This window comes from Pelodiscus sinensis, chromosome 12 (assembly GCF_049634645.1).
Source record: "Pelodiscus sinensis isolate JC-2024 chromosome 12, ASM4963464v1, whole genome shotgun sequence".
NCBI lineage: Eukaryota > Metazoa > Chordata > Testudines > Trionychidae > Pelodiscus > Pelodiscus sinensis.
In genome coordinates this window covers 38,692,981-38,981,338 of record NC_134722.1, presented here as the reverse complement: position 1 = coordinate 38,981,338, position 288,358 = coordinate 38,692,981, and the positions used below count along the sequence as shown (strand labels likewise).

Genomic DNA, 288,358 nt, shown 5'->3' with positions numbered 1-288,358 from the left:
ACCATCCAAACCTCCTGCAGCTCCCTGCCCCAGGTAACAACTCCCTTCCAAACCCTGTACCCCTCCTACAACCCTTCCCCAGGCCAGAATCCTCTCCTGCACCCTCCCCCCGACCCTACACCCCAATTCCCTGACCCTACACCCCAATGCCATTTCACAACCCTTTCCTTCACCCAAACACCCTCTCAGACTCCACACCATCTCCTGGATCCCAGCCCCTTTCCCCGTGCACCCTTCCACACCCAACCTCCAACCTAGACCCCGCAAATCCTCCACAGAAAACTGCGGCACTTGACGACTTACTAAAACCTTGGAGTGGCCCCCCCACCAAAAGTTATTGCCCACCCCTGCTGTAGTAGGACCAAGTAGAGATAGGCCATCCCTGACAAGTGGTTGTCTAACCTGTTCTTAAAATCTCCAGAAATGGGAATTCTACACCCTCAGTTGAAAGCCGATTGCAGAGCTTAACTATTCTTACAGTGAGATATTTTTTCCTAAGCGCTAACTATACACCTCCCTTGCTGCAGATTAAGCCTATTACTTTTTGTGCTACCTCTTTGGAGATGAAGAAGTGATCACAGGGCTCTCTTTACCGACCTTAACATGCAGACTTATCAGGTCCTTGGACAGCCTTCTTTTCTCAAGCCTAAACGTGCCCAGGTTTTTAACCTTTCCTCATAGGTCAAGTTTCCTAAAACTTTTATCAGAGCTCTGGAATTTTGTGGGACCAATAATATTTGTTCACTAAAAATGGCTTCCTTTGTGCAGTTCATTAAATCAGCTCTCAACATCACATGCAGCACTATCCAGGCTCTGCTCAGCAATACAGATTAGTGATTTCTTAAGGTCGCAAACCAAAAGCTTTGCAGAAAGAACCAATGTTTTTCTTTGTTCCCTGACTTTTCAAGGTAACAACCCTGATGTGCCATTAACTGTCTTCCTAATATTAAGTGCAAAGTTGTTGAAAATGTCTTCACCTTCTCCATTTCTCTTAGCTATTCTCGAGTTTAATAAAGGAATAATTAAATTAGTGATACCTTTAATAGATAGATTCTTTCCTTCTTTGTTCTTGCTTGTCAAGATGAAGACAACAGCAAGTAAGTTTGCTATTTTAAGTAACTCATGGCATTTGTTGAACTCAGTAGAGGTCTACATAAATAAATACAGTTTAACTGTCCACAGGTAGGAAAATGTATGCATTATAGGTATTGTATTAGAGAATGCTGACAAGTGTGATGCTTTCTTAAACTTTACCATTAAACCACAAGGAACCCCCACAATTGTAATGTCCCAGAAAGAACTCTGCTTGAAAGCTATTATTGTCCTTCCATACCATAGGACCTACATAGTCTTTAAGGTCAGATGTACTGACATGGGGCTTAGAGGTGATATCGAGGTATCTTTGCTCAAACAATCCTGGCCTTTGCTCATTCTGAAAGAAAGGTGTATATATTAGCTATTGCCCATAAATTAATGCCCAAAGCTTGCCTCTAAAATATCTCAGTAAATTACTCAAGCTGTCTGATCCACTACAGAAAGCAACTTCTTTTTAAACCACACTGGAAGTTAATTTCATCTCTTCCTATTGGTCCTCATAATGCTAGTATTAAGAGTAGTATGACTTTTCAAAAGCACTAATAAGCCAACTGTACTTAAAAATCTATTATGAAATGTTATTATTCATGGCAACAAATCTCACCTTTAGAAATTTACAAATATAAGTAGAATTTTTATGCTATTAAACGCCCTGCTGATTAAAGAACTATTAAAATACTGGAGGAGATCAAAAAATGGAAGAGATGGTCTTTGTTAAATCAAACACTGAGTTTGCTAATTCTATAAAATGTACCTTCTTGGCAAATCTCAGTGTCCAGAGAGAACAGTCTAACTATTGCTGTTGCTCCAATTAAATTTTCATCCCAAGGATTTTTAAAAAGACTGTCTGGAGTACAGGCAGTCCCCGGGTTACATGGATCCGACTTACATCGGATCCCTACTTAAAAACGGGGTGAGGCAACCCCGCACAAGCTGCTTCCCCCCAGCAGACCAGGGAGATGCGAAGCTAGCGTCCCATCCCCCCCAGCAGACCAGGGAGACGCGGAGCGGCTTTTCTCAGCAGACACCTCAGCTTGAGAATAAAGGACTGATGGAAGTGAGGTGTTGGAGAATAAAACTGAGCTCTGGAGATATGTTTGGCTAGAGTTTCCCCTACAATATGTACCAGTTCCGACTTACATACAAATTCAACTTAAGAACAAACCTACAGTCCCTATCTTGTATGTAACCCGGGGACTGCCTGTATATTAAAGAATCTTTCCCACCCACCTACTATTGTAACCAAGTTCTTTGAGGAACAGTAAAAGATATGTAAACCACCCTCCCCAGTGACTACCATTTGATTAAGAAAGAATCTTGCACCCCACATGAACCACCCACATCTAAACTGGGGTGCTAACAGTTCCAACTTACTTTCTGTCAATAGATGAACAACTTGTAATTTTACTTAGAAAATAAATATATGGAGCAGCTTGTAAGCAGGCTCATAGAAAATGTAGAAGGAACACCTGAATAAACAAGAGCAGGAGGAATATAAACAGGGCCCTACCATATTCACAGTCTATTGTAGTCAATTTCTTGGTCATAAGATTTGAAAATGAGGTAATTTCATGTTATCAGATGTTTACACCTGAAATTTCAGTGTTGTAACCTTGGGGTAACCTCACCCAAAAGTTGGGTTTTTTTGGGGGGGAGCTCAAAAATGTTGTAGTAGGGTTGTGAGATTGCCCCCCATTACATCTCTGCCTTCAGAACTTCCTGCAGCCATGCATCATATTATAATCTGTCAATTATCAAGTTACAATCTGCTGAAGCTATGTCCTGTTTTTGTACATGCATCATTTTAGTATGTGAAGTTAGAAATATGAAGTGTGAATCTGGTTTTAATTCTAAATGTGCTAATGAGACCTATTACGGATACTTTGGATCTTAATGACGCGGTATCAAACCAATGATTTTGTGAATAGTCTTGTTTGTCCTGTAAGCCCAAACTGTGGCTGGTTCTAAAAAGACATGTGGCCAGGTCATCTGATGCTGAAACTCATTCTGGATCTTGTACTTTTCAATTTGAGGTGAGAAAAATTTGAACTGAGCAAGAAGAATTCCCATCTTGGGCTAAAGGGATATAAGGGGAAAGGGGGGAAACCAAGTAATAGGAGCAGTCACCCGACACCAGGAACTCCCCTCACTGACCTCCTAAAATGTTTGTGGGAAACATTCAAGACTGAACAGTGGGAAGGATTGGGCCTAAGTTAGGAGGCTGCTTAGTTTGTAAAAGAGATGTTTAGAGCAATTGTTTAGGGTAAGAATTTGCATGAAACAAGTTTCTTACTGGATTAGGACTAGCTGGCATTTTTTGTTTGTTTGAATGTCGTAACTTACTTTGATCTGTTTTCTCTTGCGACCACTTAAATCCTACTTTTTATATGTAATAAGAACATGTTTGTTTATTATCAAGCCCAGTGTAAATTATTGTTACATGGAGGGGAGAGAGCAAACATTGCATCGCTCTCTTTCACTGATAAAGGAAGAGCTTCCTCTGTGTAAAACATTTACACGGGGTAAAATGGAGTTCTTTAGGGTTTTGGTCTCTTTGGAGGGTTGATTTCCTGGGTGCTGAGTCCTTTAGTTGAGCCCTGCCGGAGCTGAACTGATTCAGCGTCTGTGTTGCTCTGCAGGAGGGCAGTACCCCCAACTCTGTGCCTGGGTGGGGAAGACCAGACCTTCTGGACCAGCAGGACAGGATGGCGGGGAGCCTCAAAGTGCTAGAAGGCAAGTGTCAGTGACATGATCAGCACACCAGGGGACAACCCTAAATGTACTTCTGTGATTTAACTCATCATAGGAGGGACAGGACTTGCTCTTCTCTTGCATGGCTGTTCTTATGAACAGATCAGGCTCATATGCTGCTCATAAGCAGCCTGGGGAAAATCAGACCCATCTCTACTTCCAGGAACCTCCCGCAACCAAGGTAAGGGGGTACTCAGAGGTGGGTCTGATGTCCCTTGAGTGCAGTAATATAGGAGAAAAGACAGTCCTGTCCTTCCCCAGCCTGGAGGGTACTGGCAACTGGACCTGGGGACATCGTAGGTTGTAGCCTCCTGATTTCTCCCTGCCCTGTCCTCCAATAGCTAGATTTTTGGAGGAGGTCTGATTTCATAGTCTGTGACATGTTTTTCATGGCTGTGAATCTGATAGAGTCCTATGTATAAACTCTGCCATAGACATACACAGGAAGCATAGGCAGCCATTTCTGCAGGAGAGGCTCTCTTCTGTTTACCTCTCAATTCTTATGCCAGGATAATTTCCTTTTTGGGAACCTGCAGAGCCATCCTGAGGGATATGCAGCTGTGTAGGATACTATTAAATTTGGGGGCCTCACAGGTACCCTATCCTGTGTAAGCCTGGGGATACGCATCCCACAGCCCCACCCACTTGCTACCTCCCTTCCCTGGTGGGTGAAATAGCAGTTCTAACAGCCCCCCTCCCCCACAGGCTCAAGGATGGCTTCAACTACACCATCTCCTAGCTGCTCCCCTCACAAGCTCAGCACTGGGGCTCCATCGACCCCCATCCGCATCCTCCCAACTGCCCCCATGGGCTGTGCCCAGCCCCAGCTTATGAGGCAGTGTCTTAATGATTCAAGCACAGGACTCCAGAGAGGCAAGGGGGAGCTGTGCAGGCTACAGTTGCCTTCGTACCCTGCTTCAGGGTTGCCAACTGTCCCAAACTGGACACCATTGAAGCAAATTGTATCCAGTCCATCCAGGCTGGGAGAATGGGCAACCCCTTGTCCTCCACAGCTTCTGCCTCCCCTACAACTCCTCCATGGAGTGGGAGTTGCTAGTGCTGGGCTGCATAGGGCAACCAGCACTAGTAGGGATGGCCCTGGGAACCTACCATGGATAGTTGACCCAAGACCCAGTCCAAATGTAATAGTGTGCAATTTCTTCAGTTCTCATTCCTCCCCATGGATAAAAGTTTCCCCTTTCCTCTTTTCAGGAGCTGAAAGCTGTCTATTCATTTGTTATGATTTCCCGGGAGACCAGCTGTGATAGAGATTACACCATCATGACGGCAGCTCTCTCAACGTGTTTTCCTAGTAACCACATCACTCAGATTTTGTTTGAATTTTCTCTAATGACCCATATCAAGGATACTCGTAGAAAACATAATTATATAAAAGTCTCTGCAGAGTTTAAATTTAAAATCTCATAATTGATTTCTATGAGTTAATACAAAGTCTGACTACAACCAAAAACATAAATAGCATTTTTTTCTTAGTGGAGACTTCACCCTTCTGTCCATTTTATTCTTTGATGTTGATCAAGGCATTTTTATCTTCTAATGTAATCAAAGACAATTCAGGCCAAATTCTTCCCATTGGCCGATAGGAGTCAGCTCTTTGTCTTTAGAATTCTAGCCCATGTGTTTTATTAAATTAGAAGCAATGTACATTCCCGTTAAAGGAATGAGCAATAAACTCAGAATGAATGCCACTAAAATGAAAAAGAAAAGTATCTAAGAAAACTATCAGAAATTTCAAATGTTCTCTCCTTTACTTAGTTGCTGACTGCCACAAGCCAAATAAGATGCTGATTTAATCTGGGGCACTGTGGTCACTGGCTTTTGATTTTCATGGTCTCTGAACCCTTTTAAAACTTGTTTTCCATCTGGTACAGTTTAACAAATTGCACAGATGGTGATAACTATAGAAGCTGTAATCACTGGAAGAGGTAGGGCATGAAAAAACTCTTGTGCATACCAAGATGATAAAGCTTTATATAACTTTCTTGTGATCAGTAGCTAATCAAAAGGTTGTTTTTCAAAATGTGAATGCAAACCTTCTCCCATTGAAATCAGAAGCAAAACTCCATCAAAATAACCAGACTTTAAAAGCCAATCCAGTCTCAATCAAAAGCTCAGAAAAGAGCCACAAAGCAAGGTTTTTTATGAGATAGGCTGGAATAATTTCCTTGTTAGAACATCAGCTTTCTTAGCCTCAGTATAAAATTACAAGGGGCAAATGCCAAAATGATGGGAATCACTCACCAGAATAAGTAGGATTTGGCCCAAGAAGAAACTCATTTAATAGGACTGCATGTCACTATAAGACCACCTGAAGGAAAGAATGCCTTTAGATCAGCAGTTCTCAAACTCCATCTCAGGGCCCCAAAGGGGGTTGTGACCCAGGTTGACGTAGACTTGCTGGGGCCTGGGGCCAAAGCCAAAACCTGAGCTACAGCACCTATGATCAAAGCTGAAGCCTGAGGACATCAGCTCTGCATGGTAGGGCTCAGATAAGTGGCCTCCTGCTAGAGATGTAAGATCTTGGGATTTGCCATCCCCCTTGCCTAGGATGGTGGGGCTTGGGTGGGCTCAGGCTTTGGTCCTCCCTCCTGGGGTTATATAATAATTTTTTGTCAGAACTGTGTCATAGTGTAATACAAATTGAGAACACCTGCTTTATATAACTGGTTATGAAGAAATCGGGGTACTCAAAGTCAGCAGATAATGGATGAATACTTGAAGCTCCGTCATTCATTTCTGCACCCATCACCTACCACAGGAAACAAAATGATGAACTCTAAGTATTCCCTGCTCAAGGAAACTTTTCAGACCTTTGTAGTGTTCCAGAGTTCAGTCCCACTAAGGCCATGGGAGGCCACTAGACCAATTTCAGGTGTACACGTTGAGCATATCTACACCACAGCTTTACATCAACCTATGTTAGGTTGACATAAAGCCATCACAATAATTATTGCAGTGGCTGGTATCTGCATTATCCTCTTTCTGTAGGTGATCCATGTCTTCACCAGGAGCACTTCCACCAACTTCAGATGTGTAGTGTGGGTGTTCACGCAGCTCCCCACCAAAAACCCAGGTGCTCCTCCAACTCTTGGCTCTCTATTATATCACAGTCAACAGTTGATGAAAGCAACTTTAATGCAAGTAAATAAGCGCAGTAACTACATCCATATAAACCCTATGCCTCTTGTAGAGGTGTAATATGGCACTTACATCAGTGCAGCAAAGTTGTAGTGTCTACCCCAGAGGTGGGTAACAATTTTCTTACAGGTACGGTTGTATCATACCTTCCCCCACCAGCCATTGAGTTGGGAAGGAGGGTTGTGATTAGGCATATAAGAGTTTAAGAGTATGTCTACACTACAAAGTTAGTTCGAACTAACAGACGTTAGTTCGAACTAACTTTCCTAGGCGCTACACTAGCACTCCGTTAGTTCAAACTTAATTCGAACTAATGGAGCGCTTAGTTCGAACTAGGTAAACCTCATTTTACGAGGATTAAGCCTAGTTCGAACTAGCTAGTTCGAATTAAGGGCTGTGTAGACCCTTAATTCGAACTAGTGGGAGGCTAAGGCTTCCCAGGTTTCCCTAGTGGCCACTCTGGCCAACACCAGGGAAACTCTATTGCCCCCCTCCCGGCCCCGGAGCCCTTAAAGGGCCACGGGCTGGCTACACAGTTTGTGCCAGTTGCAAGGCTGCAAGCACCTGTGCCAGCAGACCCTGCACCTGCCACACCATGAGCCAGCCACCCGAGGACACCCAGCCCTCCACTGCTCCCCAGGACCAGCCTGGCGGCTCCCAGGAGCCTGCCCGGGAGCGCAAAAGGCGGGCGCCCGCTTGGTCAAGTGCGGAGGTTTGGGGGGAAGCCTCCAATGTCCACGATCTCCGCACTATCCACAGGAACGCGGCCGCCTACGGCCGCATGGCTACCAGCCTGGCCGCCAGGGGCCACCAGCGCAGCCGGGAGCAGGTCCGGTGCAAAATTAAGGACTTGCGGCAGTCCTACTCCCGGGCCTGCCTGCCAGGGGCCGACCCGGAGGCCTGCCCCCACTTCCACGCCCTGGACCGCCTCCTGGGGGCTCATGCCGTCCCTACCCCCCGGGACGTGATTGACCCCGGGGCAGAGGGCCCGCTCCTGGAGACGGAGGAGGAGGAGGAGAGCTCTGAGAGCCAGGAGCCTGCCGCCAGCCTGCCCAGGACCCGGGACCCCCGAGGCACCCCCCAGAGCCGCTCGCCTGTGTCGTCTGAGGCCGGGGAGGCGTCTACCTGTGAGTACCATCGTGTTCCCCTTATGTGTACGGGGGGCTGGGGCGAGAGGGAGCCCTGGGACCGTGCACCTGGGCCTTGCCCACCAAGGAGCAGCAGCTGGGGATCCTGCAGGGGCCCTGGCCTTGCAGAGGGGAGCTGGGTTTCACACACCTGGGCCCCTGGGGTAATTGACCGCTGGTCTTGTTGCACCACAGCTGCAGCACCTGGGCCTGCAGGGCGCACCACACCGCCTGCAGCAGCTGCCCGTGCCCGGGCAAGCAGAAGAGCCAGGAACGAGGAGGAGGACCAAAGGTGGCACCTCCGGTTCACAGACCACCAGCTCCGCACCCAGGACCACTGGGTCCAGGAGGACCTGAGGCTGCACCGGAGGATTCTGGAGGCCCTGGAGGAGCAGGGCCGTGCCCTGGGAGGCCACCTCCAGAGCCTGCTCGACCGCTTCCCATTTTCTCCTCCCCCTGCTCCTCCTGCTCCCGCTCCTGCTTCCACTCCTGCTTCCTCCACACCCCCTGTCCCTCCTGCCCCACCCTCCACAACCATTTCCCACCGACGCCCCCAGACCCGCAGTGTGGCGAGACGGGAGAGGCAGCCGGACTCCCACCCCTGAGCTTTCCTTTCCCTTCCTCCCTTCCCTCCCCTTCCAGCTCCCTCGTCCCAGGTTTCCCCCTCTCCTCTCCCACCCTCCCTTCTCCCTCCCCCCACCCGACTTATGTTAAATAAACAGACGTTTTTGTTTCAAAAACAGGTGTCTTTATTTTACAGTAGGTAGGGAGGGGAAAAGCAAAGGGGGGTAGGGTGGAAGAAGGCCCCAGTGGGGCATGCAGGGAGAGGTCAGTCCTCCTCCTCCACCAGGAAGCTCTCCCACAGGGCTTCCCGGATCCGGACGGCCCCCCGCTGGGCTTCCCGGATGGCGGGGGTGCGGGGCTGACCGTAGTGTCCAGCCATGCAGTCAGCCTCAGCCGTCCAGGCTGGCAGGAAAGCCTCCCCCTTTCGCTCACACAAATTGTGGAGCACACAACATGCTGCCACCACGGGAGGGATGTTGTGCTCGGCCAGGTCCAGACAGGTGAGGAGGCATCGAAAGCGGGCTTTCAGTCGCCCGAAGGCCCCCTCCACCACGATGCGGGCCCTGGTCAGCCTGGCATTGAAGGCCTGGCGGGAGGGATTGAGGTGCCCCGTGTAGGGCTTCATGAGCCAGGGCTGCAGTGGGTAGGCGGCATCCCCCACCAGGCAAACGGGCATGTCCACGTCCCCGACCCTGATGTGGCGGTCGGGGAAGAAGGTCCCGTCCTGCAGCCGCTGGCACACGGAGGAGTTGCGGTACACCCGGGCGTCGTGTGCTTTGCTGGACCAGCCCACATTAATGTCCGTGAACTGGCCCCGGTGGTCACACACGGCCTGCAGGATCACGGAGAAGTACCCCTTGCGGTTCACGTAACGGGACGTCTGGTGTTCTGGGGCACGGATGGGGATGTGTGTCCTGTCGATGGCCCCACTGCAGTTGGGGAAGCCGAGGGCGCCGAAGCCCCGGATGACGGCATCCGGGTTGGCGAGGCGGACCACCCTGCGGAGCAGCACCCGGTTGATGGCCTTGACCACCTGCGGGGAGAGAGACAGCAAAGCGCCAATCAGTGGGGCGCCCGGGTGGCTGGGAGCGTTCGTGCCCTGGCAGTGCCCCACGTCCCACTCCTGGTAGCAACCCCCCTGGCAGCGTGTAGTACGGCCGGGACAGCCCGACCCCTCCAGTGCGGGGCACTTTCGCCTCCTCCCGCCCCCCCTTTGTCCCTGGGGTGGCCCATCCCCTCCTCGCAGCCCTCCTCCCCCGTGGCTCGGTGGCCAACGAGTGCCATACCTGCATGAGCACCGCTCCGACGGTGGATCTCCCCACGCCGAACTGGTTCCCGATGGATCGGTAGCTGTCCGGCGTGGAGAGCTTCCATAGGGCGATGGCCACCCGCTTCTGGAGGGGGATGGCGGGCCTCATGCGAGTGTCCCTTCTGCGCAGGGCAGGGGCGAGCCACTCGCAGAGCTCCAGGAAGGTGTCCCTCCTCATCCTGAAGTTCTGGGTCCACTGTCAGTCCTCCCAGGGCTCCAGGACGATGCGGTCCCACCAGTCGGTGCTGGTGTCCAGACGCCAGACGCGACGGGGCACGCCGGTGCCGGGGCGCCGCCGCGGCTCCTCCACGGCCCCCAGGGTGGCCAGGCGGAGAGGCAGGGGGCTGACGTTCACCAGGTGGTGCCAGGCAGCCTCAAGCCATTGCTGGCAGGCTTGCAGCAGCAAGTCCAGAAAGTGCACCAGAAGGTGCAGGGCGAGCTCTGGCTCCATGTTGCCACCTGCGGCGGCCCCCCCGAAGGGAAGCACCGACACAGACGGGCACAGAGACCAACGCTTTGCTGTCCCTTGGCGAGGTTGGCAAGCAAGCAGGAAAAGCTGAGAACCGGCTATCCAGGGGGGGTCCCTTTAAGCTCGAGCCTCAGAGATAGCCTCAGACAGCAGCCACACAAAGCAACTACTGACCTGATGCCCTGCCAGAACCGGTTTCAGCTGCCCTTAAATGCCCCCCCTGCGTCCAATCAGTGTGGACGCGCTAGTTCGAATTAGCAAAACGCTAATTCGAACTAGTTTTTAGTTCTAGATGCATTAGTTCGAATTAGCTTAGTTCGAATTAACTAATTCGAACTAAGTTAGTTCGAATTAGCGCTGTAGTGTAGACGTACCCTAACTGGTTAACCATCAAGCTAATGCTTATCAGTTCCTGTTAACAGTTAAAATGTGCATGGGACTACTGGCAGCTCCACAGGGCCTAGAGCCCCCAGCTGCCCCACAGGGCAAGAACCTGTCAGACCCATGGCACTGGAAGCCTGGAGCTGGTATCCACACAAACTCCAGCAGCCTCAGAGGCTGGGAGCCTGGAGCCAGGAGTCCCACAGAGCCAGCAGTCCTGGTAGCCCTATGGGGCAGGGAACTTGGAATCAGTAGCCCCACAGATCTCTGCAGCTTGCAGCCTCGAGGTGCTCGGAAGACTGGAGCCAGTAGCTGGCCACCCCAGCAACTCCATGGGGCCAGGATCCTGTAGTCAGCAGCCCCACAGAGCCCCAGCAGATGGCAGCCTGTGGAGCCAGGAGCCCTGGCAGCCCCATGGGGTCACAGGCCCCACTGGACTGGCAGCCCCAGCAGTCCCACAGGGCCGGCAGCCTCGCCATGGAACCAGCAGCTCCAGCAGCCCCATAGAGCAGGAAACCTGGAGCCATGAGCCCCACAGAATTCCGCAGAGCCCAACAGATGGGAGCCCCAGCATCCCCATGGGGCTGGGAGCTGGCAGACCCAGCATAAGCCAGCAGCACCACAAGTCCAGGAGCCGACAGCCATCAGCCCTGCAGGACCAGGAGCCGGCAGCCTCGAAGAGCCCCAGCAGTATGCAGCTCCGTGGGGCCAGGACTTGGCAGCCCCGAGCCAGGAGTCAACAGCCCCATGGTGCTGGGAGCCTGGAACTGGCAGCCACACAGAATCCCAGAAGCCTCATGGGGCTAAAAGCCAGTAGCCCTGGCAACTGGCAGTTGCAGCAGTCAGAAGGCCCACAGAGCTTCACAGAGGCAGGAACCCGGATGTGGCAGCTCCAAGAGCTGGCAGCCCGTGGGGCTGGGAGCCAGCAGCTTGGAGCACTGTGGAGCTCCGGCAGTCCCGGAGCTTTGGAACATAGTGGCAATCAACTGTTTGAACAATTTATCAACTATTGGTTACCATGGTCACCTTCCAGGGGCCTGGGAGCCCAGCGTGATGCTGAGGGGATAACGCGTGCTCCAGCTGGGCTGCGGAGGGGCAGGAGCCAGTGCATGGCTCAGCTGGACTGCGGGGGAGGGGGAGGAGACTGAGAAGCCTGGGAGGGCCAGTGCAGAGGGTGGGGCCGGAAGCAAAGTAGTCAGAAATGACCTCCCTTGGCCTAGCAAAATTCCTCATCTGGGATCAGTCAGGCCCCAAGTGTACTAGACCTATATCAGTAATCTTGTTTTGCTGATTCATGTTCACCCTGATAAGTATCCAGGGGAGCAGGGGGAGGTGGGTGGGACAGCAAGGTTTCATATATATTCATAGTATAAAGAAAAGGGAGTTACTCACCTCGTGCAGTAACGAGTGTTCTTCGAGATGTGTGTCCCCGTGGGTGCTCCACTCTAGGTGAAGGGTCGCCCTGAGCTGCAGATCGGAGCTTTTCAAAGCAGTTTTCCCCCTGTTGAGCCACGCATGCCCAGAAGGCATCTCGAGCCCTTCCCGCCCTCTGCAGCGCGCGGCTCAACCCCCTCCCTTTCAGTTCCTCGTCTCCGCCCGAGTAATTTAGACTCCGTGCAGAGGGGAGGAAGGGAGGGTCGTGGAGCACCCACGGGGACACACATCTCGAAGAACACTCGTTACTGCACGAGGTGAGTAACTCCCTTTTCTTCTTCGAGTAGTGTCCCCGTGGGTGCTCCACTCTAGGTGACTACAAAGCAGTATTCAATATATGGCTGGAGGGAGCCGGAGTCAATGTTTAGCGGTGGTAGAGAGCACCGCTGTAGCTACTGCTGAGTCCTGTGTAAGTTGCGGTAGGATTGCATAATGTCTGGCAAAAGTGTGATCTGAAGACCACGTTGCTGCTCGGTAGATATCCCTTAAGGGGACATTGTTCAAAAAGGCTGTAGAAGCGGCCGTGGCTCGAGTGGAATGCGCTCTTGGCGGGCACTGTAGTGGTTTATTGCCCAAGGTATTACACTTGACTATGCATGTGGAGATCCATTTTGAGATTCGTTGTGATGACAGGGTGTTCCCTTAGAACGCTCGGCGATTGATATAAAAAGTCTTTCGGATTTACGAAATGGTTTTGTTCTTTCCAGGAAGAAGGCGAGAGCCCTCCGAATGTCCAGGGTATGCAGAGTGGCGTCCTTCTGTGATGCATGCGGTTTCGGAAAAAAGGTAGGTAGTACGATCGGTTCATTTACATGGAATTCTGTACAGACCTTTGGCAGGAATGTTGGATGAGGTCTAAGTATGACCCTATCCTTCGTAAAAACTGTGTAGGGGGATACTGCCATTAATGCCCCAATTTCACTCACCCGTCTGACAGACATGATAGCCAATAAGAAACAGACTTTCATAAAGAGAAATGGGAGTGGTACTGTAGCCAGAGGCTCGAAAGGAGGTCCAGTAAGTTGGTGGAGAACAAGATTTAGGTCCCATAAGGGGGGTGGTGCCTTATGGGGTGGGTATACGTTGTGGAGCCCTTTAAGGAATCTTTTAGTGATAGGATGGGCAAATATGGAGAAACCATCAATGAAAGTATGGAACACTGTTATTGCAGAAAGATGTACTCTTAAAGAAGAAATTGAGAGTCCTGATATTTTAAGGTCTAGAATGTAGTCCAAAATCATATGTAATGGTGCGTCACGGGGTTCTACCCTGGTTCGCTGGCACCAGAGGGAAAATCGAGTCCATTTCTGTAGGTAAGTTTTTCGAGTGGACTGTCTCCTACTGTGGAGGAGGATATCTTTCACTTGTTGGGAACAGTGATTTTCTATCTCCGAGAACCAGAGAGTAGCCAAGCCTGGAGGTGTAGGGTATGGAGCTGTGGATGCAGTATCGTTCCATTGCTCTGAGATATTAGGTCTGCACGGTGAGGTAGCGGGTAAGGAGGATGAACTGCTAGCCTGTGCAGGTACGGGTACCAAGTTTGGCGGGCCCACGATGGGGCTATCAGGGGGTATGTCTACTCGTTTCACGAGGAGTAACGGTAGTTCGGAATAGGAACCTAGTCCGAACTACCTAGTTCGAGCCCCGTGTAGCCGCGCTGCACGGGGTTCGAAGCAGCGGGCATTTAAAAATGGCGGCTCCCTGCTTATGCTAATGAAGCCCGGGAAATTCAAATCCCGGGCTTCATTAGCAAGTGTGGTATGCATACATTACCCTCCTAGTTCGAACTAGGAGGGTAGTGTAGACATACCCAGGATGACTAGGGCTCCGTCTCTGCAGATCTTGCGTAAGGTTTTCGGGATTAACGGTATGGGGGGGAAGGCATAGTGAAGGGGGGCTGTCCATTTGATTAGAAAGGCATCCCCTAGGGAATGTTTGCCAAGTCCTGCGCGTGAGCAGAATTGGGGGCATTTGGCGTTGTGGGTAGATGCAAAAAGGTCTATGGATGGCCATCCCCAATGGTTGAAGATTGAGTTTGCGACCTCCGTGTGTAACTCCCACTCGTGATCCGAGGTGAAGTTGCGGCTGAGTGAATCTGCTCTGGTGTTGTTCACCCCGGGCAGTTAGGATGCTACCAGGGTGATCTGTTTGCGGATGCATGAGTTCCACAGGCGGATAGCCTCTGCACAGAGGGAGCGGGAGCGGGCTCCGCCTTACCTGTTTATATAGAACATTGTGCAGATGTTGTCCGTTAGAATGCGGACCATCTGATTGGCAATGTCGGGGGCGAAGTGTGCGCAGGCATTCCTTACTGCTCGCAGTTCGAGGAGGTTGATGTGTAGTCGTGCCTCGGATGGGGACCACCTTCCCTGAACCCCTTGGTCGTTCATATATGCTCCCCAGCCAAGGAGGGAAGCATCTGTAGTAATCTGTACAGTGGGTTCGCTCTGTTGGAATGGAACACCTGTGAGGAGGTTGTTCAGTATCGTCCCCCACCTTAAGGAAGCAAGGACGTTTGGTGGAATAGTCACCGTCTTGTTGAGGGAGTGTCGTGACGGTATGTATACACTTGCTATCCAGCGTTGGAAGCATCGGAAATGCAGACGAGCATGGTGGACGACGTAGGTGGTGGAAGCCATGTGGCCCATTAGTTGGAGGCAAGTAAGAGCTGTAGTGGTAGGAGTTGTAAGCATTACACTTATAATTTCTTGTATAGTTATGAAACGTTGCCGAGGTAGGTATGCTCGGGCTGTAATTGAGTCCAGGCGCGCCCCAATGAACTCTATATTTTGAACTGGGTGCAGTGTTGATTTGCTTTCGTTGAGTAGAAGGCCTAGACGATTGAGGAGTGATGTGGTCGTACTTATCATGGAAGCGGTTTCGTCCTGTGTTGAGCCCTTCAAAAGGCAGTCGTCTAGGTAGGGGAATATGATGACATTCTGGCGTCTGAGGTCCGCAGCGACGACTGCTAGTACCTTTGAAAATACCCTCGGAGCTGACGAGAGGCCGAAGGGGAGGACATTGTATTGGAAATGATCCTGGCTGAGAGTAAAGCGTAGATAGCATCTGTGGGCGGGATGGATAGTTACATGGAAATACGCATCTTGTAGGTCGAGGGCTGCGAACCAGTCCCCTTGATCTAGCGCAGGAATGATTGTTGTAAGTGTGACCATTTTGAAGCGTTGTTTCTTGAGAAACCTGTTCAGTTTGCGGAGGTCTAATATTGGCCTCCAGCCCCCCATTTTTTTCTCGATCAAGAAGTAGTTTGAGTAAAACCCTTTCCCTTGGAACTCTACTGGTACTTTTTCTATGGCTCCGATAGAAAGGAGGCGATCGATCTCTTGTTTTAGTAGAGTGTCGTGAGAGGGGTCCCTGAAAAGGGACGGGGTAGGGGGAAGGGTAGGTGGGGTAGTGGTAAATGGGATAGTGTATCCTACTCGAATTATTTCTAGAACCCAGCGGTCCGATGTTATGGATTCCCATTGTGGAAGGAACGGCCGCAAACGGTGGGTAAATAGACAGCCATGTTGTGTTATTGCTAGATCGTGAGGGAGGTATTGCAGACCCTCGACCACGACTTCAAATTTGCTGTTTGGAAGACTGGGTAGTTGGTGGGTGACCTTGATTAGGTCGTCTTCTCTGAGGTCATTGCCTTGGCCTAGTGTCCTCATAGGGTCTCTGTGGCCAGTTGTATTGCCCATATCTGTAACGATTGTACGTGTTATATGGGGTGTATCGTCTGCGTTTGAAGGGCAGTGTATACATGCCTAGTGTGCGAAGTGTGGTTTTTGAGTTCTTACTGTTATGTAGCATTTCGTCTGTAGAAGCTGCAAATAATTTTTGTTTATCAAATGGCAAGTCTTATACTTTTGGCTGAAGTTCGCGGGGAACTCCAGATGATTGTAGCCAGGAAGTTCTGCGCATGACTATCGCAGTGGCTGTAGTTCTAGCTGCTGTGTCAGCAACATCCATTGCCGTTTGGAGGGCAGTGCGAGCGATGGTGTGGCCTTCGTGGACTATTGCTTTCAAGATGGCTCTTTTGGACTCAGGGAGATGTGGTATCAGTTCTCCCAGCTTCGAATAATTATCAAAGTCGTGATTCGCTAAGAGGGCAGAATAATTTGATATTCTTAGTTGTAGCGTAGAAGAGGAATATATTTTCTTTCCAAAGAAGTCGAGCTTTCTATGTTCTTTGTCGGTACTGCCATTCTTGTATTGCGGTATCTTCGCTCTTTGCTGTGCAGATTCAACCACTAAGGAGTTTGCTTGTGGATGCGTCCTGTCGATGGCCCCACTGCAGTTGGGGAAGTCCAGGTCATTGTCTTTCGGTGGAACAAAATATTTCCTATCAATCTTTTTGTTAGTCGGTTGGATGGATGCTGGTGTCTTCCACAGATCTTCAGATGTTTCCATGATTGCCTCATCAATCGGCAGGGCAATTTTACTATGCAGCGTAGGATGCAGGTTCTTTAATAAGTGGTGTTGTTTCTTTTGCACTTCTTGTAGGGAGACATGCTGACTTGTTGCTACTCGCTTAAATAGCTCCTGGAACTGTTTGAGGTCATCAATCGCTACGGTATCTGATGGTATCACTGCATCGTCCTGTTGGGCACTCAGGTCATCTTGGTGAGTGATGTTTATAGATTGAATATCGGATTCATTATCCGAAAAGCGTTCCTCCTCCTCCTCCTGCTCTGTGTGTGATGCAGGGGGTACGGGCTGTGGATGAGGCAGACCTCTCCGAGATGGTGTGGAGTGGACTGAGGACCGGCGTCTGTACGGGTCCCATTGGTCCCAGGGCCCCCATTGGGGTGGATAAGGTGGGGACGGGTAAGACCAGTAGGGGTGCCACGGGTTTTGTTGCGGTCCAGCCCTCTGATAATAGGAACGAGACCCCCTTGGCGACGTCTGTCACGAAGAATATGTCGTATGGCGGTCATCCTCTAGAAAGGGAGCGCCGTGAAAGGACACTGGGGACATAGATCTGGCAGGGGAATGCCTTACAAAAATGTCCCTGGTGAGCAGTCAATGGGAGGGGGGCAGGGCTGTTGCTGCCTGCTGTGAGTGTCAGACGGTGTCTTAGAGAGCTCTGTAGCAGACTCCTGAAGAAGCCTCTCATTGTCTGTTGCCGGTGCCGGTGCAGAGCTCTGATTTGTGATCGCAGCCGGTGCCGGCTGTGTATTAGGCTTGCTTTGTTGCGGTGCGAGTTGCTTTAGTGGTGCCGTCCCTTTAAGCGGCACCGGGGTTTTTCGCGGTGCTGGGGCTTGTAGTGGCGCCGCGGTTTGAAGCGGCGCCGGCTTTTCTTTTCGCCCGGGTTTGTCAGCGCGTTCTCGGGATGGCTCCGAGGCGGCGCGCACCGGTGTTGAGGACAACCGTGAGGATTTCCCTTCTGCCTTATTAGCAGGGGTCCTCTGATTTCTTTGTCCCTCTCCCTGAGTCTTGGGGGAGGAAGAAGGCGGGAGAGAACGAGAAGGTGAAGTTCTCTGTGTAGCAGGTTTCAGTGGCAGGGGGTTTTCATGTTGCGGTCCCCCTTGCTCTAAAGGCTGAAGAGCCTTATCAAATAAAATCATCCTCAGGCGGAGCTCTCTGACTTTCCTAGCTCTCGCCGTGAGGGAAGCACAGTGCTTGCAGCTGTGGGGTGAGTGGGCTTCCCCCAAACAGCGGATGCATTTTGTGTGGCCGTCAGAAGCCGGCATAGGCTCACGGCACTGTTCGCATTTTTTAAAGCCTGAGGAGGCAGACATATTTAGCTCCCAGCTTCTTTAAAGAGTTGTATTTCGTTCCTTGTCTTTTGTATGGTTATGTGATTTTTTTCTTTTTCTGGCTGAGAGAGCTCCGGTTCAGCCGGGGCTCCGGTCTGAGGAGAGTTCAAGTCCCCTAGGGGGGATTTTTGTTGTCAGTTTCGTTCTTCTGGTAAACTATATTGTTTTTACTTTTTCAAAGAGAAAAACTAGGGAAACTAACTTGGTTTAGTAACAGGGGAAAAACTATGTAACCTAACTAATGGAAAAAAATACAGTCTGAGAGACTGTGAGGGAGCTCCTGCTCGCTCCGTCCGCTGACGAGGGCGGTTAAAGAGGAACTGAAAGGGAGGGGGTTGAGCCACGCGCTGCAGAGGGCAGGAAGGGCTCGAGACGCCTTCTGGGCATGCGTGGCTCAACAGGGGGAAAACTGCTTTGAAAAGCTCCGATCTGCGGCTCAGGGCGACCCTTCACCTAGAGTGGAGCACCCACGGGGACACTACTCGAAGAAGAACACATTGATATGGGTTGGAAGTGATCACAAAATACAAGCTGACGAGCTTGATTTCTACCCTGATAGCAACTGCTTCTGACAAAGCTGACCAGAGAACTGAGAATGAAAGCTCTTGAGGGGAAGCTGTAGGAAGACTTTTTAATTTGTTTGTTTCATATTTCCCTTATCTAGCCTTCTCCAGGTGGAATTCTTGCCATGGCGCCCGCCGGGACATTTATGTGCACCTGCCTAGTGCCGACCCGGGAGTGCGGCACATGCGCAGCCCCTGCCCTGGGCGCTCGGCACATGTGCGGCCCCACCCTGGGCACGCGGTGCATGCACGGCCCCTGCCCCTGGGCAGCCCAGCAGCCCCACGCAGCGCCCGCCACCCAAAATGGTTGGGGACCACTTATCTAGTCGACTATTCACATTTCCCCCCCCTCCTCCGCTGCCTCTGTATCAGAGGCAGCAAGGTGGGGGGAAGCAGGAGCTGGTGCTGGAGGGAGCCAGCTTAAAAGCCGGTTCCCCCAGCATTGTCTCCAAAGTGCTGCCTGCCCTCCTCCCCCATGCTGCTGCCTCTATCAGAGCCCTCTATCAAAGGCAGCAGTGTGGAGAGGGGGGTCAGAGGAAGCTGCTGCGAAACAGCCTCTGCCTGCAGTCAGCCCAGGTAGCTTGATTTCTTTTCATTTTCCATTTAAGTTACACTAAGCGCTGAACTCAATTTCATATTACATTATAGCACACCGCATTCGTATATATTTACCCTGATCTGAAAACACTATACATTTGTGCTTATGCAGTACATGATAAATCAAAGGTAAGTATATGCAATGAAGACAGTGCACAGGTTGAGAATCCATTCAATACTTAACTCCCAGCCCTTGGGTCAGTGGGGCGGCAGTGGAGGGGGGAGGTGAGAGAGGGGAGGAAGAATAAGATATAGATGGCCAAATTCAATCACCCAGGGAAGAGACGATTTCTTTACTTGTGAAACATGTAACCGCTCTTATCCATGTGAGTTAAAGTGCTATTCTGAAAGCCTTCTGCCAGACAGGAAGGTCACTACAGATAACCTTCTATAAACTGGAACTTTCTGGTCTGGCAACATCTGTGATCTGGAAGGACCAAGATCAGAGAGTCCCAGCGTGCTGCAGCGGGTGAGGGGGCTGGGAGCCCAGTGCTATGTGTGTGTGTGGAGAGGGGGGCGAGGAGGCAACACATGGCCCAACGGCTGTGGGGTGCAGGTGGGCCAACGAGCTGGCATGTGGTTCAGCTGGTCTGCTGGGGAAGAGAGGAAGCCCAGAGGGGAGGTGGGGCAGAGAGGCCTGGCAGGAAGGGGCACAGAAATGACATCCCTTGGTCCGGAAAAATCTCTCATGTGGGACCAGTCAGGTCCCTAGGGTGCTAGGCCAGGAAGGTCCAACCTGTATTTTTGTATTGCAAACATGTTTTAGTAAAGGGCAATGGAAACACTGCACAGAGATTATGGGGACTTAATTTGATTAAAACTTCAACAGTACTCACTGTATTAGAGCATTTAATTAATTTATTGGAAGGTTAGCTTCAACAGTGCCATTTGATAGAAATTTAACCTGAAAATCAGAATGTCTGAAATGAGCAAGAAATCCAGTGTGTTGAACAATGAGTTAACTCTTATTTAATGAAGAGTAGTGGAAATAATCCTGCAAGTAATCCTGATAAAGCCATTGAAATCTAGGGACACTCTGTACCAGTTTTTGACAAAACAGCAGCACCTCTAACCTGAGTTTCAACCCTCCTTGGCTTTCGTTTATCACTAGCAGCTTTAGCCAGCATTACCTGATAATGCCAAAACAGAAAAGGGATGAAATGGAGAATTTTGGAGTAGTTCTCTATTTTGGCACTATCCCCTAGCTTAGTCTATATCTAGACTACGGAGTTTTATCAGAAAAAGGTACGTAAATTGCACTCCGCCTACACTGGGCCAAATTTCAGAAAAACCTCCTCTTTTGGAAGAGTCCGACTTCCTCATGGAAGGAGGAAGACAGGGCTTCCGAAAGAGCACATCTGCTCTTCCGCAAAAAATGTCGGAAGATCAGACGCGTTCCCTGGATGTGGCACAGTTTTTCTGGAATACCTCAGGTATCCCAGAAAACCCCCGTAGTCTAGACATAATCTGAGTGTCATCCACCAACTTGCTCAGGGTGAAATCCATCCCCTCATCCAGGTCATTAATAAAGGCGTTGAACAAAACCATCCCTAGAATTAACCGTTGGGTCACTCCTCTTGATACCGACCATCAACCAGATATTGAGCAATTGATCACTACCCATTGGGCCTGACACACTAGCTTTTTATCCACCTTACAGTCCATTTATCTAATCCATACTTCCTTAACTTGCTGGCAAGAATACCATGGGATACCATATCAAAAATTTTGCTAAAGTCAAGATATATCATGTCCACCACCTTCCCCATTTCCACACAGTCAGTTGCCTTGTCATAGAAGGCAATCTGGTTGGTCAGGCATGACTTGCCCTTGGTGAATCTATGTTGACTATTCTTGATCACTTTCCTGATTACTTTTTCTTCTCAAATGGATTCCTTGACGATCCCCTCCATGATTTCTCCCTGGATTGTCCTTCTGTTTTTTTAAAGATGGGCACTATATTTGCCTTCTGCCGATTGTCTGGACCTCCCTCAATCACACAAGTTTTCAGAGATAATGGTCAAAAGCTCTACAATCACATCAGCCAACTCCCTGGCTGCGTCTAGACTGGTATGATTTTGCAGAAATACTTTTAACGGAAAAGTTTTTCCATTAAAAGTATTTCCGCAAAAGAGCGTCTATATTGGCAAATGCCTTTGCGCAAAAGATTTTTCAGGTAATGAATGCTGGTCTCCTGAATCTTGTGAAGCTTCTTTAAACCACCTCAATAGTGGGAATTTTTCATCAGTTAGGCAATGTAGAGATAAGAACAACACTAACCATTGTTTAATTTTTGCTTTTTTGTTGCTAGATTATTCAGGAACTGATGAGGATTCTCTTGCAATAATTTGTTGTTCAAAATTATTCTCAGAACCCATTTTGAAATTAATTCTTGGTTAGTGTAGTACTTTGTTTGCAAACCATTGCAATTATTGAATTCTGACAGTTTTTCTTGAGATAGGACAGAATTTTCCCATCTCCAGTATCTAAATTTAAGCAGGTAAATCCATATTTAGGCATATAAATAAATGGCCTGAGTTTTCAAAGATTTAGAGTATCACATCTCAGTTATGAGCTGCAGCTGCTCAGGGTCTTTGAAACTATATCAAGTCATTTATTTAGATTTATTTAATTTTAGACACTCCAGTTTCAAAATATAATTTATATCAGTTATTATGTAGAATGTAATAGTTTTTTAGGGCATGTCTACACTACAGCGCTATTTCAAATTAACTTATTTCAAATTCGTTAATTCGAAATAAGCTAAATCAAAATAACACATCTAGACACTGATTGGACGCTGGATCACATTTAAGGGCAGCTGAAATGTGGTCAGTAGTTGCTTTGTGTGGCTGCTGTCTGAGGTAATCTGAGGCTCGTGCTTAAAGGGACCCCCCTGGACAGCCGTTTCTCAGCTTTCCCACTTGCTTGTCTACCTCGTTGAGGGACAGCAAAGCATTTTCCTCTGAGCCTGCTTCAGTCGCTCTCGTTTGGGATACTGCAGCACTCAGCACCATGGAGCCAGAGCTGCCCCTGGGCACTCTGGTGCTCATGTTGAACATCTTGCTACAAGCCTGGCAGCAATTGCTGGAGGCTGCCTGGCACCTTCTGCTGCAGCCCAGCCCCCTGTCCCTCCTCCTGTCCCCCCTGGGGGCCCTTGAGGAGCCTATCTTGCTGTTATTCCCACTGCTTTCTAATTTAAAGTATTCTCTGTAGGAGTGAGGCTAACAAACCAAAAGGCCAGAAGATTTGACTGACTGATTCTGGGAGGAGTCAAAGGTAACTTCTGGCAAGCAGATGGTTTGGGGTATATTATGTTTAAGACAAACATGTTATAGAAAAGTCTAGCTGGAGATAATCTTCTATCATGTCCAATAGTTCAAATGTATAGAGAACAAACCAAGTGCTAAGTAATATTTTCTGCCTTAAATTGCTCAAGAGGGAAAACATGACTTACTGTTTAAACAGCAGAGAAAATATCTGAGGTACCATATCATGTGATCTTATTTTCCTAAATAAAGATATACAACATTAAGCAAAACAATATCTCTTTTGCCCAACCTATAACTAAATCAATGTTAATAAAATTGTCTTTTTCCAAACAAAGCATCTAATTTAGGTGAATAATGAAGAATATTAGCATGATTTTTATTATTACATTATTTATGTATAGATCATTTCATTTCCTTCTAGTGCTAATGTGGAAATTGGAAGCTACTGCTTGTTGATGAGCCCTGCACAATCAATACTCTTCCTAGGAGCACAGTGTCAGATTCAGGGGCATTGCCAGGACTTATAGGCCAAAAATTAGATTGGCCAGTTTTGTATTGCAAGCATTTATACATATATTGCAGTCTCCTTGTTTAGCTTTCCTGCTCTGTTTTTGTGAAGAAACAAGGTATTCTGATTCACAAGAACTCTGCTTGTTAGGCTGCAGCAGGACTTTATTAACATTAAGTGAATCAGAGAGGAGTAAGAAAACACATAGTTTTGTTTTATTATGCCTGTAAATTTGAATAGACTGTGCTCACAACAATAACACTGACAGGCTGAGCCTATAAATCTTAAGTATTAATTGTACTTATTTAGACTTTTCTTTAACTTTGAAAAGAAAGGTGGAGTCATTTTGTCTAGGGGAATGAGAATTACTGGATTACTTAAGAAAATTGTACTCTCATAAACAAATCATAGCCCGTACATTATGCAAACATTTGTCTAAGAATAACAGGCAGCAGGAACAGCAAGATTCAAGCATATAAATTATATCACATTTTGACTAATATTGTTCTTGTGAATGTTACCAAATGTCAATATATGCACAATCTAATTTGATATCTGAGAAGTGCTGGCTATAGATTTAAACCACTATTTTCAAACCTGAGTGTGATGCTGGGAGAGATGGCAGACTAACTAAGTCATAGCTGGAGATTAGTTCAGTTCATTTTTATGTTGCCTGGGAGATGTCCAGGGCCTGGGGTACTGGCTCCAGGCTGAGGGTGATGATGCTACCAGTGTCCTCCTCTTCCTGCAGCTGTTGTTTCTCCTCCTCATCATCGTCTTCCTCAAGGAGCTCCGTCCGGGCGAGCACTGGTGTCTCCATGCCCAAGTCCACCAATACGGGTGGGGAAAGAGCTTCACCACCCCCCAGGATATGGTGCAGCTCTTTGTAGTAGGGGCAGGAGTGAGGCCCTGCCCCGGAGTGAAAGCTGCAATCCGTGGCCCTTGCATAGACTTGGCGTAGCTCCTTGACCTTGCTACGTCCTTGGTCCAAGGTGCGGGGGTGGTGTCCCCTCTCGGCGAGAGCCTCAGCCATCCGGCCATAGATGTCAGCATTTCACCTCTGGGAGCTGAGATCCTGCATTGTTTCCTCTTCCCCACACAGCTCCAGGAGGGACAGGATCTCCGCTCCAGTCCAGGAAGGCACCCGCATTTGGTGCCCTGGGCGGGTCCTTGGAGTCCTGGTACTGCTCCCTATGAGGCCAGGAGGGTTTCAGGGGTCTAGTGGCTGTGCCATGGGTCAGCAGGCCTTTAACACTCAGAGCCGCATGGTCAGGGTGCTGCTGCAATGCTGGCTTCCTGCCACAAGGCTACTCCAGGGTGCCTGCAGCTTTAAGAACTGACAGGAGACAGGAACTATAGAGTTGTGATTAGTGTGGACAGACTGTCCACCAGGGCACCCGTTCTTTTTCCTGGAGGCCTCTTCATTCGAAAAAAACTCCCCCTTCCACGTTCTTCCTTGGTAAACCTCATTCTACAATGTTGGAAAAACCCCTACGTTCTTTCCATTTTCTTTTGAAAGAATACAATTGCAGTGTGAACGGAAGTGAAGTTTTTTCAGAAAAACGGCTGTTTTTCTGAAAAAAATCCTGCAGTCTAGACGCACCCTCAGTGTCACAAAGTCTGTGTCTCACACACAGAGAGTGTCTCTCTTTCACACACACACTATCTTTGTCTCTCTCTTGCCCGATCCACCCCTTCCGCCCGAGATCCCACCTCTTCCGGGGCTCCACAGCCACATACCAAAACTCATGAAGTGGCTCCCCTGGGAAAATTATTGCCCACCCCTGATTTAGAGCATATGGAAGGCCTGAAAATTGCTGCATGAATTTATATCAGTTGTAATGCTCATGTTGCATGCTATAAGAAAATATCTCAAAGGTACAGCCATGTTAGTCTGTAACTTTAAAAATTGTGTTGTCTCGGGACTCCTGAGAGACTAACAAAAATATATATAGTATCATGAGATTTCGTGAGCAAAGCCTACTTTTTCAGATGAGCTGGAACTGGCTCATCTGAAGAAGTGGGTTTTGTCCATAAAAGCTCATGATACTATATATATATTTGTTAGTCTCAAGAAGTCCTGTGGCCCCTTCATAAACAAGAAAATATGTAAGCTTTCCTTTATAATTTTGAGAATGTTTGCTCTCATCTTGTGAATCCAAACCTAGGAATTGTCCTCCCCAAGCATAAGAACTATCAAAATCAGGTGGACCATCAAGAACATCATAATACAAATGATTTGTTAATGACCTATCACACCTTGGAAATGCTGTGTGCAAGGAAACTCATCCTGTGGACTTGGAAGCTAAATGAAGTCATAGAAATGTTTTTATCTCTTTACCGTCTGAACACTCACAGGCTATGAGAACTGGCGGGTTCTTGTGCAGGAATATCTTGCGCAAGAAAACGTCCACACTGGCCAGAACCGCATCGTAAGAACGCTGAGCTCTTGCGCAAGAAAGCATCCACACTGGCGGGAAGCCCTTGCTCAAGAACGTGTCTCCAGAAGCAAATCGGCCATGTCAAGAGGTCACCAGAAGCATCTGTGGCCATGTGCTGGACCCCTACTGGGAAACGTACTTAAAGGGACTCCTGGACGGCCGTTTCCCTGTGGCTGCATGCTCACGCACCCTTTTGAGAGAGCGAGAGCCACAACAGCACCTGTCACCTCTGTTCCTGGCAAGTGCCCCTGGGCACCCTCGCTGCCACCGTCACAGCCATGGAGCCGGAGGAGGACCTCAGCCAGCAACATCTGCTCCTCATGGCCATTATAGAGGCTGTGGAGCTCCTTCACCGGTAGCCACATTGCTCCAGCAGGAACTGGAGACTGGGCAGCAGGTGCAGGACCTCGCCACGGCTGCAGCTGGGCTTGGGCACCCACACCCCACCGCTGACAGGTGCCTCTGGAGCTACGACACCAGTGGGGACTGGTGGGAGCGCCTGGTGCTGGGACAATGGGGAGACCAGCAATGGGTGCAGAACTTTCGGATGCGTAGGGGGACATTCCATGAGCTCTGCACCTGACTCACCCCTGAGCTCCAGAAGCAGGACACCCACCTGCGCCCCGCCATCCTTGTGGAGAAAAGGGTTGCAATTGCCCTCTGGAAACTGGCCACCCCGGACACCCCGGCCACCACTGGCCACCCCGCTACCGCTCCATGGAGAACCAGTTTAGGGTGGGCAGGTCCACCGTCGGCATGGTCATCCGGCAGGTAAGGCCCTCCATGGAACACGGGCTCATCCTGGGGGAGGGCAGGGGCCAGACCGGGCGGGGGGAGGCTGTAGGGGCAGGGGGAAGCCCCGCACACAGGGGTCACGCTGTCCCTCCTGCACACAGCCCCGCTGGTGGGGCGGGGGGGGGAGATCCCAGGGGGCAGAGGGCCCTGGCCTGCATGGGAGAAGGGGCCATCAAAGGGAGGGTGAGCACACCCCAGGGGCCCACTGTGTCTCATTCCATGCATCCCCTGTGCTCCCATGTGCCCCTCTGCCATCAATGATGTGCTGCTCCAGAGGGTGATCTGCCTCCGTGATGTGGACACCACCATTACCAGCTTTGCCAGCCTTGGGTTCCCGAACTGTGGGGGAACCGTAGATGGGACCCACATCCCCATCCGGGCACCAAAGCACCAAGCGGCCCGGTTCATAAACCAGAAGGGCTACTGCTCAGTGGTGCTCCAGGCACTAGTGGACTCCAGGGCCGGTTCCTGGACATTTATGTGGGGTGGTCCGGGCGGGCCCACAACGCTCGCATCTTCAGGTACTCAGGCCTGTGCCACAGGCTGGAGGCGGACACTTACTTCCCTCAGCGGGAATTCACCATTGGGGATGTCAGGATGTCAGTCTGCATCTTGGGGGATGTGGCCTACCCCTGATGGCCTGGCTGATGTGGCCATACACTGGCCACCTGGACCACAGCCAGGCCATCTTCAACAGCCACCTGGACCGGGCCCGCAATCCCGTTGGCCTTTGGCCATCTGAAGGCACGGTTTAGGTGCCTCCTGACCTGCCTGGGCATGGGGGTGTAGCACATCCCGGAGGTCATCTCGGCACGTGCTCCATAATATTATTGAGGGGAGGGTGGAAGCCTTCCTCACAGGGTGGATGGTAGGTGTGGGCCAGGCCTACCAGCAGCCCCACGTGGCCACCACCCGGCAGACCAACCGCCCTGGGGTTCGGGTCCAGGAAACTCTCCAGGTGATGCTGGATCTGGCCCCACAATAGGCCGCTCCTACACCTCTGACCGCAGGAATGCCCCTATGCCCCCACTTCCAGCTCCCATCACTACCCCTTCCTGCCACCCTTCCCTCACCTCCCAATAAATAAAATGTATTTGCTGTAGATAAGGCACTTTTATTTACATGGGGAAGGGCATGCACTGTGGGGTGGGGAGGGGAGGGGACCCTGAACTGGGAGGGCCTCATGATGGATAATGGAGGCTTCTTCCACCCCCATGGGTGCGGGGGCACCTCTGCCCCTCGTGCCGGGTTGGGGCAGGCTGCACCAGGAGGTGCCGAGGGTGGGGGACCTCAGGAGGGAGCATGGGCAAGGCAGGGGGAGAAGCAGGCGGAGAACTGGGGGTAGTAGAGGGGGGCCTGGCAGCATTGGGCTGCTGCACAGGGGCCATCTGGTCGGCAATGGTGCCCAGGAGAGTGCAGACATGGTTGCAGCGCTCCAGGTACTGGCCCTACACCTGCTCCCGCCACTGCACATCTGCGCGGATCTTCTCTGTCAGAGCGCGCTCCATGTGCTCAATCACGCAGACGTGGCGGCAGAGCAGGTGGTGGGGGTCCCGGGGTCGCTGTGATGGGCCCTGCATCCTTTGCACCAGCAGGATGGGGCTGAAAGGTCGCTCACTGGCAGGGATCCCACTGCAGGAGAAGCAGAGGAGAGCAACATGGTCAGTGAGCCCTGCCCCAAATGATGTTCCAGAGCCCCGTGCCCTCCTCCCAGCACGTCACGATGCCCGGGGACAGATGTGGCTGGTTAGGGGGAATTCCCCTGGGGCAGCAGGAGGGGGGGTCCCAAGGTGGCCCAGGAGCCCCCAGGGGGGCCGCATGTGCTTGGGGAGGCCTGTTGTGCCTTCCCCAGGGGAAGCTACAGTGTCCCAGAGGTGGCCATGGATGTGTGTTGTGTGCAGCACCCTTTAGGCTGTGTGGGGTTAGGCCTGCAACCTTGGGGCTGGCCTACTCCTGGCCAAACCTCACTCCCCTGCTCCCCGGTCTGGTCGAGCGGAATCCCTGGGGTCCCAGGCATATGCTGGGGCTAGCTGCCGCTTCTCTGTGCCACTTGGTCTGGCTGCACGTCAGGTTGCCGGATGGTTTCAACAAAAATACGGACACATTTGACATTACATGAGTCTACATTACATCTTAGTTAAAAAATCCCAGACGTATATTTTCTCATTTTTATCCTCTCAATTTGTTTCCCAGACAGAAAGCTCAAAGACTGGACAGTCTGGTTCTAAACTGGACATCTGGCAACCCTTGCTGCATGAGGTTGCACGTGCTGCATGCCTCTACGCAGCATGTGGCCAGGCTGTGCCATGTGCCACTACCTCTCCCCCATCCTGTGGCCCTCCCCGCCCTTCTCCAGCACACTTGCGAATGGTAGCCACTGCATTCACCAGACAATCCCTCACCAGCTTCGGAGGATGCCCGGGACACATCCTCACTGCTGCTGGGCCGGGATGGTGAGGTCTGGCTGCTGTCCTCTGCCACCTTCTCCTCCTCGTCTGAGGACTGGTCTCCCTCCTCCTCCTCCTCCTCCGGTGGCCTGGGTTGGACCACTGGGGTGGCCACCGCCGTGGCCACTTGGGACAGCAGGAGAGTAGCCCCTTTGTCCCCCAAGATCTGGTACAGGCAGTGATACTGGGGAGAGGCAGTGTCTCCACCGCCCCCACGCTCACTGGCCCGCACGTAGGTGAGGTGAAGGTCCTTCACCTTGGCCCGGACCTGTTTCAGGGTCTGGGCCGGGTGTCCCTTTGTGGCCAGCGCCTGGGCCATCTGGGCGAAAATGTGCGCATTTCTCCTCCGGGACTTGGGGTCCTCCTTTCCCCAGAGGTCTAGGAGGGCAGTCATCTCAGCAGTGCTCCAGCATGGAGCCCGCCGCTTGGTGCCCCTTTGGGCCTGCTGGGTGCTCTGAGGTGGCTCCTCCATTGGGTCTGAGGGACCTGGCTGAGGCTGGGCAGCTGCCATTCCTCCCCCTGGCTGCTACCCATGCTACACATGGCAAATGACTGTGCTCCGTGCCTGTGCCTTTAAGGGGGGGCCAATTAGGGAGAACCAACGAGCGGTGATTGTCTGTATGGAGTGTCGGAGAGGCCACCTGTGTTTTTCACTGGAGGCCAATTCTTGTGCAAGTATGCGCTTGCCGAACATCCACACTGCCCTCTTGTGCAAGAGTGCCTGTGCAAGAGAGCTTAAGCCTGATAGAAAACTGCATAGCTCTTGCACAAGGAGCTGTCACGCAGTACTGTACATTTACTTGTGCAAGAGTGGATGGGCAGTGTAGACGATCTGCAGATTCTTGCGCAAGAACGGCCATTCTTGCGCAAGAAGCCGCAAGTGTAGACATAGCCACAAAGTGCTAGCCACTAAACTCAAGCCAGAGATCCTTAAGAGATGTCTCTTAGGTCAACTCTGAGACACACTTTGGGCATGTTTATGGTACAAAATTGCGTTGACCTATCTTACAGCCACTGCAGTAATTACTTTATGTCCATACTATTCTCCTTCCATCAGTGGTGTGTGTCCTCACCAGCAGCACTTCCACTGACTTCAGAAGAGCAGTATGGAAGGCTCCAGGCATTGAGCTCCCCACTGGGAGCCGTTAGGCTCCCAATGAGGAGCACAGAACCTAGATAGCACCCAGGCCACAGTGAGTCTGGGTGCACCTGAACTGAGAGTGGGAAACTGAGAGCCCAGGGAGTAACTAACCTCGCAGCTGGAGCCCCCCACACATACCAGTCTGACAGGCATGGGGGGAGGGGGTCACAGCAAGGAACCTACCAGCCTTATTTGTCAATTTCACCAGTCTACCATGAAATTGAAAAAAATGACAGTCAACAGACACTGCATTGATCCTAATTATACCAACATAAACCTCTTGTGATGGTGGAGTTATTAACTCTGTGTAGTGTGGCACAAAGCTGTACTGCGGAACAGTGTTCCTTGTAAGCTGGGCACTTGGGTGGCCATCCAGGAGAGATTCAAATGCTGCCCAGCTAATTAACAGAGTGCCCACTTATGCACATACCTTGGTGCACATAACCAGTCAGATGGAAAAAGTTACAAGGAACATTGCTGTAGACACTGACACATAATGAGCTACCTTACATCAACCTAGTGTAGGCTAGGCCTTTAACTGAATAGTTAAAAATCATTAGATAGTTTGTTACAAGATTAGCACCTTTGGTGTATTATTGATCTGATGTGAATGACTTAGCTCTTGTGACTGGAAGTAACCTGTCTAGAGTATGGGTTTCAGTGCAAGTGACCATTGCTTTCAAAGTTCGGTTTTCCTAAGTGTCAAGGTTGACCTGCAGAGTCTACGGAAACTGCATATGTCTCTCTGGTAAGACTGTTCTAGTCATCCAGCTGTGTGAAATTAATTTTAGAATACACCATCGTATGGGGTGTACTTCCTGATTTTGACAGTCCACCCTGAAGGAAGCACTCATGCTTCTGAGCCACTTGAAACAGGGTCCCACAAGGTGAATGAAGTAGGGATCCTATTTTTAAAAATAAGTGACAGTGGTTTTATATGCCCATCTTAAAGGGGCCTGTTTTTTAAAGAAATGGTAAGCCTCCGGACTCTGTGAAACAGGCCCATTTAGAGCATGAAACTGAGCAAACAATTCAGTAGTCAAAAACCACTAGTCAATTTGAAAATCTGGGCCCCAATCCCATGGTTAGGAATCTAAATAGTAGTGGTTTTCCAAGATACTAAAAGCCTATTGAAACCACTCAAGCCCAGAGCATTGAAGCTACTTAGGCACATAGACATGATTAAAGATCTAGGGCTGGGGAGGAGGGCAGAGGTTGGTGCTAACCAACCCTAACCCCAGTCCTTCCACTCAAACCTCCTCCCCTTCCCTATTGGGAAGATAGAAAGAAAGCCAAAAGAGCATTATCCCACTGTATCCATGCAGCTGTGTATGTCTTACAGTTATGGAAGGCAGTATTAGTTATGATTAAAACTAGCACACACCAAATCTTAGTATTTTCTATCTATTTGTGTCCAACAGCTGCACATTTCCCAGGACTCAGCAACCCTTCATGTTATGCTCATGTATCCTATAATAAAAGGACCTGTGCCATGTGTGATCATCTTTAAAACTAACCTTTCATGTACTGTGAGTTTTCAAAGTTTTACAGCTAATTCATCATGTTATAAGACATTATCCTGGACTATGTTTTGTAATAGATGTGCTGTTTTAGATCATCTTATGCCAAATAAGATGCTTGCCATAATAATAATTAAATACATAAAATGAAAAAAATACTTTGAGTCAAATCTTGGCTTGTTAACCACTCTGTTGAATCATCAGTTTCATAAGGATTTTTAAACGGATTTGCTGATCTACATTTTTCCCCTAAGTGAGTTCTTCACTCTGAATTTTTTGTGTATAACCTGCGGTCCGGGTCATTATCTACAAGTGTATTTTTAAAACATAATACAGACGACAACTGTCTGAGAGGGAGGAGCTGATGGGGGGCGGGGGCAGCTGGAGGGTACTGCTAAGCACTCATTTTTTCCAGGGGTCCTCAGGCATCATGAACTTATGCTAGTTCTGCTACTGAGCTTTCTGTGATCTAGAGCGCCTCTCTATACCCTTCCTCCCACTCTCTTTCTCTCATCTATTTAGATTCAAAACTCTTAGGTACAGTAATAATCTCTTATCGGATGTTAGTTCAGTGTCTACTTGAACGAGGCCCTGCTCTTGATTGGTGCTTCAAGGCAATAATGTACAGTAAAACTCCAATAGTCCGGCATCCAATTGTACGGCACTCCTGATAGTCTGGCATCAAAATGGCAAGAGCCTAGTAAGTGAGCTTCGGCAAAAAACAAGTCACAAGGCAGCAGCTGAACTGAGTGAAAAAGGTAAAAAAGGGTTAAAAAAAATAAAACATTACCGTATACAGTATGTACAATAAAATGGGTTAAAAACACTTTATATACAGTATATACTGTATACAGTATATATATAACCATCTTATAGTTCCTCCTGATAGTCCGGCATATCTGATAATCTGGCACCATTTAGGTCCCAGAGGTTCCGGATTATCGGAAGTCTACTGTAATATAAATAACTCGAAGAGTTACCTGGCATTGCCCAAGTCCAGCCCAGGGGCAGGTAGTGGGGGGCTGGGCAGGCCTCCCACCGGCATTCCCTGGGTTCAGCTGTGGCTGTGCTGGGTGGCCCAGCAGTGCTGGGGGTGGGGGACAGCCAGAAATACCTATGGCAGGGGCCTGGGCTGTGCTGCCCAGCTCCAGTGGTACTCCTGGTGGGGCATGGCACTGGGGTCAAGGGCCCACTTACCTGGGCTGGTAATAAGCAAGATGGTGAGCACCATCCCCAGCAGGCTGCTCCCTCGGTAGTGTGGCTGCCCCCAGTGGTCATTCTGCATATAGCTATTCCCTGCACACACTGCCCGGAGTGGTGACAGAGTATAAAGCCTCCTCTAAGCCCCCTCCCTTTCCATGTTATGGAAAACAATCAAACCCTGACCTTGCTTTAAGTTTGGATTAGAGGAAGCTGCTTATCAAATGTGGTGGTCCTAGCTTTTATTGTTTAGTAGGAGTTCTTGAACAAATGGACTCACAGATGGACGCACAATCTCTCTCTTTCTCTGGGTACGTCTACACTAGCTCCCTAGTTCAATCTAGGGAGGCTAATGAGGGCGACCAAAATTGTAAATGAAGCGTGGGATTTAAATATCCCACGCTTCATTAGCATGTTCCTGGGCGGTCGCCATTTTAAAAATTGACTGGCCTGAAGTAACTACCTGCGTCTACACGCAGCAGTGAAACAGGATTCTGAATTAAAGCCCTAAATTGAATTATCTGGTAAACCTCACTGCAGGAGGAATAACAGCTAATTCAAGTTAGGGCTTTAATTCGGAATCCTGTTTCACTGCTGCGTGTAAACACGGGCAGTTACTTCGGGCTAGTCAATTTCTAAAATGGTGACCGGCTGGGAACATGCTAATGAAGCACAGGATATTTAAATCCCGCACTTCATTTGCAATTTTGGTCACCCTCATTAGCCTCCCTAGATCGAACTAGGGGGCTAGTGTAGACATACCCTCTCTCTCTCTCTCCATACATGTGTAAGTTTGACCCTAAAACTCCAATTCAGCAAACAACGAAGCATGTGAATAGCCTGAATCATATGAGCAGTTTTACTAGAATCAGTGGTATTACTCATGTGAATTAAATTTATTCTCTAGTTGTAGAATTGGTCCCTAATATATTAAAAGCAGTTAGCTGCTATGGCAATATATAATGTAAAGTAAAAATAAATATAATTTAATCCTGAAATTATTCTAAAAACACCAAAATGTTCACAAAAATTCGAAACCTTCTTTCTAGACTGGATTTTATTTTGAGAATAAGTAGTTAACAGAGAATAGAAAAAGAAAATATTCTGTTTCTAAAAACCAGATGGTTAAAGCTCTGTCTTAAAGGGTTAAAACAAATATGTTTAGGGATTATAAAACCTGCTTTATTTTAAAATAGCGCTGGAGAAAAATCCTCAGACATTCTCGATCATTGTTTCATGGCTATATTTTAAAAACTAAGTTAACTTTTGTTACCTTATTTTTTCAAAAGAAAAATTGTTTTCTATTATGTTTCATTGTCCTATTTTATAGCAAAATTCCATTTTGTTTAGCAGAATTTGCATGCCAGGGTAGAAAATAGCCACATTTAATTGTTTATTAGAGATTTTTACAGATTTTTATTAAAAAAAAATCAGAAAGTATTCATAGGATAATATTTTCTTCCTAGAACTGCCCTGCTGAATCCAACAGGACTACTCCATAAGGTCCGAAACATCCAGCCCTTTCTGTTCAATAGACAAACTGAGAAGTAGCAATTTAAAAAATTGAGTTTGGTCATTAAGCAACACATCTTATCTAAGGCAGAAAATGAAAGCTTGTTTTCGTCTTAAATATCTTTGCATGCCTCACTGATCAATAAAAATGTGGACAGTTTGGCAAAATATTCAGCTAGGCTGGAGGCAAACAACTCTCTACGTTTGCTCTTTCAGTTATATCCACTTTTCACTGGCATTCAGGAAAGAGTCAACTGTAGTGGAGTCCTAAAGCTAAGCTGAGCACTGATAAAAAGAGAACAATCAACTCAAGACTCCTCTTCTCCTCTAACATTACCTGAAGAAAAGATTCATTGTATGGTGCAGAACAAGATTGCATCTCCAAAAGAGTACAGGGAAAAGAAAAGCTGCATGTGCATTTTTAAAATTGAGAGTAATTAACTATTGGAACAATTCACGAAGGATTGCGATGGATTCTCCATCACTGACAATTTTTAAATCTGGATTTTAAAAAAAAAGATGTTTTATAAAATTCCATGTTCTCTCTTATACTAGAGGTTAGACTATCAAGGATCACGTCACGATGTATGCATACCCCACCCTGAGGGGGGAAGGAGACAGGGGTGTGTGGATACTGTTACTGAGCAGGGCAGCTATATAGCAATCCTTCCGCACAGAGCAGCATGGCCTAATGACTAGAGTCTGTTCAGTGGCCCTGTCTTACAGGGCAATATGGCCTAATGTCCAGTCTATGGAGTAGCCCCTGGGTTTCAGGGCAAAACAGCCTAATGGCACATAACAAGGGGGATGTCACCAGAACAAGGGCGTGGGACTGCAATCCTGGCAGAGGGGCCCAGACCCATCTGACTCCTCTGGGTCAGTGGTAGACTGGTCCTCCACTATGTTGGCAGGAAATCCCATAACAACATGGTGAACTCACTCAGGTGGGAAATACCACTTGCATCATCTCTGGGTCATTTTCTACCATCTCTGGGGATAGTGTGATCCATGAAGTTTCAAGAAAATCTGGCTCCATGGCACAAGTCACTCCCCGAGGCTCTGGAGACTCAATCCAGTTTCCTGGGTCTCCAGCTCCTGCTGTCAGGGTCTCTGCCTGATCTTTCCTCTCCAGCATCCAGTCCAGACTGATCTGAGTTGCTCCCTTTTATACTAGACCAGCACTTGGAAGCATGCCCAGTATGCCTGGGGGCAGGCCTTCCTCCACCCACAGTATATTAACCCCTTCTGGCCCACTGCACGGTATGCACACCCCTTCACAGGTGGGCAATAAGCAGCTTGTGGGCCTGACATGGTTCACAGGACCCCAGGTAAAGCCACTGGAAGCTTCCATTGGCCATGATTCAATGTTCCTGGCCAGCAGGAGCTACAGGAAGCAGTGGTGGTCCAGCTTGTGGGGCACTAATTGCCAACCCTGGGCTAGATGATCACAAGGGTCCGGTTTGGTTTTGGAATGATTTCCTTTTAATAAAGCTATCAGGGTAGGGGAGTCTGGGAAGATACATGGAAAGAAGGAATTGTTGCTTGAAAGAGCCTGAAAAAATAAGCAGGTGAAGCCTTAGAGGTGAGGGATTAGAGAAGTTTTCTGTTTGAGAAAAATCTTTTGACTACTTTAAGTTACCATGATTAATACAGCGGAGACATTTCTCAAAAAGACCTGAAGTATTTATCTGTAAACCTTCATAATCAGTTCTGTAGTGCACAGGGTATATTGACTCTCAGCTATGACTAGTGATAGTCTAGGCGACCTCTCAACAACATCAGATTTCTTTCCACTTTACCTATCTAATCTCTGACTAGAAACTTTATCCCACAAACACCCTAAATGCACTTTAGGAAACAGTTCTTGTAAACATACATTCTCCCTTTGAAATACCTCATTTTAGTAGCTCTTTTATAAAAACTAAAATGGAACAAGAGAGAATTAAAAGCAGTTAGAATAAATTGAATTTGATACTAAAAATAATTAGGGTTATAATTTTGCTCCCAATCACTTCCAGGATTGGGCCCAAAAGCTCATACATCAAATACTTGTTCTTGACAGCACACTATATTTAAAGACTAAAAAGCCTACTTTTCTCCAAAAACAAGATAAAATATGAAAGATGTATTTTGTTACTGGAAAACATCACCAAATATCCTGATTGACCACAGGCAGTAACGTTAGCTAGGCTATTTCTTCTTTACCTACTGACTTTAATAAAAGATTAAAAATATGATTGCAAGGGTTTGCCCATGTAGCAGGTGCAACTATAACTCATGGTGCTCTATAGCCTTCTGAATGTTAATGAAGAGTCTAAGGATATGTCTACACTACAAGCTTCTAGTTTTAAAGAAGGATATTGATAGAATAGGCATCATGGCAACTTGGTGGAATGAGGCCAAGCTATGGGACACAGTCATACCAGGGTACAAAATATATCGGAAGGACAGAACAGATTGTGCTGGTGGGGGAGTGACACTATACGTGAAAGAAAATATAGAATCAAATTAAGTAAAAATCTTAAACAAGCTAAAATGTTCCATAGAATATCTATGGATAGTAATTCCATGCTCCAAAAATGCGAATATAGCAGTAGGGATATATTATCGACCACCCGATCAGGACAGTGATAGTGACTATGAAATGCTAAGGGAGATTAGAGAGGCTATCAAATTAAAAAACTCAATAATAGAGGGGGATTTCAACTATCCCCATATTAATTAGGTACACATCAACTCAGGACAGGATGCAGAGATAAAATTTCTTGATACGTTAAATGACTGCTTCTTGGAGCAGCTGGTTCTGGTACCCACAAGGGGAGAGGCTATTCTTGATTTACTCCTAAGTGGAGCACAGGATCTGGTTCAAGAGGTAAATATAACTGCACCGCTTGGAGATAGTGACCACAATGTAATAAAATGTAACATCCCTGTGGTGGGAAAAACACCTCAGCAGCCCAACACTGTGGCATTTAATTTCAGAAAGGGGAATGACACAAAAATTCGAAAGTTAGTTAAACAGAAATTAAAAGGTACAGTGACAAAAGTCTGTGCAGTGGCAGTCAAAAAGGCAAATGGAATGTTAGGAGTCATTAAAAAAGGAATAGAGAATAAGACAGAAAATATCTTATTGCCTCTATATAAAATATCTTATTCAAGTAGGAATAAGAAATCCTCCGGAAAAGGGTTTATTTTCCGGAGAATCGCATCTAGACTGGCACTTTTCTCCGGCTTATCCCCAAGCCGGAAAAAAGCGGCAGCCATGTAAATGCAAATGCCGCGGGGGATATTTAAATACCCCGCAGATTTGCAATTGCGACTTGTCTCATTAGCATCCCTTTTCTGGAAAGGGATGCCAATGTAGATGTAGCCGATAGGTATGGAAAGAGTGAATAAGCAAGAGTTATTTACTTATTTCCACAATATAAGAACTAAGGGTCACCAAATGAAATTAATAGGAAGCAGGTTTAAAACAAACAAAAGGAAGTTTTTCTTCACTTAGCAAACAGTCAACCTGTGGAACTCCTTGCCAGAGGAGGTAGTGAAAGCTAGAACTTTAATAGGGTTCAAAAAAGAGCTAGATAGATTCATGGAGGTTAGGTCCATCAATAGCTATTAGCCAGGATGGGTAGGAATGGTGTCTCTAGCCTCTTGTTTCTCTGGAGGTCGGTGACAGGGGAGGGATCATGTGAGGATTACCTGTTGTGATCGCTCCCTCTGGGGCATCTGGTATTGGCCACTGTCAGCAGACAGGATACTGGGCTAGATGCAGAGGTGGAGAGTAACTAAGCAGAAATACTTCGTTACACTACTCAAGTACATTTTTTCAGTATTTGTACTTTACTCAAGTAAGTTATTTTTGTGATACTTTGACTTTTACTGAAGTATTATTTTTTGAGAAAATATCATACTTTTTACTCCACTACAATTTCCAGAAGCACTTAGTTACTCACTACTTTCATCATTCTGATTTGCCTAAGCACACCTTCTTGTGCAAGCACCCAATCACCCAAAAAACCCCCACCACAATCAACAAGCACAATGAAGCCTTTTAATAGCCTTATTAACACCTTTCCATTTGTAACCCCTCCTGTTGGCTAGCCCAGTGTGAGGTTATTCAGCATAGGGGAAGCTTGTGACTTCTTACACCACTGTGGGGGGAGGGCTAGGCCTGAGGCTGCTTGGTGTGCTCTGCGTTGTGTATGTGTGAGTGCACCTCAGACCAGACCCACTCCGACAAATCACCAGGAACAGGCTTCATTCTGTAAAAAACATAGAAGAGGAAAATAGTTCAGCAGCCCCTTCTCTCAGCATGCTGCCTGTGTGCTGCTTCTAGCACAGTCCTTGCTGAGACCCTGCTGGGGGCAGAAGGCACATCTTGGTAGGAACCAGGAAGTTCTCCCAACATGCCGCAGTTTGTAGTCCACAACTTGTAGTTCCCAGGGCTGCTGCTGAAACACACTGGACCTTGGGCTACACATTCAAAACCAGTATCTATGCAGGCACTGCTAGCCTGAAACCTGAGCAACCAGGGCCGCTGCCCAGAGTTATATGCTGGAGGGGTATTTGAATAGTCTCATGTGACCTTACCTGGGGCCAGCCAGTTAAATAGGAAGGGAACCCAGCAGCCACCTCAACCAGGGTTAGGGAGGACAGAGGCACTTACTTGTGTCAGGTAACTCCTCTGTTCTGGTGGGAGCAGCAGCAGAGTGGGTGCCCAGGGCAGGAGTTCCCCATTCTCCTTGGGACAGAGGGCCCCCATAGAAGCCCTATAGTGAGGGAGTGGGGCAAGCTGTGCTGAAAAAAGAAGATTAAGGGGGGGCGTGATAGCGGTTTTCAAATATCTAAAAGGGTGTCACAAGGAGGAAGGAGAAAATTTGTTCCTCTTGGTTTCTGAGGACAGGACAAGGAGTAACGGGCTTAAAGTGCAGCAGGGGAGGTTTAGATTGGACATTAGGAAAAAATTCCTAACTGTCAGGGTGGTCAAATATTGGAATAAATTGCCAAGGGAGGTGGTGGAATCTCCCTCTCTGGAGATATTTAAGAACAGGTTAGATAGACATCTGTCAGGGATGGTGTAGATGGAGCTTGATCCTGCCTCGAGGGCGGGGGGCTGGACTCGATGACCTCTCGAGGTCCCTTCCAGTCCTATTATTCTATGATTCTATGAAAGAGGCTCAGGGTGGGCAGATGAGTTTGGTGAGGACGGAAGAATTGTGTCTGTGGGTGCAGCTTCCCTCTGTGTGCTGGCTGGCTGGTATTTGGAGCAAACTTGCTATCTGGGTGTATGCTAATGTGGAGCAGGTGTGGGTCACCCTCTGCCCCCCCCCCCTACTTTTTTTCCCCTTTCCCCCTAAGAGCCCCATAGGAGAGCTGGGCTACTGCCTCAGGAGGGGGAATAACACTTTGAGTTATTTGGGGGAGACCTTTAAATTGTGCCCCCCATTGAGCAGTTGACCTTGTCCTCCTGCTTCCCTGGCTGGCTCAGAAGTTTTGCTCACTTTTTTGGAGGTGTGGGAGGGGGCAGCTGCTGCTGCTGCTTCCCCAGTGTGAGGCAGGTGGGTGCACAGGAGATGAGTGTTACTGAAATCTGCTCTCCCATGTGTGCCCCCTAGAGAAATGAGTCACAGTGGGTGATGTCTGGCTAGATGGCTGAAACACATTTACGCTCCATTCAATTCTTAATGATCTATCCACACCCTCAGGTTTTGTTTATGTTTTCACTACAAGTTGTATTTATCAGTAGGCTGAAATTTCTCAGGTCCGGGCCTTGTTGAAGCTCTTTCTGAGCAGTGTTGTTCTTTCATTATTAACAATAACGAAATTTTCTTTGCTCCTATCTTAACCTGCAAACCTTCTTCACGCTCTGGAAGTCACTGGGGTTCCTAGTGTGAGAATCTGAAGATAGGGTGTGATTGTTGTGACTTGCAGTTTCAATGAGGCACTTAAACTCAGAAGAACTCAGTGGGAATATAGGCTTTTTCCCATTACCCCCATCTCCTGTGCAATGTTTCACCCTTGCTGCTCTGGCTTATAAAAAGGCTTGCTGGAATGCACTCTTTGTTTTATGACTTTGTGTAATGTTTTAAGCTTTTCATCTTTTTCTAATTTTCAGTTATTAGGAAATTATGGAGAGAGGTCTGATAATGATGAAGTGAGATACAAACAGTTCAAGCTATAAGCTATTAAAACCCAGAGAGACAAGGTAAGTGAAGAAATACCTTTTTTTATTATTATTATTATTTTGAAACAGTTTTGGTTGGTGAGAGATTAGCCCTTTTGAGCTTTACAGACCTGGAGAAGAGCTCTGAGGAGTTCCAAAGGTTATCTCTGTCACCAACCATATTTGGTCCAATTAAAGATATTACTTCACTCATCTTGTGACTCTTATCCAGGCACCAATATGACTACAACAAAACAGCAAAAATCACCATATCATGTCCAGATGTACAAAATAATTATCCTAACATCAGACATGATTTGTTGATTTAACTATTCATTCACTCGTCCATTTGTGACAAGCCCAGTTCAGAAGTTTCTATCATTGAATTTTAACAAGTGCTCAGGAAGCATTTTTCTTGCTTTCCCTATTTGTAAATAATTTAATTACTGATGGAAATATTTCAGGATTTCTATGTACTGTGAAACCAGCTAATTTCTAAATTATTTGCAAAGAAACAAACAAAACAAAAAACTCAAATCCCTAGAGATTCCAGGTGCCTCAGTATCCTCTGGAATTGTTAAAGTTGCCTTTCCCAGCCCCACCACAATCTGAATTGGAACCCCTGGTGAGTCGGGAGTGACCAGAGGCTTGCAGAAGGACCACATGCACAAGCTGCAGCCCTGACCTGACAGCAGGGAGTTCCCCATGAGCTGCAGACCAAACACCAGGCATAACGGGCAAGTGCTGTGCAGCATGGGAGCTGTTAGTACTTCTTCAGGGCAGCTTAAACTGTGGAGGACCCACTGAAGGGCGAGTGACCCACTCAGGATTTTTTACCCACTATTTCATATCCCAATCTGAGGTGATTCAAAAACAGCAGCTGCTTTCTCTGTGTCATATCTGAGGGAAAATATTTAATTCAGGGGTCAGGGCTACCAACCCACAGAAAAATCAGTCGGGGGCCACACACAGGTGAGAAGAGAAAAAAACCCCAGAACCCTCACTGATGTGGCCCCCAGCTGAGAAGAAGAAAGGCATTCCCCTTGCACACTAGAGCCTTGGGGGGCCCAGGCTTGTAGATTTTGTGTGCTCCAGCACCATGGGGGGGATGGCAGGAGGTTGGAGCAATGGCACAGGCTCCCAGAACTGGGGGGGTGAGAGGAGGGAAAACCCTGAGCTTCCGGGGCCAGATCCAGTCAAGGTGGGAACCACATCCAGGCCTTAGGTTCCCCACCCCTGATTTAAGCTACAATAATCCATTCCCCATGTAGCTCTTAAAGGAAGGGCTTGGTGAAGGACTATGACAAATCCCTTAGTACAGGGCTATTGTCTATCCCCCTTGCAAAAGGGAGCAAGGGACTGAGCAGCTTCCAGGAGAAATGCAGGGGGCCCCATGCCCAGGGTAGGGAGGACCAGGGCACCAAAATGCAACTTTGCCTTGGGTGCTATTTTCCCTAAGGTCAGCCCTGTATGCAGGAGTGCAGAACCCTGAGCCTCACGGTCCAGATCCGCATGTGGGGGAGAAGAAGCACAGTGCCATGTGCTGCTGCTCATGCTTCCCCTGGCTGTGGGAATGTGGTGCTGGAAACTGCTCATGAGAGAGTTTCCCCACTGCTCCTATTGGCCAGATTTCAGGGCTACACCAGTGATGGGGTTTTGTCTAGAGCCGCAGTTCTCAAACTGCAGTCCATGGACTACTAGTTGTCTTCAGCCACCTTGCAAGTGGGCCCCTACTCAAGCCCAGCTCCTCCTCCTTCCCCCATGCAGAGGGGAACCTGTGCTGTTGATCTAACCTCACAGCCCCTTCCCCCCCGTAAAGTTGAAGTTCCTGAGGGAGGAGTGAAAGGGGAAGAAAGCCCCAAGCCTCACGTTCAGATCTGGCTTGTGGAGAGAGCAAGCGGCTCCACACACTGTCGCTCCCCCATGGACATGCTGCCTGTGGGCTTTCTCTGCTGTTCTCATTGGCCAGAATCACAGCCAATGGGAGCAGCAGGAGACTGTGTGCCTGGGTGCCAGAGGAAGAGGGGTACAAAGCCAGGTAAAGGCCCCCATTACTCTCAGACGCCGAATTTCCATCCTCTTCACTCACTCCTCCTTAAAAGCCAGCTCCCTGTAAACACAGGCTCCCACCTGCTCCCTGTGCTGCCTTTGATACAGAGGCAGCAGGGTGGGTACCTTGTGTATAACCCTGAAAGTTAACCAATGAGCCCAGCCTCATCGCTTAACCATTTAAACTAATACACTAGCAATCCTCTATCCTTTAATCTCCAAGATAGTTGTTTCCCAGTAAATGAGGCCTAAGTGACCTCTCTACAATATCAGATTTCTATCCACTACCTAGCTAATGTCAGACCAGAACCTTTCATTCTTCACACACACACACTCATGAATTTAACAGATGCCTGACCATGTTATATTTTTTATCTGCTGGATTTGGAAGTCAGTTCCACTGTGAAGGTACAAATAATTCAAATTGCAGTTCAAAGGGATCTATTTATAAGGTCATAATTCTATCACCTTCATGCAACTACACTGACACCCATGGAACATAGCATACATAGCAGTACTGAGACTGGGCCCCAACACAGTAATCTCAATACTTATTTCTAGAAACCAAGTGTGCAGTGTTTTCATCCAGCTATGTCTGTACATTTCCCTCAAATGCTTTCCTGATGGAAAAAGCGGCTAGAACTATTGTATAGTGTCCCATTTCACTTTCAGAAACCAGGGTCCATTTTTGTTAAACTAAACTGATCATCTGCTTGAATTACCACTAGCCTCAAGGATTGCAAGGAAAGGCTGGATTATTTTTTAAAATCCAATCTCATCTCCCAGATCTATTGTTTGACTTCTTCCCATGCAAAATTCTACTACAGGCAGTCCCCGGGTTACGTACAAGATAGGGACTATAGGTTTGTTCTTAAGTTGCATTTGTATGTAAGTCGGAACTGGCTCCAGATTCAGCCGCTGCTGCTGAAACTGACCAGGGGCTGACTACAGGAAGCTGGAGGCAGAATTGCTCTGCCCCCAGCTTCCTGGGATCAGCCACTGATCAGTTTCAACAGCGGCTGAATCTCGAGCCTGGGACAGAACAGCTGGGCTGCCAGGTAGGTCCCTGTAGGACCAACCTGGCAGCACCCCAGCTGCTCTACCCCAGGGTCCACAACAAAAGCCTGGTCTGCTGGGGGAGGGGGGTGCACTAGCTGCTTCCCCCCCCCCCCCCCCCCGCCGGCAGACCAGGGACACAGGGAGCAAAGCCGCAGTGGCGGCGGGACCCCTCCGCCTCCCCGGCTTTGCTCCCGGTGTCCCTGGTCTGCTGGAGCTGGTCCCCAGCAGACCAGGGACACCCGGAGCAGCTTTTCTCGCCCCCGAGACCGAAGTGGCGGGACCGCTGCGCTCTGGGTGGTCCTGCTGCCTGTGAGCTCCGGGGCAAGAAAGCCCCGTTCGTAAGTGCGGATCCGACATAAGTCGGATCCGCGTAAATCGGGGACTGCCTGTACTCATTTTGCTCCTCATTGCTTCTAGACTTTTAGTCATCCCTGATAAAAATACATTTCTTGCTATTTTAAGACTAATTGCTTCCTACATTGTGTGCCTGGTGTTTCTTTGTAGTTAGCACTCTTCCCTGAACTATACTACAGACATGATTACATGTGTATAGTGAACACAGTGGTGTAGCAAAATGACATGGTGAAAAAGCCTTTAATCACAAGTGACAAAACCATGAGTAAATTATACAAGTAACCTCATCTGATTGCTGATAAAACCTTTATACCACACTATACCATTGTGTATTTTGTAAGATGCAGAAATTAAAACCACTTTTAAGAATTTTTTTACTCTCAAATGCTGAATTACTTGAAGGCAGAGCCAAGCTGTTTTCTAAAACAGACTTAAAATTTTCTATACTAAAACATGGGGTCATAGTGATTTATCTCCTTCCAATGGCATAATACTCTTATTTCTAGCCTGAAGGACTGTACAAATATTAAAATAATTTTTAAAACAAAGTTCCTGTTGATAGCCAAGGTTTGAATCTGTTCTTCACCCACAATACATATATATATATATATAAATTTGCCACGCCATATAAAATAACATGTGGAGGGAATAGCGACAAGATAAACACCCAGAAAACCTAGACCCCAGGTCACCAACTCGTTGATCGCGAGGCCTTGACCAGTTGATCGTGAGGCGTTCAGGCACCTCCACCTTCCATTTTCCTCCCCACCCCCAAGAAGCCCCACTACCTACCTCTAGTGTAGTGCCGGCTTCCTGCGGGGTGCACGGAAGTCCTGTCTGAACCCGGTGTAACTTCCAGGGGTTCCGGAAGTGCACGGGCTGCTCCCTTCCCACAGCTCTGTTGCGTGCTGGGGGAGCGGGCGGTGGCCCTGGAGGAGGAGTGCGGCGGCTTCCCTGCATTGCTGGTGCCGGAGCAGTGAGTCGAGCACAGGGATTTCCCTGCGCTGCAGGAGCGGGGGTCGGCCCCGGGGTTTGCCACGGGGGTTTGGCCGCACTGCGGGGGAGGGGGAGGAGGAGGTTGGCCAGGCCGGGCTGTGCTGCGGGAGGGGGGTTTGGCCCTGGGGCAGGCACCCGTGGGGCTCTGGCTGTGCTGCGGGAGGCATGCGCCGACTTCCCTGGAGAGGGTGGGGGGGGAGAATCCTGGGAGGAGGCAATGGCAAGGGACTCTCTGTCCCCTCTTCCCAGCTCCCTGGTCCCTCTCCCCCCTCCCCGCCTCAGAAACCTGTCCCCACTGGCATCCTGTTCCCTGCCTTCCCCGCACCCTGTCCCCTCTCCCGTCCCCAGCTGGTCCCCACTAGCACCCTGTCCATACAGGGTCCCTGCCCTTCTCAGAAATAAAGACAATGCAGAAACTTTTTGTGTTTGACATAGTATTTTATTTGAAAATGAAGCCTGGCCAACAAACCCCCAATTGGGGCCAAACCCCCATCTGGCCACAGCATCATGACACTCCTGCACTCCCCTTTCCCCCGGGCCCTAGATCTCAGCCTATCATATACTGAAACCCTCTGCACCTCACATACCCCAAATTCCTGAACTCTCACATCCAGAAGTCTGTGGCTTGCTTAGTATCCTAACCCTACATCTGACCCCACCACTGCCTGGCCTGGAACTCCCTCCCCAAGCCAGTGTTCTCTTATCCACTTCCTCCTGCATCCAGATTTCCTCCCAGAGCTTGCACCTCTCACCCCTTTTCCCCACCCAAATCCCTCATTCCCACCCTGGAGCCTACACATCCTGTCTTAACCCAACGAGGGTATGTTTAGACTGCAGGAGTTTTTCAGGATTCCAGAGATACCCCCAGAAAAACTCTTCTGCATCCAGGGATGTGTTTGTTCTTTCACTTCTTTTAGTGGAAGAGCAAACATGATTTTTCGGTCATCCCTATATTCCTCTTCCCATGAGGAATAAGGGGGCTTCCAAAGGAAGGGTTTTTTCTGACATTTGGTCAAGTCTAGACAGGCCAAATGTTGGAAATTCTTTTTTCTACAGAAGAATTGGTGGTGGGGATAGCAAGTGATGGAGAGAACAGAGAGGGCAGGGCTTCAAGGAAGTGGCAGGGCAGTAGATCTTGGCTTGTTCTGTCATCTAAAAAGTGATCTTGGGTGTAAAAAGGTTGGAGACCACTGACCTAGATTATCCAAACTGTGAAATCTTTTCAGTGTTTCCTCCGACATCTGATGAGAGGCTTTACTTTATTTGTATGAGTACACACTACATCTCAGGTCTCTGTGATTGACTTTTACTTACAGTTTCTCGAGAATTAAATATTCAAATATTGTTAATATTGCACATCTGAACACTAAAAATAAAGTTCAAGTAAGGCTCTCATTCCACATGTAACATCCTTTTTGGCTATATTATTTGACACAATATTTATTTTAGGGATGTCAGATATAGTATAATTGAATAGTCGTGTAACTGCATGAAATCTTATTGGTTACATAGCTATTTGATAGTCCCCGGAGGCAGGGCCGGTAGCCAGTGCACTCCCATCCCCATTCCCAAGTAATCCCCTGCCACCCTGTGCTGCTAGTTCTGTATCTGCAGTGGGGGAGGGTTCTGGTGCTCATGGAGAGCCTGCTTAAATCCAGCTCCTCATGGGCACTGGCTCCTGCTTGTTGATACAGAGGCAGCAAGGGGGAGAATGCATATAGTCACAAGATTTACCGATAAGCCAAGGCTTATCAATTAATCATGTAGTGGACTATATGCTGACATCCTTAATTTACTTTCCTTTTAAGATATTGTATATCCTGCAACCCCCTTTTCTAACAAAAGGGATCTTCCTATATTTTAATTTGTTGTCAACCAGTGTTTCTCAGTCTCTTGGTTGGCAAGCTAACTGAAGTGCAACATTGCTCTGGCTGTAATTGATGGAGGCTCAGAGAACAGAGGTACTGAGGATGAGTCACTGCAGCTGTAGTTCTCTCATTTAACAAAAGCAAATGCTAAGGAGCAGACCTGGGGAGTGATTACATAGAATGATTAAAGACTTTCTGGCCTCGTTCTTTTAGTGTTTTTATGCCCATAAACAAAGCATTTGGGTGCATAACAAAAGGAAAACAAGCAGCACATTAAATTACCATTAACAGACAACACTAATACCTTTCCTCTCTTCTCTATGAGGGGAGGAGCAGGTGGGCTGCTAGCATAGAGATGGGAGTTATTTCTTCTCCCTACTCTGAGGCTGTGTCTACATTGGCGTGATCTTGAGCCAAAGCAGCCACTTTTGCGCAAAAACATTCTACCTGTCTACACTGGTGGGGAGTTCTTGCACAAGAACACTGACGTTCTAATGTGTGAAATCAGTGCTTCTTGCGCAAGAACTATGATGCTCCCGCTCAGGAATAAGCCCTCTTGCGCAACTGTTCTTGTGCAAGAGGCCAGTGTAGACAGGCAACATGAATTTCTTGCGCCAGAAAGCCCGATGCTTTGACCATCAGAGCTTTCTTGAGCAAGAGAGCATCTACACTGGCATGGATGCTCTTGTGCAAAAGCACATACCAGCGTAAATGCTCTCTTCTGGAGGAGTTTTTGCACAAGAACTCTTCCGCAAAAGAATTCTTGTGCAAGAAGCTCATTTCCTACGTTTCCTAAACAAGAACTATGGCAAAAGGACAGTAACTGACTTGCAGGATAAGCAGAACTGTTGTCAGCAACAGCTAGGATGTATGAATTCAGTTACTGGGCCTCATTTAAATGCTTGAATATTGCCTTGAAGACATTAAAACACTTCAGATTTGATCTGATAAGGCCATTCCACTTTCAGAAGGAGCTGAATCATGATGAGCTCTAACAACCCATATACAAGCCCATGTTGCATGTTCAGCCTGAGCTGACCTCATTCCATGTTCAGAGCTGTTCCTATTTTTTTTTTTAAAGAAACTTGGAATCTAAGTGATGCTTGTTCTTCCATAACTGTGCTCAAAATGTATTTGCAGTTCAGTGCTATTTTGGAGCACTCTGGGGTTTTCGAGGTTTAGGCATGCTTCTGGATGAACCAAAGTCTCTCCTATGGGTAACATATAATGGCTGTTTTCACCAATCTCTTTAATTGGAGGACAATAGGAACATTATTGCTGAATGAATGAACCTTAAGTTGCCTATGTTTTGGATACAGTCCTTGAACATCCTGGTTTGTTGTTCTTTCTAAAGTGGAGTAGTCCTACAACTGCAGCAGGGATCTTCAGCTGAAAAAGGGACCTAAAGGACCCTCAGTGCCCAAACCAAAGGATTAAGGGCCGGACCCCAAACCCACTGAAGTCAATGAAAAGACTCTAATTGATATAAATGACATTTAGCTCATGACCTAAATTCCAGAAAGGTTTATGGGAATATGTTATTTTCCTGTACTCCTGTAACCCCTGCTCCATTATGTTCTTAAATTCTCCTATTGGAGATGTATACAATGTTTTCCAATACTTTGTCTGATCAATTGGTAAAGGACTCATTTAGTCCAGATAATTTTGCTTTCTTGAAAGCACAAGAATGTAGAAGCTTTTCAACATTATGCAGTTTTGATAATATGAATTAAGCAAGGCTAGAACAGCATTTTTTTTATTCCAATTGAAATAAATACTGGAATTTCAAGTAGATTCTGTAAGGTAGATTCTGTCCCACTTTTAATGCTGTTTACTGTATGATCTTCTCTTGAACCAAAGTGAAGATGAGCTCAAGAGACAATCACATATAAAGAAAAATAAGCAATTTCTTCTATCTGCTTCTGACCCAGCTCAATCCAGCAACAATGGCAGCAAATCTCATTTTCCTCTTTTGCTCCTGCTCAGAACAATGGAGTGAAATTGACAAGATTTGTGTCAGGACCAGCTTGCTGATTTTTAAGAGTATGCCACAGCTGAGATAGAGGCACTCATGCTAAGTAAGTTGAGAATTGATCAGAACAGTTTGCAAGTAGGTGTGCATGTACCACCTGCAATAGTGTAGTATGCATTTATGATTTAGCCTCTAAAACAGGAGTGTGCAATAAACCACTTAAAGGCTGAACCCAGTTTGCCAGCTGTGGTTCACCATTCCCAGCCAATAGGAGCTGCAGGAAACAGCACAGACATTTTCGCGATCGGGGCTTTTTTGCGAAAAAGCACGTCTAAATTGGCACGGACGCTTTTCCACAAAAAGTGCTTTTGCAGAAAAGTGTCCGTGCCACTCTAGACACTCTTTTCCGTAAATGCTTTTAACAGAAAACTTTTCCGTTAAAAGCATTTGCGGAAAATCATGCCAGTCTAGACATAGCCACCCTGTTTGTCAGAGTAGTCTATGCAGAGGATATGGAGGCCCAAACAAAGTTTCTGCACCTGAGAAAATAGAGTGAAAACAAGTTGCCTTATTCAGTGCACCAATCCTATAATCTCCTGCATCTTAATTTTTTTCAGTATTAATACTGGAAAAACTTCTTTTGGTCCTGGAAAAAAAAATAAGGACAATGTGAGTGTAAGGCAATTTAGAGACACCTTACCAGGGATGTGCACATCAACCTAAAATATAATTTGCAGGTGCTTCTTCTGAACAATTAAGTTAAATTTTAAACAAACTAATTTTAACATCTAAAAAGCTTGTTATATTCATGTTGAAACTTACTAAAGTTAAGGTTCAAAGAGATGAAATACATAAGTTCACTACATTTCAATAGATTTTGGCCAATATTGGAGGATTGTGACACTTACAAAAAACATCTTAAAAGCAATCCTTGCCTCCTCCCTCCCTCCTGTAGCTTGATTTAATTCTGAATTCTTTCTGCATGAGCGCTGTTCAACTGTATCTACCAAGCACCCCTTTCCGTTTTTTCAGTCTGTTGGGTACAATGTGTATGTCTGCAAGTCAGGACTGCTGGGTTCTCTTCCTAACGTCAAGTCTACCTCGCTTTCAGCAGCTGCGAACCCCCCCCTCCCCCGGTAGAATGGCCAAGAAGTAGTGTGGTGATATCTGTCTGCAAGCCAGTACAATTCGGCCTGGGCCATGTTTCCCTAAAAACTGTGAAGTTTGCAGACGCTCTCAGAAACATGCATGATTTTCCGCAAATGCTTTTAACGGAAAAGTTTTCCATTAAAAGCATTTGCGGAAAAGAGTGTCTAGATTGGCACAGACACTTTTCCGCAAAAGCACTTTTTGCAGAAAAGCGTCCGTGCCAATCTAGATGCGGTTTTGCGCAAAAAAGCGCCGATTGCCATTTTCACGATCGGGGCTGTTTTGCGCAAAACAAACCTGAGCTGTCTACACTGGCCCTTTTGCGCAAAAGCTTTTGCACAAGAGGACTTTTGCCCGAACAGGAGCAGCACAGTATTTCCGCAAGAAGCACTGATTTCTTACATGAGATCGTCAGTGTTCTTGCGGAAATTCAAGCGGCCACTGTAGACAGCTGGCAAGTTTTTCCAGAAAAGCAGGTGCTTTTGCGGAAAAAGTGCCAGTCTAGACACAGCTGTGGATGGATAAGGCGGGATGACCAGCCCCACGCCAAAGCCCGACTGATTTGCCTTCCGAGCTTTGGGGGGGGGGCTCGCACCTTTTCAGCTCTCCCTGCGAGAACTACAACTTCCGGCTTTCCCCCGTCCCCACATCAGAAAGCGAAGACTGGACCCCGCGGGGGGCTGGGAGGGGCTCCTCTAGGGCCCACCTGCTGCCTGCCCTGAGCGCTGGGCCGCCGAGGAGGCAGCAGGCAGGGGAGGCGCGGCCCGCTCTGGACCTGCAGGCGGCTCCACTCCGCGGCCCCAGGCACGAGCCGGACTAGCCTGTGCCTGGGGGCGTGGCCTGCTCCCACGCACGAGCCGCCAGTTTGGCACCCTCTGCGCCTGCAGTTGTACAGGCGCGGTGGTCGGGCTTCCTCCGCCTCAGGGCATGCTAGGAAATGTAGGCCTGGCCTCAGGTCTGCCAGCGACCCCCCCCGCTTGTTCCGCCTGCCTCATGCCGAACCTATCCCTGGGCCAGTGAGCGGAGCTGAACGCCGCTTTCCCGGCTCCAAGGACTCCAAATCCCAGCGGGCAGAGGGATCCGCCGCGGGGGCCGCTGGGTGATGTAGTTCCTTCCTCAAGGCGAGCTCCCCGTGGGCGGAATGAGGCGGGAGGGAGCGTGGCCGTGCCCGAATCCATCCGCCAGCCGCAGCTCCGGCGGCGCCGTTCCTCGCTAAGCTCGGCTCCTGAGGCAGCGCCGCTCGCCGAGGCCCAGGGGGCGGGGCAGGGGCCGGCGGCAGAGCGAGCGGATTGGCTGCGCGCTCCGAGGCGGGCTCCGCCCCTGGGTCTGTGTGGAGCTGTTCAGCGCCCGGGTGCTGAGTCTCTCGCTCGCTGGGGGAGGCTCCGGCTGCTGCTGCCCTTTCCCCTCGGCGCCGGCTCGGGCTGCGATGGGATTAGTCTCAACCGCCGCCGGGCACGGTGAATGACTCCGGCAGCCCTGGAGGGTTGGATGCCGCAGCCTCAGCGCCCCCCTCGCTGTTCGGGGGGCAAGCCAGGTAAACCCTGCACCTCGCGTCCGGGGGTGCGCGGCTCCGGCCCGCGGGGCGTTGCAATGATGCCGTGGGACCGAGACAGAAGCCTGGGGTCTCTGAGGGGAGCACTTTGCAGTGCGCCGCTGGGAGCCAGGCTGCACGCGCCATGTGGGATAAAGCAGTTGCATTATTTTAACCTCCCGGAGGGGCGGACGGAAAGGCTGAATCCAAACCTGTGCCCCTCGTTGCCCCTGCGAATCCTCATGGGTGCAGCGAACGGGGCGTTACAGGTTCTGCAGCGTGTAGGGGAAATGTAGCATGTGTGATCTAGCAATCGCTACAAGCTAATGCTGCCGTTAAGGCTGCAAAATGGTTTCCTTGTGTACCCCCGTTATCAGCATTGATTGTATGATTTTTGCCTACTGCAGTCCTTTCCAATTCATTCTTTTCGTGGTTACTAGCTACATCAAATGATTGAAGTAAGTGGGCAGGGGTATGTAGCGCCTATGAATATACATCAGAAAGAGGAGGAAGAAATCCCTCGTATTTAAGGTCAAATGTTACCTACTTGATGAATTTATTCTGCTGCCATTGTGCTTCTATGCCTGATACTTCAGGCTTCCTAAGAAGGAATTGGGTGGCAGAAAGGAGTCAAATTTGAATATTGAACATACATAATAAAGCATGATGTGGTTTTATCTGTTTCTTTGTACAGTGGCTTTTACCTTCAAAAGGCCAGTGGCTTATAAACTATTAAAAAATCATATGCTTTACCCCAGACAAGCCATAGTAGGTGTAGTAGATTGAGGATCTGCTTATTTGTTAGCATTGAGGATTAGAGGTTGGCCCAGTGAAGTGCTTATTTCTGGTGTGACTAATGAGAATGAAGTTTAATGCAGGATTGTTCTTCCAGCAAGAGAAAAAGCATGCAAGTATCCTTTTGTGTTGACTCCAGCAGGGGAAAGATACAAAACTGACAGGAATGCATTGCTTAGTTTGAGAACACACAATGCAGTTCAATTAATATGCTGACATACAACCTATACTCATTTTCTACTTCCAGGTTATAGCAAGAAGGGATTTTGCATGTAAAGTAGATTTATTTTGTATTACTTTTTTGATCCAGAAACAATCATATAAACAGTTATTGGGAATAGTAGTGCAGTTCTGCTTACTTTCAAGGCAAACAGATGTGCCTGGTTGTAGTTATCTTATTAAAGGCAGCATATCTCAGGGTAAAGATTTTTGCTGTTTCTTCTCATTATTGACTGAGTGTCAGCCATTTTTGATGCACTTGTGAGTTTAATATCCACATAGGTGTTGCTGTAATAATTTGCATTTCTAAAAGAAAGGATTTTTGTTTGGTTTATTAGTGCACATTGTCTAATGCAGGCTTGAGCACATAAGGCTCAAGTGCATAGGGTTTGTGTAATTGGGTTCAGTAGTAACTTAGCAGAGCAAAGCTAATTGAAGTGGGCTTCTTTTTTATCATGCAGAAAGATTAGTCAATCAAACTTCATAGTAATCCCAATTGAGCCATTACACACTGACACCATTTTAAAATATTTTTCTTTCTTTCTAAACCCACTGTGCAAATGAACTATAAAAGAGTTTTTGGTGTGTGTGTGTGTGTGTGTGTATATATATGTTGGTATGTTATATGCACACACAATTAATGGAACATTTTGGGCTCTATACTATAATATATTGCTTGCACCCCTAAAACTTATGACTTCTGTGACAGTCTTTAGGATACAGAGCTCAAGCTCCTTTTGTGTGATATGCTTTTAAAATCAGGTAGAGTTTTTTAAAAAATTGCTAGTAAATGTAAGATTCAAAGGGGTACATTTAGCTGTACACCTTATTTTAGGTGAAATCATTAGATTCTTGGCACCTCTTCCAATAAACTTTTTACATAAGTAATTGGAGAAACTTTGAGGACTGTGATTACTCATTTACAATTGTCATCATGCTGCTGAATTTTCTCATATGGGTTCATTTAAAGGGAGCAGAATAAGAGAGCTGACATTTGACTCTTAACTGGCCTGGCTTATTTAATAATGTTGGTAGCAGTGTTTTCTCCCTGACTAAACTGATTCATATCTGAATATTGAAATGCCATTATTTACGTTTCATTTAAAAGAAAGTGATCAAATTACAAATAGACCCCCTGTGGATCAAAAGTGGCTATTTTTATAGGCGGTGCTAGGGCCTTTTAAAATCCTTCCTTTAATTCACTCCTGAATAGCCTCTGAGGGGCTGTTAAATAGCTGAGGATCTGCTAAGCAACACACGTGCTGGGCACATGCTTTCCCCCCAAAATGTACTATGCTAAGAATTTAAGGGTAGCATAAAGTCAGATCCACTTGCTCTTTACCATCTTGATTTTCCTTATCTGGATATTTAAAACAACTTTGTTTTGGCTCCAGCACCACAAAGCATCCTTAAAGCTATCTTAATAGGGCCAAGGATATTTTAAAAATAAGCTTCCTTACCTATGTTGCTCCTGGTTTATCAAAACAAAAAATATTTTGCACAACTATTTATTCATTATTTATGCAGTTTACATATATTTCTTTCAGTCTGGATAATTCCATCTTGAATGCAGCTTCTGTTTCAGTTAATAGTCCTTACCAGTTCCTATGCAATAACTAACGTGATGCAGGAAAGCCAAGTTGCAGACACTGGAAGGAAATGTTTATTTAAAAAAGCTCTTTATATTGCTCTAGAGAAGTAATGGAAATATTTCTATTGGACTTACATTATGTAAAAGCTGATTTTCTTCCTGACACATGTATTGTGCCAGAATCACAGGGAAATATCTTTAAAATAATGGCTTCCATTTAACTTATCACAGTTAATCAGAATATGTAACTAGGAAATAGCTGTTTTGATTAATATTATACATCCTTATAAATAGGAAACCAGTGATTCGGTATTTCTCAATTGCTAGTATTACTAGCTGATTTTACTGTTCCTTACCTTCCTGGAGGCTGGCTGTGTATAGTGAATGTAATGCATTCAGTTCTGAAAGAGAAGAGGCTAATTTCCATATATTGTACCATCTGTCCACCTCAATGTAGTGGTATATGTTGCATTAACTATAATTAGACATTTTTTGTTACCTGCTGTAAATGTTCCTATTGATTACCTAATTTATCTCTTTCATCTAATTTCTCCCTTTTGAGAAATTAAATGCTCAATTCACAAGTCACTTACTACTGAGTGCAGGGCTTATTCTTATGAGAGAGGCCTTATTGATTTTAATAGGAGAAATCTCATTGGGACTATTCAGGGTAGTAAGCAGTATTTTCAGAAAAACTTGCGGGAATGGGTCCTAAATCAAGAACACTTTAATTTTGGATTCTAAAATATTGATTATAAACCTGGATCCTTTTACAGGTAGAGTTGGGGTGGCTAGAGGCATTGGTTTATGTGCTTTCAGTAACAAATCTTGGGTATAAAGTGATTTGACTTGAGATGTCAGAGTGTTGTTCTCATGCTTGTGAGCTACTTTAGACAGCTTGAATGCCAGTTTCAGAGCATATTGTCAAAATCCAAAACTCGTTGGATGTTATGTAATTAGATTTCACCAACCAAGTATAAACTCTTCAAGCACTATAAGAGCCTGAAGATGGAGTCATAGAAAGTCCCGTGCTGGGCACTCCATTCACTCTTGCCAACCAGGCAAGCCTGCCTTTGTGTCCCTAGCACCAAAAATCAAAACAAATATTCAGGTTACTCCCAGTTTCCAAAGACCAAAGATAATAGTTTGCTCCTAGGCATTTTCTGTGCCACTGTAAAATGCAGAATTAATGGTCTGTACAGAATTTCACTTTTTCCCCTGAAAAATTAGTACTGCCAAGCTTCTGACAACCACTAGGCTTGGCATAGCTTGGCTCCCCGGCTCGCAAAGAGAGGACATAGCCTGTGGGGAGTGAGGGGAGAGTTGGAGCACTTATACCAGCTGCAGTTCCAGTATAAGCTGAATGAAGGAGGTGCAGGAAACGTCATACAAGCCCTGTCTGACCAACAACAGGCTGTTTCTACCTCTGAATCCCTGGACTCAGGAGGTGTGGGTGTCTGGCCCTACAACTGGACTTTGTGGAGAGAGTTTGAGCCGGGAGACCCCATGCAGCCCCCTCCAACTCCTTACATGCATCCTTCCAGTACATACACATCCATGTACCCCCACCCAAATATCCCTTTGAGCACCCTCAGGTGTCCCTGCGAAGCTCCCAGTGCTCCTCCTCCCTGGCAATATCTTCTGCTTAGAAACCTTTATATGGTAACCCTATGGGAGGGAGAGCCAAAAAACAAGAAGACCGGAGGGGCAGAGTTTTCCCCAGGATGTGCCCAAATTGAGTGTGTGATACATCTGGACTGAGGTGCCCAACAAAAACGTAACACAGAAGTAAGAATGGGATTGTTGTAGAGGTTTCTTTAAGATTCTGTTCCTGAGGGAATTTTTTTTTTATTGTTACATCCATACTTGCTGACAGGTGTTTTGAAAATAATTGAAACTGTGTGATTATATTGTATTTTGACACACAAAATATCCTAGACTTTTAAAGTAGTGTATGCAAAACTTGTATTTTTGGTTCAGAATTCCCCAAGAGTAAATGCTTATAGTTTAGTACAGGATAGGCTAACTAAAAATCTGTTAACTAAGAAAAAGAATTAACATCTTACTAAAAATAGTAGTTGTTAGATATGCAAACCCTGTATGTCCTTAAGGGCTAACTCAAAATAAGTATCTTGGGGGTCCCTTGCTTATGCTCTCTCAAATTATGTTGCCCCCTCGATATTCTAAGCAGTATAGTGATGATTTTTCTTGACAGGGGTTTTTGTTTACTTCCCTCAGACTTTAAACTGATGGGATATGGGTTTGTGCATGTCTCCACTTCGCAGGTGTGGGGGAGCAAGTAAGAAAAGTCTGTACACTGATGTTCCATAATGGTTTGTCTAGTGTTGTTGGGCATGAAATTACACCTCTTGTAGTAAACTAATACTTCACATTTGGTAGTTATGGTAGGGTTTACAGTTTTAGATTAAACAGTTTTGTAGTTACAAAACAAACACTTAAGATATGTAACATAGGATACAGATAGTGTTCCCTCTAAGATTTTTGTCTTGTGTACCCACATTGACATCGTGTGTGGCACCCACCAGTTACTAAAACACACATACAAGTATGTATATTTAGGGTGTGTGTGTGTGTGTGTGTGTGTGTGTGTGTGTATTCATACAAGAAAAAATAATAAACCAAGGGATAATTAACAAAGTGCATGACCCTGCGGCACAGGAATTAGGCTAAGAGTGGGCGGTAAGGGGGAGGCTCAGGCCAGGGGGTGTAGGATTCAGGGGGAGCTCAGGATGGGGTGATGAGAAGGTTGGCTAGGTGGTAGCTCCTCGCTGGGGGAAGGCTGGAGCTAGGCTGCCCATTCCTCTGGCAGTTCTTTGCAGCACGTGGGACCAGGATTGAGCTGCTCGGCCCCCCAGGAAGCTGCTTGCTGGGGGGAGAAAGTGGAGTTAAGTGCTGCCAGATCGCTGGTCAGTCGGCAATTATTTATGGGAGGAAGGGCTCCCTTGAACCATAGGCAAAGAGAGAGCTAGGGCTGTGCTGCACAAGCCAACTGCCCCAGCTCCTGGGATAAGGGGGCTAGGGCTGCTGGCTGATCATTGCCCACCTGGACAGTGCTGCTCCAGCCCTGGCCAGAGCCCCCAGAGCAGCCGCTCCCAACCACGTGGCTACAGCCCCAGGCTGAGCCCCCAGAGCAGACATCCCCAGCCATATGGCTCCAGCCCTGGCCGGGGCTCCTTGAATAGCCACCCCCAGCTACGTGGCCTTGCCAGCCAGGCCATGGCATCCTGCCCACCATAGCTGGAACCAAAGCCGGTGAGGCTGCCCCAGCAGGGACAGCCTCACTGTGCCCTGGCTCCGGCCAGATTAAACAGGGGCAAGGCGGCCTGCCCACCATCATATGGCCCTGCCAGACTGCCGCCGCCACCACCACCACTCACCTTCCAGTCCAGCAGGAATGTGAGTGGTGGTGAGTGTTGCTGCACGGCTCTTCAGGCAAGCCACGAGGGCCTAAAATTTGTTGTGCGTGGCCATGCAGGCGTGCAGATTAGCAGGAACACTGGATACAGGTATTATAACTGACATTAATTCATGCAGGAACTTACAAATATTTCATAAAGTCTAAGCGCTAAACACGTTCTTATAACTCAATGCTTGTGTTAAATTGTTAAAATACTGAGTCAGATTTGTTTATCAATATGAATTTGTCAGAGTTCAGTGAGGCCTAGGAGCTTTGGCATGAGCTGGCACCTGCTCTGCCAATGTCATGATTGCAAAAATCTAGCCGTTCTTCAGTTGCTTATTTTATTCAAAAGCAATGTTACTTCAGCCATGTCACCACGATGAAAAAAAAATGCCCAGCACATCATTCGCTCTCACTTTTTATCAACATGTGAAGGCGTGCACCCCTTAACCTTACTTGGTGCCATCTGTGGGGACAGCCCAGTGATTTGTGTTAAGGATGTTAAGTGGCAAGTAAATGACTAATCGTGTACTTGATACAATTTGTATAGAGTACACGATGAGTCAATAAGGAGCTGCTGCGGCTCTGCAGTTTAAATGTCGCACATTTAAACTGCAGAGCCACAGCAGGGGTAGGTCCGGGATCTGGCGCGGGGTAGGCCTGGGACATGCTGCACCTGTTTCTTAAATGTAGTAAAAGCCACCAGGACCCCTCTTAAACCAGCTCCCCCTCTTGCTGCCTCTATATTAGAGGCAGTGCAGGGTGAGGAGGAATGCGAGTAGTCAACTTGACTACACAATAAACCTAGGTTTATCAAGTAGTCAACTAATCAGCTATTCTTTTACATCCCTAATTCATATACTGTATTTGATTATTGAGCTAGATCAGGGCTGAATGAAGGTTAGGAGGGGTCTAAACTAGTGGGAGGGAAAGGCCTAAGTATGAATTACATATTGCAAAAAAGTCATCAAACATTTATCTATATATATGTTTATGTAAAATTAGCACATTTATTCTGTTCTCACTACAATCATTTTTCCCCACGTTAGCTGTGGCAAAGTCATGAATGGTGTCATCTGTAGTTCAGACACTTGACAATTGCATTCTCAGTGCTCAAGAGGGACAAAGCACTGAGATGCTCTTGAGTTGTGGTAGATTGGAGAATGTTTTTGACCCTTGTTAGAAGAGAAAAGGAACATTCTCCACTGCAGTTAGTGATTATTAGTGACAAATACAACTGTAATGCAGTTTCAACCTTTGGGAAACATTCTGTCACATTGGATTCAGTAATAACTTGGTATTTCCAAATAGATAAGCCTTGTCATCTTTTCTATCTATATCTGAGAATATGATTCCAAGAAATTGAAGGAATTCTTTAGTAAAAATCTAACTGGGAGCTCATCTGGGTACCTCTGACACAGATGTTTGATAAGACCCTAGGCCCTGTGTGGGGATTCTGGCTACCTCCAGGTGGCTTTTAGTTAATGTGGGAGCTAAAGAGGCAGGGGGATCGACTACACTACAGTGTCATGTCTGTAGCCAGCAGTAAATGCATTTCCTCTGCATTCATTAGCTCTTCCACATTTAGAATCATAGAAATAGAAGGCACTTCTAGAGGTCATCTAGTCCAGTCCCCTGCACTTTCAGCTTTTGAACAAGTAAGACAAAATAGAGCTATCACCTGTTTTGTTCTCTGCCCTGCTTAACAAAAAGATTTAATTGAAAATCATCATTTCATAAAGAACCCTTAGGTTTGGATTAGATTTGTTTACTAGGCTGGTGTAGAATGAAGGATCAAGCAGATGGCAGACAGATCTTGCTTCTCCCTCCTTCACCGGGGAGAAAAGTGAATGAGATTCTGTTTATCCAGGTGTGAAAAAGCAGAAGGGTCCTAAATCTGTTCTTATGCAAAAATCTGTTCTCTCAGACCCTTGTCTGAAGTCAATAAGGCCACAAAAGTGTAACTGTCCTCAGGAATTGTCTTTTGTTCTCATTCCCTTCTCAAATCACAGTCCTTCCATCCTTACCCAACATTTTCATTTGGGAAAGAAGTTAGTTTGATTTGGGACCGAAAAAAGATTAACTTCGGGATTATTCAGCTTTTAGTTTTTGTAATGAAATGAGAGGTGAAAGTAAGGCTGTGCTGTTACAGTGAGAGCTGGCTGGAGTGCTCTGCTGCAGGAGGAGGTGGGCACACTCCCAGTTGGGATCCTGGAGCTCTCATGCAGGCTGCTGTACTAAGCAGCAGGTAGATGAAAGGAGCTGACTGGTGGTGTGCCTCACACTGGTCCAGGACTGCCTGAGCTGCCCCTCCCCCAGTACCATTTAGGAAGGGCAGAAGGGGCTGAAACCTCTCCCCCCGCCCCGACTCCTATCAGTGCTGCCTGTTGCGTTCTGTTCCCCTTCTATCACTCAGGGAGTGAGAGGAAGCATCTTCTAAGCCACACGGGGCTACTTTGTCTTGTCTTTCTCACTAGCTCCAGCAGGGCTATGAGAGAGCTCACTTCCCCTCCCTCACCCAGCCCGGCCCTGTTTCCTGCCTGACCAGGAGGGTCCTAAACCATTAAGAAGACCTAATGGTTAATCTGACATAAGCCAGATCTAGGAACTTCACTACATGATACATGGTGCAACACCATCAACCAGATCACTCTGGCTGACACAGCAGTTCTTAGTAGACTATGCATATTTCTGATGATCCAAACTCTCAGGCATAATCAAGAATAAAACAGAGTGAGTGTGTGTGAATGTGAGGGATCATGAAGCAGCCACACTAGAAAAATGACAAAATACTTCTATGAACTATGAGTCAGTCGTCATAGTTTCTGGGAAAAGGTCAAGTTATAGCTAGCTCAGACAATCAGTGGTAAAGGGAATGGTCCATAATGAGCACACAGTAGAATGGGGTATCTTAAAAGATGATTCGTGTGACAATATGTGATAACTTGATATTTTAGAAGTTACTTGGAGAGATTAATGCAGCTGTTCAGAGACAAAGTGGCAAGAATTAGACAATCTGTAAATGGAAATGGAAAAGTCTGACATTTGCTTCTCTATATTTAAGCCCACCCCAGTTGTTCTGACATTTGGGGTAAAAGTTGTCATTCTTTTTATCAGTCAAGAAATAATCTGATTTTTGGTGAATTTGGGAGTGGTTTCGTGCAAGAACTTCTCCTTTAATTCCCCTTTTGGAGGCCTGCCTGGATAGGACCCATCTGTTCATTCTCTATCTAGTCATCAGTAATGAAGACACTCTCTTAGTCCTAGTGAAGTGAACATTAAGATTTCCATTGATCTAAATCAAACAGGATCTAATCAGGGTTTGAAATCTAGAAGCCTCTGCTCATTGGTTGAACCTTAATAAGGGGGAGTGGCTATCAGGCAGTCAGCAACCAGGGAGCTTACAAATGGGGGCTGTTAACGGAGTTTTGGGAGGGAGGTGGAAAGGAGGCGAAATACACTCACTGTTCCTTAATATCATCTCACTACACTCCTTCCCTTCAAGGAGGCATTTAATAACAACTGAGAAATCTCTCAGAAGGAAGGTAGGTATGGATGGTGATAGCTCTGCTGTTACCTGCATATGCTGTGCCATGTTTGTCTTTCTCCCAGAAGAAAGAAGGGATTTCATCTGCACCAAGTGCAAGCTGGTCACCGTTTTGGAAGAAAAAATTAGAGGACTGGAGGCCCAAGTATTGACCCTACGTTTTATCAGAGACGATGAAGACTTTCTCGATAGAAGGCAGCGTTTAATCCTGCAGGCACAGCAGGCTGAAGAGCCAGTCAGGGCAGTACAGGACAAGGAAGAAAACTGGCAGCATGTAAGTTCTAGAAGGAGAAGAAGGCCAGCTCAAGTATACCCCATTCATGTAGAAGTAAGTAACAGCTTTCAGGCTCTCTCCACCAGCACTGTGGTGGAGAATGCTTTGGCAGGGACCTCTCAGAGAAGAAATCAGAAGGGAGCGCCATCTACCGGAAGGCATGGGATGCGTAATCCTAGGGATGTGGTTCCACAGCCACCATCCCCAAAAGAAGATGGGTGGTGGTGGTCAGGGACTCCCCCCTAAGAGGCACTGAGCCATCCATCTGCCGTCCAGACTTGCAATCTCGAGAAATTTGCTGCTTACCGGGAGCTCGCATTCGGGATGTGACCGAGAGTCTTCTAAAAGTGATTAAACCTTCAGATCGCTACCCCTTCCTGCTTCTCCATTAGTTAGCTCCATTAGGAATTAACGATATGGCCAAGAATGACCTTGAGTGGGTCACAGCAGATTATGTAGCACTGGAAAGAAGGATCAAGGAATTTGAATCGCAAGTGGTGTTCTTGTCCATCCTTTTGGTTGAAGGAAAAGGTCCGGATAGGGATCATTGAATTGAAGTAAATGCGTGGTTGCACAGGTGGTGTCGGAGAGAGGGCTTGGGTTTTGACAATGGGACTCTGTTCCAGGCACATGGATTGTTAGGAAGAGCTGGGATACAGCTAACCAAGAGAGTAAAGAGCATCTTTGCAGGCAGGCTTGCAAACCTAGTGAGGAGGGCTTTAAACTAGGTTGGTTGGGGGACAGTGACCAAAGCCCTAAGGTAAGTGAGGAAGTAGGACACTGGGAAGAATCACAAGCAGGAACAAGCAATAAAGGAGGACCCCTGATTCGGATGGAGAAGGCAGAGGGATCAACTGGTTATCTAAGGTGTTTGTTTCTCAGGCTTCTCACATTGATATACAAACAGGAAGAATTATAAGCCCTGCCCCAATCCAAGATATATGATTTGATTGGAATAAAGGAGATGTGGTGGGATGACTCGCATGACTGGAGCACTGTCATGGAAGGGTATAAACTCTTCAGAAAGAACAGGTGGGGGAGAAAAGGAGGAGTTGCATAGTATGTAAGAGAGCAGTATGATTGCTTGGAGCTCCGGTATTTAGAAGGAGAAAAGACTATTGAGAGTCTGAGTTAAAATTAGAGGTGGAAGCAACAGGGGTGATGTTGTGGTTGGTGTCTGCTATTGGCCGCCGGATCAGGTGGATGAAGTAGACGAAGCTTTTTTTGGACAACTGAGAGAAGCTTCCAGATCACAGGCCCCGGTTCTCATGTGGGACTTTAATCACCTTGACATCTGTTGGGAGACCAATACAGCAGTACACAGACAATCCAGAAAGATTTTGGAGAATGTTGAGGATAACTTCTTGGTACAAATGCTGAAGAAACCTACCAGGGGCCATGCGCAGTTTGACCTGCTGCTCACAAACAGGGAGGAACCAGTAGGGGAAGTAGTGGTGGGTGACAACCTGGGCACCAGTGATCATGAAATGGTAGATTTCAGGATCCTGACCAAAGGAAGAAAGGAGAGTAATAAAATACACAGCCTGGACTTCAGAAGAGCAGACTTTGACTCCCTTCAGAGAACTGATAGGCAGGATTCCCTGGGATGCTTCATGAAGGGGAAAGGAGTGCAGGAGAGCTGGCAGTATTTTAAAGAAACCTTATTAAAGGCACAGGAAGAAACCATCCTGCTGTGCAGCAAGAAAAGCAAATATGGTAGGCCACCAGATTGGCTTACCGGGGACATCCATGGTGAGCTTAAACACAAAAAGGAAGCTTACAAGTGGAAACTTGGACAGATGACTAGGGAGGGAGTATAAATATATTTCTTGAGAATGCAGCGGAGTTATCAGGAACGCAAAAGCACAATTGGAATTGCAGCTGGCAATGGTGTGGGACCCTTACTGGATGAGGAAGGTAACCTAGTGACAGATGATGTGGGAAAAGCTGAAGTACTCAATGCTTTCTCTGTCCATCTCTTCACGGACAAAGTCAGCTCCCAGACAAATGCACTAGGCAACACAGTATGGGAAGGAGGTGGACAGTCCTAGTGGGGGGAAAAAAACAAGTTAGGAACTATTTAGAAAAGCTAAACAAGTCCATGGGCCCTGATTTAATGCACCTGAGGGTACTGAGGGAGTAGGCAAATGTCATTGCGGAGCCTTTGGCCTTTATCTTTGAAAACTTGTGGAGATTGGGAGAGATCCCAGATGATCGGAAAAAGGCAAATCTGATTAGCTTCTATTATGAGGTAACTGGCTCTGTGGATGTGCGAAAGTCAGTGAATGTGATATACCTTGACTTCAGCAAAACTTTTGATATGGTCTCCAACAAAATTCTTACCAGCAAGTTAAGGGAGTATGGATTGGATAAATGATATAAGATGGATAGAAAGCTGGCTAGACTGTTGGGCTCAATGGGCATCAATAGCTTGATGTCAGGTTGGCTGTCGGTTTCCAGTAGAATGCTCCAAGAATGCTCCAAGGATCGGTTCTTGGACCGGTTTTGTTCAACATTTTTATTAATTACCTGGATGAGGGGATGGAATGCACTCTCAGCAAGCTTGCAGATAATACTAAGCTAGGGGGAGAGGTAGATACGCTTGATGGCAGAAATAGGGTCCGGAATGACCTGGACAGATTAGAGGATTGGGCCAAAAGAAATCTGCTGAGTTTCAACATGGACAAGTGTAGAGTCCTGCACTTGGAATGGAAGAATCCCAAGCATTGGTACAGGCTGGCGACTGAATGGCTAAGTAGCAGTTCTGCAGAAAAGGACCTGGGGGTTACAGTGGATGAGAAGCTGGATAGGAGTCAACAGCATGCCCTTGTAGCCAAGAAGGCTAATGGCATATTAGGGTGTATTAGGAGGAGCATTGCCAGCAGATCCAAATAAGTGATTATTCCCCTTTATTTGGCACTGGTGTGGCCACACCTGGAGTATTGCATCCAGTTCTGGGCCCTCCACTATAGAAAGGTTGTGGATGCATTGGAAGGGTCCAGCAGAGAGGTACCAAAATGATGAGGGGGATGGAACACATGACTTGTGAAGAGAGACTGAGGAAGTTGGGTTTGTTTCGTCTGCAGAAGAAAAGAGTGAGGGGGAGAGTCGATAGCAGCCTTCAACTTCCTGAAGGGAGGTTCCAAAGAGGATGGAGAGAGGCTGTTCTCAGTAGTGACGGATGGTGGAACAAGGAGTAATGGTCTCAAGTTACAGTGGGAGAGGTCCAGGTTGGATATTAAGAAAAAACTATTTCACTAGGAGGGTGGTGAAGCACTGGAATGGGTTACCTAGGGAAGTGGTGGAATCTCCTTCCCTTGAGGTTTTTAAGTCTCGGCTTGACAAAGCCCTGGTTGGGTTGAGTTAGTTGGGATTGGTCCTGCCTTGGGTAGGGGGCTGGACTTGATGACCTCCTGAGGTCTCTTCCAGCTCTATGATTCTAGGATCAGGCAATTACAGGATAGCTGTGCAATTGACTGTGTCCCCTGTAAAATCCATGGCAAAGTCTTGAAAGCCTGAATCTGAGGCCAAAATTCTAAGGCTTCGTATGTAACACTTCAGTGTGGTGTATGAGAAGGGTTGCTGTGGCAAAGTGTCCAGTGTCCCTACCTGTGTGATTATTTGTCCTTCTGGCTGGTTATCTAGTTTTGGTGTTAACTGGGTTTTTTTGTTATGATCACTCAACTACATGTAGTCACCTGAGTAAGGGCTGCAGGATCAAGGCCATTAGTGATGGAAGCTACTATGCACTGGATAATAGGGATGGAAAAGGTTAACTGGGTAACCGGCTAACCAGTAAACCAGAGCTCCCCTCCTCACCCCACAGTGACCCAGATGGCAGGGCCGTGGTGGGCTCAGTTAACTGTTCTAGGCAGTTTTTACATCCTTAGTAGATAGTCCCAAATAGTGGGACAGAATTTTAATTTAAGGACATTGTGAAGCACTTCACTATGAGAAGAATGAGATTCTATTGCAAGTACTGTGAGCCACTCAGGTCTCTTAATCATAATAACTGGTAGAGAGATGGAATAACCAGAGAGCAAACAGTAATAGAGGGATTCAAGAATCTTAACTTTTTAATACGGAAAAAGAAAACTAGAACTGGAATCTTTACAAAAGATGTTGAAGAGTGGGTTCATCGAGGTATTCAAAAGAACTTGAGATTGGAGAGGAAAGTTTCCACAAGGCTATTTTAGCTTTTGTCATATTAGAAGAACAAGAGGTATAGGCACTGAATGAACAGAGACTATCTCTTTCAAAGCCATTCATACTGCCAAGGATACCAGGAGGAATGCTCTGAATAGCTTTTAAAATGACTTAAAGTATTGAGGAAGAGCACTCTAATTCAAAGGAGTTCTAAACTAGATAGACTTCAAAGTTTCCTATCACCTGTAACTATATTACAGTTGAAAGATACGTAAAAGCAATATTCTTAGCATAGGCCCCACTACACTTATTGAAGCATATGGATTACAGGCAGTCCCCTGGTTACGTACAAGATAGGGACTGTAGGTTTGTTCTTAAGTTGAATCTGTATGTAAGTCGGAACTGGCAGCCAGATTCAGCTGCTGCTGAAACTGATCAGTTTCGACAGCGGCTGCATCTGGACACCAGTTCTGACTTACATACAGATTCAACTTAAGAACCCCAGGCATCCCCAAGTCAGCTGCTGCTGAAACTGATCAGCAGCTGATTCCAGGAAGCCTGGGGCAGAGCAACTCTGCCTTGGGCTTCCTGTAGTCAGCCGCTGGTCAGTTTCATCAGCGGCTGACTTGGGGACGCCTGGGGCAGAGCAGCTCGGGTGCTGCTGGGTTGGTCCAGTAGCATGGCCGCTCCTCAGCGCTACTGGAGCAACCCAGCAGCACCCCAGCTGCTCTGCCCCAGGCGTCCTGATTGAGCCGCTGCTGAAACTGATCAGCAGCGGCTGAATCAGGACTCCTGGGGCAGAGCAGCTGGGGTGCTGCCGGGTTGGTTCAGTAGCGCCAAGGAGCGGTGCTGCGGGTCCAACCGGCAGTGCCCCACCTGCTCTACCACAGGCCCCGGGCTTTGCTCCACTTCTCCCTGGTCTGCTGGGGGGGGGGGCACTAGCTGCGTTCCCCCCCCCCCCCCCCAGCAGACTAGGGAGACGCTGAGCAAAGCGGCGGAGGACCCGGGGCTGGACCCGCGGCGCTTCCAGATCAGCTGGAAGCGCCGCAGGTCCGGCCCCGGGTCCTCCGACGCTTTGCTCCCCGTCTCCCTGGTCTGCTGGCTCCCCCAGCAGACCAGGGAGACAGGGAGCAGCTTTTCTCGCCCCGGAGGAGGCGGGTGGTGGGACCAGGCGTCCCGCTGCTCCAGTCCTCCGGGGCGAGAAAAACCCTGTTCGTAACTGCGGAGTAACTCGGGGACTGCCTGTATTTAATATTTAAAAGTTAGATACATGCTTAAGTCTTCACAGGACTGGGCCACAGTGAAGACAATATATAGTTATTCTCAGTGTAAGCACAGAACTTTTATTGGCATCAAATGTCAGGCTGTGTTGGCTTCCACAGATCTTTTAGGTGAAAAGGGCCGTGAACTAGAGATGTGAAAAAGTTGTGCTGATATCCTACACCCTGTCAGTTTACAAGCCTTCTAGCAAGATTAGATTTAGTGAGTTTTCAGGTAGTTTTTTCATGCTTTATGGATTTGGGTAACTTTCTAGAATTGCAATCTGGAAAAAAAAGGCAGTTTTAGTTGATTTTTTGCTTTAATGTAATTTATTCTATTTTTTGTTGGCTCCCATAATGCAAATAGTTGGAAAATGAAACCAAAAGACATTCTTACATATTTTGAGTAGAAGCCACAGTTTTGCACAGTGCTAATACACAGTACATACATCAAAGCTTAACCTCATAATATGATGGCACACTGCAAAATCTCAAGTTTAGATGAGAAAATCTATTAAATCTAGACCAACACTTCCTAATATTTGCGTGCAGTATCTGTATCAAAACCAGTATAAACTTTATTTTGTTCATCTATTAAATCAAATGTAAAGTACCGTAAGCACATAAGAATGGCCATACTGCATCAGACCGAAGTTCCATCTTGCCCAATATCCTGTCTTCTGGCATGCCAGGTACCACAGTGAAAATTAACAGGACAGGTAATCCTCAAATGATCCATTCCCTGTGGCTCATTCTCAGTTTCTGGGAAATAGGATAGGGATAGCATCTCTGTCCATTCTGGCTAATAGTCTTTAATGGCCCTGTCTTCCAAGAATTGATCTAGTTTGTTTGGTTTTTTTAATTCTGTTATAGTCGTGGCCTTCACAACATCACCTGGCAGCGTTCCACTGTGCATTGTGAAAAGAACTACTTCCTTTTGTTTTTCTTAAACCTGCTACATATTAAGTTTTTCTTCACTCAGCGCACAGTCAACCTGGGAACTCCTTTCCAGAGGATGTGGTGAAGGCTAGAACTTTAACAGGGATTAAAAAAGAGCTAGATTCATTGAGGTTAGGTCCATCAATGGTTATTAGCCGGGATGGGTAGGAATGGTGTCCCTAGCTTCTGTTTGTCTGGAGATGGGTGACAGGGGAGGGATCACATGAGGATTACCTGTTGTGATCCCTCCCTCTGGGGCATCTGGTATTGGCCACTGTCCGCAGACAGGATACTGGGCTAGATGGACCTTTGGTCTGACCTAGTATGGCTGTTCTTGTATTCTAAGCACTTCCTTAACTATTTTCTCCAAACCAGTTATGATTTTATAGACATCAGTTGTGTCCCCCTCTTAATCATCTCTTTTCCAAGCTGAAAACGCCCAGTCTTATTAATCTCTCCTCATAGAGGAACAGAAGCTGTTCCATACCTTTAATCATGTTTGTTGCCCTTTTTTCTCAATTCCAATATATTTCTTTTTTTGAGAGGGAGTGACAACAGCTGCACACTGTAGTCAAGATGTGGATGTACCATTGATTTATATAGAGGCATTAAGATATTTTCTGTCATCTTATGTATTTGGGATGTAAATGGTTAATCAGCCCAGACAGAGCAGGGTGGCCTGGCCTGGCCTTCTGCATATAGGGCACTCCAGCCTGGCTGGAGCAGCCTCCACCTGTGGCCCCATTTAATTGGTTAACTGGTTAAACTTAACATTTAAGCAGTTAACTGATTAATTGGGATTTTACATCCCTCTTACGTAACCATTTCTTAATTGTTCCAAACATTCTGTAGGCTTTTTTGACTGTCACTACACATTGACTGGATGTTTTCAGAGAACTATCTACAATGACTCCAAGACCTCTTTGAGTGGTAACAGCTAATTTAAATCCCATCCTTTTATAGATACAGCTGGGATTATGTTCCAGTGAGCATTACTGTGCATTTATCAACAATAAATTTGATCTGCCTTTTTGTTGCCCAGTCATTCAGTTTTGAGAGGCCTTTTCCAGGCAGACCGTGAAGAGCTTCAAACTTAACTATCTTGAGTAGTTTTGTATCTTCTGCACATTTTTCTGCTTCACTGTTTATCCCCTTTTCTAGATAACTTATGAATATGCTGAATAGAACTGGTTCCAGAACTGGGGAACATGATGAGTTACCTTTCTTCATTCTGAAAACTGACCATTTATACTGCCCATCTTTTAATCAGTTACCAATCCTATTAAAGGACCTGTCCTCTTATGCCTAGGCAATTCACTTTGTTTAGGAGTCTTTGGTGAGGAGTCCTATTCCCAATGGGAGGTACTTAGAAGGTCAAGCTGTGGCTCTCCCTTCATCACCCACCACTGAAGTACAGCTACTGCAGAGGAACAATCCAACAACGGTTCAGCAAAGCAAAACCTGTGAATTTAAACCACATTTAATTAGTAGAAAGGTTAATTACTTGAGAGAACAGTGTGAGTACTACTACACTCCAAAAATGCTCTGGAGTCTCTGAGGACCACAGATGTTTAGGAGTTTGGTTTTGCATCCTACTAGAGAGGCAGGGCCATCACAACAATAGAACCATAGAGCTGGAAGAGACTTCAGAAGGTCATCAAGTCAAGTCTCCTGCTCTAGGCAGGACCAATCCCAACTAAATCAACCCAGCCAGGCCTTTGTCAAGCCGAGACTTAAACACCTCTAGGGATGGAGACTCTACTACTTCCCTAGGTAACCCATTCCACTGCTTTACCACTCTCCTAGTGAAATAGTTTTTCCTAATATCCAACCTGGACCTCTCCCACCACAACTTGAGACCATTGCTCCTTGTTCTGCCATTTGTCACTACTGAGAACAGCCTTTCTCCATTCTCTTTAGAACCTCCCTTCAGGAAGTTGAAGGCTGCTATCAAATCCCTCCTCAGTCTTTGCTTCTGCAGACTAAACAGACCCAACTCCCTCAGCCTCTCCTCGTAGATCATATGCTCTAGCCCCCTAATCATTTTGGTTGCCCTCCGCTGGACCATCTCCAATGCGTCCACATCCTTTTTGTAGTGGGGGGCCCAGAACTAGACACAATTCTCCAGATGTGGACTCACCAGAGCCGAATAAAGGGGAATAAGCACATCTCTGGATATGCTGGCAATGCTCTTCTTAATGCACCCTAATATGCCATTAGCCTTCTTGAGGGCACACTGTTGACTCATATCCAGCTTCTCATCCACTGTAACCCCCAGGTCCTTTTCTGCAGAACTATTACTTAGCTGGTTGGTCCCCAGCCTGTAACAATGCTTGGGGTTCTTCTGTCCCAAGTGCAGGACACTGCACTTGTCCTTGTTGAACCTCATCAGATTTCTTGTAGCCCAATCCTCCAATTTGTCTAAGTCATTCTGGACCCTATCTCTGCCCTCAAGCGTATCTACCTCTCCCCCTAGCTTAGCGTCTTCTGCAAACTTGCTGAGGGTGCAGTCCAGCCCCTCATCCAGGTCATTGATTAAGATATTGAAAAAACCGGTCCTAGAACCGAACCTTGGGGCACTCTGCTAAAAACCAACCGCCATCCTGACACCAAGCTGTTGATCACTACCCGCTGGGCCAGCCTTCTAGCCAGCTTTCTATTCATCTTACCGTCCATTTATCCAATCCACATTCCCTTGCTGGCAAGAATATTGTGGGAGACAGTATCAAAAGCCTTGCTAAAGTCAAGGTATATCACATCCACTGACTTTCCCATGTCCACAGAGCCAGTTACCTTATCATAGAAGCTAATCAGATTGGTCAGGCACGACTTGCCCTTTGTGAATCCATGCTGACTTTTTTCCTGATGACTTTCCTCTCTTCCAAGTGCCTCAAAATGGATTCCTTAAGGATCCCTTCCATGATTTTTCCAGGAACCGAGGTAAGACTGACCGGCCTATAGTTCCCTGGATCATCCTTCTTCCCTTTTTAAAAGATGGGCACTACATTTGCCTTTTTCCAATCATCTGGGATCTCTCCAGATCTCCATGACTTTTCAAAGATAATGGCCAAAGGCTCCTCAATGACATTTGCCAGCTCCCTCAGTACTCTCGGATGCATTAACAATGCTCCTTAGCATCATACTGAAATGCTAGTATAGGACTACCAAGACATCATATCACTTACAATTTTGTCTAAAGAGATACCAAATGTAATGGGGAGCAGAGACTAAATCAGAGATGGTAACAATCTTTGATGCCAGTGCAAATTCAACAAAAATATTTCAATATTTTTGGATTTCACATTACAGAAACTTTAGAGAATTTCAAATTAAGACTAACAAGTACCATTAAATGTGTGTTTTGATACTTTCCTTTTTTCCAGATTGCATGACGTCAGTCTCTCCTGAGTTGTGGAGGACAGAAGCTTCACAAACCACCAGCCAACCTATTCACATCTTGCACTGAGTGAGCTTTTCCCAGGTACTCTTAACTTAGATCTCTATTGATCATAATAAGAATGGCTAATGCCGTGTCTTCGCTGGCAGTAGGAGTAGTCCCCAGTTGGACAATCTGCCTTCGTGCAGAAGAAGAGTACATCTGCAAAATAATGTACTTAATATTCCATGGACTCTGCAAGGTGAATTATTATGCTCAGTGTTTTGTTTTGTAAACTGCATTCCCTTTTTGGAAATGGGTGCGATCTTTTTTTAAGGTTCCAGGACTAGCACAGTGAGAAAACAAAATGCAAGAATGTCCATGAACTTTACATTAAGACTTGCGTTAATACTAAATAAAGGCTAGTTTCTATGATAACACTTGTATTAATAGTTTAAAATACAAATAGCGATGATAGTTTTGGACTGGGTGAAGGAATCATATCAAGGAAAAATGTACACAAGCTAGTTTACTTTTGATTTCCCATTGGGTGAAAATTTAAGGGCTGTATTCATTGTGTCTTGACACTGGTTAAGTTGGACTAATTTCCTATGCTGATGTAACATCAGAAATATTTTTCTTGGCAGTGCTACATGGTGTAGGTTTTTTTTTGTGGTGATTTGAACTGAAGCATTTGTTACATGATGACAGTAGCTGTTTGACATGTTTTGCATAATTTTATCCTTAGCTATAGCAAACATACATGGTGATATTTTTGCTAAAATGTATTTTATAAGTAGATATTTAACGTATATTTGATTTCAAGTATATTTTGACAGCTGTATGTTATCAAAAAGAACAAACCAACTTTTAAACACTGTTCTGGACTATAGATTGAACCTCCCTGGTCTGGAACCCTTTGGAGTTTACCAGATCAGAGACCTGACCACCGGTCCTCCTGGCTGCGGGATTGGCTCTCCTCCTGGCCTGGGCTAAGTCCATGGACTGGCTCTGTCCCAGCCTCCTGGAACATGGATGTTGCGGGATCAGAGAGGTTTAACCTCTACTATACTCTTTTTCCTATAACCCTTCTATAGCATTCTTATGCATTTTTCTCTTGAACATCTGTTTCTCCTTGAGTAAGATTTTTCCTTGTCACATATATCTTTCCCAATTGTCACCATTTTAAAGATGTTATAATGTCCCCTGGATGAGGGGATGAATTGCACCCTCAGCAAGTTTGCAGGTGACACAAAGCTAGGGGGGAGAGAGAGATACATTGGAGGGTAGGGATAGGGTCCAGAATGACCTAGGCAAATTGGAGGATTGGGCCAAAAGAAATCTCATGAGGTTCAACAAGAAGAAGTGCAGAGTCCTGCACTTGGGATGGAAAAATCCCAAGCACTGCTACAGGCTGGAGACAGAGTAGCTAAGCAGCAGTTCAGCAGAAAAGGACCTGGGGATCACAGTGGATGAGAAGCTGAATATAAGTCAACAGTGTGCCCTTGTAGCCAAGAAGGGTAGCATATTAGGGTGCATTAGGAGGAGCATTGCCAGCAGATCTAGTAAAGTTATTATTCCCCTTTATTTGGCACTGGTGTGGCCACACCTGGAGTGTTGCATCCAGTTCTGGGCCCCCCACTATAGAAAGGTTGTGGATGAATTGGAAGGGTCCAGCAGAGAGGAACCAAAATAATGAGGTGGCTCGAGCACATGATCTATGAGGAGAGACTGAGGGTTTTGGACTTATTTACTATGCAGAAGAGAAGAGTGAGGGGGGATTTGATAGCAGCCTTTGACTTCCTGAAGGGAGGTTCCAAAGAGGATGGAGAGAGGCTGTTCACAGTAGTGACGGATAGCAGAACAAGGAGCAATGGTCTCAAGTTTCTGTGGGGGAGGTCTAGGTTGGATATTAGGAAAAACTATTTCACTAGGAGGGAGAAGCACTGGAATGGGTTACCTAGGGAGGTGGTGGAATCTCCATCCCTAGAGGTTTTTAAGTTTCGGCTTGATATAGCTTTGGCTGGGACGATTTAGGTGGGATTGGTCTTGCCTTGGGTAGGGGGCTGGACTTGATGACCTACTGAGGTCTCTTCCATCCCTAGGATTCTATGATTCTGTGATTCTAAGTCTGCTGGCCGGCGTGGACAAGAGGCCAGAGGAGAGGAGTCAAAGAAAAGGCTGCCGGCCAGGAGTAAAAACAAACCAGAGGAGAGGCCTGACTGAGCCCTTTGGAGCATCCGCCAGCCCAAAGACCGGCCCTGCCTATGTTTCACCTCACGTAAACTACATGCTTTCAAAATCAGACATCAAATACGAAAGTGTCACAGCACTATTACAGAAAAATTGTTCTTTCTCATTTTGTCTTAGAGTGGCTAGTTATCCAGTTTTGGACTGGAGCATCTGATCAAACAGGGATCCTTGTGGTTCCAGTCAGCACTGCTGACTGGGCTCTTGATTGTGAAATTGGTGGTACTGCCAAGCTATGCAATAGGGCTGATAGGCTTCCTTCTAGCTCCAGTATGTCTTCCAGATCATGAAGCAGCTGGCCTGTTCAGCTCCTAGGGACAGCCAAGGGTAGGGGGTCTGTGTGCTGTCCTACCCTCACCTGCAGGCACAACTCCCATTGGGTGGGTCAGGAGAGGAGAGGGGAGGAACTAGTGCAGCTCATGAGAGCTCAGCAGGCAGTTGTTGAGGGATATGTCATACGCTTCTCCCACTGCTGCCTGGCCCTCTTCTCCTTGTGCTCATGTGGCTGGGCTCAAGCTGCAGTCTGTTGCCCTGTAGTTGGCATTTTGGAGCTGGAGATATGTGTACTCCCATCTCTGAGTGTTGGGAATGAGACTGCGCCACCATCAGTTCATCCCTCCCTGCCCCAATGCCCCTACACCCACGTCACTTCATCCCTCCCCCACATCCTGCTCTGCACTCCACCTCTACCCATCCCAGACCTGTGCCTCTTAGAGCAGTGTTTCTCAACCTTTTTTTATGAAGTGCCCCTTTAAAACAAATGTATAAGTACCACCAGTACCTACAGTTTTCAGACACATTTTTTTCTACCATTGAAACACATTTGTTTAAACAACTTAATCATAGCTAGGCAGGCAATGACGTTTTTGGGTGTAAAAAGTACAAAAATAATAAAGTGCTGTAAAACTTAAAACAAAAATTCAGTTTTCTCCAAATTTCAGTTGTGTTGAGGTACCCCCCAGACTTCTCCCGAGAACCCCAAGCGTACTCATACCACTCATTGAGAAACACTGCTTTAGAGTGCTCTCCCACCCTCCTCTTCACCTCCCAGAGCCCTTGCCCCACAGCCCTCCATCCCATTCACCTCCATATAGTGTTGCACTCCCATTATGCTGTTATACACCTCTCGACTCCCCATACCTTTTGCACTTGCACCCTTCTGCTTTCCTTGTCACTTTCCTCTCCCCCACATACTCTCCACACCCTCTCCTCTCCCCTTCACTGTCCCTTCACACCCTCATCCTAGTTTCATCTTTGGCCTCTTTCCTTCCCCTTTTCCATTTCAGTCCACTCACCTCCATTCCTGACTGGGTGATTTAGGCTGCCCCTGAAAATGTGTATGGAATTGTCGCTATGTAGCCAAGTATGAGTGTGCATTAATTGTATGTGTGTAAGAGACTGTATGTCTTTGTGTCGGGAGGTATGTGTACTTCTGCTTGTGCATATACCTGTGGCTGTGTCTACACTATAAGGTTCTTGCGCAAAAACCCGTGGAGCATCTAATCTCAATCACGTTTTTGCACAAGAAAATCTGTAGTCAATCAGAACAGAGGGCTTTTTGTGGTGTAGGTATGCCTCCTTCTACGAGGCATAACTCCTTTTTGTGCTACAGCTCTTGCGCAAAAAGGCACGTGTGGCCATTCTGTGAATGGCCATCAGAGATTTCGTGTGCAAGAGTGTCCATGCAGTGTGGACACTCTTGCACAAAAGCGCATTGCAAAAGTGATGCTCTTTGAGGTGTGGATGCGCTTTTGCGCGAGAAGTTTTTGCGCAAGAACTCTTCCGCAAAAGACTTCTTGTGCAAAAACCCTGCAGTGTAGATGTAGCCAGGGTGAATAAAATTTGCAGCATAACTCTGACTTTTGCTCCTTTTGACTCATAGACTTTAAGGTAATAGACTTTTGCTGGCTTTGCTATAAAATATATGTGTATTCAATTCATAACAAGTTTTTAAAAGATATGGGAATTAGAAAAGAATTGTAATGTTTCTTTACAAGTTAATATTGTTGACTAATAATATGAGAAGCGCCAGTAGAGCATACATTTCTCCCCACCTTTCTCTATCTACATTATGAACTCTTTGTTGCAGACCCTATATTTTTGTGTATATGTCTAGCACCTGCCACCCCAGAGTCCTGGTCTTATTTGGGGTCTCTAATTAATATAACAATTGTTTAATGCCTAATATGGAAGTATATGTTGGTGCATGTTAATTATGTATATGTGTATTCATGTATGTATCTAGGTATAGATGTTGGAGTCAGTTTCTACAGATTTATTTAGGTATCTGGACAAGTGTGCATTTCGTTTTTGTGCTTAATGGATTTGTATTTGGCCTTCAGGAATGTGGCTTTCATAGACCCATTGCAGCAGTGATAATGTGTAGTCCTAATTCCAAACAAAAAATTACGATAATTTTAGTAAAAAGTATGCATCTGTTTACGAAAAATGGGAAGAGAAAAAGGAGGGTATGTCTACACAACAGGGCTTAACTCGAAATAAGCTATGCAAATTGAGCTAAGTCAATTGTATAGCTTATTTTGAAATTGCTTATTTCGAATTAGGAAGCATCTACACAGCACTTACTTCGAAATAGAGCACTTTTCCTCTGACTTCCCTTATTCCTTATATCAGGGGTCTCCAAACTTTTCAGCCCGAGGGCCGCATTAACTATCAAACAGCAGTTCGGGGGCCGACTACACACTTGAGGTCCAAATAAAAAACAATCAAAACATGGATGTTGTTTTTAATTATTTATTTAATATTATTTTATTCAGTTATTATTTAATAACACATTCATACACTACACATGAACACCTGTATTAGTGTGAATGGTGAAATTGTTTCCTGGATGCCAAAATAGCAGACATTTCTGGCTTTAGATTTGTTGTCCCTAACATCAACAGTGACCTGAGATTATCATCGGACAAGTTTGTTCTCAAATTGTTCTTCACGTATTTCATTCTTGAAAATGTTTGTTCACACAGGTATGTTGTTCCAAAGATTGAAAGGTACCTTGATGCAAAAGTTTTGATATTAGGAAAGTCTTCCTTGGGCAAAAACTGGTAAAAACCCACCAGTCCTATTTTGAACTTGTCCCTAAGGAGGTCATTTGCTTGCAACTCAATGACTTCCAGCTGCAGTTCATCTGGGCAACTGGCCACATCTGCTTCAAATGGGTTTTGAAACAATCTCACTTCTTCTGCCTTTGAATCCAAAAAGGTCTCCACGGGCCGGATGAGAGGGCCTCGCGGGCCGCATCCGGCCCCCGGGCCGTAGTTTGGAGACCCCTGCCTTATATAATGAGGGTTACACGAGTCATTCAGAAGTCCTCCAGTTTGACAGTCTTTTCTCATTATTTTGAAATAACTGCCTGCTGTGTAGATGTGGACTAAGTTATTTTGGAATAGCACTAGTTATTTCAAAATAGTGTTGCAGTGTAGACGTACTCAGAAAAAATTATGAACAACTTTGATTATTATTTTTTTAATTACCTTTTTTGACTGTTTTGCTGCCATCTCTAGTATCCTGTAACAAATAAAACTTAGCATAATATATCTGTCAAAACAACACATATGCCTGTTTGGGACTTGCAGTGAAAATGAGCATATGTGAGAGGATGGGGAGAACAGCAATTCAGTGGTCCCCAACACTGCGCCCGCCGGGCCATTTATGTGCACCCGCCGAACAATCTGGGCTGGCCCTGGCCCCAGGCACGTGGCACATGTGCAGCGCCGGCCCCGGGCGTGAGACGTGTGGGAGGCCTCGGCCCCGTGGTTGCGGCACATGCTGGTGCCTGCCCTGGGCACATGGCGCATGTGCTGGCCCCGCCCTCGGATGTGCGCCCCACGAGCAGCCCTGCCCCCCCGGGTGCCCGGCAGCCCCAAAAGGTTGGGGACCACTGCAATAGAGGGAAGGAGAATGAAGTGAACAGGGGTGAGGCCTTGGGAAGGACAGGCAAGCAGTGAGTGAGACCTTAGGGAAGGGAGAGAGCAGTGGACTGGGCAAGAGTGTTTAGATTTCTGTAATTAGAAAGCTGACAACCCTATTTTGTCGGTATGAAATTTTAGTTTGTGCTTACTTTGCTAATGCTTTTTATGTAGCCTATTGTAAAACTAGTCAAATATCTAGATAAGTTGATGTAACACCTGGAAGATCTTTTTTTTCCCCCAGGGTAAACATACCGCTGCTCTAGATTACAAAGAATTTCCTGTTGTATCATTTGCCTGTACCCTCACATGTATATTTTCCTTTAGTTCTAGCTACAGATATAAAAATGTGTTTAATCAAGTAAATGTGTAACCACTGAAAATTTCAGCAATTTACGTGGTTACACATGGGGGGTGGGGCAGATGTGCATGGGGAGCAGGTCTTTATGTCTGTTCCCCATGCAAACCAGCTCCCATCTGTCCGTACACCCACACACTTGGCGCTGCTGCCTCTGATGCAGGGGCAGGATGACAGACAGCTCTCTGGGAGCCAGCTTTTAAGCCTGTTCCCTGTGCATACCAGGAGCCTGCATGTAGCCATGAAGGTTAACTGATAAGCCCGGGCACTTTCACGTCCTTAGTTCTATCCAAGGACCTAGCAACTACAGATAAATAGAGTTAAATATGCCATCAAATTGAAATAATTTTTTGAAGGCCAGTGTCAAAGATTTTAGCTTTATTTATGAGTGTAAAATGTTATTTTCTGGGTGATCATATAATATTATTTTCATTTATCTTTTATGCAAGCTAATTGTCAGCAACAATGAGCTTAAAATATTGAGATGACAAATGTTAGCTTAGTTGAAATTCTAACATTTACTTCAGATTCTTTTGGGTTTTGTTGATTCTGACAACCAGAAGTAAAATTAGTTCATAAGGTCTTGCAAGCTAGTGGTGCGTGGTATAAATGAGTCCCTGCATATGTCAGTGGGTAGCTGCACAGCAAAACATTCAATCATGCATTCATGGCAATTTGGGCAATGACTTTTTTTTTAAAAAATCAGATCTTAAAAATCTTGGAATTCTGGAAGAAATAGAAACAATTGGAGGCTGTTCTGAGTGCTTATGCTGTCACAAGCCTTCAGTTCTTGGTTGTATTTTTATGTACAGTTGGACAAAGCTTTTATATTATTTACATACATTATCAGAAGAAACTTTGAAATAAGATTTTGCGGTGGCTTCTGGCCAAAAGATAAGCACTGAGCACATTCCTTGTCTCTGCCCGAATTAATTTAGTGAGTAATTATCTCTGTCTGTCTTCAAGTGGTGAATTCTAGATACCAAATTCTAAATCTCTTTGGAAGAGCCTGTATCTCTGTTCTTTCACATGATGTAAGACTGCAGCTTTATTGTATCCTACATTTCCTACAGTACTTCACATATGGCAGAAATCTTGTTATATTGAAATTTTATATGAATGTTCATTAAGCAGCATTTTATTTTGACAAGAGATGCCTACCAGGTAAGATATTCCAATTTCACCCTAAATGGAGCTAGAACTTTTCCTCATTCCTTGTAGTTGCAGAGGTACTAGCAACTTAGAGAGGGACAGGGGAAAGAAGGAAGAGAGAAAAGTCAGAAACTCACCACCTGCTGTGAGCAATTGTAGCAAGATCAGGGGCAAGAATTCTTACACCTTTTAATAACTTTGCCTCCTGCTTTGCTCAGCCGTCATGGGAAGGAAGAAATTATCTTTGTGGAATGCAATGTTTAACCCCTGTCTGGTAGGCATAACTACTGTATTCCAAGGGGATTTGCTGGGAAGCCTGGTGGGGGCAGGGCTGGCAGCAGGGGGGACAAAAATGATCTCCTCTGATCCAGCAAAATTCCTCATTTGGGATCAGTCGGTCCCGAAGGTGCTGGACCAGGGAGGTCAAACCTATAGTAGACTACTGGATTAGCATGAAGTATGCATTACAGTTTTATTACTGTATATAGGTTAATGTATAATACATGCTTTTTCCAAGTAACAGCTTTTTCAATTGCTATTTAAGATTTTCATTGGAGCTGATTGGGACTGTGACACTGCATCTTTATATTTTATGTAAATGTAATATGAATATGCATAATTATTAGCGGGAGGGATAGCTCAGTGGTTTGAGCATTGGCCTGCTAAACCCAGGGTTGTGAGCTCAATCTTTGCAGAGGCCATTTAGGGATTTGGGGCAAATATTTGTCAGGGATGGTACTTGGTCCTGCTGTGAAGGCAGGGGACTGGACTCGATGACCTTTCAAGGTCCCTTCCAGTTCTAGGAGATAGGCAATCTCCATTAATTTATTTAATTTAAAAATGTGCTGTATGCAAATTAGAGCATGTAACCTATCCTTCGATTCTTGGAGACCTTGTAATCCCAAAATGTATACATTCTGCTTGTGTGCATGTATCATCATTGTATATTAGGATAGAATTATGATGTATGAACTCATATATACCTAGATGTGCTAATGAAGACCATTTTCAGTATTCAAGAAACTTAAACGCCTGGTGCTCAAGACAGTATTTTATCCTGGATTATGGTTGGCCCTACAAAGATGTGATCATGCTACCTAGTGCTTGAATTCATCTTGAATTTTGTACATTTCCTCAGGGGTCGGGGTGGGGGAATTGATCAAAGACTGGGGAAAGTCTATATAACGAATTGAAAGCAAACAATGATGGTCTGCACCTGGCTTGACAGACTGCTCCCATCCCAAAAAGATGCATGGAAACAAAAAAACTGATGGAGGAGATGAGCTGCTGGACCTAAGTCAGAAAAAAAGAAAGCTCTGTCCTGAAAAAGACTTCACTTGAAATAAGAACTAGGGTGAGACTTATAATAATGTCTCTTGAAGTATTAGGCTTAGTTGATGTATTTTTATTTTATTTTACATTAGTAACTTACTTTGATCTGTCTGTTATCGCAAGTACTTCAGCCCTACTTTCTATAATTAATAAAATCACTTTTTTGTTTATTATCAAACCCATGTAAATGCCCCCTGCTCCTGGTAACAACAGTTGTGCATATCTCTTTTTCATTGATAAAGAGGGGTAACATGAGCTCACTGGGTATAAACTTATTAGTGAGACAGATTTATTTAAGATTTTGGTCCCACTGGGGCTGTGCAACTAGGTGCTGTTTCAAGTTCCTGTGATTAAGCCTTCCCAGAGCTAAGCTGTTCTCAATGTCTGTATTACTCTGCTCTGGGCAGTAACTCCTATTCTGTGCTTTTGCTAGGGAAAACCAGAACTTCTAGCTCAACTGGTAAGGGGATGGTGCTCACCAGAGGGCAGGTAGGCAGGTTCAGTTGTGTGATCAACATCCGCAGGGACAGTTTGTGGGGCACCCTTGTTTTGTTAATAATGCAAGTTCCATTATCCTTTAATACACCACACCATTCCTTTTAGAGAATAAAAAATGTAATCATCGGGGGTTAGTATTTCAACTGGAGCAGGGGACTAAAGAGTCTGCTTCATTTTTCTAGTAGTGAAAGAAATAGTTTTAGAAACTCCCCCCAAGAATGTGGATATAACTCAGTCTTAGCGATTTGAGGAAAATGTGCAACACTTAGTTTTAGCTTGAATAATGTGATAATGGCACATTATTTTGTGCATTAGATTAAGCTATATTCTTTGGAGGGTGGGTAGTTTATCTTTGTGGTTGGAAAGCTCATTTGACTTCTGTGGGTTTTGCATTAGCCTTTAGCAAGCATATGAAAGCTGTTGACATTGAGAGAAAGAATACACTTATTACACTACTACAAATTCCTTTAGGGCAGTTTCTGATGTTCCTTGTCTTCTTATAGAGGAGTGGTAGTAATCACTATAGTTAAGATCACATAAGATAATCCATTCTAAGACTCCATTTTCAGTTACTTGTAAGGTTCAGAAATCTTTTTATTTTAGTCTGTGCTTTCAAGGCTGGGTGTCCACTGGACGGGCTGTTTTGGGGAACAAGCAAAAAGGTGCAAAACTTCATAAGAAACTATTTAAAAAAAGTCAGTCTTCTCACCAAATGACTAGATAGAAGTTTTGAAATTTGGCTAGGAAAAAACCCTTCACTGAGAAGATGTTCCAGATAGCTGGTTTTTCTTTTGAAAGAGCTATGGATTCTTAATTATTGCACTCGTGCATTAAATCTGGTATAATAATGAAGTTTCTAGCAATGTTAACAGATATGGATATGTCTACACTACAGCGTTATGTCGAAATATCTTATTTCAAAACAGTTAATTCGAAATAAGTGATTTTGAAATAATGCGTCTACATACAAAAGCGTTTTGCCATTTCAAAAGAGCGCGTCCACACTGATTGGATGCTGAATCGCATTTAAGGGAAGCTGAAACCAGTTCTGGCAGGGCTTTAGGACAGGAGTTACTTTGTGTGTCTGCCGCCTGAAGCTATCCGAGGCTTGTGCTTAAAGGGACCCGCCCCAGACAGCCAGTTCTCAGCTTTCCCTGCTTGCTTGCCTACCTCGCTGAGGGACAGCAAAGCATTTTTGTCTCTGGCTGCTTTGGTTGCCTTGACTCGGGTCACCACAGCACTCAGCACCATGGAGCCAGAGCCGCCCCATGGCACTTTGATGCTCATTTTGGACATGTTGCTGCAAGCCTGGCTGCACTTTCTGCAGGCTGCCTTGCAGCATCTGCTGCAGCCCGACCCCCGCACCATCCTCCGGACCCTCCTAGGGGATGTGGAGGAGCAGCTGCAGCAACTGGACACCAGCAGCAACTGGTGGGACTACATCGTCCTGGAGTGCTGGGGAGACCAACAATGGACCCAGAACTTCAGGATGAAGGAGGACACCGTCCTCGAGCTTTGTGAGTGGCTCACCCCTGCTCTGCGGTGATGGGACATGCACGTGAAGCCTGCCATTCCTCTCCACAAGTGTGTGGCCATCACCCTATGGAAGCTCTGCACGCCAGATAGCTACCGATCCATGGTGTGGGGAGATCCAGTTCTCCCTGGGGACACAGTGGGTGAAGCCCAGCCCCCTCTGCACGGTAAAGACGGCAGGTCTCTGCACCATCAGAGCCAATGTGCTTGCATACAGGCCGTGTTTGGCATGTCCTGCTATCCCTGAGAGTGTGAGCTGGCCCAGGGCTGCACCTATGCCCCTGTTCTGTATCTAGTGTGGGGGGAGGGAAGATGTGCCCTGCCTCTGCGTAGAGGGGGCTCGTGGAGGGATGGCATTGTGCGGTGGTCCTCCTTGGGGTCAGGAGCATGTCATGTGCTGTCATACATACACATGTGTATGTATGAACAGGCCAGGGCCCCTGTGTGGCAGCCAGCCGGGGTCACATGCACAGGTTGGAATGGCACATGCCCAGGTTGCTATGTGCTCTATGGTCAGCAAGGCCCATGCATGTGGTCCCTGGTCTCCCTCTTTTCCCCCCCCCCCCCCACCCTGCATAAGGGGACTGCGATGGCACTCACATGTCGAGGCCTCCCCAGCCTCGGATGACACTGGCGACAGGCTTGCTGGTACGGCTTGGAGGTCCTGGGTGCGGGTCACTTGCTCTCCAGGCTACTGCGGCTCCTTGCCATCCTCCTCCTCCTCCACTTCCTCCTCCGTGTCATGGACAGGGCCCTCTGCCCTAGGGTCGATGACCGCCTGGGGGGCATGGACCATCTGAACCCCCAGGATGCAGTCCAGGGCATCATAATAGGGGCAGGGGTCTGAGTCAGCCCTTCGTTGGGAGCTGCCCCCTGAGGCACTGGCATAGGACTGCCACAGATCTCTTATTTTCATGTGCACCTGCTCCTGGGTGCGCATGTGGCCTTTCGTGGCCAGGCTGTCAGCCATCCTCTTGTAGACAGCCACGTTCCTGCGTCTAGTACGGAGATCCTGGACATTGGAGGCCTCCCCCCAAACCTCAATGAAGTACATGATCTCTGCACTAGACCAGGAAGGCGCCCACCTTTTGTGGCCCCTGGCAGGCTCCTGGGAGCTGCCAGTCTGCTCCTGGGGAGCGGTGGAGGGCTGGGTGCCACTGGGTTGCTGGCTCATGCTGGGCTAGGTGCACGGACTGCTGGCTCTGTGCTGGCAGGCTTGCAGCTGGCACAGGCACTGAGGCCAGAGTCTACCCCTTTAAGGGCTCCAGGGGAACCAGAAGAGTTTTCCTGGTTGTGCCCAGAGTGGCCACCAGGGTACCCTGGGAAGGGCTGGAGGCCCCCTATTTCAAAAAGTGTCTACACAGCACTTATTTCGATTTAGCTATTCGAATGTGGTATTATTCCTCATGAAATGAGGTTTACCAAATTTGAAATAAGCACTCTGCTATTTTGATTTAATTTCGAAATAGTGGTTTGGCTGTGTAGACACTAGTAAATATATTTTGAAATAACGGCTGTTATTCCAAATGAAATTAATAGGCAGCAGGTTTTAAACAAACAAAAGGAAGGTTTTTTTTCACCCAGTGCATAGTCAATCTGTGGAACTCCTTACCATAGGATGTTGTGAAGACTAGGACTTTAACAGGGTTCAAAAAAGAGCTAGATAGCTTCTTAGAGGTTAGTTCCATCAATGGCTATTAGCCAGGATGGGTAGGAATGGTTTTCCTAGCTTCTGTTTGTCTGGAAATGGATGTCAGGAGAGGGATCACATGATGATTACCTCCCTCTGTGGCATTTGGTATTGGCCACTGTTAGCAGAGAGGATACTGGGCTAGATGGATCTTTGATCTGACCCAGTATGGCCGTTCTTATGAAAACACATCAGAAATTATTTTGGTGTGTACTCTCTCTCCTATACCTATTTCTATCTTCCAACCAACCTAAACCAATTACAAAGGCAGCCAAAAGTTGTCATGCTCCTTAATTTTCTTCCCAATTTACTGTATGGCTACCATATGTAACATCCATTGTCTCTCCAGCAGAGCATCATGCAAATCCTGACTCTAATTATCCAAAACAGAGGATTTCTGGGATGTGTTGCTTATATTCATAGAATCATAGGGTTGGGAGAGCCCTCAGGAGGTCATAGAGTCCAACCTCCTGCTAAACGCAGAAGCAGTCCCAACTAAGGGTACGTCTAGACTACCGGGTTTTGTCAACAGAAGTTTTGTCGACAGTATCTGTCGACAAAACTTCTGTCGACAAAGAGCGTCCAGACACATTGAGTTCTGTCGACAAAGCAGCTTGCTTTGTCGACAGAACCCTGTAGTCTAGACGCAACCCTACAGGCAATAACACCTTCTGTCGACAGAACTCTGTCGACAGAAGGTGTTATGCCTCGTAAAATGAGGTATATCAGCGTTGACAAAACTGCTGAGTTCTGTCAACGTTATGTCGACAGAACTCAGCGGTAGTGTAGACGCTGGTATAGTTTTGTCAACAAAACTCAGTAGTCTAGACACACTCTTAATCATCCCAGGTAGGGCTTTGTTAAGGTGGGATTTAAAAGCCTCTGGGGATGAAGATTTCACCACCTCCCTAGGTCACCCATGCTAATGCTTCACCATCCTCCTGGTGAAATAGTTTTTCCTAATGTCCAACCTAGACCTCTCCCACTGCAACTTGAGACTATTGTTCCTTGTTCTGTCATCTGCTGCCATTAAGAAAAGACTCTCTCCATCCTCGTTGGAATCCCCTTTCAAGTAGTTGAAGGCTGCTATCAAATCCCCCCTCACTATTCTCTTCTGTAGACTGACTAAGCCTAAATCCTTCAGCCCTTCCTCATAAATCAGGGCTGGACAAGATACAGCCCAGGGCCTGGATCTGGCCCACTTAACTCTTGGATCCGGCCTGTGGACTGCTTCTGGCCACTTTATATACTGCTGCCTGTGCCACCAAATTTCCAGGGGATGTCTCAGGCTGCAGGATCCTAATTAAATGACTCGCAGCTCATGATTGTGGTGCTGTCTGGCAGAGCCCTTTAAGTAGCCGCAGCAACTTCAGGCAGCTGCCAGGCAACGTGGCAGTGGCAGGGCCATCATCCGGAAGCCCTTTGCTGTGGTTTTAATTCAAAGCCTTCAGCCCTAGACAACTCTGGTTGGAGGCTACTCTCCAACCCTGCCCCTCCCACCCCAAGCCCCACCTCTTCTGTGGGAAAGTAGGGGAGGCTGTCCATGACCATGTAGCTAAATTTAAGTGGCCCCCCTGCAAAAATTATTGCCCACCCCATCATAAATCATGTGCTCCAGACACCTAATCTTTTTTGTTGCCCTTCGCTGGACTCTCTGCAATGAATCCACATCCTTTCTGTAATTCCTGCACATCCTTAGAATACAATCATTGTGAGGAGTCTTTCTGTAGCCTAGCTGATAGAATGTAATGCATTCAGGCAGACACCTATATAAAATGAAATTCTAAATCATTAGAATAATGTAGAGCAATGATTAAATCAATACTGAATTTTCATACTGTAAAGATCATTAACCTAATACACAAATGCTAAAAGATAATGATACAGTTTTACTTTTGAAAGTGTACTGGGTCAACTTCTGACTTGTTTGTAGGGTAAAAGTCTCTCTTGTCATTGCTGCTCTCAGTACAAAAGTAATTTTTAAACGTTTAGTGCCTTTAATTTCTGTACTAAGGACATTCATTAAGATTCCTCTTTAGTTTGTGGTGTGATGGCTTGCCTTCATAGTCCAGTGTTTCTAAAAATGCCCTTCCTATCATGGTTTGTTAGGTTTTTTTGATGTTTGTTGTTGTTAGAGCTCTCCATCAACAACTAACATTTTGGTTTTGGAAACATACACACAGCAGCTGTGCTGTATTCATCCTGGGCCTTAAAGATAATAGGTAGTTCTCTATTTGAAACAAATCTACAGAAGATAGTATAGTAAGAACAAGCAGAGGAGGTTGGCTGGTATGGATTGATCTTCTGTTGTGCAGCTTTGGTGGGTTGATCCCCTCACTCCTTTTGAAGCATTTGTAGCTCTGTGTAGTTAGGTAAGAGGAACAATTACAGCAGTCACATTTTTGCGAGGCAGGGTAAATTCGTATTTATAAAGGTCTTTGAGAGAGCTGTAGATCTCAAAGCCCTTTAAATCTAAATATCCTTACGTAGTGTGTTAGACCTGTTTTATGCTTTGTGAAATGGAGGCCTTGTCTATAGAACTGCACTGCTATAACTGTGTTTCTGAGGTCATGTCTTCACTAAACAGAAGATCGATGCTGCCACAATCAATCTTCCAAAGTTCACTTTAGCAAGTTTAATTAAGACACTCTAAATAAAACTCCGAGGGTGCTTCCACCGGTGGCTGGTACTCCTGCTTGTGCAAGGAATAAGGGAAGCTGATGGGTGCATTAGCAAATGTTCCCGTTGGCCTCCCACTGTGTAGACAGCAAGGGGAACTTGAAACAAGGTACGTCGACTCCAGCTACGTAATTAATGTAGTTGGAATTGCATATCTTGGTTTTACATTCCCTGTTAGTGTAGACCTGGCCATAGAGGCGTAGTGGATTTTAATCAATATAGTTATGAGTCTTAGAGTGCATTCAGTTTGTTTTGGTTTAAAAATTACACCTATCACTATAGCTGATTTTATTTCCTGAAGCAGAATAACCTATATCAGTATAAGTATTTTCAGATCAATTGGGTTGCTATTAAACTACAATAGTTAAAGCGGTGAAACTTTCGATCACAGACAAGCCCTTAAGTACAAAGACTAGATAACTTGCCTCAGTGCTTTAAACATAATGAACGTTCCTTCTCCCATTCCCATAGAGTGTGAAGTAACATATCTCGTCTTGCTGATGGATGAAACAAGTACCCATTTTCTTTCTAAAAACCAACTGGAATGTAAATGTTTCTGAATCATTAATTTGCATGATCAAACTGTTTTGTACTGGTTGTTTATTGTGGTTCTGAGACTTACTTTTATATTCAGCTTCTGACCATTCAAGACATATGTACTCCGTAAAGAGTAATGACAGACATTTTGAAAATCATTCCACCAGAATCTTGCAGATGTACCACTGTGATGTGGTTGCATCAGAGATGAGAAGCTAAAAGGGCTTAGGGCTGGTCTAGGCTTTGATGAGAGATTCAGGGGCGTTCTGTAGGAGTCGTTTGTTTGGTTGAATTGGTGAATGAATGTCAGCAGGGTGTTAAGAAGAAGTTCCAGGCTTAAACTGCCACCTTCCAGATGAAAACAGCAAGGGCCTCATAGCTTGGGCTTAATGCCCACAGTTCCCATTATGACTTTTTTTTGGCAAGCAACACAGGAAAAAAGTACTTGCAAACATTTAATTGGGGAATTATACTCTGCCTTCTTAAACTGGACCTTAGATTAAAAGATGAACAGTAGATATAATTCAGCATGAGTTGTAGTGTTGCTGTGCAGTGTTAAATAATTGTGCTCTACCTTGGAGTTGGCTACAGTCTAATAGTGGGTAATGTGCTTTTAATCTAGTTTATGAACTGATTTTGGTTCCTTAAGAAACTTATTCCATCCTGAAACGAAACCATTCCAACTACATACATCTCACTGTCTACCTCCCTTCCTCTCCCTGCTTGATTTGTTATTAAGGACAGGTGTATTAAAACAAGCTTTGTTTCTTAATACGTAGTATCTTTGCTGGTTATTTCTCCCTTCAGTTTTAACTGTGAGGATGTGGAAATCCATACAAAAAGAAGATAACTGCAAGATTGAATTGAAATGTCTGATAGCCTGTTAAAATCCAGTTTAAATATAGCATAAAACAGAATTGGTGAAAATTGCTATTACCGGTTGTACATCGTGAAATGGATTAGTGGTCTTAGTCCCATTTCTAGAACACAGGTATCCATATCACATAGCACACCAATAGGTTTGATACTACAGGTTGAACTTCTCTAGTCCAGCACTCTCTAGTCCAGCACCATTCATGGTCTGGCATGATTTTAGCTAGCTAGATGTCCACTTATCATGGCCAAGTTTCCCATGGTTCCATAACATTGTTTACGGCACTGACTCTTAGTATCAATGATACTGGCACAGATACTGGCTCTTAGTATCTGTGCTATTGTTATTTATTAGAGCTAAATAACAATAGCACAGATACTAAGAGCCCCGTAAGCTGTAGAAATATTGGTAATGCTGCTAGACCTCCCTTGGTTCAGCAAATTATCTGGTTTGGCAGATCCTGGACTAGAGAGATTCAGCCTGTAATTGGCACTCTCTACAGGGGCCTTAGAGTCTAGAGATAATCAGGGTGCAGTAAAGCATGTGTACAAATTCACCTCAGTAACTAGTAGCTTGCACATATAACCAATGTGGTGTGACTACACTGATCCTAGCATCTCCGGCATGGCTATACTGCCCACAGCCTTGTTAAATGTGGTGAGAATAAGGCTCATTGGCATATGTTCCTGATCATGCTGGTGTATGACAGCAGCTCACATGTTCACAGACAGGAAATACACAGCACTACACAGAAGGGACTCCCGGCCAGGAGTGTGCAAGCTGCTTGCACACCCTAGTGAATAGGGCTAAGGGCAATACAGCAATGTCAGAGAAGCTGTCCAATCTGAGTGCTGGCTCCTCCAAGCAGCAGCCAAAATGCTACTGCTTTTACCCCTATGGTTAAGGTTGCCAGATGGTTTAACCAAAATTACCGAATAGCTCCCCCACTCCCACCCCATTAAAAAAAAAATACCGGAGAAAAAATTCTGTTGAGAGGAAAAAAAGAAGACCAAAGTTGTTGAGATTTTTTTTTTTAATCTTAAAAAAACAGCGTGGCCCCTTTAAGAAACGCTTTTAAGGCTTTTTAGCCCTAACAGGCTGCTGGCGGCCATCCACCATCTTGTCTTCCTGTTCCAGGCTGGAAAGCTCCCCTGTGGAACCAGGTAAGCACCCGTTATTTTCGCCTCCTGTCCGGGAAAAAATCAGAAAATACCTGACATTTTACTGGACAGGAGGCAAAGATACTGGACTATGAAGGTCAATACCGGACACCTGGCAACCCTACTTGTGGTTCCTGCCCTGGTAACAGCCTATGGCCCTGCTGATCTCACATGTTGTTGCTAGAGCCCTGCAACTCCACTGATATCTGCTTTATATCTGCATTTGCAGATATTAATTTTGTATCCATGCAGGGCTCTAACCATGGTGAAACAGGTTTTGAATGTTTTTTGCATGTGGGAGGGAAAAGTAGATAAGCACAGCTTTGGCCTTGGACAAACCATTGTGTTTGTATTGCTATCCAAGTCTCAGACCCCACATTCTGAATAACAGTAGGACTAATTATTTTAATTATGCTAGCTGCTCCAAAGGCAATGTGGCTATTTTAGGGTAGTGAATAGATATTTTGTTCACTATAGTTAATGGATAGTTTGAATGCAACATCTTATATTCTCAAGCCCACTGGAGAATATAAGAATTTGTGGTGTCATTTCTAGGCCCAGGATACCTAAGTCACCCAAAGCTGTAGACATGGCCTGTGGTTCAGAACGTGAGTCCTCTGGCTCAACAGAACTTTCTACTGTAAGAGCAAACTTCATTTGTGCAGAAGACAATAGCTTACATGGCGAAGGAAAACTATTTGGTCCCCATGTATATGATGGATCCCGAAAGTAAACCAGAAGGGTCTCCTGCTTTTCAGAGGGGCAGGACCAGATTTAAAAACCAAACAAACAAACAAAACACCCCCCCACACCCCCCCACACACTACCACATGTATCAACTTAATTTGGAGAACAACAAATGAAAAAAAAACCCCACACAGAGCAGAGAACCACTGATAACATCCATTGCTTTTTGAGAGAATCCAAGGAAATGTTAGATGCCGCTTGGAGGAATTCTGCCTGGAGACATAAGCATACACAAAATTGAGTCCCACAGTCAAGATTGCAAGAAAATATCCTATACCACACCCTTCTTTTCTAGAAGGAGGTGGACTATCCAGTCCTATGACTTTGTGGAGTCTCAGATGAGGATATGTGGGGAAGACAGAAATCTGAGATTGTGGAATGAACGCCTAGAAGACCTAAAAATCAGCAGACCTCACCACCTTCCGTTCAAAGAGCCAGGCAAAATTCTTGTGCGTGCCTATGCTAATAACACACAGCACAAAAATGTAATTAGTTCAGGGGAAAAAGTCTTGATTACATCTAGGGGAAAAGAGATTAACACGGTGCACGTGGTTTTTTCCCCCTCACATAATTTAATGTATGTCCCTAGCCTCTGTTTGTCAGGAAATGGATGACTGGAGAGGGATCATGTGATGATTACCTGTTGTGTTCACTCCCTCTGAGTCACCTGGCACTGGCCACTGTTGGCAGACAGGATACTGGGCTTGATGGACTTTGTTCTAAGCGTTCTCATGTACTTATGTTCTTACCTAAAGTGTTTACATACCAGTAGAGGATGCCATTCTAGTCAGGTTCTTATGATTTAAAAAATTAAACTAAATTATTGAAAAGAGAGATTCGTCAGTGTCTTTGAAATCAGAAACAAAATGTAGGATTCAGATGCACAGACTGAACTGTGGGTGGAAGTAAAGTAAAATACTAAAGAATTTTAAATTAAAACTGGAGGTGATGAATAGACAGTAATTGCAAATGAGCTTAGCTGAAAGGGAAATGAAGAGCAGAAACTGGAATCTATGAATAACAAGGATGGAGTGGAAGACTAAAATGGAAACTGTCCTGCATGTCTTGATTGTCTTGAACAGGGAACTAGCACGTGATGCCATGCTCAATATGACTTGCACAAAAGCAGAGGGGGAGAACCATTAAGAATGACTGAGCCAACAAGACAGACGGCTGATGAGGGATGTGACCTGTAGGAGGTGGAACCATAAATGGAAGTGGAAAAATGAAAAGTCTTGTGTATGAAGAAAATTGAGGGCTGTGGAAACTTGAGAGCTGAAAGAAGTTTAACATGTCAAGCAGATCTCTGCAGAACTACTAAAGGTATATGATGTCTCCCCAGTGGCAGTGGAACCTCATTGCAGAAAGGAAGAGGCACTGCAATGGATGAAAGTTAGGGACTTCCTGAAACAAACACAGTAACAAACGCAGTTCTCAAACTGTGTGTCTGGACCCCAAAGTAGACTAGGAACTCATTTTAAAGGGATCACCTGGCTTAGATTTAGTGGGGCCCCAGGCTGAATCTGAAGCCTGAGAGCTTCTACCCAGGGCAGTTAGGATCAGGTTACAGGCCCCTGCTTGAAGCTGAAGCCCTTGGGTTTGGATTTGACTCCCCCTCCCACCTGGAGCAGTGGGGCTTTCCCTCCGTCCCTCCTCCCCCCAAGATGGCAGGGCTCAGGTGGGCTCAGGCTTTGGACCCCCCTCCTGGAGTCATATAGTAATTTTTGTGGTCAGAAGGGGGTTGTCGTTGCAATGAAGATTGAGAACCTTTGAACTAGATAATAGGCTCTAAAGTCAGGTGGCTTTAATGGTAAATATTGATATGAGGATGAGAACTGCCTATTGAGACATAAAATGACCATCAAGGATTATGTAAAACAAGTGCTAGTACTTTGTGAGCTAATGACAATTGTTTAGTGTGTAGGGCTGGAATCCAGGAATTGACGAGTCTAGAGAAACACGGCTCTTGTACTACATTGATTTGAAGGCTCTTTCTACAGAGGAAAGACTTACATGAGGGTTAATACCTAAATGCAAAACTTTTCAAACTTTTTCTCATTTTAAAACTGCAGTCCTGCTCTCAGTCAAATGCAGGCACAAATTACACAGTAGAACAGTTGTAGCCTCAAATCAGCTAGAAGTTTGGGGGAAGTTTTCATCAGATCTTCAATATTACTTCATTTTCCACAAAGCTGTTCACTACTCTGGCATTTCAAGAGTAGAAGATGGGGGCATGCAAGAGACTTTTAAATATCCTGCTCCTGAAAGCTTGTGTTAAAAACTCCCAAGGTCATAGATTCCCTGGCCTTGGATGGAATCCTTGCTAGCAGCCAAATGCAAAAACTCCTTTGAAAATCCAGGAAGGCATGCTTCGGAATTCCTTCCTGTGCGGTAACCCTCTCTCTAGAGAGATTTGGAAATCTGTAATTTGTCTTAGCAGTTTGGCTTTGCACACAGAGCCTCCTGCCTTCCAGGACACTATAATCAGATCACGGTCTGAAAAGGGTAATTTTTATTAACAACAACAAAAAAATCAAAACATACTTGGTTAAACGTTACTTTGTTGCTAGGTGTTATAGAGCAGCTGAAAAAAAAAATTAAAAACACGGAATCCCTGGGATTCAATTCAGAACGTTACAGCACAGAAGTCTAACAAATCAAAAAATAAAGGAAATAACCTGATCAAGGGAAGAAGGACAATCCAGGGAACTACAGAGAAGTCAGCCTTACCTCATTCCTGGGAAAGATCATGGAGGGGATCCTCAAGGAATCCATTTTGAGGCACCTGGAAAAGGGGAAAGTGATCAGGAATAGTCAACATGGATTCATGAAGGGCAAGTCATGCCTGACCAATCTGATTAGCTTCTATGATGAGGTAACTGGCTCTGTGGATATGGGAAAGTCAGTAGATGTGATATACCTTGACTTTTTTTTATATGGTCTGCCACATTATTCTTGCCAGCAAGTTAAGGGAGTATGGATTGGATAAATGAGATAAGATGGATAGAAAGCTGGCTAGACTGTTAGGTCTCTTCCAGTTCTATGATTCTACATCTGACTCAACATTACTTATACTACTCACATCTGTTATTTCTAGGCTGAGTTCTTCCTTAGGCATGGATGTCACGAAATTCTCCATGCCTGGTTTCCTGACGTAAATTGTCCTTCTGCTCTGATTATACAACAGGAACAGGAAGGTCACTGCTTCCAATTAAAAAGCCCATACTTTGTTTCCATTGGCTCTCCTTATAGGGGCACCATTTCAGATTTTCGTGGTGGTGTAGAAGAGAATGAGAGCATGGGGGGGCGGACTGAGGACGAGGCTTCAGAAGTGTTACTGAGCATGCTCAGTACAAGCCAAGGAACAAATGTTGGGGGGGCGGGAGAGAAACAACCCTATCCACTTCCCTACACACATACATTCTGTCTACTAAAGGCACTGGAAACTACTTTTTTTGACAGGCAACTACTTAATTAGCTGACAGGAGCACTGTATCTAATCCCTATATAAAAGAAAGAAAATTAAATATTACATCCACTCAGCTCTAACACCAACATTTTCTGACATCGTGTGGCAAGTTACTTAAGGGACACAGGTTAGCCTTAACATTTTAATGTATATTCTTACTCTGTTACTAACTTTGTGGCAAGAGACAGACCCCATCAGGACTTCTGAGCTCTATCTCCTCTCTGGAAGGAGGGATGGGGTCTTTTGGTTTACAATAGGGGTGCAGATACATTTCAGCTCTATATAAGACCATCAGAATGCCCATAGTGGGTCAGACCAAAGATCCTTCTAGCTGAGTGTCCTGTTTTCCAACAGTGGCCAATGCCAGGTACTTCAGGAGGGATAAACAGAAGAGCCAATCATCGTGATCCATCCCCTGTTGCAAACAGAAACTAAAGACACCATCCCTGCCCATTCTGGCTAGTAGTCATTGATGGACCTATTCTTCTTGAACTTATTTTGTTCTTATTGGAACCCTGTTATGGTATGGGCTTTTCCACCATCTCCTGGCAAAGAGTTCCACAAGTTGATTGTGAAAAAAATAATTGATTTTGTTTGTTTTAAAACTGCTACCTATAAGGGTACATCTAGACTGTAGGCTTCTTTCAGAAGAAGCTTTTCTGGAAGAGATCTTCTGAAAAAATTTCTTCAGAAAGAGAGCGTCCACACTGTCAAAGCACATCGAAAAAGCAATCTACTTTTTCAAAACATAACATCCACACTGAATGGATGCTATATCTTGCATTTAAGCGGTGATTATTATGGACAGAGTGGCCACCAGAGCACCTGTGCTTTTTCCTTTTGTTTTGAAAAAAACCTCTCTCTTCCACGTCCACACATGCCTTTTTCTGAAAGAGCTCTTTCGGAAAAGGTGTTCTTCCTTATAGAATGAGATTTACCGCTGTTGGGAAAAACCCCTGCATTCTTTCGATTTTTCTTTTGAAAGAATGCAATAGCAGTGAGGACATAAGTGAAGGTTTTTTTTTTTTTTGGAAAAACGACTGTTTTTCCGAAAAACCCTGCAGTCGAGACGCACCCTAAGTGTAATTGGGTCAGCTTCTTATGTTAGTGAAAGAGTAAATAACATTTCCTTATTTTATTTTTGCACACCATTCATCATTTTCTAGACATCTAACATATCTTGCCACCCTCTAGTTATTTCTTTTCTCATATGGAAGCTGTTGCTTACCCTTAATAATTTCTATTACCCTTTCTGTACCTTTTCCAGATGTAATGTAATATATATGTGTGTGTGTATATATATATATATATATATATATATATATATATATATATATATATATATATATATGTGTGTTTAGATGGGGTGAAAAGATCTGTATACAGTATTCAAGATGTGGACATACAGTGATTTTTCCTTATGGTTTCCAATATTCTGTTTTAGTTTTTAGACTGCCACTGCACATTGAACTGATATTTTAGGGAACTACCTACAATGATTCCAAGATCTCTTTCTTGAGTAGTAACAGCTATTTTGTATCTACAGTTAGGATTATATTTTTCCATGTTCGTTATTTTGCACTGATTAACATTGAATTCTATCTGCTTTTGTGTTGCCTGATGACCCAGTTTTGTGAAATCCCTTTGTAACTTTTTGCAGTCAATTTTGGATTAGTCCCTGTTCACCCTTTTCTCAAGAACATTTATAAACGTAACACAGTAATCCAAATGCAAATCCCATCAGCAAAACACTCATTCCTACCCTTTCCCCCCTCCCAATCTTTTAAGTGGAGTACCCAGAAGTGTTTTCCTGATGATCTAATGATCCTTCAATTACTTGTGTTGTTCTTACTCACCTGCACCTCTCTGTTTTTTGTAACAAATTCCCTGCCCTGAAGGCAAAGCTGCAAGCAGCTCATACTCTGTTGCTTTTAAGACCTGCCTCTGGATTCAGGGTATGGGCTTTAAGCAGACCTCAAGTGTGAAATCCAGGGGTTCAAACTCAGGAGGGGGGAGATACTACTTCCGTAGCCCCCCATAAATGGTGCCCCTGTCTCTTGGCCTCCTGCCAACTTGACACTCTCTAGCACCCACGATATATGGTTTAACCCTTACAGGCAAGACAATTGGGGTTAAGTCTCATGAGTTAAATACCATGAAAAGTCTTTAGTTAATAGATTGGCTGGTATGTTCAGAAAAGGGCATTACTCCCCCTATTAAACACATACAGAGAAAAGCTACTTTGAAAAATATGACCTTCGATATTCCAGTTCTAGAACTAGATAGTTAAATAATTTTGCAAATAATGTCTAGCTTGGATTTTGGTAGAACTTGGCCTAAGATGTACAGATGGATCCCACCTAAAGATAATTTTTATGAAAATGGAAATAAGCTTTTAATTTAGAATATGCATTTGAAAGATTGTATTTAACATTGAATATCCATCTATTTTTTCCCTCTGTGTCAAACTTATTGTTAACACCACATGTTAGCAATTGACAGGTAGTTCAATGTGTTCTTCAGATTTTCTCAAATTCAAACTTGGTTAACTTTATAAATATAAATATAAATATACATACTACGTTTGTATAGAAGTCATTTGTACCATAGTAGAAAGAGTTAAAAATGTACAATGGAAGGTGTGCCTTATTTCTTGAAGTGTTGTCACATAATTTCAGACTCACAGAAGTTATTTTACTCACCTCCGTATACTTATTGCTGTGCAAAGTAAGGAGAGTGAGGAAGAGAAAAACCTGTCAAACTTGCTAGATGAAATTCAAGAATGATTATCATTCTTGTGTTCAAATAACTACATTTTCCAAGTTGCAGAAGGATTTCTGATACACAGACCAGCCAACCTAATTAGATAATAGTATAGTATGTCTCCAAAGGATTATAGATCACAAGTTAATATAAAAAGCCTACATAATTATCGAGCTACCCATTCCAGTCCTTTGGGTACACAAAATGGGTTTAAATAAACCTTTAATGTAATTACATGACCGATAAACCAACATTTAAATGAAATAACACCAATGCATCTTAAGGTTGGAATGATTCTGAAAGATGCTTTGGTTTGACAAAAAAACCCAACAACAATGCAGTCTAAAGCACCAGGAAGCTGTCGGTGAAAATTTACCCCCACTTAATTCACTGCGAAGTGCCAGATAATGAAGATTTTAAAGAGAAAGATTTTATTCAGACTGATATAAATGGAAGTCTCAGTCATCTTTGGGAGTGAAAGCAATACCATACATACCCACTGCAGCACACCTCAATGCCAGATATGCTTTACTGTAGAATTTGGCTGGAGTAACTAGCCTGGGAGTTAGGTTACCCACATTTTATTCCTGAATTTGTCACTGTCTGGCTGCAGATCATCCTGCTACAGTATCAGGAAGGCACAGGTAACAACATTCATACAATACAATACTTTGTGTGTGAACCAAAATTCCTTTCTGAACTCCGCTCTCCTGCCCCTTGGAACCACAGGAGTGTTTGATGGGGGAGCAGCCAATAACATTTTCATTGTTGGGGTAAGGAAAATGGCCAGCAGCTCAGGAAGCCACTGTTCCCTCCTGTGTCTTCCCAATGACTTGGCTCCTCTATCCTCCAACTGTATGGATTATCACTGGGGGCAGATAGGGCTGAGGAGTCTCTGGATTCATTCTCCTATAGTCCTCAAGGCATCAGGGATGGGTAAAGAGCCTATGTATCTATGAGAATAAAGATGTGGTGGGGATAAGGAGAAGATGTGGACATTTATGGAAAGCATTCATATTTAACTAAGGACACGCAATTAAGGGGCCGAGAACTGATATGTATCTTGGAAGGTGGTGGCAAAGTTATTTGATTGGATGGGTAAATGTAGGCCACATTTCCACTGGATGATTTGTGTAAGGTGAAACATGTTTTTGTGGTGGTGGTGGTGGGGTGTGGGTGGTTTTTGTTTTTTTGTTTTTTTTGCAGGATAGCTGATGCTAATGGAGTTTGTGAAGTTGCCCCATTTACTTGTCTTGTATACTAAACTTTTTTCCTTTCAAAATTAACATTCATGTTGAGAATAAAAACAAGATACTTAAATTGCACTAGACTTTATTTTATATTAGGTTTTTGTCTGTGGCAGAACTTGTCTCCAGTATTGTAGTTTGGCTTTATTGCATAGAGAGTCTGTTACTGAACAGTATATCATGATGAGATTCCTACAGATAATTACAATACAACCCACTTATTATGTTTATTTAAACTAAAAGTCTGAGGCTAGAATCAGTGCAGTCAGACATCACACTAATTTGCATTGTACGTTATGAATAAAGAATTCTGCTTGCAAAACATATAATTAGTCAAAGGAAACAACAGACAGTAACAAAACTTCACAGAGCAAGTGCTTTCACACTTTGAATTTATTGAATAAATTAGCTGAAGCAAACATTGACTACTCACTGGATTAAGGAGTTGATCCTATGAGATGAGCACCCTGATCTCTGGTGATCATGCTTGAGTGGAAACCTTCCACATAAGTCAGGCCTGGGCAAAATACCTTTCTGGCTCATGAAGCCACCAGATCTGACCCACACACACAGCAGGGAACCTCTGGCAGACTTCCTGCCACCCCCGCCCCCTGCACGCTGCTGAGAAAAGTGGCCGTTGCAGTCTTGCAGGGCTCTATTTGAATAGCTGTGAGCCCTTTGGAAGAGAAAGAGGCTTCATGTACTGCCCTTGTCCCCAGCACAATCCTGTCTGTTGTCAACACTTCCCCTCAGGCTTGTACCTATTCAAAAATCACATGACCCCTGTAGCCAATGCATGGGCAGGGCAGGCGAGTCTGCTTGAGAAGGCTGCTGGCTGGCAGTCAAACAGGTAAGTCTCCCAGCCAGAGCCTGCCTCTGGCACCTCAACCCTTTGCCCCGCTACCCCACAAACCCTCTGCCCCCCTTGCTTGCATATCTCCTCCCAGATCCTGCACCCCAATCTCCTGCCCCAGGTCACAACTCAAACTTCTACACCTCGTCCTTCACCTCAGTCCCCTACCCCAAGTCACAAACCCCTCCTGACCTAGGTCACAGCTCAAACTCCTCCACCCCCTCCTATACTCTAATCCCTTTCCCCAGGTCACAACCCCCTCTTGCCCAAGGTCACAACCCAAACCCCAGGATCCTAGTCCCCTAACCCAGGTCTCACAACTGCCTCTTTAACCCAAACTCCCTCCCAGACTCCCACCCTCTCCTGCACCCCAATTTCTTAGTGCAAGCTTCCTTCCATATCCAACCTGCATCCCAGAGCCTGCATCTTCTCCCATTACTATGGAAGAATGCAGCCCTTGACCATTTTCCACATTCTTGAAGTGGACTCCCATCAGAAATTATTGCCCACCCTGACAGAAGTCTTTATCCTGTTTCTAACCATGAGGATTTTAGAAATCTGGGGCCTTGCACACATGGCAGGATAAAGACATTTACATTACACCCATTTATTAAAAACAACAAATGGTCTGGTAGCACTTTATAGACTAACAACATGTAGATCAGGCATATCAAACTCGTAGCATACTGAGGGCCGCACAAATGAAAACTGATAGCTTTCAGGGCCACCCAGGGTTCGCTGATGGTTTGACCAAAAAAGAAAGAATTTGTTGTCGAGCAAAAAAAAAAAAAAAAAAAAAAAAAAAACAACCGGATACCTGGCAACCCTAGGGCCACTAAAGAAAATGTATTTTGTCGGAAAGTATTTTATAGATTATTTTATAGATTATGTTTTATGTATAGTTTAATAATTTGATGTGTAAAATAGTTATTTGCTCATATTAAATAATTTTTAAATTAATTTTACATAATTTAATTTAAATATAAATTTAAGGTACTTTTAAATTTTGTATTCTACATAACTTGTTTTGTTGAAATAAAAACAAGTATAGACAATGGTTAATCAAATAGAACATGCTTCTGTGAATTTCAGATACTTTGTAAGTTTGAGATTTTTGCATAAAGATATAATTCTAGCAATTGCAAAAAATTGACATATTTATTGATATAAAATTAATATACATTTTGTGATTTTATTTGGGAATAAATAACCACCTCCCCCAAATAGTAACAAAATAATCCCTTCTTTTCCCCCAGACCCAGGCACTCCCATGCCCCCATTCTAACCCAATCCCTTTCCACTCTCCCAGAGCCAGGCCCCCCAACCTAATGCCTTCTTCCCTAACCTTCTTCCCTAGAGCCACCACCCTCTCCCCAACCTAATGTCTCCCTCCCCCCCAGAGCCAGGCCTCCCAACCTAATACCTAGGTCCCGGAGTCGACATTGACGCATGAGGCGCTGGGGTGGCGTGAGTACAGTGGCCAGCTATGAGAGCCTGCTGAAGCGCCCAGTGCAGAGCACCCAGCTAGCCAGGAGCACGTCCTCAGAGTGGCCCGGCTGGCTGTAAGCACCTGATGGAGAGCCCAGCCATCTGAGAACATGTGTGCAGAGCAGCACGGCCGGCTGCGAGCAGTTGCTGTGGCGCAGAGTGACCCAGATGGCTGTGAGCAGGCACTCGGAAACATGCTCCAAGCAGCCAGTGAGCTGTACTTCATTCTTTTATAAAAATGTTTTGGCGGGCTGCAAAAAATTTTGATCGGGCTGCATGCGGCTCTCCAAATGCCAGTTTGACATGCTCGATGTAGATGGTATCATGAGCTTTCGTGGGCACAGTCCTCTTCTTCAGATGACTAGCGTTTTGAGTTTAGGATGTACAGACCCTAAATAAATAGGAGAGAGGGGGAAGGAAAAAAAAGGAGGGGGTGGGAGCAGAGAGTATAGAAAATTAAGGAAGGTAGAGGGAATTGATTCTTATCTGCTTTGTTTTAACTACGCAAAGTCAATAGACATAGGAAGGATACTATTCCATTTATTAAAATACAGGACTATGTAGCACTTTAAAGACTAACAAGATGGTTTATTAGATGATGAGCTTTCATGGGCCAGGCCCACTTCCTCAAATCAAACAGTGGAAGAAAATAGTCACAACCATATATACCAAAGGATACAATTTTAAAAAATGAACACATATGAAAAGGACAAATCAAATTTCAGAACAGAAGGGGAATGGGGAGGGGAGGTGAATGTCTGTGGGCTAATGATATTAGAGGTGATAATTAGGGAAGCTATCTTTGTAATGGGTAAGATAACTAGATCCTTTGTTTAAACTCAGATGTAAAGTGTCGAATTTTAGCATGAATGACAGTTCAGAGGATTCCCTTTCAAGTGCAGATTTAAAAGGTCTTTGTAGCAGGATGCAGGTAGTTAAGTCGTTGAGACAGTGTCCTTTCTGGTTGAAATGGCAAGAACCTGTTTTTTCTTTGTGTTCCTGTCTGATATCTGTTTTGTGGGCATTGATCCTTTGGCGAAGTGTCTGAGACATTTGTGTAATAGAAATGTAGCCGTGTTAGTCTGGTGTAGCTGAAGCAAAATACAGGACTATGTAGCACTTTAAAGACTAACACTGTCTCAACGACTTAACTACCTGCAAACTCTGCACTTTAGCTATTCCTTGTTGTTTGGAAGATTTTACTAAATTATTAAATATCATCCTGCATATAAATCTTAAAAAATAATCTATTTTTAAGCCATAACAATTCACGTAAGTCTTCTACCAGGTGCTATGAAAACAAAGCTGATTTCAGAAATGTTGAGGTTTTGTTGTTTTGGGGAAGTGGGGAATGAGACGGTTTTATAGCTATAATAGCTAATGAGTGTTAGTGTTGAATGTTAATTCATTATGTGAACTGTGAATTGTATCAGAAGGAGTTTGCATGTTTAATTATCTCAGCGCCCCCATCCTATTTGGAAGAAAGCTTATATCGGCAAAATACTCATTCTTTTGCCACTGTAGCTTACTGTAGTTCATTACATGAATTAAGCCTTATTAGGAAGAAGCCTTTTTTCCTGATATAATTATGTCTACGCTAGAGACTTTTGCTGTTACAAAAATGCCAGGTAGAATCACACCCCTGATTGACATTATTATAGTATAAAAAAGCATACAATCTTAAATTCAGGCAAAACATTTGACCCCCTAAAATGATTGTATAAAAGGCAAGGCTGAATTTTCACAAACTTGTCAGCGCTGTAGAAATCCAGGGCTGGTTGGAATTCAGGTACTTAGAGCTAGGTGGAAGGGGGAGCAATGTCCCCTCTAATATTTTTTCCATCCATGTGTGGATTGTTTCTATCCAAGCACAGAATATATTTTTATGTGCATTGAGGCATGTACACACATGTACCATCAATAGAAACATAAAACCTAGCAGTGGGTGCTCTGCTAATCAGCTGGGTGGCATTTGAATTTCTCCTGAACATCCGCAGAAGCACACCGCATACAGGGAACACTAATGGGAAGTCCTGGAGAGTGTTGCCTCTCCTTTTTCCCACCCCCTGAGTTGAATGAATTTTCTTATGAGCATGAACGTGGAGGTGGTGTGCGACACATCACCTTCATATTGGTGCACAAAACAAAATTCATGTGACAGGAGTGGGACCAAAGGGTTCTGAGTGTGGGAGCAGGCTCAGAGTTGGGTCAGAGGGTTGGGGTGAAGTAGTGTGGGGGTTCTGGCTGGGCATGCAGGCTATATGGTGGTGCTGGAGTTGGAGGACTCGGGGGGACAAAGGGTTCAGGTGCAAGGACTCTGGCTAGAGGTGCAAGCTCTGGCATGGGGATGAGGGATTTGGAGTGCAGAAGTGGGGCTTCAGGTTTGGAGAGGGGCTCTGGGATGGGGGTTGGGGATGCAAGAGGCTGTACAAGCTCTGGGCTGGTATGGAGCTTTGTGGAGGTGCCAGGAATGAGGCCTTTGGGGTGCAGGAGATTGCTTAGGGTTGGGGGGTGCTCAAAGCAGGGCTTGTGCTTGCCTGGGATGCTCCCTGCTGGAGCCAGCAAGGAGGGATCCCTTCTGTCAGTCATAGCAATTCCATGCTGGACCAGTGGGGAAGAGCTCCTTTCCTCTGACACCAGCAACTTCAGGGCTTGGAAAGAGAGATCTTTCTCCACTGGAACCCTGAGCCCCCTGCATGGGGCTTAGTGGGAAGCTGAGCATCCATGTGGCCACACAGCTTAGGTCCTGGATTTAAAAATGACACAATATGGCTTTTCATATTTACTGTAGGACAAATCTAGCACTTTTATTTCATGTCGATTTTTACTTTACAGCAGAATGGGTGAGGTAGTGGGGTTCTCTTGTCAAACGAGCAGCTAACTTTTGGAGGTGGCTTTGTTGGGGCTACATTAACTTCAGTGTTAAGGGTACTGAGCAGCCAGCAGAACTGAGCCCTCAGTGTCTTACCTGAGTTGGTATAGTAAATGAATGACAAAACCATAAATTGAACGAAAAAGTTATTTGAGTGGTTGCTCATGTCCATTCGAATCAGGTGCGCGCACCGCGTGTACCATGTCTCCGGAGCGTTTTCCCTAGCGGTACCCATAGCACCGGCAGGGTGCCCCCTGGAGTGGCGCTGCAATAGCGGAGCATAAGTACCCCTGCCGGCGCTCCCCCTCCTCAGTTCCTTATTACCGCCCGTGACGGTTGTTGGAGCGTGTCTCTCTCTGTCGTTAATGGTTCCTGTTTCTCTTAGTGTAGTGTTTGTAAATAGTTATAGTTTTAATTAGTTAGATAGTTAGCGAGTTCTTTGTTTTCCTTCCCCCCCCTTTGGGGGTGAGGAATGCCAGGACCGCAAGGCTTTAAGGCTTGCACAGTATGCGCCAGTTCATGCCTAAAGGAGACCCTCACGAAAGCTTCTTAAAGTGTTTGGTAATAGAAATGGCAAGAAACTGTTTTTTCTTTGTGATCCTGTCTGACAGTTTCTTGCCATTTCAACCAGAAAGGACACTGTCTCAACGACTTAACCACCTGCATTCTGCTACAAAGACCTTTTACATCTGCACTTGAAAGGGAATCCTCTGAACTGTCATTCATGCTAAAATTCGACACTCTCCCGGGGGGATTGAACAAAGACACCAACTACCTTACCCATTACAAAGATAGCTTCCCCAATTATCACCTCTAATACCATTAGCTCACAGACATCTACCTTTCCCCACCTCTAATATCATTAACTCACAGACATTTACCTTCCTTCCCCCCTCCCCCCGCATCCCCCTCCTGTTATGAAAAGGACAAATCACATTTCAGATGTGTTCATTTTTTTTTAATTGTATCTTTTGGTATATATGGTTGTGACTATTTTCTTCCACTATTTGATCTGAGGAAGTGGGTCTGGCTCACGAAAGCTCATCATCTAATAAACCATCTTGTTAGTCCTTAAAGTGCTACATAGTCCTGCATTTTGCTAAAGTGTTTGGGTGAGGGCCACTTAGCCTGTAAGATCTGCTGGTCGTTCAAGCTGCGCACGAAGAGGGAGTGAAACTCACGCTTGAAGCTTCTCCTCATGGAGGCAGCTCTACAACCGGCGCCGACTGGCCACTCCATGGTGTGCAGTGTGCCGATGTCGACATACGACGCCGCATCCCATGCGCAGACTTCGGTACCGAGGGCTCGGCACCGTTCTCACTCCCCGGCACTGAAGAAACTAATGGCTTCGCGGGTTAGGTCTCCAAGCCAGAAGTCCAGGTTGGGCCTACACCGTCACTTCGAGTCGCCGGTGCAGACGTCTCCAAGTGCTGCTGTGCGGCGGAAGCGAGCAGGCCGACCATCAACACCGGAGACTTTTGAGGCGGCGCAGGACTTGATTAACGTCACTACCTCCCCTCCGTAGTCTGTTGAGGTGGAGAGGTCGAGGTCTTCTACACTGGGAGCCATGTTGGCACCGGTTTATCCTCCGCACCAGTTGGGTCGGTTGACACCGTCCCCTGTGAGACCAGTACCACTTGCCTCTACGTCGTTGCCAGTCTCGGCACAGGCTGCCAGGCCTCACCCAGCGCTCGACTGGACTCAACCTCCCTCAGTGCTGGGACCTCTCCCAGAACTGGTCTTAGCTGCGCCGGTGCCGTATTACTCAGGCCCTGTGGCACCATCAATGGCACCATCAGCAGTTTCGGCACTGCTGCAAGTTTCGGCACTGATTCTAGTACCAGCATCAGCCCCGTGGGCCATGTCGGTACTACCATTGCTGGCGACGCCGATCCCTTCTAGGGCGGCCACCACGGCTCTGGCGCCTTAAGTTCTATCCACCACGGCGCCCACGGTGGCACTGATAGGGGCGCCACCTCTGGGGCTGTTGGACTCTGCAGTTCCATGCCCACAACCGTTACCAACCTCGGCATCACAGTCCACGTGAACCGTGTTGGCGCCACAGTCAGGCCTGAAGCCTGTCTTTCCGGTACCGGCACCAGTACGACCTTACCGCATGCACGTGGGCAAGCCAGAATCCATGTCCAGATTCACACTTCTCTCCCCCCCCCCCCCCGATGGTGACAGGGTATTCGTCATCGGCGCCACCCTGGCCCGAGTCTGATTACTCTTCAGATTCGGATGTGGGTTCTTTCAGATCGGGGTCCTTGAGGGCTTCGTCACAGCATAGATCCCATTCCCAGCACCGGTGTGATCGTTTATGTGCAACAGACTTGGCTGCCTCAGCCACACTGGCCTTTCTGGACGCCTTGGGCATACCATCAGTGGCAAGGGCCTGTGCCCCTGTCCACAGTGTCCAGTGTCTCTGATCACCGAGCGTCCCCCATCAGCATCGCTGTCGTGACCCCCTCCCTTGCCCCAGAGGACTGCTACCATAGATGCTGCTAGAGACCCGTAGGCTTAAGTGCCAGAGCCACTTCCTCACACAGTGGTGCCTGTCCAGCCAGCCCCTCAACTGGGCCCTACACTGGATCCGGTGCCAATTCAGGAGTCGTCATCTCCTGATGAGGTCTTAGTGGATCTCGCACCAGCGATGCCGACCACGGATGCTCAGTCGCATCAGGATTTGCTCTGGCGTCTGACCTCCAACCTGGATGTCCCAGTGGAGCCAGTGGTAGAGGACACGGATCCAATGATAGACATCCTGTCTGACAATGCGCCTGCCCGTTTGGCTTTGCCACTCAACAAAACTGTGGCTAAGATCACTAATGCCCTGTGGCAGACCCCGGCTTCCTTAACCCCTACCTTAAAGGGAGTTGAGAGGTGCTATTATGTCCCGCAGTCAGGACATGAGCACCTATATTCCCAGCCTGCCCCAGGGTCCTTGGTCATCCAAGCCGCGGCCCAGAAGGAGAGGCTTCTGCAGCCAGGGCCATCCCCAAAGGCTAGGGAGCCCCAAAGGCCTCAATTTAATGGGACGTAAGGTGTATGCCACCGGTGGGGTGCAACTCTGCATTGCTAACCAGCAGGCAATGCTGAGTCGATATGCCTATAACACATGGCAGGCGATGGATAAGTTCAAAGATAAACTCCCCGCCGAGGAGCATCAAGAGTTTGGGGCTATGACCACAGAGGGCAGCACTATTGCCCGCACAGCTCTTCAGGCTTCCCTGGACGCCATTGACTCTGAAGCCCGCACCATGGTGTCGGGTGTAGTTATGTACCATGGTGCCTGGCTGCAGTTGTCTGGAATACCTCCTGATGTCCAGACTGCTATTCAGGACCTGCCCTTTGATGGCAAAGTGTTGTTCTCCGAGCATATTGACTCGAGGCTCCATACACTCAAGGACACGAGGTCCTTCTCCGGTCCTTGGGGATCCACACACAGGCATCCTCTATGCATTCCCACAGTTTCCCCTAATTCCCAGTGTTCTGACTAGGGTCAAGACCGTCAGGTCCACTGTCATCCTGATAGCCCCTCAGTGGCCCAGGCAGTTCTGGTTCTCTATCCTGGTGGATATGCTCAGCGAGGAGCCTATAACGCTCCCACCTGTTTGGGATCTCCTGACCCAGCCTTGGGACGGGGGGCTTATGGTTCACCCGAATCTCAGCTCTCTCTACCTGATGGCCTGGTTTATCCGTGGCTGACGCAACCAGAAGGAATGGTCCCAGGAGGTGCAGATGGTGCTCCTAAGTAGCAGGAAGCCATCCACCAGGCAGTCCTATGCAGCCAAGTGGTGGCAGTTCTTGTCTTGGGCGTCCAGAAGGGGGGTGCACCCATTCTGTGCACCTGTTCTGTCCATTCTGGACTACCTCTTCGAACTCAGGTCCGGTGTGCTCTCCACCTCTTCTATCAGAGTCCATGTGGCCTCACTCTCTGCCTTCCATGTTGGATTGGCAGGAGTCTCTCTGTTCTCTGACCCTGTGGTCAAAAGGTTCCTTAAGGGTTTGGATAAGTTGTACCCCTCAGTTAGAACCCCTCTCCCTGCTTCGGATCTTAACCTCGTGTTGTCTAGACTTGTGTTGCCTCCCCCTTTGAGCCACTGGCCACGTGCTCTTTGAAGCACCTCTCTCTATGAAGGTTGCGTTCATTGTAGCCGTTACGTTAGCTCGTAGGGTCTCTGAGCTGAGGGCGCTGACTGTAAGCCCACCCTACCTAGTGTTCTCGGAGAATAATGTGAGGCTCCGCCCTCACCCGGCTTCTCTCCCCAAGGTGGTGTCACCGTTCCATCTGTCCCAAGAAATTTACCTCCCGGTTTTCTTTCCAAAACCCCATGCCTCCCCTAAGGAGCAAGTGCTCCGGCGGGTGCTAGCCTTTTATGTCGATAGAACAAAACCCTTTCGTAAGTTCACGCCACTGTTCGTCGCCTTCGTGGACAGAATGAAAGGGCTCCCTATCTCGACCCAGAGGTTGTCTAATTGGGTCGCAAGGTTTATCGGGAGTGTTATGTCTTGGCCAGAAGGTCCCGCCCCGGGTTACAGCACATTCCACCAGGGCGCAGGCGTCCTCTTTAGCCTTTGGGGCACAAGTTCCAATTACCAAAATCTGCAGGGCGGCCACGTTATCATCACTGCATACCTTTACGGTGCACTATGCGCTGACACAGCAGGCCAGGGAGGACACAGGGTTGAGTTCTGCAGTCCTCAGCTCTGCGTTGTAAATGTGTTTTTCTCTGTACCACATTGCACTTTTTTTTTTTTTTTCAACAGTTCTCTGTGTTCTGTTACTTGAGTAAATATGTTTGGGTTGTTCAACTTTTGTGGACTTCTCTTTCTGGGTGCTCCGACCCCTCCTCCATGAAGTGGGGTTAGCTTGGAAGTCATCTGATTCGAATGGACATGAGCAACCACTTGAAGAAGAAAAGAACGGTTATTTACCTGTAACTGTTGTTCTTCGAGATGTGTTGCTCATGTCCATTTGATTCCCCCCCACCTTCCCTTTGTCAGAGCATCTGGCAAGAAGGGACTGAAGAGGGGGAGCGCTGGCAGGGTACTTATGCTCCGCTATTGCGGTGCCACTCCCAGGGGCACCCTTCCGGCGCTATGGGTACCGCTAGGGAAAACACTCCAGAGACGCGGTGCACGCAGTGCACGCACCTGATTTGAATGGACATGAGCAACACATCTCGAAGAACAACAGTTACAGGTAAGTAACCGTTCTTTTCTGACTTCGTTTCATGCTTCAGCCATTAAGCAGCATTTTCTCCCTCTCAGAGGAATTTGTGGTGTGATATGCTATAGTAATAAATCTCCTCCTCTCTGACATTGACAGATTCCATCTGTCATAATTTGACTATTCAAATGCTGCCACAGAAATTGTTTACCTGATTCATGGTTTAGACTGCATAACTCCCCTTCTTTGCATTCTCCCAGTAGCTCCATATCCACCTCACAAGTGTCCTTGTTCTTACTTTGAAGGCTCTCCGAGGCTTATCTCACCTCTGTTTATCATCTCCTGTTCTCATTGTTGACTCTCACCTCTGTTTGCAGTGGTGCCAGTCTTGATTGCTCATTTATCAAACTTTCTAACAAGCACTTTCTCCTCTGGTACCCCTTTATATATGAGAAGAGTTCCTTGTAAATATCCAGAAGGCCAGTGTTCTCAATCTCCTCCTTAAGGGTGTGTCTAGACTATAGAGGTTTAAAAAAAAAAAGTAGGCTTTTTTAAAAAAAAACTTCACTTGCGTCTAGAATATGGCCACATTCTTTCAAAAGTAAATTGAAACAATGCAACAGTTTTTTTGATCACGGTAAACCTAATTTTATGAGGAATAACGCCTTTTTCTAAAGTACTCTTTCAAGAACAGGTGCTATTGAATGCAAACTGCTTTTTTCGAAAGAGAGCGTCTAGACTCTTTCAAAAAAGCGTCTTGCTTTTTCGAAAAATCTGCTTGAAGTCTAGACACTCTCTATGGAAAGAAGCATGTATTCTAGACGTAGCCTAAAAGACGCCTCTTGCTGTTTATATTATTTTAGTAAACTTCTGCAGTGCTTAGGAAGCTTGTGTGTAGTGACTACTGATTATAACAATGAAATGCTTTTGAACAGAGTTATCTTGGTGCTTTCCCAGTCTGTATTTTCCTATTGTCTTTCATTTACACTCAGCTTGTAAGAGCTTCACAATGTAGATCAATGGTTTCCAACCTTTTAAAGCACATGATCACTTTTTCAGTTTAAGCGCAATCCAAGATCTATCTCAAACCCAAGTGCTCTTGCTCTGCCTTCTTCCCTACCCCTTCTCTAAGGCCCTGCTCACTCTCGCCCTCCCTCATTTTCCCATCCTCACTTTCACCAGAGAATTGGGGTGCACTGGGTTCAGGCTCTGGTCTTGGGTTGAAGGTTTGGCATGTGGGAGGGGCTCCAGGCTGAGCCTGAGGCAGAGGGTTGGTGTGCAGGATGAGGTTCAGGGTGCAGGCAGTGGGAGAGAGTTTGAGTGCAGGAAGGGCTCAGAGCTGGGTAGGGGTTCAGGATGTGGTCTCTGGCTGGGCACCACTTACTGCCCAGGAGCCACCTGAGGTACTGCAGTAGAGCTAAGACAGGCTTACTCCTGCCCTGGCCCTGAACCACTCCTGAAAGCAAGTGGCATGTTCAGCAGCAGCTCTGCGGGATAGGGATAGGTGGTTTTACATGCTACCCCCCCCCCCCCCCACTTGGTTCCCTGTTCTCTTGCCCCCCAAGGGACATGGTTCCCTGTTCCCAGCAAATGGGAGCTGCATGGGATGGTGCCTGTAGGCAAGGTCAGCATGTGGAAACCCCTTTTCCCCCCTCTCAGGGATCACAGGCAAGGTTCCCTCTAAGCTGTTTAATCAGCCCCACCCAGCCAGGGACTCAGGGCTGCTGCACACGGAGCTGGCTGGAGCAGAGGCATTTCTCCCTCAGCAACAGCAGCAGCTCCCTGCTGAGGACAGAGCAGCGAGCCTCTCCCAGCCAGTAGGGACACATCCAGAGTAAGGTGTGTGTCTGCACGGGCATGCACCAATTATTTCAGTCCTGCCCAGCCCACTTAGCAGAGGCATGCTGCTGTGGCCTCAGCTGCTGCCCACCCCAAGAGCAGCTGAGCAGCCACCACATGGAATGCATGGCAGCTGCTGGAGCTGGAGCCTGGGCCGCAGTACTCAAAATAGCACTCTGGCCCGCTCAAGTCTCAGCACACCTGCATCCCTCAACCTCCTTTTTATTCCCTGGTTCGAAGGCTGAGCCACATGGCGGGCAGCTCCCTGTGTGCTGGGACTGGAGCTGGGGCCGTGATGCTATTTTTAGTACCATGGTCCTGGCCCCAGCAGCCGCCACACAGCTGTGGCCCCATCTGCTCCTGGGACAGGGCTGTATGGCAGGCAGCTGCCTTGTGTGCTGGGACTGCAGCTGGACCGCAGTGCAGCTACTTGTGGGCTGGGGCCAGAGTACTAAAAATAGTGCTGTGGCCCCAGCTGCAGCCCTGGTACATGGGGCAGCCTCCTGCTTTGCAGCCCAGCCGTAGAACCAGAGAGTTAGAGGGGGCTGAGGGGTGCAGGTGTCGGGAAGGGAAGGTGTATGGGAGAGAACTAAGGGGAAGGTAGGGTGAAGAGAGGAATGGGCTTGTGCAGATGGGAAAGGAGTGGGCAGGGCAGGAGAAGAAAGGGGAAGGCACCAAGGGACAGGGTGGAGGAGAGACCAATGCCAGGGGGCCAAGAGGAGTCAATGAGGGGAAAGGCCAGGGGGAGGGGAGGGAAGGTGTAAGTAGGGGTGGGAAAGCGAAGGGGAGGGGAGGGGCAATGGGGGTAAAAGGGAGAAGGAGGGGAGGAGTGGGTTCTGGGATAACGGGTTGAAAAGAGGGTTGGCATGAGGAAGGTGGGGGTTGGAGCAAGTCATGAATAGGGGCACAGAGGCGCATGAGGGGGTGGGTACCAGTGAGGAAGAGGGCAAGGGGGTCAGGTGTTGGGAGGGAAGGGGGGGCACCAGGAGGGTGCAGGGGCTAAGGGAAGGTGCAGGTGCCAGGGAGATTGTGGGGTGAAGCAGAAGGGCAGACGTAGGGAGGAGAAGGAAGAGGAGGGATGGGCACCAGAGGGCAAGACAGGGCAGGTGGTTAGAGGGAGGTGTTAGGAGAGAGGATGGGGAGGGAGGCCACAAGAGGGGTGAGCATATGGGGGAAGGGAAGGGCAAGAGGAGGAATCGGAGGGGAGCAGATAGGGGAGGGTGGGAGACATGGCAGCAGAGGGGAAAAGGGAGAGATTTATAAGTTGGGTGCCATAGTGGCACACATCCAAACAAGCACACGTGACTTCAACGTTGGGGCACAAGACGGAACTCACTCTGCTTATAGATGGAAAATCTTAGAGGAAACACTGGACACATCCCCTCCTTACTGACTGGGATAGACTCGCTGCTCTGTCCTCAGCAGGGAGCTGCTGCTGTTGCTGAGGGAGAAGTGTCCTGTGTGCAGAGATCTGTGGTCCTGGATGGGGGGGAGGTGATTAAATAGCTGAGGGGTCATGCTACCACACAGCCGCTGGAGCCTCCAGGAAATTAAGCCCAATTCCAGGAGACTCCCAGACAGTGTTTTGCCCATGGAAAAGAATTAGGGGGAATTAATTTTGGTATGTGCACCAGACCCAGTGTGAGCTGGGACTGAGCCAGGCTCCTTGCCCAGCCAGAGCAGCCTCTGTCTACAGCCAGCTCAAGCCACTGCGGAAGTAACATGCAGATATGCGTCACCAGTAGAAACCAAAAACCTAACTATAATATAGATATTTTTAAAATTTACCATAGAGATTATTTACTCCTGCATGAGAGGTTAGGCATTTTAGAACTCACTACTCAAAGAATTAAATTGAAGCATAAGTGAGAAATAAAAATTGTGAACGGCACAGACGAGTCAAAAACCTGAAATACCACACTAGGAAAGAAGTAAAAATAGTAACAAGAGCAGCAACACAAGTGCATGTTGGGTTGGGAAGTTAGTGTGACTGACAAAGATACACACCGGCTGCGTCTAGACTGGTATGATTTTGTGGAAATACTTTTAATGGAAAAGTTTTTCAGTTAAAAGTATTTCCGCAAAAGTGTGTCTAGATTGGCACTAAAGCATCCGTGCACAGTACAGACGCGCTTTTGCACAAGAAACCTCCGATGGCCATTTTTTTAGCCATCGGGCTTTCTTGCGCAAAAAATTAAGGTGCCTGTCTACACTGGCTCTTTTGTGCAAGTATTCTTGCGCAAGAGGTCTTATCCCTGAGTGGGAGCGTCAAAGTATTCGCACAAGAAGCACTGAATTCTTACATTAGAACGTCAGTGCTCTTGCGCAAATTCAAGCAGCCAGTGTAGACAGCTGGCAAGTTTGTGCGCAAAAGCAGCTGCGTCTAGATGCACCCACCATGTCTGCGTGTGACAGAGATCCACTTTGTCCCTTTAAGTATGCTGAGCATGTTCAAACATAGGAACAGCTGTCAGCAATCTCCCTTCATCCCGGGGCCTGTCGTGTCTCCCCTCTCTGTGGAGATGGAGTACATGGGTGGGGGACAGCCTGGCTCTTACTACATTTAAACTGCAGAGCTGAAGCAGGGGTAGGTCCGAGACCTGGTGTGAGCTGGGACTGAGCCAGGCTCCCTGCCCAGCCAGAGCAGCCTCTGTCTGCGGCCAGCTCAAGCTGCTGCAGATAGGGGCTGCTGCCAGAGCAGCCTCGGCCTGTGGTGGAGTCTGCTCCGTGGGGAGCCTGGGCTCTGTTAGACCCTCTGTTAGACCCTTCCCCATGTTGCTGCCTCTGATAGAGGCAGCAGCATGGGGCGAGGGGACAGGCATCACTGCAGAGACCGTGCTGGGGGGAACCAGCTTTTAAACCAGCTCCTTCCAGCACTGGCTCCTGCTTCCCAGAGGCAGGAACAGGGGGTTAAAATGTGAATAGTTGACTAGATAAGCTTATAAGTTTATCGGTTAGTTGACTACTCACTCTCATCCCTATATTAAGGATGTAGTTGCCTAAAAAGTAATTCAAAAATGTATTTGTTATATTACCAGTGAACACCCTTCTGTATCAGTTTTTTAATCTTTTTGTTTACTACAAAAATAACTTGAAGAAGATGATAAAATCTACAGAAGCTGTTTGATAGGCTGATGCTCCAAAATGCTGAAAATCAATGCTGTTAATGGTTTCAATATAGCATAACTTCATCTAAATGTATAACATGGGAATTTGTTTTCACTAAGCTGCAAGTATACTCCTGCTTTGAATGATTGACCATGAACCACTATTTTCCCCACAGTTTAAATTATTTTTGATAGGACAGCTAAGCCCTCAAAGCCTTCAGGGATCCTTATTTTGTAAAAAAGGGTACATTCAGAGAAACAATATGCAGTCATTTTAATGAAACTTGTATATTTGCACCTGAATTTCAAAGAATAAATGATAATAATGAACAGTATGTATAGAGTCTTTGAATGCTATCATTTCTTTATAGTAGGTAGACCATAGCAAATAACAAAATGAATACCTGCTTTAAGACTGCAATTATTTTGTTGTTTTCCAGATCCATAAGATACTGAGAGTTTCAACTCTGGATCAGCCCATGATGAAAATGACAGGCAAAAATGTTGCCTTGCATGCAACTTGTCTGTTACAACAATTGCTAACCAAGAAAAACATTAGCTCCTCAGAGGCCCTTTAAAAAGAGAAGCCATATAGAGCAACAATGAGTTCCAAAGGAATATGTATTTGAAAAGGTGGTGTTTTGCATAGAAATGTTTCCTTTGGAAACATGTACATCAATCTTTTGCTCCATTTCTCTGAAAGCACTAGCGCGCGCGCTCTCTCTCTCTCTCTCTCTCGTTTATTTATTTATTTATTTATTTATTTATTTATAAAATTCACGTGAAACTTTTAAGTGATAGAGGATACAAACCTATTCACTTTCTTAATTTGCAATCTTCCCTACTTTATGTTTAAATTATATCATGTAGGAAGAAAGTACTTAGCAGAGTATAAGCCATTATAAAACATTAAAACCAGTAAAACAGTATAAAGATTATAGACTGCCATGGATATTTCCAGAAAGTTTGGGAATGAATAATGGCATAAAAATAAGACTGTAGTAAAAAATAACTTCGTCTTCACTTAAGCAGACAGAGTATACAGATCTGTATGTTACAATTCCTGAGAATATTATAGTTATTGTTGCCCAGGTTGTCACTCATATCTACTTCCCCTACCAATTCTTTCCTGTTTGAGTCCGATCGCTGTTTCAAAAAAGGGTTTTTCGAAAGTGAAACCTCAGTCTAGTCGGGGTTCCTTGGGGGGGGGGGGGGGGGGGACTTTTGAAAAAACTCGTATGCCTCATTTTTTGAGGAGTACAGGTTCTTTCGAAAAAGGGTTTTTTTCTGAAAGAACCCTGTCTAGACTGCAGTTTCACTTTTGAAAAACCCTTTTTCGAAACAGCGATCGGATGTGAATATGCAAATGAAATGCAGGATATTTAAATCTCCGCTTCATTTGCACTTTCGATAGGGCTCATTTACATTCCTCTTTCAATAGAGGAATGTAGTCTAGATAAGCCCTTAGAGTTTCCCTCCCATAGACCATTTAATAATGTATTAATTAGCTAAAAAAATTTCTCACGGAATGTGAACTACAGCTAAGACTAAGAAACAACAGTTGCAAATTTTGATATGCAGCAGGTCTGTCTGACAATACAGACTAATTCCCTTTACTAATATGGCTTGTCTACATGAGAATTTTTGTGCAGCAAGCCACGATGTAAGGCTATGTCTACACTGGCCCCTTCTTCGGAAGGGGCATGCTAATTTTGAACTTGGGAATAGGGAAATCCGCAGGGGATTTAAATATCCCCCACGGGATTTAAATAGACATGGCTGCCGCGTTTTTTCTGGCTTGGGGAAAAGCCAGAAAAAAGCGTCTAGACTGGCGCAATCCTCCGGAATAAAGCCCTTTTCTGGAGGATCTCTTATTCCTACTTATTCATGTGAGCCACTTTTGGCTGAACAGATCACAGCTTTCCCCCCAAGTCATTCTATAATCTTAGTCACTTACACAAGCGGTCAGATTGAAATGAATAATATTATTCTGCAAGAAACCCTTGGGTTTTAGCAGTGAATTGATCCCTTTTTTCTGTGTCCTCCATTTCAACGCAACACATGATGTGCTTGAGTACTTTCCAAGTGTGAAGAATTCACTGGGATTGGTTCTGTATCATTTATGCCTTTTTCCCAAATTTTAAAAAAAGCAGGCTAATTTACATATTTCTTGTGGGTGTTTGAACAGGGTTTGAATATACCTCTTCTCTTCTGCAATTGACCGTAAGCTTTAGGGGATGTTTAATTAGTAATTGATACAGCAACTAGCAGGCATGCTCAGGTCCTTCAGGGAAGGGGACTGGTGGAGTGTGCAAGAGTCAGGGCAAGGCTTTGGAGGTGTAGGGAGGGTGCAGGAGGCTGGGGTTGGGGGGGATGCAAGAGTGAGTGTTGAAAGGTGAGGAAGGGGTCAGGTGAGAGGGGAATCCCATCTGGCACAGGTCTTTTTCTCTCCTTCCACCCACACTCCTGGCTGCCAGGGGCATCCCCTTCCCCAGCACAACATCCCCCCCCCCCCCCCAACTGTCAGGGGCATCTTTTCTCCCCCTGCGAGCACCCCTCCTGGCTACTAGGGGCATTTTCTCTCACCCTTGATGAACTCCTACAGCCTGGCTGCTAGGGGCATTTTCTTTCCCCGCAGGCTCCCACCCTGGCACTGAGGAGCTACTTACCAGTGTGCTGGGAGGGAAGATGTCAGAGCCCCAGACATGCTGGCCACCCCCTTGGTGGTATGGCTGCCCTCAATGGCCACTCTCATATCACATCCCTCGAAACAGCAGTCCCTTCCTTTCCATATTATGGAAAACAGTCCTTTTCCCAGGACGTCCAGTTTTCTTGTCCAACCAAACACTGACCTGGCTTTAAGTTAGGAGAAGAGGAAGCTGCATGCCAAATTTGGTGGCCCTAGCTCTTACTGTTTAGGAGGAGTTCTTGAGCAGTCACAGAGAGACACACAGACACTCTCAGATCGATAATCCCATTCTCCTATAGTCTGTTATTAATTTCTCCTTGATATATCCGAAAACATCTCTCTAGTCTCATCCCAGATAATATTAAGATTTTGTAAACTGCAGCTTCTGACTAGTGATTATCAGGCTTGCAACATAATCTAGTTTTGCATCTTCCACTCATCACTGCCAGTAACTGAAACATACATGAAATGGGGCAGCTGCTATTTAAAACTGCCTTTTCTGGATTTAAGTCATTTTAGAATACCTGCTTGGAATCTGAACTTTACAGTTTCATATTCAAGTCTCCAAATCTCCACTGAAATATGGGCACTTTATGGGATTTTTACTCCCCCTTGCCTTGAATAATGGCATTATAGTGAGTTGCCAGCTTTCCCATCATTATGTAACTTAAATCCCATAATTCTGTCAAGATACATCAATACCCGAGAGCATTTTATTGTACCCCCATTTCAGTCAGCTCTCTGAGCTAGTCCTTTTCTTAGCATGTATGTTTGAAAGATTCTGTTTCTTTCACAAGTCAGTTCTAGCCTTATCATTCACTTCTTGATTCCTCAGTTTTCTTTTTCTTTAAATCTAATTTGTCCAAGGCCAGCTGTCTTTGTTTCCAAAGGCTAATGCAAAGTAATGGTTTAATCTCTGCCATTTTCTTTTCCTCTAATTCCCGTCTGTATCTGAATCCTCACAATTATTCTTTAGAAAGCCCGACTCTTCAAAGCAGCCATGTATCTTTGGTTCATAATTTTTTAAACCTCCAGCTCTCAATCTAGAGACAATAGAGACTTATTACTGATTTCTTTGTATACTGGAATCATTGATGTCGAGTAATAGATTGAGCATAAGACCTAGGAATCAGATATCTTGATTCTATCCCCAATGCTGACAGTGATTTTTTTTTTAACGTCATCTTTGGTGAATCTATGTCTGTTACCTCTCTTGTAAAACAGGGAAAAGAAGCACTTTGTTCTACCTTGTTAAAATATTAATTTAAATGGAAGTTAAGAGCCTAAATATCTTTGAAAATTTGGAAATTAATGTATAATTTTCTCCTGTACAGAAGGCTAGCAGAAAGCATATTTTAAAGGACTCCTTCCTGGAATAGAATTTCTTCCTATAAGAACAAATTTAACAATCTTGTTGAATTTTTCAGTTAAATATAAAGTCATAGAATCATAGAACTGGAAGAGACCTCAGAAGGTCATCAAGTCCAGCCCCCTGCTCTAGGCAGGACCAATTCTAACTAAATCAACCCGGCCAGGGCTTTGTCAAGCTGAGACTTAAACACCTCTAGGGATGAATCATAGAATAGAATAATAGGACTGGAAAGGACCTCGAGAGGTCATCGAGTCCAGCCCCCCACCCTCAAGGCAGGACCAAGCTCCGTCTACACCATCCCTGACAGATGTCTATCTAACCTGTTCTTAAATATCTCCAGAGAGGGAGATTCCACCACCTCCCTTGGCAATTTATTCCAATATTTGACCACCCTGACAGGAATTTTTTCCTAATGTCCAATCTAAACCTCCCCTGCTGCATTTTAAGCCCATTACTCCTTGTCCTGTCCTCAGAAACCAAGAGGAACAAATTTTCTCCTTCCTCCTTGTGACACCCTTTTAGATATTTGAAAACCGCTATCATGTCCCCCCTTATCTTCTTTTTTCCAAACTAAACAAGCCCAGTTCATGAAGTCTGGCTTCATAGGTCATGTTCTCTAAACCTTTAATCATTCTTGTCGCTCTTCTCTGTACCCTCCACTACTTCCCTAGGTAACCCATTCTAGTGCTTCACCACCCTCCTAGTCAAATAGTTTTTCCTAATATCCAACCTGGACCTCTCCCACCACAACTTGAGACCATTCCTCCTTGTTCTGCCATCTGTCACTACTGAGAACAGCCTTTCTCCATCCTCTTTGGAACCTCCCTTCAGGAAGTTGAAGGCTGCTATCAAATCCCCCCTCACTCTTCGCTTCTGCAGACTAAACAGACCCAAGTCCCTCAGTCTCTCCTATTTGTATGTCCAACCTTTTGTCTTTTATATTTGTGAAAGTCATCATTATAATGTTACTATCTATATTAGTTCAAATTGTTTATGTATTAAAGAAGTATTACATCAATGATGTAATCTGTCTAGATTGTGACTGTATTATTGAATATCATCATTACTACAACACTGATGCCATGATGCCAAGATTTGAGGTACCGGAACAACTTTCTCTAACATCTATCTTACTGTGTCAGACTTTGTCCAAGAGAGAGCTTGTGCCAGAGTCAACTGGTATAGATTCATCAATACATTTAACAAAAGTTGACCCTTCATGTAATGGCACCCTAGGGCAAGGTGTGTCATCAGTGCCACCTCCATTTGTTAATATTTTGATTACCATATTTTTTACTATACTTGTAGGCATTTAACTTTGATGCACAATTTATCCCTGTAATAGAAAAAGATAAATTTGCATGCTAGTATCTATTAATCTGCATTTATTATTGCCATATATTAGCAAATAAAATAATCATTTCCTCTAAGCTTATAGAAATTTTAATTTTATGAATAACTGAAATGTATTAAGATAGAGAAATTGAACTGTGCACCAACATTGGGTGAATCACTATTGAATAGAGTTACAGTAGATGACAGCTTTAGAAGGTTAACCTTAGTCCTTTAGTTCAAAAGGTTGCTTTTCTTGCCTTTGCATTCATGTACTGAAGCACTAGAGAACCAAAGACTGGCCAAAGACATTCTCAAGTGATCAAATAGAAAGGGATGTCAGACTCTTCTTGAGCATTATCAGTTGAAGATATCTTTTAATGAGCATTAGTTTAAAAAAGCTGTACTTATCACTCATGACTCTGGCTACCAGTATGAGCAGAATCCTCAAAGCTATCCACACACTGGAAACAGATAATGTATTTCTTTATTTAGATGCAGCCATCCTTGTCATCAACAAATCTTACTATAAATCACATCTATTTCCTGTGAATAATATTGGATATGCAGTTTATTACTACACTGTAGTACTGTAATAATTTTAGTGCAAAAGGAGAAACCGAATGTGTGAAGTAAAATGTTTCCGGAATTCATTATGTGGATTCATTTTTTCCCCACTAACCTAGATTGTTCTGGACCTTAGTAGAATTTTGCATGGCTTTGCCAGGTCGCATCTTATGTTACAAAACATCTTCCTTGCCTTAAGGTCAATTAATTCATTTTGAATTGTTTTACGGTAGTAATGGTCCACAGCTTCTTTACGAAATGCTTGACATCATTGCTGATGGGTGACATGGTTATATTTTCCAAGAAACAGTGCCAAATTGACAAAAATACCATTTATGTTCAATGAACAACTTATCCCACAACCCACAGAAACCCAAATTATTCTTTGCAAGTAAGAGGATAATTGAGATCAGTCTCTTGACCACATTGCTCCAATGTCAGGTTTGTATATTAATAATGCTACAGTTTTCTGTGTCCCTACATTTATTCATTTTGAACCTGGGCTTAACTAAAGTCCGTTTGGAGTAGATTGTAAAATAACTGGGTAACTTTTCATATTGCTTCAGAGTATCTTCTAACTTTATGCCAATAATTTTACTCAGAAAATGCGAACTACGGTTTGCCATTCTTGTCCAAATTTTTTGCAACAAAAATATAACACTTTTTCAATTCATTTTGAGTAAACTAGGCAATGCTAATTCAGTTTTTCACCATTGTAAAACACTTTTTGCAGCTTGACTTTGAAAAGTGTCTTTTTAGTTCATTTATTGGAAATGTCATATCCTCAGTTTTGTCTGGCCCATTCCAAATTGCATGATCATATCAGCACAGTTTAGGATTGCCGCCCACAAACTGATGTATGGATTTGTGGTGTGCAATTTTACTCACTACTGTTTCTGTCCTCATGTGAAACTGATTCTTTATTGTTTCTCTCCTTTTCATGTAAACCAGATCTTTCTTGGTCTTTACTTTTTCATTCTTCTTTCTCTTCACTTTTCTTTGTGCCACCATAAAAATTAGATGATTTCTCACATTTACACTCCTCAGATAAATCTGCTAATTCCTGAATGTGGCGGGGTAGCCCCGCCCCTTCTGGAAACCGCCGGGACGCTGCGATCGTGGGGGGAGGGCTCACCCCCTGGAGTGGCGTGGATAGCTGCCCGTCGTCCCCCAGAGGGGGGGCCGGCGCACCGGCCGGGTGACGAGCCGGGGCCGGCAGGCAGCGCTGAGAGGGGGTAGGGGCGAGCAGACGTGGCGATGACGTCACGGGGAGGCCAGCCCGGGGAGGGGCCGGAGGCCAACGAGGGGGGTGACGTCATCTGCCTGCGACCGGCGGGAAGTTTAAAAGGTCGCAGGGTGCCAGCCATTAGGGGGGATGCCGAGGAGACGCACCCCCCCCAAGAACCAGTGAGCGGACGCCAGTATTGGAGGCCCTGGGCAGGATCGGAGGGGAAGCCCAGGTGAGCCTATTGGACCTGGGGGAAGAAGTGGCCCAGGGCAGGGACGCGGACCCTGAGAGCGGGGGAGTTTAGGGTTCTCGACCCCCCTCGCTAGGTGGGGAGTCTTTCCCTGACCTTAGGGCCCTGGGTCGGGGTCCGGAGCGAGGGCGGGCCTGGACCTTCTTCCCCCAACCGCCGAGCTGATCCAAGTGGAACCGAGCAAAGCTAGTCGCATTAGGTTGCTAACGACAGCGGCAACTGAGGGGGGCGGACGTAAGCCCCTCCGCATGGGGGTGAACCCCTACACTGAGCAATGACACTTCCATCATTACACTTTGCTCCTTGGTTTCTTCTGCATAAATAATACTGCCTAAAGCCTAGTCTTTGTTCTTGTGTTTCAGATATTTTCCCATCAGATTTGTCCCTTGCTGCAAACTAGATTGAATTGAACTTTTTTGCTTTCTATACTTGAAATTCTGAAGGTTTCTTCTGTGGCATCTTTTGTTTTCTATGGGGGCAATCATGCAGGATTAGTGTTCAACATCTTTATTAATGACCTGGATGAGGGGATGGATTGCACCCTCAGCAAGTTCACAGAAGACACTAAACTAAGAGTGGAAGTAAATACAATGGAGGATAGGGATAGAGTCCAGAGTGACCTAGACAAATTGAAGGATTGGGCCAAAAGAAATCTGATGAGGTTCAACAAAGACAAATGAAGAGTCCTGCACTTATGATGGAAGAATCCCAAGCACGGTGTTAGGCTGGGGCCCGACTGGCTAAGTACCACTTGGCAGAAAAAGACCTGGGGATTACTGTGGATAAGGAACTGGATATGAGTCAACAGTGTGTCCTTGTAGTCAAGAAAGTGACATATTAGGTTGCATTAGGACAAGCATTTTCAGCAGATCTAGAGAAGTGATTATTCCCCTTTATTTGGCACTGGGGAGGCCGTATCTAGAGTATTGCATCCAATTCTAGGCCATCCCATTACAGAAAGGATGTGGACTCATTGAAGAAAGTCCAGCAGAAGACAACAAAAATGAGTATGAGGATGGAGCACATGGCTGAGGGATTTGGGTTTATTTAGTCTACAGAAGAGTAAGAAGGGATTTGATAGAAGCCTTTAACTACCTGAAAGGGGGGAGGGTGTTCCAAAGAGGCTGTTCTCACCTTCCTGATCCAGGGTGGAGATCAGGGTGGACCATACTCAGGTTTGGGGGGATGCCCGCAATGTCCGTGATCTCCACACTAGACAGAGGAATGCAGCCATCTATGGCAGGAAAGCTGCCAGCCTGGCCACCAAAAGCCGCATGTGAACCCAGGAGCAGGTTTGCATGAAAATCAAGTTGGTCGGGCAAGACCCCCAACCATGAGCTTCTCCTCCCCTTTTCCTCCCCCTTCCAGCTTCCTCCTTCCAGGTTTCCCCCTCACCTCTCCCACCCCAGTTTCAATAAAGAGAGTTTGTTTTTGGCAAGAAATGTGTTTTTATTTGACATCAGGAAGGGAGGCTAGGGAGGGGTAAGTGGAAGGAGGGAGGAATGAGGCACAAGCCCCCAGTGGGGCACACCAGGGAGGCTTTTAGTGCTCCTCATGGTAGAAGCTCTTCTGTAGGGCCTCCTGGATACTGATCGCCCCCTGATGGACCTCTTGGATGGCAGCCTGCAGAAAGTGCAGCCAGGCTCGCAGCAGAGAAGCACCGGAGTGCCCAGGGGCAGCTCTGGCTCCGTGTTGCAGAGTGCTGTGGTGTCCCAAGTGAGGGCAACCAGAGCATGCAGAGAGACAAATGCTTTGCTGTCCCTCATCGAGGCAGGCAAGCAAGCAGGGACACCTGAGAACCGGCTGTTTGGGGGGCGGAGGATGTCCCTTTAAGCACAGGCGTCAGATAGCCTCAGGCAGTAGCCACACGCAGACACTCCTGACCTGATGCCCTGCCTGACCTGGTTCTGACTGACCTTAAATCCGATTCTGTGTCCAGTCAGTGTGGATGCAGTATTTCGAATTAGCAAAATGCTAATTTGAACTGCATTTTGTGTGTCAACGAGTTAATTTGAATTATCTTAATTTGAATTAACTATTTCGAATTAAGATAACTCGAATTAATGCTGTAGTGTAGATATACCTGGAGGCTTTAAGTAAAATGTAGTTCTCAGACAATCTGAAAGGTTCCACCAAATTCTGCAAAGGTCTCTAGAACATTAAAGGAGGTTAGTGGGGAAAAAAATTAATCCACATACTGAATACCTGCAACATTTTACTTCACGCTTTCTGTTTCCCCTTTTATCACTAACAATGAAAACAGTACTCCAAGCATGATACTCTGCTCAGTCACTTGTATTGCCTGCCTTTAAGCCACTAAAATCTACCTGTAATTTTTAGCTATAGTAGATACCATAGCGAGAGACATTTTAGTAAAAACCTACAAAATACAATGGGTGGAATTAGACACTAGCACTAAGAAAACAGAGACAGTACAGTTTGCTGTTAATTACTTGAAAACAGAGATGTTTGTTTATACAAGAAATTATGTGCCTGTCTTGGCTGCAAGGCAATGCCTGCTCCTTACAGTAATATAGGATTTTGTAGCTTTGTGAACTACATAAATCTGGTCATGCACAGTCAGATGCTCATAAACCCTATTTTAGCACACTCAACCTGAATAGGTGTGCGGCAGTGTCCTGTCTTCATATGTAAATACTGGTGCATATATGTAACTGTGGGGTTTGTACATTCAGAAGGCAGTGCATGCAAATATTTAGACAAAATGAAGGCTAACTGAAAATTTGTCCTGATTTCTTGGGTTGCCTTTTCCAGATGTAATTTAAAAACCACTTATCAGAGTCTTGTATTTAAATATGCACAAATGATTTTTGTATATATCCATGCATACTTTATATTGTCTACCTCATATTATGATATTTATATATATTCACTATACAAAACTTTTCTGTTAACAATTAATATGGGATTGAAATTGTCAGTTAGACTTGTTTCCTTTCATATAATATGGCCTGAAAACCACTTTCTCCACCCTCTCTCCCTCAACAGTTTTTAAATGGGTGATTATTTTTAAGTTTTAAGGTTAGCTAACCCATAGTCTATAATTTCCTTGACACTGCCACCTTCTTGTCTATTGAGAGATGGAATATTACATCAAAAAGACATTTAAAATCGCATGTGGAGGTTGTGCTTTAGTATAATTCAACTTGGAAAATTGCAGTCATCTGTGCCCAGCTTTTTTTATGGCTGTAGAGCTGTACCCATTTTTTTTTATGGCTTTAGATCTTTTACTATTTTGTATTATTGGGAATCAATGATTTTTTATTCTCTAATGAAAATTGAAAAGCTTTGTATGTATGCTTCAGGTTGTCATTACTTTTCCAGAATAGTGTTTTTGTACTAGATGCAGTTGTAAGGAGATACTGCCAGTGTTTCCTTTAAAGCTCTGTAAATATACTTAATTTAAAAACAAATGAGGATTTTTGTTGTTTAGGATTTATCAATGCTTTGTCAAGTCTAATAGGCAGAATTATGTCTAAGTTTGATCAGGGCCGGCTTTAGGAAGTGCGGGGCCCAATTCGAACTGTTTCAACGGGGCCCCAGCAGCCAGGATTTTTTGTTGACCCAAAAAACCCCAAACAAACAAAAAAAAACCAGCACATGGAAAAAAAAAGCCACAGCCCCTTTAAATCCCTACCTACAGGGCAGAGTCCTGCCTTCCCACCAAATCCAGTGGGTGACTCCCCCTCCTGTGGCGCAGGGAAATCTCTGCACTCGACTCATCCCTCCCGCGGCACACAGAAACCGCCGTGCTCCTCCGGGGCCGACACCCCCTCCCACAGCGTGCCCGGCACGCCAGCACACTTCTGGATTTAGGGCACGGGGCCCGATTCGGGGGAATCGGTTGAATCAGCCTAAACCCAGCCCTCAGTTTGATTGATACAACTGTTGCTTTCATAAGACATCAGCAACTGATCTAGGAATCTGTTTTGGTTCTCTCCACAAAACAAACAGCAGAGTCCACACTGGTTCTTTGTCAACAATAAAAAGAGGGGAACAGGCAAAAGTCTCTTATAGGACTGTGAGTTTTTTGTCACCAAAACTGTGATTTTCTTGACAAAAGTCTCATTGCAGCGTAAAGACTCTGTTTTGTCACCAAAAGTCAGTTTTTAATGATAAAAGGAGCCGGTGCAGACAAGCCCTGATACACTGCAAGAAAACCCCATCAAATACAGGTTAACTAGAATGCTCTTTCCTTATTCCATTATAAAGTGTTTTGGAAGGTGGGGAACACCAGTCATCCTGCACTGCAAATGAGAAATGATACTCTTGTGATATACTATAAACACACTACAAAAATAAGACTGAGTATTTCTTTGTTACTTGTGCCCTTGTTCTAAACTGTTACTGAACTTACTGAATATAGTACATTATAGTAAGTTTAGATGATAGCTAGCAATACCGTCTATGTATGGCCAATCATTTAAATGTTAACTACTTTTGCATAATTTGCAATACAATTTTGTTTTTCAATAACTGAGATAACTCAGAAGCTATTTTTTGTGGTCAAGAAAAAATGTTATCTAGTTAAACTCATGTAATAAGTGCACATGCCAAATGATTCAAGAGAAGTTGGTCTCCAATGTACTTTGACTCATGCTCATGGTAGATGTTTTATGTAGAGAGAGATTCTAGTCTGGTCTGGAAAACTTTTAAGTTCTATTAAAAGAATGTCTGAGGGGGTAGTTGTGTTAATCTGTAACTTTAAAAATGAGTAGTCCTGTGGCACCTTAGAGACTAAAAAAAATATATAGCCAGTATCATGAGCTTTTGTGGGCAAAACCCACTTCTTCAGATGAGATGATCTTGAATGAAGAAAAGAAGGGGAACCCTCAGAATTAGAAGGGAGAGAGAGAAAAAAAATTATCCATCAATTGTAGTCCCGGAGTTAATTGAGGCTGAGTAGGCTGGAAGTGTCCCATACTTAGCTTTTGATGTCAATAGGGTCTTGAATGTACGGAAAGCTGGTATTATAGTATGTTAACCAGTTCAAGTTTTTCTTCAGGCCAAGGGAGATGGTGTTACATTTGCATATGAAGGTCAATTCTTCACTCTCTGTAGTTGGCTTGTGAAATTCCTTTGCAGAAGAATGGCTACTTTTAAGTCAATTAATGAATGAGCAGGCATGTTAAAATGTCCCCCTCCAGGTTTCTATGTGTTACCATTTCTAATATCTGTTTTGTGTCCCTTAGAATGGTATGGCTGTAAAGCCAAGAACTCAAAAAATGGAAAATGCCAAAATTATGGTTGACCACTTCCTCATTCAGTTAACCAGACTGCGGGTCAGTCAGGGCTGCATAGTAGAGCTGTTTAAGGTGCTCATCTGCTGCAGATATTGAAGGTTGTGTAGTGAATGAGATGCAGGTGACTGCCAGAAGGGAAATGATGATCTTGTGGTTGAGACAATCAACTGTCACCCTGAAGATCTGGATTCTATCCCTGTAGCTAGGTTGCACTAGGTAACCTGAGTTAAGAAGCAACTTTAATTGTAGCATTTCCTTTGAGTGCGTGAGTTTGTAACTCAACCTAATTTGCTTTTAAAAACATACAAAGTCAGATAAAATTATCACACTCAAAAGGTATCATGTGTGGAACCAGATTGACCCCATGTGGGTTGTCAACAGAGTAGGAAATGTTGACCATCATTACTGACATGCCTGGCAGACCAAATACTAGCTTACAACAAAGTCCCCATATCTTAACTAGCAGTTTACTAAATGATTAACTGATAAGCCTGGGCTTATTGGTTAATCTTATTGACTATGCACACACACACACACACACACACACACACACCCCACTGCTACCTCATTAGAGGTAGAGAGGTAGCAGTGCGGAGGGTGAGAGGAGCAGACAGGAACTGGTACATTTGAGAAGCCAGCTTTTAAGGCCACTACCCGCATGTATCAACTCCCTTGGAGCCACTTACCCCCCGTGTTGCTGCTTCTCAGTCAGAGGCAGCAATGTGGGGGAAGAGGAGGGGTGGAGGGGATGAGACACGCAGGCGGGAGCTGATACACACTGAAAGCCAGCTTTTAAGATGGCTGTCCACACTTGCCAGCTCTGCAGAGCCACCTGCCCCCCCTCTCTGCCTTCCACAGTGACAGTGGGGGAGCAGGGGTCGGCAGCATAGGGGGGCCAGGGAGGCTGCTCCATGGGATGCCATGGACAGGGGCTGCTCCTGCCTCAGGCTAGTACCTATGATACAGAGGTAGCAGCTTGGGGTGGCAATGGGCTCCCTGGGAGTCGGGCTGGGAGCGCAGTGGCCCCCAGGGACTATCAAATAGTCATGTAACCACTAAAATTTGATGTAGTTTCAAAATTATTCAGTTAATCTCTAACAACCCTAATCTCAACTGAAAATAACAAGTACATAACTGGAAGCCGTCTACTCACCTGTTTATCAGTACAGTTACAATAGGTGATAGAATTATAAGACTGTTTCTAGGCTTTCTTGAATGCTTGAGAGTTGCTGCATGCATTAAACTGTTATAACAATTGCATCCCATATTGCAAGAGTTCTCAACCTTTTTCTTTGAGCTCCTCCACCAACATTCCGTACAAATTTGACAGCTTATTTATGCAACAATAACTGTTTTCCTATGTATAAAAGCCAAGACTAGTATTCAGGAAGTAGCAAACAGGGCAACTATCCTGGGTCCCACACCACAGGGGGCAGGCACCCTGAAGCTAAGTTGCTCAGGCTTTGGCTTCATCACCAAGTGATTAGGCTCGGTGTCCCATGTTGCAGTGCTGGGTTATGGAACTTCAGCTTTCTGCCCTGTGTTCTAGTTACTTTAACACTTGTTGAAACCTGTTCATGTTTTACTGTGAGCCCTTCTCCATCCCTCCCCCAAGAACCACTGCTATAATGGAAGATATTTGAATGCTTATATTATGAGTCTCTGTACTGTACAAATCACCAGACAGAAGAGGGACATGAATTACATCAGCACCAGATGGACTATTGTGGGACATTAAAGAGAACAAAACACATCTTTTCTTCTTCTCTTTTCCCTCTTCCCCTAGCCAAAGATAACCTATGTAAGTGGATTCCTCCTATAAGCTGAGTTTGCAGCTCAGAGCACGTGGTGGGACGGGGGGATAAAAAAACCCAAACAAGAAGAAACAGATTATCTCTATGCTGCTTGATCTTGGGAGAGGAGGAGTGTTTCTAGGCATAAGCAAAAGATTCTTAGCTGCTTAGCCTGGTCTACTGGGTTAGCCCTAAGAGATATAGAGCTTGCTTATCATAGAAGTGTCTATTACCTTTTGAAATTTAAGATTGTAACTTATTTTACCCTTAACCTTGTAAACAACTTAAATTTCCTTTTCCTCAAATGCATTAAGTGGAAACTTCAGTTTGGCAAGAGTGTGTGTGTGTGTGTGTGTGTGTGTGTGTGTGTGTGTGTGTGTGTGTAAAACAAATTCAGACTCGAAATTTTTGATAGTGAACCGAGTTAACTATTGAAACAATTTAGCAAGAGTTCGATTGGATTTTCTATCACTGAGAACTTTTAAATCAAGCTGAGATATTTTTCTAAAAGTTCTGCTGTAGGGATTATTTTGGGGTGGTTCTGTGACATGCATTTTACATGAGATCAAAGTAAATGATCACACTGGTCCCTTTTGGTCTTGGAATCTATGAATGTGAATATACATAACTCAAATATGCTTTATGCAAAACAGGTCAAGTAACCTATTATTCAAGAGCCAATGATCTCCAAATGTGTAGATTCTGTTTGGGTGCATCTACTCTTCACTCATAGCTCAAAATAAGCTATGCAAATTGAGCTACTCAAAATGCATAGCTTATTTCCAGTCAATTTTGAAATAGCTTATTTTGTAATTCTGTGTGTAGACAGTGCCAAATTTCAAAATAACCCACTATTCCAAAATATCCCTTAGTTCTTGTGGAATGAGGTTTACAGGTTGTCCAAATAGCGAGCCCCTTATATTTTGAAATAACGGGCATGCTGTTAACATGCAGGATAGCTATTTTGAATCATGCTGGAAACTTGACTCTAAATCTATCTAATAACTTAATGAAAACCTTGCTAGTATTATGCTATTATTTCAATGAGCACATTTACTGGTGATAATAACCCCAAGTAATTTCTGGATGCTATGATTGTTCATGAACAGAGAGAACTTTAATTCCAGGGAATAAAAATTTAGAGATTAATTCCAAACCCACTGAAGTCAGTGGAAAGGCCCCTGTTGATTTCAATGCTTTGAATCAAGACCTAACAGAATCTGATTCTTCAGAACTCTTAGATTTTCAAGAGCTCTTTCCAGGTTTAAAATGTCCAGCGACCTACACACACACAGTCACATCATGAAAAAACAATGGTATCAATTTGTGAGCATTAAAGTGCCTGGCAGAATTAATAAAACACAACTGATGTGATACAGCCTAACAGTAATTTCACACTGTTACAGTGCATCATTTATGATAGGCAATAATACAAAAATATGTGCCACAATACTCTACAACAGCCCTCTGGTCAATACCTACTAAGGTTAAACCATCTAGGTGTTGGTAATACCTGCAGTGTATGTATCAAAAGCCACAACCATAAAAATGGACCTGTCTTTACCTGTTAAACCCTTTGCTCTTTTCCTGTTTTTATTTTTAAATTCCAAAATGTGTCAGAGTGGTAACAAGACTCCAGCTGAGTTTAAAAGCTTCTTCACTTTGTCATGTTACTCTTGCTAAAATGAACTAGGTTCATCTTGGTAAAACCCAGAAGGCCAAATTTTCAGTAAGATCCCTGTCTCCATACATGGTAAGTTAAATGAAGGCACATATTAATGGCTGTTTTATAATATGTACATTTTACAGGTGAGAAGAACAAATCTAATGAAGAGGAGTTTGTGTATTTTTGTCTCATTCTAACACAGAAAAACTCACACTGCTTTTATCCTCACTTCAAATATCTTGTTCTCTTTCATTCTCTTTTGCATTACAGATTGCACATGAGATAGAAAACAGAACTTGCCATTGCTACTATTTTTTATGACTGTGACGGCAGAAGAGGCTAATTGAACTGGCCTAATCAACCTGATGAGGATTCCCTGACTTTGCAGGAGTCCTTGACTGTAATGGAGCCAGTGTAATTGGTCTTTAGCATCCCTCCCATCATTGATCCAACTTTAGTTGTGTGGCTGGGGAAACAGGATATGCCGCTGCTTTCTGGTGATTACAAGCTGGCCTTTCAGCCCCAGAAGGGATTTTTCTCCTCTTTGCATTAGATTCCCCATCTGCAAGGGAGACAAAAATCAATTATTTAAAAAAAATCAATCATTTTTTTAATTAAATGGGATTTTTTAAATAAGTTTTGAGGAAAAAACCTATCTATAGTTTTAATTAAGATACATTATAACTCAAAGATAAATCATCATGGAACAGGGATTTTAAATTCTATCGTATGAGACAATATATTCATGTAATGGTCAAGAAAAGTTTTATAAATGAGTTACAATAAATTCATAGATTAAGGACCCAATCTTACGGGTTCCCAGTAGCTTCTGTGTAGATTATTTAGGTTACTATTTCTATCTACCCAGTGAAGACCCAGTGCTCAGTATAGAACATGTGTGGCCAACCTGAGTCTGAGAAGGAGCCACTGTTTACCAATGTACATTGCCAAAGAGCTACAGTAATTTGTGAGCAGTTCCCATCAGGTGCTCATTCTCCTGTCTCCAGCATCTTTTGCCCACCAGCAGCCCCACGGATCAGTGTCTCCTCTTCTTCCTCGCACCTCCTGCCCACTGCAGTCAGCTGTTTCATGGCACTCAGGAGGCTCTGTGGGGGAGGGAGGAGTGAGGGCGCAATATGGAGAGGAGCCAGGAGTTGAGTACTGGAAAGTTGGCACCGGTAGCTGCAACCCTGGAGTCAGTGCCTGAGCAAGGAGCTGCATATTAACTTCAGAAGACCCACAGGTTGGCCATGCCTAGTCTAGAAGATACCATCAGAGATGCTTAGTTTTGCAGTTTTCAAACTGGATTTGTGTCTCCAGAGATAACATGCTTGATAAATAAATAAATACTATATATAGGTGAGAAATAACAAACCTCAACCCTATTGCCCCACTGGAAATTTGTGTACAGTCAATTCCTTATCTCACTCTAAATGTGTATGAGCTTGTGTGAAGAAGCGGACGTCTTCCATACAGAAACGATTCAAGTAGCAGTAAAAGCTACAACAAACTGAAAATAAATCAAATGTCTAATATGCAGCTTGGTCACAGACAATACTGAAAGTGTATCCAAGATGAGAAGAAATTTTAAGAGAGTGAAGAGAGTTCTCTAGCCAAAGACTTCAGTGTTCCAGAAATAAAGGCTAATGTTGTTGAAACTGCAAAAGTGGAAAGAAACAAGCTAACGCTCCCACAAAACATGAGGGACATCAGTAGTGGACTATTTTGAGCACTATAACAAGTTTTATCCTTCAAGCACGGCAGGCAGATGAGCCAGAGAGGGCAGTACGTGACCAAGAAGAGAACTGGCAGCATGTAACTTCTAGAAGGGGAAAAAGGCCAGCACGGGAATCCCTGCTATAGAGGTAAGTAATCGTTTTCAAGCTCTCTCTACAGGCTCTGCAGTGTTGAAAGCTCTGGAAGGGACCTCACAAGGAAGAAACCAGAAGGGAACACCATCTACTGGAAGGCATGGGATGCGTAGTCCGAGGGATGGATGTTCCACGGCCACCCCCCCAAAAGAAAACGACGGGTGGTGGTGGTCGGGGACTCCCTCCTAAGAGGGACTGAGCCATTCCTCTGCTGCCCGGACCTGGAATCTCGAGACGTGTGCTGATTACCGGGAGCTCGCATTCAGGATGTCACTAAGAGGCTTACCAAGCTGATCAAACTTTCGGATCACTATCCCTTCCTGCTTCTTAACATGGGAACTAATGATATGGCCAAGAATGACCTTGAGCGTGTTACTGCGGATTATGTAGCGCTGGGAAGAAGGATCCAAGAATTCGGAGCGCAAGTGGTATTCTCGTCCATCCTCCCTGTTGAAGGGAAAGGACTGGGCAGGGATCGTCGAACTGAGGACGTAAATGCATAGTTGCGCAGATGGTGTCGCAGAGAGGGCTTTGGTTTCTTTGACCATAGGACTCTGTTCCGGGCATAAGGATTGTTAGGAAGATATGGGATTCACCTAACGAAGAGAGGAAGGAGCATCTTTGCGGGCAGGCTTGCAAACCTAGTGAGGAGGGCTTTAAACTAGGTTCATCGGGGGACGGTGACCAAAACTCTGAGGGGAGTGGGGAAGTCGGATACCGGGAAGAAGTGCAGAGAGGAAGGGACAAGAAAGGAGGACCCATGTTTTGAATGGAGAAGATAGGGCAATCAACTGGTTACCTGAAGTGTTTGTACACTAATGCGAGAAGCCTGGGCAACAAACAGGAAGAACTGGAGGCCCTGGCCCAGACCAAGAAATATGATTTAATTGAGATAAGAGAGACTTGGTGGAATGACTCACATGACTGGAGCACTGTCATGGAAGAGTATAGACTGTTCAGGAACAACAGGCAGGGGAGAAAAGGAGGAGGAGTTGCACTATATGTAAGAGAGCACTACGATTGCTCTGAACTCCAGTATAAAGAGGGAGAAAAACCTGTTGAAAGTCTGAGTTAAGTTTAAAGGAGCAAACAACAGCAGTGATGTTGTGGTTGGTGTCTCCTACAGGCCACCGAATCAGGTGGATGAGGTACATGAGGCTTTCTTCGGACAACTGAGCGAAGCTTCCAGATCGCAGGCCCTGGTTCTCGTGGGGGACTTTAATCACCCTGACATCTGTTGGGAAACCTATACGGCAGTACACAGGCAATCCAGGAAGTTTTTGGAGAATGTTGGGGATAACTTCTTGACACAAGTGCTGAAGGATCTGACCTGCGGCCGTGCGCAGCTTGACCTTCTGCTCACAAACAGGGAGGAACTAATAGGGGAAGTGGAGGTGGGTGACAACCTGGGAAGCAGTGATCATGAGATGGTAGATTTCAGGATCCTGACCAAAGGAAGAAAAGAGAGTAGTAAAATACACACCTTGGACTTCAGAAAAGCAGATTTTGACTCCCTCAGAGATCTGATGGGCAGAATCCCCTGGGATGTTAACATGAAGGGGAAAGGAGTCCAGGACAGTTGGCAGTATTTTAAAGAAGCCTTATTGAAGGCACAGAAAGAAACCATCCCGACGCATAGCAAGAGAGGCAAACATGGTAGGAGACCGGATTGGCTTACAGGGGAAATCCTTGGTGAACTTAAGCACAAAAAGGAAGCTTACAAAAAGTGGAAACTTGGACAAATGACCAGGGAGGAGTTTAAAGGTATAGCTCAAGAATGCCGGGGGGTTATCAGGAAGGCGAAAGCGCAAATGGAATTGCAACTGGCTAAGGATGTGAAGGATAACAAGAAAGGTTTCTACAGGCATGTTAACAAGAAGGTGATCAGAGAGGGCGTGCGGCCCCTAATGGATGAAGAAGGTAACCTAGTGACAGATGATGTGGGGAAAGCTGAAGTACTCAATACTTTCTTTGCCTCTGTATTCAGGGACAAGGTCGGCTCCTGGACTTCTGCGCTAAGTGACGCAAGATGGGATGAAGATGGACAGCCCGTGGGGGATAAAGAACAGGTTAGGAACTATTTAGAAAAGCTAAACGTGTATAAATCCATGGGCCCGGACTTAGTGCATCCGAGGAAGATCGGAAGAAATCCCGGATGATTGGAAAAAGGCAAATATAGTGCCCATCTTCAAAAAAGGGAAGAAGGATGATCCAGGGAACTACATTTTTCCAGTCTTACCTCGGTTCCTGGAAAAATCATGGAAGAGATCCTTAAGGAATCCATTTTGAGGCACTTGTATGAGAGGAAAGTGATTAGGAATAGTTAACATAGATTCACAAAGGGCAAGTCGTGCCTGACCAATCTGATTAGCTTCTATGATGAGGTAACTGGCTCGGTGGACATCGGGAGGTCAGTGGATGTTATATACCTTGACTTTAGCAAGGCTTTTGATAGGGTCTCCCATAATATTCTTGCTAGCAAGTTAAGTAAATGTAGATTGGATAAATGGACGGTAAGATGGATAGGAAGATGGCTGGAAGGCTGGGCCCAGTGGGTAGTGATCAATGGCTCAATGTCAGGATGGCGGTCGGTTTCCAGTGGAGTGCCCCAAGGTTCGGTTCTAGGACCGGTTTTGTTCAATATCTTTATTAATGGTCTGGATGAGGGGATGGATTGCACCCTCAGCAAGGTGGCGGATGACACTAAGCTGGGGGGAGAGCTAGATACGCTTAAGGGCAGAGATAGGGTCCAGAATGACTTAGACAAATTGGAGGATTGGGCCACAAGAAATTTGATGAGGTTTAACAAGGACAAGTGTAGAGTCCTGCACTTGGGACGGAAGAATCCCAAGCATAGTTACAAGCTGGGGACCAACCGGTTAAGTAGTAGTTATGCAGAAAAGGACCTGGGGGTTACAGTGGATGAGAAGCTAGATATGAGTCAACAGTGTGCCCTTGTAGCCAAGAAGGCTAATGGCATATTAGGTTGCATTAAGAGGAGCATTGCCAGCAAATCCAGAGATGTCATTATTCCCCTTTATTTGGCTTTGGTGAGGCCACATCTGGAGTATTGTGTCCAGTTCTGGGCCCCCCACTACAAAAAGGATGTGGACGCATTGGAGAGGGCCCAGCGGAGGGCAACCATTGGAGAGGGTCCAGCGGAGGGCAACCAAAAGTCACACCATGGAGCTGGCAAAAGCACTTTGATTCGGGGGCTGGAGCATATGACTTATGAGGAGAGGCTGAGGGACTTGGGTCTGTTCAGTCTGCAGAAGCGAAGAGTGAGGGGGGAGATTTGATAGCAGCCTTCAACTTCCTGAAGGGAGGTTCCAAAGAGGATGGAAGTAGGCTGTTCTCAGTAGTGACACATGTTAGAACAAGGAGCAATGGCCTCAAGTTGTGGTGGGAGAGGTCCAGGTTGGATATTAGGAAAAACTATTTCACTAGGAGAGTGGCGAAGTACTGGAATGGGTTACCTAGGGAAGTAGTGGAGTCTCCATCCATAGAGGTGTTTAATTCTTGGCTTGAGAAACCCCTGGCCGGGTTGATTTAGTTGGGATTGGGCCTGCCTAGAGCAGGGGGTGGACTTGATGACCTTCTGAGGTCTCTTCCAGTTTTATGATTCTATTCTACGAGAAGAACTGACCTAATCTGATGCCAGTTTTTGAAAAAAAAATCATGAAAAAAATAGATGTCACTGTCACAGCCGAAGTTCTCAACATTGGGCTTAGCATGTGTTCACTATTTCTGTTGAGTATCCTGAAGCCTGTTTCTGTAGCCTTGAACAAAATGCAGAGAAATGGCTGTTTTATTGCTGATGCTGTTGAAATTTGGAAGGAACTGAGTGAGATCTTAAAAAGAGAAATATTCAATGACAGACTTAAATTACAAGCATTAAAAAAACTGAATGGGACAAGCACTGTCTTAAGCTCATTTTCTTGCAAATAGTCTCAATACTCGGTATTAGGATCAAACTTTAACTGCTGAAGAGGAGGAGTTGGCTATGGCACGGGCATCCAGCAATCATTCCTTCATAATACCAACTATAATAAACTTCAGAGCTAAGTGTGAACCATTCAAGAATTATATGTTTGCTGCTGATGTTTTAAAGAAAGTCACACCATGGAGCTGGCAAAAGCACTTTGATTCAGAGACTATTGAAGTGATAATCTCATTTTTTACAGCAGTAGCTTCTGTGGGAGTAGAAAAAAAAAATTGTCCTTTGGACTAAATCATTCCAAATTGAGAAATTGTTTGGGACCTGAAAAAGCAGGAAAGCTTGTTTTTTCTTTTCCAGATTATAAGCAACCAGAAAAAGGAAGGTGAAAATAACTAAGCTAGCAGCTTCAAAAGCCAATACAGGCAGTCCCCGGGTTACGTACAAGATAGGGACTGTAGGTTTGTTCTTAAGTTGAATCTGTATGTAAATCGGAACTGGCATCCAGATTCAGCTGCTGCTGAAACTGATCAGTTTCAACAGCGGCTGAATCTGGAGGCCAGTTCTGACTTACATACAGATTCAATTTAAGAACCCCAGGCATCCCCAAGTCACCTGCTGCTGAAACTGATCAGCAGCTGATTCAAGGAAGCCCGGGGCAGGGGCTTCCTGTAGTCAGCCACTGGTCAGTTTCAGCAGCGGCTGACTTGGGGACACCTGGGGCAGAGCAGGGGTGCTGCTGGGTTGGTCCAGTGGCGCCCAGAGCGGCACTACGGGACCAACCGGCAGCGCTCCAGTTGCTGTACCACAGGCGTCCGGAGCAAAGCCGCGGAGCACGGGGGCAGCGGGACAGCCCTGACGCGCCGTGGCTATCCTGCTGCCCTCGGGCTCCATGGCTTTGCTCTGCTTTGCTCCCCGTCCCCCTGGTCTGCAGACCAGGGGGACGGGGAGCAAAGCGGTGGAACATGCGGGCAGCGGACAGCCCAGACGCGTCTGGGCTGTCTGCTGGCCGCGTGCTCCGCGGCTTTGCTCTGCTCTGCTCTGCTCTTCTCTGCTCCCCGTCCCCCTGGTCTGCTCCCCGTCCACCTGGGCTGTCAGCTGGCCGCGTGTTCCGCTGCTTTGCTCTGCTCTGCTCTGCTCTGCTCTTCTCTGCTCCCCGTCCCCCTGGTCTACAGCCCAGGGGGATCGGGAGCAGAGCAGAGCAAAGCAGAGCAGAGCAAAGCTCCGCGGATTTGCTCTGCTCTGCTCCCCGTCCACCTGGTCTGCAGACCAGGGGGACCGGGAGCAGAGCAGAGCAAAGCGGCGGAGCACGCGGCCAGCTGACAGCCCAGACGCATCTGGGCTGCCCGCGTGTTCCGCCGCTTTGCTTCCTCTCCCAGGTCTGCTGGAGACCAGGGAGAGGGAGGGCCCTGTTCGTAACTGCGGATCCGACATAAGTCGGATCCGCGTAACTCGGGGACTGCCTGTATTTTAAGTTTCTCGTGTTTACCTGGCTGATACCCAATTTAATTTCTGGTTTTTTAAATATTTTATTTAACTATTAAATATTTCATTAAACAGTTTTAACAAAAAATCCAGAATACATAATGTTGTTGTTTTAATTAAATAAAATGATTTAAATGTCTGTCTGGTAGTGTTCTCTTCCAAATAGAGCAGGGCAAGAAAATCATCCAAATATTAATGATTAACCTGTTGAATTGTAGATAGTTTCCACCCAATGACTTCATAAGTATCTGCTTCAGTTACCTCTGGTAAAAAAAAACAAAAACAAAAAACAAAAACAAAAAAAACAAGCAATTATTCATTTTCTGATATAGCTTTAAAAGTAATCTGAAAAGTTTTCAAAATAAACCACTGTTGAAAATTATATAGTGTTTATCTTCTAAAAATGAAACCTACATCTATGTCTGAGTTGTGAAGAATATGTATTAAGATTATAACAACCAACAAGAATTCACTTTTGTGTAGGAAACCATGATTAAATTGAGTCTTCCTGACCAGAGATTTAAATCAAAATTTAATTAACGATTTAAATAAATTTGATTGAAATCAGATCCACCCGGCTCATCTGTGAGGGTATGTCAACACTACAGAGGTTGTTTTTTTTTCGGGAAAACAGCCATTTTTCCGAAAATGCTTCACTTATATCTATACTGCAATCACGTTCTTTCGAAAGAACAAAGGGATTGTTCCGATGTTGGTAATCATCATTCTATAAGGATTCTGCATGTGTGGAGAGGTGGGGGGGGGGGGGGGAAGAGGAAAAAGCACAGGTGTCCTGGTGGCCACTCCATCCATAATAATTACAGCTGAAATGCTTGATAGCATCCACACTGAATGGACACTATCTTTTGAAAAAGCAGATTGCAATGTGGACACTCTGTTTTGGAAGAAGTTTTTCCAGAAGATCTCTTCTGGAAAAGCTTCTCTTGAAAGAAGCCTGCAATCTATACATAGCCAAATGGGGCTAGTGCCTATGTCAGAGGAGTATTGTGGTATAAATGTGTGAGGATAACAATTAAGTAGCATTTTTAACTGTAAGTGTTATCATATTTTATCCTGTCACAGTATATTTGACACAGAACTGAGCAAAAAGCATCAGGGACAATATTTTGCTTTCTCTCCTCTTTTTCTCTCACCTCGTATTAATTTTAAAGTGTACTATATTAATGTTGGGGACCACAAAGAGAATCAATATAATCTGTCCCCAATGCCTTTATAAAGACTGCTCAAACTTTCTCCTTTTATAACAGAAAAAGAATTAAAGACTAATTTCCATGTCACCTGTCTTGAATGTTTTCCTCAAAAAGATGGGCATTTATGTTGGGCGATCATTAGATGATGTCATTTTAAAGCCACTAATGTGATAATGGCTAACTTAAGAGTTACTCATGGTTGTCACTCCAACCAAGAAATGTAAGAATAAGTCATTTTGGGCTCCTAGTAGACAGTGCAATTAGTTTTAAAAATGTTCATTCTATTGGCCTTTGAGGGTGAAAGAGAGAATACTATCTGCAGCTTTATTTGCTAGAAACCTTTCAAAATTTATTTTTTTAAATGGGTAATGTTGAGATTTGGTTGGTGAAAAAAGGAGTGCTTGCTTTCTCTTTATGCCTCTGAGTAAGGTGACAACTGAATTTTCATTGAGTTTCTTTTGGTAATAGAGGTGAACAGGCCTGCTGAGGAGGGAGGGGCAAAGAAGTCAATTACCTGGGGCCTGGAGCTTCAAAGGGGCCCAGAATTCCCAGCCGCCACCACTGTTGTAGCAGTGGTGGCAGCCAGAGCCCTGGTCACCTTTGAATTGCCACCTGAGTGTCACTCCACACGGCTCAGAGAGGTTTTGGTTTTTTTTTGGGGGGGGGAGGAGTGCATCGCAGTGTAACTGACCTCAGCCCTGCCCCTTCTGGGTGCACAGAGCCACTCTACACGCACGCTGCCCCAAGGCCCACGGTGGCTGTCAGCCCCATTGGAGATAAATGCTGATATGTTTGTAAAGAAGGCTCTCAAAATCAGCATAAGGGCTTGCTGTTTTTTAATTATTCCCCTTTATTCGGCACTGGTGAGGCCACATCTGGAATATTGTGTCCATTTCTGGGCCCCTCACTATGGAAAGGATGTGGACGTCTTGAAGAGGATCCAAGGGAGGGCAACCAAAATGATTAGGGGACTGGAGCATATGACCTAGAGGCTGAGGGAGCTGGGTCTATTTAGTCTGCAGAAGAGAAGAGTGAGGGGAGATTTGATAGCAGCCTTCAACTTCCTGAAGGGAGGTTCCAAAGCGGATGGAGAAAAGCTGTTCACAGTAGTGATGAATGGCAGAACAAGGAGCAATGGTCTCAACTTACAGTGGGGGAGGTCTAGGTTGGATATTAGGAAAAACTATTTCACTAGGAGAATGGTGAAGTACTGGGATGGATTACCTAGGGAAGTAGTGGAGTCTCCATCCCTAGAGATGTTTAAGTCTCAGCTTGACAAAGCCCTGGCGGGGTTGATTTAATTGGGATTGTTCCTGCCTTGGGTAGGCAGCTGGACTTGATGGCCTTCTGAAGTCTCTTCCAGCTCTATGGTTCTATGATTGGGGTGCCAGATCTGGGAGTGGTATGGGTACAACACGGGGACAGAGGGCTTCGGTATGTTGAGTGGGGGTGGGGGGAGGCAGAGGGTTGGGGCAGGGAGGGGCTGGGGTACCAGAGACAGTCTGTGGCCAGGAGACTGACAAGCTAGCAGCCAAACCAGCCTGCCGTCCTGCCTGCAGCTAAGGCTTGCAGAACTTAAAACATTTGCCAGCCAGCCAGCCTGCCTGCTTGCCTGGCCATATGCTTAAGTGAATAACTGAGCTGAGGAGAGGGGGCATGGTGCTTCTTAGCTGCCTGTTGTTCAAATAAGCAGCTTCCATTGGCCAGTTTCTGGCCAAAAACCGGCCAATGGGATTGCACTGGGGTTGGGGCAGCTCCTGAAGCTACCCCCTTTCCTTCCAGGTCTGAAAGAAACAAAGCCCGGCAGCTGCATTTCTGCACGGCCTGTTGGGCTGTGGGGCAAGCAGGGGAGACTGCCTGGGGCTCCCTGCTGCCTCTGCGGGCTGGATCCGGTGGCTTGGTGGGCTGGATGTAGCCCACGAGCCATATTTTGACCAGGCCAACAGTAGGGTAATTATGGTTTCATTATGGCTAGAGTGCTGCACTGAAAAGGGAAGGAAAATACGTGGGTCAGCTAGAGGCAGGTGTGACTCACCTTCTCTCAATTGAAGTAACAAGTAAGATCCTTGAGGGAACAGTTCAGATCTATATCTTCCATTTTGCACACTCAGATTTTTGTTTTCCAAATGTCTGCTAATTTCAGCCGCTCGTCTTAAAACTGGGAAAATATGGTTACATGCATCTTTTTGACTATCTGCATTTTTTTATCTACATTTTTATATGGCTTTTTAGTGGAATATGTTTGTGTGTATTAAAAGCCAGGCATCGCACTAAAAGCAAACAGATTGAAAGCAACTGGTGAAAAACAAAGTAGTGATCTTTTGTCTTATATGAATGACTAAGGCCTTGTCTTCAAGGTGAGGTAATATGTTCTTTGGAGATGTGATTTCTAAAGTGAACTAATGTGTTGCACATTAATTAGTTTGTGTCGACCCTGGGGGTATGTGCTGAAGTTCCCTAGGCCTCATACAGTTTAATGCAATGGCGTTTCAATTATCATTATGTTAAAGCGCACCATCAGGGTCCATTTGCACCTATGAATGCATAATACATTGGTGTTCTTGAGAAATCGCACCATCTTAATGCAGCATTCCACCACTGTGTAAACAAACCCTAAGGCTTTGTCTACACTACACGTTTTTGTGGCAGAAAATATGCTAATGAGGGACTCATTAGCATAAGTCGCGTCTGGGAGAGGCATAAGGATCTTGTGCAAAACAGGTTTTACGCAAAACAGAAGCAGCCACACGGCTTCTTTTTGCGCAAAAGCCCCTTGCGCAAAAAGAAATGGCAGAAAATATGCCAATGATGTTGCAACTTATGCTAACGAGTCTCTCATTAGCATATCGTCTGCCACAAAAACATGTAGTGTAGACATAGACTAGCTGTGCAGTATGTCCCTGAGATGAATGAAGTAGCCCTTTATTAATGGATCACAGCCTCCTTCCTTATACTTGAGCAAATGTCTTCCCAATTTTCTAGCTACTTTCCTGGAACAGGAGAGACCCTGGTAATTAAAAAATATATCTCGTGACCTGGAATTGTGTTATTTCAGCTTCCTTATTATAAGTTTATTTGAAAATATAATTTATGTAATCCCCTCTTTCATCCCTGGGCTAGTCAGGAACAGGCAATGCTCACCTGTGTGCCTGATGTTTTTAATATTAAAGGTGATCCTGAGTATCCCCGTGTGATGTTAGATAGTTGGGGATCCCCTATCCAGCCCTTTGCTGCATTCTCTTGCTCATCATCATCATCATCATCATCATCAAACAACAACAACAACAATGGGCTGGTGTCCAATGCCTCCCTCAGTATTTCCTACCATCTTTCCCTGTCCAGTGTAGAGTGGCTTAGTTTCTGTAGCCTATCTCCGCCTCAATCTGCTATATCATCTACCCATTCTCTATGGGGTCTGCCTCTCCTATTCAGACCATGGTGCCTCTGTTTGGCTGGCCCTATACACACCTAGTGGTGTGCCTTGGGAGCCTTTCAGAATAATGATATTCTGAAAATAATCTGGATCTAATTCTAAAACAACAATTATAAATAATAAACATCTAATTGATTAAATTAGAATTAGCACACCTTTACTTAACCACCTAAAGAAACAGGGTTTAACAAACTAACCCTTGAATAAAATCAATTAACAAAGTACACAGAAACTTGTTTTACTTGTATTTACACTGCCACCATTTATCCCACCCCAGAGTGCTCACTGCTCTTGGACTGAGAGTTCCAGATGCTTGTTTGTGCGCGCTTGAAGATCTGCAGCTGGAGTGGAGGCAGCACTGTGCAGGTTATGTGTGTGTGTCAGTCCAGGCAGGCAACTAGCTGCAAAATCCTTCTGAGGGTGTGTCTACACTGCACCTTAGCTTGAAATAAGCTACCCAGTTTGAGCAACGCACATTTCATAGCTTATTTCGAGTTACTTTTGAAATAAACTACGATTCCGAAACATCCCTTAATCCTCATATAACGAGGTTTTCAGGGACATGGGAATAGCAAGCATGTTATATTTCAAAATAACAGGCTTGTTTCAAAGACACAGAATAGCTATTTTGGGTAACATTCAATGGAGGGTAAAGTATAGTCCCATTAGAATACGCACAATTTGGGCATCTAGCCTGAGGTGAGCACCACCAAAACTTGAATCTTCAAAAAGAGAAAATATTCAGAATGATTCTTCTGGGAAATAAACTGCATTTTCTAGCACTTAGCTACATGTGTAGAATATACACACATTGTTTTGAAAAGTTCCAGGAGCGGTGTGGAACAATTTCATCTAGAATATACAAAGTTTGTTGTTATCTGGCAAACATCCCACTACAGAACCTGGAAAACATCAGAAGTCTTGTTACTTAGGCAATAATTTCTTCTGTTCTATAACTGTTAATGTATTAGGCATAGCATAGTGCATGCTGTGCCTTGAGCGCAGGGCTGCTCAACATTGGAAGCCGCAGGGGCCACAGTGATACCTCACAGCACATGTTGAGAGCCTCCACCTAAGTATGATTGCATATGCATGCATTTATATATACAAATATATGCAAATAGCTTCTTTCACACTGACAGGCATGAATACAAAGATTAAGGCAAGACAACACAACACACAGGCCCCATTTAAGTCAGTTCTGCTGATATTAATAAAATGAAATATTAATCTGATTTCCACCCAAGTACTGTAGTCAATATAATGGTCTTCTATTGATATGGATCTTAGTAGTTAAGTTCCTGCAATGTCATTGCTCATTAAAAGTGCTGTGTGTGTCATAGTTGTATTTATTTATTAGCACTTCCAGTTCTTCCTGCTTATTACCCATACTTCTTGCATTTGTATATAGGCATCTAAGATACTGATTTCATCTTGCCTCCCAGTTCTGCCTTATCCCTCCTTCCTCTCTGCTATTATAGCCCACATTCCCTCCCATTTCCCACCCATCTCCCAGGTCTCCATGTTCTTGCTTTGGTCACCTGTCCCTGTTGAACCTAGTTTAAAGTCCTCCTCACTAGCTTAGCCAGTATGTATCCAAATATGGTCTTCCCCTTCCTCGAAAGGTGAACGCCATCCCTGCTTAGCAGTCCTTCCTGGAATAGTATCCCATAGTAGTCGAAGCCAAAGCCCTCCTGGCAACACCATCTTCGCAGCCAGGCATTCACCTTCAGGGATGCACCTGTCTCTGCCTGGGCTCCTACCTTTGACAGGAAGGATCGAAGAGAATACCACCTGTGCTCCAAACTCCTTCACCCGTACTCCCAGAACCTTGTGGTCACTCTTGATCTGTTCAGTGTCACACCTCACAGTATCATTAGTGCCCACATGGATAAGTAGCATGGGGTAGCAGTCAGAGGGCCGGATAATCCTCGACAATGTCTCTGTAATATCTCAGATACGGGCCCCCAGCAGGCAGCATGCCTCCTGAGATGATGCGTCAGGGCGACAGATGGGCGTCACCATCCCCCTCAGAAGAGTCTCTGATCTCCACTACCCTATGTTTCCTCTTCGCAGTGGTAGCAGCAGACCTCCAGCCTTGGGAGTACGAAGCTTCTCCTCCTCTGTTGTAGGGGGTGATTCCTTATCTCCTGTATCAAGAAGAGCATAACGGTTTCCCAGTACCATGGTGGGAGGGTTCGGAGCAGGGGTGGAGCACTGCCTGCTGCCAGAAGTAACCAGCTGCCAGTGTCCACCCTGAGCCATCTCCTCCTCCACCAGTAGTGTGTCAGTTGTCCTGTGTTCTGGGACAGCTACCTCAGCCGTCTGTACATGAACACTGTCCAGGAATTGCTCATGGATTTGGATGTTCCTTAACCTAGCCACCTCCTCCTGTAGTTCTCCCACCTGCTGCCTGAAAGATTCTATCAGCAGGCACCTTTCACATTGGATGGTCCTCCCAGCCTGGATATCAGTAAGTGGGAATTGCAAGTCACAGTCCCTGCAAAACCACACCAGGATCTGGGTAGAGGCATCCATGCTCAGGTGGTCTGTCTGGCTCCAGGCACAGGTGGAGGAGACAGAAGCATTGCTGGCACAGGTGTTGCGGGTCTTCCTGACCATCGTAGGCCTCCCTCTGTCAAATTCCCTCTTAAACTCCACTGACTGCAGCCCCCTGTCTGCTCCGCTCCCCTGGTCACTTGATTATGGCTCATGAAAAAATCATTATATCCCATTTACATTGAAAGATGTATTAAGTATTAGAAAGCTATTTTGAAGAATTGGGTGGATGGATTTGTGTATTTTAAATGTTTGTGTAATTTAGGTACCTCATTGTTTTGTAGTTACCATAATTGTATTTAGATACCAGACAGTTTTAGTTGCACAGTTTTCATATGTGTACATTAACATGTATAGGCTATCTTGCATACTAAATATCGGAACAATATAGTAGTCTAACACTAAAATACATTTCTATAGTATGTATGAGTAATTGATGCAACTGCCTTACCGATTTTCGTAAATGATCTTACATAATATAAATCTATTTTAGGTAAAGACATTTTCAGACTTATACAGCAACAACAAGATTTGAATGAAAACTTCAGACCGAAAGATCAAACCCTGCACATTCTTTTCCAGGTATGTTACTGTTGCTTTTATAACAGTGACTTAAAGTTTGATTACCCAACCTTGGAAACAATCTGTCAGTTCATGAATGACATGGAATTTCTTTATCATAAAGATACTAGAAGTGTACTCTTTCCTTAGTCTTAAGTAAACAAACCAAAACAATAAATAGCTAAGAACATATTTTAGCATACATTCTGCACATGTACTATATATTAATTTCCATATTCCCTGTCCATCTGACATTTTGCTCAGTTGTGTGAAATGGCACACTGATTAATTACAGGCAGTCCCCGGGTTACATGGATCCGACTTACATCGGATCCCTACTTACAAACGGGATGAGGCAACCCTGCACTAGCTGCTTCCCCCCAGCAGACCAGGGAGACGCGAAGCTAGTGCCCCCCTGCCGGCAGACCAGGGAGACGCAGAGCGGCTTTTCTCAGCAGACACCTCAGCTTGAGAATAAAGGACTGAGGGAAGTGAGGCGTGGGAGAATAAAACTGAGCTCTGGAGAAATGTTTGGCTAGAGTTTCCCCTACAATATGTACCAGTTCTGACTTACATACAAATTCAACTTAAGAACAAACCTACAGTCCCTATCTTGTACGTAACCCGGGGACTGCTTGTATTTGCATTATTATAGTGGTACCCAGAAGTTCCCACAGAGAACAGAGCTTCATTTCTCTAGGCGCAATACTTCCATGGTAAAAGACAATTGCTTCCCTTTAGAGTTTCCAAAGGGTGGGAGAAAGTAAACATTATGGCTATGTCTACACTGGCGGGTTCTTGTGCCAGAAATATGCGAATGAGGCTAAGCATGGACTATCTCTGATCCTCATTTGCATATCTAATGAGCCGCCATTTTGTGGAAGAGGCTCTTATGCCAGAAGGGGCATCTACACTGCCCCTTCTTGCTCAAGAAAAACCCTCTTGCGCAATGCCATTATTCCTGAAAATAATCAGCATAGCGGCATTGCGCAAGAGGGTTTTTCTTGTGCAAGAAGGGGCAGTGTAGACAGCTCCTTTTGGTGCAAGAGCCTCTTCTGCAAAAATAGCGGCTCATTAGATATGCAAATGAGGCTCAGTGATATTCCACGCTTATCCTCATTTGCATATTTCGGGTGCAAGAACCCGCCAGTGTAGACATAGCCTATCTGTTTTTACAGAGAGGTAAGTGTTTTGCCAGTTAGAATGGAATTAATGTATAGCCACGGATGACTCTTATATTTCAAGTAGTATTTTTTAGTTTTTGTTATTTGTCATTTTGTTGTCTATAAACAAAAGTTTAGAAGCACAGAAAAATAGCACTGTATAAAACCTGTTAATGTATATGGAAGAGTGGATTAAGAGGAGGAATGTAAATAGGACTGAAGTTCATCAACATTGGCTCTGAAAACACAGGAAGTTGAGTCTGTAGTGTACTCTCAGAGATGAACAATATCTCTGTGTCCCACAGAAAAGTGGATGGATGCCGAAGGTTGTTGCTAATATACCATGGCCAAAACCATCACCAAAACTGGTGATCAGTTTTGTCATTTGAGTGGGACTAAGACTTATTGTCTAATCCCCATTTAGCTTTTTGATGCTTCTGGTCTCTAAAACTAGTCAAATTTGAAACTGGTTCCTATGTAACATTTTCACTGGAGAATGTTTTATTTTGAGATTTTTGTTTGTAAACTTTGTTTCAAGTTGAAATTTTCATTTTAAATCTTTGAAAACCGAAAAATTTCAGTTTTCAGATTTGTGATGTTCACTGCTACCCCTTATTTTACTTATATTAAACTAACACTGCAATAATTTTGAAACATTCAAATGAAACACTCTTTTGTGCAGAACAGAGTTAACTTTTGGCACTCACCTCCACAGGTCACTGAAACATTCTGGCTAGTTTTTTAAATGAGCTATATAATTTTATGACCATAAGTAACATCTATAGCTACACAAGCTTATTTATAAAGTGGTATTGCTGCAACTGCCAACTGTCTTGATTGCAATGAAAACAGTTACAACAGTCTCCTCAATCTTTATGGAAGAGGATTCAGCCTTTACTACACATTTATCAAGATACTATTAAAAGATCCAGCTATATCATACCAATAAATAGCATCCTCTATAAATGGTCTCAGAACTCCCAAAAAGGAATTGATCATTTTATCAATGTCTTGACGGAAAAAAAAAACAGGACTATGTAGCACTTTAAAGACTAACAAGATGGTTTAATAGCTTTCGTGGGCCAGACCCACTTCCTCAGATCAAATAATGGAAGAAAATTGTCACAACCATATATACCAAAGGATACAATAATAAAAAATGAACACATATGAAAAGGACAAATCAAATTTCAGAACAGAAGGGAGTTGGGGGAGGTAAATGTCTGTGAGCTAATGGGTAAGGTAATTAGCGTCTTTATTCAAACTGGAGTGTAAAGTGTCGAATTTAAGCATGAATGACAGTTCAGAGGATTCTCTTTCAAGTGAAGTCTTAAAAGGCCTTTTAAGCAGGATGCAAGTAATCAAGTCGTTGAGACAATGTCCTTTCTGGTTGAAATGGCAAGAAACTGTTTTTTCTTTGTGATCCTGTCTGATATCTGTTTTGTGGGCATTGATCCTTTGGCGAAATGTCTGAGACGTTTGTCCAATGTACATAGCAGATGGACACTTTTGGCACATGATTGCATAAATTATATTTCTGGATGTGCAGGAAGATGTGTTCTTGATCTTATAACTCACTTGGTTAGGTCCAATAATGGTATCAGCAGAGTGAATATGTGGACAAAGCTGGCAACGGGGTTTGTTGCAAGGGAAGGTACCAGGGTTGGTATTAGTGTGGTATGTCCTGTAGTTGTTGGTAAGAATCATCTTGAGGTTAGGTGGTTGTCTATAGGAGACTATGGGTCTGTCTCCCAGAGCCTCTCGGAGTTTAGTATCCTGTTCCAGTATAGGCTGTAGTTTATTGATAATGGGTTGGACAGGTTTAAGTTGGGGGCTGGAGGTGATGACAAGTGGTGTTCTATTGTTGGTTTTCTTGGGTCTGTCTTGAAGTAGTTGGTTTCTAGGTATTCGTCTGGCTCTTTCAATTTGCTTTTTTATTTCTCCGCATGGGTAGTTGAGGTTTATAAATGCTTGGTAGAGATCCTGAAGTTTCTGGTCTCTGTCAGTGGGATTAGAAGAGATGCGGTTGTATCGAAGGGCTTGGCTATAGACGATGGATCGTATGGTGTGTTCTGGATGGGAGCTGGAAGCATGTAGGTAACTGTATGAGTCAGTGGGTTTTCTGTAGAGAGTGGTGTCTAATTTTCCATTGCTGATTTGTACTGTGGTGTCCAGGAAATGGATCTCTCGTGTAGAATGGTCCAGGCTGAGATTGATAGTGGGGTGTAGGTTGTTAAAATCTCTGTGAAATGTCTCCAGTGTTTCTTGGCCATGCATCCAGATCATAAAGATGTCATCGATGTAGCATAAGTAGAGAAGGGGTAAAAGAGGACGGGAGTTGAGGAAATGTTGTTCTAGGTCAGCCATAAAGATATTAGCATACTGTGGGGCCATGTGTGTACCCCTACCTGTGCTGCTGATCTGGAGGTATAAGTTGTTCTCAAACTGGAAATAATTGTGGGTGAGAACAAAGTTACATAGGTCTGTTATCAGATTGGCAGTGGTGTCCTCTGGGATAGTGTTTCTAATTACTTGTGATCCGTCTTCATGTGGGATGTTGGTGTATAGAGCTTCTACATCCGAATAGTCTTCTAAAAAAGTAGGCCTGCAAGGATTCTTCTTCTTCTTCTTCAAGTTACTTTATACATAATGTTGAGAGTCAGGAAAAACAGGATTCAGGATGGACTATCATGTTAGGCCTTAAGCTGCTTTCTTAAAAGGCCTTCTTTTATTGGGGATAACACTGACTATCATGTCAGGTTTTTTTATCTCGGATTTCCACTTCAGCCCATTAATACGTGATCTGTGAGACTATCCAATACCTTTCAGTTTCTAGCCAGAAGTTTAAAATTAGTCACATATTTGTTGTGCATTTTAACAGCCACGTAAAAAATTAAAGGAAGTAGAATGGTAAATTTTCTCACAATGCAATTATTGTTCTAGGGCAGGAGTGGGGAATCATTTTTGGGTCAAATCTGCTGACCCACAGAAAGATCAGTTGGGAGCCACACAGCAGTGAGGATGGGGGAAGCCACACCCTCAGTGATGTGACTGAGAAGGGGAAACACACTCTCCATATTCCTCTTACACACCAAAGCCTACAGAGGTCCATCTCAGTAGATTTTGGGTGCTCCAGCCCTGTGGTGGGGCAGCAGGAGGCTGGAGCACCAGCGTGGGCTCCCCAATGCTGGGGGGACCATGAGCCTCGGGGGCCAGATCCAGGCAAATCAGGGGCCACATCTAGCCCCCGGGCCTGAGGTTCCCCACCCCTGTTCTAGGGCATCTGAAGTAGAAGCAGTTCATGAAATAACCCTAAAATCACTCTATCTAGTTACATCTCAGTCGTGTAGTGGGTACAGATAATGAAGCAAATGCAGATGTACAGATTAAGAAAGAAAGAAAATGTGTTTAAGAAAAACAGACCAAATCTTGCAGCCCTTAGGTTTTTATTCACACCAGACTCATTAATTGTGATCCATGAAGGAACAGCTGCAGGATTTAGCTCTATATTATTTTTATCAAAAATACTTTCAGGAGAGCAAGAACTGCTTACCATTCAAAATTACACTCAGAATGCAAAATACTAATTTTTTTTCAAAGATTGAGCACACTAAGAAGGGACTATAGACTGCTCTGCTCACAACTTTCTCTTCCCATCTTGGTGAGATATTTTTAAAATTTTCAGAATATAGTCACCTTCTCTATTACTCTTATTGTTAGGAACATACCTCTTGTTTGATGTACTATTAGCAGTTCAAAACCTCTTGCTTTATACGTATAGGAGCTTCCCATTTTAAATTCTTTGCTCAAGGAACTACTACCATTTTAGGCTTTTTACCAGTCTTCTTTGGGGGAACGGACAACAGTTGTCCTTTCAAACACATTTTAAAATAATTTTTATGTGGAAAACATTTACTAAATTTTTCAATCTTGGAAAAATTAGAAACCAAAATTTGTTTAATTTTGAATAGAAGGTATAGGGGGCACTTAGAACAGTTAAAAAATCTGCAACCAGAAATTTTCAGATTTTCTATCTCTTCTCTCTAAAACATTGTACCTTTTCATAGTATGGGACATGGTAAAGTGGAGGAACTGTTTTCTCTACACTTTCATTTCATAACTTTCATTTTGTCAAATAGGATCTCTCTAATCCCATTTTCCATATTACTATAATTTAATTTATGTATTATTAGAGATTGCAAAGGACTCTTTAGGACTGATTGTGCAAGGTGTCGAGTGCGTAAGAAAATAAGAATGGACACACTGGGTGAGACCAATGGTCCATCTAGCCCAATATCCTCTCTTCTGACAGTGCCATTGCTAAGATGCTTCAGGAGAAATGAACAGAAAAGGGCAATTAACTGTGATATCCATCCTTGGGGATGCCAGGCACATCTTTTTCAACCGAAAGCCCAATCGAAAAGGGAAGCTGGTGACTCCAGTCAGCCCCGCTTGAACGGGCCACTAAAAATCCAGTTGACCACAGCAGTCAGCTCCATGTAGCTCTGAACCCCTTTGTCCTGCCACTTAGCCAGGAACCCTGTCTTATTCCCCAACACTCTTATCCCTGGCTTCTCCGGTGATAGAAGAAATGGCATAGCAGTGAATTGTACTTCACAGACCCAATCTTATTTTTTATCAAAAATAACATCTGACCAAACTATTAAACTAACAGCCTGGCTTTTTCCCTTACTTAGCCACAGGGTACAACTCTTACAAATCTGATGCTGTACCCCACTGAGGGGAAAAGGTTGTGGCATAATGATTAACAAATAACTGCTTAAAATTAGAAATCAGTGTGTGTGCTGGAAAACAGCTTAATTTTTGTAGCCTGCAATTAAAGCACAAAATATTTTTTCTGAAAACTTTATACTTAGTGTTGTGGGTTTACACAAAACAGCTCTATTCTAGTGTTCACCGACGTTCTCTTAGTGGATTTTTGAAAATACAATGTATTGTGGTTTAGATTTGGTCTTCAATACACAAGACTTAATAAATGCTGCATTAGTAGAGAACTTAAACTAATACCTGAAAGTTTAGGGACCCTGTAACCGGGTCACCTGCAGGGGCCCCGGGGGTCCCTCACCCTTCAGGGTTCGCTACCCGGACTTGTCCCTGCTCCCGGCTTTTGGACCCCATCCCCACGGTCCACGCCTGGGCGTCTCAGCCTCACGTTCCTGCCGCCTCCCCCGGCAGCTCCTCCATATGCCAGGTCCGTCGTGCCGCTACTCCAGTCCGCTGGCTGGTCCGTCACGGTTCCTCGTGCAGGGCTTCCCGTCCGCCTTCTCCGGGCCGCCTCAGTTGCCCCCGTCAGCTGTCGCCCCTCCGGGCCGTCTCTGGGCTGGGTAGCCGGCTGGTCCTCTGGTCCGTCCTGCGGAGGAGGCTGAGAGCAGAATCTCTCCTGCTCTCCGCTCGCCTCCCCCCTTGCTGTCTCTTCCTCCCTCCTTTTAAACTCCCCGCTCGGCGTTCCCTGCTCCCCCGCCCTTCCTGGGGCCACCGCTGGCTCGCTGGGTCCTAAAGCCCCCCCGCTAGCCTCCTGCCTATTGGGCGCATGCGCGCCCGCCATTTTGGTTTTCCCCGCTTCTGCGGGTTGTTCGGCTGGCTCACGCCAGATCCCCAGCGCCTGCTGCTCTTCCGTGCGGGGTCCGGGGCTGTGCACCCCGCCTCGGTAAGTGCGGGGGTGAGTCCCCCCGTCACACCCCTCCCCCGGGGTTTCTTTCACCTCCTCCCTTGTTTCCTCTCTCTCGGCTGCCCTTGATAAAAAGTCCGCGTTGGTATGTTCTCGCCCTGCCCGGTGTTCTATCTTAAACGAGTATTGCTGTAGGAACAAATACCACCTCATTATCCGGGGGTTAGCCTCCTTCATATTATGCATCCATGTTAGCGGTGCATGGTCTGTCACTAGCCTAAACCGGTTTCCTAATAGGTAGTATCTCAGTGATTCTACCGCCCACCTGATGGCCAAGGCCTCCTTCTCTATTGTGGAGTAACGCCGCTCACTTGGCACCAATTTGCGGCTCAGGTAGACGATGGGCCTATCACTCCCCCCCTGTTCCTGGGCTAATATTGCCCCAATCCCCGTATCGGACGCGTCCGTCTGAACCGTAAAGGGCTTCGTAAAGTCTGGTTGAGCCAACACCGGTGCTGTTGTAAGCCTCTGCTTTAGCTGTTGAAAGGCCTCCTCACACCGTGGTGTCCATTTCACCCTTTCCGGGCTGCCCTTCCTCGTTAAGTCCGTCAGCGGGCCTGCTACCGTGGCGAACTGCGGTATAAATTGTCTGTAGTACCCTGCTAGGCCCAGGAATTGCCTCACTTGTTTTTTCGTAGCCGGGGCCTGGAACTTTTGTACCGCCTCTACCTTGGTTACCTGGGGCTTCAGGCACCCCCTTTCTACTACATACCCCAGGTACATCACTTCTGACTGGCCAAACGCGCACTTGCTAGGGTTGGCCGTCAACCGAGCTCCCTCTAGTGCTTGCAGAACGGTCCGGACGTGCGCTAGGTGTTCTTTCCAGGATGCACTGTATATGATGATATCATCGATATAGGCAGCGGCGTATGCCCGGTGGTCTCTCAGCACCCTGTCCATTACCCTCTGGAAGGTGGCCGCTGCCCCGTTTAACCCGAAGGGCATCGTGAGCAAGTGATATATCCCGGATGGGGTGGCAAAGGCCGTTTTTGCCTGCGACGCTGGTGTCAGAGGGATTTGCCAGTATCCCTTCGTCAGGTCCAATGTTGACAGGAACTGTGCCCGCCCCAGCCTCTCTAGCAACTCTTCTACTCGGGGCATCGGGTAGGCGTCCATGCGGGAAATGGCGTTGACCTTTCTAAAGTCGATACAAAACCGTAAGGTCCCATCCCGTTTGGGGACGAGGACTATGGGACTCCGCCAGCCACTTCTAGACTCCTGTATGACCCCCATCTTTAGCATCTTGTCTATTTCCTCTTGGACCGGCCCCCACATCTTGCGTGGTAACGGCCGAAGGGGTTCTCGCACCTTCTGGCCGGGTGGTGTTTGGATGTGGTGGTACCCGACCGTCGTCCTACCTGGCTGGGCCGATAACACCCCCGCGAACTCTTGCAGCAGGTTCCTCATCTCGGCTTTTTGGGCTGCCGTCAGCTCCATGCCTAGCGCCGCCTCTTTCTCGGTGTCTTCAATGTCACCGCCCCAAGGTCCCAGCTCCGGCTCTGACCTTTGTAGGCTGACCATGAGGCCTTCTCGCTCCTTCCACTCCTTCAACAAGTTCACGTGGTAGATTTGTGTACCTTTCCGCCAGTCTGGGAGTTTGATCTCGTAGTCTACGGGTCCCACTTGCCACACTACCTCGTAGGGGCCTTACCACTTCGCTAGCAGTTTGGACTCCGCCGATGGCAGCAGCAATAGGACTCGATCCCCTGGCGTAAAGGTCCAGGCCCTGGCCCCTTGGTTGTAATAGCGTGCCTGCTTTGTCTGGGCTTTGCGGAGGTTCTGCTGAGCGAGTTCACCCACCACCTTCATCCTCTCACGCAGTTCCATAATATACGGTACCGTCCCTCGTACCCTCGTGGGCTGCTCCTCCCACTCCTCCTTGATTAGGTCCAGGATCCCCCGGGGCTGCTTCCCATAAAGCAGCTCAAACGGGGAGAACCCGGTGGAGGCCTGGGGTACTTCCCGCACCGCGAACAGGAGTGCCGGGAGGAACTGGTCCCAGTCCCTTGGGTCTAGCTCTACGAACTTCCTGAGCATAGTCTTTAGCGTCCTATTAAAACGCTCTACCAACCCATCCGTTTGTGGGTGATATACGGAGGTGTGGAGCCGCTTCACTTTTAACAGGCGGCAGAGCTCCATCATGACCCAGCCTGTCAGGTTCGCCCCCTGGTCTGTTAGTATCTCCTGGGGTAAGCCTACCCTGGCGAACACCTTAACCAGCTCCCCTGCCAGGGTCTGGGCCTTGGTGTTGCGTAGCGGGACTGCTTCCGGGTACCGGGTGGCATAGTCTATTAATACTAAGATATGGCAGTTACCCCGCCGTGATCGTTCCAGGGGCCCCACCAGATCCAGCGCGACCCTGCTAAAGGGTACGTCTACCACCGGCAAGGGCACGAGGGGAGCTCGGGCCACGTTCTTCCCTGCCACACGTTGGCACTCCGGGCAGGAGCTGCAAAAGTCTCTAACTTCTTTATGGACCCTGGCCAGTAAAATCTCTGCAGTATGCGTTGCAGAGTCTTTTCTGTCCCTAAATGGCCTGCCCAGGGGTTGGCGTGGGCCGCCTCCAGTACCTGCCAACGCCTGCGGGCCGGAACCAGGAGTTGCTGTACCCCTTCCTTTTGCCCGGGCTGGGAGACTACCCGGTACAAGCGCTCCCCTCTTACCTCGAACCGAGGTCCTTGGGCCCCCTGTACTTCGGAGTCCTCTTCGGTTCCCGCTTGGTCCCAGGCATGCCTCAAGGATTCGTCCTCCCTCTGGTCCCTTACGAAATCCGCGTCGGCCTCTGGAACCTCCCGTCCGTTTCTGCCATTCGTCACGTCTCCGGCCTGGGCCTCCCGTGCGGGTACCTCCTCCTCGTGACGTGGCCGTCTACCTCCCGACCCACTCGGAAGGGCCCTCCCCCAGTCTTGAATCAGTCGGGGTAGTCCGGGCCAGTCCCGCCCCAACACCACGGGGTAGGCCAACCTGGGGGCCACCGCCACTCGGCAGGTTTGCTGTCTTCCTCCCGCGGTGATTTGGACCGCCTGCGTCGGGTAGTGCCTCACGTCCCCGTGGATGCACTGCAACGCCACGGTGGGGCCCGGGGCCCCTTCTCGGGGAACTAGTTCTCTCCGGACTAGTGTCTGATTACACCCCGTGTCCACTAGGGCCCACACCACCTGGCCCGCGATGCCTACCTGAGTGGTGATCTTACTGTCATCCCGGCACCGCGCCCGCTGGTCCACCCCTGACGCTCTCCCATAGGAGCAGTCCATAAAGGGGCAGTCCCTCCTGAAGTGCCCCTCCTGGCCGCATTCAAAGCAGGCTCCTTTGGCTGCGGTCTCTGAGGCTCTCGGGGAGGCCCCCTCACCTTCGCGGGGCCCTGAGGCTTTGGGCGTGCTTGGAGGGCTTGGGGCCTTGCCTTCCCCCCACCTCCTCCATGGTATCGGGGGCGCGACTCCAGGTCCTCTTGTCCGGGCTGTGCGTGCTCTTCCTGGTTCGCCTCGCCCCCCGGGTCTTTCTGGACTCCGCCCCGGTCTTTCTTCTCCACTGGCTGCAGCCATGTAGTTCTCCAAGATGGATGTCGCCTCCCCTAGCGTAGTAGGCTGGTGTCGGCGGACCCAGAGGCGGCTATCTGGGGGCAGGATCTGTAAAAACTGGTCCAGGACAACCATCTTGACCACCTGCATGGCAGACTTCCGCTCCGGCTCTAACCACCGTACCGCAGCGTCTTTAAGTCTTTGCACTACCGCTCTGGGTCTTTCTCCCACCCGGTACTTCTCCGTCCGGAACCTCTGCCGATGGGTCTCTGGGGTGATCCCCGCCTGATCCAGAATGGCTTCCTTAACTTTATGGTAGTGTAGCGCATCCCGCGCCGACAGCCCCCGGTAGGCCCCTTGCGCGGCCCCCGTAAGGTAGGGAGCTAACAGAGTGGCCCAGTTCTCCTCGGGCCACCTGGCGGCTGTAGCTACCCTCTCAAACGTGATGAGGAAGGCTTCAGGATCATCGCTTGCCGACATTTTCACCAGTCTCAGGGGCAGGGCCAAGGCCGGGCCCACGGCTGCGTTTTCCCCCGCCATCCCTGCCGGGCCTCCGGATGCCGCTACCCCCTGCGACCCCCACCTGTCCATCTGGCTCTGCTGGTGTTCCATTAAGTCCCTCACCAGCCTTTGTTGCTCCTTTTGTTGCTCCGCCATTTGCTGGAGGAGCTGGGTTTGCTGCTGCTGCTGCTGGCGCTGGCTATCCGCCAGCCACTCTAGCAGCTTACCGGCGTCCATCTCTGCGCTAGGGACTGTTCTCGCTCTCACCTTTTCCCTCTTCTCCCTGTGTCTATACATACAGAGTCTCCCCCGGTATACTTTCTCTCTCTTCTCTCTCTCTTTCTTTTCTTCCTTTTTTTTTTTTTTTTTTTTTTTTTTAAAGCTAATCTCTCTATTGACCTGTACCTGGGGCGTCCGCAATAGGTGCCCCGGTACGCTACCACTCGCCCCCCCCCCCCCATGGGGATGCCCACATTCTCCACCAGTGTAACCGGGTCACCTGCAGGGGCCCCGGGGGTCCCTCACCCTTCAGGGTTCGCTACCCGGACTTATCCCTGCTCCAGGCTTCTGGACCCCGTCCCCACGGTCCACGCCTGGGCGTCTCAGGCTCACGTTCCTGCCGCCTCCCCCGGCAGCTCCTCCATACGCCAGGTCCGTCGTGCTGCTACTCCAGTCCGCTGGCTGGTCCGTCACGGTTCCTCGTGCAGGGCTTCCCGTCCGCCTTCTCCGGGCCGCCTCAGTTGCCCCCGTCAGCTGTCGCCCCTCCGGGCCGTCTCTGGGCTGGGTAGCCGGCTGGTCCTCTGGTCCGTCCTGCGGAGGAGGCTGAGAGCAGAATCTCTCCTGCTCTCCGCTCGCCTCCCCCCTTGCTGTCTCTTCCTCCCTCCTTTTAAACTCCCCGCTCGGCGTTCCCTGCTCCCCCGCCCTTCCTGGGGCCGCCGCTGGCTCGCTGGGTCCTAAAGCCCCCCCGCTAGCCTCCTGCCTATTGGGCGCATGCGCGCCCGCCATTTTGGTTTTCCCCGCTTCTGCGGGGTGTTCGGCTGGCTCACGCCGGATCCCCGGCGCCTGCTGCTCTTCCGTGCGGGGTCCGGGGCTGTGCACCCCGCCTCGGTAAGTGCGGGGGTGAATCCCCCCGTCACAGACCCCTTCATTGTTCTCTTCCAATCAGGTAGGTTATTTTAATATTTTGACCTTTCAATTACTTAAGCATCTCAATAGCCCTGTTGAAGTAGATATGTGTGTTCACAGGATCAGCCCATTATTAAAAAATGTCCAGATGTCCAGTCTGCCCTGAAGATTCACTTAAACATTCAAATATTTTAACATTTCATGTTTTGCAAAGTTTATTTGAATGTCTTTCACATTCCTAAGAACAAAAGGACAGCCATATTGTGTCAGACCAATGGTCCATCTAGTGTCTTCCAACAATGACCAGTGCCAGGTGCACCAGAGGGAATGAGCAGAAAAAGCAATTATCACGTGATCCCTCCCCTGTTACCCATTCCCAGCTTCTGACAAACAGAGGCTACAGGAAGTATTCTTACCTGTCCTTTCTAATAGCTAATAGCCTCCATGAATTTATCTAGCTCTTTTTTCAACCCTGTCTTCACAACATCTTCTGTCAAGGAGTTCCACAGATTGATTGTGTTGTGTGAAGAAATACTTCCTTTTGTTTGTTTTAAATCTGCTACCTATTAATTTCATTTAGTATCCCGTAGTTTTTATGGAAGCAAGTAAATACTTTTTCCTTATCTACTTTCTCCACAGCAGTCACAATTTTATAGACCTCTATATCCCCCCTTAGTCTCCTCTTTTCTAACTTCCACTGGAAAATTTAGAATAACACTTACAAAGCTTTGATATGTTTATAATAATTACCAAACTGGAGAAAACAGCATATTTATGTAAATATTTGTTTTTTAAAATTATCTTGTGATTAAAGCATTTTTAATTTGATAAAGATCTATTTTCCTTTCACTACAAGGCTATGTCTGGACTACAAAGATACATCGGAAAAAGAATTTGCAGTATGAAAATTGTGTTTCTTTTCCCGATTTACTTCTGAAAAAAGGCTTTTCCAAAATTTGGCCTGTCTACACGGGGCCAAGAATTGAAAAAAAAAATCCTCTTTTATAATATCCCTTTTTCCTTGTAAAACGAGTTTACGGGGACGTGTCCACTTTTCCAACTTTTTTTCGGAAAAGCGGACACGTTCCTTGGATGCAGCAGAGCTTTTCCGGGATACCTCCAGCATCCCGGAAAAGCTCTGAAGTCTAGATGTACCCTAAGACGTAATCCTGCATGGTGCTGAGTAAAACTGATGGGAGTTGAGGGTGCCCTGACCTTCACAAGAGACTTGTATAATTGGGAACTGCATGCATGCAACTCTCATTGTGGGCAAAATGTACACACTAAAGAGAAAGCAGGCACCTTAAGAAATACAGTGAAAAATCTGTGTGGTAGTGCTGCACACGGCACTGTATGTTCTGTTGCTACAGGAATAGGTAGAGCCCCTGGTAGACAGGAAGGCAGTATTGAAGAGCTTGATATTAATATCCTTAAGATGAGTGAAAACATGTCTCTTTTTCCATTTCCCCATTTGGTATTTTAGAACTGCTTAGGGAATGGAAAAGACCCAATTTTTTTCAATATTGGAAGTGGGGGCAGTTCTTTGTTTTTAAACTTTAAAATTTGGAGCACGTTCGCGCTGCTTTTGAGCAAGAAAAGGAAAGAAAAATTCTCATTCTCCTGAACTCCTCTGTTTGGTGTCAGCTCAAGAGGGAAAGCATACTGTAGAGAGGGGAATAAATAAAGAAAGGGCTTGTTGGCTGGTCTCTGAGAGGGTTTATAAAAGAAACCTGTGTTAGAAGCAGTAATTTATTAGTAAAGAAGAGATCAAGAAATTCTCTGCTCGGTTCTCCTCCCGCAAACATGAATGCATATTTGCTATTTGTTCAGACTTTTAAAGTCTGTCTTCCAGACTATGTTTTCCTCTCCATCTTTATGGAACTTTAAGATTTATAGTATTTACTCAGAATATTTATAACATTGACCATTGCCTGCAGCTTCTGGTTTGTGTGACTTTAACAGTCCTATGTGGTCTCATGGAGAAGAGGGGAAGCATGCAATAAAAATCGGAACAGAATAGAAACCTTTGATCAGAAGGATTGAAACCAAAGTACTCTCTGTTACCCCAAACATCAGGAAAGTTCATATTCAGATTCAAACTTCTTGTTTGATACATTAGAGAGAGCTAAGAACTGAAAAGCTTATCCAAACATCCCTCAACTTTAGAGACTTCCACAAGTAGGGTTGCCAGGTTTCTGGTTTTTGCCTGTACAGTCCGATAATTTGTGGCCCCTGTCTGGTTTAAAAAAACAAAAAAAATTCTGTTTTTTTTGGACGGAAGGCCAGTGGGGACATTCTTCCTCTGGCGGGGGGAGAACAGAGCTCATGGATTTAAAGGCACAGTGACTTTTTTTTTCTTGACAAGTTTTGTCTGTGGGCTTTTTTCCCCCTCAACCAATTTTTTTCCCCTTCCATGTTTGGGATTTTTTGTGAAAATATCTGGCAACTGTATCCAGATCACAGGCCTCCTCCCACTTGTAACGTGTCAACACATCTTTTTCTGTCTTTTGCTCTATAGCTGTAGCAGTGTTCCAGCCATTTCTTAGCATCCTTCATAAGCAAACCCTGAACAGATGCTATCAGACTAGTTCCTCTAGTAGTTTTTATAGACAGAGAACCAGGCCACACTATAAAAACTGATACACTTGGGAAATCACACTGCTGAAAGTACAGGTGCCCAAATTCTCAACAGTGATTCCTGTACCTCCTTTGCAAGAATTGTGGAAGGAGGATAGTTTTCTCTGTGGCAGCATATCCCATTAGCTTGTATGGTCAATGTGGAATTTGCCTGTAGAAAATATCCCTCTTTACTTGGATCTTTTGGGGCACAGTCTGCCCCTAATATAAAGTTAATGTTTTATGAAAGGTGCACCTGGTAAAAACCCTCATTTAAAGAATGATCAAGCCCTTTCACTGATAACTGCAGGCTTAGGAAACAGCAGTAGAGATTATCTTATTCTTGTCTACAAAAAAAGTTGAATAATTTTCTTTGAAGGCTTGTATAGGCTTTATGAGTGGCTGCTTCTGAACAAGTTAGAAAGTACCCGTTGTCTTATCTTTCTTGTGTTATATGCTCACTAGAAGATTTACTCCGTGTTGCTTGGGTCCTCGGCTCAAAGTTTTGTCTTTCTTCATTTAAATCATTGGTCTAGGGATGAAGGGTTCACTATGCAGGCTGACCCAGAGAGAGAGATCAGCCTCAGCCCTCTCTCACCGCAGCAGCTTGGGGTCAGTGAGAAGACCCTGACCATGGCTACTGAAGCTGCAGCGGGCACAGCTGGAGAAGGGGCACAGACAAACTCTCTGAAATATACAGTAGACGGCTGTTACTGTCTCCACCCCTGTTCTCTGCTGGCCCATTGGACTTATAGCTGTCCTTGTCCCCATCTCTGGCCTCTTGCTGCCCTCCTTTGGTCATTCTACCCCTCCTACAATAACCCTCCTTTTCTATTTTATGAGAAACAATTGAATTCTAGGCACATCCCATTGTCCTGGAACAATCAAACCTGTACTTTGTCATAATAAGAGGAAGCTACATACCAAAGTTTGTAGTCCTAGCTCTTACTGCTTAAGATGTATTCTTGAACAAATGGACTCACAGATGCACAGGTACACAGACAGACCGATGCACAAACTCTTTCAAATGTACAGTAGATTTACATTATTCAGATGGTGACTGTCAGACTGGCTTGTATGCAGCTATAAAGTACATGATGATGTAATAATTTCAGGAAGTCTCAGTTGCTTCCAAATATTGACAGATGGTGTAGTACTCTATAGGAATTTGCCAAGTACAAGTAACAATTTGGATTGTGTACAAACCTGGAGGTTCATTAAAGTAAATGATTTGCCTTTACTTCTGAATGATTTCATATGCAGCATATTGTAAGAGTCTTGTTCACTGGTTATGGAAAACATGAACAACTAAAATTGTGAGTAATTCATGAGCTATAAGCCCTCATTGAGTTTTCAGGTAGAATAATCTATCCATATTCTGTTAAATCAAAAAGGTGATTTAAGTATTTTTTTTTTTTACAACAGACTCTTCCTTCTTCTTGTTTTTAATATGTTACTGGTTTACTAGGGGGCTGTGCCCCCTGTTGGCTACTCTCACCAACCTCCCCCATGGCTGCTACGTATGCGAACCCCTCCCCCCCACCTACTACGCTCACCAACCCCCTTCCCTCTCTGGCCACTACACCATACCACCAGCCTGCTCCTGCACCCTCCCACTTGGCCCCACACCCTACCACCAGCCCCCTCCCTTCTCGACAGACTCTGCATCCTCACTCACTGCTGTACTTCACCGCCTGCTCAGATCCTGCACTCCCATCCCTATCCTACTCACTGGCAAAGATGGGAGGGAGAGGGGGCACATAGTAGGGAGGAGGCCACACAGATCCCACCTTCCCTGCCCCCATAGCAACAGGAAGGGAAGAGGCCATGTGGCTGAGGACAGAGGCAGAGACAGGTGACAAATGAGGATGCAGATGACATGATGTCATCACTCTGTTGTCCCACAGGACATTTTTTTTTATATATACATGTATAGAGAGAGAGAGAGAGAGAAATTGTTGAACACTTCCTTATGTAGTGCATCATAATTCATACAATGGATTTAGTAAATAAAATGTTTGTTGTATCTCTTTAAATCCAAAATGTATTTAGATTTCTGAAATTTAACAAGCCATTAGGTAAGTTTAATAATTGCACTTGCTTTCAGAATAAAATCAAGTGTACTGCTGATACAATCTACAGAATACTAAGTGTTCTTAGTTTTAGTATTAAGAATGTAGGTGAAATGTACACCGTTAAGAAAACAGTTTTCAAACACTATGCAAATGTTCTTATAAATTGGCATTAGTATGAATCTCTTTTTGGCTTGCTCTAGCGTCATGCACAAGCTTTCCTTTTCCCAATACATTGGACAAAAGTAGTTGGCTTTCTTTGAGCAAGCTGCACTAAAGCCTGTTTGTTTTTCCCTACCAGCCTTCCCACATTATGCTGCTTTGTTTTGTGAGGATTTCCTCCAATGTAAGGATCTTGTCATCCCAATTGAATATGTAATATGAATGTACATAAGCCTCTTTGGCTTATGGCACAAAGTAGCCTCTTTGCTGCTGTAACGGAGAGTGAGGGTATGTCTACACTGCAGCGTTTTTCCGGAATAATGGCCATTTATCCAGAATCCACACTGCTGTTGCGTTCCTTCGACAAAAAGTCAAAAGAATGGAGGGGCAGGCAAGCAAGCAGCAGAAACTCAAACGGCTGTCTTTAAGCGGGTGTCTCAGATAGCCTTAGGCAACAGCACCCAGAAGCAACTGCTGACCTAATGCTTGCCTAAACTGGTTTCAGGTGGCCTTAAATGCGAGATAGAGTCCAATCAGTGTGGACGTTATCTTTCAAAATAGCACATCACTATTTAATTGCACTTTTGCTGTGTGGACTCTCTCTTTCTAAGTAAGCTTTTCTGAAAGATCTCTTCTAGAAAACCTTATTTCAAAAGAAGCTTCCAGTTTAGACGTAGCCTGAAAATTGAAGTAAATACCTGCTTCTGCATGTTTGCCTCTCTTATGTGCAGGTTTTCTGACATGATAACCTGCAGGAAATTAGAACCTGAATGAGTTAAAGGTTACTTTGTCTCTTTAATCTCTTACCATCTTTTAAATGGTCCATTCTGCAACTGAGTTATATTAATGGAACATTCTGGTGAACTTCCACAACATCTGGTTATAAATTACAAGTTGAATGGAGTATGTTTAGTTGTATAAATGTAAAGCTAGTTCAGAAATCAACCACAACAGTTGGAGGTTGTTCATACTGAATAAGTGAACTGGTATTTTCAGTAAAATTCATTTAATAGTTTATTTTTATTTTCTTTGAATAAAATTTAAATCTATTTACTTAAGTTTATTTAAATAAAATGTATTTAACTCTGTGGATGGGTGGGTGGGTGGGTGGGTGCTCCACATTAGGTCAGTGTGCTGCCACCGAGCCTGAGAGTGGAGATTTTGTAGCAGTGTCCCTGGGGCCGTGCATGTGCACATCCGCAGCCATGCGCTGGTAGGCTGCAGGCATCGAGTATGTGCGAGCCCCCACTCCTTAGTGCCTTCTCTACTACCTCTGGCTACAGATGGACTCAGCAGTACTCCCTAGCTTCTTTGTGTCTAGATAGCTATACTACTTAAAACCAGTAAAATTAATCATAGTAATTAATTAGTTAGTGAGTTTAAACACTTAATTAGTCAATTACTTCATTAGTTAAAAAAAATCTAGATTAACATAAGGGTGTGGTTTTTTTTCTCCCAGTTAATTCCTTCCTGCAGTCTCTGACTGTTTCTACAGATATGCCTGGCTCACCCGGGTTAAGCACTGCACCTCACGTAAAGAGTCTATCCCAATATCTTCAGAGAGCAGCATAACACTCAGAAATGCCCGCATTGTGCAAAGCTAAAATCATGGGCACAGAAAGACAAAGACCTCTGGCTTTAATTTTTTTTATTGGAAAACTTGCTTAGACCAGATTTTGGTCTGGGTCAGCACCCTGAGGAACTCGAGCAGCGGGGATCTATAAAGCCTGCAAAAAAAAAGGCAAGCCTCCTCTGCACCTCAAGGGGCTACGGCATTGAAGCAGCCATCTCCCTCACAGCCAGTGCTGAGAGCAGTGCCAGCACCGCACCGCAGCATGTATGACACCGCTAGCGTCTTTGGAGCCCCTGATAGAGACAAACAGCGTGCATGCACTAAATCGCACTCTGAGGTGACAGACTTCACAATGCCTGTCTCATTAGCTGCAGCACCATCCAGCAATGATACAATCTTGCTGATGCAGCATGAGAGCATGGTGCCGATCACGTTAACAGGACACCACAGAAGCACTCGATGCGGCACAACTGCCTTCGGCACCGAGGCATGGTTCAGCAACTCAGCCTCTGTGCCTCCCACCTTTTGGGCATTACACTCAACACAGAGACTTATTAGTCTCATCTACTTTTAACTCACTATTTTTACAAGATAAGTGCTCTCTGCTATGTTCACATCACAGAAATCACTCTCTCAGGAAAAAAATTTCATCCAAATCTGATGACGACTTCTCTATGGATTTTTTCACCAGAGAATTCTCCTTACACAGCTCAGAGTATTTACTCTTCCAGATTGGGAATATGCCTTCATATTATGGCAATCCCTGGGTACCTCCACCTGAGCCTTACCCCTACTGCCAATACTGATATAAATGGCAATATTATCATAAACACCAGCATGGCCAGAAATGACGCAGAGTGCAATATTCCCCCTCCTGAACCGAATAACCTCCCTCCAGTGGAAGGAGGGTCTCTGGCCCCAGCTTCAGTGACTTCAGACAACACTTCACATGACCTTTTTAAGTGTGTAGCTGCAGAATTAAAGATTCCTTTCCATGAGGCTGTGGAAAATCAGCATGAGCTAACAGACTAACTGCACTCAGTAATACCATTAAAAATGCCATTGCCAATAAATCCAGCAATAATGCAACCAGCAAAGATGGTGTGGCAAACTCCAGCATCAAGCTCTGTGATGGCTAAGAAATATTATGTCCCACCCAAGAATTCTGAATTTCTTTCTTCACCCAGCACCAAATTCCCTCGTGTGGAAGCTGCACAACTAAAATCCAAGCAGCAACAATACTAGTCTACCCCATCAGACTGTGATAGTGCGAAAGATACAGGAGGCCCCCACTTTATGACAGCCCGATTTACGACCCCTCCACACTTACGACATTTTCCATAAGTGCAGAATGGGCCGAAATCCCCTGACTTACATCTATGGCCTCATATTTATGACGACATACAGCACCTGTCATAAATGCGGGCTCAAGTTACGATGCCCCCAACTTGCAACGCTATCCCCGATAGTCAACTACTCGCTTACATCCTTAGTGAGAATCTGGAGCAAAATTTGTCTTGCTGATTGCCCCTGCCTCCCCGAGTCTTCCTGCTTTTTTCTCTGTTGCCCATCTCTTTTTAAAGACAAGCAGGTCATGACTTTCATTGTTTAAATGCAAAACATCAGGCTGTGGAAAAGAACAGCTGTCTCCATTCACTTACAGCTAAGCTTTTGGAAACTGAGGCCTCCATTTCCTGATCCAAACAGCTGAGGAAATATTTCCAATAGAATAAGCAAACAATTCATTAATAATTCAAATTGCCTGAATTAAGACAGCCAGCCCATTTGTTATTTAGTACTTGAATTAGTATAATCTTATTTCCTTTTATTTCCTGTGCTGCCTTTATTAAATCCTAACTCGTCATTGCATGTGATTAGGTCATGTCATGAAATAATCAAAACATTTAGTGGGCTTCTTAACATCATGTTTTGTTCATTCTGAGAGTGAAGACTGGACTGAATGGATACAAATGGAAATGTATATAAGCAACTGAAATGCTTCTAAACATCTTGCAGCTATGCATCACTCTGTGCTGTGATCCCAGTCAGAACTCAAACTAACTGAAAATTTAGGCCAACCCAGTAATTGGTCAGGTAACATACAAAAGATAACTAGGTGCTGCAGAATGAATTAATAGATGGAATGTTTTATTCTGAATCAACCCTGAACTCTGGTAGTACTTGGATACTGCCATACTTTTAGACAATTTAAGTAGCTAAAATCCTGGAAAAATATGGTCAGTAGAGATACTGCAATATTGCATTCTTTACAAGAATAAGGCTGTTTACTATTGTACCATGACCAAATTCCCTTCTTCATCTCTGTTGTAATTACATTCTTCATCTCTGTTGTATCAGCTGCATACAGAATTCTTTACTTCCTATCATATGTTACTGTTCTGAGTTCTAGTCTGTATACTGTTCTACTGAGTTTTTAAATATGTCTGTTAGGGTATGTCTACACTACCACCCTAGTTCGAACTAGGGTGGTAATGTAGGCAACCAGAGTAGCAAATTAAGCCTGGGATTTGAATTTCCCGGGCTTCATTTGCATAAAGCCGGGCGCCGCCATTTTTAAATGTCCACTAATGCAGACTCCGTGCTGCGCGGCTACATGCGGCACGGACTAGGTAGTTCAGACTAGGCTTCCTAGTCCGTGCCGCGTGTAGCCGTGCGGCACGGAGTCAGCACTAGCGGACATTTATAAATGGCGGCGCCAGGCTTTATGCAAATGAAGCCCGGGAAATTCAAATCCCGGGCTTCATTTGCAACTCCGGTTGCCTACCTTACCAACCTAGTTCGAACTAGGGTGGTAGTATAGACATACCCTTACTGTTGTATCTGAGCACCTGTAGTCTAGACGTACCCAAACTCTCTGAAATATAGTGATAGAAATGTAGCCATGTTAGTCTGGTGTAGCTGAAGCAAAATACAGGACTATGTAGCACTTTAAAGACTAACAAGATGGTTTATTAGATGATGAGCTTTCGTGGGCCAGATCATTTTTTATCATTTTTTGATCTGAGGAAGTAGGTCTGGCCCACGAAAGCTCATCATCTAATAAACCATCTTATTAGTCTTTAAAGTGCTACATAGTCCTGTATTTTGTCTCTGAAATATGTAAAGGGTATGTCTACACAAGCTCGTTAGTTCGAGCTAGGTAGGCAAATGAGGGCAACCGGGCTTGCAAATGAAGCCTGGGATTTAAAAATCCCGGGCTTCATTTGCATGTTCCCAGGCGCCGCCATTTTTAAATCCCCCTTAGTCCGAACTCCATGCCCGCGGCTACACATGGCACGGAGTAGGTATTTCGAATTACGATCTCTAATTCGAACTACCGGTACACCTCGTTCCCCCTGCCCTGCAGCTGCTCCATGGGGTCCTTGCTTGGGGCAGTGGCCACCCCGTCCTGCAGCATGCTGGTGGGGGGCAGTGTTCTGTGGGCTGGCCCCACCCTCCCAATGGCCTCTCCACAGCCTGCAGGCTGTCTGAGGGGGCTGTTGCCTCCTCCATCGCCTTCCCCCACCCCCATTCTGCAGGCTGTCTGGGTAGGGGCTAGGCTCCAAGGGATGCTCCCTTCCTGCTGCATCCCTCCAGCAGCCCCCCTGTGTCTGCAGGCTGTTTGGGGAGGAAGTGGGGCTCGGGGTGGCCCCCTTCTCCAGCAGGTCCCTCCCACATCTTGCTGGCTCTCCCTGGCAGTGGTCAGGTTCCAGGTTTTGTCCTAACATCCACTTTGTCCCCAGTGATTTGGCAAAAAAATTCTGAACACTCAGAGAGAGTGCAGAGAGGACTCTCGGGAGTCACCAGATAAACCACAAATGTTCAGAAGTGTGGGCTGATTACTTGATATCAGCCAAGTTACACAAATTAATTCAACTCTTTACTTTAGTATTCTACAACAAAGGTGTCATGTGAAAGAATGCCCAGGATTTAATTTGTGCTGCTGCTAAGAACAAAAATAGTGTGGAGGCAAGTAATAAAGGGAAAGAAACAGAACACGTTTCTGAAATAAATGTGATTTAAAAACTAGAGGAAAAATCTAGATTTGGCTGTACAAGTAATTCAGAGCAAGGGGGGAAATCTGTAAGCCATCAAGCTAAATTCTACTTATGTTTTTTCTGCAATCAGTTGGATGATTCTAGTTGCATCTCAATAATGCATCATTTACTATAGTTGCCAAGAACATAGTTTCAACTTACCCATTTTCTAACTACTGTAGCAATGCCAGTATATTATAAAAGCATCTCAAAGAGGTTGATTATAAAGGTAATGCATCATGTTAAAGTTCACTAAAGTCACTTGATACTGTAATAGTATTCTTAGCATCAGTATAGTGATGCTTAATTTCAAGATGTTTTTATAAGTGTTAATTAATTAATATTCACAACAGCTGTCAGGTACAGTAGGTACAGAACTGGGTCGAATTTATAATATACATTTATAATAGGGGAAAACAGCGCAGTGACAAAAAATAGGTAAATTGTGTTAGAGGTGGGATTGCAGGCTAATGATCCTGTTTCCCAATCCTTTTTTCCTTAGATTTCTCTCATATGCAAAGACAAGCTTCATTATACTTCAGGACATGTTTCCATATGAATATCCTGGAGATAGCTTGAAGGATGAATCCTTTGTCCTTCCTTAAAGCTACCAAAACAAAAACAATTTGCATATGAACTGCCTCTGTGTAAGAAGTTGGATTCTTATATGGTTATTATAAAATAATTTTGGGGAAAATTCTACTCTGTTTAAAAACAACCTATATCACTTATTTTAAATAAACTAGTTTTGAAAGAAATACTAGCTTCCTAGGAATTTAATATTAATGGATTACATTCTGATCGCTGCATTTCCACTAAAGTCACTGGATTTGAGTGTGAGCAAGAATGGAATTTGGCCAATTTCTGATTTCTTTTGGGGGTTTGTCTGGGACCCTTTTGGTGGATAGGAGTCAATCCCCATTTAGTCTTAACATATTACTGCACAATGACATTTTAATACTTTTAAAATATTATTTTTATTTAATTAAAGTGAGTGGCCCATTTAACTTCCAAATGGAAGATTATAAACCTACCCTTTCTGATTTACATTTTAAACTTTCCTGATATTTAAAAAATGTTCTGTTATTATTAGGCGACCATAGCTACAGGAGCCTTGCCTCTGTACTGTCTTCTGATACTGAATTACCTTCATTATCTATATTTTAATTACATTGATCTGTCTCCTACATACTTGCCATTCAAATTTGCTCTTCATTTAGAGATGTGTGACTGAGGAAAAACCTTTGCTATATATGCTATGTTAGATATCTTGCTGGGTCTGTACTCAAAATCATGACGTTTGAGTTCACTAGTCAGTTTTATGGGGTTCACAAATACAGTCTTTGTCGCCAAAAATGTCATCACATACCTATTACCAAACAACTATCAAATAAATAAAATGTTGATATATGTGGGGTGGGAGGGAGGGGCTACCCCACTCTAGTGTGGAAAGGGTTAAAAGGCTGTTGGCGGCAGCCTGTGCAAACCCCACCAATGAGAGAGCAGCTAGAGATGGCCAATCAGGGCCAAACCAGGCCCTAGAATAAGGCTGTGGTACTGAGAGGAGGTCAGTTGGGCCCTGACCAGCAAGAGAGAAGCACCTGGGACAGAGCAGTGCTGGGCAGTCTCAAGGGAGCAGAGTGGGAAGCTCCAGCCTGATACCTAAGAGGCTGAGTCCTTGATGCAATGGTTATGGGAAAGTGACCCTGGGAACACAGGGAGTTAACGGGCGTGAAAGAAGGGAAAATAAGGCTACCACTAGAGAGTTTATGGGTCAGGGCCTGGGTCCCTCTCCCTTGCACTGCACCTTGACATACTGGAGCATGGCCAATATAGACTGCAGCTTGCCTCTGAGGTCAGGGGCTAGACTTTGGGGCTGCAGCTGGCTGCTGAGGCAGGGTGCATGGTAGGGATGTGAATGGGTAACTGATAGCCCAGTAAGCATCACTCTTACTGGCTGATGCTTATGGTAACCAGTTGTCACCTGGGAGCAGCCCGTGGTCCACTGTGGGTGGAAGGCTGATCCAGTTCTGTTGGACCCACCATGGGGCACCAGATCCAGCAGCCCCATGGCTCTGGGGGGCTGGGAGGCAGCAGTCCAGCAGAATGGGGGTTGCTCCAGCCAGGCTGGCGCTAACCTCCCACCTGCGAGATCCCACTTAATAATTAAACTGTTTAAACGTAACGTTTAATTGGTTAACTGATAAAATGGGATTTTTCATCCCTAGTGCATGGACTGAGGACTCTTATATCTCCAAAAAGGTGGGAGAATGGAGTGGGGCACACTGCTCAGGGGCAGTGTCCTGAAGTGATGTCACAAACCTAGTGAGTGATGTGGGTCCAGAGGCCAGAGGCTGGAGACAGCAGAGTGGACAACAGCTGGGGCACTAGTTGAAGATGGCACACGCAGTTGCACAGAGCTAATGATTGATTGACAGGAGGCTCTGCAGTGAGGAGTCCCATGCTGTTACAGTGTACAATAGGCCCTTCCTCGAGGTCCCGTGTTGTTTTATATTATATGGTGGAAGTTGTAAGCTTTGCACTACAGGACCATCTGTGTCATTCTTTCTTCTATACCATCCTTCAGGCATGAAACAGTTTTCCAGATTCACTCATAAAATCAATCCTTCCACAGTGATACATGTAGGAAACTGCTGCCAGTTTCAGACAGCTGACAAGTCAGGATTACTGGTAATACTAATATTTCTTGTTTGTTTATCTTACTCCTGAAAAACAACATCGCTGATTTTGAGCAAAAATTAGGTTACTGTCTTCGTAAGGTTCAGAACTTCAAGATTCTGAGTGCTCTGGCCCTAATGGTAAAGTACATTCTTAAACACATGGATAAGTCTCATTGACTTCATACATATTGGATACGTGAAATTGGGATTAATGGTATTATTGATGTTTAAAGTGGAACATATGATTTGCTGGATAGGAATCAGAACTTTAGAACTTTGTAGGACAGAGTCTGTGGTTTATAATATGTTTATCATGGTCACCCTCTTTTGAAGATAACAGAATAGGATACAAAATACATTAGACTCAGTTGTATGAGATCATATCTCTTGTAAAAATCCAATATTATTCATATCACTAGTAAAGTTCCTTTTCTAAATTTAAATTTCACATAAAAAATATATATCCAAAATGTATTAGCAAAACTCAGCAAGCAGCAAATTTTAAAATATTGTGGAAATTGTGCTTTCAGTTACACAGTACAATCCTTATGATTTTTATAGATTTTTTTTTTATGGGTATAACAGCAGAATTTATCTCAGATCCTTCTGTTGTTGCCACATTCCTGAAAATTAAGGCTATTCCTACAAAACAGATATATTCAGAGCAAATTAAATAGTCATTTTGCTGATAGATTAGTGGGCAGAACCATTAGGGGCTAGATTTGTATCAGTTCTATAGGAGTAATCTGTTGGGCCTCCTCAGGCCTGGCTAATGTGGGTTGGTCTTATGTGATGCAGTTTCCAAGGCAATATAGAGTAATTAGGGATTGCCAGCCTCTTGACAGGTTCTGGAATCCAGGGGTTATGAAATGCAGTTATGTAGAGCCAGTTGTTCCATTTCTGTGTCACTGAAGGATTTCCGCACACACTAGGGGACTCCTGTGTTGGCCACTTATGTCAAGTTCAGATTATCTTCAGCCTGGGAGCTGGGAGAGCCTAGGGAGGTGGAGGAGTTTCCCTTGGCCATGGAATGAGAGAGAAAGGGAAGGCAGATTTGGGGGCTCCCCACACATATCAGCTCCGGGCAGGTAGTAGTGGATACATGTGGGGAACTGGTTTTGCAGAGCCACTTGCTCCCTCTTGCTGCCTCCCACAGTGGGAAGTGTGGGAGCCAGCTTAAAAGCTGTGTATGCCAGTTCTGCAGAATCACTTGGCCCCCTGCTACCTCCCACAGAGGCAGAATTGTGGGGAGCAGGCAGTGCCAGTGCTCATGGGGAGCTGGCTCCCCACAAGCACCAGATCCTGCAGAGCTGATTGACCTCTCCTCCTCCATGCTTCTGCCTCTGATAGAGAGGCAGCGGCATGGAGGGTAAGAGGGGTAGGGGGAAGCTAATACATGCGGGAAGCCAGCTTTCAAACTGGCTCTCCACACATATCAGCTTCTGTGGAGCAGCCTGTCCCCCACCTCCAGCAGGTAGGAGTGGATACGTGCAGGGAACTAGTTTTGCAGAGCCACTTGCTCCCTCTTGCTTCCTCCCATAGTGGCAATGGGGAGGTAGGAAGGCGGGAGCTGGTGCTGGGGTGAAGTTTGCTTAAAGGCTGGCTCCCCACAAGCACCAACTTCATGGAACTACCTGCTCCCTCCCTCACCCCCTCCACCCATGCTGCTGCCTCTGTATCAGAAGCAGCAGCACAGGAGCAGGGAGCAGGTGGGAGCCAGTCTGCATGGGGAGCCGATTTTTAAACACTAATACTTAGGTAGCTGTGTAGGGTTGGAGGGGGCTCCCTGGGAGTTAGTGATAGAAATGTAGCCGTGTTAGTCTGGGGTAGTTGAAGCAAAATGCAGGACAATGTAGCACTTTAAAGACTAACAAGATGGTTTATTAGATGATGAGCTTTCGTGGGCCAGACCCACTTCCTCAGATCAAATAGTGGAAGAAAGTAGTCACAACCATATATACCAAAGGATACAATTAAAAAAATGAACAAATATGAAAAGGACAAATCACATTGCAGAACAGAAGGCGGATGCGGGGGGGTGGAAAGGGGGAGGAAGGAAGGTAAGTGTCTGTGAATTGCTGATATTAAAGGTAGGGAGAGTGGGATGTTTGTGAGTTAATGGTATTACAGGTGATAATTGGGGAAACTGTCTTGGTAATGGGTGAGAAAGTTCAAATTCTTGTTAAGTCCTTGTTGGCAAGTGTCGAATTTTAACATGAATGACAGTTCAGAGGATTCCCTGAACTTGAAAGGGAACATCTGCACTTGAAAGGGAATCCTCTGAACTGTCATTCATGTTAAAATTCGACACTTGCCAACAAGGACTTAACAAGAATTTGAACTTTCTCACCCATTACCAAGACAGTTTTCCCAATTATCACCTGTAATACCATTAACTCACAAACATCCCACTCTCCCTACCTCTAATATCAGCAATTCACAGACACTTACCTTCCTTCCTCCCCCTTCCCACCCCCCCCCCCCCCCGCATCCCTCTTCTGTTCTGCAATGTGATTTGTCCTTTTCATATTTGTTCATTTTTTTAATTGTATCCTTTGGTATATATGGTTGTGACTACTTTCTTCCACTATTTGATCTGAGGAAGTGGGTCTGGCCCACGAAAGCTCATCATCTAATAAACCATCTTGTTAGTCTTTAAAGTGCTACATTGTCCTGCATTTTACCTGGGAGTTAGGGTTGCCAGGTGTCTGGTTTTCTACTGGGCAGTCCGGTATTTGCACCATCTGTCCAGTAGAAAAATTCAGAAAATATCAGACATGTGCAATGTCCGGTATTTTCTGAATTCCCGTCTGGGTGCCAGATGGAAGCCTGCGGGGGCGGGGGAGTGACTGGGAGGCAGGGCTATGATTGGCACTAGGAGCCTCTGGTCGCATCCACTCCCAATCACCCCCCCACCCGGCTTCTGCACACAACCAGAGCCAATCGCGGACCCACCTCTCAGCTGGGAGCCTCTGGTTGCATGCAGAAGCTGGTGGGGAGGGGAGGGTGGCTCCCAGCCCCTGCCCAGCTTCTACGAGCAACTCAAGGTAGTGCCTGCGGGGGGGCACAGCCCCTTGGACTCTGGCTGCAGCCAGTGGCTGCACCCCACCCCCCAGCTCCACTTCCCGTCCCCTTACTCCGGGACCCCCCCTCCTCCCGTCCAGCCCCATGGCCCCCGACCCTCCCCAGCTCTGCTTCCCAGCCCCCCTTCCTCCCAGCCCCCCCATTCCTCCCTGCCAGCCCCATGGGTCCCCCCCCCCCCAGCTCTGCTTCCCATTCCCTCACTCCTCTAGCCTAGCCCTGCGGCCTCCAAACCCTCCCCCCCACCAGCTCTGCTTCCTGGGCACCCCTCCACCCCCCGCCCATGATCAAGTGTGTAAGGTTTTTTTGGCAGTGTCTACCTGGTAACCCTACAGGGAGTGGGGCCAGGAGCTGGGAGCACACTGGCTGGTAGCCCTGCCCCCTGGGGAGAATTTTAGTAACCATGTAACCGCTTAAAATTGTTGCGCTACAATACACAATATCTCACATCCCTAATAACAACCATGTATGATTTTTCTAGTTCAAGTTTTATTTGAATTTCTCTACAATCTGTTGCCAGTTGTGCTTGTGTTGCTCTCTCCTGCTGGGTTAATAGCATCTCCTCCTCCACCACCAGCCACTGCTATAAATCAGTATTTACCTAATCCTGAAGCTAACAGAAAATAGTCATATGGCTGTTTTTGGGGAGAGAAGGCCACACAGCCTGCAGTTACCATGCCAACACTGTTCCTTAGGCTGTAACCAAGAAGAGATGAATGCTGTGAAATTAAGCGCTGCTCAGTAAGTGGGGAGAGGGTACCTTTCCACTGGACATAGTGAAGAATTTGCTAGAGTAAGCCCCTGGGTAAATTATATACTGCAACTGGCATATTAGTGTTCTGTATTAATTCTGTCTTTCTGTCATTTCCCACACCCTACACACATGCTCCACGTGAGGGAACTCTACACCACAAAAAACAGGGTGAAGAAATCCTTCATCCATGTAAGATATTATAAGTTAAAATTCGACACTTGCCAACAAGGACTTAACAAGAATTTGAACTTTCTCACCCATTACCAAGACAGTTTCCCCAATTATCACCTGTAATACCATTAACTCACAAACATCCCACTCTCCCTACCTTTAATATCAGCAATTCACAGACACTTACCTTCCTTCCTCCTCCTCCCCCCCCCCCCCCCGCATCCCCCTTCTGTTCTGCAATGTGATTTGTCCTTTTCATATTTGTTCATTTTTTTAATTGTATCCTTTGGTATATATGGTTGTGACTACTTTCTTCCACTATTTGATCTGAGGAAGTGGGTCTGGCCCACGAAAGCTCATCATCTAATAAACCATCTTGTTAGTCTTTAAAGTGCTACATTGTCCTGCATTTTGCTTCAACTACCCCAAACTAACACGGCTACATTTCTATCATTATCATAGGGTATGTCTACACTACAGTGTTAATTCGAGTTAACTTAATTCGAAATAGTTAATTCGAATTAAGCTAATTCGAATTAACGCACCTACACACAAAATCTATTTCGAAATAGCATGTCCACACTGAATGGACCCTGAACCGAAGTTAAGGTTGGCCGGAACCAGTGCAGGCAGGGCATCAGGTTAGGACTTAGTGTGTGGCGCTGCTGCCTGAGGCTAACTGAGCTCCATGCTTAAAGGGACTCTACCCCGACCCCGGACAGACAGTTCTCACGGTTCCCTGCTTGCTTGTCTACCTCGATGAGGGACAGACAGCAAAGAAGTCCTGTCTCAGGAGTGCCCACACTCGGGACACCACGGCACTCAGCCACATGGAGCTAGAGCTGCCCCTGAGCACACCGGTGCATCTCGTGGTGTCGTTGCCATCATCAGGCTGCACTTGCTTCAGGCTGCCATCCGGGGGGTCCATCGAGGGACTGTCAGTGCCCCATTCCTCCCTCACGTCCTTCCACTTACCCCTTCCTAGCCCCCCTTCCCGATGTCAAACAAAAGACACGTATGTTCAAAAATAGAAACTGGGTTTATTGAACAAAACTGGAAGGGAGGAACCTCTGGGGAGACTGGGAAAAGGAGGTGGGAGAGGGAAAGGGGAAACATGGGAGAAGGGAGCTGGAAGGGGGCAGCAAGGGGAAGAAGAGGGAGGGGAATCTCAGGGCTCAGGGTTGGAGATCTCACTGCAGCAACTTGATTTTCATGCAGACTTGCTCCTGGGTTCGCATGTGGCCTTTGGTGGCCAGGCTGGCAGCTATCCTGCCATAGACAGCCACATTCCTCCATCTAGTGTGGAGATCATGGACGTTGGGGGTATCCCCCCAACCCTGATTAAGGTCCATGATCTCCACCCTGGACCAGGAAGGTGCCCACCTTCTCCAGCCCCTGGTAGGCTCTTGGGAGCTGACAGACTGTCCTGCGGAGTGGTGGAGGGCTGGCTGCCAGTGGCTTGCTGGCTCATGTTTTGGGGCCACTGGGTCAGGGGCTCTGGGCTGGCAGGCTTGGAGCTGGCACAAGCACTGTGGCCAGGGTCTACCCCTTTAATGGCTCTGGGGCTGGAGGAGAGAAGAGTACGTTTTCCTGGTTGTGCCCAGAGCCCTGGGAAGAGCTGGTGGCCCCCTATTTTGAATTAAGTGTCTACACAGCACTAAATTTGAAATAGCTATTTCGAATTTGGCATTACTCCTCATAGAATGAGGTTTACCAAATTCAAATTAAGCATTCCACTATTTCAAATTAATTTTGAAATAGCGGTTTGCATGTATAGATGCTATTAAAGTTCATTTGAAATAACAGCTGTTATTTCAAATTAACTTCGCAATGTAGACATACCCATAGAGTTTAGGAGCCCTAGTTATGGATCAGGACCTCCAGTTAGGATTGGCAGGTGTCCAGTTTTGAACCGCACAGTGCAGTATTTGAGCTTTCTGTTCGGGAAACAAATTGAGAAAATATAGATGTCTGGTATTTTCTAAATAAGATGTAATATAGATTGTGATGTAATGTCAAGTGTGTCCAGTATTTTTGTTGAAACCATCTGGCAACCTTACCTCCAGTACTAGATGCTGGACAAAAGCAGAGTAAAAAGACAGTCCTGGCCACAGAGAGCTTACATTCTGAGTACTGGACAAGAGACAGCAGCTAGACTATGCCAAACAAATAGCAGATTTCCGCTTCAGAGATAAATCTAAAGTGCTGGTCCTCAAACTGATTTGATTGAAGTGCCACTTCTTTGTGTCTGTAGTCGATTATATCCCCCCCCCCCCCCCAAGACCGTATACTGCCACCCAGCTCTGAAGGCAGAGACATATCAGAGTCAGTGTGAAAATTTATATTAATCAATATCACTTCTCACAGCATACTTAGTGTCCCATTGCCACCCTGACTTCTGCACTCCTGGTGAGGAAATGTGAGGGGGAAGAAGGGCTCTGTCTGTTTCCTTGATTCACATTTCTACCTCCTGAGTATGCAGAGCCTTTCTGCATGAGTCTGTCACCCAGGTTGGATAGCCAGACCACTTAAAAAAAGCACATAGCTTGCACCTCCTTTGCGAGACCCACCCCATAGTTTAAGAATTGCTTATCTAAAGAAATAAGTAAATAGAGTGTAGTATGACACCATGCAATGCAAAAGTCGCATAAGCACATCTAAGAGACCATGAAGGGCTCCATTCCATACTGCAAATAATACGTATCTCGTTAACAGATGGTGAATTATATGAAAAGAGTCATTTTTAAACAGCAATTTTTATTGTTTCTACTGTTAAAGTAGAAACAGAGTAAGAAAGGGAATAATGTAGTTTTATGCCTTCTAATCCATGTAAATTAAATGCTCTGTTGGTGACAGTGGCAAAATACCCTATTCTTCAGTGAGCGCGTTTACCCTACTTTACAGTGAGAGCTTCGCAAACAAACCTGTTTGATTCTGTGGACTAGATTGGATTTGTTAGGCACATCTCAGAGTGGGATAAAGTGCAGAGCTCCTCTGCACAGGGCAGTATTAGTAACGCAGGATTTTCCTCTGGGCACCCTCCAGAAGATCTACATGCCAGCGGTGTACATCCAATACTAAACGTTTCCGGGGGCACAGCCAGCTTCCAGTTGCACATCATTCTTTCTTTTCAGCCAGTAGGGGTGGCAGCATTACATGGCTTTCTCTCTGCTCCCTTTTCCCTCTTTGGGTCCCTTTTCTTTGTCCTTCCAAGGTATTAAGGACAGAACAGTCTGCTCTGTACTGGACTCTAACATTTAAGCAGACAGTGCAAGGGGTAGTAAGGCCTCCTGTTTTCTCTTCCTATCACCACACTGGCATGTGGACTGGGCAGAATCTGGATCAGAATAAGAGGCAGATTAGTCATGAGCAAAGCTTGTATAAATAATGGTTATGACCATCCTATACACTAATTGTAACTATATGTTGTAAGTGTCTTTGGGGGACATGGGCAGGGGAGAGGGAGGAGCTGGAGCAGAAGGATGATATATGCTAAATACAGATATAAATGATTGTTTCTAATATATATTAGAGAATGTCTGATGCCTCCCCCCACCCACCACCCCACCCCGCAGTGTTGCCATACTGCAAAGCACTCCTGACTTCTGACCAGTCTGTGCAGTCCTCCACCCTAGACTGTCAGGAATGGCCTATGGGGCCCAAGATCAGGACCAGGGTGCACAGCCCTTGACATCCCAGGCACCAGCCAGCAAGTAGGGTGCACAGACCTACACCCACTCAAGGAGAAGCCAGAGGGCACAGTGTGCTGTCCCTGTCACCCTGGGCTGTTCAGGGGAGAAGCTGATGGCCCTCCCCACCCCCTGCCCTGCCCTGCCCTTTTGCCCCTCCTCCTGAGTTGATTCTTCTCCCCCGAGTGTCCCCTTGGTCGAAGCCCCTGCCCTGTTTTCTGAACCCCTTTCCCTGAGCCCCTCCTTACTGCCCACCTCTCATTCCTGCATTCCCCCCATCCCCAGCCATCTGTCCTAAGGCCCTCCTCAACCTCAACCCTGACTCCTGAACCCCCACATGACCAGCCCCCTGCCCTGAAGGACCCAGGCAATGCTTCTAGTCATAACTTGAAGCAAGGTAAGGGTTTGGTTGTGGCAAGAAAATGGGATGTAGCTGCAATGGGATTGCTTCTCCTAGAACCATTCAGTAAAGAGACAGAATCACCAGGCATGTGAAAAGGGCTGGCTTGGAGTTGTGTCCCCCTGCCCCTGTCTAGTACTGACCTAAACCTGAGCTTCCCACCCCCCACACCCAGGTGCTCTTTAAGGAGGGCAGCAGAGCTGAAACTACTTTCCCCCATTTGTATGGGGTCATTGCTGGCTGTTCCCTTTCCTTAGGGTGTGAGGAGAAGGTGCACTGTTTGCAGCATTCCTCACTCTGGCTGGGGATCACAGGGGGCAGGTGAATCTGGACCTCCCCCAGCTGGAAGACATGCACTCCTCCCCCCACTGTGCCCACAGGAGCTGCATCAGCCATGGAGAGACACTTCCCACCTGTCCCCAAGGTGCTGCGGTGAGAGAAGGCTGAGGTAGTCCTCTCTCCGGGGAAAGCCTGCAAACTGAACCCCTCATCACCAGCCCTGCCCCAAAGCAGTGATTTAAATGAAGCATGTACAGTCTCATTTTATTTTTTTTAAAAATTAATTGACTTAAGGATCTGAGCAATGGTGGGTAAATCTTCTTGTTTACTATATATGACAAGTATGTTTACTTGAACATACCTGGAAATCAGAGAGACTGGTTATGTAAGTGGAAATTCTTTGTGGCGGTTTTTTTTTCTAAAGCTTTTTCAGTCATTCTAGCAATTGTATTGTATAGTGTAAAACCTGAGTTGGAAGATATCCATGAAGAATGAAAGCTTCATAAAGCCCAGGCAACTGCAAAAAATACTAGTCTTTGTTAGATTAATTAGAAATGTCTTTGGCAAAGTAACAGCTAATTGAAAAATCTCTAAATTACAATAGTTTTACCCTTCAGTTACATTAATTCAGAGCCATAAAACAATGGAGTAGAATGAATATTAAATGCTAATTTACTAAATGCTAATAATAATTTAAATAATGTCCTTCATGAGATTTTTTTTCTAGTCCATGACACTCAAAATGCTATTCAATACACAACAGAGAGTATCTTTAATTTACATCTACATGTAAAATGAAGCCAATATCAAATCCAATCTAAAAGCTAATTAAATGGTTTTCAAGTTCACTGTAGATACTTCCTGCATAGAATTTAAGGGATATACTGAACCTATACATGCAATACAGCAAAGAGCTAGTTTGCCTTTAGACATACATCACAGGCTAGAAAATTAAGATGGCTAAAGATCTGGAACATGCAGCTGAGTGTATTATAAGCGTTTAAAGATGACCTATCACAAAAATAAAGGTTATAAATAATAATCCAGTCAAAAACTATAAAGGACAGCATCTCCATTGTCAAGTCTTTCTTGTTAGTATTGTTTTTGCTTGAATGTAAATGTTGTGGATGGAAGTTTTTATATTCCAGGAAGAACCATTGAAAGGTACATTTAATTCACAGGTACTTTCTCAGTAAGAGAGTCGTGTAACAGATTACATTGTTAATACAAAGTTTAAACATATACATACATGGAAATAGTATACAGGTGATAAAGCAGAAAGTCATGCGATGCATTTATTTTACACTTTTGACTGCCTCATCTGTCCTGTATCCACTGAAGTATTTATTTCCCTGTCACCTATCCTAATATATGAAAACCCTGATCATCTCCAGACTTTTTTTGTGGTTTTATTTTAGTCAACTTCCAAAATATTTGCTGGATGTGCCCAAAATACATGAAAAAACCCAGTATCAGAAGTAGCTCAGGCCCAGGATTGGCAGTTATTGCTGTGCAAAAAAATGATACTTTTTTTTCCTGACCAAACCAAAAACTAAAGGGAAGGAATTAGGTTCCTTTTGAATGAAAACTGATTTATTTCTGTTTTTTTTTTTCAACAAAATAAAAACACTAAACTAGCTCTTGTCAAAAAAGCATTTTGTTATATTGATTCCTTAATATTAAATTTCAGAAATGTCACTAATGTTTGTTGGTTTCAGGATGGTTTTCTATAAATTTGTCAAAAAATATAAAAATTCACAAATAGTTTCAATGCCTTGAAAGATGCATTTTTCAGACAAAGTACTGTTTCCCAATATATTTCACCCAGCTCTGTTGATTACTAGGCCAGTGACAGGGTTTCTAGACCCAAAGTGTCATGATTTTAAAGTTCAATAGCCTGTGAATCTAGATGGACAGAAACTTTATATCATTGGGTTATATACCTCTTTTCAACAGGAGCCTGCATTCACATTCATGTCTGGAAAAGTCTGAGATACTACACTTTATATTATCACATTACTTTGTACAAAAAGCTATCTAATGTCATTTTTAGAGTTTCAGAAATGTAATTTTTTCCTCCATATCTGCATAGCTGAAGTCCTTATAAAGCTTGCTGTCTTAAGGCATGTCTACACTGCAGGGCAAAAGTTGAATTAAGATACGCAACTTCTGCTATGTCAGTTGCATAGCTGAAGCCAAAATAGATACATTCAACTTTTGGTGCTGTCTACACAGCAGGAAGTCAAAGGAAGAACACTCTTCCTTTTAACTTCCCTGACTCCTCATGAAATGAAGGTTGCAGGAGTTAGAGTAAGGTGTCCTCCAGCTCACCATTATTTCAAAATAATGGCTTGTGGCGTAGATGCACACTTTATTATTTTGAAATAACCAGTTATTCCTAAATAATGTTGCTATATAGAATCACTTCAGTTACCAACTGAGGGATACAAAAATAATCCCAAGTTTTAAAAAATATATTGAAAAGTTGTTTTAGGAAACTGGGATACACAGAATACATGGTGATGTGGGTCATGACAAATGACTCATAGCTCATCTTTTTGCTTTGCCACTTAAGGATAATGTTCCACACCCACATTCACTAATGAAATCTTGATACTATATCATCTTATCATATTTTTATTATACAAATACCTTTTAAGATGAATTTGTTAGTGTGCACTTCTAAATCTGGCATTTGGCCAGACAATTATGCATATGCTAAATACATATAATACAGAGTGGCTGCATTACAGTGCAAAGTGATCTTGACATGCAGAGCCAATGAGTCATCTCACTCATGGGCTAGCCCGATTTGCTTCACTAACACTACTTATGTACGTAAAGCCAAATTTAATCAATACATGTTAAAAGTTGCAATTTTTCAGTATGAAAAATTAAATTTACCTACGTAACAGAATGATTTAACCACTGAAGCTAAAGAACCATACACCTGATTTGCAAAAGATCTTATAAGCCACACACCTTCACAGCAAGTTGCTATTAAAGAAGCTGAGAGAATAGTTTGGAGTAATAACTTATTGAAAAAAGTTTGCCTTTTTTCTATTCATGGAATTTCCTTGAACAGATCAAATTATCCAAAATTATTTACAAATTCAATTTACCGTGGTTAGCTATGGTTGAGATTTGATCTGTGTATGTTGTTTGTGATTGATCGCAACACATTTTTCTGTTCCTTGATAGGCTGAGCACAGCTCTTAGATTTTTGGGGCAAAGCTTGATCAAGTTCATTTCACCTCAGCTAACTACCATTTAGCTTCTCATAGAATGTAAGTTTTATCTTCTGGGGCACTCATCATAAATGTTTAATATACTATGTCTCAGAGGGGTAGCGGTGTTAGTCTGTAACTTTAAAAACAATGAGTAGTCTTTTGGTACCTTAGGCCATGTCTGCACTGCAGATAACACTGAAGCAGCCACAGTTGATCTTTCAGAGTTAAAATTAGCTGGTCTAGTGAACACATGCTAATTTGAACTGAGAGAGTGCTCTTGTCAATGCCGGTAGTCTTGCTTCTACAAGGAGTAAGGGAAGTTGAAGGAAATATGTGCACCTTTGACATCTCGTAGTGTGGCTGGAACCAAAATTTGAGTTAAGATACTTCTACTTAAGCTATGCAATTAACGTAGTAGAAGTTGAGTATCTTAATTTGAATTTATGAGCTTTCATGGGCAAAACCCACATCTTCAGATGGGTTTTGCCCACAAAAGCTCATGATACTAAATTTTTTTAGTCTCTAATGTGCCACAGTATTACTTGTTGTTTTTAATATACTATGGGCACCCTCCCACCTATTTCTTACTGTTAGCATTTACCATTATGAAAATGTCAGTTAGTCAGCAACATTGTGGCACATTTATCCTTGAGAAACAAGAAGCTATAGGTTCTAACTTTACTTCCAGCTTGGACTCCCTTTGTCGTTGTGACTCATATTCTCCAAGAGCTAAATAGGCCAATACTAAGATGAAACTGCCACTGAAGGCAAGGAAATAACAATAAATTCAACAGTTTTCCAAGCTAGAAGGAATCTTTGTGATCGTCTAGTTTGACCTTTCATAAAACATAGGCCATATAACTTGCCTGAAATAATTTTTAGTGTAGATCTTTTAGAAAACCTTTGATCTTGATTTTAAAATTGTCAGTAATAGAGAATACCCACAACCCTTAGTAAATTGCTCTGGTGGTGGTTTACTCTCACAATTAAAAAATTCTGCATCTTTTTCAATCTAGATTTGTCTAGCTATAACTTCCAACCATTGGCTATAATTATACCTTTCTCTGCTAGGTTGAAGAATCCATTGTTAAATATTTGTTCCCAATTTAGATACTTACGGACTGCAATAAAATCACCCCTTAACTATTTCATTGTTAAGATAAATATATTGAACTCTCGTAAGGCATGTTCTCTAATCCTTTAATCATTCGCTTGGCTCTTCTCTGAACTTTTTCCAATTCATCTATATCCTGTTTAAATTTTGGGCACCAGAATTGGACACAGTGTTCTGGTGGAGATCACAGTAAATTAGAGGTAAAACAATATCTCTTCCTTGAATTGAGATTTCCCTGTTTGTGCATCCTAAGATCACGTTGTCTCTTTTCATCATAACCTCACACTGGCAGTTCATGTTCAGCTGGTTATTCCCTATGATCCCCTAGTTTTTTTAAGTCACTGCTTCCCAGTATAGAGTCTTCCCTCCTGTACATATGACCTATATTGTTCTAAGATGTGTACATGTACAGGCAGCAATATTAAAATGCATATTGTTTACTTGCACCTAGTTGACCGAGCAATCCAGATCATTCTGAATCAATACGCTCCTCCCATTTTTGTGTCCTCTGGAAACTTTATCAGTGATGAGTTTGTTTTCTTTCTTTGTTACTGAATTTTTTGAGTTTATTCTAAACATGCTAGTTTTTGTTCATTTGTTTTTAGAAGTCCTTTGTTCTTGCTGTCAAATGGACTAAGTAGGGAATAAAAGTTTAAGTAACAACATTTTTAAAAACGTACACATCACGCTTCATGGGGTGTGAATTTATCTGGCTAAGCAAGAGCTAGATAGCATGGAAACAGGTTGACATGAGACATGACAGCAAAGTTAAGGCAACATACAATATAATTGTCTATTCACCAAGATTAAACCTTAAAAATTTCATCCTCTGAGCAGTAATAAGCAGGTCTGTGGCTAACACAAAGCTTTTAATCCTGAACTAGCACAAACCAAGCTAAAGACACTTTCATCTCATACTATGCATTGTTCAGACAGAACAGATGAAAACCTGATTTAAAAGGTAACTCTATTCTCTCCATCTGCCTCCCACTAAACAGGAAATGAACTTTGTATTCTGATGCACAGTGAAGCTCTGCCATTGAATTAAAACACATCAGATTGCCTCAATGCGGAAATTAACCACCTGATTGAAAGTGCACCTTATAAATATTAACTTTAAGTGTATTCTAAAAATAAAAAGCATATTAAAACATCCAGCATAATAAACATATGACCTCTCCTTAGCTGTCATTACTGTTTATCCATTCCATTTACTGCTGGGATGTTGCAGGAGAAACCTGTCACTTGACCTTTCTATCAGTGGATTTATTTGTTGAATAAGGAGCAGAGTCTGGAGTTTACAGCTGGATCCATTAGGGTGCTGGTGTGCTAATCCTAGTCCACTGAGCTGCTTTTGGATTTAAATCCTGAAAGATGTACTTAGAGATTGAATGTTACTAAAATAGCCTTGATTTATGAAGAAAGAGAGGGAGAAAATTGAAACTCAGGAAGGGGCTATGATTGCACTGGATGTTGATGCTGATCAAATACAAACATTAGGGATTTTGGTCAAAGATGTTAAAAATAGCATTATGCTGCAGCAGGGGCAGACTGGCAATCAAAATAGGCCCGGGAAATGGGTTGAGAACAGCCCACTTTTTCACATCAAAGAATTTTTTTTAAATGTACTCTTTGGCCACCATTAGCATTTGTCTCTCCTCCACCCTGTCCCTTGTTGCCTTCCCCTTTCTTCTCCTGACCTGCCCCCCTGCCCTCAGCACAAGCCCCTTCCAATCCCACCTGTTCCCTCTATTTTTCCACCTTCCCGTCCCCTCCCCCACCTTCTGCCTTCCAGTTTGCGGCACTGGAGTCTGTGTCGCGCGGTGCAACTCTGGGCTGGGTGGTTTTAAAGTCACGGGCCGTGACGTCATGCCACATCTGGGCATCTTCACTCCCAGCTGTTGTGCGGCGGTTGAGCACGCCTCGCAGGCACTCCCTTGGCCCCATCATGCTCCGTACATGGCCGGCACTGGGGAATTTAAAGTGCGGGGCTGCGGCACCCCTTCACAATCCCCCTTCTCCTCCAGCAGACACCAGGCGGCCCTTCGGCTCTTTGGCCGGCCCTTCGGAGGACGGCCCACTGGGAAATTCCTGGTATCCCGCCCGACCAGTCTGCCCCTGTGCTGTGGTTGGTCTGGTCTCAAAGGTATCCATTTGAATGTTCATGCCAGTGCTGTAGATCTCTGTGACTAGAGCTTCCAAGATGAAAGTACAGCTTTTCCGTTATTAGCTCCCTTAAGCATAGAGCCTGTATCTACCATACTATGTGCTTTTAAATTTCTGTGGTATGTATTTCCAGTGTCCCTTCTTGTCTGATTGTCATCATCACCAATATATATTGCTGTTGTCATCAAAAACAATCAATAGCATACCACATAGTTTCCTACTCAGTTTGTGTTGTCTTTTCAAACCAGACCTATCTTTGCACAAAAACTTGTGTTCTCCCATTCATTTCATAATCCAGTTCAAACTTGTCCTTCATGATTGTAAAAGCTTCCTTAAATTTGCTTCAGTCTTGTGACAGACTGATCTGTATTTATTCTGGACAGACGATATGGAATTAAGATTAAACTTAAACCTCACTGAATAAGTTTCAACATCTTTGGAGTTTGTTGTATTAAAAAAAGCATTACATGTGCTATTCTGGAAATGTTCTTCCATGGAATAACAGCAGAGGGTGATTAGGCAAATTAACTCAGGCTGTAACACCTTCAGAGAAGGCAAACTTCTCCTTATTCCTCCTGTGCCCTGATTGGTATGCCTACACCAATTCCAACTGAATTCTCCAAGGAGAGCAGTTTTGGATAAATAGCTTGGTTTTAAACGGGCTCATGGACTTCTTTCTGATCCAATAGTCCACAGAGGACTCTGATCCTTAAAATAGAGTTGCAAAAGACTGGTTTTAAGCTGAATTGGTGATGAGCTGGTAGCTAAGGATTCTTCTTTAAGAGGTCCCCATGGATACTCCCACAGATGGTCTTGGTGCCTTCACAGTGGCTGGATTGGAAATTTTGAAGCAGTCCCTGTGTGGGCTGTGCATGCACAGCATTAACCGATGCATGACGTGCCGGTAGGCACCAAGCATCCACAGCCTGAGCCCTTGAGTTCCTTCTCAGCTGCCATCGGCCTGAGACAGAGCTCCGCAGTTCTCCGCTTCTGTGACGTTTCTGAAGTAGTTTTCATAGTTCTTAGTTAGTTATTGTTGTTATTGTTAATTACTAAGTTAGTTAGTTAGTTGTTGCTAAGTCTTTAACAAAAAAATTTTTTTTTCATCATGCCTGATTCTCCCAGCTTTAAACACTGTGCCTCTCTGCAGAGAGGCAATGCTGATTTCTGACAGTCATTCACAACACATCATATGTCTGGGAGAACATCATTCATCTAAGGATTGTCCTCACTGTGCGAAACTCAAGACCAGGACTCTCAGGGACAAGACCTCTGTTTAAAGCAAATTCTTCTGGAGAAGAATATGCAGCCTGCCTGGGACCAAGAATCACAACATAGGGAGGTATGATAACCCCAGTTGCTTCTCGGGCAAAAAGGCACCAAAGAAGAGAAGTTCCTCAATGCTTTATCATGAGCCCTCCTCAGAGAAACGGTCTCCATCTAGACCATTGGCACAGAAGTCACACATCAGTACTTATGATGCTCTGGGCACCATAGACATTACAGCAGCATCGGCTATGTCTGGCTTCATTTGCAAAGGGTCTAAACAGCGCCCTAAAGCTGCATCAGTAGCCATTACGATGCCAATGAGTACATTACTACTGCCAGATGCATCATCAGTACCAATGATAGCAACGGTACCCAGTGGCGGCCCATCCATAGGTGCGAACTAGACGGTTTCCTAGGGCGCCAAATTAAACGGCCATTGAGGGGTTTGGAGGCAAGGGCACCAATTGCACGCTGATCGCATGTTTCGCATAGGGCGCCAGTTGCTGGCAGCTTGTCTAGGGCCACTCCTGACGGCACCGCCACCACCATTGGCACCACCGATGCATCCAACAGTACCAATGGCACCCTTGACAGTCACATTACCAATGACATCTGCCTGTTCTTTGGCATTGATAGCACTGACCAGATTAGCAGCACCAATTATATACTTGATACCACCAATGTATCAGCGGTCGCTGCACCAACCATGCCATCAGCATTGTATAGACCAACACTGCAGACTCCAGCACCGATTCTCACTGCACTGTTGCCTTACATGCCAAATATTGATATTGCAGTGATGTCTGCTTCTCAATCACCACTTTTTGGCACCGATGTATCGCCTAGACTGATGACTTCCCACGTGCTGTCCCTGGTATCATCACAGTTTTCTAGCAATGAAGATGAAAGGAATACAGGCTTCTTTCTCTCCACACAATAGCATTCAATGAAATATTATAAGCCACACTATGACTGACGGGCTGTTCCCATGTGGTATGGATACTATTGGCTGCCTCCTCCGGTGCCACATCCTGTCAGTGGACTTAGTGGATCCTTTGAGGTTCCTATAAGAAACATCACAGTTTGCAGCCTAGCCCCTACAAGCAGGCTAGTTTTTATACATTGCTCACGACTTCATCTATGCAACTGCCGCTCAAAAGGTTCAGGTTACAAAGGAATCCCCTCCCAATGCATTACCTCCTATGAATTCCTCATCTTCACCTGATGAGGCCATAATGCCACCTCCACCTTTGGCTGTGGATGACTTTGCGCATTTTAATGAGCTTTTTAGAATTGCAGCTGACTTTAAAATTACTGCAGAGAAAGTCTCCAAACCTCAGCACAAGCTCCAAGCCTAACCATTGTCCAAAATTGCCTTCCCCATCAACCCTGCCATTATGGAAGCAGCCAACATGATTTGGCAAACTCCAGCATCAAATCCACCTATGTGCAAGAGAGCTGATATGAAATACTAAGTACTCACCACACCACAGAGTTTCTCTTTACTCATCCCACTTCAGACTCTTTAGTGGTGGAAGCTGCACACCAGTGGGTGATGCAACATCATTTTTGCACCACTCCACCATATAAGGATAGTGTCATGGGGCTCCTAGTCCCCCCAGAATCTAGTTACCATGGTTGCTGAGCAGCCCGAAGTTAATTGCCCTTTACGCACCTTTAATTCCATGTTCCTCTGGGGCAAGGTGGTGTTTGAGGGGGACCTGGGCCCTCCCTCTCTCCAGGTCCTGACCCAGGGCCCTAAGGTGTGTGGTGGTCATTTGCCACAACGTGCCAGCCCAGAGGCAGGCTCCTAACTTCCCGTCCTGGGTCACTGCCTCAACTCCTCCTTACTCGTCGGTCTGGACTCCCAAAGAAAAAAAGAAGGCTTTTGGGGCACAATTACTAGACCGCATTCCCCGTCCCTCTTCGGGGTTACCTCTTTGCTCCTCCCCTTCCTCTTCTCATCCCCCTTTTTCCTTGTCGGGAGGGCTCTTCTTATAGCCCCTCCCTCTCCTGCTCACGCCCTTCCGTTTCCTCAGCTGCCTTTGCCCCTTCCCAGTGGGCCGTCACTCCGTGCAGCTGTGCAGACGCTAGCAACAGTCTCTCTCTTTTGGAGGCGCATGCGCCGGCGTCCTCTGGACTCCTTGTCCCTCCCTTTCCTGGCCCCCTGGCTGTCAGGCGCTTCTGGGCATCCTGCCAGGGTGCTGGCCTCAGTATGCACCTGTCAGAAGCTTGTGGCGGTTTCCCCTGCCGCCATCTCAGGAGAGTGCCCAAAGCTCAGCTCTCCTTCCCTGTACTCCAGAGACTTTTGTCCCGTGTGGAGTTGCTTCACCCCATCACAGACAGTATGAGACTCAATCTCTTTGTTCACAAGGCTTATGTGTCCACAACTTTATAGTTCAGGATTTCAAACTACTTGCCCTTGTTGAAAAAGTATGACTTTCGCAACGACTTTAAACTCAGTTTGGATTTAAACTCAGTTGTATTTTGTGACCAATGTTCCAGAGGCAGAGACCTCAATTTATGGCCATTGTAGCGAAGGGGCAGGTTATCTCTTGTGCTGCCCTCCAGGCAGTACTCAACACCTCTGATATTGTGGCTAGAACCAACCTGTCCCTGCTGCACCAGTAGTCCCTATCCAGTGACATGTCCAAAATCTCACCCATGTGAAGTGAAGTCATAGGGCTCGCAGCCCGGCTCGGTCTTTGATGGACACCAGGACCATGGAGGGCAGAAAGCAGGACTCCCCAGAGTTTTGGCATAGATCATCAGAGACACATGCCTCCTGACATGAAGGCTATATTCAGTACCATTCTTTATGGAGGTCTGAGCACCAGGCCAAGGGACAGGTGCCCAACATAGCACTGTTTATCACTTCTCCCCAGCTCATATTTTCCCTCAGTGAATCTGTGAGAAGCACGAGTTGGTGGTTCAACACCATGTTGTGGCACCACACTTCAGCTGATCAGCACCAGTCATACAGCCACTCCTGACCCAATCAGAACACGGACATCCAACATCACATGCACTGCCGATCTTGTAGTAGACAGTGATCGCCTGGTGACCACTAATGAAGCTCCTCCACATCTCAGGCATCAGTCTCTGTGACCAGAGGGCGGCTCAGCTCTGTACCAGGCTCCGTTCCTGGTTTCCCAGTACCAAGCACTCTGTACACCTAGCCTCAGACTAAGCCTTGGTGTCTCCAGCACTACCTCTTTTCCCAACACCTCCAGTATTGCAGGCAGGACTCCAGCCAGTGCACCAGCTGCAGGCTTGGCCACCACCTGTGATGTACCTGGAACTTTTCTCTTAATTCCAAGAAAATTAGTAAATTTGTTAGTATTTTTACAGTAGTGGAACACAACACTGATTTGTAATGCTAGGGGAAAAAATCATAAGAACTTAGACTTCCTTATCATCTTCCTTTCCTACTTAAAGGGGAGATTTTTGAAGGTGTGAATTGCTAACTGCCTTTTTGTGCCTTGGAAAATCCCTCTGCTAACTTTCTAAGGTCATTCAGAAAGATTTTTCCTCTCTTTTGAAAACTGTTTTTATCTAAATCAGTTTCACAGTTGCCATTGAAACCTAATAATTTGAAGTCAATTATAAATAAAATTGCAACTTCCCAAATGTGGTGTTTTTAGTACAAGTAATTAGTAACCACAATAACAGGTCTTACATTTTTGTGGGAAGGATGAGTCTCATAAGTAAAACTGAAAAAAACTATCTAAAGATGGCCAGGCTTTACAACTCATTGTTGATTATTGAAGAATTATGTTAGCTTTCCTTAGAAAGTGAGGAGTAATGTTAGTTCAAACCAAGGGGTTTGATTTGAACTAACACGTCCCGGAGTGCACTTCCTGGTTCGAATCAGCTGTTGAGCAGAATACTGCGCAGGCGAGATTATGCTAATGAAGCGCAGGATATTTAAATCCCCGCTTCATTAGCAATTTCGGTCGACTATATTTGCAACCCTAGCTCCAACTAGGGAGCAAGTGTAGACGTACCCCGAGTCTATTATATAGATATATGATCTATGAGGGAGAGACACACATACAAACACCTCTGAGATCAGGACTGCATTTAACTGGACTCTGTATAGGAGGGATGGGGAATCTTTTTTTCTATCATTGTCCACTGACTCACAGAAAAAAAAATCCATAGGCTGGGCAACCTGGTGTTCACAGCTCGAAGACTTGCTGAAAGCCAAATGAAATTAAGCAATGGCCCGGATCTGACACATGGGTCATAAGTTCCCTATCCCGGTGAACAGACATATAGTAAGATAGAGTTGAAAAGCTTAGGTTAAGAAAAGTGTGAACTGTGATAGAGCTGGCTCCCGCATTTGGAAAGCAGGATAAGGGACCCTCTGAAGGGTAGGGAGGTGGGGTGGCTTAGTGGATAGGGTTCAAGTGTTGTCTGCCCAAGGTAGCTCAAGTCCCGCCTTTTTCTCCGCCTACCCTGGGAGTGACCAGACAGGGAACACAGAATAAGGGGCCCTCTGAATGTAAGGAGATGGGGTGAGTTTGTTCTGGTGAAACAAAGAGGGTTGTGATGGACAGGTATTGGTAATATTAGAATAGTTTTCATGGTATTGTTATTTGGCTTTAGGGTTTCCTTATTTTAGGTTAATGCCACAAAATGTATTTAATAGCCAGGGCTCGCCAAGCGGTAGCAAGCCCTGTTCGCCAGCCGCACGGAAACGCACGCTACGCATGCGCAGACTGTGCTACGCATGCGCTGACCGTGCTGCGCGGCCCCTCTGAGCTAAAATCTACTCGCCATGGGCGAGTAGATTGCCTAATTTGTCAAGCCCTGTTAATAGCTACTTTATTACAAAACAAAACCCTGTTGATGGAGCTGAAATGTGCTTACTGTTTACACAATTTACCCCTATACAGCAGCCTGTTGTGTTTGTTCTCCCTCCACCCCTTCCTTGCTGAATTGTAATGAATTGTGTGCTTTTTTCTTTCCAAATTACAAGAAAAGAGAAGGCTAGTACAAATGAGAAAGAATAGGGTTTAGAAGGTTGGCTTTTCCACAATTTGAGGGTTTCTTGCAATTTACTTGTTTGCAACTACCATCTGCTTCAGAAAGCAAAAATGAGCCACTAGCTGGCATTTTATCTGATTAGAAACCTCTGCCAATTTAGAGAAGATTGATGGATTATTTTTGTATGACTGTTCAAAGCACACCTCTCCCTGCCATTGCAAACTAGAAGGAATTTCTCATTTCCGTATATAAATTACTGTCTCCTCTGACAGAGAAAGAGGAATTAACACTTACAGTGAGTTCCAGGAATGTAAAAATTCACACATTATATTTGAGGTTCTGTTTTCAATGGATTGAGTGCCAACAGCATCTTTTGTTCTAGGAAAGGCACTTCATATGTTACCCTATTAGAGACTGATCTGCATAATATTATGGTATGTCTGTACTTTCAAGTGAAGGTGTGATTGTAGCACAGGGTTAGTATATGTGTACTGCTTTAATTTAGTAATCATAGATAACTAAGCAGTGTAGATTTCATGGTATGGGCTTCAGCGTGAGCTGACCACCTGAATTAAAAGGAGGCTGTGGACCCTGGGTACATACTGAGGTGTCTAGCTCATGCTGCAGCCCATGTCACTATATGTGCACTGCTATGGTTACCTGTGCTAGATAGATTAAAACAACAGTCTCACTCTCACTTGCAGCACAGACATACCCTTTCATTAGCTGTTCTTTCAGGAGGAGATTTTCAGAGGCACAAAGAGCAGTTAAATGTCCAATTCCTAGATAAAAACAACAGAAGTAGGGTGTCTTTGAAAATCCACCCGTTTCCAAACTGTCAAGTGAAAATGCTTAATAGTATCATTTGAAGTTTCTTTCTGTACTGTTCTAGAAGGATCCAGAAGAGACCTGTCTTCAGGTCTGTGAGACATTTACCTCTCATTCCCCCTTGGGATCATTGAGCATAGTAGAATTGCCCCTGCTGATTCCAAAGCTGATGAATATTCAAGCATGACATTTTGTACAGTGGATAGAAAAGATAGTATAAAGAGAACATTGCTGCAGCCAGTTTTTCCTTCTCCATCTCACCTATTATTATTATGATAAATTAAAGTGTCTGCATGTGTATAAGGACAAGTAGTGTTAGGTAGTCAGACCATAACCAAGAAAAAGCCACAATTCTTTCCTGATATTATTGAGCTGCTGTGTAGTCACAGAACAGCTTTACCAGCCAATATTAATATATGCAGATATACAATTTAAAGTGTATGGACATCGACACACTCTTTAATTCATACAGACAAAATCTTAGTGGAAAAGTCAAGCAAGCATATGTGGTGCAAATGAAAAACTCACCTAGGGTGTCTACACAGCACCCAAAACTCGAAATAAGATGTGCAATTTGCATTGCGCAAATTGTGTAGCTTATTTTGAGTCTATTTCAAAGTAGCTTAGTTGTCATTTCGCGCTGTCTACATTTTGAAAGAAAGCACTATTTGAAATAAAGAACTATTTGCCAACTTTTGAAATAAAGCACTTTTTCGAGCCACCCCTTACTCCTCATAGAATGAGGCGAAATAGCGCATCAGCTACATTTTGAAGTAGCGGACGCATTCAAAAGACGCAGGGTAGCTATTTCGGGATACCTCTGGTATCCCAAAATATTTTTGCTGTGTAGACATACCCATAAAGACTAAAACCCTGATCCTCCAAGTTGTTCTGCCTGGGCAGGTTTCCAGAGCCTACGCTAAGCCCTGCTAATTTTATCAGGGCTTGGCATAGGTACAGGGATCTGCCCAGGTAGAACCCATTTGAAAGACCTATGGGCACATTCTCCTCTGAGATGCATCTAGCTCTAACTGAGTCTCTTTTAACCCAATCTGAAGAAGGAATCTTAGGAATTCATAGGAAAAATACAGCACTATCTATCAATTATAATGTGGGCTGCTCTAAACTACACTTTTGCAACTCCACTGATGTGCACAAGTGTAATAGCACATAGAACTGGGCTCATTATGTTTAAATAATGTGAAGTATTGTCTTTAGGGTTGGGCATTTATCTTTAATGATGTGGCTTGAAACAGTGCTAATATTTAGTAATTACCATCTGGTAAACTACTAAGCATTTCTCATTAATCTGTGATTCCACTCCTGTACATAGTTTGTAAGTTATTTGAGGGTGGGATTATCTGTTTCTTTTGTGTTTTGTTCAGTGCTTAGCGCAATGGCATCATAGTCCAAGACTGGAACTCCTAGGTGCTACAATAATACAAATAATAAAACATTCAGAAGGGGGTGGGGAAACATAGGTAAGTAAAGCTCCAGTGCCAGCAGCACTAACTGAATGGAAGGAGGCTGCATCTAATGTTTTTAATGGGCCAGATTCTGAAGTGCATGGTCTCACTCGTTTTACACTGTGTGTACTTTAGTACTAAATACATAACAACACATTTACTAGAGAAGCATCTGAGGTGATTAACAAGATGTAGAACAGTTCACTAAACTACTCAAAGAAAGTAAATGAGTAGAGACTTTTTTTTGCAACACTTCAAAGGTAAATACAAGATTACAATTACAAAAAAATCACATTGCTTGTCAACATGGCTGACTGCTCCTCTCATACTGATATTTCATAGACAAAACAAACCCCCATCCCCTTACTTCTGTTGTCAGATGTAGAGTCAGTGTCAATATGGTGATCTGTCAGATGCTGGTAGAGGTTCAGCTGCATGGATGTGCTTTCTTGGTTCTGTGCAGATAACCAGCATAGCAGATTCTAAGGGAACCCCAAGAAACCACAGAATCAAATAAGGGACAAACGCATCCATCCAGGTATATTGCCAAACAAGGCAAAGTAATATTTGCCTGCATACTCTGCTGGACCACTAGGCATATGTATCCCCCAACAATAGACCTGCTTGGTCATAGCAGGACTTTCCACTACTCTCTAGACCAGACAAAGAGTTAAAGCAAGGTATTCCAATATTTATCAACTTTCGTATCATCCTACAAGTTTCATGACATATTTGGAACCTCTTCTTTTATGTTCCTCCTGGTATTTTAGACAAAACATTGCTATTAATCACCTGTCGTTGTTCTTTCACTCCTGATGTTTCAGACAAAATATTCATTGCTTTTGTCAAATAATTGTATCAAATACTACATTGGGGTGTCTTTGTACTATCCAGCTGGAATGTGTTTACATATTCCGTGTGTTTTAGCAGTGTCCCAAATTCTTACCTTGGACACTGACTTACAAACATCTGCTTTTGACAGGGCCTGATTGTTAGTCATAGTATAATTTTTGCTGACTTTGGTTTGGGCCTCAGCCCTTACATCAGGTCCATCCTTCAGACTCTTTCTTTTCACTACACCTCTCACTCTGTTACACAGTAGTTATGCTGTTATGTCCCTATGGCCTTCATGGTTTACAGATTCCTAATGTTGTTGGGATTCGCTCTGAGACCTCTTTCTACTTGGCTCCTCAAGAGCTCTCTTTGACTCCATTCTCTCAGTCAGGTTCCTTTTATTTGGCATGAGTAAAGCTACACTGAGTTGATAAGTCTTAAGCATAGCTGGTAGGTATAGGAAGTACCATACATCAAAACTTACACAGAAAACTTCTTCCTTTATATAAATTTACACATTACATTGCCTTTACTGCACATTACAGTCTACATTTTAGGATTGGCTTGGTTACTCTGTTGGAGTATTCCTTGGACAGTTTGCTTTGTCTACTCACTCTCCATGCATGACTGACTTTTTATCTTATCTTACATTCTAGGGACAGCTTAGATTGTCTATTGTAAAAGGTTCACTGGGTGTACCCCCTTAGCTGGTACGGATGTTCTGTCTCTTAGTTTACACACCCATTTACCTATTTTAGTAAACATGTTCTGTTTCCAGCCTGTTGACCCATTTACCTCCCTAATACTGTCTCCCAAGAAATGAGTCTTCACCTATGCCTAATTATTCATGGCAAGCCTGGTCTCCATGTGTTAGAAAATATCATGTTAATCCAAAAAATGTGTTTATGTGGTAGGGACAAGTACACCATATAGAAGATTGTAAACATTATAATTAAGTTTCATCAGGGTAGCCGGGTTAGTCTGTAACTGGAAAAACTTAAAAAACAACAGATAGCCTTGCGGCACCTTAAAGACTAACAAAAAATGTAGATGGTATCATGAGCTTTCATGGGCACAAAAGCTCATGATACCATTTACATTTTTTCTTAGTCTCTAAGGTGGTACAAGACTATTTATTCTAATTAAGTGTTTGAGTGGACTGCTTGGGGGAAGAAAGAGGAAGCAAGGAAGGCCAAGAAAGAACTGACAAACAACTGTGCTGAGTGCTAAGATCTCCTGAGAAGTATCACAACTAGCAAGTGACTAGAATCAGTGGAAGAACTTCACTGCCAGATTTGTCAGCAATACAGGACAAGCTAAGGTCTAAAGTAGTAACAGTTATGTTTTGATGCCCATTTCTTTGTCAGTGAAAGGCAAACAATAGCTAGGAGACTAAATGGAGCATTACTGTTTCTTTCATCGGGGTACAGAACATGGCAGTTGGCTGATTGCAACCTATAGGTTGCATAACACAGAGCAGTTTTGCATTTTCATATTTGAATTCCTTCTGAAATCTTGGGTGAATACCATCTGATCTGGATGACTCATTATGCTTTAATTTTATGTTTTTTGTTCCAAAACCTCTATTACTGTCTCAGACTGGGAACGTTTCTTAATGGCTCAGCTTTGGAAATATCCCTCACATCCTTTGCAGTGAAGACCAATACAAGGCATTCTTTTTAGCTTCTCAGTGGCCTCGTTTTCCTTGAGTGGTCCTAGCACTTCAATTGTCCAGTGGCCCCATTGATTGTTTGGCAAGTTTCCTGCATCTGCTGTGCTTTTCTCTGACTGCTATTTTCCTCTGGATAAAGAAGTACAATTTTGTTTTGAAGAAGCTGGGGGTACTTTTCTCTGCATTTACTGCTGGCCACAGCTCCCAAATGGAATTCTTTTGCAGGTGCCAAATCCAGTTAGGACTGCTGCATTTGGTGGGACTGTAGCTCAGGATCCAGTCTGCAAGCTTACTAGGGAAATCCTTGGTGAGCTTAAACACAAAAAGGAAGTTTATAAGAAGTAGAAACTTGAACAGATAACCAGGGAGAAGTATAAATATATTGCTCGAGAATTCAGAGATGTACTCAGGAAGGTGAAAGCACAATTGAATTACAGATAGCAAGGGATGTGAAGGGTAACAAGAAAGGTTTCTACAGGCATGTTTGCAATCAGAGAGGGTGTGGGGCCCTTACTGGATGAGGGGGTAGCCTCGTGACAGATGATGTAGGAAAAGCTGAAGTACTCAATGCTTTTTTTGCCTATGTCCCAGTGAGATAAATAGAAAGGAACAATAAACACTGTCAAATTAAGTGTAAAAATGTAATAAGAAAAGCAAAAAAAGATTTTGAGGAACAGCTAGCCAAAAATTCAAACAACAATAGCAAAAAGTTTAAGTACATTAGGAGCAGGAAGCCTGCTTAAAAAAACAGTGGGTCCCCTAGACGATCAAGATAGAAAAGGAGAAATCAAGGACGATAAAGCCATTGAGGAGAAGCTAAATGATTTCTTCGCATCAGTCTTCACAGCTGAGGATGTTGGGGAGATTTCCAAACCTGCACTGTCCTTTGTGGGAGATGAATCTGAGGAACTATCCTGGATTGAAGTGTCATTAGAGGAGTTTTTGGAACAAATAGAAAAACTTAACATTAACAAATCACCAGGACCGGATGGCATTCATCCAAGAGTTCTAAAAGAACTCAAATGGGAAATTGCAGAACTGTTAACTGTGGTTTGTAATCTATCTTTTCAATCGGGTTCCGTACCTACTGACTGGAAGATAGCTAATGTGACACCAATATTTAAAAAGGGCTCTAGAAGTAATCCTTGCAATTACAGACTGGTAAGTCTAACGTCGGAACCGGGCAAATTAGTCGAAACAATAGTTAAGAATAAAATTGTTAGGCACGTAGAAGAACATAATTTGTTGGGCAAAAGTCAACATAGTTTCTTAAAGGGAAATCATGTCTTACAAATCTATTAGGGTATGTCTACACCTCGTTCCACGAGGAGTACCGGTAGTTCAGATTAGAGAGCCTAATCCGAACTACCTACTCCGTGCCGCGTGTAGCCGCGGGCACGGAGTCTGAACTAGCGGATATTTAAAAATGGCGGCGCCCGGCAATATGCAAATGAAGCCCGGGAAATTCAAATCCCGGGCTTCATTTGCAACTTTGGTTGCCTACATTAACCACCCTAGTTCAAACTAGGGTGGTAGTATAGACATACCCTTAGAGTTCTTTGAAGGGGTTAACAAACATGCAGACAAGTAGATATAGTATACTTAGATTTTCAGAAAGCCTTTGACAAAGTCCCTCACCAAAGGCTCTTGTGTAAATTACATTATCATGGGATAAGAGGGAACGTCCTTTCATGGATTGAGAACTGGTTAAAAGACAGGAAACAAAGGGTAGGAATAAATGGTACATTTTCAGAATGGAGAGGGGTAACTAGTGGTGTCCCCCAAGGGTCAGTCCTAGGACCAATCGTATTCAACTTATTCATAAATGATCTAGAGAAAGGGGCAAGCAGTGAGGTAGTAAAGTTTGCGGATGATACTAAACTGTTTAAGATAGTCAAGACAGAAGCAGACTGTGAAGAACTTAAAAAAGATCTCACAAAACTAAGTGATTGGGCAACAAAATGGCAAATGAAGTTTAATGTGGGTAAGTGTAAAGTAATGCACATTGGAAAAAATAACCCTAACTATACATATAGTATGATGGGAGCTAATTTGGCTACAACAAATCAGGAAAGAGATCTTGAAGTTATCGTGGATAGTTCTCTGAAAACTTCCACACAGTGTCAAAAGGGCAAATAGAATGTTAGAAATTATTAAGAAAGGGATAGAAAATAAGACACAGAATATATTACTGCCCCTGTATAAAACTATGGTACGCCCTCATCTTGAATACAGTGTACAGATGTGGTCTCCTCACCTCAAAAAAGATATTTTGGCCTTGGGAAGGGTTCAGAAAAGTGCAACTAAAATGATTAGGGATTTGGAATGGGTCCCATATGAGAAGAGGCTAAAGTGACTGGGAATTTTCAGTTTGGAAAAGAAGAGACTTTCATGAGTGGTGTGGAGAGGGTGAATAAAGAAACGTTATTCATTAGTTCCCATAATATAAGGACTAGAGGATACCAAATGAAATTAATGGGTAGCAGGTTTAAAACTAATAAGCAAAAGTTCTTCTTCACACAGCACATAGTCAGCCTCCTTGCCAGAGGAGGCTGTGAAGGCTAGAACTACAACAGGGTTTAAAGAGAATCTAGATAAATTCATGGAGGTTAGGTCCATAAAAAGCTATTAGCCAGGGGGTAGGAATGGTGTGCCTGGCCTCTGTTTGTCAGAGGCTGGAGATGGATGGCAGGAGACAAATCGCTTGATCATTGTCTTCAGTCCACCCCCTCTGGGGCACTTGCTGCTGGCCTCTGTTGGCAGACAGGCTACTGGGCTAGATGGACCTTTGGTCTGACCCAGTATGGCCATTCTTATGTTATGTCCTCACAGACAAGGTCAGCTCCCAGACTACTACATTAGGCAACATAGTCTGGGAAGGAGATGGGCAGCCCTCGGTGGAGAAGGAACAGCCTAATAACTATTTAGAAAAGCTAGACATACACAAACCCATGGGTACGGATTTAATGCATCTGAGGGTTCTGAGGAAGTTGGCAAATGTCATTGCAGAGTTTGGCCATTATCTTTTTAAAATTTGTGGAGATCGTCAGAGGTCCCGGATGATTGGAAAAAGGCAAATATGGTGCTCATCTTTAAAAAAGGGAAGAAGGACAAAACAGGGAATTACAGACCAGTCAGCCTTACCTCAGTCCTGGGAAAAATCATGGAGGGAATCCTCAAGGAATCCATTCTGAAGCATTTGGAAAATGATCCGGAAGGGTCAATATAGATTCACCAAGGGCAAGTCATGCCTGACCAACCTGATTAGCTTCTATGATGAGGTAAATGGGGAGGTCAGTGGATATGATATACTTTGACTTTAGCAAAAAATTTTATACAGTTTCCCACAATATTCTTTCCAGCAAGTTAAGGAAGTATGGATTGGATAAACGGTCTATAACAGTGGTCCCCAACCTTTTGTGGCTGCCAGGTGCCCGGGATTGGGGTCTGTGCATGCGCCGCATGCCTGGGGGTGGCACTGCCCATGCGCCGGGCACCCGGAGTCCAGGGTGCAAGAATGGCTTGGGCCGACCGTGGTCACTAGGCGGGCGCACATAAATGCCCCGGCGGGTGCCATGGTGCCTGCGGGCACTGCATTGGAGACCACTGGACTATAAGGTGGATAGAAAGCTGGCTAGATTCAGGCCCAAATCATAGTGATCAATGGCTCAAGGTCTGGTTGGCAACCAGTTTCAAGTGGAGTTCCCCAAGGATCGGTTCTAGGGCCAGTTTTATTCAACACCTTTATTAATGACCTGGATGAGGGGATGGATTGCACCCTCAGCACGTTTGTGGATGACACTAAGCTAGGGGAAGAGGTAGATACATTGCAGGGTAAGGATAGGGTCCAGAGTGACCTAGACAAATTGGAGGATTGAGCCAAAAGAAATCTCATGAGGTTCAACAAGGAGAATTGTAGAGTTCTGAACTTGGAATGGAAGAATCCCAAGCACTGCTACAGGTTGGGGACCAACTGGCTAAGTAGCAGTTCTGCAGAAAAGGACATGGGGATTACAATGGATGAGAAGCTGGATATGAGTCAACAGTGTGCCCTTGTAGCCAAGAAAGCTAATGGCATATTAGGGTTCATTAGGAGAAGCATTTCCAGCAGATCTAGAGAAGTTATAATTCCCCTTTATTCAGCATTGGTGAGGCCACATCTGGAGTATTGTGTGCAGCTCTGCTCCTCCTCCTCTCCTGCCGCCCACTACAGAAAGGATGTGGATGCATTGGAGAGGGTCCAGCAGAGGGCAGCCACAATGATTAGGGGGCTGGAGCACATGACCTACGAGAAGAGGCTGAGCGATTTGGGCTTATTTAGTCTGCAGAAGAGAAGAGTGAGAGGGGATTTGATCGCAATCTTCAGCTTCCTGAAGGGAGGTTCCGAAGAGGATGGATGGAGGCTGTTCTCAGTAGTGACAGATGGCAGAACAAGGAGCAATGGTGTCAAATTACAGTGGGGAAGGTCTAGGTTGGAGATTAGGAAAAACTATTTCCCTAGGAGGGTGGTGAAGCACTGGAACGAGGTCACCGAGGGAGGTGGTGGAATTTCCATCCCCAGAGGTTTTTAAGTCTCAGCTTGACAAAGCCACGGCTGGGATGATTTAGTTGGGATTGGTCCTGCTTTGGGCAGGGGGCTGGACTCAGTGACCTCCTGAGGTCTCTTTGAGGCCAAGGATTCTATGATTCTATAAGAATGTGTCTAAGTGTTGCTCATCAGTTGACATTAATATTCAGGTTATGTAAGTGACCTGCTCACAAGACCTGAAACACCACCTGCATTCAGTTTGATCTATGGATGAAGAGTGCTATATTAGATGTCAAGTGTTGTTTTCTAATATCATTTATACAAGTGTACTATTTCCAGGGGTGGCAGATTAGCAAAATTGTTGGTGGTGCCCAAAGCCCGTACTCCCTGCCTTCAAAAAAAGAGCTAATTAAATTTATGGAGGTTACGTCCATCAACGACTATTGGCCAAGATGGGTAGGATTGGTGTCCCTAGCCTGTTTGTCAGACTGGCTTTCCCTTTGCAAGTCACCAGCCTGTCTTGCTGGGTTCATCCCAGTGACTGCAAACCCAGGTGGGGTAGAGGGGTTTGGAGCAATTGGTTGAAAAAGGAACTTTGCCTCTAATCACGCTAGTGACAGGCAAAGGGAAAGCCAGTCTCCATGCTTGGAGCAGCGCATGGAGACCACCCTACCCTTCCCGAGATGCCAACAGCCATTAATGGAAGTAATTTAAATGAGTATTTTAAGTCTTAACAAGATGGAAATGTAACATCTTCGATGTATACAACAAACACTTCTGTATAAAAGACAGAAGTCAAAAAAGGGAACAGAAAAGATTCAGGATTTCTGAAAATAATACACAATAACCGGTAGATCAGAAAACTATGACTGATCTCACACTGTACAGGCTGGACTTTTCATAGCAGTATGGAAGGTACAGCCGCACATCTTCTATTACTTTTTTTTAACTCAGAAGAAACTTCTCCAATCCAGGCATAAAATCCCTGTTTGAGATTTTCCTATTGAAGCATCAACTTGAGATTCCGATATCGCTGTTTGAAATCAAGAAACCAGTTAAACTCTCAGGACCTCTCAGTATCTTCATTTCCGACCCAGCTTTCAAAACCAAATGGTGCTCCCAGACAGTTTTCCCTGAGGTTGTCACAGTTACAAAATATGATCTGTCTGGTATGTTGTGATTCCTGAAAATTCTCAATGGTATTGTTAAAGACATAAAGCATCTCTTTCATAAACAACTAGAGAGTTCAACCTAAGGGTGATTGAAAAACAAGTTCATGTTTTAAAATATCAGTAGTTGTACCAAAACACAGATTTACCTAGAGACACTGACAGTTTAGACTTAATGGATAATTCATGCACCACAATAAGGGAGTTTGTTAATATTAAATATCTGTTTAATTATCACTAATGTGACTGGGAAGCTCATTATGAATTTCTAAAACGTATAGCGAGTGAAGGAATACAATTAAAAAAACAAGAATGCATTATAAAATGTGCTTCATATTGGCAAATATTGCTATTTGGTTATGATGTTTTAGTAAATTAATTGTTGCATATTTGTAATACTGAGAAAGACAATAATAGACCTCAGTAGAGTCCTCTCTTAAATTTTTGTTGTGAAATGTGGAGAGAAAGCCAATATGGACTGGTGGCTCTTACTACATTTGAAAAAGCAGAGTCTGGGACCTGGTGCGAGCTGAGACTGCTCAATCCGAGCTCGCTATTCCGACATCTCTGTAACCCTCTTTCCACTAGGGTTAAGGGATGTTTCAGAATAGTGGTTTATTTCAAAATTAGATTGAAATAAGATACTCAATTTGCGTAGCTCAAATTGCGTATCTATTTTGACCTATGGTTGTAGTGTAGATGCACCCTATGCAGGCAGCCAAAGCACTCTGGCAATCTGCAGTTCCTATTGACTGACAACAGCGAACCATGCCTACTGGGAGCTGCAAGTGGCCGTACTTGTAGATGTGCAGGTAAATAAAGCATCCGGCAGCCAGTCAGGAACTAACTGATTAATTGCATCCCATCTGCGGGCCACTTAATGCCCACTCCTAACCTACAGCATACTTCTGTCCACGTAGTGATCCATCCTGTCACAGGAAACAGCAATTATCAGATCACCACCCTGTCTTTTTGCCTGTCATCAGAACTTAAGGGACTGTATAAGTACATGGCAACAGTGCCAACCTACATTTGCAAAACAGATAGTCATGTCTATACCTGGACAGCTAGTTGGTTTGGTATTACTCCAGACACAGTTACAGACCACTGTCCATAAAATTCTGCATCTGTTTAACAGCCTGAGCCTTAAATTAAACAAAGAGAAGTCAATGTTGTCACCTTTGAAAAGGATAAAATTAATAAGGAATGGTCCTGGACTTGACTTCTGCCAGGGCATTTCTGCTTCTCTCCAGATTTCAGACCATACAAATGCTTGGTGCATCCCTCAAGGACCATCCTGGAATCACTCAGAGGAATTGTCTGGCTCTTAGGTCAAATGGCTACATATGCATATATGACATCTACAAATGACTACACCAGAGAGGAAAGTAAGTGAGTGCATGCGCAGTTCCAGCAAGAGCTGGCTGATCTGCAGCAAAAGCCAGCAGGGAGTTATTTAATGAGCTGGCAGAGACCTGGGTTTTAATAGGCAGTACCTGTAAGAAATTTTAAAAGTTACTTTCACTGCTGGACTACACCAGTAAAATAGGGAAATAAAAGGTTAAAGAATATCTAAGTAAGTTAGATGTATTCAAGTCAGCTGGGCCTGATGAACTTCATTTTAGGATACTTATGGAATAGAGTGATGCTTGAGGGCCACTCAAACAGGTACAATGGGGAATTTGTAGGGAAAATTAAGGAAAACTCTCTGTGCACAGAATGTGTATTCATGTATAGTGCAGTGGACATATACAATATATTTTGAAGAAGAATCAGAAGTAGATGAGTAACTAATTTTTTGCTTTAAGATGTCTCAAACTGAGGCACCTGAAGTCGCTAGTCATCTTTGAACATTTACATCTGAATGACTGTTCTGATTTCTTTAAAAGCGAAGACATTCCTTAAATCTAATTTTCTTCAACGTAATATGAGTGATGTGATCTGAACTCCAGAAAGTGATTAGTGTGAGAACTGAGCCAGCTTTGCTTTGCTTTTTTTTTTTTTTTTTTTTTGCAATTTTATACAATTTCTTTGACTTCTGTTGCTTTGCGTCATGTTCCTGTTTAAGATGGATGATTCAGCAGTTAGGGCACTAGTCTGTGATTTAGGAGACCTAGGTTTGATTCTCTGCTTAACCACAGATACTCTGAGGTCTTGGGCAAGTCACTCAGCCTCTCTGCGTCTCAGTTCCTCATTAGTAAAATGGAGATAGTAGCACTGCCTGCTGTTCACAGAGGTATTGTGAAGGAAAAACGCATGAAAGATAGTGAGGCACTCAGGTTGGTTTGGAAAAAGTGAATAAGGAAAAGTTATTTACTTGTTCCTATAACATAAGAACTAGGGGTCGCCCAACAAAATTAATAGGTAGCAGGTTTAAAACAAATAAAAGGAAGTTTTTCTTCACACAGCATACTGTCGGCCTGTGGAACTCTTTGCCAGAGGTTTTGAAGACCAGGATTTTAACAGGGTTTAGGAAAGAACTATATACATTCATGGAGGTTAGGTCTCTGTCAGAGGCTAGGAATCTGTCAGAGGCTAGGAATGGGTGACGGGAGAGGGATTGCTCCCACTGGGGCATCTGGCATTGGCCACTGTTGGCAGACAGGATACTGGGCTATGTGGACCTTTGGTCTGACCCAGTATGGGTGGACTTATGTTCTTACATCATACACAGGCATAGGAACTGCAGCATGCTCACTGGAGGAAGAAAGCTCAGGTTTGAGACCAGAGTTTCCTTCTCTTAGACAGAGGCTTAGCAAGTTCTGTCTGCCCCCGTTTGAAATCAGAGTTTCCCTTTTCCTAGGTGCTGTTGGACTGTGGTGCCTTATTCTGTATTTTTAAACTTAACCCCTCAAGATCCTTAATCCACCACCCGAAAGTTCCGTAGTACCCAACTGCAAGGGTAAAATACTGGCACGGGAATGTTAAAATGAGTTTCCTGGCCCTCCACAGCATCAATCAACTTTTGTTTCACAACACTTCCAGATAGATTTCTATACTTGGTTAAAAAAAAAAAAATGTAGGCTGGCGTTGAGCATTAGTGACTGCAAAACTGAGTGGGCTGAACGTTGTTCTTTAAGAGACTCACCTATAGCAAGACTGCTTAGAGCTGTTTGACTCAAATTGTTTGTTGCAATCAATTACCCAGGGAACTTCACCCTTCTTTCTGTTGGGAGTCTTGTTTGCTGATGGATCCTGATGTATGTGTGTGTCTGTGTGTGTGTGTGTGTGTAGACAGTGGGTCCTAAGCAAGTAGTCAAAGTGAACGTTCTACAATTTCTGGTGTGTGGTTGATTGCCCATTGTCATATGATTTCATTTTTGCTGCCTGACTGGGTGACTAAAACTGGGTAAGTAGGAATATAACAAATGGTGAACAGCTAAAACTCTCTTTCTTTTGCCTAGTGAAATGAGTGTTGGTATTAAAAACAGCCATTCCCCAAGCATTTGAGCAAACAAAACCTGCTTCTGAGAATGTTTATTTGCATATGGGAAATAAGAGATACAAACCTCATCAAACAGAAAAGCTATTTGGAATCTAAGGTTCGCAAACGCTAGGTTTTTAAAAAATATTTAACCAGCTTTATTTTGTATGTCATATCACAAAGACAAAACAAGGAAGTATCTGTTCTCAGGTGTGCCTACACAGGGTATGTCTACATCGCAGAGTTTTGTCAGAATTATGGCCATTTTTCCAACAAAACCTGAGTTATGTCCATGCTGCAATTGCTTCCGAAAGTAAATCAAAAGAACAGAGGGGTTTTTCTGGCATTGGTAATCCTCTGTCCACAAGGAAGAAGCCTTTTTCCAAAAGAACTCTTTTGGAAAAAGGCGTGTGTCGACGGGGAAGAGGGAGTTCTTTCAAAAGAAGAGGAAAGAGGAAAAAGCACAGGTGCCCTGGTGGCCACTCCGTCCATAGTAATCACAGCTGAAATGTGAGATAACGTTCATTCAGTGTGGATGCTATCTTTCGAAAAAACATATCAGTTTTTCGATGCACTTGTGTGAGTGGACGCTCTCTTTCAGAAGTTTTTTCAAAGATCTCTTCTGAAAAAAGTTTCTTCCAAAAGAAGTCTGTGGTCTAGACATTGCCACAATGTCAAAGTAAATAAATTTCTGTGTGCTGTGTGGGGACTGGATTCTTAGGCAGTTGCTAATGGGCTATGCAAACTTTTATCTCTAGGTCATCTGCTCAGTCCAGATCAGGGTGTTATGGCCAAAAGTTGAACTAGTTGAAGGCTTTTGAGTGCTCCAGGTAGTGTCCCACTCCAGTCCCCAATAGATAGATGTCTGTCTCATCTATACTTATCATTTTCTACTCACCGTAAGAGAGAGCGTAGAGATAAGTACCTTTTCACCCTCAAAAAGGACTCCACAGGTCATGGATAATGTAGAGACTTGGGGTACGTCTTTCAGTGGCTGGACCCAAAGATTTTAACAGCATGCTATATACAGTCAAGGGAGTTAATCCTTTAGATAATAGAGTAAATTGTTCTTTTGGTTCTGAGCATCCAAGTTTGTCCTGTTCAAGAAAATGGTTTTGTATGAGTGTGATACTGGCACAATGGACTTTCAGATACTTTCTGTACTATGCTATTCTCTGTAGATGTACTTCTCTTCCTAGTGCTGAACATCTAGCACTTCTCAGAAGCTAAATTCATGTGATATATTAAATCAAGGTTCTTCTTTTAGCAGGTTTGCTTTTGTGTTTGCTCAGGCTTTATTGTTTTTTCAGGTTTACTGGTATTACTAGGTGAACCCTGTAATAATTATCTCCAAAATCTACTGTTTGACTCCCATTAATAGTGAAACTCTTCAGAAACCTGTTATCATTATTACCCTCTATGTGTACCTTGTTAAACACTTTAAAACCTAGGAATCCAGGGGATGCTGTTTTAAGAAAGCATTTAAATTATCAGGATGAATTATGTAAGATGCTAACAGTATGTTTCCACAACTTCACTTACAATTTTACAGAACCTAGAATACATAATAATCAGTGTTATTCTGCCTAGCTGTGCTCTGATGCTTTCTCAGTATGTATTTGTTTCATTAATGCACATTTGTCTCGGAATAATCCCTATAAAGACTGTGTAGGAGATCTGGGCATGACTATCAAAAAGCAGCCTTTATATGGGTGTACCTAATAGGACTACAAAATGTAGCAAAGCGGGGGGTGTTCCCAGTAATGGCAATGCATACGACCAGTAACAACTAACGAAGAGAACTGTGGTTGCCATTAAAAAGCCAAAAGATGCCATTTGGTCACGTATCATTTTAACCTATTCAAAATACAGTGAGACACTCAAGACCCACATGCAAAAAAACAATCAAACAAACAAAACCCAAGTTCAGTTCCCAAAGCTGTGCTGGCTCTGCAGAGGCTGATTAATAAAAACTCATTTTTGACACTAACCTTAGTTGCTCTGGCTCTGACTGTAAATGCAGAAAGCAGCCTGGTTGAATAAAAAGGCAACATTTTTATGTGGTCACTTTTTGACCATCATCATACTTCAATCCACCGTGATCAATTTTTCAATGAAATAGTACTACCAAGATATTTTCTTGCCCGGCTATTGTTTTCCCGAAGGCTCCCCTACAATATCATTATAATAGTAGACCCATAATTGAAGAGAGAGATGTAATAGGGGTCTAGGAGATATTTGTATGCTAAAAGTTCTCTGAGGTTCATACTGTTCGTATTGGAGATAAGCCCGAGTCTTAATGAAGATGCAGATTTCCAACAGCTTAAAAATCAGTGCTGTTTTGCTTTGGACTCATGTTCTGCTCTAGTGTATGTAAAATGGAAAATATCATATAGTTAGGCATATAGCCTCTCTGCTGATTGATTATGTAACAATTGCTTATGTAACAATTGCTGTTTTAGTTAAATATTTTACTTTCAAGTAAAAGAATTTGACAGTGTTGGTAAAAACCCAGTGTATTAACTATATTTGCCTTCAGTTCACTGCTACTATATCTTCATATGGTGATGCTAAAATAGTTATTAATTTTAAATTGGTAAATAAATATTCTGTAGAAAGAGTATGTTTGTTTATAAACTTACACACATAGATCTATAGACATAGAAATATTTCAAAACAGTTTCTGAAAATCCTATCACTTTTTACTAACTGTGTTCTGCAGCTATCTTTGAATGGGATATTTTGCCAGTACTTCACTTTATTCAGCTCTGGTGAGGCCACGTCTGGAGTGTTGTGTCCAGTTCTGGCCCCCCCACTACAAAAAGGATGTGGACGCATTGGAGAGGGTCCAGTAGAGGGCAACCAATATTATTACGGGGCTGGAGTATATGACCTATGAGGAGAGGCTGAGGGAGTCGGGTCTGTTTAGTCTGCAGAAGCGAAGAGTGACGGGGGATCTGATAGCAGCCTTCAACTTCCTGAAGGGAGGTTCCAAAGAGGATGGACAAAGGCTGTTCACAGTAATGACAGATGGCAGAACAAGGAACATTACTGACAGATGGCAGAACAGTCTCAAGTTATGGTGGGAGAGGTCCAGGTTGGATATTAGGAAAAACTATTTCACTAGGAGAGTGGTGAAGCACTGGAACGGGTTACCTGGGGAAGTAGTGGAGTCTCCACCCCTAGAGGTGTTTAAGTCTTGGCTTGATAAAACCCTGGCTGGGTTGATTCAATTGAGATTGGTCCTGCCTAGAGCAGAGGACTGAACTTGATGGCCTTCTGAGGTCTCTTCCAGTTCTATGGTTCTATGATTCTAGGTCACCTCTTCTGAAGAAGAGTGAGACAGAAAGTTCAAGTCGCAACAGCTTTGACAGTGTCCTCTATTTGTTCCAATGGTGAAGTGAATTAAGAAAAAAATATAACATTAGTCAATGTAGCTGTTGGTTAACTCATGGTTATAACCAGGGCTCGACAAATTATACAATCTACTTGCCGTGGCAAGTAGATCATAATCCGGAAGAGCCGAGTTCAGGCGATCTGCGCATGCTCAGAATGATCTGCGCATGCGCAGATCGCCGGACGACGCAGCTGGCAAGTGGGGCTCGCCGCAGTTCGGCGAGCCCTGGTTATAACCACACTTAACTGAACCATAATTAAAATTATAAAAATTAAGAGAAATATAAAATTTGACCTCCAGAAACTTTCAGACATCTAATTTCCAGTTGATAATACTCAGATGCATTTTCTGTGCTCTGACATACAGCACCAAATTATAAAAGTAGTTGCTTATTATTTGCTTATTCATTAATATCTTTATTAGGTTTAAGATAACAGTAAATGTCGTTTACTGATCATAGAATCATAGAACCATAGAGCTGGAAGAGACCTCAGAAGGTCATCAAGTCCAGCCCCCTGCCCAAGGCAGAACCAATCCCAACTGAATCAACCCAGCCAGGGCTTTGTTGAGACTTAAACACCTGTAGGGATGGAGACTCCATTACTTTCCTAGGTAACCCATTCCAGTGCTTCCCCTCCCTCCTAGTGAAATAGTTTTTCCTAATATCCAACCTGGACCTCTGCCACTGCAACTTGAGACCATTGCTTCTTGTTCTGCCATCCGTCACTACTGTGAACAGCCTCTCTCCAGCCTCTTTGGAACCTCCATTAAGAAAATTGAAGGCTGCTATCAAATCTCCCCTCACTCTTCTCTTCTGCAGACTAAATAGACCCTACTCCCTCAGCCTCTTCTTGTAGGTCATATGCTCCAGCCCCCTAATTATTTTGGTCGTCCTCTGCTGGACCTTCCCCAATGCATTCACATCCTTCCTATAATTGGGAGTCCAGAACTGGACACAATACTCCAGATGTGGCCTCACCAGAGCCAAATAAAGAGGAATAACCAATTCTCTGGATCTACTGGCAATGCTCCTCTTCATGCACTCTAATATGCCATTAGCCTTCTTGGCTACAAGAGCACACTGTTGACTCTATCCAGCTTCTCATCCATTGTAATCCCCAAGTCCTTTTCTTCAGAACTGCTACTTAGCCGGATGGTGCCCAGCCTGTAACAATGCTTGGGATTCTTCCATCCCAAGTGCAGGACTCTACCCCTGTCCTTGTTGAACCTCATCAGATTACTTTTTGCCCAATCCTCCAATTTGTCTAGGTCACTCTGGACTCCATACCTGCCCTCCAGCGTATCTACCTCTCCCTCTAGCTTAGTGTCATCCGCAAACTTGCTGAAGGTGCAATCTATCCCCTCATCTAGGTCATTAATAAAGATGTTGAACAAAACCAGTCCCAGAATCAAACCTTGGGGCACTCCGCTAGAAACCGACCACCATCCTGACATCGAGCCGTTGATCACTACCCACTGAGACCGACCTTCCAAACAGCTTTCTGTCCTTGGGTATGTCTACACTACCACCCTAGTTCGAACTAGGGTGGTTAATGTAGGCAACCGAAGTTGCAAATGAAGCCCGGGTTTTAAATATTCCGGGCTTCATTTGCTAAAGTCAAGCTATATCACATCCACCGACTTTCCCATATCCACAGAGCCAGTTATTTCATCATAGAAGCTAATCAGACTGGCCAAGCATGACTTGCCCTCATGAATCCATGCTGACTATTCCTGATCACTTTCCCCTCTTCCAAGTGCTTCAAAATGGATTACTTGAGGATCCCCTCCATGATTTTTCCATGGACTGAGGTAAGACTGACCGGCCTGTAGTTCCCTGGATCATCCTTCTTCCCTTTCTTAAAGATGGGCACTACATTTGCCTTTTTCCAATCACCTGGGATCTCTCCCGATCTCCACAACTTTTCAAAGATAATGGCCAAAGGTTCCTCAATGACATTTGCCAACTCCCTCAGTACTGTCAGATGTATTAAGTCTGGACCCATGGATTTATGTACATTTAGGTTTTTTAAATAGTTCCTAACCTTTTCTTTCCCCACCAACGGCTGTCCACCTTCGTCCCATATTGTGTCACTTAGCACATTAGTCTGGGAGCCCACCTTGTCTGTGAACACAGAGGCAAAGAAAGCATTAAGTACTTCAGCTTTCCCCACATCATCTGTCACTAGGTTACCACCCTCATCTAGTAGGGGCCCCATACCCTCTCTAATCACCTTCTTTTTGCTAACATCCCTGTAGAAACCTTTCTTATTATCTTTCACATCCCCATATTATTTTGCATTATGCAAATAATTTTTACAAATAATACATCTCTGATTCTCTGATAATGACTTGGCTGACTCTAACAAAGTTCTGCTTGCCTGTTTTCTTTTAAACAAAGTTCACTGTTGAAACAACAGTAGTGAGCAGTAGCAAAATTACTCTTTTTCTTTTTATACAAAGACCTGAAATATTTTGACTGGCTGGCACCAGCAGCTATAAATAAGAGAAACTCTTCTGTGGCTTCACTACTATCTTGATTGTGTTAAATGAGCCCAACCACTCAGACACATAGGGTTGGAAGAGACTTGTGTTCTTCAGCTCTCTTTGACTTCCAGGGGCAGATGAGGATTTTGTGGGGCTCAGGGCAGCACAATTTCGCGGGGCACCCCTTTGACACGGCACATGCGCGGTGGCACCACTGCTCATGCATTGGGCTTCTTGAAGCGCGGGGTCCGGGGCAGCTGCCCCGCTCGCCCTGCCCTATATCTGCCCCTGTTCACTTCAACAGGTAATTGAGTCTACCCCTTGTTACAAGCAGAACAAATCCCAACTAAATCATCCCAGCCAGAGCTTTGTCAGTCTGGGACTTAAAAACCAACAGGGATGGAAATTCCACCACCTCCCCAGGTAAACCATTCCAGTGCTTCCCCACCCTCTTTGACTATATCAACAGAGCAGCGTTTTTTTTTTTTTTTTTGAATAATTGATGTTATTCCGAAATAACATAGTCCGTGTCTACATAGCAAGCAGTTATTTCAACATAATGGCATAATAAAGATGTTGAACAAAACCAGCCCTAGGATTAATCCTCAGGTCACTCCCCTTGATACCAACTGCCAACCAGACATCGAGCTGTTGATCACTACCTGTTGAGCCCGACAGTCTAGACAGCTTTCTAGACATCTTACAGTCCATTTATCCAATCCATACCTCCATAACTTGCTGGCAAGAACACTGTTGGAGACCGTATCAAAAGCTTTGCTAAAGTCAAGATATATCATATCAACTGCCTTCCCCATATCCACATCCCTCCCATACAGTGCTGCCTAGTGCAGCAGTCTGGGAGCTGACCTTGTCAGTGAAGGCACAGGCAAAAAAGCATTGAGTACTGCAGCTTTTCCTAGATTAGCTGTCACTAAGTTACCTCCCTCATGCAGTAAGGGTCTCACACCTTCCCTGACCACCCTCTTATTTCTAACATGCCTGTAGAAACCCTTTTTGTTACCCTTCACATCCCTTGCTAGCTGCAATTCCAATTGCGCTTTGGCCTTCCTGATTACATTTCTGCATGCTTGAGCAATGTATTTATACTCCTCCCTAATCATCTGTCCAAGCTTCCACTTCTTGTAAGCTTTCTTTTTGTGTTTATGCTTGCCCAAAGATTTTACTGTTAAGTCAAGTTGGTCACCCACCATATTTGCGTTTCTTACTGCACATTGGGGTGTTTTTTCCTGCACATTCAATAAGTTTTCTTTAAAAAGCCAGCTCTTCTGGATTCCCTTCTCCTTCATAAACACAGGGAGACACGTGGAATAGGAAATTTAAGACTGAAAGGCAGCACTGTAATGCAATTAGAGACATTCTGACATGAGCCAGTATCTGCTAGCAAGCAATAAGAACAGGATAGTTATAGGCTATTTAGTAGAATGTGCCAGAAACCTGGTTCTTGTCAATCAGTGTTAATACATTTCCAAGGATGCTTTATTACTGAGTAATACTTCCTGCACTAAGGCCTTCAGATCACACAGTGCATATATTTTGTAATTTTTCAGGATTTATTCTTACTCGTTTTGGTCTTTTGAAATACTATGAAGTTATCATGCTTAAAACTGAAAAAAGTGTAAGTGCAACCCGGACTATATTGCAATCAACCATTTTATCCTGTAATGTGAGAGTCTGGAAAGACTGTTCAACGATGCTCTTTTGGGAGCATGAATAAAAAGCAAATAATTGAGAGCAAGGCTGATGCTGGGTAGGATTTTAAATAATTTCATTATGATGGGGAATTGAATGGGCAGCTGCATAATTATCATTTGTGTGTATATGAAAGACTAGAAATAAGTCTTTATCAAAACCTTGGATCCGAACCTATGTAAATGTCACACATCACATGATCTGTTTCCTGTTCCAAACTGTCTGGCAGGTCTTCATCACTATACTAGGCCCCAGCCTCTTAATCCTGGCTCTGGAATCCTGCTAACTTCAGGAAAGTTCTGACCTGAATTCTGACCCAAATTTGCGTTTCTTTGATCAAAATCAGATGGAACTATGTATACTCATCAGCACTAAAGAGGAAAATATTTTGTAAAATCTCAGCAAAATTCATAGAATCACAGAACCATAGAGCTGGAAGAGACCTCAGAAGGTCATCAAGTCCAGCCTCCTGCTCTAGGCAGGACCAATCCCAACTAAATCAACCCGGCCAGGGCTTTGTCAAGCCGAGACTTAAACACCTCTAGGGATGGAGACTCCACTACTTTCCTAGGTAACCCATTCCAGTGCTTCACCGCCCTCCTAGTGAAATAGTTTTTCCTAATATCCAGCCTGGACCTCTCCCACCACAGCTTGAGACCATTGCTACTTGTTCTACCATCTGTCACTACTAAGAACAGCCTCTCTCTATCCTCTTTGGAACCTCCCTTCAGGAAGTTGAAGGCTGCTATCAGATTCCCCCTCACTCTTCGCTTCTGCAGACTAAACAGACCCAACTCCCTCAGCCTCTCATAAATCATATGCTCGACCCCCTAATCATTTTGGTTGCCCTCCACTGGACCCTCTCCAATGCGTCCACATCCTTTTTGTAGTTGGGGGCCCAGAACTGGACACAATACTCCAGATGTGGCCTCACTAGAGCTGAATAAAGGGGAATAATGCCATCTCTGGATCTGCTGGCAATGCTCCTCTTAATGCAACCTAATATGTCATTAGCCTTCTTGGCTGCAATGGCACACTGTTGACTTGTATCCAGCTTCTCATCCACTGTCACCCCCAGGTCCCTTTCTGCAGAACTACTACTTAAGTGGCTGTTCCTCAGCTTGTAACAATGTATGGGATTCTTCAGTCCCAAGTGCAGGACTCTGCACTTGTCCTTGTTGAAACTCATCAGATTTCTTGTGGCCCAATCCTCCAATTTGTCTAAGTCACTCTGGACCTTAACTCTGCCATCAAGCAGATCTACCTCTCCCTCTAGCTTAGTGTTATCCGCAAACTAGCTGAGGGTGCAATCCATCCCTTCGTCCAGGTCCTTAATAAAGATATTGAACAAAACCTGGTCCTAGAACCGAACCTTGGGGCACTCCACTAGAAACCTACCACCATCCTGACATCGAGCCGTTGATCACTACCTGCTGGGCCCGGCCTTCTAGCCAGCTTTCTATCCATCTTATTGTCCATTTATCCAATCCACATTCCCTTAACTTGCTGGCAAGAATATTCTGGGAGACCGTATCAAAAGCCTTGCTGAAGTCAAGGTATATCACATCCACTCACTTTCCCACGTCCACAGAGCCAGTTACCTCATCATAGAAGCTAATCAGGTTGGTCAGGCACAACTTTCCTTTTGTGAATCCATGCTGTGTATTCCTAATCGCTTTCCTCTCTTCCAAGTGCTTCAAAATGGACTCCTTAAGGATCCCTTCCATGATTTTTCCAGGAACCGAGGTAAGACTGACCAGCCTATACTTCCCTGGATCGTCCTTCTTCACTTTTTTGAAGATGGGCACTACATTTGCCTTTTTCCATCATCTGGGATTTCTCCCGATCTCCATGACTTTTCAAAGATAATGGCCAAAGGCTCCTCAATGAAATTTGCCAACTCCCTTAGTATCTTCGGATGCATTAAGTCCAGACCCATGGATTTGTGTATGTTTAGCTTTTCTAAATAGTTCCTAACCTGTTCTTTACCCACCAAGGGCTGTCCATCTTCATCCCATCTTGCGTTACTTAGCGCATTAGTCCAGGAGTCCACTTTGTCCGTGAATACAGAGGCAAAGAAATCATTGAGTACTTCAGCTTTCCCCACATCATCTGTCACTAGGTTATCTCATTCATCCAGTAGGGGCCACACACCCTCTCTGATCACCTTCTTCTTGTTAACATGCCTGTAGAAATCTTTCTTGTTATCCTTCACATCCTTAGCCAGTCGCAATTCCATTTGCGCTTTCGCCTTCCTGATAACCCCCTGGCATTCTCGAGCTATACATTTAAACCCCTCCCTGGTCATTTGTCCATGTTTCCACTTTTTGTAAGCTTCCTTTTTGTGCTTAAGTGCCCTAATCTTCCTCAAATTCCTGATTTATGGAAGGTCAGATTAAACTGGTTTGGAATACACTGAGTAGTGTTGGATGAATCTGAAAAAAATCAGTTTAGATTGACATTTCAGTGGTTGGATATTTCTCTGGAAATCTCTCATGAGAACTGCAACTCTCATGAAAACGGAATATCTTGAAAGATTCTCAGTACATCCTGTTTCTTAACTAGACCATTATGTGGTGCCTTTTGGCAAGTGCTGATTCTTTTATGACCACCATAGTACAATATTACTTCTGCCTGCTCAGAGGCAAAGTGATCGGGATAGGGTATTGGAGTTGGAATCAGGAAACCTGATTTGCATATCTGCTGCCTCTCAGACTTTCTGTGTCACCTTGACCAAGGTGTCTACTTTTTCACTTGTGAATAATTGTATTTCATCTACATATGATATACTTTGAGAACTGTGGATGAGACCCCTTTAGAGAAGTACTAATATTTATTAGCAGGGTCTAGTATATTTACTGTAGTTTACAATAATTTGTTACCAGGTGGTAAGAACCAGTTCAGCACAGTATAGAGAAACAAGTGCTATAAAGAATGATCACTAACCGAACCATAGTTCGGTTAGATACGCTTAAGGGCAGAGATAGGATCCAGAGTGACTTAGACAAATTGGAGGATTGGGCCACTAGAAATCTCATGAGATTCAACAAAGACAAGTGTAGAGTCCTGCACTTGGGACGGAAGAATCCCAAGCATAGTTACAGGCTGGGGACCAATCAATTAAGTAGTAGTTCTGCAGAAAAAGACCTGGGGGTTACAGTGGATGAGAAGCTAGATATGAGTCAACAGTGTGCCCTTGTAGCCAAGAAGGCTAATGGCATATTAGGATGCATTAAGAGGAGCATTGCCAGCAGATCCAGAGATGTCATTATTCCCCTTTATTCGGCTTTGGTGAGGCCACATCTGGAGTATTGTGTCCAGTTCTGGGCCCCCCACTACAAAAAGGATGCGGAAGCATTGGAGAGGGTCCAGCGGAGGGCAACCAGAATGATTAGGGGGCTGGAGCATATGACCTACGAGGAGAGGCTGAGGGACTTGGGTCTGTTTAGTCTGCAGAAGCGAACAGTGAGGGGGGATTTGATAGCAGCCTTCAACTTCCTGAAGGGAGGTTCCAAAGAGGATGGAGAGAGGCTGTTCTCAGTAGTGACAGATGGCAGAACAAGGAGCAATGGTCTCAAGTTGTGGTGGGAGAGGTCCAGATTGGATATTAGGAAAAACTATTTTACTAGAAGTGTAGTGAAGCATTGGAATGGGTTACCTAGGGAAGTAGTGGAGTCTCCATCCCTAGAGATATTTAAGTCTCGGCTTGACAAAGCCCTGACCGGGTTGATTTAGATGGGATTGGTCCTGCCTAGAGCGGGGGGCTGGACTTGACGACCTTCTGGGGTCTCTTCCAGTTCTATGATTCTATGATAAGGGGATGGTTGGATGAAATAACATGATCTTGGTAACTAATTGACCATTCATTATCAGTTGGAAATAGGTCAATTGAGGGATGATAGGAGTTGCTATAGGGAACTTTCTGGGTGTCTGGCTGGTGAGTTTTGCCCACATGCTCAGGGTTTAGCTGATCGCCATATTTGGGGTCGGGAAGGAATTTTCCTCCAGGGTAGATTGGCCGAGGCCCTGGAGGTTTTTCACTTTCCTCTGTAGCATTGGGCACAGATCACAGCTGAAGGACTCTCTGTATGTTGGGTCCTTCAAAGTATTTGAATGCTTCAATATCTTTGATATAGGTGAGAGGATTATTCTAAGAGGGGTGGTTGAGATTCTGTGGCCTGCACTGTGCAGGGGGTCAGACTAGATGATCATAATGGTCCCTTCTGACCTTAAAGTCTATGAATCTATGAATAGTTGACTTGAAGACCACTGGTGTCACTTGAGAATGTATAGCTTTGCTGCTTAATGGGAAATCCCACACACAATGTATGTATCAGATGTGTTCTGGTCTCTGTCAGTTTTAGCAGAGATCATGATGTATGAATAGGAAAAGTTTTCTCTCAAATTCTGGCTCTTGAAGCCAAAGTTTATATTGTTTTCCCTCACTAAAATTAAATTAAAACAACCTGTCTACCAAGATCAGATTTATTTGGCCATTATTGAGTTACATCAGTTCCTATGAAATAGGAGACTAAACCAGACCAAATATGATTCTGTAAATAGAGCCCATTCCAGTTCTATTATATAAATAGAGCTCAGTAGCACAGATTCACATGCTTGTATGCTGTGATTGACCTATTACTATTCTGTACCAAATAAGGATGCAAAGATCATTCTGCTTTGATCAGCAAGTGGGTGGATGAGGTTGTGATGAGTTTCATCACAGAGATCCTCCTGAGACTCTAACTTGGTGTGCTGAAATTATCCCTTAGCCAATTTACCTGCCCTCTGGGGTGCCCTCACTCCCTGTCCCTCTAAGCCAAAAGTTCTGGTCTCCCCCAGTGATGGTGCAAACTTGAGGTCAGCCCACAGAATAGCAATATAAACACTAAAATCCATTTTGCCCTGGGGAGGCTCAGTTGAAGGATCTTAACACAGCAGCAAGATGTGCAGCCCAGTCACCACAGCTCTTTTTTGTGATAATAGAAATAATGAAGGGACGCCCCATCTTGTCCGAACACCTCTCATCATTGATCACCTCCTGCATCAGAACCTAACTAAACCAGACCTATCACTGACAGCTCACTCCATGAGAGCACAGGCATTCTCGGTGGTGTTCAACACACAAATCTCCATTCAGGACATTTTCAGGACAGTGAGATGGTCATCTGTTCACAGCTTTGTATCCCACCAATATCGTGGGCTGGTTGGGAAAGGTGCATGACACCCACATCTTTCAGAACTCCTTCATCTTCCAAAAGATGCACATCGGAACTTTGTTCCCCAACCGGCCAATCAGAGTCAGAGAGGTAGACACGCTCATTGTGATCGTGAGTGACGCAGCTTACCCCTTGCTTCCATGGCTCATGAAGCCTTACACAAACAGCCTGGACTCCAGCAAGGAGGAGTTCAACAAAAGGCTGAGCAGGTGCAGAATGGTGGTGGAATGTGCATTTGGACATTTAAAGGGAAGGGTCAGCAGTCTTCTGACTCGCCTGGACCTCAGTGAATGCACCACCCGTGTGGTGGCAGCATGTTTTATGCTCTGTAACCTGTGCGAGAGCAAGGGGGAAGCTTATCTGGCGACGGGGGGAGGGCTGAGGCAGAGCCCCTAGCCAGAGAGTTTGAGTAGCCAGACACCAGCGTGATCAGGAGAGCACAGCAAGGGGCAGTTAGAATCAGAGAGGCCTTAAAGGGCAGTTTTATGCAAGGCCTCTTTTGAGACTCTGCCAGATAGCTTCCACAAGATGCCCCTGCATTCCCTGTGTTTCCCTTTAATTCCCCACCCCACCCTACCTCTTCAGTTCAACCAATAAAGAAACTGTTATTCAATGAACACGAGTGTTTATTGGGGGAAAACAACAGGGAAGTGGAAGAACTGGAAACCGGAACAGGGGGCTCAGGAATGGGAGACTTCTGCCTCCAAAGGGCTTACAGATTCCCCTTGAGTTCCCCTCCCCCATGTCCTAGGGCACTGGCAGCCCCTAAAGATCCTGGGGATATAAATCATGGGGCTGGTGCAGGAGGGACTAGGAGTGCCATTGGAGCAGTTCTGGTCCATGACCCTTTCAAGGCAGGATGGCACACACTCCATAACAGTGCCTGGATATTCGCCACAAGGGTATGCATGCAGTCCATTTGCTCCCTGATCATCTCTTCCCTCGTGCGTTTACATCTGCAGATATGAGCCAAGGTGGGCAGATGCTGTAGGAGGTTAAAGACGTGGATCTGGCTGCTGTCCCAGCTGCAAAGAAAAGTTACAAGGGCAGACTTTAAAGAAAATATATTGTGTTAAGCTGACCGTAATCTGTTAGTGTACAGCAAAGGTCTCTGGACAGACAACAGAGTTGTGTTCTGTAAAATGCAAAATGTTTGCTTCCAAGCAGGCACATTACAGCAGGTGCCCAGACTTATAAGGGGAATATTGTACACACTTGGTCTGAAGGCAGTGAGGTATGGTAAGGGGCCAGCCAGGGCCAGAGCCTGCAGGGGGGAAGAGGTATGACAAAGGGCGGCTTCCCTCTGTGTCCAGTATATGCAGCTTCCTGGGACAGTGCTACTTTCCCAGCTAGAGCAGGAACCTGTAGGTGGGGGAAAGGGCACTTCACACCGCACTGCCTTTACCCGTTTGTAGTTAGACAAAATTTGTGAACTCATCAGAAGTGTCCTGGACTGCGAGACATCCTGGGAGAGGAGGACTGGCTCCAGTGACATGACCAGTTCCTGGCTCTCTGGTACCAGCGGCTGACTACTCTCCTCCTCCTCCTCTTCTTGCCCCTTCACTCTCACGGTGTCCTCCAAGTTGACACCAGGCGTATCTTGTCTGAACTCAATGACCGTGCTGGGGACACTGGCTGGGCCACCCCCAAAATGGTGGCCAGCTTGTCATAGAAGTGGCACATGTGTGGTGCTACACCAGACTGTCTACTCTTGTCCTTCACCTTGTGGTAAGACTGGTGCAGCTCCTTGATCTTGACATGGCTTTGCTGTGTGTTCCTGGAATAAGTGTGTGTTATTTACCCCTGAGACTATTGCAGATTAGAGCCTTTCAGGACTACTGGCTAGTTATGTAATTAGGCAAGGAGTCTTAAAAAACCAACATTTTAAGTAACTGTTAGATTAGAGAAGGTTCTTCACAGATCTTCTTGTTTACTGAATAATTACATAATTGGATAGAATTTAAGTTACTTTGATTTGTGCATGCCAGACTGGAAAGAGTCTTTTCTATATAATCTCATTACATTATTTTAAAAGCCTTAAAATATTTTAGAAAAATTCAGGAGAGCAAATTTATTAGGTTTTTTTTTCCATCAGCACCATCCCAAATTGCCATTTACTATTTAGATAATAAATAATAGCTTATCTGATTTTTCAAATGTCAAGCAAATTTTTTGTTAATCCAAGAAACTGATTTTATTTATGAGATTATGAAAAAATGTATTGAACTGATTAAAAAAATAACTAACATTTCTGTCAGTCAGAGGCTGAGAGTTCCATAGGGCCTCCTGACATTAGCAAAGGGTGTGCATAGTTTTTGAGTGATGGGGAGAATGTGACTCTTCTCAGTCAAAGGGAGGACTTGGTATGAGCTATTTAGTGAAAAGGACTCTAGTTATAAAAATGTAATGTGGAGGTCTTATCACAATGGAAAGAAAACCTAGAACTAGAAACACATTTCTCTTATCTTTTAAATAGTTAGCATGGCTAGGAAAGAGTGAGAATTATTGAAACCACAAATAATAACTGTCTTCTTGTTATTATTATTGACCTGTACAAAAGACTCTTAGGCTGCAGTCTGGTACTTCATGTTAAGCATAGCAAAAAAAAAAAGTGTCAGTGGTGGCAACATAAATACTAAGATGTTGGCCCAAAGAGAGGGAAATTTACAGAGTGAAAGAAGAAAATTGAGAGACTGTTGTTCCTCTAAAATATGATGTCAGTGCAGGATCTAACCCAAGCTTCTCACTCTCTCAATAATCAGTGGATACAGCCGCAAATATTAATTCTGACCATACTCTTTGTAATCCTCATCTTGTTTCCTACCCTAACACCAAAGGAAAGAGATGAGCAGTCTAGGATAGCTCGGTGGTTCTCAATTATGCTTATGGGGCCCAGTGAGAGGCCACAGGGAGGTTTCAGGGGTTCTGCCAAAACCTTTCAGAGAATAGGGCTGAAGCTGAAGCCTGAGCCACATTGCCTTCAGCTAAAGCTGAAGCCCTAACAACTTAGCTTTACTGTATACCTGTGATGTGGGCCTCAGGAAGTCACCCTGCTTGCTAAACCTTACTACCAGCTCTAGTTTTTAATCCACTGGCTATGCAGAAAAAGAGTTGTGGAACAGACAGACAGTGGAATTTTAATAGTGAATTAGGGGTGAGCTCAGAAAGAAAAAGGTTGAGAATTATTGTATGCCCTCTCTCTTTCTCATGTGGTAGCTAATTTAGTCAGAATGGCTTAATACCGTACAGATTCTAGGTTTTATACCTGAAACAAATTAAGGGGATTTTTATTCAAAAAATAACACTTGTCATTCCACAATCTTACTAGCCATGTGGACAAAGAGACTGTTTTGAATATTTTTAGCCTAAGGAAAAGAATAAAAAATCATTTTATCCATGCTTACTCTCGTATTTCATGCTCCTTTATCATGGCTGTCCTGATTATCTTCTTTATTCTGTCTTCTTTGCCATCCACCTGTTGATTCCTCAAGCCAAGAAATGGGGAGTTAGCGTAGGATTGCAGTAACTGTTGCTACCCTAAAGCAAATTTTAGAGGACAGCATAGCGATGACCTTTTTGTTTTGGTAAACAAGCACCAAATTGTTCTAAGCCCTGGATCATAATGTGCCTTTGATTTCAAACCTACATCACATACATTTTTTCTTGTTCATCCAAGGACTTCTGTGTCATTCCAAGATTGATCAACTAAAGTGATAAGATGCTGAATATAATACTATTTTAGAACTATCTATGAATGGGTGGCAAATAGAATTTGATGAGATTTAGATATATATGATTTAAGTAACAGTGCAGCCTGAATGAGAGAGAAATTATAAATAAAAAAACCTGCGAATGCAGTACTGAAGATAAGACTTTAAATTTACAATAGCAGAGAATTCATGGCAAACTTTAACCCATTTGTAACAAATGGGCCAGTTTCAGAGGTAGAAGTGAATGGAGCTATTGAAAATTTAAATAATATATTTTGAAGAAAATATCAACTAATATATAGCAAGTAGTCAAAGTGCCATTTAAAATATATGATAAGAACCATAAGGAAAATAACCATTGATTTCACAGATAAACTGGGATGAGAGGGGGGGAAATATGCATCAAACCTTGAATAAGTATTAAGTATATTTTTATTTTTTGTCTCTACAGGAATTTCATCTGCCCCATCTGAGATTCATTATGGTACCTTGCAGTGAGAAATGACTTCCTCTGAAGAATATAGGTGCCACAATGACAGAAAGATAGTGGTCTTGTTTCCCTCTGAGTTGACAAAGTGAAATGGTGCTCTTAAAGAGATAAGTGTTTATTATACTTGGAAACCCAAACTGTGTAGCTGGACGATTTTTCCTGAACCTGCACTCCAGTGTTCTAATGGACGATTGACAGTGGCATCATGTAGTAGTCCCTGAAGTGTTATCATAACTGAGTTGCAATGGTTTTGTACACTTCCCCATTTCCCAACAGCTTTCTATCAGTTCTGCATTCATTTTCCTGGGGCCTGATTTTCCCATGTTATTGGTTTGCAGACAGGCTTGTAGCCTCTTTTGTTCCTACCACCTATGAAAAACGTCAGAGGGCAGATGATCCATGCTACTTTCAAGCACTCTGCATTATTATTACCACTCCTATCTACTTGGCACTGCTATTAGCATCTCTTCCTTTTGCCTTGATCGGCTTCTTGTTATGGTCACCTCTCCAGTCAGCTAGAAGGCCATATATCTACTCTAGGCTTGAAGACAGGAGCCAGGCCAATGGAGCTACACTACTTGCTGAATGGAAAGCTACAGGCAATGGGAAAAGCTTCTGCTTTGGCAGTGCCAATGTTTGTCTGCTACCAGATTCTCTGGCAAGATTTAACAATGTGTTTAACACACAAGCACGAGCTAGAGAAATTGGGCGGAGAATCAGAAATGGGGCAAGCAGACCACAAATAAAAATCTATATAGATTCTCCCACTAACACATCCATCAGCGCAGCAAGTTTCAGCAGCTTGGTATCTCCCCAAGGTGGAGATAGCAATAACCGCGCTGTCAATGTTGGCATCAAAAGGACATCATCTCTGGAATACAAGGGAGATAATTCTGGCTCCAATAATAGTGAGGATAGTAGAGATGCTAAAGCTGGAGAGGACCTAAATGAGGGAGAAGACAACAATACATGTATTGTGCGCATAAATGGGGAGGATAATGGCCACGTTTCAGACCCAGAAGCAGATGCCATTTGTGCCCAGGCTAATACTAGTGGGCCAGCAGAACACTCATTGGAAGGTGAAAGACAGAGCCCAAAGGGTCAAATATCCAACCATAAACAGAAAGAAGGAGATTCTGGGAGTTTAGACAGCTATGCTGCCTCACGAGAGTCCCTGGTTAAGGTTCGCATTGGAGATGGCACAGTGGACCAAAGCAGCATCAACAACAAACTCCTTTACAAAGCCTCGGTCATGAAGAAGACCTCTACAAGGAAAAAGAAGCATACGGATGAAAACTTTGACCACGAGATATCTGCTTTCTTCCCTGCTAACTTGGACTTCCTATGCTTGCAGGAAGTGTTTGACAAAAGAGCAGCAGAGAAGTTGAAACAGCAGCTCCATCACTATTTTGAATACATTCTATATGATGTTGGGGTCTATGGCTGCCATGGCTGCTGTAGCTTTAAGTTTGTTAACAGTGGCCTGCTTTTTGCCAGCCGCTACCCAGTTATGGATGCTGCTTATCACTGTTACCCCAATGGAAAAGGAACGGACTCCTTGGCTTCCAAGGGAGCCTTGTTTCTCAAGGTAAGACCTTTTCTTTATGAAACCCATAACTGATTCTAATACATGCTTGATTATAAATCAACTGTACTGCTTGTCAATAAACTCTGTTAGAGATAGGTTATAGACACAGTGTTCAGATCTGGTTTACATTTAGGCTGGAGAATTTGAGGCTTAGGGATCATATGAAGGTGACAGAGGCTATGTCTAGACTGCAGGCTTCTTTCAGAAGAAGCTTTTTCAGAAGAGCACTTCTGGAAAGAGAACGTCCACACTGCAAAAGTGCATCGAAAAAGCTATCTCCTTTTTCAAAAGATAGCGTCCATTCATTGTAGATACTATCTCGCATTTCAGCAGTGATTACTATGGACGGAGTAGCCACCAGGGCACCTGTGGTTTTTCCTCTATCCTCATCTTTCAAAAGAACTCCCTCTCCCCGTACACACATGGCTTTTTCCAAAAAAGCTCTTTTGGAAAAAGGCTTCTTCCTTGTAGAATGAGGATTACCAATGTTGGAAAAAAAAACCTCTGTTTTTTCAAAATGCAGGACAATGTAGCACTTTAAAGACTAACAAGATGGTTTATTAGATGATGAGCTTTCGTGGGCCAGACCCACTTCCTCAGATCAAATAGTGGAAGAAAATAGTCACAACCATATAAACCAAAGGATACAATTTAAAAGAATGAACACATGTGAAAAGGACAAATCATATTTCAGAACAGGAAGGGGATGCGGGGGAAGGAAGGAAGGTAAGTGTCTGTGAATTGATGATATTAGAGGTGGGGAGAGTGGGATGTTTGTGAGTTAATGGTATTAGAGGTGATAATTGGGGAAGCTATCTTGGTAATGGGTAAGACAGTTCGAGTGTTTGTTCATTCCTTTTTGGAGAGTGTCGAATTTTAACATGAATGACAGTTCAGAGGATTCCCTTTCAAGTGCAGATGTAAAAGGTCTTTGTAGCAGAATGCAAGTGGTTAAGTCATTGAGAGAGTGTCCTTTCTGGTTAAAATGGCAAGAAACTGTTTTTTCTTTGTGATCTTGTCTGATATCTGTTTTGTGGGCATTGATCCTTTGGCGAAGTGTCTGAGATGTTTGTCCAATGTACATAGCAGACGGACACTTTCGGCACATGATAGCATAGATTATATTTCTGGATGCGCAGGAATATGTGTTCTTGATCTTATAACTCAGTTGGTTAGGTCCAATAATGGTATCAGCAGAATGAATATGTGGACATATTGTTGCAAGGGTAGGTACAAGGGTTGGTATTAGTGTGGTATGTCCTGTAGTTGTTGGTAAGAATCATCTTGAGGTTAGGTGGTTGTCTATAGGAGACTATGGGTCTGTCTCCCAGAGCCTCTTGGAGTATGGTATTCTGTTCCAGTATACACTGTAGTTTATTGATAATGTGTTGGACAGGTTTAAGTTGGGGGATGTAGGTGATGACAAGTGGTGTTCTATTGTTGGTTTTCTTGGGTCTGTCTTGAAGTAGATGGTTTCTAGGTATTCGTCTGGCTCTTTCAATTTGCTTTTTTATTTCTCCGGGTGGGTAGTTGAGGTTTATAAATGCTTGGTAGAGATCCTGAAGCTTCTGGTCTCTGTCAGTGGGATTAGAGCAGATGCGGTTGTTTCGAAGGGCTTGGCTATAGACGATGGATCGTGTGGTGTGTTCTGGATGGGAGCTGGAAGCATGTAGGTAACTGTATGAGTCGGTTGGTTTTCTGTAGAGAGTGGTGTCTAATTTTCCATTCACAACTTTGGGAGCATCGTGGGGTGGGTTTTTTTTTCCATTTTCTTAAGATAGTTCATTTAAATAAGCTGATGGTTGTAAGACCATATGTTTTGAAGTACAGGGTTGTGCTTGTAAAGGTCAGAGGTGGGAGATGTTAGACATTTCCATACAATTAGTTAGTTTTGCAACATTGACAATGCCTTGGGTTGAATTCTTATGAAACTGGTTGTCTCACTGGAAACTAGAAAGCAGACCCTTCCCATTTTGGATTTGACCAAGAACCAAAACTAGAGGACTAGGCTCAGATCCAGGGGTTCAAGTCCAAATATATGCAGAAGCCCCCAGGAATATTGGTTTCAGGTTCTGGACTTTGACATGTTTTTTCCTGGAATGCAGCCTTGACTGCAGGACTGCTGAGTCTTCTGTCCCTCAAACCTGGGCTCCCTCTTACACTGTGATGCTTTTGGAAAGCTACAAACTTTGGGAGGTATTGCACTTATGCAGGCATCAGTAAGCAGGGACACACCCAAATGAGTTACACGAGAACGTCTCCTAGCCACTCATGAACCAACAATAGAGACACTCCAGTCAATCCCCCACGACCTTGCATCCCAGAACTATACCATCTGGCCTTGGTCGAAGCCTGACCAATAAAAGTTCATTACCCAGTCCGTCCCCTCTACATGAGGAGAGGACACACACTAGCCTTTGTAAACTGAGCTGAGATTTCCCAAGCACTTCAGCCAACACTGTTGTAGATAAAATATAAAACAGATGCATTAATTACAGAAAGATAGATTTTAAGTGATTATAAGTTATAGGTGTAGAGATCAAAGTTAAGAACTTAAGAAATCAAGGTAAATTAGCTATCTGAGTTCAGTAAACTAAACAGGATTTGAATTAAGCAGTATCTCAATCCTGAAAGTATAAACAGGCCAGAAATCTTCAATACTCAGTCTGGAATTCTCCTCCAACTCAAGACAACCCTCCCCAATTCAAAGTCTTTGTCCTCCAGACAGGTTTCCAGATGTTAAATTGTAGAGAGAGTGAGGCCAAATCATTAATTCACTTCCCCTCTTCATAGTTTCTTCCAACTTTTGGAAAGATTGATGGTTGTGACATGGAGGTCCACCCCCTTTAATCAAACAGACTCCATTTTCTACATGGTGTTTCGGAGAGGTTTTCTGAGATGGGCATGAGGAGTGTGGATTCCTTGTAATGGACTATGAACACATATGACTACTCCATTGTTGTACGTGAAAAGTTGGTTGTGGGTGTTCCCAACCTCACAGCATATTTCAGTAATGCACACACAGTAAAAGTTCATAACTTCACATACAATAATAGCACACACAATTCAACAGGTTAATAATGCTCAACAGACTAAGACTTTTAAAATAATACTACACAAAGCATACTTTGTAAAAAACATTGTGCAAGTGGTGAATACGAGGGTTTTAGAGTGCTGCTTTGAGGTACAGAGTGCCACACATAGCTCCAATTAAAGAATTATTTCTTCAGTCATTTAAGACCAAGGCTTCATTTACAAATAATAAAATGTTTCAAGTGTTCCAAGAAGATGCATTTTTCTTGCAAAAGTGCTGCTTAGATTGTGCAAAATCCATTATTGAAATAGTCATCAAGAATAAGACTTTGAAAGTATAGTTTAATAAGTATAATAAGGGGAGAAAAGGAGAAGGAGTTGTACCCTATGTAAGAGAGCAGTATGATTGCTCAGAACTCCAGTATATAGAGGGAGAAAAGGCTGTTGAGAGTCTATGGGTTAAGTTTAGAGGTAGAACCACCAGGGATGATGATGTGGTTGGTGTGTGCTATAAACCCCATCAGGTGGATGAGGCAGATGAGGCTTTCTTCGGACAACTAAGAGAAGCTTCCAAATCACAGGCCCTGGTTCTCGTAGGGGACTTTAATCACCCTGACATCTGACCAATACAGCAGTACACAGACAATCCAGGAAGTTTTTGGAGAATGTTGGGGATAACTTCTTGGTACAAATGCTGAAGGATCCAGCCAGGGACCATGTGCAGCTTGACCTGCTGCTCACAAACAGGGAGGAACTAATAGGGGAAGTAGAGGTGGGTGGCAACCTGGGAAGCAGTGATCATGAGATGGTAGATTTCAGGATCCTGACCAAAGGAAGAAAGGAGAGTAGCAAAGTACACACCCTGGACTTCAGAAAAGCAGACTTTGACTCCCTCAGAGAACTGATGGGCAGGATTCCCTGGGATGCTAACATGAAGGGGAAAGGCGTCCAGGAGAGCTGGCAGTATTTTAAAGAAGCCTTATTGAAACACAGGAAGAAACCATCCCAACGTGCAACAAGAAAAGCAAATAAGGTAGGCGACCAGATTAGCTTGCTGGGGAAATCCTTGGTGAGATTAAACGCAAAAGGGAAGCTTACAAGAAGTGGAAACTTGGACAGATGACATGGGAGGAATATAAATATATTGCTTGAGAATGCAGGGGAGTTATCAGGAAGGCAAAAGCACAATTGGAACTGCAGCTAGCAAGGGATGTGAAGGGTAACAAGAAAGGTTTATATCGGCATGTTAGCAATAAGAGGGTGATCACATTACTGCATGAGGGAGGTAACCTACTGACAGATGATGTGGGAAAGCTGAAGTACTCCATGCTTTCTTTGCCTCTGTCTTCAAGACAAGGCCAGCTCCCAGACTAGTGCACTAGGCAACGCAGCATGGGAAGGAGGTGGGCAGCCCTCGGTGGAGAAAGAACAGGTTAAGAACAATTTAGAAAAGCTAAACATACACAGATTCATGGGTCCAGATTTAATGCATCCGAGGGTACTGAGGGAGTTGGCAAATGTCATTGAGGAGCCTTTGGCCATTATCTTTGAAAACTCATGGAGATCGGGAGAGATCCCGGATGATTGGAAAAAGGCAAATGTAGTGCCCATCTTTAAAAAAGGAAAGGACAATCCAGGGAACTACAGACCAGTCAGCCTTACCTTAGTCCCTCGAAAAATCATGGAGGGGGATCCTCAAGGAAACCATTTTGAGGCACTTGGAAGAGGGGGAAGTGATTAGCAGGGCTCGACAAATACATTCACCCGCTCACCCGTGGAGAGTAGATTTTACCAGCTGGTGAGTGCAGGGGCAGACTGGCCCAGTGGGCCGTTGTGACGGGCTGGCAGAAGCCCGTACTACGGGTGGTACGGCCCCATCCGATCCGCCGGCCGGCGGAGGAGCAGAGGGCCACTGGAGGGGGTAAGTGCGGCGATTCTTGCCACCGGGGTGCCTGTATTAGCTCTGGCGTAAGGAGGCAGGGCACGAGTCAGAGTGCGGGACGCCGGCAGGACATGGCCCTGCCAATTTTAAAGACTTTTAAAGGGCAGCTCGGCTCTGGCCACGTGTCCCTGGTAGCTGGCTGAGGAGTGTGGCACAGCCAGGCCCCGCCCTGCGCCGCCCCGCCAGCTCCAGTCCTGCCATGGCACCAGCCCCCTCGCCAGCGAGAGATCACTCCCTGTCAACCACCCGGCTCACTGCGCCCGCCCCATGCCCCTCTGTCTCCACACTGCCCGTTCCCCACACCTCCCCTGCACCCTGGACCCCTTGCTCTCCCTCTTCCCTGTGACTCTCTGGCTCTGCACCGCCCTTACACCCCGCACCCTGCTCCCCCCAATCCATGCCCCCCCAGCTCTGTGCTGCCCGTTCCTTACACTGCCCCTAGACCCCAATCCCTCTGCCCCTCCTGTTCCCCGTGTCCCATTCCCCGTGCCTCCACTGCATCCTGCTCCCCCCAATCCCTGCCCTCCCAGCTCTGTGCTGCCTGTTCCCTGCAGTGCCCCTAGACCGTGATCCCTCTGCCCCTCCACCACACCCTGCTCCCTCCGATCCCTGCGTCCCTCTGTGCCTCCTGTTCCCCGCACCACCCCGTACACCCCCACTGTTCCGTGCACCCCTCTGGTCCTGTGCCTCCCGTTCCCCACACCACCTCTGTACACCCCCACTGTTCCCTGCACCCCTCTGGCTCTGTGTCTCCCATTCTCCGCACTACCTCTGTACACCCCCACTGTTCCCTGCACCCCTCTGGCTCTGTGCCTCCCGTTCCCTGCACCACCTCTGTACACCCCCACTGTTCCCTGCATCCCTCTGGCTCTGTGATGTCCTTGCACGCTGCTCCCCCTGTGGGTTGGGAGTGAGGGGTGCTTGTCCATAGGGAGGGGCTGGACAGGCCAGAGAAAAGGCTGCTGTGACCCAGCAGCAGTGAAAGGGGGAGTTCACTTGAAGTGCCTTTGCCTTTATGGAAAAAAATGAATGAATATGCTATTTGCTATTTATAGGGCTAAAATGCCGTGAGAAAAACGAAACAAAAAAAATTGCAAAATGCAAACGTGTAAAAGACAACAAAAAAAGGGGGGGCAGCCAAAATTGTTTTGATTGGGGCAGCAAAAAACCTAGAGCTGGCCCTGGGGGAGGGGAAGGGGAAGAGGCTGGGCTGGGCTGGGCTGGGCTGGGCTGGGCTGGGGGGAGGGGAGAGGAGGGAAGGGGAGGGGGAAAATATGGGGAAAGGGCTGAGGGGAGGAGAGGGAGGGAAGGAGATCAGGAGAAGAAGACGACAAAAGAGGAAGGCACCAAGGGACAGGGGTGCAGGAGAGACAAATCCCAGGGAGCCAAGTGCAGACAATGAGGAAAAGGGCAGGAGGGGAGGTGTCAGTGGGAGGGGGGAAACAGGGTGATGCTAGGAAAGGAGAGGGTAAGGGCACTGGGGACTAGAGAGGGGAGGAAAAGGTGCTGGGAGAAGGCATGAAAGAAGGGGTGGTCATGAGAAAGACGGGGATGGAGCAAGGCATGTGTAAGGGCACTGGGGCATGAGGAAAATGGGGGCAGAGGGTGGTGAGGGGGTGAATACCAGGGAAAAAGAGGCCACAGGGGGCAGGGGCAGTGAGGGAAGGGGGAGGCACCAGAAGGGTGCAGGTGCCAGGGGATTATGGGGGTGAAGCAGAAGGGCAGACACCTGCAGGGGAGGGACCAGCACCAGAGGAGAGAGATAGGGCCAGTGTGTAGAGGGAGGTGTTAGGAGTAGGGATAAGGAGGGGTAGCTCATATGAGCAGAGAGGGGCTACTGGAGGAGTGGGCACAGGGGGGAGAGAAGGGCTGGTGGAGGAGGGGCAGGTCTCAGGAAGGCTGAGGGCAGTGAGAAGGGCAGGAGTCAGGACAGCAGAGGAGGGTGAGGTTGTTGGGGGGCAGCAGGCACCAGGGGAGCTGATGGAGCAAGGAGAGGAGACATGGCAGCAGAGGGGAAAGGTAAAGGTTTATAAGATATTTATTAATAACTTGGGTGATATTTATTAATAACTTATTAGTAATTACTGTTCTTTTTCTTATTAGGAATTTATGCCATTAAAAAAAGCACTTTTGGGGGGCGAGGGTAGCGAATCCCTTTTTTATCTGGCAAGTAGGGTTTTCCATAATTTGTCGAGCCCTGGTGATCAGGAATAGTCAAGATGGATTCACCAAGGGCAAGTCATGCCTGACCAATCTGATTAGTTTCTATGATGGCTCTGTCAACATGGGTAAATCAATGGATGTGATATACCTTGACTTTAGCAAAGCTTTTCATATGGTCCACAATATTCTTGCCAGGAAGTTAAGGAAGCATGGATTGGATAAATGGACTGTAAGATGAATAAAAAGCTGGCTAGACTGTTGGGACCAACAGGTAGTGATCAATGGCTATGTGTCAGTTTGGCAGTCAGTTTCTAGCATAGTTGCCCAAGGATCAGTTCTAAGGCTAGTTTTATTCAACATCTTTATTAATGACCTCGATGAGGGGATGGATTGCACCCTCAGCAAGTTTGCAGATGACACTAAGCTTGGGGGAATGGTAAATATGTTGGAGGGCAGGGATAGGGTCCAGAGTAACCTAGACAGATTAGAGGATTGGGCCAAAAGAAATCTGATGCAGTTCAACAAGGACAAGTGTAGAGTCCTGCTCTTGGGATGGAAGAATCCCAAGCATTGTTACAGGCTGGGGACTGAATGGCTAAGTAGCAGTTCTGCAGAAAAGGACCTGGGGATTACACTGGATGAGAAGCTGGATATGAGTCAACAAGTGTGCCCTTGTAGCCAAGAAGGCTAATGGCATATTAGGTTGCATTAGGAGGAGCATTGCCAGCAGGTCTAGAGAAGTGATTGTTCCCCTTCATTCGGCTCTGGTGTGGCCACATCTGGAGTATTGCGTCCAGTTGTGGGCACCCCACTATGGAAAGGATATGGACACATTGGAAAGGGTCCAGCAGAGAGCAACCAAAATGATTAGGGGGATAGAGCACATGACCTATGAGAAGAGGGTAAGCGATTTGGGCTTATTTAGTCTGCAGAAGAGAAGAGTGAAGGGAGATTTGATAACAGCTTTCAACTTCCTGAAGAGAGGTTCCAAAGAGGATGGAGAGAGACTGTTCGCAGTAGTGACAGATGGCAGAACAAGGAGCAATCGTCTCAAGTTACAGTGGGGGAGGTCTAGGTTGGACATTAGGAAAAACTATTTCCCTAGGAGGGTGATGAAAGTACTGGAATGGGTTAACTAGGGAGTTGGTGGAATCTCCATCCCTAGAGGTTTTTAAGTCTTGGCTTGAGAAAGCTCTACCTGGGTTGATTTAGTTGGGATTGGTCCTGCTTTGGGCCGAAAGCTGGAGTCGATGACGTCCTGAGATCTCTTCCAGCCCTATGATTCTATGAGTCTAAGTTTCAGTGCAAGTGACAAACAATAGGAGCTCCTGTAATTTTGTCTATAGATTGAGTGGAAAGCTGTTAGAATGTTTTGGTAAACTCTAATAACAATCAAATCAGAATCTTCAAATATGGCAATTAGAAGATGAGCAAATATACACATACGTACATTATTTGTAATCATTACCATTCCAATATCTCTGCTATATATTTGAGAGAAATCATAGAATCCCAGGTCTGGAAAAGACCTCAGGAGGTCATCGAATCCAGCCTCCTGCCCAAAGCAGGACCAATCCCAACCTATTCATCCCAGCCAGGGCAAGGCAGAGAGTTTGTCTATCAAGAATTCCTCTTAAATGGTAACAGCTAGGACCACCAAACTGAGTGTACACCTTCCTCTTATTATAACTTAAAGCTACATAAGCATTAGGTTGTTCCAGGAAAATGAAATGTGTCTGGAATGGGATTGCTTCTCATAACACCAAACAGAAAAGCGATAGAATCAACAGGCAGGTGAAAGGGGCTGACTGACGATTGTCTCGTATCTTAGGCACCCTTTAGAAAGTGGGAGGGGGAGGCTGAAGCTCTTCCTTCTCCCAAATTTGTACAGAGTTGAGCTTAACTGAGTTAAGGACACAAGCCGTGCTGGGTAAAATAGTAGTTTATATATGGGGCAGAACCAAAAATCCTGGTTCTGTACACAATGAGCCATTGAGGTTCATATTTTGGATCTGATTTTTGTAGTCTGTGGTCTTTTTTATTGATAATTATGAAGTTTGTTCTTTCATCATTCAGAGCTGCATGCATAAACTCTATAATATGAAAACAACTCAGGTCACAATTAGTCCACTTCAATATGTGCATATATTAAGAATTAAGAGATTAAAAACAATCTGCTTTCAGCTGCCCATTGCTGTGTCATTAGTTTGTTACCCTGCTAAGAAGTCAGCAGTGTTTCCATTTCCCTTGCAGAAAATTAAGATTCTTTTCCAGATACCATTAGAATAATAGACTTAATTATTGATTCAACTTAATTCTTAAAGTCACAGTTTAGCAGGAGATAGGGGACCAATTTTCTATAAAGACTCCACAAGAGCCAACATCATCTAAACTGGTATAGATCTCAGATCCAGCTCAAAAACAGTATTTTGTCTCATAGTTGTGTGATTCTGGCATGTGGTATTTTATTCCCCAAATGTTTGTCTTCTGCATTAAGTTGTTCTGCATTTATTAAATGCTTTTCAGTTTGTATTTTACCTTAAGTGGTCATAGGTCATTTATTCCATGAGAAGATGCAGTAATGTAGATTAGCTTTGATACAATGTATTTATTAACACAAAAGTTTGCAAACTGCAGCTCATATATAAATGAAACAATAACCTACAACAAATTATGGGCTTGGATATTATGGGCCTGAGCCAAAGACCACTGAAGTCAGTAGTTTAATACAAGGTTTAATATGGGGATGTCTGCCTCTGTACAGAATACATAGGCCTGCAGACATCTCTGCAGCTAGGAAGTGTATTTCCTACAGGAAGCCAAAGCCATTCAGTGCAACACACTCTGGAGGATAATTGGTGTTGTAAAGTTCTTATCACAGTGTGATATAATTCATTTTGTCATATTTGGAACGATAGTAATGAGATTTCGTAGGACAGACAACTGTGCTTTTAATAAGAGCTTAACTAGACTATATATGAGGAGAGGCCATTCTACGTAATTTTCAGTAGAGTTCTGTTTAGGGTTGCCAACCTTCTAATGCATCAAAATCAAACACTCTTTCCCTACCCTACCCTGAGGCCTTGCTCCCTCATTCCACGCTCCCCCACCCTCACACACACACACTTTCACTGGGCTGTGGCTGAGGGTTGAGATGCATATGTCTGGGGGTGTGGGCTCTGGGGTAGGGGCGAGAGACTTGGGGTGTGAGAGGTGGTACATGCTATGAGAGGGAGCTTGAGTATGGGGGGGGCAGGGACAGGGTTGGGAGAGAAGATTGACATGTAGGCTCTGGGATGGGGCCAGAGATGAATATTTCAGGATGCAGAAGGGGCTCCCTGCGAGGGCTGAGGGACTTCAGTATTGGAAGAGACTCGGGGTTGGGATAGGGGGTTGGAGTGCAGGACAGTGTGCGAGGTCTAGGCAGCACTTACTCCTCATTCCATGAGGAGTAACAGTTAATTCAAACTAAGGACGTAGTTCGAATTAACGTTTCACTGCCACGTGGCTCGGGCTAGTGAAATTTCAAAATGGCGACCGGACGGGAACATGCAAATAAAGCATGGGACATTTAAATCCCGGGCTTCATTTGCAACTCCGGTCGCCTCATTTGCCTACCTAGCTCGAATTAACGATCTAGTGTAGACATACCCTCATGAGTCTCCTAGAAATACAGGGGCCAGAGATGTGCCATGTGCCCACATGCACCGCCTCCTACAACTCCCATTGGTTGTGGGTTCTTGACCAATGGCAGCTGCAGAGCTGGTGCTTGGGATGGGGCAGCATTTGGAGGTTCCCTGGCCTTCCATACTCCTAGGAGCTGCAGGGACTTTGACTGGTTCCTGGGAGCTGCACAGAGCCTGGGCAGGTAGGGAGCCTGCCTTAGCCCTGCTGTGCCACTGACTGGACTTGTAACATCATGAACAGTGGTGTTGAATGGAGCTGCCAAGGACCTTTTTGATCAGTTGTTCCATTCGAAAACTGGATCCTTTTCTACCCTGGCTCTATTCCTAAAAGTCACTGAAGTGCCAGCACATTAAATCACGGGAGCAGAAAATTAAATCACATCATCAACATAAAATCTATCGGACTGTAAGACGCTGGTTTTTGCCACATCTGAAAGATGGGTTTTTTACATTAACTATTTCATGGATAGCAAGGTGACCATGCTTAAGAGTAATACAAGGGAACAGCACCTGAGCTTCCCCCTTGACCATGGGGGAGCACCTGGCCATGAGGAAATCACCTGTTTCCCACAAGCTGGAACACTGTGTATCTTTTTAAGGGTTATAATATGAAAAATTTCCCTGACATAATGCAAGGTGTCTGGCAGTTCTGTTCTCCACTAATTTTACAATCTTCACCATCTGGCTCTTCTTAGTCTTATCTCATTCTTCATCCCTGGAATTCCTCTTCAACTTGCTGTTCCCCACATGCTCATTTTGCAAATATATTCCCAAGCCATCCTCATCCGTCTTCTCACAATGTACATTCTGTAGAGCTTGTTTTGATTATCCATAATCAATTGGGAGCCGGTGATTGGAACTGGATATCTCTAGTTTTCAGAGTAAGATTTTCATTTGCTGGTAATTATTCCCACATTGCTTTGGACTATGTCCAATATACCCTGATTTAAATTAAGAGTTTATCTCTACATGAGTCCATGCAGTCTTGTTGAGGAGCAATCTAGCTTGCTCCCCTTTCTAGTGTCAGGGATGGAGTTAAATGTACTCTCTTTGCAGGCAGACCTATTGCAGGACTGTATGATTATATTCTGACTGACTCAGATGGAAAGGAGAACATGCTACCATTTTAGGAAGAGGGAAGCTATATCTTTCAAAAACAGAATAGTCTTTCCCTTACCACTCCTGCACCACAGATTCAGCTCTCAGGATAAATGAGGAATTCTCTCTTCAAAAGAAGAGAACAAACCCCGGCTGCAGGAGAGGCCACCCCACTTCTGAACAGTTCCTGCCCAAGGCTGGGCTCCAAGGGTACGTCTAAACTACATGCCTCTGGTGACAGGAAAATAAAGTGGCGATTTAAATAATCGCTGCTTCATTTAAATTTAAATGGCTGCCAAGCTGAGCCGATCAACTGTTTGTCGGTTCAGCGCAGTACAGTAGTCTGGACGCTCCTCAGTCGACATCAAAGGCATTTGTCGACCTCCCACGTAAGCCTCCTGGGATGAGGTTTACCTGGGAGGTCGACAAATGCCTTTGATGTCGACCATGGAGCATCCCGAGTGCCGCGCTGAGCCGACAAACAGCTGATCGGCTCAGAGCGGCAGCCATTTAAATTTAAATGAAGCGGCAATTATTTAAATCGCCACTTCATTTTCCTGTGCTGGGTAGCCTAATCTACATGCCTCTGTCGCCAGAGGCATGTAGTCTAGACGTAGTCCAACACTCTTGGCTGGTGAGTAAGTGAGCAGGGCCATGATAGCAGAACTGCAGAGAGTTCCTTGCACTTGAGCCCTGATGGGGCAAAGCAGGGGTTCCTGGCTAGGGTTGTGGGAAGAAGGGAGATGGACAGGAGCCATTCAGCAGTATGGCCACCCCCTTTATATGTGGGGGTTTGTCCTTCTTCTCATGGCCCTGACTAGGAGTCTCTGCTCTGCAATGCCAAGACTGCAAACTTCCACGCACCTTCTAGCTGTAGGAATCTAGTGTTGCTGGCCTGTAACCTGCAAATAGCTCCACTGTCACGATCTCACTTGTACCCTCACTCCTGTAACCATAGAGCTGCAGAGGATTCTCAGTGCTGTTGTATCACAGAATATTAGAACCGGAAGGAACCTCAGGAGATCATCAAATGTAATCTCTTGCCCAAGTACCATCTAGATCAGTGTTTCTCAACCAGTGGTACAAGTACCCTTAGGGGTACTCGAGAGAAGTCTAGGGGGTACATCAACACAACTGAAATTTGTCAAAAACTGAATTTTTATTTTAAGTCTTACAGCATTTTATTATTTTTGTACTTTTTACACCCAAAAATTTCACCGCCTGCCCAGCTATGATTAAGTTGTTTAAACGAATGTGTTGCAATGGTAGAAAATAATTTTGTGTGTCTGAAAACTGTAGGTACTGGGGGTATTTATAATTTTTTTTTAATAAAAGGGTACTTTATAAAAAAAAGGTTGAGAAACCCCGATCTAGCTAATCCCTGATAGATGTTCCTGGATCATCTAATCTGCTCTTTAATATCTCTAATGATAGAGATTCCACATCCTCCCTAGGCAATTTATTCCAATGTTTAACCACCTTGACCGTTAGGAAGATTTCCTTATGACTAACCTAAACTTCTCTTGAGCATTTTAAGTCCATTGCTTCTTGACTTGTCATCAAAAGTCAAGGAGATACTCCTTTTTACCTCTGATTTTCTTCTCTTACCTACCATTGTCCTTATTCTGTTGTTCTCACTCTTACCTGCCTTTGAAAATTATATATCCTTTTATGTTTACTTTCACCCAAAATGCCTTCTAATAATCAACTGCTTCTTCCCTGTTATTCAGAAGCCAGTCTGAAATGGCTGACCTCCTAGTTACTTCCCCCACCAGCTGAACCTACAAGTTGTCCCCAGTACAGTGCAAGAACTAAATGGAGATTTTATATTTTGCCGTATTACTTTTCTAACATATATCTGTGCATATATCTCTGTCTAGGGCCCTTAAATGACCTGGGTGAGGGTTGACTCTGTGGGTAGGTCTAGACTGCATCCCTCTGTTGGCAAATCTCCTTGCAGGATGCATAAGGGATCTGTCGAAAAAGGCTTTATTTCTCGACAGATCCCCCTCTAGACTGCCACTTTTTGCAGACAAAATGCCTAGTCGGCAAAACGCGGCGGCCATTTTTATGCAAATTAGGCACGGGATATTTAAATCCCTGCCTCATTTGCAATGTCGACCTGCCTAATCTGCATCCGTCTGCCGACAGAGGGATGCAGTCTAGACATACCTTGTGTCTATTGTTAGCTATTTTCTGCACCTGAAACTTTTTGCAACCATGTAATTGTTGACCTTGTAGCATCATGTCTTGATAAATGCATAGTGTTGCCAGGTGTCTGGTTAAATACCAGAAAATTCCAGCAGGGACCTTTTTCTTTTCCTCAACCGGGATTTTTTGTGAAGCTACCTGGCAACCCTATAAATGTGTAATTCTTTTTATTTCCTCATAATAACGTGTCTGGTCCTGATGGGTTCAGTTTGTCAGAATATGTACATAATTCCCAGACAAAAAGTGTTTAGTAAAATTAAAGATATAGTTAAAGTAAATGTCTGTGATTTAAGGCAAACTACAATGATGTTGTAATTGCCCCCCAAAAGTTTTATAACCCCAGGAAATTATAAGAATTTCAAACATTTAAGGGTATATAAATGCATAGTTAGGACAACCAGACAGCCACTGAAAACAGTGAGAAAAAGCAAAATCTTTTCAAAATGGCCACTAATTGAGGACCTCTGTGGTTTCAGTCCTGTTGAGAACAATGGAAGATGGCTGCCATTTTGAAAGATGGCAGTTCTTTGTGGAATTCTTAGTAGGAAACTATTGTATCCTTAGGTCTCTGCTGAAAGTGAAGCTAACGGCTATGCAGATTAATGAGAAAAAATGATCACATGTCCTAAAACAAAATATTCAAATATAGACAATTCACAGTGAGTATATCAGAAATTTGAAGTTGTTTACATTACTGAGATCATAGGCGTAGGGTTGCCAGGTATCCGGTGTTGAACCGGACAATCCAGTATTTGAGCTTTCTGTTCGGGAAACAAATTGAGAAAATATAAATGAGAAAATACAAATGTCCAGTATTTTCTAAATAAGATGTAATGTAGATTGTGATGTAATGTCAAATGTGTCCAGTATTGTTGTTGAAAACATCTGACAACCCTACATGGGCAGGGGGAATAAAAGTTCTGAAACTGGTTGCTAAATTTCTTAATGAACCCACAGGAATTTCAGTTCCAAATGTAATGAACAGATTTACTCAGAAACATTGAGTTTTTGAGGAGTAACGTTAGTTCGGACTAAGGGCTTTAAGTGCGTCCCGGCGCGCACTTCCTGGTTCGAATCAGCTGTGATTCGAACTAGCGCGCCAGTGAAATCATGTTAATGAAGCGCGGGATATTTAAATCTCCGCTTCATTAACTACTTCGGTCGTCTCTATTTGCATCCCTAGTCCGAACTAGGGATGCAGTGTAGATGTACCCTATTATCCTATGGGGTTGTGGCCAGAGCAATTGGAACAGAAAGCTGTGGGAGGCCTCGTAAAGGTCAATGGCATTGACTTTCCAATAACACTGCATCTACACTAGTGTACCCTCAGCCATGCCAGGTCGGGAATAGTATTACTCCTTATGAAAAGCAGAGGTACAGAAATCAACTTCTGCGGCCTTTAAGGTCAATGTGACAGGTTTGGTAGGATGGACACATCACTTAGAAAATCGACTGTATGTGGCTAACATTGATCTAAACTCCTAGTGTAGATCAGGCCCAGGAGAGAAGCCCTGGGAGGCTTTGTGAACTTCAGGCACATCTCTGCAATGCAATTCCCTTGGTCCTCTCAGCTGGTGCAGAGGCAAAAGTAATCTGTTATAGGCCTTTAGAGCATAGTATGTTCCCTTCTCATGTGTTGCCAGCTTCATGGGTGGGCAGCATCAGAAATTAAACCCTAATCTCATCCGTACATCTGGAATCTCATTCTGAGCAAGTCTAATGCAATTAAAATGAAGGGTTTTACTCCCCCATATTGCCCTGTCTATCTGTATTAGACCCAGCCATAGCATAGCCCATGATATAGTTTTCCAAAGCTGCCTAATTTCAGGTTCCATAAGATGTGGAAATTTTCTCTTGCATTGATCAGAACAAGATTTTTCCTTGAACTTCATACATGCAGTAAAATAGGCAGATATGGGGACTGAAAAGCCATTCCTAAAAGATTATTGATACCAAACATTTGTTTTAGTGAGAAAATCCAGGATATTTCCTGCTGTCAGGCTAATGGTCACATGATATGAAAATCATTTGTGTTGTGGTAGTGGTCATATTTGACACTTACGATCTTTCAACCTAAAACGTGCCAAAGCAATTTTAAAACTACTGGGTAAATGCTGCATCGTCTGCTATGTGACTAGTCCACTGTCTCTAATTTAGATATTTTTGGATGTGGTCCTCACTCATACTATGTAAGCCCTCCTATTTTGTTTTTGTAGTCTAGGTTCTTGTTCACATCCTTATGTGCAATAAATGTATCTTACCTTGCTAATTGTCCCATTGACTAGGCTACAGTATTTTCAAAAGAAAGGTGGAAAGATTGAGCCCAGGGTGGCAATAAACAGGAATTTTGTGAAATTCAGTCTGTGGGCTATTTGACTCTTTTGGAAAATACTGTCTAGGATAATGCTTTATGGGACATAATTCTAGATTATCTGTTATGACACTGACTTTCAAGCACCAACAGTGCAGTTCAGGCAAAGACACTGTAGTCTAATTGCCGTTTTCTGTACAAAAGTGGATTAGAGAGCACCACTTTTGTTGTGCTAGAAGTGCACACTTATTTCACCTACGTCTAGACTACAGAGTTTTTCTGGGATACCAGTGGAACATCCAGGGAACAGTTTCCAAAAAAGTGGGCGAGTTCATTCGACATCCCTGTATTCCACGCAGTGAGAGGAATAAGGGATGTTCCAAAGAGGAGTTTTTTTCTGAAATTTGGCCCCGTGTAGCCCAAGATGTGCAAATTGTGTATCTTTTTCTGATAAAACTCTGTAGTCTAAATGTAGCCTTCTTGTCCCAGATTTGAGCAATATGTTGGTCAAACACTGACCATGTGACTGAGTTTTGTGAAGATGGAAACTCCTTCCAAATCTAACCTATCACAGGGACAGTAAATGTCTGGGTTGTTTTCTCACTGTCCTACCTGTAGAACTCTCCAGATGGAGTTGCCACAATATTACACAGCCCTTAAAATAAAGCACTATCAAACAATGCATTACTTACTTGTGTCACGACTTAATAATATTGTGGAGTTCCTGTAGCTAATCTAGCTATATATCCTTTAGTGCTTTTTCATTTACAGAATAATAAATAGAATATTTAATCAAATTTTACTTAATATTATTTAGTTTACTAGTTTGGGGAGTTTCTGGTTTTGGCTTTTGCTGTTGCTAGGCAGTGGCAGAGAGATTGCAAGGATTTTTTCTCCCTGTTGTTACCATCAATCTTTTCTTCTATCATAACTACTGACAGGGATTCTGCCCTAGGGTATTGGTGCCATCCATTGAAACAGAAAAATCAGCTTTCTGTTACAAAGTGGCGCAATAGTAAGTTTGGAGAAACGGCTATTCAACATGCAATTGAACACTGATATTTCCATAGAAATACTGGCCATGTTAAATGTTTGGCTATTACTTGGTACTGTTTTTTTGGAAACTTCAAAAACATTTGGGGATGCCTCTTCCATTTCTGTTCACACATACATATTATGCATATACTTTGTGTTTGTGTGTAAGTGTAATAAAATACGGTCTGATATATAATATAAATAAAGTTACAAGTACATACCTAAATCATATCTGTGCTTCTCAGACCAATTTTAAAGGTAATGTGGCATAAGTGAGTCCATTCTAACAAGCCTTTTCAGCAGGCTATAAAACTTATGCAGACTGATCTTTCAGACTGAAATTTTCCATGTTTGGTCACCGCCTGAAAGTGAAAATGGTTCACCCCGTTTTGGACACAGATGTGTAAAGTATACAATCTTGCCACAATAGATTATAGTTCTACAACTTCTGTTTTTCCCTTTGCAGGGTGGAGCATGAGGCTTGTCTTGCCTCAAGTGTAAGAAAAATGTGTAATTTGCCAGAAACCCAAGTAGTGTAGATTTCCTTTTTGGAAGTCTACTAAAAAATCTCATTTCACTTGGCTGAGTTTAGATGGCTTGAAAATAGATATTGTGTCCTGGTTTGTGTTATAGGATTGAGGCGTGTTGTTTTTGTAAACCCCAAGGAGATTACTAAGGGTGTGTCTAGACTACAGGGTTTTGTCGACAAAAGTGGACTTTTGTCGACAAAACTATACCTGCGTCTACACTGCCGCTGAGTTCTGTCGACATAATGTCAACAGAACTCAGCAGTTTTGTCGACGGCTGTAAACCTCATTCTATGAGGAATAATGCCTTTTGTCGACAGAGTTCTGTCGACAGAAGGCGTTATTGCATCTACACTGTCATGTCGACAAAGCAGCTTGCTTTGTCGACAGAACTGGCTGTAGTCTAGATGCTCTTTGTCAACAGACGCTTTGTCGACAATATCTGTCGATAAAATTTCTATCGACAAAAGCCTGTAGTCTAGATGTACGCTTAGATTCCTGGGGCTCTGTCAGCTAGCAGCTCAAGGACAGGCATACTGAGTTTGCCTTGGCTCCCCCTCCTTACCAGAGTCAGAGTCTGCCCGGCAACCTATAGGGAGTGAGATGCTCCTCTCAGAGAGTTCGGGGGGGGGGGGGGGGGGAGGGAGGAGGAGTCTGGAGCCAGTCAGGGCAAGGGGAAGGCTGGCTATGTGGGAGCTAGTAAGCCCTAGGCCTGCATGCAGAGTTCCCCCTGAGAACTAGCCTCTAGGGACCTGAAGGCAGGATCCCTCAGCTGGGTTTTATGTCTCCCCTGTTGAGTCCCAGTTTGTGGAGTTTTCTGGGAGGCTTCCTCATCCAGGCTGAGTTGGCTCTCCGGCTCCCTGGGTTAGCTCTGCTCTGTCTGCTGGTTCGGGGCTGCTGCCTGCTGTGTATGTGTCTGAATGCTGGGGTAGGAGATTACAGTTTGAATTTTGGTGCAGTTGTGTGGCCTGCACTTTGACCCTTGCGCCCTTTGTGGTGAGGGGAAATTCTGGGACCGAAGCAGCCTGATTCCTGCCCGAAGAGGATCCCTGCTGGAAGAGACCAGCCCCTCTGCAGTGACTGAGTCATCTCTGAACCTGAGGCTCATTCATGGAGTGTGTGAGTGCACCATCTTTTAGTTAGCCAGGGAATTTGTTTGGGGATTTTACAACGTGCTGCATATTAAACCTGTGGAGGGATTTACCGCCTTTTCCTACTTGTGAGTCCTTTGGGCTGTACTGGACCTAGTCAGCCCCACTGCTAAACCACTGCAGAGAAGAATTTATGGTCATAAGTCATCAAGGGCCCCAACAAAGTACGCGTACCAACGGGACACTAACCTTACAGTTGCTGGGCACTGGTGAACCTAAAAATAGTGTTTTACCCTGTGGTGTTATATTTGTCTCCTGTTTAATATGTTTGTGTTTATTATAGTGTATGTCTTGTGCTATTTTCTGGGAGTCTCCAACTATCTGGCAAATACATGGGGATTGCCCTAGGTTAGAATTTTCCTCCCAAGGTGCCCTGGTGACCCTGCCAGGAAGGAGTGAGGGGGTGGAGGCACTGCCAAAGAAATCCATCGGAAAAAATAAAGTTGAGTGGGTGGCAGGATCCAGAAGAACCCAGACCTATCCATCAAAATCTGGAAGGAGATTGGCTTTAAAGAAGGTAACCAGGTGGAGAGGGGGCACTACATTTTTAAACTAACAACAGTGTTGTATTGGCACTGCACCTGCTGCATAATGTGAATGTGGAAAACAGCGTGTATGTAATGAGACAGCCTGCAAGAACAACTTCTCGCAGAAAGGCTCCTGAAAGAATCAGTGGTATTTAGCTAGGATTCCCAGATATCCCTATGGGTCTGTGAGGATATACTGGCTTTGGGAAAAAACTGCTGAGTTAATTCCAAACATCTCCTGTCCTCATTCCACTTCTACCTCCATGAAGATCACAAACTAAAGTCTGAACACACTAAATTTCTCTACCTCTTTGCAAAAGTAACCCATCTTGGACAATGCAAATAACTTCTACAGGTGGAACCTCTCTGGTCCAGCTCCCTTGGGGGTCAGTCAGTGGTACTGAAGACAGAGTTTGCTGGATCAGCGGAGGTTCAGGCTCCCCTCCTGGCTGTTGGCCCTGCTCCCTACCACAGACCCACTGCCCCCACCCCTGCTGGGGGTGTGCTTCCTGCCTGGGGCCAAGGCTGTGCTCCTCAGCATGCTGATCCTGGCTGGGGCTGCACTCTCACCGCTAGCCCAGGTTCAGGTCTGGCCCTACCATGAGGCGGCCTTAGGTGCCAGATTGTGGGGGGGCCACTAGGACCCAGAGTGTAGAAAATTGTGTCTGCTGCTGGTGCATATGTAGGTAGCAGAGCAATACCATGAAAAGAGTAGAACAGGAAGAAGGCAGAATTGAGACCTTTCAAAGTTTTGGCCCAAGCAAGGGGGAATGGGGACGTCATTAGAACTCCCCTCCTCAGGTGTCAAAATGTTGTGGGCCAGCCCTGGCCTTGCTGCATTCCCAGGTATTGGAAATCTGCCTCTGGCCTGAGCTGGGCTACACTGCCCACTCTGATGGTCTCAGCCAGGGACATGCTGCCAGTCCTCGCTGGCTGAGGCTGTGCTCCTGACCCTGGACCCGCTGCCTCCCACTGGATGGGGCTGTGCTCCCTGCTGCCAGCACCACTGTGCTCTCCACCATCCTGGCCTCGCACTCCCATCACCAGCCCAGCCCCTGAACCTGGCCAGCAAGGCTCTCTGGCCCAGCAATATCCATGATCCTCCCTGACCATGGAGGTTGCCAGACCAGAGTGTCCCGGATTTCAGAGCTTCAGCCTGTACAGAAATGTATAAACTCTTGCATTAAAATATCATTGCTAGGCCCCCTTCAACAAAGTATCTCCAGAGATGCACTGCAGAATAGCTAACTATGTGTGAATGATAATGTGCTCCCAAAGTGCAGTTAGAAAACTGGCTAAGAGATGATTGAGGAGGCTAGGGCCAGACCAATGTAAAATATTTATTGTGTGCCTTCCTTCTCCTGGACAGTTGGAGAACCTGAAAATTCAAATAAATGGACACAACTCTACCCATCTTAAAACTAGGCAGCATTTTTATTTAAGCGTGTCAGATGAAATTTTAAGGCTGGCTTCATCAAGCCTAGTGATAACAGGAGTCATCAGCAAAGCTATGATTTTTTCTTTCAGTGATTGCTCACGTCCATTCCATTTGGGTGTGCATGCACGATTGCCAGAAGTTTCTTCCCTCAGCAGTACACATCAGGCTGAGTGTACCCCTGCTGGCCCTCTACCCCTTCAGTTCCTTCTTACCACCCATGACAGTTGTTGGAAGGCTCTTCTCTTGCCAGTGGTTCTTCTATTAATAGTTGCATCTTTATAGTTAGTACAGTCATATTGTTAGTTCTTTTAGCAGTGTAGTTATAGTGTTAGTGAGTGGGGTTTCCCACCCCACTTTTGTTCCACCGCATTACAGTGTACCCAGGCCTCAGGGCTTTAAGCCCTGCAGACAGAGCTTTAAGCCCGTGCCATGCGATGCGTGTCTAAAGTGCCAGTGAGAGGGTCACCAGACAGGTAAGTGTCATGCACCAAAAAACACGGGGATACACCGTCCACCTTGACACCAACCCCATTGATGCCACTGGTACCTACAGCAACACTGACATCCACACAGATGCAACCCCTGTGGTGGTCATCAGGCACCAGGGCAAACTGACACTGACTGATATCTTGGCAAGTATCATAGCACCAATCACTGGCACCAATCTCTTTAGCACTGCCTTGGTCAGCTTCTGAGTTTTCTTTGGAGTTGGAGGCAGAGTCGGTCACATCCCACACAACTGGGCACCAGTCCCACTCCTGGCACTGGTCCCAGCACTGCCCCAGCACTGGAGCACTGCCCCTCAGCCTACACACACCACCTGGCCACCTCAGTAGCCCCATGCAATGGCCCTTTTGGACCCCTTGGGTCTGTCATCAGGCTAGGACCCACCAACACCTAGGGTGTGTCTAGACTACATGCCTCCGTCGACGGAGGCATGTAGATTAGACAGATCGGCAGAGGGAAATGAAGCCGCGATTAAAATAATCGCGGCTTCATTTAAATTTAAATGGCTGCCCCGCTCTGCCGATCAGCTGTTTGTCGGCAGATCGGGGCAGTCTGGAAGCGCCGCGTCGACAAAGAAGCCTTTCTTGATCGGCACAGGTATGCCTCATGAAACCAGGTTTACCTGTGCTGATCAAGAAAGGCTTCTTTGTCGACGCGGCGCGTCCAGACTGCCCCGATCTGCCGACAAACAGCTGATCGGCAGAGCGGGGCAGCCATTTAAATTTAAATGAAGCCGTGATTATTTTAATCGCGGCTTCATTTCCCTCTGCCGATCTGTCTAATCTACATGCCTCCGTCGACGGAGGCATGTAGTCTAGACGTACCCCTAGAGTGGCATTAGGTTACTCAGTTGCACATGGTGCTCATTTGCCATGCCACTCCCAGGAGCTCCTAGATCGGAGTCTAGGGCTAGCCTCCAAAAGGATAACCCCAGGCCTCCTCTTGAGGGTGAAACTTCTGCAATCTCACGGTCCTCTCACATCCAGCTACCTACTTGGGATGACGTGGAGTTCATGCAGGACACTGAGGACCAAGCTAACCTTAGGAAATCATCCCTGTCCTTCCCAGATGAGTCTGTGGTGGCACATTACACTCTTTACCTGCCATGGACAGAAGGGCCCGTCATGTTTGCATGAAATGGATGGCTCAGAATTTGGAGGTGCAGGCCAAGGAGGTTGCAGAGAGTCTGACCCAATAGTAGATGTTTGGAGGCCAATGGACCATCTAGAGTAGATCTCCCACTCATTAAGACAGTGGCAAATACTACTAAGGTGCTGTAGCAAACTCCAGCTTCTCTGCCCCCAATAGCAAGAGGGATTAAGCATCGATATTTCCTCCCTCAAAGAGACTATGAGCACCTTTTTACACATCCTCCCAGAAGTGCTTTTAGTGGGGCAAGTTGCTAACAGCAAACAAATGTCTCATTAGAACACAAAGCAAAATTCTCCAACATCCTTATTTTCTCTTCCTGCAACAAACAGTATCACCGGGCAATAGTAAAATAATGGGCATGAAAACATTGTGTATAGCTTTGTTTTTCAAAGCCTCCTTCCCTTCTTCTGAATTCCAGTTTCTGTACATGTCTAGATTTTTGTCTGTGTGGAGTCTGCTAACCAGTCTCATGTTAAAACCAGCAAGGAGTCCTGGGGCACCTTAAATACTAACTCATTTGTTTGGGCATAAGTTATTGCAGGCTGGAGCTCATTTGTCAGATGCATTTGATAGTCTTTAAGGTGCCACAGATGCCTGGTTGTTTTTGCTGAAACAGACTAGCACAGCTACCCCTCGGAAACTAGTTTCATGGTGCTTCTGAGCAGAGATTTAATTCTGCACACACCAGAAGGGACTTGGAGGACTGAGGCTGGCAAGTTGTTTGCAGGCAGATAACCCAGTGAGATGTGAACAGGCAAGAGAGAGTAGCAGGGAATTCTTTGCAGTTTGAAGTAGCAGTGGCCAGAGAAGGAATTAGGCAGTGAACAAACAGAGCAAGTGTGACTTCTACTAGAGCAAAATCTCCTGTGTTTTTTGCCTCTCTTAGAGCCATTTAAATACTTAAAGTGGCAGTGGATGAGACAAGGAAGGAATATTTTCAGAAATGTAGCTCAAGATCTTCCACTAAATAGCTGAAATCTTATATTCTGCGAAGAGCAGGTCTTGATCATAGTGACATGTTCATTTACAGTCTTCTTTCTTCCTTTCTCTCAGGTGCAAGTGGGAAGTACACCTCAGGACCAAAGAATTGTGGGATACATTTCCTGCACTCACTTGCAAGCTCTAGCAGGTATTTTCTAGATTTCCTTTTCTCAGTGTTTCTCATTGTTTTTTTTCTATTTCAGGAATGTCTCTATTCAAGTGCAGAGCAGCATATTAGCAAAACATCTTTCCCCATCCTGCTTTTGCAACAGTGTCATGCTAGTAGCAAGGGGATGGAAAAAGAGAATAAGATATCTGTAAAAGCTACCCTTAATACATTCTTCTTCAACTTCTTGAAACACACACAAATGTAGGAAACCAATAAAGCTTTTAGTAAGAGTTGAACAGCCCATCGGGACCTGAATCTGTGCAGCACTGAACACCAGCTACACTCTGTTGGCATAAAAATTGTGAGTGCTCAGCTCCATGCAGGATCAGGCCGATAGGTATCAAAGTGACTTCCAAGCATTAGGTACAATGGAGAAATAAACCATTTTTTGAAGCATTTGTTTGGTGAGTCAAAACCATCACTATTATTATAGGCTAGAAGATTTACCTGGAGTTGCGTGGGTCCTTAATTCAATTAATTTTTGTTTTTCTTCATTTAAATCATTGCTCTGGGTTGGGGTTGGGGATGAGGGGCTCAGTATGCAGACTGTTCTGGGGAGACAAGACTACCACAGACCTCTGTCACCACAGCAGCTTGGGGCCATTGAGAATTGCTTCTCCATATTGCTGCAGCTCCAGCAGGCATAGCCAGTGGAGAGGTTCATGTCTCCAGTGAGAAATGCAGCAAACTGCTCATTTTCCCCATGCTTCCTGATGAAGGGAAAAAGCCAGCCAATGTTCCCGTACAAATTGGAAGGGGTGAAGGAAGGATCTCATGGCCCCATTTTCCTTTATGGGAACTGGCTCCCTGGCCAGTCGGACAATAGCAGCAGAAAAAAACAGGACACTATGGGCAATTGTGGGCATGAGGCTCCTGAATTCAGCAGCTAAAGGGGACACAGATTACTGTCAAACAAAGTTTAAACAAAACATTTTGACACTCCCAAATTAACTTTTTTTGAATTCTCCAGCCTAGGCAGAAAAGTTGAATTTTGAATTTTTCATCCTAACTTGGGGACAAAAAACAAACTTTGATTTTTGATCTTTTCCTATAACGAGTTATTTCCCAGAATCCAAAGTTACCATTTTCTGAGACACATTCTACCACAATGTAAGTTTTCCTATATCCTGAAAAACCATGCTATGTCAAGCCAGTCAATCATATAATCATAGGGTTCGAAGAGACCTCAGGGGGTCGAGTCCAATCCTCTGCTAAAATCAGGACCAATCCCAAATAAATGGTCCCAGCCAAGGCTTTGTCAAGCTGGGACTTAAAAACCTCCAGGATAACAAAAATGATTAGGGATTGAGGAGAGGCTGAGCGCTGGAATGGGTTACTTAGGGAGCTGGTGGAATCTTAAGGTGTTTTATGTATGAACCTTCACTCTGATCTGGATCAGGATCTCCCCCCACGGTACGTTGGCCAACCAACAAGCAGCACCCCTTGGAGCATAAGCGTGGGAGTGGAGCTTAAAGCTGATAAGCACAAGGACTCATCATGCAAACCTTTACTCTCGTGAATATGAGAATGGATTCCCGTCTAGGTCAAGGCACTGTTAACCTGTGGAACTCCTTGCCAGAGGATGTTATGAGGACTAGGAATTTAACAGTTCAAAAAAGAGCTAGATAGTTTTATAGAGGTTAGGTCCATCAATGGCTATTAGCCAGGATGGGTAGGAATGGTGTCCCTAGCCTCTGTTTGTCTAGAAATGGATGACAGGAGAGGGATCAGGTGATTACCTATTGTGTTCCCTCCCTCTGAGGCATCTGGTATTTGCCACTGTCAGCAGACAGGATACTGGACTAGATGGACCTTTGGTCTGACTCAGTATTGCCATTTTTATGTTCTTTTGAGATGGGCTGGAGCCATTGTATCCTGTTTCCTAGAAAGCAAAACAGGACAAACACACAAAAGTTGAAAGAGAGAGAGAGAAAGAAAGAATGTGGTTCTCATCTAGGGCGTGTCTAAACTACATTCCGAATGGGCCCAATCGAAAATGCAAATGAAGCGTGGATTTACAAATCTCATGCTTCATTTGCATAGTTGCATGAGAACGCTTTTTTGAAAAAGGGTTTTTCGAAAAAGAAACCACAGTCTCTGTGGGGTTCTTTCAAAAAAGAACCCCTTTTTTTAAAAAACCTATGCTCCTGAAAAAATGAGGTATACGGGTTCTTTCGAAAAAGGGTTTTTTTTTTCCAAAAGAATCCCGTCTAGACTGCGGTTTCTTTTTTGAAGAACCCTTTTTCGAAAAAGCGCTCTCACTTGATTATGCAAACAAAGCACGAGATTTGTAAACCCATGGTTCATTTCCATTTTCAGTTGGGCTCATTTACATTTGTCTTTCGAAAGAGCAATGTAGTTTAGACATAACCTCTGGCAAATTTATAGCTATATCAAGCTGTTTAGGGGATTTTTTTTATCTGCCCTTATGCTCACAGGCTTATAGTAATGTTGCAAAATATGCAGGCTTGGTTAACTAAGCAAGGCTCTTGTTTGAAGACTAAAGGAGAAGCATAGGAAAGAAGAAATAAGGCAGCGAAGGAAAAACACACACAGGATTGGGGCATGGAGTGACATAGTCTCACATTCGTGGTGGCAGTCAGAATTCAGCCTGAACTGATGGAGGTGGTAATGTCATCTGAGGCTATGTTTACACTACACTTCTTTTTTAAAAAAAGATATGCAAATTGCGCTTTGCGATTTGCATACCTTTTTCCGATTGTTTTTTCAGAAGAGGCTTTTCTGAAATTTGGCCCATCTACACTGGGTCAAATTTCGGAAAAACCTCCTCTTTCGGAAGAGCCCGTCTTCCTCGTGAAACGAGGTTTACAGGGCTTCTAAAAGAGCTCATTTGCTCTTCTGCAAAAAAATGTCAGAACTGCAGACGCGTTCCCTAGACACTCGGTAGTGTAGACATAGCCTGAGTCTCTCTCTTGTCTCTGTCTGGTAAGGACAGGTCTTGAGATCAGGATGAATAAGTGATGTTACTTGACTTATGATCTCACATTGTTCTTGTTTACCTGTCATGATTGTAACAGTCCTCGAAATACATCGATGGGCTTTTTTGTTTGGACTTATTGAGTCTGTCTCCTTTTTGCACCTTTTCCTCCATTTGCTGTTATAGGTTATTGTAACATGTTACTAATTTTCATTAACTTTTCACAGATGAGCTCACAATTGGAGTAAACAAATTAGGTTGTTTGCACATACTATAGTTAGAAGGCTGTTCTAGAGCCTCACTCCTCTGATGTTCAGAAGCCTTTTTCTAATTTCCAGCCTAAATTTATTCCTGGCCAGTTCATATCCATTTGTTCTTGTGCCAGCACTGTTATATAGCTTAAATAGCTTTTTTCCGTCACTGATTTTACAGTGGTGCATGCCATAATAAAGCCCTTGGGGAAATTCATAATTCTGTAGTCCAAGGAGTGTTTGAATGGGTAGCATTTGAATGTGTAGCAAATAGTGAGAATAAAATGAAATCTTGACCATCTATCCTGTGCATTGAATGGAGCAGAGGTTCTTTGGACAAAATAGTTTGCAATCATGTAATTAAAGACTGTATCATAATGCATATGGCATCTTAATTCTAGAACTTTTTAACTTAATTATTCTTTACTTTGCAAACTTAATGTTATACAAATTGCATATCAAAAACTACATTTAACGAGCGTGACACACCCTGTGCAGTGAGCTAGCAGAAGTGCTACAGATCATTTAAGTCACATTTCAACATTTTTTCCAGGACTTATGTATAAGGTCTCTGCACAGAGAGTAAATTTTATTCATACTGTCCAAAACAATACCAACCACTTTACATACAGATTGTAAGCTATTCTTTGCCCCAAATTGTTTAAATGTACACCGTGCAGTAGAGGAAAAGATGTGATAGAAGGGCTTATTTAGAGAGAGTATAGGTAGAAGGAGTTGGAGTGGTTTCTTTTTATCGTCCACCTGTGTATTTTGTTTTATGTCTCTACCAATGTCCATTAGCTGCTCAAGATGCATGCAACATTTTGAGTAATTATGTTCCCTGGTACTCCAGCTTTTTCATTTCATGCTTCCCATAGGAGACACTACTGTTCGATGTGAGCAACTTGATCTGCTTCAAGATTGGCTGGCTGATTTCCGAAAATCTACCTCCTCCTCCAGCACAGCCAATCCAGAGGAGCTAGTGGCTTTTGATGTGATCTGTGGAGATCTCAACTTTGACAACTGTTCATCTGGTGAGACAGGCTGGGTGTGCTATTTATGTTAAAGAAAAAGTTAACTCATGTACAGTACAAAATAACTCCTATCCTCTCATATTATACCTTTGAATAAGCTTTTAAAAAAACTGCTGCTAAGATATAGTTCCAGTCATCACTGAAGAAGTTAATTAATCTGGTTTGGATAGATATAGTTAAAATGCAAAAATTCAAAATGTTGACTACCCCTTCATTGCCTGGTCTTGTCTCCTATTACAGTATGCTTCCACTTGGCACTCAGGATTCATATGAGATGAATAATTTACTATACCCAGCTTTGGATCGATTGTGCTCAGCTTAGTTATTGCATCTCCAATTTCAAATGAACACAGAAGTTGAGTAGAAAAGTATCTAAAGAACAAATACTGAAGTTGGCAAGCACTCTGATTTGGCTTTTGAAATTATGAATCAAGCATTCTAGACCAGATTTATTGACTGAATTTTATTGATAAAGCAAAAGTGTCCGTGTTTTATTGACTTGGAGGTAAATCAATTTTAGCTGAACTCAGATAACAGCCAGTCAAAATTCAGATATTTACTTGTGTAGCTTTGCTCCAAATTTTAATATCTTAGGATATCCTGGCAGGTAAACATAATTCATTTAAACCAATAAGAGCATATCTACGCTAGAAAATTATTTTGAAATAATAACTCCTAAAATAACTATTTTGAAATAGTGTATCCACACTACAGAGAAGCCTTGAATTTAGTCCGAATTTGGCTCTATGGACACGCTACCTCGACTTAGAGCCCCAGGAAGCACTGTGCAGTAATTACTTTGAATGTCTCTAGGGAGTAGTTATTTCGAAATTGCATCAGTGGAGCAGCCACATTACCACTATTTCAAAATAACTATTTTGAAATAAGCGGTATTCCTCATGGAAAACAGGAGTTATTTCAAAATAAGGGAGTTGGTAGTGTGGACGCTCCACTTGTTATTTTGAAATAAAGGGAGTTATTTGACATGAAAGTTGAAATTAAGTTGATCACTTCCATTTTCTATTTATAGTCAGTTTCACTTTCTGGTTCTCATGCATTCAGTTAGAACAATGCTGCAGTGTTTTGGTTTACAATTCTGCAGGAGAACGTTTTAAGTTTAAAAAATCTTTGCTAGATAATGTAATTAGAATGAAAATATAGGTTTTGTTTTTTTAAAGTATGAAATCTAGATATTTACCAATTTTACTCTGTAAAGAATCTGGAAGTAAAAATATTAACTGAGCATTTTTAGATTTGCCAGCTTTCTACATTGTTTATTACCAATTATGAAATTGTAGACTAGTTTGCTTGTTCAAGTGAAAATCCTGCTCTCTTTGTTGAAAGTTTTACAATTAATTCGTCTGTGATTTGCAAGTGACTTGATCATTCCATGTTTTAGAGCTATTTGCAGCAATTCAGTTGCACCCTAGCAGAGTTATCACACTTCTAACATCAGCACACTGAGTTCTCAGTTATCAGGAACTTTATTATAAGGATTATAGGGCTGTCTTTAATGTCAGGCTGCTATAGTCTGACTCCAATGGAAATCTATTATATTTTAAACCTTTTGCTATGGATACAAAGCCTTTCAATGAGGCACTGTGCCATACCTCTCAGCCACGAATAGTAACAATTGCTGCATACTAGTACATTAATCAACACAACATTTTATTCCCTTCCATGGCTTCTCTGATGAATGTTTGTAGGCATATGAAATCTTGTGACAGAGAAAAACTTGGCTGAATAAAATTGCACAGATTTCATATGGTCCTTAAATAAAAGCATCTGAATTCATCAATAAGATGCTGAGATAGGAGAGATTTGGTTTAAGCATGCCTGTCAAATCTTGAATATACTAGTTTTCTGCTCCTCTGCAATTCCTCCAAGATGACACTGCTAATTTATTACTGCCTCAGCTTCAGAGTCATCTTGTGGTTCTAAAGATGACATCTTTCAAGGCAGCCGAGTGAATGAAGCATCAGTTCTCAGCTCTTTAAGACACAATGAGCAAAATACATAGCTAGGGAAAAACAGATGCAATGACATAAAAGCCTGTAACAGCCCCTGGAGCACTGGATGTTTGCACAAATATGGCTACAGACTGAACATTCGTATTGTTTCCTTCTTTTGACCCCTTCTCGTTGGAATTGAGATTGTCACACAGCATTGTGCCTTGGCAAGAGTGATGCTGCTCTCCTGTAAAAGGAGGCTAGGTTTAATCTGGTTGATGCAGAGGTGACATATTTAGCTTGGACATATTTAGGTGACATATTTAGCTTGGACTTGAAGAAGTTCCCCTTTCCCATTTTGAGATTGTCCATTGTCATACACATTTATGGATTTTGTTGCTTTGAGTATAAACTATGACATATGACATCATTAGTCCCAAGTTCAGACACTTGTGAATCTTCCAAGGATCTGTAAAGGGAACTTGAGCTGTTGATAAGAAATTCTAAAGTTCTAGAATGGTAGAAATGCTGCAAAGAGGAAAATTATCAAGGGACACTGCCAGTTTCATGCGTTTCTTTAAAAAATTGCTGGATTTACTGCAGTGTTGATATTTGAAGGTTTGATGCTGCGAATACTACTAGCTATGATGTTTTCTATAATAAATAGTATATCCTGAATTATAATTCTCCTCGATTCTTGATCCAGTGTCTATTGTACCTGTTTGTTGTTACATAAAATAATCCTAAAGGCATATATTTGCTGTTGGGCTTGAAGTAGATAGAGCACCATCAGTACCAATTTGACAGAAATTAAACATTGAGAATGCAGGTAGTATGGTGGCTGTATTTTGGACTGTTTTAATACTCAGAATAACAATATTCATCGGGGCCAACAGCCACCAAACACCCATGGGCAAGGTGTGGGGAGAAGCTCCTCATCCTGGAAGGGACAGCGTCTCAGCTGGAAGGAGCAGGGCCAGGACAGACAGCCCTCAGTGCCGCCCGGAGTGCAGTGCTGAGCCCTCCCCCCTCCTGCCCTGAAAGCCACACAGAGACCCTGACACGGTGCTCTGGTGCTAATTCAAAGGGGACCAGGGTTCTGCCATATTAGCAGTGCCAGTGGCCGAGAGCTCTAGGTCTCTTTGAAACACTGGGCCCAGGTCCAGTTGCCCATTTTTGCTTCTCCCTCCACCAATGGCAGGCCTAACAGTCATAGAATCCTAGGGCTGGAAGAGACCTCAGGAGGTCATCAAGTCCAGCCCCCTGAACAGTAGCACAACACCAAGTATTTCTCTGTCTCTCTCAGTCTGTTATGTAACCTGGTAAGTGTTTCGTGATCAGTGCATCTTGTGAGGCAGTCATACCACAAGCTTCTAACTTCAGCAAACACACTGCTGAGGCTATGCAATGGAGAATCAGGCCCACTGACTCCTCCCAAAAACCAGACAGGCAGGCATTGAAAGGGAATCATTTTTTGTGCATAAATACATTTTCTTCTGTTTTAAAGTGCTGTGTTTTCAACAGTGAATCTTTGTTTTTCTAGTGCTTGCTCATGTCCTTTTGACACAGATATATGTGCATGCCACGTGTACCGGTGCCAGAAGATTCTCCCTTATCAGTATCCATAAGTGGACTGGCTCCAGCGTCCCTTGGAGTGGCACGCATATGCTGCCCCATAAAAGGTGCCACAATGCCCCTTCACCCTCAGTTCCTCCATGTCACCAGTGGCAGTGCTTGGGACTTCATTGCTACAGCTCTCACTTTCATGTTTCTTAGTCCTTGCACATGCGAATAATTGCCCGTTTAGTAGTTAGATTAACAGTAAGTCCTAGAGGGATATTGCCTTGGGATGTGGCATACTTGGGATGTTCTCAAGCTTTAAGTCATGTCACAATTGCCACAGGCCTATGCCAGTTGGCAGTGAGTAATTGTGGTGATCAGGAGAGGCACATATCAGTGACATGTGCCGTGTTTGCAAGTCCTTTCAACCTTGTACCAAGAAGGAAAGGGACATTCTCTTGAAGGCACTCCTGATGGAGTCTACCTTAGCCTCAGTGCCCAAACAGCACTTGGACTTGGCCCCAACCACCAGTGCTTTAGTATGCAGTGCACTGCCAATGCCATCGGCTACCGGCACCATTCCCATCCACAGCTCCTCTTAGGAAGCCCAAAAATCAGGTCAGGCAGATGACCGGGGACCAAGAAGGACAAACCCAAATCAACTGCCAGCTCTACTTCCATTGCTGTAGCCCTGTCAAACTGTAAGGCCCCCTTGCAGTGATGCACTGTACCTCACTCTCATCACCTACTCCAGGCAATGCGGAACAACTCTGGGTGCCATTGACAATGGGGGCTCTGCAAGTGGCCCGGCATTGTTTCAATGCTGATGCCACCTATTATGCTCTAAGATGATCCCCGCCATAGGAGAAAACTCATTCTGACACCACCCCAGTCCCCTCAGAAACTGTGTTCCCTCTCCAAAGGAATACCCTGCGCATCACCCCCAAGTGGCAATGGTTGCAGAACCCGCAACCCTGGGTGGGCCCCAGCAGTTTGCTGGTGGCTAAAGATACGGGTTGCTGGGAGACAGGCACAGATCCCTGGAGACACGTGTCCCCCACTGACACAGACAACACAACCAGGACTGGTACTCCCCAGGGTCTGATCGCCATTTGAGGGACAGGTCACCTGCCAACCAGTGCTGCTGCCCACATCAGCTCCATTCTCTGGTGCTGGTTTCTCCAAAGTATATCCTGGAGGGGCACAGGGGCTTGTGGTCTTGTTCCACCTCATAGCACCACACTGCTGCTGGTCAGTATTATTCCTGCACCTCTTCTAGCATACATCTTCCAGCTGCCATCGTTCACTGGGAGTCTGCACTCACCCCACTACTGGTCTCTGGTCGCTGTGTGCTCTGTGAACCTCACCTTGGATCCAGCTTCTGTACCACCAGCACAGGCACCTCTCCCAACACTGTCGGTACCCCAAATAGGATTGCAGCCCATGCAGTGCCTTCGGAATTGGCCTTCCCGTTGGTACCCTTGGAATCCATAGGAGTTTCCCATGCCATCATAGGTGCCATGCTGGTTAGCAGGTACATTGGTGGTGTAATCAGTCTCCTCCATTAAGCAGCATCTGGTACTTGAGGTCTTGTGGGCTACCACCCCGCCAGTTGAACAGGAGGTAGCGGCTCAGCTTTTGACCTCCTTGCTGCCTGAAGAGGCTTCCCCACCACAGGCATCCTGTTCCTCCTCTAACAAGGCCATTGTGGACAATTCTAGGGCCTACCAAGACTTTCTGAAGTGGGTTCCTTCTCATTTGAATTTGCAGGCTGAAGAACTGGAAGAGCCCGAGTACACCTTCTTTGGGGTGGTTGGTGAGGGAGCCCCTGTCAGGGTGACCTTACCACTTCGTGATGGGGTTGCCAGGATTGCTAAGGCCCTGCGGTAAACTGCTCCTCTCTGCTCCCCATTTCCAAGCGGGCAGAACAGAAGTACTTTGTCTCTGCTATGGGGCGTGAGTACCTATATACTCATCCTGCCCCTAACTCCCTTGTTGTGAATCACCACAAGTGACAAGGCCAGGCAGGGACCACCCCAAGAAATAACAATTCTAAAAGGCTTGATTTTATTTAGCCAAAAATATTATTCATCTTCTAGCCTTCGACTCCCTGTGGCAAACCACTAAACCCTCATAATCTGCTATGACATAAACCTGTGGCAGGCAATGACAAAATTTGAGCCCTTGCTCCCTGAAGACTCTAGGAAGGTGTTCAGGGCTCTAGCAGATGAGGGAGCCACAGGAGCTGGAGTGGCATTCCACACAGCCTTGGATGTGGCAGCCTCTATGGCTCGCACTATGGCAATGGCGGTCCCTATGCAGAGGGCACCTTGGCTGCTGCTATCAGCTGCTATCAGGTGAGGTGCAGTAGTTGATCTGGGACTTTCCCTTAAATGGTACTGTGCTGTTTGTTGAGCAGATGGACACAAAGTTGCACGGCTTAAAGGATCCTGGGCTTGTATGTTCTCACACTGGCATGTAAAAAAATGTAAGCCACCAGCTCCCCGGCTCAGGCTTTCCATTCCCGACAGGACCTGGGTCAGAGCAAATGCAGGGGCTTTAGAAAGAGGCAGAGTAAGTCCATCCTCACATGCAGATCCACCCATCCCAAGCATGCACCAAGGTGCCCCTTTTGAGAGCGCCTTGCTGGTCACCACGGCCAGAGTCTGCCTTCTGCTTTTCAGTCACATGGCAGTGTGTGCCTCTGTAATGTGACATGTTAGGCTCAAGCTGTGTCCACTCCACAGTGGCTAGTGTCAGTCTACATACCTTCCAGGCATTCACTTGACAGAGTAGTGACCATCCCAGCTTCAATTCTTGACTCCCTCACCTGGTGAACCAACTAGGTGGAGTCCCATTCCAGGCTTCTTCCTGCTCTGCTCTGCTGGTCTCAGATGCCTTTAACCTCAGTTGGGATGGGCATCCAGGTGAACTCCAGACCCAAGGCACCTGGTCTGTGGCAGAGGTGCATAAATGTCAAGGAGCTCAAGGCAGTGTGCAGAGTGTGCAAGGTCTTCCTGCTTCATCTGTTTGGTGGAGTGGTTAAGAGTCCTCATGGACAATATGGCCATGATGTTCTATGTCAACCACTCTGCAATGTCTCCCAGGAACCAACCCATCTCTGGAGTTTCTATATCCAGCACATTAACCTAGAGGCATGGCACCTCTTGGGGGCCAGGAATTTCTTGGCCAAAAAAACTGAGCAGACAGTTCTCCTCTCACCGTGAGTGAATTCTCCATCTGGAAGTTGCTTCTGTTCTCTTCCAGATATGGGGCACTCCTCTGGTGGACCTGTTTTCCACCATGCTGTAAAGGATTTGCCACCTTTTCTGCTCCAGGCAAGGTACAAGGTTCAAGCGTGGGCTCCCTATCAAATACCTTCATCACACCATGGACACAGTCTGTTTTATGTGTTCCTCCAGTTCCTCTCATCGCCAAGGACCTAATGAAGATTAAGGAGGACAAGGCTAGGGTCGTTCTCATCATCTCAACCTGTTCCCATCAACACTGGTTCAGCACCCTGATGAGCCTCAAAATGTTTCCCCTGCCAATCCACCCAGACCTAATTTCCCAGGATCACAGTTGTCTGCTTCATCCTGACCTGAAATCTCTCTACCTCCTGGTGTGGTTACTTCATGGCTGAATCCAGAGTAGCAATCCTGCTCTGGGGGAGTGAAAGCTGCAAGCAGACAACCAGGCATATATAGCAAAGGGTCCCTCAGTCACGTCAGTTAGGAGAGTCTCCGAACTGCATGCCTTGACTTCAGAGCCCCCAAATAATGTATTTTTAAAAAACAAGGTTCAACTGTGGTCCCATCCTGCCTTTCTACCCAAGGTGGTCTCTACATTCCACATGGGTCAAGACATTTTCCTCCCTGTCTTCTCTCCTAAGGCACATATGACCGTTAAGGAAAGGCATCTCCATGCCCAGGATGTCAGAAGGGCTCTTGCTTCTTTTAAACACCTAAAAAATGCAGTTATGTGCCTTGCGGGAATTTTTCAAAATTGCCTAGCCACCTAATTGCCATTGGGCACCTATCTGCACCTCTAGATGTCCAAGTACCTTTAAAAAATCTGGACTTAATGAGTTTAGGTTCTATATTAAGACAAGATGCAACAAGGCAGGATAAGAAAGGAGGTAAGGCGGGGAGAGGAGAGGACAAGGAATAGATAGGAAAGTGGCTTATTTTTCATGTGTTAGTGTTTTGGAGGATTTGAAATATATAACAACATCTATAATGCCAGTAATCTCAGGTGGCCTAAGGTCTTTCACAATTAGTTCACCAGTACAAATCTAGCCTGGATAATTAGTGCCCAAAGTCATCAAATTGTGTGTTCAGAGAGTCAGCTGAAATTAGTTGGTGATATCAGCTCAGTTCCCCAAACATGCCACTACCACAGCAGGCACTAATTAGTACACTCTTAGCAGACTTGTAGAAACTAGAGATTGAAAGGGCATCAAGACAGGTCCCGCAAGGTTGATGTAAAATACCCAGACAAAGTGTAAAATCTATATTACTGTTGCCTGCAATAAACCGGTTTGAAGTAGGTATGTTGGCTATTGGGTAATTGAATAGCCATGAACTTCATGAAATTTTAGCCAGTTGCACAACTATTCGATTGACCCCAGGGGCTTGGCCAGCAGCCAGTGCACTCCTGGACCCATTCCTGGGGAGCCCCCTGCCACCTCGTGCTGCTGCCTCTGTATAAGAGGCAGCAGTGCGGGGTGGGAGGCAGAGTGAGTCTGCAAGGGAAACCAGGTTAAAAACCAGATACCCTCATGGACTGGCTGCCTGCCGCCCTGCGCTGCAGCCTCTTATACATAAGGACGGCCATACTGGGTCCATCTAGCCTAGTATCCAGGCTGCCGACAGTGGCAGATGGGACCAGATGTCCCAGAGGAAGGGAACACAATAGGTAATCCTCACCAGATCCCTCTCCTGTCACCCATTTCCAGAAAACAGAGGCTAGGGACACCGCTCCTATCCATCCTGGCTAATAGCCATTGATGGACCTAACCTCCATGAATCTATCTAGCTCTTTTTTGAACCCTGTTAAAGTCCTATACTTCACCGCATTCTCTGGCAAGAAGTTCCACAGGTTGACTGTGCACTGACTCAAGAAAAACTTCCTTTTGTTTCTTTTAAACCTGCTGTCTATTAATTTCATGTGGTAGCCCCGTGTTCTTATATAGTAGAAATAAATAAATAACTTTTCCTTATTCACTTTTTTCACACCAATCATGATGTTATAGACCTCTATCATATCCCCCCTTAGGCTCTTCTTTTCTAAGCTGAAAAGTCCAAGTCTTTTTAATCTCTCTTCATATGGGACCCATTCCAAACCCCTAATCATTTTAGTTGCCCTTCTCTGAACCTTTTCTAATATATCTTTTTTGAGATGAGGTGACCGCTTCTGTATTCATAGTCAAGACGTGGGCGTATCATGGTTTTATACAGAGGCAGCAATGCGGGGTGGCAGCAGCCCCTGTCTGTGCAGGGTCCAGGCTTCCCACAGACAGAGGTTATTCTGCGGGATTCAAAGCAGCCTCTGTCTGTGGGAAACTTGGGCTCACCGCAGACAGAGGCTGCTTCGCAGCAGCCTCCCCTGCCCCTCCCCTGTGCTGCTGTCTCTGATTGAGCAGCAGTGCTGGGGGCGGGGCAGGCGGTACTGCCGAGCCAGTCCTGGGGAGAACCAGCTTTTAAGCAGGCTCTCCCCAGCACCTGCTCCTGCCTGCCCACCCACCTCTATAGGAAGGAGCAAAGAGGGGTCAGGTGGGTCTGTGGAGCCAATACATGTGGGGAACTGGCTTGAAAGTCAGCTCTCTGTGTGTATCAACTCCAGCCTGCCCTCTCACCCTCTGTGCTGCTGCCTTTCTATCAGAGGCAGTAGCATGGGGGGACGGGAACAGGCGGATCTGGTTCTTGTGGGGGCCAGTTTGTAAGCCAGCTCCTTACGGGCACCAGCTCCCACTCCACCTCCCTTGCTGCCTCTGATACAGAAGCAGCAAGGCAGGGGAGAGGGGGAAATGTGTGTAGTCAACAAGATTAACTGATAAGTCTACGCTTATTGGTTAATCGTATATTCAACTACACGTTGACATCTCTATTATGAAGATACAAAAAAGGGCATCAGTTCCTTCAGCTATTAACCTAGCACTAAACTGGGAAATCTCCTTTTGTCAAATCTGAGGACTGTGGTTTAGAGAATTTATAAAATGTAGCTCATGGTTCATAAGAATTTTGACTCCAATTCTTTTTTAAAACGGTGATTACAGTTTTGTGATTTTTAAAAAGCTGATTACAGATTGTTGCCCATATTACCCTAGATCAGGTGTAGCCAACCTGAGTCTGAGAAGGAGCCACCGTTTACCAATGTACATTGCCAAAGAGCTACAGTAATTTGTGAGCAGTTCCCATCAGGTGCCCGCTCTCCCATCTGCAGCATCGTTTGCCCACCAGCAGCCCCACGGATCAGTGCCTCCTCTTCTTCCCCGCACCTCCTGCCCACTGCAGTCAGCTGTTTCATGGCACTCAGGAGGCTCTGTGGGGGAGGGAAGGAGCGAGGGCGCAATACACTTGGAGCCAGGAGTTGAGCATTGGAAAGTTGGCACCTGTCACTGCAGCCCCAGAGTCAGAGCCTGAGCAAGGAGCCTCATATTAACTTCAGAAGAGCCAGAGATGGCTCCAGAGACACAGGTTGGCCACCCCTGCCCTAGAAACTGGAGTGAAATCAGGTTTCAAATTAAATCAGTGCTGCTGTGATCTTGAACAGAGAGGTTGCTTCAGAATGATGGCGAGAACCCCCTCTCCCTTCAAGGGGCATGAACTGAGGGCACAGATGGGAGAGTCGAGTTTGCCTTTTGCGTGGCACCAGGTTTTGCACTGTTTTTAAAGCTTGTACTGTGTGATTGATTTGCCTTTTCTGGGACTTGTTCTTTCCTTGCAGAGGACAAGCTGGAACAGCAGCACTCCCTGTTTACACGCTACAAAGACCCATGCCGGCTTGGACCTGGAGAGGAAAAGCCATGGGCAATTGGTAAGAGTTTATCTCAGGCTGTCAGAGGCAACCTATTTTACCCTGACCCCACCTGCAGGCAGCATTTGTTATATCTAAGGGGCAGTAACGGCAGTTAAGTGGGGACTATATATTTACAAACTGTGGTTTAAAAGTACTGTCCTCCCCTCATATCAGATCTTTTTGTAAGCCTCGGAGTACTTTATTAAACTACAGGTTGAATCTCTCTGGTCTGAGACTGGACAGCCCCAGGGCAGGGAGCCTAGTGACCGGGGCCAGGCTGGCAATGGAGCTGGGCCGCCAGGGTCAGACCATTGGCCCGGGGCAGGGAGCCTGGTGTCCAGGGTCAGACCATCGGCCCGGGGCAGGGAGCCTAGTGTCCAGGGTCAGATCATTGGCCCAGGGCATGGAGCCTGGTGTCCAGGGTCAGACCATCGGCCTAGGGGCAGGGAGCCTGGTGTCCAGGGTCAGACCATCGGCCTAGGGGCAAGGAAATGGGCTGGGGTCAGCAGATCCCAGGGATGCCGGACCAGAGAGGTCCAACCTCCATAAACTGTACCCAAACAGAAATCACCTTATCCACTGCTGAAACACAGACCCACTGGAACTGAACATGTCAGCAGCGTATAAGACTACTCAAGCAGCCTGCCACAATTTAGCAGCTTTAAAAATCGTTTTTAAAATCCAGTTGAACCATTGTGGTTTCTGTGTATTTTAATTTTAGTCTCTGCATTGCACCAAGCTATTTGTATTTAAACTGAAGCATTCAGCTTCTGATCTGACTCTTCCAACCCCATTATTAATGATGTAGTTATAAATCAGTACTTGTGACAAAGTAAACAATTCCACTGGCACCATTTTCATGTTGATCTCCAGTTCAAACTGCATACCCTAGGAAAAAAATCATTCCTGCTGTAATTCCACTAACGTCAACTGAGATATATTAGAGATGACTTTGCCCACTGGACAGCCATGACAAGCTTTAATAACACGAGTGGTAGAGGTTTCACTTAATGAACTCTTTGCTTTGACTAAGGAAGAGGTTGTGTTATTCACAAGTGCAAGAAAGGAGACAACAGGATCCCAGAGAGCTGAGACTTGGGGGAAGCTAAGAAGAAGCAGAGACCTAGGGATTTCAAAGTTGAGGTGAAATCAAGGCAATGGTCTTACCAGGCAGCAATGCAAACGTGGGCAGTTGGCTGCTTTTAAGGGTTAGGTAGAAAGTACAAATATAGAAGGTTGGGAGGAAGGTTTCTGGCAGTTGAGAGAGAGTCTCGCCCTAGCTCCCTGCCATTGAAGATGTTTCCTGATTCCCCTGACTCCCTCTCTGCAGCCAGCTTTCAACATATCAGGTCCTGGAGATAGCAACCGGTGAGGAACACTTGAGTGTATAGCTCTGCTGCGAGAAAGAAGGAGAAAAAATAGACAATGTCTGAACAGACTGGGTTGGCCAGATTGGGTAGTTTCCCAGGAAGATTTAAGAAGCTCTGAGGTGGGTTGTTCTGTGTAGGAGGCCAGGGAGAAGAGACATTTAGGGATCAGAAAGAGGGACGGTAGAGGAACTGAGTGTGACTATCCCCATCCTCACTGCAATTAGGGGATTTTTTGCATTAATTCTGAAATGGAAGACTCCCATTTGATGGAAAGCATCAGCCTGCAATATGCAATTCCTGAAGTATGTAAACTGGTATTAACCTTGTCCAAAGCAAATGACAAGTGAGCATAAAATGCTGTGAAATCTGAAAAGGACACTTTCTGATTTCATTCCCTTTGCATAGCTACGAATAACAACAACAGGTGCAAGTAGCAACAGGTACACTGAGCTAGTCATGTGTTCCTTTTTGTTCACAGGTACCCTATTAGATCCTGAAGGGTTGTATGAAGAAGAAGTGTGCACTCCAGATAACCTACAGAAGTATGCACTCAGTCTCTTTCACTGTTTACAGGCAGTCCACTGAAAAGCTAGTTTGTTATTTTGTATTTAATACATTAATGCTGGTTATTAGTGACTAAAATTTATTATCTGATGGCTGTTTGGTGGCTTTTGAGAAATGTGTCGCTTACCTTTGATTTGGCAAAAACAGCAGACATTCTTAGAATTTAATTAACTCTAGAAATTGACCTGACATCTCTGTAAGTGGCTCCACGTGGCCCACAGGGATATATGTACAGAAAATAGAAGGTTAAAACAGTGTGATCACTGTCCAAGCCAGATAGAGTTATGCTATCATATAGCCAAATGGACGACCAGATTCTAAAGATGTCACTTTTCCCCCTTTACCCAGCACTAGGTTTACACCAAACCATTCAAAAATGAAATGGGTGTAGAGATGGGGTAGAAACAAGACTACCTAAACTCTGGGTCTAACCAGCCTTAAATTTTGGGGAAGTACGGATCCTGACTCCAAAACCTGTGGCTGTTAACCATATTATCAAAAGAGGTATGCACTACAAAATTCAAAGCTGGCTAATTTTCAGGAAAGTCACACCCAAGTCTACATTCCATTATTTGGAACAGGATAACAGAACAAAGTTCTGAATGCTATCAGACGGGGCATAGCACAGTCTGTTTGAAGATCTCCCCGTAGCTGTTGTGTCCAATGGATTTGGTACTAACAATGAGGGACTTAAGCAGCCCAAGAACTAGAACCAGATTAACCCTGTGAGATTATGTAGATACTAGTAGAAGAAAGTTCCCATAACTCATTGTAAAAAGTGTGTGTGTGCATATGTGTGTGTGTGTGCACAAGCAAACAGGCCATGGGGGAAAAGCTGACTATCAGCCAGTAGTACTTTCCTGTACTTGCAGCTTGTTTTCATGGTATGTTTGATTTAGCGATAAGTCTTGGGCATGTTAAAACTCCCTGCTACAGAGAACACAAAAGACCACTTCCCCAAGGCTGGTGAAACCTTAGGAGATATTTCTTTAAGGACTATACAAGACCTTAGATACTATACTGTTGAAGCAGTTCTGATGCTAGCTTAGTAGTTTGCTGAGCAACATCTCTAACAGACAGGTATGTGCTTGTTCTTTGGACATCTTGTCTTCATAGCAGATTGCATAAAAAGGTGCTCTAGATCCAACTGCTGCATCGTATCAAAACATACAGGCAGTCCCCAAGTTACGCGGATCCAAGTTACGTCGGATCCGCAGTTACGAACGGGGCCCGTCTCCCTGGTCTCCAGCAGACCAGGGAGAGGAAGCAAAGCGGCGGAGCACGCGGGCAGCGGACAGCCCAGACACGTCTGGGCTGTCCGCTGCCCACGGGCTCCTTGGCTTTGCTCTGCTTTGCTCCCCGTCTCCCTGGTCTGCAGACCAGGGGAACGGGGAGCAAAGCGGCGGAACACGCGTGCAGCGGACAGCCCAGACGCGTCTGGGCTGTCCGCTGCCCGTGTGCTCCGCAGCTTTGCTCTGCTTTGCTCCCCGTCTCCCTGGTCTGCAGACCAGGGGGACGGGGAGCAAAGCAGAGCAAAGCTGCAGAGCCCAAGGGCAGCAGGTCAGCCACGGCGCGTCTGGGCTGTCCCGCTGCCCCTGTGCTCCGCAGCTTTGCTCCGGATGCCTGTGGTACAGCAGCTGGGGCGCTGCCGGTTGGTCCCGTAGCGCCGCTCTGGGCGCTACTGGACCAACCCGGCGGCACCCCAGCTGCTCTGCCCCAGGCGTCCTGATTCAGCCACTGCTGGTCAGTTTCAGCAGCGGCTGAATCAGGACGCCTGGGGCAGAGCAGCTTGGGTGCTGCTGGGTTGGTCCAGTAGCGCCGAGGAGCGGCGGCGCTACTGGACCAACCCAGCAGCACCCTAGCTGCTCTGCCCCAGGCATCCCCAAGTCAGCTGCTGCTGAAACTGACCAGTGGCTGTCTACAGGAAGCCCCTGCCCCGGGCTTCCTGGAATCAGCCGCTGATCAGTTTCAGCAGCAGCTGACTTGGGGATGCCTGGGGTTCTTAAGTTGAATCTGTATGTAAGTCAGAACTGGCCTCCAGATTCAGCCGCTGTTGAAACTGATCAGTTTCAGCAGTGGCTGAATCTGGACGCCAGTTCCGACTTACATACAGATTCAACTTAAGAACAAACCTACAGTCCCTATCTTGTATGTAACCTGGGGACTGCCTGTACTTACTTTCCACAGAATTTCTGGAAGCAAGTTCTATAAATGAAATATACTATGATGATGATATGGTTGTTTGAAAAGTTACTTGGTTGAATATGTGAAATAAGACCAGTCATAAAACTCAACTAAAGATTTAATAGTGTGGAACTTACAGATTTTAAAAGGCAAAATCCATATCTAGCTTATATTCAACAATTTGCAAACTGTGACCTCTTTTAGGGACATCTTATTAATCAGCATCCAGGAGCAATTATTATGGGCAGGTCTCCAAAATCTCAACAGGTCTCCAAAATCTATGACCATATTTATATTTGCTTGTACAGGCCAAATGACCCTTGTCTTACATGCACATTTGCAGGCACATCTGTTCCCATGTACAAGCAGCAAAACTATCATGTACTGAAGGATTTTGTGCAAGTAAAAGAAGGGTTATTTGGCCTCCACAGGCAAAGCTGCATGTGCACATAATTCCCCATTTTATGTGCTGGCTTAGAGATTTACAAACTGGAGCTCCCTAAAATTTTGGTGGATGAATTTTCAAGGCGTCCTTTGGGCCAATTTGTCATTGAATAGATTTACTATTCTTATTAAAATAAAAATCAAATATACCAGAAGTCCAACCATAAAAGGAACTATTTGTATTTTGTAATAAAGATGAATCACATTTATAAATGGTTTATAAAGGATTAATATTTGTTACATACATGAATATCGATAGTATTGATAAGTAATCCATTGAACTCGTAATTTATTAGACATTTATTCCAATATCGTCCATTTATTGACTATTTAGAAACTATAAGCAACTGTAATATAAAGTGTGACAGAAAACACTGCCCAGGAATTTTGTTACAAATGAAATGAAATACTCTTACCTGCCAAGATCTGTGTCAGGGTTCTTTTCCTCCTGGAACACTCAGCAATTCCTTCACTCTCTGAAGTCCTGATCTAAAGCCTGCTGAACTCAGTGGGAATCTTTTTCCATTGACTTGAACAGACTTTTAAATCAGGCCTTCTAGAAGGAAAGGATTTTCATCCATAGCTTTTCTAAAAGTGATTGGGGTTTACAGAGAGGCAATCCCTTATAAGGAAAGAAGCATTTGAGACAGAATTCAGACCTTGATGAGCAATTTGCAGTTACAATTTGCAGGTACTATTTATGACAATACTAGAAGACTTACCCAGCATTGCCTGGGTCTGGGGCTGGCCCTGCGCAATGGGAGCCATGTGGCCCAACCATCAGCTTCTCCCTGGGCTGGCTGGGGTATCTGAGGCACAGGAGTGAGGGTCAGGGGGGGCTCAGGGCAGGGGGTTTGTGTGTGTGGGGAACTGGCGTGAAGGTTTGGTGAAGAGCAGTGGCTTATGGAAGAGGATGTGGGGGTATAGCAGTAGTGGAGGGGAGGGAGGGAAGTCCTTGATCCCCTGCAGGAATGGCGTGGGAGAGGGGGAGGGAAAAGAAAGTACTTGGACCCAGCAGAAGCAGGGAGGAGCCCTAAGTTGCATAGGTTCCCCTAATTGGTAAGGACAGCCTTGTGCTGTGAGTCCTGGGGACCAGCATGGGAACCTTACCTATGCACAGTGGCTTGGCCGGCAGTATGCAGCCAGTCACTTTCTTACTGGTGCAGCTGCCCCCCGTGGTCATTCTGCAGTATGACTATCCTTCCTAGCAGCTCCCTCCTTTTCTGTGACATGGAAAACAATCCCATTCCAAGGACATTATCCTGGCACAACCAAACCCTGACTTTGCTTTAAGTTAGATTAAGAGGAAGCTGCATGCCATATTTGGTGGTCCTAGCTCTTACTGTTTAGGAGGAGTTCTTGAACAAATGGACAGGCACATTTCTAAAATATATAGATAGATTTATCTGCAGTTTTAGAGTCCACATTACATTAATCATTTTACAGTTAATAGGTTTTTAGGAGCATTTTAATTAATTTTTACAAAGCTTATTCATAACTGATATAGTCATGAAGTGTATAGAGGATCTAAAATGGGATCATCAGCATAAATATGGCAAGGAGCTTCCAGCTGTCACACTTACATTGTTTATGTTAAAGGCAAGTGATATTGGGTTTAAAATAGATCCTTGTAGAAATCCTTCAGTAATAAAATTTGGCTGACATATAAATTTAAGAAATTGTTTATATTGGCATAGACAGCTTTGGAAAGAGTTCAGCAAATGAGTCAATACCAACCTCTTGCAGTCTATTAATGAAATCACAGTCCAAATTATTAATTATTTTAGATGAGTCAATGAAGGTACAGCACAGACTTTTCCCTTATTAAAAGGCTAAGTAATGGGAACTATCATACGAGCTAGAACAAGCTTGACCCCTTGATTAGCAGAATATAAATGTAAATAGTGAGCAAGCTGTTTATTAACTAATCTTCTGTAAATCTGGGACAAGTTAATAAGATAGATAATGATCTTTTACAACTTGGACTCCACCTCTGAACAATAGTGCAATGTAAATACACTTCAGTGCTGAAGGAGCCTTTGCTATAAAGCTGAGCCTTTAATTCACAGCAAGTTATTTCGTCTCACAGATGGTAAAATTTACCTGGTGCAAAAGGCCAGAACAAGGCCATATGCAGCATTTAAGCACCATTCAAGGTCTATTATGGGAGGATGAGGGGGTTGTGGAGTATGCTTTGGCTGTACAGAATTACTGGGACACTATAGTGGGAAAAGTCTCCATAGTCCAGCACAGAAGGTCCCGTTAGGAATCAGTCAAGAGATGGGATTCTCGCCTACATTTATGAAGATTCAGTGGCCCCAAAGCAATGTGTGTGGAGAAAAAGTGGCCCACAATTCCATGCCTCACTCTGGAACAGCAGCAGAAGGGCTGAGGAGCCTGCAGTTTCCTGTCCTGGAGTGTGGGATAGCATTCTTTCACTCACATATTCTCCCTCATGTAGCCACGCTAGGGGTATTAAATCTTTCAAGAATAAAAAATGTGATTTTTTTTTTTAATGAAAAAACACTTTCACTTTTCTGTGTCCTAGTATTATCTGAGGCATCATCCCTATAAAGTTTAGATGGTTGTGTCTATCATTCTGGCCAGGCATAATATATTATATTCACTTAGGGCATGTCTACACCAGGAAATTACTGTGAAATAACTTATTTTAAAATAGCATGTCCACGCTACAGGGAAGCCTCAAAATTAGTCTGAGGCAAGTTCCCTTAACATGGACCTGCTACCTTAACTTAGATCCCCAGGAAGCACTGGGGAGCAATTACTGTGAATGACTCTGGGGAGTAGTTATTTCAAAATAGCAGCAGTGGAGCATCCACACTACTGCTATTTCAAAATATCTATTTTGAAATAAGAGTTATTCCTTGTGGAAAGCAGGAAACACTATTTTGAAATAACAGACTTGGTAGTGTGGATGCTCCACGTTCTATTTTGAAATAAGGGGAGGTATTCTGAAATCACTCCCTAGTGTAGACCAGGACATAACGTAGTTACGTTCTACTTCGGTGGCACAGCGTACATTTAGGGTCAAGCAGCATCCCTTCACATATAAGTGATATGAATTTTACTGAGATTACAAGTGCAAGGAAAATTAAAATTCCTTGTCCTGGAGCATCTGAAATGAAAATTCCATAAACATTTGTGTAGATGGCTCAATCACTGAAACGGTCACAAGAAGTGAATATAAATGTGGTGCAAGTGCTCTTTTAAACCAAGTGACTGCATAGAGGAAATTGGAGGGATTTTTTCCACTATTGATCCAGGTCTGTGCAGCTTTTGCTCAACTTGCTTATTTAATTTGCACTTACAAATCCTGCATGAGCTTCTGTTTTTCAAAAGCGGTCAGCTTCACTATAGCCAAATCTTTCTTGAATCTAAATGAGACTTTCACAAAGAGCACAGCTTTCAGAAACAAGCTGTAAAATGACCAGTCTGACTCTTTATGTTATAGGATCAGAATGTTCTAATAAGCTCATTTAACACAATTAATTACATGTCACTCCAAATTAAAATATCCTATATGAAAGAAAGTTTCCCTTGATATGCTGGTTATTAAAAATATCTGCACTTAGATAACTATCAGAATTTTCGTATTTAAATTAATCAGAGGAAGTAAATAAACTGCAATAAATTTATTTTCTATAGACTTAATAGCCAATCATACTGTATTATGATGGATTATTATTTTATAAGATGAGTAATGTGCTTCTTATAAGAATCAACTTTAGCCAGTTATTATTTACATTTACTTTAATTTGTCAAAAAACTAACTAGTCCTCTTAAGTGTTGCAGTTCTTGCCTTATCCCAGTAGATTCTTTTAAAGGAGGGAATTTTGAGAGGCGATAATAAAACCAGGGACTCTTTTTGTTCCTGACTTCAAATCATTTTGTAAGAGTCCTGTGCTTCTCACTTTTGGCCCAAAAAGCCCCCACTTATAAAATGTTAGCCACTTAACCCTTTCATTTTGATAATTTAAAAAATCCAGGCCATGTCATTTTTTCTCAAGAACTTAAAAGTCTTTGCACCTGCTAGGACCCAAGTTCATGGATCAGTGTTTCTGCTGAAAAAGTTGATGCAGCTTAATGATGTAATCAACTTTTACAAGGGAAATCACAGATCTCTGAGCTTAGATTTTGGCAACTAAGTAAAGTAAATCATTTTCGACTACTTGATTTTCAAAATCACTTGCTTGTATGTTTTAGCTGTAATTTTAGTACATAAGAGTGCATGCACAAAAGGGTGTACACATCTGCATACTTAAATGAATACTCAAAATTTCTGTGATTGAACATGGTGAGTGATGACTAGTTAAGCCTGATTGCGTGGGTGTGGAGTTGCCTCAGTTATCTGGGCAAATCCAATAACTAACTGTATGTACAAAATGCAGATGAATTTTCTATACACAGTTGAGTGCATGCTTTTTTCAAAGTCTAGCCCATTAACTCTACGCATTAATCACTTTACTTTCATATTTTAGTGAGCACTACTTTAGCCAAACATATGTTTAAAGAGGATATGAGAAAGTAAGTCAATGTTCCTTTCAGAGATGATAAAAAGTTGCAAAGCAACACACATACTGTCAATATATATAAAACCCAGACTAGTAAAGAGTTGTACAACCTCAGAGTTACAAACTGGATTGTCTACTACACATCTTATTTGGAACCAGAAGTACCCAATCAGGGAACAGCAGAGAACTAAAAATGCAAATCCGTTATGTGTTGTATTAAATATGAACTACTAAAAAAATTGAAGAGAATTTAAAAAAAAAGACTTGACAAGGTAAGGAAACATTATGCTTGTTTCATTTACATTAAGAAAAAATGGCATTTTTCTTCTGCATCGTAAAATTTCAAAGTGGTCTTAAGTCAGTGTTCAGTTGTAAACTGTTGAAAGAGTAACCATAATGGATCGTTTGGCATTATGAACATTTCAGAGTTATGAACAATCTTCATTTCTAAGGTGTTTGTAACTCTGAGGTTCTACTCTGTATTTGTAAAGACTGCATTGAGAGAAGAGTGTCCTATTGGCATGAGCACTGGATGGGAGCTAGGAACTCATGAATTCTAATGTTAGATGTACCTTACTCTGACCTTGGACCAGTTTCTTCTAGTAAAATGGAAGTGGTCCTCACACACCTCATAGGGTATGTCTACACTACCCTCCTAGTTCGAACTAGGAGGGTAATGTAGGCATACCGCACTTGCAAATGAAGCCCAGGATTTGAATTTCCCGGGCTTCATTTGCATAAGCAGGGCGCTGCCATTTTTAAAACCCCGCTGGTTCGAACCCCGTGCAGCGCGGCTACACGGGGCACGAACTAGGTAGTTCGAACTAGGCTTCCTAGTTCGAACTACTGTTACTCCTCATTCCACGAACTACTGTCACTCCTCCCTTCCAGTTCTACTGTTCTATGATTCTATGTAAAGTGCCATATGTGTTACGTGTAATTGATCAAACTATTAATAATAGGGTTTGAATTAAATCTAATTGTTTTAGTAGTAATGTGACAGACACATAGACTGAAATTGAAAAGCTGGTTTATTCTCCTGTTCATTATTTCCCTGAAAAATGCGCTAGTCGTACCTTGTGTAACACTCATACCTGGTGTGTCTTCAGAGTTGCTGCACTGGGATTAATTTGTCCATTCTGATAAAAATGCAAAGGTCTGTTCTAAAGTAACCCACAGGACAGTTAGTTCACTTGACTGGTAAGCGTACAAGTCCTGCAAAAGCCACTGACATCAGCGTCAGATCCACAAACACAGTGGAATATAAGTTTTGAGATCTTTGTGAGAATCTCCAAGTAGAACTATCTCCTTAGTCTGCTGCAGATTAATACAGGTTGAATCTCCCTTGTCCAGCACCCTCAGAACCTGACCGGTCCCAAACGAGGGATTTGCCAGACCGGGGACGTCCCTCCCAACATGTCCCATGCTGAACTGCTTCCCCATGCTAGGCCTCCAGCCCAGCACTGCTGCTGCCTGCCTGGCTGTGGCTCCCCAGACTGGCTCCCCTAGCTGCCGTGGGAGCCAGAGCTCCATGGCTGTGGCCAGGGCTCGAGCTCCAAGCCACTGTGGGACCCCAGCTCTACAGCTGGGGCTGGAACTCCATGGCCGCTGCTTGACCCTGAGCTCCGCAGCCACTACCAACCCCTGCTACCTCCCAGCCACAGGGGGCAGAACTCTGCTGCACCGTCCACCCCCACATGTGTATGTAGTGATTGGCATCATGAGATCAAGTGCTAGCTCCTACCTGAGTCACCAGTCCCTCCCCTCCCCCTTCTCCCCACTGCACTTCTGCCACACAGGACCAGGAATGTTGCTGGACCAGAGAGTCCCAGTTAAGGGAGGTAAACCCATATAACCTGATGCTGTACATGACATGCCCGAAACAATGGATTTCACACTGCAATTTGCACTGGAACTGTGTCTAGGTATGTGTGCAGCACACAGTACAACGGGGTCCTTGTCCTGCTGCAATACAATACTGACCCCAACCCTAAGCTTATTCTACACTTAGGGATAGAGCTGGTAGATCCTTAACAGGCTGGTATTTTTTTTATAACAGGGTGCTGGAAAGTGAAGAAGGGAGGAAAGGCTATGTGGTGTACCCTACCAGCAAGAACCATAGTTCAAGTCAAAAGGGGAGAAAGGCATCACTCAAAGGCAGCGGGAGGAGGATTGACTACATGCTTTACACAGAAGAGGGTATTTACCTGGAATGGAAAGTGGTGAGTTTTCTAGTAAACTGTAACTCAAAATGTGAAGTGCTCAGGTGGCGCGCACTCAGCCCTGCAGATCTGCTCAGAGGGCTAAAGTCAAACTCGCATCTCCAAAGGAAACTCACCATTCAGACCCTCTCTTCCCCTTTCGACTCTGGGTGGTCTGTTACTACTTGGGAGTGAGAGAATGTGGCTTGGGGGGAGAGGAAGAGATGCACCAACTACTCAACTGTATAAACAACCAAAGATAACATCTGCCAAACTTTCACACGCTTGGACTCTGTTCAGGAATGTATCAGATCTCAAAAATGGGCTCAGATCAAATGGTTTTGATCCCAACATTTGACTAGTAAATACATCCCCTGTTCTATGTTAGATCATGTGTATGTAGTGACTGGCATAATGGGCTCCAAGTGCTAGCTCCTCCATGCTTTGAAGAGAGTTTGGCCATGGGCAGAGGGATGGGGGAGGGAATGAGAGATGTTGTCCTAGGGCGATCTACCGGTAGATCTCAGGGGCTCTAAGAGTAGCTCTTGAGCCCTCTCTGAACTGCGCACCTGTGCAGTACATTTACATTAGATTTCCTCATTTGAGGAGCAGCTACTCACCAAGCAACAACACAGGAGAGTAGCTGCGAGGAATGGTGGGAGGTCGGGAGGGCTGAAACACCCCAGCCAGCTGACTGTGGCTTTCAGCTGAAAGAGGCTGCCCCACGCTTTATCTGATCAGCGGCTTCTCCTCTGTGCCTGCCCACGTGAAGCGTGGTGCACCCTGGCTGAGCGCCATGGCCAGCTGGCTGGGCAGCCACTTCTCTTTCCTCCAGCCTGGCTGCCCTGCGCTCAGCCCAGGGAAGCTGTGTCTAGCTCCAGCTGTGCTGGAGCAAGCTTCCCGGGCTGAGCGCAGGGCAGCCGTGCGGGAATGAAGAGAAGCGGCTTCCCAGCCAGCTGGCCATGGCGCTCAGGCAGGGAGCACCACACTCCACGTGGGCAGGCACAGAGGGGAAGCCGCCCGATCAGCTAGAGCGCAGTTCAGCCTCCTCCGGGCTGAAAGCCACAGCCAGCTGGCCAGGCAGCTTCTTCTCTGCACCAGCCCACGTGGAGCATGGTGCACCCTGGCTGAGCACCACTTCCAAATGTTGAAAAACCACTTCCAAATGTTGGAAAATCCTTTTTTAAAAAGCAGCAGTATAAGGATTGGGGATAGCAAGTGATGGAGAGGAGGAGAATAGAGAGGGCGGGGCTTCAAGGAAGGGGCGGGGCTTCAAGGAAGGGGCGGGGCAGTAGATCTTGGCTTGGTCTGTCATTTAAAAAGTGATCTTGGGTGTAAAAAGGTTGGAGACCACTGTCCTAGGGTCAGTGGTAAGCTTTTTGCCATCCCTGTGAACGGCTATCCACGTTACGAGCCTCTGAATATCCCAGTTCACAGATGCTCAAAGACTTAGTAAAGTTTGGCAGCTAATCTGTGTGTGAAGGTTGTCTGCACTGGGCATGCACCACCCGAGATCCGTTGGAACTGAGCAGGACTTTCCCTGCTATTGGTCCTCCTGGCTATTGGGGACCATTGTGACCCAGGTCCAAAACTGGGTGACACCGAATACCTCAGTGTTCCTGCTACTAAAGCCCAGACAACATGAAAGAGACAGAGGAATCAGCTTGACTTCAGTTCAGAGGGTTCAGGGGACAGAACTGGGGAGAGGGAGCCTGGGATGAGGGCTGGGACAAGGACAGATTGGAGAGCCAAGTGGCAGAAGGCTGTGTAATAAACTGAATTACCCTCTGACCTGGAACTGAAGAGAGGGACTTCATAACTCCCACAGCGTCTATCCGTTTACTAGTGCTATCTAGTGGCAGACATCTGTGACATAGAGACAGCTGAGATCAGGATGGGTCCGCATGATGGATTTGATTTTTTTCCCCGTTTACAGTTCAGCTTCCTCGTGCATTTGCATTATGACAGTCTTTAAGTCTATGATTACACACTATTTTCCCCACACACAGGGTACCTGCCTTATCATGGTGTAACCTGTGCACTCCAGCAGACAGAGCCACCCTTCCACCCCACCCCTCCACCCTCTCAGACACTGATTGCACTCTCCCCTTGAGCTTTCTGTGGCACACTCATTCCCCCTGTAGCACAGTGGATCCTTTGTCTTTTGGGCTCTCATGGAAACAGAGAGACATGTTTTGGGCTTAAGAAAGTAAACTGGGAGGAGATGTGGAAAATACAAGCCCAATGCATTTTGAATATACCTCACTGATTTTTGCACTTTCCCCTTTTGTTCCTTTTGCAGGAAGTTGAAGAGTTCAATTTTATTACACAGTTAGCAGGTTTGACAGACCACCTGCCAGTGGCTATGCGTCTGATGGTATCTACAGGGGAAGAGGATTCATAAAACTGACCAGCTTAGTCAGAAGATTAGAAGAGGGAAGTTTCAATTTGACCTATATCAGAGGATAAGAAAGAACTCTTCTGGTGCCACATTAAGATAGATAACTAGACCTGACCCAGGCTACCCCTCCACAACTCAACTGGCTTTCAAGTTCCTCTCAAAATGTACCAGCATCGGAGGAAATAAAGGGAAGAAATTATGTGGGTTGGGACCAATAAAAAACCATTGTAACAAGTTGGTCAGGTAACAGGGCAGGGCTGTATCTCATCGCTTTCACTGTGGACCAAAAGGAACCGAGATGGAAGTCCTTATTCCTTTTGAACCAGTGCCATTCTTACTAAAACATGTTTTTATACTAATATATAGCACAATTTAGTTTGTAATCCGTCTGTGAGTTAGTGCTGCTCAATGGATTTTTGCATATCTTTGTAAAACTAAGCTAAAGCTTTTTTTCTTTTCTTTTTCCAAGCCTGTTAATGTCGTAGTAGTATGCCTGCATCAGTAGCATGCGCCCGCATTGCATGCCACTCTGAGATAAATAGTCATTAAGATACCATGGGGGAAATAAGCATAGAAATAGAAATTCAAAATCAGAAGCTACCCAAGAAAAGCATTCTGGGATTGGCTAAACATTTTCCAATCAACTTAATGGACTTTAAAAAAAAAATCTGCACCCAATTTGCAATAAGAATCTTACCCTTTCAGAGTCCTCTCTAAGGATTATTATTAAAAATCAGATGTTAAAAGTTTAAAAATCTAGTCCCAGAATCCTTATTCCAACTATATGCCCATTAAAATCAACAAGAGTTTTGCCTGGGTAACAGCTCCAGAATAGGGCCTAAGTTTGCTAACTACATGATGCCACTTTTGAATGTCTTAGGGTTCCTTCCCCACATTTAGGGCAGTTCTGACTTACAGTATGAGGTTATATAGAATTGTATGGTTATCGATTCACGTGGTATCACTGATAATATCAGAGGGTCAATTCTCTTCTTTGATTGGAAACAATGAATGAGGAAAGACTTGTGACGAACATGCAAGACACAAAGTGATGATTTCAGAGAACAGATGAAGAAAGCAGAGTGTGTTTGACAAGACAGGTTGGGACAGGAACAGAAACTGATGGCAGAATAAAAAAACAAAAAAAGGGCACTAAAACCTGAAGCCTTTTTTAAAGGAGAACTCTTCTTGTGATCTGAAAATAATTTTTTAATGTGTGGAATACAGCCCTGCATTTTTGTGCCCTCAGTCTTCACTAGAGTCTCGGCTGGTTAATTTTTTTTTTTTTTTTTTTGTGGTGGTGGTTTTCTCTTTCCACTGCACAAACCTCCATCAGCCACTCCTTTTAGCAGCGAGTGCTTTCTTTACTGCCCTATCCCAGTGCCCTACCCTTTTCACCTTCCTGTCTCCCCTACTCATTACATTTCAAAAGGGATTCATAATTGAGCATACTGGCCCTTTGTCCATTTAGGGATGTAAAATGAGGCAAAAGCAAAGGAGGGGATGGAAGCCAATGAGCATGCCATACTAAAGAAATAGGCTTTTGCTCTTCTGAAGAAGAGTATTCTATTGAAAAGAATACCTCTGGGCCCACACGACCTGCTAATTTACCTGTTGTTCCTTAATCAAAGTCATTCTCCTTAACCTCACTCCATTTTTACACTGTTTTCCCCATTCTCTACCATGTATTTGGGGATTTTTTTAAGGACAATTTTTAAAGGAAAGGAAATTCACCTCTCAGTTGCACCCAAACTTTCACCAGTTTAAACATTTTGTTAGTCAATATGATGTAAATCTCTCTGTAGAATACTTATTATCCTTTAAACCTGTTATAGGCTTAAAATCATACAAATTCTTGCATGAGTTTAACTGCCTCCATTTAAAAACCAAATACTTAGTTAAAGCCATGTCACTCTGCATGTGGAGAAGCAGTTAGTCAGTTTCTTTCATTAGCACTGAGATCACTGGCTAGAGCCAGACAGTTTTCCTCTCCTCAGTCTTGACCCATCATATCCTTCATTTTTCAGTCCTGGGCTCCCTTGAACACATACTGCCTCTCACAACTAAATTGTGCCAAACTACATGGGGGACTGTGAAGTGCAATAGAGATTAGAATGAGACCAAATTTAGCATCCCTTTTGGTCTAAACAAGAATTGAAACCAAGTGCTGAGAGGCAGAAGCCTACTGCACTACTTATTCCCCTCTGTAGCTTTCTGTATGCACAGAGTAGGTGCGCACATGGTTTCCTGGTTTCTTTGCTCTGCAGCTAGCTCAGAAAGACTTTGAAAAAAATGCTTGTAATCCTATTTTCTATCTTGTTTGTATTTTATTAACCTTTTAAAAAACAGTATCAATAGCAATTTGTGTGCCGACCAGCAGCTATGCTGCCATATTACTATCAGTAGTAGAGCTACATCGGAGGTATAGTATTTTTAATAGCTTTCCTAACAATGTAAATTAGTTTGATATCAAATTCACTGATTATCAGTTAGTTGCTGAATTTATTGACACCATGTGGGATGTAAACATAACAATTACTGCCAAACAATGTTACACTATTTACAGTAAAAACTAATGATGTCTAAATTACTGTCAGTTTAATTCCGTGAAGTCATACTGACTCTAAAAGACAGGCACTTACCTTACACTTTTAGGATATGATGAGAGACACCTTTTCAATTCTGAAGTAAACAGATTCTTAGATTTTGATGTTCCAAATTTTTCAGTGCTCTCTGTTTTTAATGGTTGATAAATGCATAGTTATAAAATAGTCACTATTTGAAACAAAATACACCAACTAACCAATACAGTTAGTTGTTACTAAACTTACAGATCTAACCTTGCAAGAGGGTGATGCTAAGAGGTACAGTATTGTGACTTCTTTGTACAAATGCTCTTTGCTTTATTACATCGATCCTGTGCCTTCTGATGCCTTGATACACGAGAGGGATTTAGAGCATTATAGAACATACACTTTCCAGAGCATATGCTCCAGAGAACAGAAGACAGGACTATGCAGCACTTTAAAGACTAACAAGATGGTTATTAGGTAGTCTTTAAAGTGCTGCATAGTCCTGTCTTTTGTTTCAGCTAGACCAGACTAACATGGCTGCATCTCTATCACTACTCCAGAGAACAGTGCACTTTGTGAAAGAGGAACAGAAGTCTCATTCTCCACATCGATTCAAAAGGAGCCATTCAGACCATACACTACTGGCAGAATATTGATTTTTTTTTAAAGCCTTAAAACTCAGGTCATGTGATGGCATATTTTTATTTTCATTAATGTTTTTTAAATAACTACCACAGGATATTAAGACTCAAGCAGCTCCTAGAAAATAAATCCCAGCCTGATTCAGGACAGCATGACCACCCCTACTAACAGTATGACTATGTCTACACTCGCTGCTTCTTGCGCAGCTATGGCCGTTCTTGCGCATTGATCTGCAGAACGTCCACACTGCCCGCCTGCTCTTGCGCAGGGAAATTTACAGTACAGCGTGGTAAGAGAGGGCTTCTTGCATAAGAGCTACGCTCTTTTTTAACAGGTATAAGCCCTCTTGTGCAGGAGCTCTTGCTCAAGCAGGCAGTGTGGACTCTCGGCAGGGATTTCTTGCGCAAGAAAGTCCTATGGCTAAAATGGCCACCAGAGCTTTCTTGCGCAAGAAAGCGTCCACACTGCCATGGGCGCTCTTATGCAAAAGCACAGCTCGCACATGGCAGTGTGGACGTTTTCTTGCACAAGACTTCTTGCGCAAGAAGCTGTGAGTGTAGACATAGCCCAAGTGTTTCCCAAAGAGTATGAGTCAAACTCTCAATAGCTACTTACCCTACTGGGCATAGGAATTTTCAGAAGAGTGTGTGTATCTCCGAAGAGTGTGTGATGATACTATTTTTTGTTTAATAACCTAACATCAATACCAGTTCTTGATAAAATGACTGTGGACATCTTAGATGAAGTGTCACTGAATGGCTTTTTAAAAAGATACAATACACATATGCTCTGAAGAGTCAACTTCTGCTTTTGTTACACTCAATTCTCGTTTTACAAGGACAGTGTTGTTAGAACAGGAGAATGTTCCTTAAATGAGTATAAACGAAGGCTATCATTTTCAAAAAAGCCTCAGGATTTTAGACACCCAAATCCTATTGGCTTTCAATGGGAGATGGGTACCTAACACCCTTAGGGTGTGTCTACACTAGGTTGGTAGTTCGAGCTAGGTAGGCAAATGAAGGCAACCGGAGTGGAACGAGGTGTACCGGTAGTTCGAATTAGAGATTAAAATTCAAACTACCTACTCCGTGCCACATGTAGCCATGGGCACGGAGTTCAAACTAAGGGGGATTTAAAAATGGCGGCGCCCGGAAAAATGCAAATGAAGCCCAGGATATTTAAATCCCGGGCTTCATTTGCAATTCTGGTTGCCCTCATTTGCCTACCTAGCTCGAACTACCCTTAGAATCATAGAGTACTAGAACTGGAAGGGACCTTGAGAGGTCATCCAGTCCAGTCCCCTGCCCCCAGGCAGGACCAAGCATGGTCTATATCATCCCTGACAGACGTCTATCCAATCTGCTCTTAAATACTGTATCTCTAGTGATGGAGATTCCACAACCTCCCTAGGCAACTTATTCCAGAGTTTAACCACCTTAACAGGAAGTTTTTCCCAACATCCAACCTAAACCTCCCTTGCTGCAATTTAAGATCATTGCTGCTTGTCCTATCATCAGAGACCAAGGAAAACAATTTTTCTCCCTCCTCCTTGCAACACCCTTAGGCATCTTTGAAAATGACAGCCCAAAAGAAAAGTCTCAAACCTTTCTGGGCACATTCAGATCTGGTTAATGTGTGCACTATTTGCTTGCTGGCGTGGGGCTCTGAAAGGTATCAGTGGACAATATGTGATCATATGAGATACCATGCTACGTCTGCAACAAGCACTGAGGAAGAGAGCTTGTGACATTACTGTTGAATTCCACAGTGTAACATTTATGTTTTGGTTAATGTATTCTGATGTGGTTTGCATGGTGGCAGTTAGACTCAGTTTAAGCAGCCATTCAAGTTACCAGCAACAATGGGCTGCTCAATACAGGTGACCTAAGGAAAATGACTTTTACTTAATATTGGCTTCAAGGAGAGTTGGCGATACTCTGCATTTTGTTGAACTGCATTCTGCAACTGAGGTTACTTTGAGACAGTCTCCGAAGAGAGGATGTTTCCTAGTAAAAATTGTCTTTTACACATCACTGCAATGTCTTGTCCCATAGCTGTGACAGCTAATCTCTAACTCCTACCTGTTGGATAAAGCATGAAGCTTTACTATGGGACCTTCAGTTATTTCCCTTTTAAACCTTTTTTAATGGCTCTTCTCCAGTGATTCAGATTAAACAGATCTGACTGTCCCCAGCTTAATATAAGGAGCAATCAGGCCACTTTTGATTGGGTTGAGTTCAGCCCAACTCTGAAAATTATTTTTCTCCTCTCCTTTTGGATCAAGAGGAATGAGAGAAGAGGCATGTGTAGGATTCATGAGTGTTCCTGGTTATCCTCCATCATGTCCCTGGTCACTAAAGTAGGTATTCCTGAAGATTGTCCATAACCATCTTGTTTTAAATATGACTATTAATCTTGATGCTTTTTAAATATTGTATTAATGCTGAGGTTTAGAAACCAGATATAAAATAACTTTTTTATTTCAATGATTTTTTGGTATTGTATCCTGGGACCTAATGTTTTTATATGGTAAGCACACAGCTGACATTTTGTTATAAATGTATACAAAACAAAAAAATCAAACATGTTCATTGTTTTTTTTGCCTGTAAGAAAACCACAGTCTTACACCTGATGAAAAACAAGATATTTTGAAAAAAGAATCACTTTTTTTCTTTACTGGTGCTGAAAGGAATTAATGGTTGATTCAAATGAGATAATAAAATGTCAAGGCTCAAATATTTCTCTGCATTCCACTTATTACTTTTGTTTCAATGTGTTGGAGTCTAAAAAATTAATGTTAAAAAGAGTCAAATGCAGCCAATAGAACTATAATTCTTTATTAAGTTTTCCTATGAAGTCTCATTATGCTGTCATTAGTTATATTATAGTAACATCTACTTTTCCCAACTGAGATTCCACTGTGCTAGGCACTATTCAAACACATAGGAAGACAATTTTTCCTGTAATGAAGAGCTCTGCAATCTAAACTATTAAAGGAAGGGAGAAATAAAAGAATTAGCCCTATTTTACAGATGGAAGGATTAGTGGCACAGACACTAAAGCCATGTCTACATTAGGAAACTATTTTGAAATTACTAAATTTGACTTAAGAACTTCTGATTTAACAAATTCAAACTGGAGTGTCCTCACTATGGAGAAGCATCGAAATTAGTCTGAGACAGGCTCTGTTAATGTGGATGTGCTACCTCAGACTTACAGCCCCAGGAAGCATGCTGGGGAGCTGCAGGAGGCAGTCACACTAAAGTTATTTTGAAATTACCATTTCAGAATTAGCATTGCTCCTCATGAAAAGCAGGAGTACAGAGTTTGAGTTCTTCAGCTCCAAATAATGGGCTTTGTGGATGCACCCCTTATAAATTCAAACTTGAGGGGGGTTATTTCAGAATCAGGTACTAGTATAGGCCAGGGCTAAGTGACTTACCTGTCATCCCCCAGGAAGTCCATGGTAGACCTTAGCTCTGAACCTATATTTCTCAAGTCCCAGTCTAGTACCTTAGCCACAAGACCATCTTCCTTCCTCTTTCACTCATAAACACTAACAGCAAAGGAAAACTTCCCAAAGCCGGTGTTTCTTGTCATACAATAGTAAATCTTCATGCCTCGGTGACTTTAGTCCAATCTCTGAACTATAGATTAAAAAATAGCCTGGGCTACCAGTCAATGCAGTTAAAATTAATAAAAAATACACTTGTGCTCAGGAATGCAGGTTCCATTGACTTGATTCACTTTAATGAGAACCCACTAGGGTGTGTCAGCCCCTTTTGACCTTTCCCAAAGACACCTGAAAAGAACCCTCGGGGTTCTAGATTTTTTTTAATTTCTACAATTATAGAAAAAGAAATTACCAGAGTACAAACCAGTAAGAATGTGGACATACATGCACTTCTGCAATTAGCTAGGAAGGGTCCTTCTCCTATGTGATACTAGGCTAGATGGTCTGAACCAGTTTTGCTGTTATCTACTATCATCTCATCACCTACAGCCGCAGTTCAGAGTGTGTTCAATTCCTCTTCATTCTCTTACAGTGAGCGGTTGCCTGAAAACTTATTTCTTGCCAACTTATAATGGTCACTTGATTACAAAAACTCTGGGCTAGATATTGTGTTTGCTGAAGACCAACTCCTGCTTACTCCGTCCCTATGGCATTGTTCACAAGTTCACCCTTAACCTCCCTCGGTTCCCAAAGGAGTCTGTTCACTTACAGCTTTTGTTGTTTTGTTAGTTAAATCTATAGCCCCTCACTTCTCATGTCCTCTCTCTCCTCTCCTTCTCTATTTCACATAGCCCAGACACTCCCAGGCTGTGTCTATACTGCAGGCTTCTTGAGCAAGAACAGCCATTCTTGTGCAAAAACTTGCTGTCTGTATACACAGCACGCACGTTCTTGCGCAATAAATTTACAGTAGAGCATCGGAAAGCAGGGCTTCTTCCGGAAGAGTTCGTCCTCTCCCCACACAAGGAATAAGCCCTCTTGCACAAGAGTTCTTCCACAAGAGGGCAGTGTAGACAGGCAATTTCTTGCGCAAGAAACTGCTATGGTTAAAATGGCCATCAGAGCTTTCTTGCACAAGAGAGTGTCCACACTGCCATGGATGCTCTTGCGCAAAAGCACATGTCTTGTGCAAAAGCATGTGGCAGTCTGGATGCGCTCTTGTGGAAGACTTTTTGCACAAGAACTCTTCCACAAAACAGTTCTTGGGCAAGAAGCCTGCAGAGTAGACCCCCACAGTAATAAGAGTTGGTTCTAACGTCTATCAGGTTAAGTAGCAAACAACTCCCTAGGCTGTATCACCCATTCCAGATCTCTAGAGCCAGCCAGTTTACCCTAAGAAAAGCTTTTTAAAAGATTTTTCAAGTAGATACAAATGACCATCACCTAAAGTATCAGAGCTCTGCACAAAAATTGACCCCAACACAGTGCACATCATGACATAACATTAACTACTATGAACTTATAAATTCAGACCCTCGGGTGGGGAAAGCAAACAGCAGACACGTTGGCCTCTTATACTTTTGCTAAGCATAGCAACAGGAAATACCAATCTGATGAGCTCTGGAGGAACCCTAATGTATTCTTCACTGCTGTGCTGCCATTAGCATTGTGAATATTGATGTCTCTGACCACTTTTCATCTAGCTAAAATGGAATTTGCCTCACAGATACATGTCAAGCACTATATTAGTTAGTAATTGATACAAATCCATTTGCCTTAACGCTATGAAATGCAGGGGTTACTACTAGCTTTCTGCAGTATTGTGCCAGAGGAGTGGTGCTGCTTGCAAATAATGGTGAAGGATAGAAGTGCAGTTCCAAAGAGGAAATGGGTTACAATTTAACCTTGTTAAATCCCTGACCCGTGGCAATGTCAAGCAGGATGAAGTGGGCACATGGTGCAGCACAGAAGAGCATGCCTGTATTGACTAATGCCTCAATAATTATAGATGTTGAAATGATAGACAAAATGGCAACCACGCCTCATTAGGAAAGAAAAACAAATCCAAGATTTTTTCCTGATACAATGACTAACAGACAAAACCGGGGTGGGCAGTAGCGACCTGTGGGTCAGACACACTTTGCCAGGGTTAGTCGTCCCCCCCCCCCCGTGGGCCACTGGTGCTACATTTACAGCTGCACCACTTCTCACATCTCCCATTTGCCAGGAATGGGGGATCCACATGCAACGGGAGCTGCAAGCGGCTGTACCTGCAGACGTGCAGGTAAAAATAACACCAGCAGCCCACCAGGGGCTAACCCTGGCAAAGTGCCTCTGGCATTCGGGCTGCTTATTGCCCACCCTGGCACTACACAGTCGTTTGGTGATCGCTGCACAAGGGAGCAATGGGCATCAGTAGTTCAAGGTACAAATTTTAAAAATTGGAACTACAAATAAATGAAAACAACAAGCTATGTGCCACTGCCTCAATTATTTTTGCTTCAGTATTATAATCCTTCCCTCAACGCTTCATCTGCTTTTGTCTGTTTGAAATTGTAGACCCTGTGCTCCAGTTATACAATAAAACAATACAGTCATGCTGAACTACGGTAGTCACGACTTCAGCCCTGTCACCTTATGTGGGATCCACTTAAGCACTCAGTGTGAGCTAGCTCAGTTCTTGGCTGGGAGACCTCCAAAGGATAACGCGGTACCTGCAGAATGCGATGTATTCATTATTCAGTAAATGGCACTTGTCCCAAAAAGCATGAATTCTGAATGAACCCTGCAGTGGAATGTAAGGGGCACCGGGATGGTGAAGATACAATCTTTCATTTGGGATGGAAGCAGAGGTCCTTTCTAATTTTTGTGTATTAAAGATGCTAAGGAAGCACAAGAGTCTGGGGGAGTTTTTAACTTCAGTGTCCTGGCCAAATCATAATTTTGATATTTTTGCTACCTAAATTCTCTCTTATTTCAACTGAGTACAGTATTCTTCACCTCTTGGTTTAACCTATAATTGTGTAGTGTTGCTGTATGCTGTTAAACAGCTGATACATGTTAATCAAGAGTTGGCTGCATTTCACTGCTGGGTACAGTGATCTCTTTAGGTGAAATCCTGGCCCTGATAAATCAGCTCAATCAGGAATTCAGAACTTCCACTGATTTTCATGATGCCAGGATGTCTCCCTGTATATTGTTTGTATGTCAGCTATTTAAGCATGTAAAGCCTAAGTAATGAATAGCAGAAATAGTGGGGAAATATTGCATTGGCTAGTCTAAAAAAGGCCAGGTTTCCGTGAATTCAGAGCATTCACGTGAACTGGATTTTTGCAGAATATTCCACATTTCAGCTGAATCAGCATGTCCACTAAACCTTAAAAGGATTATGAACAGACAAATGGGGCAAAGGCCCATTGGTTTGCCCTGAAAATCATTCATTTAGACCAGGGGTGGCCAACCTGTGTCTCTGGAGCCACCTGTGGTTATTCTGAAGTTAATATGCGGCTCCTTGCTCAGGCTCTGGCTGTGGGGCTGCAGCTACAGGTGCCAACTTTCCAGTGCTCAACTCCTGGCTCCACCTCCTCCTCCAAGTGTATTGCACCCTCCAGGGGCAGATGACTGTTTTGCAGGGCCCCGGGCAGCATAATTCCGCGGGGCCCCCCTTTGCCACGGCGCATGCGCAGGGCTTTCTGAAGCGCGGGGCCCAGGGCGGCCGCCCCGTTCGCCCTGCCGTATATCCGCCCCTGGAACCCTCACTCCTTCCCTCCCCCACAGAGCCTCTGAGTGCCATGAAACAGCTGACTGCAGTGGGCAGGAAGTGCGGGGAAGGAAGAGGAGACACAGATCGGAGGGGCTGCTGGTGGGCAAACGATGCTGGATACGGGCAAGGAGGCACCCGATGGGAACTGCTCACAAATTACTGTAGCTCTTTGGCCACGTACATTGGTAAACGGTGGCTCCTTCTCACGCTCAGGTTGGCCACACCTGATCTAGACAATACAGAAACTGCTGGCCAGTCAAAGCCATTCCAAGGGAGAAATCAACGTGGAGACCAGATACATTCATCTTCCTGCTGGGGGGGGGGAAGGGGCGGGAAGGGAGGTGTTCGTCCTGGAAGTGTCCATTTCTTCGGACAAGTTGTACTCCCATAAATGTGCTAGCTGGTGGGAATGGCAGTAGCCAGCCTTGGACGTGGATTGAAAGAGGCTGATTGGGTAAGATGATTATTTAGGTGGAAGATAGTTGCTTCTCTCTTGGAATCATTAAACGTTACTGTCCACTGCTGGAGTCATGGACAATGTACCCATGTGCTGCCTGGCATCCCTTCTAATCCTGTGCACGTTGTTTCCAGGTTCAATCATGCAGATGTTATCAGCATGCACCCAGCTTTCTGACTGTGCTTCAGGAAAGTTCTACGTGTGTACTTTGAACAAACAGGTGAAATTGATCCTTGTGGGAGGCCACAGATGAGCCGTTTAAGGCAAATGATTTTCTCTTTCACTTACAAGATGAAATTTTGATTATGAATAATTTCTTGGCTGAAGTGCATCATTAGCCTACAGGGAATAATTGGCAGCTGTCTGGCAGTCAAGCCCATGCACTCCTCTGTGCTGTAGGCTGCTGTCAGCTCACCCAGGACTGCCTCAGTTTTCTTTCTGTTTCAAGTGCATTTTCATACAAAGTACCTGACTTAGGGGGCATCATCTGCTCCTCAGTCCAGGCTGGCTGTGAGGCAATTGAGATTTGACTGTATCATTAATCCATATCAGGGTCAGTCTCAGACAACAAACAGCAGATACATTGGTTGGTTTCCCTGGCTTGGGAAAAGCGGAGACGGCTGTAACCTTTGCCCTCTAGAGACTTTTGGAATGTTTTTCAAATTAATCAGCCAACTGTTGATGATTGATCCAGGAGCCATGTTAGGCTTCAATTGATAAACACATTTATTAACACATTTATTGTGTGTATTAACTGTTTATATTATATTAATTGTTTATATTATTATTAAGTTTACTTTTGAACAGTAAAAGGAAATATCAGGTTTGTGTCCACACTCAGATTCTTCTCTCTCTCAGAAACCAACAATTTAACAGCACGTCTAAAACCTTTATTTTGATCAGGACTTCTTCCAGTGGGCACCAGCTGCGATGTTAAGATGGTCTTAACAATTGGTCTTTACAATTGGCCACACCTTTGTGCCTGGAATGCATCCACTCCAAGTGGCAACAATTTCTTTGCCTGGTTTGATCAACGAGGTGAAAATGGTCTCTACTTTCATCAAAAGCCTCTTTTCCTGGTGGATTTAAAATCCTGATAGAGTCTGATTGCAGCCCTGATTTACTGCACCAGCAATCCCAGTTCAGGATTTCAGGGGAAGGTTCAAGTCCCAGCACAGCAGGGTCCATGAGTAGGACACGTAGGTGCAACTCTAACACATGGAAGAGGGGAAGGAATTATTTGTGGCTTTCATATATGAGTCGGCTGAACTAATTTGTTATTTGTACAGGAGTTTTTTGGCTGCTGGCCCACGAAAGCTCATCACCTAATAAACCATCTTGTTAATCTTTAAAGTGCTGCCTAGTCCTGTCTTTTGTTTCATCTACTTTCACTGGCTTTTAAATGCTTTGCTAAAGGAAGAAATGAGGCTCTACAGAAAACTGGGCCCTAAAAGAAACTGCCTGAAATTCTCTCCTCCCCCATGACGATATATGCAGTAGCACGGCCACCTCAGAACACGTCCTTTCCCCTCACAAGCGTCCCATTGAAAGGCACGAGACAGCGCTTTCATTCATTAGCAGTATGGGGCACAGGAGGTGTTCTGCACAGATGTGCAACAACATCAATAAGGAGAAAGCCAACACCACTAAGCAGTCTCTTGCGTACACAGCTGTAAGTAGGGGAGTTCTAGCGCAGGGCCGTGCCCTGTCCTTAAGTCCCCCTGCTTGGGACAGTGCCCACACAAGCTGGGCTACACGCAGCACGTGACATGGACTGGGGCCATATTAGCAGGGAACGTTCTTGCTTTTCTCAGTTTGCAAAGCCACAGTGGTGCTCCACACATGCACTAAAAGCAATACAACTCACACACACAAATCCCCTTTCAGACACTGACAGCACCACTCTGCACCCTGCAGGATGTCACATCCATGGCCCTAGAGCAGGGGTCTCCAACCTTTTGACGCATGAGATTGCTTTTTGAATTTGTGCATCCATGATCTACCTCAAACCAAACACCCCTGCCCTGCCCCCTTCATGCCACTTCTCCGAGGCCCTACCCCCGCTCACTCCATCCTCTCTCCCCCCCTCCTCACTCACTTTCACCAGGCAGGGACAGCAGGCTGGGGCACAGGCGCTGGGCTTGGGCTGAGGGATTAGGCATGTGAGAGGGGCTCTGAGCTGAGCCTGTGGAAAGGGGGTGGGATTCAGGTACAGGCTCTGTAAGGGAGTCTGGGTCCTGGGGCTAAGGGTTAGGACAGGGGCTTGGAGTGCAGGCGGGGGGGTTCATGGCTAGGAAGGGGTCTGAAGCTGGCTCCAGCAGGACACTGCTTACCTCAGGTGGCTCCTCTGGGAGGTGCAGTGGGTCTGAGGCAGGCTCACCCTGCACCACTCTCAAAAGCAGCCAGCAAACTCCCTCCATCCCAAGCCCATTTGTGCCCCCCCATTCTGTGGAGATTAGGGTGGGAGGGGGCACCCTCACATCAGCGCCCCTTCTCTCCCTCCTCCACTCTGCACAGCAAGCAGGGGTTGGGGGGTAGGGTTGCCAAGTGTCTGATTTTGAACCGGACAGTCCAGTAGTTGAGCTTTCTGTTTGGGAAACAAATTGAGAAAATAGAAATGAGACAATAGACGTGTCCGGTATTTTCTAAATAAGATGCAGTGTAGATTGTGATGGAATGTCAAGTATGTCCCGTGTTTTTGTTGAAACCATCTGGCAGCTCCAGGGCAACAGGCAGGAGATCTGCAGCCATGCGGGGAGGGG

The 288,358-nt window shown here is 44.9% G+C and overlaps 1 protein-coding gene and 2 long non-coding RNA genes across 4 annotated transcripts; 2 read left to right on the top strand and 1 right to left on the bottom strand.

Moving 5' to 3' along the window:
• Positions 1–12,432: 12,432 nt before the first annotated feature.
• On the top strand, positions 12,433–17,088 carry LOC142831167 (uncharacterized). The gene is made up of 3 exons (XR_012906838.1): positions 12,433–12,546; positions 12,997–13,075; positions 16,796–17,088. It is a non-coding gene; the product is annotated as an uncharacterized LOC142831167 (long non-coding RNA).
• A 33,330-nt stretch (positions 17,089–50,418) lies between these two features.
• SMPD3 (sphingomyelin phosphodiesterase 3) lies at positions 50,419–280,658 on the top strand. 2 transcript variants are annotated; one of them, XM_006117573.2, is made up of 10 exons: positions 50,419–51,191; positions 70,763–70,860; positions 143,456–143,544; positions 220,701–222,327; positions 246,162–246,237; positions 250,326–250,481; positions 260,939–261,028; positions 262,859–262,922; positions 272,164–272,326; positions 274,608–280,658. In XM_006117573.2, the coding sequence occupies exons 4-10, from the start codon at positions 220,984–220,986 to the stop codon at positions 274,707–274,709; spliced, it is 1,995 nt and encodes a 664-aa protein (XP_006117635.1). In that variant the 5' UTR covers positions 50,419–51,191; positions 70,763–70,860; positions 143,456–143,544; positions 220,701–220,983; the 3' UTR covers positions 274,710–280,658. The 2 variants fall into 2 exon arrangements, with proteins under 2 accessions (XP_006117635.1, XP_006117636.1); XM_006117574.3 differs by lacking the exon at positions 70,763–70,860.
• Positions 192,371–206,064, bottom strand: LOC142831166 (uncharacterized). The gene is made up of 3 exons (XR_012906837.1): positions 205,718–206,064; positions 204,652–204,823; positions 192,371–192,581 (listed from the first exon to the last, which is right to left on the bottom strand). It is a non-coding gene; the product is annotated as an uncharacterized LOC142831166 (long non-coding RNA).
• Positions 280,659–288,358: the final 7,700 nt, after the last annotated feature.

Excerpts from the sequence above, each read along its gene's own strand:
- SMPD3 (XM_006117574.3), top strand. The coding sequence starts at position 220,984 with ATGGTTTTGTACACTTCCCCATTTCCCAACAGCTTTCTATCAGTTCTG. Across the intron at positions 246,238-250,325 it reads TCACTTGCAAGCTCTAGCAG|GAGACACTACTGTTCGATGT; the intron begins GTATTTTCTAGA and ends TGCTTCCCATAG. Across the intron at positions 250,482-260,938 it reads CTTTGACAACTGTTCATCTG|AGGACAAGCTGGAACAGCAG; the intron begins GTGAGACAGGCT and ends CTTTCCTTGCAG.